This window comes from Sminthopsis crassicaudata, chromosome 6 (assembly GCF_048593235.1).
Source record: "Sminthopsis crassicaudata isolate SCR6 chromosome 6, ASM4859323v1, whole genome shotgun sequence".
In the NCBI taxonomy this organism is placed as follows: Eukaryota; Metazoa; Chordata; class Mammalia; order Dasyuromorphia; family Dasyuridae; genus Sminthopsis; species Sminthopsis crassicaudata.
In genome coordinates this window covers 212,833,084-213,050,299 of record NC_133622.1, presented here as the reverse complement: position 1 = coordinate 213,050,299, position 217,216 = coordinate 212,833,084, and the positions used below count along the sequence as shown (strand labels likewise).

Genomic DNA, 217,216 nt, shown 5'->3' with positions numbered 1-217,216 from the left:
GGATTTTAGAGGTCAACTATTACATACCCTTCATTTTGTTTTATTTTTTTGCTGAGGCAATTGAAGTTAAGTGACTTGCCCAGGGTCACACAGGTAGGAACTATTCAGTGTCTGAGATCACATTTGAACTCAAGTCTTCCTGACTTCAGGGTTGGTGTTCTACCCACTGTACCACCTAGCTGCCCTCCCTTCATTTTAAAGTGAGAAAACTAAGACCTAAAAAGATAGTTACTTGCCCAAAGCTCCTGGGTGTTAAGTGGTTTTCTGATTCCAAATCTACCAAAAATCTAAAATGCTAGAAGTCCTAGTAGCTTGTATTTCATTTATATGAAGAAATATCAAGAATCACCTCACCAATATGGCAACATCCATCTGATAATAAAATAATTATATCTGCCTTTCTAAATAAAATGTTAGCCAGTTCTTTTTTTTACATTCTTCTGGCATAAAGAAATGTAAATAGGTGAATGTCAGTAACAAATACTCTAAATAATAATGTATTCTATTGTTATATGGATTTAGATGGTCATTTTAAAAGTAGTACAATATAACAGTGAATATTACTAAAAATATTTATTCTGGAAAGAGCTCTATGCTTGCTACTGGAAAAATTCAAAAGTTGAAATAAAATAAATTCCCTGCCCTAAGGGAATTATAATTTGGAAATGAGCATGGACATTTTGGACTCTTCCATACCTTCCTCTGTTGAATATCATCTTTCAGTACAATATAAATACAAATACAATATAAATATAAATAAAGGTACAATACTGTACCTTTAATATGATATCATTGATATTCCCCAGTGGTATTTTTACTTTTCGGACCTGAACACATCTTTATTTTCCATTGTCCTTGAGCAAACAAGTGGAAGCTACAGACTTATACAAATGTGGCATAAGTATTCTACTTGGTATGACGCACAAGATGTTAAAAAAATCCTTTCCCCCCAGTTTCTGCCAAATATGTCCTCTACCTATCTTCTATAGTATCTAAAATTTCAATAGTTTGAGTCATATTCTCCAGGGAAAGAATTAATATAAATGGATCAGTGAAGGCATTTGACCTATTTTAAATCCATAGTTAAAATCTGCATGATGTAATCAAAAGAACTCTGGATTGGGAATCGGAAGTCACTTCTAGTCATGCCTCTGCTACTATATGATTGAGTGAATTTCCAAAAACACCTTTACCACTCTGTACCTCATTTTTTTTCATCTGTGAAATTAGACAATTAGAGATGATTTCTAAGATTCCTTCTAGCTCTAATATCCTGTTTCCACCATGCAGCCCTTTATAGATGCTGATATAATCTCAGCCTTAAGACCCCAAGATTTTAATGTTTTAAGCAATGCATTAAATAACATTAATTAAAATAACGCTTAATTGTATGACACAGAAAATGTTTTCCCTTAGCAAGTTCCATCATCTCTTCAGAAGGCACTTTAGAATAGGATTTTGACTTTTAGTGTTGTATATGGTTATTCATTTCATATACAACTGTTTAAGGAATCATTTTAGTTATCAAGATTATGCTTCTAATATTGTGTTTATTAGTGTCATTATTTCACATGAATATCATTTTTTTAGTTATTACATAAATGAGGCAGCGTGCTTGGATTCCATGTCAGATAACCTGGATTCATATCCCAACTTGGTTACTACCTGAATTATATTAATTGTATCATTTAATCTCTCTCAGAATCAGTTTTCTAATATATAAAATGAGAATGTTGGACTAGATGATCACTAAGATCTCTTCTATCTTTAAATCTATTTTCTTATTACAACCTGGTTTGTATGGAAGACATACATACACACATGCATGTATACACACACATATATGCATATATGGATATATGTGTACATATATATTTGAATTTTATTAATTTATTTTAAAAAACATTTCTGTAAGTTGTTGGTGAACAGAGAAAAAGTACTATACCAGAAGCCACTAGACCCAAGTTCTAGTCTCAACTTTGGCATTGTCTATGTGGCCTTGGTCAAATGATAAGCTTTCTAGTCTCAGTTTCCTCATGTATAAAATGAAGCATTAGATGGCATGACTTGCTAAAATAACCTCCAGATGTACATTTTATTGATCATTTGGGAATATTAAAATGTCTTTTAAATGTTGCCCTCTAGTGGATGGACATTAGGATAAACATCATAGCTACTTATTTATTCTAATTCTTAACAATGTTTATATTCTCATTTCAGATGCAAATTCTTTTTGCACAGAAAACCCTGTTCTGCCTAAATCTGTAACTATCATAATCTGTACCACCTAAAATATCTAAATGGATTACACAAGCTTGAAATTTTAGCCTTAATTAAATCTCTCAATAGCGTAACATACTTTAGAAAGAGTCTTGGGTCTATGTAACAGAAGAAAAACAAAGATTGAAAAATATTTACATAGGTGAGATTATGATAAATACCTTAAGTATTTTTAAAAAATATATTATCTATAATAGGATCATAGAGAGGTGGAAGAAACTTCAGACACTGTCTAGTCCAATTGCTTTATTTTATAGTTGAAATTGAAGATCATGGAGAGTGACTTCTCCTGGAAATCATATTTCTGTAAACAATTAATAATTATTGATAATGATATTAATAGCAAATAGAATTTGTTATAGAAAAACACTTAATAACATTTTATTTACCATTCTCATATTCTTGAGAAAGAAAATTTCATTCCATAAATGTATTTGGAGCACAAAATTGTATCCAACACATCATAGTTGTAACTGACTAATTTAGGCTTGGGCTCTTACGGAGAATTCAACATTTTACATGTCTTGATTTTCACATGCCTATTTTGCTTGTTTTTTTTTTTTTTTTTTTTGTTTTTGTTTGTTTGTTTGTTTTTTTGTTCCCATCTGTGATCAATTACTCATAGGCAAATTACAGTCTTAGAAAATTATCCATTACAGTGAGAAATCAAATAAGTTGCTCAGGATCTGGCAGTCACTATGTGTGAGAGAGAGCTTGAACTGAGATTTACAGATTATAAAACTGGCCTTCTATCCATTTTGCCATTATGTCTGTCAAGCCTTTGGATAATAGATATACAGATTACCAAAAAAGATGGGGATAAAGGGAGACATCTGCTCAAGAAGCTAACAAATTATCTTAATTTTACAATCAGCACCAAAAGCTCATAATTAAATAGTTCTTTCCACTTGAATCCATATAAACAATCTTTTGAATTCATCTGTGAGCTAATTGTTAGTCTTTCACAGTTGGTTATAGTTACAATGTTGTAACATGATACCATGTACATTGTTTTCCTAATTCTGTTCACTTCATTTTGCATCAGTTCATATAAGTCTTCCCTTTTTTTTCTTAAATCTTCCCCTTTGCCATTTCTTACATTACAATAGGATTCCATCATATTCATATACTATAATTTATTCAGCCATTTCTTTGTTACAAGAAAAAGAGCTGCTAGTACCATTTTCTTACATTTGGGTCATTTGAATTTTATCCTCTTGGGCATAGTATCTAGTAGAAGTATTCTGGGATACCCAATTTTATATCTCTCTGGGCATCGTTTCCAATTGTTCTCCTGAATGGTTTGACTAGTTTATGACTCAGTTAACAAAGAAATTAGTATGCCATTTTCTCCCATCCCCTCAAGCATTTATCACTTTTCTTTTTTTGACCAGATCATCACTGGTCATCTTAACCAGTTTGGTGGGTGTAAGGTGGAACCCTAGAGCTGTTTTAATTTATACTTCAATAATTATTAGTGATATAGAACATTTTTATATGACTATTGGTCATATTTGATTCTTTCCTCAGAAAATTTCATACATATACATATATATATATATTGTCCTTTGACAATTCATCAACTGGGGAATGGTTTCATCAATAGGGAATTAAGGACTCATTTCAATTGGTATTATGCCCATTTTATAAAGGAAGAAACTGGGTTTCAGAGACTTGGCTAGTCATGTACCTAGATCTTATCATTTGAAGACCAGTGAAATCAGTTGTAATTATGACACCACACTACCATTAATAGCTTAGTTGAAATTAATGGAGACAAAATAGAGCTCTTCCAATAGCAAGAAGTAAGGAAATAAGCATTTTTAGGCACCTACTGTGTTGCAGACATTTTGCTAAACATTTCACAAATACTGTATTATGTTGTTCTCGCAACCACCTTGTGAAGTAGGTGTTATTTTTTCTTCCCATTTTATAGCTGAGAAAACTGAAGTAAACAGAGATTAAATGACTTTGCCAGAGCCACAAATTCAGTAAATATCTGAAGATTAATTTGAACTCAGGTCTTCCTAACTCCAGAGCTAGGGCTTTAACCACTGCAAAGAGAGGAAATCTAGATTGGAGTTGTCCAGGTCATTCCAGAAGAATTAATATCTTCTCTGACTTGGAATATTTTCTAGAAATAAAAAGTGGAAATGGAATAGGTAAAAAAAAATTACAAAAGCTAAAATCAGCAAAGAAATGTATCCCAGAGGAGACATAATATTATAGAATAAAATATCATTCCCCTTATAGGAAGAAAACTGATAAATGCATCACCATGAATAAGCAAAAAATTATTTAAAATTTTCAGTTGTGATTAAGCATTAGTTCAATCTCTGGATGGTCCTGTAGCCTTTATTCTAGAAGACATTTCTTTTTAAATAGAATGGATTACATTGATAATTTATGCAGAACTTTTGGTACATTATCTGATTCAATCTTCTGACAAATCTGTGAAGTAGGTAATATAATGTAATTTCCATTGAACAGATGATGAAACTGAGACTTAGAGAGGTCATGGTGAAGCAATTAGTATACAACAGAGTATGAACTCAAACACAATTTTCTTAATTCCAAACTTTTCCATTATTACAAATTGTAGATAACTACCTATTTTGAACAACTCAGAGATTCACTTGTCTGAAGGCAGAGAGCTCTTGGAGGCAATTTAATAAGTATAGTGAAGCTTGTATGATTGTGGGTAAATGATTATTGCCTTTAAGGTAAAGTATGATGTTTGACTATCCCCAACTTCCCCCAAATTCAGTGTAATCACAAGGTGTTAACAAAATATAATAACTAAACATATATAGGTATATCCTGATTCCTTTATGAGATATGAACACTTTTCTCTGAGTGAATAGAAGGGGTATCCCACTGGCTGATAACATCCAAGTCCATCAGCTGGGAAGAGAGTAAATTTGTTTTTTTGTTGGTTTTTTTTTTAACATAGTCACTTTATTATAAATTTTTGACAGTATATATGCATGAGTAATTTTTTATAACATTATCCCTTGTAATCATTTTTCCAAATTATCCCCTCCCTCCCTTTTACTCCCTCCCCTAGATGACAGGCAATCCCATACATTTTACATGTTTTACAGTATAACCTAGATACAATATATGTGTGTAAATCCAATTTTCTTGTTGCACGTTAAGTATTAGATTCCGAAGGTATAAGTAACCTGGGTAGATAGACAGTAGTGCTAACAATTTACATTCACTTCCCAGTGTTCCTTCTCTGGGTGTAGTTGTTTCTGTCCATCATTGATCAACTGGAAGTGAGTTGGATCTTCTTTATGTTGAAGATTTCCACTTCCATCAGAATACCTCTTCATACAGCATTGAAGTGTACAGCGATCTCCTGGTTCTGCTCGTTTCACTCAGCATCAGTTGATGTAAGTCTCTCCAAGCCTCTCTGTATTCCTCCTGCTGGTCATTTCTTACAGAGCAATAATATTCCATAACCTTCATATACCATAATTTACCCAACCATTCTCCAATTGATGGACATCCATTAAACTTCCAGTTTCTAGCCACTACGAAAAGAGCTGCCACAAACATTTTGGCACATACAGGTCCCTTTCCCCTCTTTAGTATTTCTTTGGGATATAAGCCCAATAGGATATTATAGGATCAAAGAGTATGCACAGTTTGATAACTTTTTGGGCATAGTTCCAAATTGCTCTCCAGAATGGCTGGATTCTTTCACAACTCCACCAACAATGTATTAGTGTCCCAGTTTTCCCACATCCCCTCCAACATTCATCATTATTTGTTCCTGTCATCTTAGCCAATCTGACAGGTATGTAGTGGTAACTCAGAGTTGTCTTAATTTGCATTTCTCTGATCAGTAGTGATTTGGAACAGAGAGTAAATTTGTAAATAGAAGGCAATCAAAGCTCAGAGTAATTATGGGATGAGACTACTTTAGAAGGGGGAAAAGTCTCTCTGTCTCTGTCTCTCTCTCTGTTTCTCTCTGCCTCTCTCTCTATCTGTCTGTTTTTCTGTCTCTGTGTCTCTCTGTCTGTGTTTTTCTCTGTGTGTCTCTCTGTTCATCTCTCTCTCTCTCTTTCTCTCTCTCTCTCTCTCTCTCTCTCTCTCTCTCTCTCTCTCTCTCTCTCTCTCTCTCTCTTCTCTTCCTCCTCCTCCTCCTCCTCCTCCTCCTCCTCCTCATCATCATCATCATACATAGCTTATAAAAGCAGATTTACTTGCTCAGTTGATTATATAGTAGTGAAGAGGTCAAGTTTTGAGATCAACTTGAGGGAGCGTGGACACATTCCAGACAGACATAGAGACAGAAAAAGGTCACATTCGTAAAGGAATAGCTTAAAGGACCATTACAACTAGCAGCAGAGACAAGCTCCAGCTCTGGGCTCAGGAGAGGGTTAACCCTTGCAATCCAGAAAGCAGTCAAAAGAGGAAACTACACAAGCAGAGAAAGGAGTCCCGAGGGATGGTGGGAAAGTGTGAATTGCTTTGGCCCATGCCCATGTACTACTCTCATTACAACCTGAATTTTCCTACACTCACTGTATACAGTGATAATGAAGTATCATCCAGGTTTCTGATGAAGGCTATTTCTTCACTACTTTTCTTTCTCTGCCATATGAATGAATGCTTTTTCTTAGAGATAAATGTGTCTTTATTTTCAATAATTTTAGTAATATCTGACTCTTTGTGACCCCATTTGGGGTTTTCTTGTTAAAGACAAGAGGGTGATTTGTCATTTCCTTTTCCAACTCATTTTACAGATGACAAAACTGAGACAAATAAGGAAAATGACTTGCTCAGAGTCACACAACTAGTAAGTGTCTAGGGTTAATTTTAATTCAGAAGTTTTTGATTCCAGGTCCAGAGGAATGCCATTCACTGCACTACCTAGCTGATCTTATAACAATTATATTTACTGAGTTTCCATTCATGGGAAATACAATGGTGGGAGCTTATGAGTTGTAATGATATGAATGGATAAATACAGGGCTCTACCTTGGAGTTAGAAAGTAGCAACTACCCTCTGGGAACCCAATCAACAAATATAAAAGCAAGTTGGGAAAATAGACCAGCAATACATAGACCACAAAATGTATGGTTCTAAGTATATATATTAGATAACATATGCTTCAGCATCATAGCTAACATTTTTAAGTTTGACAAAGAGTTTTATAAACACACACACACATATATATGTACATATAAATATATAATATGTAACCTATACTTATATTACTTTAGAATTGATTGCATAATATGAGAGACATTGGCACAGGACCTCCCAGCATGGCTGTCCACATCAGAGAAAGTGCTATGCTTTATGAACAAAGTTGAATTAAAGCAGCTCAAAAGAAATGTGATATGTGCAAAGTTAGAGAATCCAGCACAAATATTCATAAGGACATTTGTGTATGACCTGTGGCAGAGCATTCTGGGCTCATATCTGATTGGCCACAATCAAAGACATTTTTACTTGCCTCTAACAATCAACAACCAACTAATATGTTACCTACATTTATAATGTATACATTTATGTAAAACTCTATTGTACGTAACCTCACTTCATATGGAATCTCATAATTATAATATTATAATAGCCACATGAGCTCAATACAACAGGTTTTTATATCCCAATTCTACATATGAATAAATTGAGGCTCAGAAAATTTTAGAATCTTTTTCAAATTCATCCAACAACAAGGTGTCAAAGGAAGGCTAGGGATAGCACATTTCACTGAAAACTAGACACCATATTCAGCCTGGTCTAGATGGAAAGTCATATGGCTGTATGATGCTTAAAAGGGGGAATCCAGCTATCATAGCAAGGTATAAGTTGGTCAAACATATAGATTGACCTGAATTTTTCTGCTAAAGGCAGCAGTTTCCTGTGGTCTATTATTTCAATGGGTGCTAGAATTCATCCTGGGTCCCAATGATGACTGCTACTTTCACGATTGGGCATCTGGAATGGAATCTGGAGGGATTATTTCCTGGAGTCTGCAGAAAGTAGAGGTCAGGACCCTGAGTTTATAGAATACATGATTTTTAATTTGAGGTCAGGAGGAAATATTTTGGGTTTATGAACCAAAATAGTAGTGTAAGGTAAGTAGTAAAAGATATTCATTATTGATTGGGCTTTGTGTGTGACTTTTATTGGACTTTTATTTTATCAGTGTTGGGAATGCCCAATGAGAAGAATTCTTTTCCAATAAAGACTGGTGCCTTCTCTACCATTAGAGTCTTATAGAGTTGTCCTGGGCATTCAGCTATTAAGTAATTTTCCCAGATCACATAACCAGTATATATCAGAGATGAGTTGAATCTTGGTCGTTCAGATTTTGGAGAACAGCTCTTTATCCACTATACCATGCAGTCTGTTGGGCCCTGGAGTTAAAAATGATCCATTCAAATTAATTCATCTTAACTCAACTAAGTTAAGTTCAGCAAACACATAGATCATCTTCTCTGTGTAGAATGATGTGCTTAGCATTACGGAGGCACAGGGTTTAATGAGACAAGATGCACACACTCAAAAAGCTTATAAATGAGATGGGGGAAAGACACATGTTTGCAGAGCAGGAGGAGTAGTAAGAGCAGAGAATCTGGGACCATGGGACCTGAATTCAAATCTGCCTCTTATTTCCTATATTTTTCTCAGGTGCCTTTTGTAAAATGAGGGAGTTTGATGATCTGTGAGTTCTAGTCCAAGAAACACACACACACACATACACACACACACTCCTCCAAGGCCCGTTCAATAATGAAATACCTTATACTATGTATCTTATGCTACCAAATTAGTTCATAAAACCATGGCCAGTTCAGTAGACAGGAGCTAAATAGAAGTCCATACATTTCATTTAGTCTTTACAATAAACAGGACTGATTATCCCAATGGTTCTATAGAAGGTTCTATAGAAAAATAATGAAAAGATAGAGAACTGCCTTTCCTTTCTCTATCTTTTCATTATTTTTTTTAATAGAACCTTCCAAGTCCCCAGTAATCACAAATTTGAAGTCCAAGGTGACTCGTGGTAGATGAGTTACTAAATTAGAGGCTATTATGATTAGACCTATTCCTATGTATTCATCTAATAAACTTTGTTTCACTCCATATCTATGTCTCACATAATCACTATCCTAAGTGGTCTTATAGACAACACCAGGCCTGGAGTTAAGAAAACACTAATACAAATTTGACCTCAGACACTTACTAGTTAAGAGTCCCTGGGTAAGTCAATTATCTGCTTGTTTGCCTCAGTTTACCTCAGTAAAATTGAGATAACAATAGTATCTATTTCCCACAGTTGTCATAAGGATCAAATGAGTTATTAATTGCAAAGTGCTTAGCATAGCGTTTGGTATACTGTAAATGCCATATTAATGTTAGCTATTATTATACAAGCATCTTAATTTGAACTAGATCCCATGGTTTAAAAACACTGGGAGCATATAATCCATCATACTAATAAGCTTGTGATACTAGACAAAAGATTTAAAAAAAAAAAAGAATGGGAATAGGGGCATGGGATGGAATCATCATTCGCAGAACACTGATCACTTAAGTGGACAACAACCCCCCCCAAAAAAAAAGGGTTGCCAAGCAGGCAAGATCTTTTATTCAGATCTTGGGATTCCTTGATTTCTTTGCTTCCTCAGAACTTAAGACTGTAGAAAGTGACTTTTCACCTTAGCAGACAGAGCTGTTCCTGAAACTTCAAGAACCAGGATGGAAAGATCAGCTAAGAAGCTGTTAGTCTGGGAAACATGGAGGGGCAGAGTGGAATAGGTGAAGGTTTGTAACCTCTTGCATTTCAAGAAGGCATATTGTTTTGGTAGTTTATAGTATTAACTGCAAGCTCGAAAGTCAGGAAATGGATGATGGGGACGGAAGTGATTATCTATAATTAATGAAATTTTAGAAATTCCTTAGCATACCTATTGAGACTCACTTGTGTTCTGTGGGGACATCCCTTGAGAATCACTGAATTAGAAACTTAGTCTGGGTTACAGTCTTGTCTCTGAAACATAGAAGTTGTGGGTTTTCCAGCAAGTCGTTTAATATCTATTGCATTTATTTAATGAGATTCAGCCAAATCTCAGATTATAAATTACCAAAGAGTTGCTGATGGAGGAAGTTTACATACTAGGAGTCCTATTCACTGCTGAAATCACCATTCTGAACCACAAAATTTGTGGAAGAGTAGCGTGAGGATAATTTGACTGTAAAATCAGTCACCTCTTTGATTGCCAAGGATGTCTTGGCTGGTATGACTAGAGAAGCAGGTTTCATTTTGCTGTCTAGGGGCTCCATATACCACTATATGCTTAATCTAGGAAGATCACCATCTCTGTTAGAGGAGACTCATATTTTTTGTCAAAAATCTGAGAGTAGTAGCATTTCTTTGCTTGAATAAACTAGAACCCCCACCATCTCCTTTCCAATATGCAAATTCTCTTCTTCTTGGATCAGAATAAATGTGAACAAGGTAAGCAGGATATTCACTGTTAGATATCTTATAGCCATTTGGCCTTAGTATAGATGGGCTTCCCCCACTCCCCTTTAGCACCTAACAAATAGAGGTAAGGGAGCAAGAGTGATGTCCAGACTCTGAGATAGATTGCAAAGAGAAGGGGATGCATAGAAAAACTTGGGCATGTGGTCAAATAGCTCCCGATAAAGATTCTTATTGAAATTAAGGAATTTTATAGTTGAAAAGAACCTTAGAGATAATTTATTTAATTTTTATTTATTAAGAACTAAGCCATACTAATATGGACATATATTTTGCATATGATTTTACATGTATAATTGATATCATATTGTTTGCCTCCTTAGAGATAAGGGAAGATTGGGAGAGAGGAAGAGAATCTGAAACTCAGAATTTAAAAAGAAAATAATGTTTTAAAATGATCATTTTTAAATAAAAGAAGTAAGCCATAAATGAGGGTTCAATCTGTAGATCTGGAAATGTCTAAAAACTTGGAGTTACTTCATCATTCTGAACCTGTTTCTTCACTTATATATGATGAGAAAGTTGGATTAAAAGATTTCTCGTATGTAGATCTAGATCTACCTATCATCTATCTAACTAGATCTTATGTGGAGACCATTTATTTGCCCTGATTGAATTTGCCTTGAAGACAGTGACTTATTCCTATCACCTAGCATAGTTTCTGGTGCATGAGAGGAACTTAATGTTTTTTTTAACTGATTTATTGATAACGTATCACTCTAACATTCTCTGCTCAATGAACTAAAAGACTTCCTAAGGGGAAGCTAGATGGCAAAGTGGATAGAGCACTGGCCTTGGAATCAGGAAGGCCTAAGTTCAAGTGTGAAGTGTGACCTCAGACACTTAACACTCCTAGATGAGTGACTCTGGGTAAGTCACTTAGCCCTAATTGCCTGCCAAAAAAAAAAAAAAAAAAGACTGACTAACTACAACATCCTATGTTTGGAGAGTCTTTCCAGTTCTAATAGTCTATGTTCTAGGTTCCTCCAAGCTCTGACAATTTATGGTATAAGGTTCCTCCCAGTCCTAATATTCTATTATCTAAGGTCCTTTCCATCTCTAACATTCTGTCTCCTGGGGGGAGGTATCATTTCTAATTCTAACATTCTTTGTTCTGAAGTTGCTTCCATCTCTAACAATCTATGTTCTAAGGTCCCTTCTAGTTCTAATATTTTATATATTAAGATTCCTTCCAACTTTAACATTTTGTGTTTTTTATTCTAATATGTGTACTAAACTACGTTTTCATGTCTAACATGTTACATTCTAAGGTTCCTTCTACTTCCAACATTCTTTATTCTCTCATCTCTTCAAAGTCTAAAAATCTGTGCTCTAAGGTCCTTCCAGTTTCTAATATTCTCTGTTGTTAAGTTCCTCCAAGTTCTAGCATCCTATATTCTGGGGTTCTTTCCAACTTTAATATTCTACTTAATGTATTCTAATTCTCTATATACTTAGCTATCTCCCAGATCTAATGTTTTAGTATGACACAAACTGCTTCAGGTTCTGGCAACTTCAGCAGTTTACAACTGTCTTTGCAAATATAATCTATCACAAGAGAATACACATTCATCTGTTCAACTCTGCTTGTGCTCATAGCTAAAAATAGCCATGCTGAGCAGGCACAGTCTTAACAAATGGGAAATAGAGCCATTGCTCCCCAGCCCCTGACAGAGAGTCTTATTTAGAATCCATGAAACGTTCAGGCTGGAAGGGGCCTTGGAGATAATTTATTAAAACCTGAACCATAAATAGTAGTTAAAAGTCTAGGGCTTGAGAATATTCCTGAGAGAGGGTGAGGGCAGAAGCCTCCTGAACCTAATTGCTCTATTCTTTTGTTCTCTCCATAAGCAATGTTAGACTCTAACGGCGATAGCAATTTTATTTATGAAATATACACATTAAAAATTTAGGGTATAAAAAACTAAATATGTGTGCATATGTGTTTATGTTTGTGTGCATATATGTCCTATGTATGATCACATAGGAAGGCCTTGATTGATGAACAAGATGGATTCTAAAAATTCACTTGTAAGTGAATTCTGGATGAATTTTTTCAGAGAAAATATTGGAAAGATGATATGGTGGTTCTGAGCCATGACCAATCAATAAATAATATGGTGCATATATGAGCTTACAGGGTAGTGAGCCTTTATTTGGGACTTTGTCTATCTCTTCCTTGGACAGACTTAGGAGATAGAAGGCTTGGTGTGCTATTGACTACAGGGTCATAAAAAATCAGACACAATCTAATGCCTGAAAAACAATTTTCTTGTGGTTGTTATGGACCTATTTCTTGGAATTTCAAGGAGATAGATCTTAGTAATGGTAGAAGAATTTAATAGTTCAGACTATGGTGGGTTATAGCTATAGTAAAAAGAATATGTCCCCCACCTTGTACTGTAGTTATTTTTAAAAGTCAGTTTTAGAATAAACTATTTTTCATTTCTAGTTTTTCCACCTTTTATGAGCATAGGTCAGAGACCAGGGACATGAAAGTACACTCTGACTCCTGAGTGGTGCGTGAACATTGACTTATCTCTCTAGGGATTTACTGGATTCATCCCCTTTTTCCTTCAGTGATCATATCAGCTGGGCCAGTGGTGAATGAGTAAGTGCTCAGGGATCCTGAGAGACTAGACTGAGCCCCAGAGAGGTGAGAAAAGAGTTTGACTTACTTCACTCATGTGGCAGTCATGGAGGAAATATGTGTTCCCAGCGGTCAACCTTCCTGAATCCCAGTCTCCTAGCAAAAGAGTATCTCACTAGCCATCAGAGCTAGAAGAGAATCACATAGATGCTCTCTGAACCTGGACAAATAGCAGATAAGTCTAAGCCACTATACAGAGAACTTTGTTCTCTGCTGTTTCCATGGATTATTTGTCCAATATAAGTGTGATGAAAAAAAGAGGTTGCTTGTCTAGCAAACCCAAGTGTGTTTCTCTTCCAGACAAAATCCATGCCCCCAAAGTAGTAACATAAGGTTGGAAACCTATAGAATTTGATATAAAACCAGAATGTCAGGGATTGCTCTTCTAACAACTCCAGGTGTATTTGTCTTTCCAAGATAGTCCAATCCCAAAGGATCATACTAGACAGTATAGGACAATCATATTACTGATGTATGCATTAGGATGAGTCCTTTATGAATTTTCTACATTTTATAGGTAAGATTGTCTTTTACTTGAACGTGATTACTACCTTGAGTTCTCAAATGCGACCTGGAAACACTTTTATCTACATATATGGAAATATAGTTACAAACTGCATTCAAATTATATTCTGAGTTTTCTCAGGTACAACTCTGGCTGAGGCTAAGACCAGCCAAATAGCAAATGATTTGGGATTCTAGTACAAAGCTAAAACTGGTTCTGTAAGCCCAAAGTATAAATTTTCTAGGCCAGGAGTTGGATATAGCAATGTGTGTGAGTTATATTATAGAATCTAATCACCATGTGTAAAGATATTCCTTTAAAAATGCATTCACTAGAGATAGAGCCAACTTGATGGATTAGAGGCAGCAACACAGCAGAACATTCCAATATTCCCTTTCTTTTAAAATAATATCTCAAATCAAACTTTGAATGGCAGATCCAGCAAAAGGTCTAAGACGGCTTAGGAGGTCAGCAGAGAGGTCTATGACAACCAGGTGGAAGATATCCACATGATGTCAGCACCAGAAGAGTAGAGGTAGAGTCTAGGCCAGTGGCAGATACAGCTTCAGGAGCTCTCAGCCCAGAAACAGTAAGGGATCAGATAAATGGTTTGAAAGGGATTATAGGAAATCTCCTTCTGGCACTAGTTGCAGTTGGTGCTGAGTAACAATTCTTTTACCTACATACAGTTTTAAGTCACAATTTCAGAGTGGAAAGGAGCATTTGTAGCTGACCACTAAAGGAGCTCAGGACCTGACCATAGTTCCAAAGTTGAGAGAAGCACTAGCACTTGTGGCTGCAGAAGAACAGAGGACCTTAGGCTTAAGAGGAGCACTGGTACTTGTAGTTTAGAGGAGGAGGGGTCCTTGTTGGGCAAAGACCAGAGCACAAATGAAGAGAGCAATAATCACACTTCTCTCTGGAAGCACCCAAACTTGTGGAACTAGCTCTAAAAGAGCCAGAAGATAGCTAGAAAAGAGCTAGAAGATAAAAGAGATAGAACGACCTAGAGCTTGAAACAGTATCTCCCCATCCCCAAATCCCAACTTTAATATAAAATTCAAAATCAAGAAATGGATTGGAAAAATTAGCAAACAATAACAAAAAAAAACCGAACTTGGTCATTCAAAATTATTATGAAAGGAAAGACACAAAAAGGAAGCAAGTGATTTGAAAACAACTACAAGCAAAGCCTTAAAGAAAATATATTAGACACCAGCCTAAAAAAGATTCCTGGATAAATTCATGAAATAGATTAATGGTAGAAGAAAAATTTGGAAAAGAAATGAGAGTGATGCAAGAAAATTATGAAGAGAGAATTAACAGTGTTATTAAAATACACAAAAATAATATCTTAAAAAATTAGAATGAGTATAATGAGGAAAGTAGAAAAAAATTCAATGAAGGAAAAAAACTTAAAAATCAGAATTGGCCAAATGGAAAAAAGAAATACAAAGGCTAACTGAAGAAAATAATTCTTAAAAATTGGAATTGGGCAAGTGAAGCTAATGACTCTTTGAGACATCAAGAAAATAAAAAAGAGTCAAAGGAATTAAAAAATAGAATAAAATATAAAATATCTCATTGGAAAAACAGTTGACCTGGAAAATAAATCCAGGAGAGATAATTTAAATTAAACTACCTAAAAACCATGATGAAAAAAAGATCGTAGATAGCATATTTCAAGAATCCCCCCCCCCTCCCAGGCTGGGGTTAAGTGACTTGGCCAGGGTCACACAGCTAGGAAGTGTTAAGTGTCTGAGACCAGATTTGAACTCAGATCCTCCTGAATTCAAGGATGGTGCTCTATCCACTATGCCACCTAGCTGCCCCTATTTCTAGAATTTATAAAGGAAAACTGCCCTGATATCATAGATCCATCAGGTACAATAGAAACTAAAAAAAATCCATCAATGACCTCCTAAAAAAAGATCTCAAAATGGAAACTCCCAGCAATATTACAGCCAAATTCTAGAGCTCCAGGTCAAGACAATATTGTAAGTGATCAGAAAGAAAAAAAACTATCTTGGAGAACCAGGATCACACAAGATTTAACAACTTCTACAATAAAAAAAAAATGGAAGGTTTGCAATATGATAGAAGGCAAAGGAGCTAACATTACAATCAAGAATATTATCCCCAGAAAAACTGAGTAATCCTTCAGGAGAAAAAAAAGTGCATATTTAATGAAATAGAGGATTTTTCAAGCATTCCTGATGAAAAGACTAGAACTAAATAGAAAACTTGATATTCAAACATAAGACTCAAGAAAAGCATAAAAAGATAAGCACAAAAGAGAAATCATAGATATTAAATAGAATTAAACTGCTTATATTCCCATATAAGAAGATGCTGCATACAGCTCCAATGATCTTTATCATTATTAGGAGAGTTTGAAGTATGAAAGACTGAAAAAAAGGAATGTTCTGGGAGAAGGAAGAAGAAAGAGATAGGATAAAGAATTTTTTCTCATATAAGAAAATAATAAGGTGGTAGAGGGGGAAATGGGGTGTGTGGCAGGCAGTTTGAATGGATCCAAAGAGGAAATACATATACACACATAACATATATAGATATATATTCACAGATATGAAAATATGTATATATATATACATATATACACATACTTAATTGGATGTATAAATCTATCTTGCTCAACAGGAAAATAGGAGGAAAAGAGGATAAGAGAAAAGGGGAATGTATTAAGAGAGGCAGTGGTCAGAAGCAGATTTATGAGGAGGGACAGGATAAAAAGAAAGAAAAAAGAATAAACTTGAAAATGGGATGGAGGAAAATACACAGTTAGCAATCATAACCGTGCATATGAATGGGATGAGCTCATCCACAAATCAGAAACAGATAGCAGAGTGGATTACAAACTAGAATACAATAATATCTTGTTTACAAGAAATATACTTGAAATAGAAAGACACACAGAGAACTAAAATAAGATGTTGGAGCAGAATCTGTTATGCTTCACCTGAAGTAAAAAAGATAGGGATGACAATCAAATCTCAAAGTGTTTTTGCTAATTAAATAAATAAATTAAATTAATAAAGCTAATTAAAAGAGATAATCAGGAAACTACATTTTATTAGAAAGTACCATAGACAATGAGGTATTATCAAAAAAAATAAATTTTTCTGATAAAAATTTAATTTCTTAAATATCTAAGGAACTGAGTCAAATTTATCAAATAAGATCCATTCCTTAATTAATGTATATGAATGGGCAGTTTTCAGTTGAAGAAATCAAAACTATCAATAGTCATACAAAGAACATGTTCTAAATCACTCTTGAGTAGAGAAATACAAATTAAACAACTGTGAGATGCCACCTCATACTTTATCTGAAGTGACAAATGCTAGGAGAGATAAGAGAAACTAAGTTCACTAATGAGTTACTGATGAGTAGTGAACTGGTCCAACCATTCTGGAGAACAATTTGGAACAACACCCAAAGGGCTATAAGATTGTGGATACCTTTTGAACTAGTAGTGTTACTACTAGGTGCATATCCCCAAAGACATAAAAGGAAAAGGAAAAGGATGTATATGTAGAAAATTTATTTTAACAGCTTTTTCTGTTATGTCAAAAAAAAAAAGTAATGTAAATTGAAGGGATGTTCATCAATTGCAGGTTGCCTAAGCAGTTGTGGCACATGGTTGTGATTGGGGTACTATTATGCTATAAAAAATGATAAGGGCAGTGGTTTCAGAAAAACATAGGAAGCCCTAGGTTAACTGGTACAAAGCAAAATTAGCAGAACCAGGAAGTTATTTATATGCTATAACAGCAATGTTATAATGAGGATCAATTGTGAAAGAAATAGCTACTTTGATCAATACAGTGATTGAAGACTATTCCAAAGGGTTTATAATGAAAAAAGTTATCCATCTCTAGAGAGAAAGAATTGATGAATTCAGAGTAGAAATTGAAGTCTAATTTTCTCAACAAAAAGCAAGAAAAAAAATACATTTTGAGACTCTAGGTGGATACATCTTCCTATTATGGAAAAATGATATTCCAGCTTTCACTGTCTCTTCCCGCTGTTGGTCAGCAGGAATAGGGACTGTCCTAGCTTCTAGCTACCAGTAATGGTTTCCATATGATGGAAATCCATAATTTTGAAGACTGAACCAATAGAAACAACTAGCTCAAAGAAAAAGCATTTATTAAGGTGACATGGGAAGAAGAGTACTTACAAAAAACTTTCCGAGTATACCCCACTCTTCTATAAATATACATAGGAACTTTGGGAAGAATTGGCAAGTTTTGAATATAATAAATAATATATGTAGAGAACATATATGGCCTCGACATCATGTCCCTCCAGTATTATGGGAACACAATTTTCTTTCTCTCATTGTGGAATCCTCAGGTAATCCAACCAGAAGCACCATTTCTTCTGGTTGGGTTACTCAACTAGGTTCCCAGAATCTGCTTCTCTCTTTTGGTAGCATATACACCACAAGGATTATTAGTTGATATCAACTAATCAGAAAAACTTCATTAGCTTTTACAAATAATATTTAATTGTATATATGTATACATATATTGGATTTAACATGTATTGTTAACATGTTTAACATGTTTTAATATGTTTAACATATATTGGGTTATTTGCCATCTAGGGGAGGGAATGGGGAGAAGGGGGGGAAATTTGGAACGCAAGGGTTTTTGTTGAAAAACTATCCAGATATATGTTTTGAAAATAAAAATAAATTTAATTTAATTTAAAAAATAAAAAGAAAAAAAGAAGTGAATATTTACTATGGTGATATAGTTGGTACAATATGGCATCCCAAAAATCTAAGACATATCTTCTCACCAGTACGGATTCCAGGAGAAAGTGGCTGTGACAAATGGATAACATAGCTTCTGGTTGCTGAAAGTTCTTTTTATACTGTTGTACAATATTCATATTTTTACTATAGGCCTGATATAGCTTCTCTGCTGGACCCTTGGAGAATCTCAAAGCTATCTTTTCTCAATGTGTCTATTATGTCCTCAGTTTACAAAGCCGATATTGTATCCATTATTTCAGAGGTGCTGATAGAAATAGAACATTCACCGAAAGCGCAAAAGCTTTTGAATGTGAAAAGTTCTCAATATTTTCCTCTAATTATAGTGGCAGGGTAGGGGAGGAAAGACCATGTCTAGGGCTCTTCTCCCTTTCCCATAAGTAATTCTTTCTTAGGATGTTGGCTACAGGTTTCTACCACTAAAATGTTATATGCTCTAATCTTCAATTCCAAACTAGCTTACCAGTTTTAAACAAATCCTAAAGGATGTGACCCACTTGTCAACCAATCCAAACAGACAACACACATAATTGAAATGCCTTTCATTAATTGGATGGTGATAGCCAGCCCTTGATCGCACCTAGCTCACATCTCTTACTGCTGATTCTATTGAGATGTGTTATCCCTGATAAGTAAGGGAGAAGTGACATTTTTTTGTTAATTGCTTTAAGTGATAAGAGGTGAGAACTTGCCTCCAATTTTCCTCATCCTTACATGTAAAACAAAACAGTTGGACTGGAACAGTATATCAAATTCAAATAAGAATGGATCTTAATAGGTTGCATAGACTTAGAAAATCACAAATTAATATTTGCTATTTTCCTTGTTCAGTTGTTTCCAGTTAAGTCTGACTCTTTGTGACCACATTTGGGGTTTTCTTGGCAAAGATACTGGAGTAGTTTGCCATTTCTTTCTCCAGTTTCATTTTACAGATGAGGAAACCGAGGCAAACAGAATTGAGTGACTTGCCCATGATCACACAACTAATAAGTGTCTGAGATAATATTTGAATTCAGGAAGAAGAGTCTTCCTCTCTCCAGGTCTGGCACTCTATCCACTGCAGCACCTAACTGCCAAATTAACATTATGTTGATTATATTTTAATTAATTTTGTTAAAAATTTTTCTTAAATACATTTTACTCTGGTTCAGGTCCCATTTGGGCATTTTATCAGCCTCTCATAGCTCATAGGCTCTGAATTTAACATCTTTAGAATAGATAATTTCTAATCTTCCCTTCCAAGTGTAAATCTTAGGATCTTTAAGGGCAAGAACCAAGTTCCATAGTGCGTGTAGGGGTATATTCACGTGTCTCCCATACAGCCATTAGTCAAGGGCTGGACATGTAGGAGAGATATTAGGTAAATATTAGATACTTGATTGCTATGGAGTAGGTGGATTCATCATGGAATGCTTCCTGGACTCACTGAATCCTAACCCAATTTTTCTGTCTCATGTCCTTTGGATGAAAGCTTCTGAGGTTACAAGTTTGTTCAGATTTGTCAAAAGAAAGGCCTTATTGGGTATAGCTATCCTACTGGGCCCTGACTTGAAAGCAGCAGCCAATATTTTCCCTGTCAGTTGCTGGTCACAAGGATCCCTGCCTAGGTTTTTAGATATAAATTTAGCTCCCCTACAATGAATTAAAAGTTCTGAAGAGTTTTAGAAGCCTCAGTCCCACATGGGTGGCCAAAAAAGTTGGCAGAGCCAATTATATCAGCTCCTTTCAGACCTTCAAGCCTTTCAAAGAAGAGCAGACATGGCAGGGGTCAGTTTTACAGTCCTCTCAGGCTCTTAGCAAGATGTTCCTGGGCTCAATCCATCAGTCCAAAAGTTTAAGGGAGAGGAGGACAGGAGAAAATGTCATTTGGATGCCTTCTACTAAAATAGAAGGTTTGTGCCCCTTTAAAGATGATACACGTCCTCCTTAACTAGTGAAGGAATAAAGGAATGGTACCATTGAGCAACACAATAGAACAGGCACATCTCGGATGTTCAGATGCTTTGCTTTCCACAGCTGTATCTGATGTTCCACCTTTTCTTTATCTGCAAGGCACACATTTGGAGCATTTATGATTCCCTCATCTCTGGTGGAGGAAAAAAAAAGGAGAGAGATAGGTTTGCTTTCACAGCTGAAGAAAATAATCTGCCAGTCTTGTACTGTAAAAAATATTGAGTCTTGAAACATTCTTGTTAAAGAATAAGTGTAGGAGAACTATGAAGTGTAATGTGTGGAGCATGCTGCATACAGATCAGATTTCACTCAATGGGTCTGGAACATTCTTGAAAATGTCCACCATCTGCCGGGCTGGATTCCCAACCTAGGCAAAAAGGGGTTCTTTCTTGGTCCTTGATGGTTCAGCCTTTAGGGAGGATAGATTTCCTTCCTGTTCACCTGATGGAACTGCTGTTACAGTCCCACCAGGGCCTTGGCCTGGATAGGAAGGGGAGGAAGGGCCAGCTTCTGATTAGGGTCCCTGCTAATTAATTTGCTCTGCTGCTTTCTTGTCTGATTGCCAGTTGGCAGGCCATGTGCACAAGCAGGGGGAGTCAAAGAGGAAAGAACACAAAGTCCTTAACCCATGGCTGAGTGAGAATTCACACAGACTTTCTCTTTACAAAAATACTATCAAAGACTCCAGCTATGCTAGAGAGCAACTTTTATGAAGGAGGGAGCTTTGGCTCAGAAAACTGAAGTCGTGGACTCAAGGACACTCACCTTTAGTGGGATTTTAGATTACAACCCAGATTATTTTTTTCACTCTCTGCTCACTACTATACAATACTGCCTCATCCTAAAACAAAATCATTTCTTTTTTTAGACCCAATCTGGGATTTGGGAATAATCATTTAATCTCATGAAAGCTAGTTTTAAAGTCAAGAAAGCCTGGGCTTGCATTTTGCTTCTGAAACAACTTATTATAAAACCACGGGCAAATCATTTAACCTCTGAGCACCCGAGGCAATTCTCTAAAATAAATGAGTTGCAGATCTGCATTAGTGGAGGACATTCCATACTCAAGAGTTCCCTCTCTTGATGCTATCTGGATCCTCAAAGTCACATTTCTATTAAGGCAGAAATTCTTAACCTGGAGTCCATGGAAGCAGTAGATGAAAACATTTCAAGGGTCCATTAAATTGGAGCCAAAAATTCCATCTTTATTTTTATATAAAAGCATCCTTTGTAATCTGCACATTTTGTTTTATGTATTGAAAAGTGTGCATATGTTTAACAGATTGTCAAAAGGGTCTGTGACACACCCCCAAAAAGTTTAAAAGTTCTATTTTAGTGTTTAGTCTATTTAGTTAGTAAAAGGTCCTATTTAGTGTAAACTGCTTTCCTCTATACAATCCATTTGAAAACGAGTGTAAATATCTACTTTATATACTATGGACTATGGAGAAGCTGAGGTTCTGAGAAGTTAAGAGATCTGCAATAAGCTATAAACAATAAGAGTGGCTTTCAACCCAGCTTTCCTAACTCCAAGTACAACCCTCCTTCTATTGTACAATGCCGCCTCTGAATAAAAAGAGCATAGTATATTTCTTTCCATGTTGCTTTAACACCAGCCAAGATTTTTTACTTCAAAGACTTACTACTAATCTGACACCTAAAATGAACAATCTGGTGATATAGTCATGTGGGACTTAGTATAATTGGAAGGACTCCATCATTTTTATATGATCTGAATTCCCTTTGCTACTTAAGGTTTGTGGGATATATTGATCTAGGGGAAATTATTCAGTTCTCTTTCTTGGTCTAACCACAGCTCTGAATGCCACATTTTAGGAAGGACATTGATAAAAGGAAGGATATTAAAAATTACTCCTGGAGGTCTTCAAGAGAAACCTTGATGGCCACCATTTAGTATGAAGCAGAGGGAACTCTTGTTCAGCCATGGGTTGGACTACAGAGTTTTTGAGACCTCTTCCAATTCGATGGGCTTCTCATACTACCTGACTTTAAGCATCAGCTTTAATCCAACCTCCTTGAATTTTATGTGATGGACATGTAACTGAAAAGAATCTCAGAGATTCAAAGCCCTTCATTTTGCAGATGGGAAAACTGAGGCCCACAGAAGTTAAATGGCTTGCTTAATAGCAAGTCAACATGCACATGAGAAAAATAATCTATGGAAGTTTTAATTCTAGAGCACTAGTCAAAAATCTACTAGTCTAATGGCTAATCTTATTTCTAGAAAACCAATAATTTCGGTATCATTGAGTTACATTTTGTGGATAGCAAACTGAGATAAACTAATGATTAGACATAACCTCTACATCAGTATTGAGTTCTATCCTTTCATCTCATCTGTATGTTTTCTGTAATTACCTGTTTTCTTTTTATTACATAAAACAAAATCAACTAATGATTTCTATTTCTATGTTCCTTAGAAGAGTAAAAATTGAGAGACTCAACTTTTCCCTCCCTTCAAGGTTAATCTACAGTCTACTGCACTCTGAATATTTCCATCTGCACACATGTCTTGTATAGACACACAGAGAAAATAAGAAATATATTGTCAGGTTCCTTAAAAGAAAGGATGTTAAAACATGGATAAAACTGATTTGCCCACTTCCCCCATAGACGGGGTCTTGAAGACGAGATAGTTCAACTCTCCTGTTTTATAGAAGAGAAAACTGAGTTGTGGTTTTCTCAAAATCACCCAGAGATTGTTGAACCAGAACTAAAATGGAAATTTTCTGATCCAAGAATAGGAGTCCTTCTACTCCATTGCTTCTGATGCTACAAAACAAACATACAAAAGCCTTAGGTTCATATACATCAAATTCATTATCATGAAGAAAAAATGTCCTGCTACTCCTTTTATTTCATCCTGTCAATCCCACTCCCAAACCACATGTTGACTGATTGCTTCCTCCTGTATCAATCCTCAGTGCAATGCCTTATATCCTGAAGGTACACAGTAAATGCTTATTAAATTAAAGGATGAATTTAAACTTCTATTTGATGACTTTTTATTCTGATTTAACTAGAATAAAAATGTTGGAACAGATGGTGAGGAGGGAGGCAGAATCAGAGTCCTTTATTGCCATTACGCACTAAGTATGCTCTCCCTTAATAATGGCTCCACACACCTGAGATGGGGATACACAGGCTGAACCAATGGTTTCTTTGTTGGTTGTCATGAAGAGTGGATTTGAGGCAGCAAACTAAAGTATCAAGTTTCAGATATTCCTTTATTACTATGAGTATTGGACAGGAGTAGTCCAAATGGGTATAAGTGAAATAAAGAGAACAATTCCACATGGTCTAGAGTTTAGATTCATCCTTGGTTCAAGGGAGTGTGTGTGTGTGTGTGTGTGTGTGTGTGTGTGTGTGTGTGTGTCTGCATGCGCAAAAATGTAGGAACTCTTGTGAAACCATTGATTCTAGAGAAGCTCAATCTAGATTTCACCTACTTTACAACCTTCAGACATGGTCACACTAGATATGGTCTAGGGGGAGAAGACAGCATTCCTGGTTTATTTCTAACCATCCTTCCACACATACTCCCTTTCCATATGGAGAGAGGGGTCACTTTTCTTTCTCTTGAAGACTTATTGGGTCACTGGGAAAAGATATTTTAAGGAAAAATCATCCTTTGAAAGGGGGACATGTGTGCTCCCTGAAAGCTTGTAAAACAAACTCTAATTTGAGTTCCAGGATATAAAGTAAATGGATTTAAAACCCTCTTTTTTCCTGCCAGACCATTAAAAATCATTTCTTTTTTCTTCAAAAAGTCAGTCATTGCATGGTCAGCAAGACTATCCTAATACTCCACAAGAGTTTTCCAAATTACTAAGTTTCTGCCAGGGCATTGCCTCCTAACTTTATGGTCTCTCTTGGTGTTGATATGAGACTAATATATTTCAGGGCTGCTCCCCCACCTTGTTTTTTCAATGCCATCTTGCTCACATATGGACTCTAGTTCTCTAGGGAGACTCTGGGGGACTCCACCGGAACTTTAGTGGAACCTGCTTCTGGTGAACTTGGCCCCAGCTCACCATTCATCTACTTAACCAAGAGTTTCCACTGGCTTCATAAGACTGTGGTCTCCCATGTCACAAGAGCTTTTTGGTTTCATTGCTCTCCCTAAGAGGGCTTGTCATGGCCTGTTGCCTCTTTTCTAGGGCTTATGACAATAAAAATTTATCATTCTCTGCATGGTATATATCGTTGTCAGCCTAAGTTATAAATCATCCTGAATAACCTTCACATATGGTTAACATTACGCTTAAATCCCTGACTCGATACAAGTTGGTCTTGAATCTTTGGCTTACTTTTCTTTCCTTCATGAACTATTCTTTAGATAAAGTTGGATAGTTAGATAAAGTTAGATAAAGTTTTAGTTGTCCCTTCAAGAACAAACCAACTCTTTGATGACAGAAGTGAGTGTCGGCCTGAACCTATGAGTAGGTTTATAAAATGCCATAAGGGACCTTGGCAAGGAACAACCAGGCCAAATCACTCATTTTATGGATGCAGAGACTTGTGTGAGTTAGTGACGACTTATTTCATGATAGTTCTCTCATAGTATTGGGGTAGCCCTGCTGCTCTTAGAGTGACTAACCTGACCAAAGAGGTTAATTCACTTGCCAGTAGAAGTGTGTTAAGGTGCCACATGAATCTTGGTATGAAAAGCTATTAATGTCAAGTATTGAAGAACCATAGATTTAAATCTAGAAAAGACTTGAGAGGTCATCTATCCAATTACTCCATTTTTATAACAGGATATTGAGGTCCATAGAGGGTAAGTGATATGTTCAAGATCATAGAGATAGTAAATGGCAAAGTCAGCATTCAACCCAAGTCCTCTCATTCCCAATCCAACACTAATTCCAACCTATGTTCCCTCTCAAGGAAGTTAACAACAGCTAAATACCTCCTCCCTAAAAATGGTATTGTGGTTATAAAGGATGATGTAAATTTTTCTTAGTCAAAGATCTCTATTAAACTTTCCATTTCTGAAAATCCATTTTCTGCAATACATAATAACAACAATTTTTCAATGAACATAATATTTGGTTTATCATGTTTTTTTAAAATAAATAATGTTATAATCTTTTTGAGACACATACCCAGTAGTAGCACTGCTAGATCAAAGGATACACATGGTTTTATAGCCCTTTGGACATAGTTTCAAATTGCTCTCCAGAATGGTTGGATAATTTCACAACTCCACCAATAATGCATCAGTCAATCTGAGAGATATGAAGTGTTATCTCAGAGTTATCTTAATTTGCATTTCTCTACAGTGAATTTAGGGAAAAAATCAGTAGTTAAATTTTATTTCTGTTTTTTTACAGATGAGGAAACAAGTTCTGAGAGATATGAAGTGTTATCTCAGAGTTATTTTAGAGCCATACAATATAGTGTTTTCACCTTTTTATCAATGTTTGCTTGGTTCTCTCTCTCTCTCTCTCTCTCTCTCTCTCTCTCTCTCTCTCTCTCTTTGATCTGATTTTTCTTGTGCAGTATGATAAATGTGGGAATATGTTTAGAAGAATTGCATATGTTTAGCCTATATTGGATTATTTGCTATCTCAGGGAGGGAGTAAGGGGGGAAAGGAGGAAAAAATATGGAAAACAAGTTTTTTTCAAGGGTGAATGTTGAAAACTATCTTTGCATGTATTTTGAAAAATAAAAAGCTGTTATATTTAGATCCAGGTCACCTTCAATTCTAGTGCCTTTCCCCTTATCCTCTGCCTCCTATTGCAATTCTTCATATCCTTCCTGTTAACAATAACTAGAGGTCCCTTATGGCGTCTCCCTAAAAATAGATGACTACCAAGGTCTCTTCCAACTCTCAAATTCTGGGACTCAGTGAGTTCTTTAGAATATCTTTTTGTCCAGTTCTATTAATCAATCATGGGGACTTCATAAGAATTTATATATTCAGGTTTCTGCTGTTCCTGGAGAAATACATCTGGAATGGCATGAGTAGGAATGAGGGGGTGAATTGTGGCAGAGCAAACATTTAGTAGGAATCATTTTAGCAGATCTAATGGCAAAGATAAGAATAGCAAGACTATTCCTAATCTAAGAAGTATAGAATGACTAGAGTTGTTTAAAAAAAAAACAGTCATAATGTAGAGATAACCATCTTATTTTAACTGAAAATATATTGTGAGCTCCTTAGTTGTCCTATTTTCCAAGCATCATTCTTCTGACTAAGCAGTGTGATAAAATAGGGAAATTATTTGCTTTAGACTCAGAGAACATGGATTCAAATCCAGACTGTTGCTTATTACCTGGGTGAGCTTGAGCAAAGCAATTAACCCCATTGATTTCCAGTTGCTAAACCAGTGGAACATAGTGAGGTGTGGAAATGAGAATGGGGATCAATATTGGATATTATTTAAATACTTTGAACACTTCACTATGGTCCTGATTCCTCCTTCTATGCAAGTAAGCCCTTGCCACATTTTGATTAGTAGTTTACAGGACAGGAACTGGAGGCTGCATAGTCTAGCATGTAGGTAGAAGAGGCTAATTCCTTCATGGTGTCATTTTAGCAATGAAGAGGAAAACCATTTGTTCCCCTAAAGAATCTGCCTTCTATGCACTCACTAGTGCTTGAAATACTACAGTTAAAATGCAAATACTCTAAATAATAATAATGTTTTAACCTATAATCTATTCAGCTCAGCATGAGGAAGTCCATCAGATTCTGCCAAGAGAGCAGGCTTTCATAGCAGGAAGAGGAAGATACCAGGGGTTGTATATGTACCTGAAATGGCTAAACTTGGCCTACTTCCCAATTTTACCTAGGACCAGCTCACTTTAAAATACAACTTTTGTGTCTTGTCTTCACTTTTCCACACCTACAACAGAGTGCTAATAACTAAAGGAGGTCAAATCTGAATGAGGTTTTCAGCAGAGTGGCCAGGCATCTGTGCCTGACCCTATTCTGTTTAATGGTTTTATTGATGACTTGAATAAAAGCGTAAGTGTCATGGCTATTCAATTTTCTGAAGGCAGAAAGTTAGGAGGAGTGAGAAACTGGGTGACAAAATAAGGATTCAAAAAGCTTGTACAAGACTAGAACCTTGGTGTAAGTCCAATTGGAAGCAATGTCATAGGAAGAAATTTAGAGTCTTACATTTGTTTAAGAAATCAACCTCACTTCTCATCCTTCCAGCTCTCCTGCACACTGGTACACAGTTAGTTCTCAATTAAGAAAGGCCTGTAAAATGAATTGTATATGGAAGAATAGGTACAAATGAATAGTTCCTGAGAATGAAGTCATCTAGAATTTACCTTCCCACAAGATAGACAGGAGTTTCCACCTCAATTTTGGAATATTGTCTCTCTACAGAGTATTTGCATTCCCATTTTGGGAATAGCTCCTCTTCTTGCAACTTTTCTCCTCTTCCTTTCTTCCTCATTTGATTCTCAGATACATTTCTATTAATTAAGCTGGAGGCAGAGAAAGGGAAAGACGTATTGTTGACAGATGACAACAGATTCCTGGACTGGGGCTTTGATTCACAGGCAACTCACCACTGGAGAACCCCTCAGCAAAAATAATTACTATTTACATAGTGCTTTAAAATTCACAAGGGGCAGATAGTGAAACAGAGAGGGCCTAACATCAGAAAGCCCTGAGTTCAAATCTGACCTCAGACACTTTCTAGCTGTTTGACCCCAGGCAAGTCACTTAATTCTGTTTTCTCATCTTTAAAATGAATTAGAGAAGGAAATGGCAAACCATATCAGTATCACTGCCAAGAAAGCTTCAAGTAGGGTCATGAAGAGTCTGCCACAACTAGAAAATGATTGAACAACAAAGGACTTTGCTGTCAGCACCCATTACATTTTAATGCCTGAAGCCCAAAGTTCCATTCACCTTTCCCTAGCCACAAATCTGGCAGGAAACTCTAAGGTACATCACATCCTATGCCTGTGCTTCATTAACATGTAGCTGCTTCCCCACCTAGAGACAGTTCCTAATTCCTGGCTGGTCACTTTTAGTCTTAGTTTTCTCAATTAATGAGTCCTAACCAATCTTAGGGATCAAGAATTCTCATGCTACTTAACTCATAAGAGTTATTGAGAAAATTAAGTAAGACAATAATAATAATAAAAGGTTTCATAGATTGTGAACTACTATATACATCCAAAGATTAGGACCATTATTTATGGCACTTTCTATCTCCTTTTTTCTTCATCTAATATCATTTATACGTCTTCTGATAGTAAGTCCTCTTTTACCTTTGTCTCACATAATGGAATGGCCTTCCTCTTTCCCAAGACTAACCTCTCTACCTGCTCAAGTGATCCCATTTCACCCAATCTACTTCAAAATATTTCCATCTTCAAATTTATTTTCAATTCCAAATTATCTCCCTGCTCCCTCTCCCTTTCCAATCACTGTTTAAAAAAATCTCTTTTTTTTTTTCCTGACTTTTTCTCTACTGGCTACAAATATGCCCATATCTCCCCCATCCTCAAAAAACCTTCAAGTGATCTTTCTATACACACACTAGGACTCCATTGTCCCAGATCCCTTATGCCCTTTGTGGCAAAGATTCTTGAAAAGGGGCATCTAAAATAGATGACTCCACTTTTCTCTCTCACTCTTCTTAATCACAATCCATTTCCAACCTCATCAGGTTCACAATCATTCCTCCAAAACTGCTCTCTCTATAGTTTCCAGTGACCTCTTTGTTGATAAATCCAATGGCCTTTTCTTAATCCTCATTCTCTTCTGCACTTCTCTGCAGCCTTTGGCACTTATTGATTAACCCCTTCCCCCCTTATACCCTTTTTCCTTAGCTTTGGGAACATTGCTCTCTTCTGCTTCTCCTATTTGGCTGTTCCTTTCCTGTCTCCTTAGAAATATACATCTAGATCATCAAACAGAATTAATCACAGAATCCCATGGTTGAAAATATGTAGTCTTGGAGCCGTGAAGTATGTACTACACCTGTTCCCTAGATATATTCCCAACAGGTCACTCAGGCTTTGTTCAAACATTTCTTTTTTTTTTTTTTTTTTTTTTTTTTTTAATTTTTTTTTATTATATATATATATATATTTTATAATATTATCCCTTGTATTCATTTTTCCAAATTACCCCCCCTCCCTTATTCCCTCCCCCCGACGACAGGCAATACCATACATTTTACATGTGTTACAATATAGTCTAAGTAAGATACATGTGTGTGAATATCATTTTCTTGTTGCACAATAAACATTAGAATCCGAAGGTATATGCAACCTGGGCAGACAGATATTAGTGCTAACAATTTACATTCCCCTCCCAGTGTTTCTTCTCTGGGTGTATCTACCTCTGTCCATCATTGATCAACTGGAAGTGAGTTGGATCTTCTTTATGTTGAAGATTTCCACTTCCATCAGAATACATCCTCATACAGTATCGTTGTTGAAGTATACAGTGATCTTCTGGTTCTGCTCATTTCACTCAGCATCAGTTGATTTAAGTCTCTCCAACCCTCTCTGTATTCCTCCTGCTGGTCATTTCTTACTGAGCAATAATATTCCATAACTTTCATATACCACAATTTACCCAACCATTCTCCAACTGATGGACATCCATTCATCTTCCAGTTTCTAGCTACAACAAAAAGAGCTGCCACAAACATTTTGGCACATATATGTCTCTTTCCGCTCTTTAGTATTTCTTTGGGATATAATCCCAGTAGTAGCGCTGCTGGGTCAAAGGGTATGCACAGTTTGATAACTTTTTGGGCATAATTCCAGATTGCTCTCCAGAATGGCTGGATTCTTTCACAACTCCACCAGCAATGCATTAGTGTCCCAATTTCCCCACATCCCCTCCAACATTTGTCATTATTTGTTCCTGTCATCTTAGCCAATCTGACAGGTGTGTAGTGGTATCTCAGAGTGGTCTTAATTTGCATTTCTCTGATCAGTAGTGATTTGGAACACTCTTTCATGTGAGTGGATATAGTTTCAATTTCTTCCTCTGAGAATTGTCTGTTCATATCCTTTGACCATTTATCAATTGGAGAATGGTTTGGTTTCTTATAAATTATGGTCAGTTCTCTATATATTTTGGAAATGAGACCTTTGTCAGAACCTTTGTTTTTAAAAATATTTTCCCAATTTGTTACTTCCCTTCTAATCTTGTTTGCATTAGTATTATTTGTACAGAAACTTTTTAGTTTGATGTAATCAAAATCTTCTATTTTGTGATCAATAATGATCTCTAGTTCTCCTCTGGTCATAAATTCCTTCCTCCTCCACAAGTCTGAGAGGTAGATTATCCTCTGTTCCTCTAATCTATTTATTATCTCCCTCTTTATGCCTAAATCATGGACCCATTTTGATCTTATCTTGGTATATGGTGTTAAGTGTGGATCCATATCTAATTTCTGCCATACTAATTTCCAGTTTTCCCAACAGTTTTTTCCGAATAATGAATTTTTATCCCTAATGTTGGAATCTTTGGGTTTGTCAAAGATTAGATTGCTATAGATGTACCCTTTTTTGTCCTTTGTATCTAATCTGTTCCACTGATCTACCGGTCTATTTCGTAGCCAATACCAAATGGTTTTGGTGACTGCTGCTATATAATATAGCTTTAGATCAGGTACACTTAGACCACCTTCCTCTGAGTTTTTTTTCATTAGTTCCCTTGCAATTCTTGACCTTTTATTCTTCCATATGAATTTTGTTGTTATTTTTTCTAGGTCATTAAAATAGTTTCTTGGGAGTCTGATTGGTATAGCACTAAATAAATAGATTAGTTTGGGGAGTATTGTCATCTTTATTATATTCGCTCGGCCTATCCAAGAGCACTGAATGTCTTTCCAATTATTTAAATCTGATTTTATTTTTGTGGCAAGTGTTTTGTAATTTTTCTCATATAATTCCTGACTTTTCTTTGGTAGATGGATTCCCAAATATTTTATACTATCAACATTTGTTTGGAATGGAATTTCTCTTTGTATCTCTTGCTGTTGCATTTTGTTAGTGATATATAAAAATGCCGAGGATTTATGTGGATTTATTTTGTATCCTGCCACTTTGCTGAAATTTTGAATTATTTCTAGTAGCTTTTTAGCAGAGTCTTTGGGGTTCTCTAAGTATACCATCATGTCATCTGCAAAAAGTGATAGTTTAATTTCCTCATTTCCTACTCTAATTCCTTGAATCTCTTTCTCGGCTCTTATTGCCGAGGCTAGCGTTTCTAGTACTATATTGAATAGTAATGGTGATAGTGGGCAACCTTGTTTCACTCCTGATCTTACTGGGAAAGGTTGCAGTTTATTTCTATTGCATATTATGCTTACTGACGGTCTTAAATATATACTCCTGATTATTCTAAGGAATAATCCGTTTATTCCTATACTCTCAAGAGTTTTTAGTAGGAATGGATGTTGGATTTTGTCAAATGCTTTTTCTGCATCTATTGAGATGATCATATGGTTCTTATTAATTTGATTATTAATATGGTCAATTATATTAATAGTTTTCCTAATATTAAACCAGCCCTGCATTCCTGGAATAAATCCTACTTGATCATAGTGTATTATCTTGGAGATGATTTTCTGAAGTCTTTTTGCTAATATCTTATTTAAGATTTTAGCATCAATATTCATTAAGGAGATTGGTCTATAATTTTCTTTCTCAGTTTTCGATCTACCAGGTTTAGGTATCAGTACCATGTCTGTGTCATAAAAGGAATTTGGTAGGACTCCTTCATCCCCTATTTTTTCAAATAATTTATATAACATTGGGGCTAATTGTTCTTTAAATGTTTGGTAGAATTCACATGTGAATCCATCTGGCCCTGGGGATTTTTTCCTGGGGAGTTGATTAATAGCTTGTTCTATTTCTTTTTCTGAAATGGGACTATTTAAGCAATTTATCTCCTCCTCTGTTAATCTAGGGAGCCTATATTTTTGGAGGAAGTCATCCATTTCACTTAAGTTATCAAATTTATTGGCATAAAGTTGGGCAAAGTAACTCCTTATTATTTCTCTAATTTCCTCTTCATTGGTGGAAAGATCCCCCTTTTCATTTGTAAGACTATCAATTTGATTTTCCTCTTTCTTTTTTTTGATCAAATTTACCAAAGGTTTATCTATTTTATTGGCTTTTTCATAAAACCAACTCTTGGTTTTATTTATTAATTCAATAGTTTTTTTACTTTCAATTTTATTGATTTCTCCTTTTAATTTTTGTATTTCGAGTTTAATTTTTGGTTGGGGGTTTATAATTTGGTCTTTTTCTAGCCTTTTAAGTTGTAAGCCCAATTCGTTAATCTTCTCTTTCTCAATTTTCTTCAAATAAGCCTCTAAAGATATAAAATTTCCCCTTATTACCGCTTTAGCTGCATCCCAAAGATTTTGATATGATGTCTCATCATTATCATTATCTTGGGTGAAATTGTTAATTGTTTCTATAATTTGCTCTTTCACCCAGTCATTCTTTAAGATGAGATTATTCAGTTTCCAATTACTTTTTGGTCTATTTACCCCTAACTTTTTACTGAATGTAGCTTTTATTGCATTGTGATCTGAGAAGAAGGCATTTATTATTTCTGCCTTCCTACATTTAATTTTGAGATCTTTATGTCCTAGTATATGGTCAATTTTTGTATAGGATCCATGAACTGCTGAGAAGAAAGTATATTCCTTCCTATTGCCATTCAGTTTTCTCCAAAGGTCTACCATACCTAGTTTTTCTAATGTTCTATTTACTTTTTTAATTTCTTTCTTGTTTGTTTTGTGGTTTGATTTGTCTAAATCTGAGAGTGCAAGGTTGAGATCTCCCACTATTATAGTTTTACTGTCTATTTCTTCTTGCAGTTCTCTTAACTTTTCCTTTAGAAAGTTAGATGCTATACCACTTGGTGCATATATGTTTAGTATTGATATGGCTTCATTATTTATGCTACCTTTCAGCAGGATATAGTTTCCTTCCTTATCTTTTTTAACGAGATCTACTTCTGCTTTTGCTTGATCTGAGATAAGGATAGCTACCCCTGCTTTTTTGGCTTTACCTGAAGCATAATAGGCTCTGTTCCAACCTTTTACCTTTACTCTGTATGTATCTCCCTGCTTTAAGTGTGTTTCCTGTAGGCAACATATTGTAGGGTTCTGCTTTTTGATCCAATCTACTATCCGTCTCCGTTTGATGGGATCGTTCATCCCATTTACATTTACAGTTAAAATTACTAATTCTGTATTTCCTGCCATCGTATTATCCCCAGATTATGCTTTTTTCCCTTGACCCCCCTGATCCCCCTCCCCGATATTTAATTTACAGACCCCCCTTGTGACGCGCAACCCTCCCTCTTTTTTTTTTTTTTAGGATCCCTCCCCCCTCCCTCCAAGTCCCTTCACTTATTCCCCTTTTCCTTTTCCCTTTTCCTCTTCCCCCCTTTTAATGAGGTGAGAGAAAATTCTCTGAAAAACAAATATGTTAATTATTTACTCTTTGAGCCTCTTCTGATGAGAGTAAGATTCACACAATGATTCTCCCCCTCACTAAGTTCCCTCAGATATGGTGTATTTTCTATGTCTCTTCCTGGGATGTAGTTTCCCTCTTTTTATCACTCCTTCCCCTTTTTCTGAACCGACCTCCTTCCCTTTACTACACCCCCCTTTTTTTCTTTTATATCAGTAAAATCAAATTATCCTTGAGTATTTTTTATATACCCACAACAGAGTTACAGTTCTCAAGGGTTCTGTGTACCTTTTTCTGTTTCTCTTCAGTCTTGTGGATGTAGATCAAATTTTTTGTTTAAGTCTGGTTTTTTTCTTAGAAACATATAGAATTCCTCTGTTTCATTGAATGACCATCTTCTTCCGTGGAAAAAGATGCTAAACTTAGCTGGGTAGTTCATTCTTGGTTGCAGTCCTTGATCTTTTGCCTTACGGAATATCAGGTTCCAGGCCCTTCTATCTTTTAATGTGGAGGCAGCCAGATCTTGGGTGACCCTTATTGTGGCACCTTGGTATTTAAATTGTTTTTTTCTAGCTGCTTGCAGGATTTTCTCCTTTGTGTGGTAATTCTGCAGCTTAGCCACAATATTCCGTGGTGTTCTTTTTTTAGGGTCTATTTCAGAAGGAGTTCGATGAATTCTTTCCACATCTACTTTCCCTTCTGTTTCTATTATCTCTGGACAGTTCTCTTTGATAATTTCCTGTAAAATAGAATCTAGGCTCTTTTTTTGGTCATAGTTTTCTGGAAGTCCAATAATCCGCAGATTATCTCTCCTAGATCTATTTTCCAGGTCTATAGATTTTCCCAGTAAGTATTTGACGTTGTTCTCCAGCTTCTCATTTTTTTTGTTTTGTTTGACTGATTCTTGGGTTCTCTGTGAATCATTCATTTCTATTTGTTCCATCCTGACTTTTAAGGAGTTATTTTCTTCTTTCACAGTTTTTAGTTCTTTTTGTAAATGCCCAATTTCGTTTTTAAATGAATTATTTTGCTCTATTGAATTTTTTTCCATTTCCCTAATTTTTTTTTTTTGAGAATTATTTTCTTTTTCCAATTCAGAAATTCTATTTTCTTGAGACTTTTTTATCTTTTCCAATTCAGAAATCCTACTTTCCTGTGTTTTTTTAACCTTTTCTAATTCACTAATTTTGTTTCCCTGCATCTCCTGTGAATTCTTTATTTTTTCCAACTCCAATTTCAGGACGTTGTTATTCTCTATCATAACTTCCCTTTCCTTGCCCCATTTTTCTTCAATCTCCCTCAATTTCTTAAGAGCTTCTTCTAGGAGAGAGTTATGTGATGGGGGGCAGGAATCGTTCCCCTTTAGGTTGTTATCTTCTGAATCTTTGCTGTTAACTTCCTCGGGGTTGGATACCCGCTCTTTCTCTGTATAGAAGGAATCTATAGTTTTTCTAGCTTTTTTGCTCATACTTAAAAAATGTTTTGGGGTCTGTCCCTGGGGTAGGAAATTATTTACTTCTTTACCAGCTTCCTCCCAGACCGGATGGATGCAGCGGCCCCTGCGCCCGCGCTAAGAGAGAGCTCTGGGAGAGAGTTCCCCACCCCCTCCCTGGAAGTGCCTCAGAGGTGATTAGCACTGCTGTGCTTTGAGGGCGTAGAATAGTGAAGACTGCAGGATGCCCAGGCTATGTGTCCGGGTGGGGAGTGGATGTTTGCAGCAGGTGACGTAAGAAGCCCCTGCGCTCAAACTGGAAGTGTCTGCCAGAAACCGCGGTCCCTAGTTCAAAGGTTCCGCTTCTCTGGGACTTCCTGGAGCTGAGTTCCACTCCCTCCAGCTAAGCTAGGCCGTGTGTGTTGCCTTGGGCCGTATCCACCCACTTGTCAGTCTCTTAACTATTCTCAGGAGGTAGCTGAGGCCACACCCCCTGGTGCGGAGTCTGCCCCAGGGTGGGGGGGGGGGGAATCTAATCTGAGTTTTAAAATATTTTGGCTTTCTCTTCTGAACTGCTAAATAATTAGCAGAGAAGAGCTAACAGCCTGTGCCAGATTCCTTTACCTCAGTGGCTTCTCTGATCCCAGAGCCCTTCCCAGCGCAATGGGCGCAGTGTGCCCCTACCCCACCGTCTGTGCTGGTCTTTCTTATTCCTCCCCTGAGAACTGACCTTTCCTGTTGAAACTCCAGATTCTCTTCAGCTGGTAAGTCGTGCTTCCAGTCCTTGTGGTATCTATCAGTCCTGAGCTAATTTTGAGACTTAATTTATCTAATTGGTTGTGAGGGAGTGAGGACGTTCACTGAGTAGTGTGTTTCTTCTCCGCCATCTTGGCTCCGCCCCCTATTTTTCCAAACATTTCTAATGAAGAGAAATCCACTCTCCCTCTTAAGCCAATTCATTCCATTGGAGCTATTCTTGTTGCTAGGAAGCTTTTCCCTTGTAGAATGGAAACCTATGTTTCTGCAATTTCTACGTATCATTTCTCCTTCGTCCTTCCAGGGCAAACGTGGACAAGTTCAATGCTTCTGCATATGACAGTCCTACTTTCAATACTTGAACATATCCCTTTTTCTCCCTGTTCCCCTAAAACTCTGTCCTTTCCAGACAAAACAGGAAGAAGCCTGGTCTAGAACTAAGATCTGATGTATGCAAGGACAAAAAGAAATTTGAACATAGAATGAGGAGGATAGCATTAAAAAGCCGAGGGAAATGGTTAGCAATCATAACTATGAAAAAAAATGAAGTACGTTTCTATGATAAAGGCCTCATCTCTCAAATTTATGGAAAAATGAATCAAATTTGTAAAAGTAAGAGTCATTCCCCAATTGACAAATGATCAAAACATATGAACAGTTTTCAGATGAAGTAGTCAAAGCTACCTATAGCCATAGGAAGAAGTACTTTAAATCACTATTGATTGGAGAAATGCAAATCAGAACAATTCTGAGATACTACCTCATACCTATTGGATTAGCTAATAGATAGAATAGAAAATGACAAATGTTGGAGGAGATGTGGGAAAAGTGAGATACTAATGCACTTTTGGTAGAGTCATGATTTAAGCGTTATGTAGAACAATTTGGGAAAATGCTATAATATGGATTGCAACTCTTTTCTGGTGGCAAAGAATTCTGGGGAATGGTTGAACATTTTGTAATATATGATTGTGATGGAATATTATTGTGCTATGTGAAGTGAGAAGCTAGATGCTCTGCTCTCAGAAAAACTTGGAAAAACACGAACTGATGCAGAGTGAACAGAGTAGAAGCAGAGCACGGTACTTAATAACAGCATTATTCTAAGATGATCTACTGTGAATGATTTTGCTATTCTCAGAAAACTCTACATTTCCAATTGGACTTAATGAGAGAGAGAGGGGGGGAGAGAGGGAGAGAGAGGAGAGAGAGAGAGAGAGGAGAGAGAGAGAGAGAGGAGAGAGAGAGAGAGAGAGAGAGAGAGAGAGAGAGAGAGAGAGAGAGAGAGAGAGAGAGAGAGAGAGAGAGAGAGAGAGAGAGAGAGAGAGAGAGAGAGAGAGAGAGAGAGAGACACACAGGGAGAGAGACAGAGACAGTGACAGAGAAACAGACAGAGACAGAAGGAAGGAGGGAGAATGTTTAAGGACCATGCCTAAGTGTTAAGGGGCAGGTCATTCTCTGAGCTGTGAATCATAACACATTTGAAGGAATTGTAAATTAGCCTTTGCTGACACAGATGTTGCTTGTGAATTGGGAATGAAATAAATTGGAGGCAAGAGGGAAGCAGAGAGAGGTCAGGAGAATACAACTGCCTCTCAGTCTCCTTGTATCATTATCATCCTCTCACATGAAGGGATCTATTCTGCTGGTCAGAACTAGATTCCCCAATAGCCACTAGCAGGTGATTCCCTTAATACCCAGCAGCTACTGTCAGGTTGCTCCTGTAACAGCAGAGCAAGAGGGGTGGGGAAGAAGGGAAGAAGGGGGGGAAAGGAATGAAAAGAGGGGAGAGAACTCCTAAGTGGCAGAGCTAATGGCCATCTGAGTCCATAGAAGTTACCTCCCTGCAAAATCTTTATGCTACTTAAATCACTAGTTTAAACAAAGTTGGCCCAACATATTTTCAATTTGTTCTGTTTATTACATAATACTTCATTAATACAAAAAGCAAAAAAAAACTATCAATTACATGTTATTAAGAATGATCAGGATTTCATAGAGATCTGTTTACTTATAGTAATATTCCTCACCCTGTTCCATTGCTTTTCCAATGGAAAAGGTCCCTCCACTCATCTGCCTTATATTCATGCACATCATGTAGGGCGAATATATGAGTTACTGAATACTGAAAGAATACTGGATTTGGAATTGAAGGACACCGAGTTTGCTCTGTATCCCTCATGTAAACCTAATCAATTCCCTTTCTATGCTTCAAACTGGCTCAGCTGCAAAATGAAGAGGTTGAATTTGATCCTATTTAGGGACTCTTCCCAGTTCTGAAAGCTGGGATTCTGTTAAATAGATTCATTAAGTAAGTAATTTGGGGTAAAAGGAGAATAAGAGAGATTCAGACCCAATTATTGCACCAGACTTATCAAGACAAGCTTTTAATTGCAATAGGAAAAAACTCCTAAAAACATAGATTATATAAAAAAAAATCCATGATTGGGAGTTGAAGGGAAACTAAGGAATGTGAGTTTCTTGAGAGCAGAAACTGTTTCATTTTTTTGGTCTGTGTATTCTACCTAAAAGCCTAGTACAGTACTTAGAACCTAGTGCTTAACAAATGTTTATTGAATTTAGCAGATTTTAAAAGATGATCACATTTATATTGCTTTCCCCTTTTCTACAATCTAGGGACCAGGAAACAAAGCAAATCTTGCGATATATCTCATGAATGAAAATGGTTGCAGGCAATATAGCTAAGCTGATGCAAAGCAATGTAGGAGAGAAATGGGCTTTAGCTAGTTCAAGAAGTAATTTAGCTAGTATTTTAAAAGTGATTTAGAAAAAAAAAATCTAGTGAGATTATAAGGTAATAGATATTGAACTGGAAGGATTTAGGGATTATTTAGTCTTGTCCTAACCATTTTAGAGATGTAGACAAAAGCCCACAAAAGGGAAGGTCACATAAGAAAGTTGCAGGGGCAGGATTCACATTCAAATCCTAGGATCAGGAGCTGTAGGATCTGGAGGGAACTTAGAATCCCTAGTCCTTTCATTATTTATTTATTTACTTGTTTGTTTATTTACTTACCAAGGCAATTGGGGTTAAGTGACTTGTTCAGGGTCACACAGCTAGGAAATGTTAAATGTCTGAGGTCATATTTGAACTCGGGTCCTCTTGACTTCAAGACTGGTGCTCTAATTGCCCCTCCCTAGTCCTTTTAAAGATGAAGAAATTGAGTGTCTGAATTGGGATTTGAACTTGAATCTTCCTTAGTCCAGAGCTCTTTCCACTGCACCCCTTTTTCTGCCCAGTAGAAGGTTTTGGAGCACAGATGGAACTTAAAGTTTAGAGATGCAGAGGACTTTCAAAAGCTTAGAATCCTAAGAGCATAGAATTAAAGACAAAGGACCTACCTTGGAAATCAAGCTCAATCACATCATTTTGCAGATGAAGCCAGTCCAGTTTCTTCTCCTCCTAGAAGAAAACTGAAGCTCATGTATTAGTACATAGCTACTATTCTATGTCAGAGCCAAGGGTAGGAACTACATATCCTGACTCCCTAACCAACCTATTTCCCACAATTCTACACTACTTTTTTTTGGTTTGAGTACTAAAAATGGTATATTTAAGATAATGGCAGAATAGATAAAGAACTGGAAGGGATCTTGGAGATTCTCAAATCTTGGTCTTTTATTTTACATATGAAATCAGGTACAGAGGTTATTTTTCCCCCCCTCAGGTTCATGCAGCTAGTAAATAGCTTTGAAATGTAATTTTTTTTCATTTTTTAAAAAAACTATAGTTTTTATTTACCAGATATATGCATGGGTAATTTTTCAGCAATGACAATTGCCAAACCTTTTGTTCCATTTTTCCCCTCCTTCCTCCCACCCCCCTCTTCTAGATGGCAGATTGACCAATACATGTTAAATATGTTAAAGTATAAATTAAATACAATATATGTATACATGTCCATGCAGTTGTTTTGCTGTACAAAAAGAATCGGGCTTTGAAATATTGTACAATTAACCTGTGAAGGAAATCCAAAATGCAGGCAGACAAAATTGGAGGGATTGGGAATTCTAGGTAGTGGTTCATAGTCATCTTCCAGAGTTCTTTTGCTGGGTGTAGCTGGTTCAGTTCATTACTGCTCTACTGGAACTGATTGGTTCATCTCATTGTTGAAGAGGGCCTCGTTCATCAGAATTGATCATCATATAGTATTGTTGTTGAAGTGTATAATGATCCTCCTGGTCTTGCTCATTTCACTGAGCATCAGTTCATGTAAGTCTCTCCAGGCCTTTCTGAAATCATCCTGCTGATCATTTCTTACAGAACAATAATATTCCATAATATTCATATGCCACAATTTATTCAACCATTCTCCAACTGATGGGCATCCACTCAGTGAAATGTAATTCTTGACTTCAAGTCCAGTACACCTTACAGGCTCCCTTTGAAACAGAGATTGACTGAAGTTCCCTGCATCCCCCCACCCCCTATTTAGTACCATATTGAGCACCAAGAAAATACTGCAAAATTAGAGGTACTGTGGTAAAATCCAAAACAACAGTAGAATTGATATCAGAAAAAAATGGGTCAAAATCTAATCTTTGTGACTAACTAGTTTTATACTCTTGAACTTGAGGCATCATTTAAATCTTTAACCTCTTCTATCCTTATCCCTTTGTGTCACAGTAACAAACCTTTAGAGCCAAGACCTTTAGAGGTCATCTAGTTCAACTTCCTTCTTATATAGAAATAAGGCATATAGCGATTCAGAGACTTGCCTAAGGTCACACAGATCATAAATAGAAGAACCAAGATTTGAATCCTGTAATAGGGATAATGATATTTGTACTACCCTGTTGAAGGATTGTTACAAGGAAAATACCTTATAAACTTTAAAGTGCTAAGCCAGTGTGCATATATTATATGCATATAACTTATAAACCAGAATCTTTATGAAATCTTTTTTCTTATAATAACCTTATGTAAAACTTTATATGTGATGCCATGCACCAAATCAGTAGCAGCGGCAGTACTCAAACCAATTCTTCTGGCTCCAACCCAGAGTCCTTTATGGTAAAGGTCAGTATAGTACCGCATATATTCTCTAATTAATTGAAAAGATTGATCCCTTCCACTTATTCTGAAAAGGTCTATGAGTGAAATAGTGCTTCATCTGTTTACTATCTAGTGCTCTGTACACATGGCTTACATGTACAAATCTAGGCTTTGAAAATTATTTGCCCCAGGACTGCTTGATGAAAAAACCCTAAGAGGAGAGACATTCCTATTAGTTGATAGTTCTGAGTGAAATCCCTAGAATGTGGTCATGTAATCCTCTTGTTCTATCAATGAAGTTGGGCTGCTAAGGTCAGGGAGGCCAGAGAAGGGATAAGAAGGAAAGGGACCGACTCATATTCTCAGTGACCAGGTTTTCTTACAATAGGTTAAATGCATATTTGTTTGGTTATGATCCCAGATGCTTTATCTTTGACCAGTTTCCCATCTCTTTTCTTCTAAGGAATAAAAGCAGTATATTTGGTGATACACCACTCAATGCACATTAAACAACCTGTATTGCTTTTTTAAAACTCCATTTCAAGAGAATTGTTGCTGTTCCTTCTACATTTTTATTTTGAGCACATATCACCAGATCTCATAAATATTTTCTATGCAATTGATACACAAGGGTATCAAGCTGAAAATTTCCACTGAGAAATCAGGCTAGGCTTTTGATATTTGTTTTGTTTTTATACAAATGTAAGTATACCTATATATTCATGTATAGGCATATATGTGTAATAAGTATTATTCAGTCATGTCTGATTCTTCATAACCCCATTTAAGGTTTTCTTTTTTTAATTTTCTTTTTTCTTTTTCTCTAGTTAAACATTAAAAACAGTATAATTGCCAACATTCATTTTTAAAACTGGATTCCAAATTCTCTTCCCCCCCGCCTCTTTAATGGAGAAGGCAATTTGATATGCATCATATATGTAGTAGTGAAAAACATATTTCCACATCAGTCTATAAAAAATTAATATACGGAGTAGCTAGGTGGCACTGTGGATAGAGCACCAGCCCCTGAAGTCAGGAGGATTTGAGTTCAAATCTGGTCTCACACATTTAACACTTCCTAGCTGTATGACCCTGGGCAAGTCACTTAACCCCAATTGCCTCAGCAAAATAATACAGGCCAAAATACAAACACAAGAAAAATAAGGTTTAAAAAGTGTGCTTTGATTTCTATTCAGTCTTCATCAGACCTTTTTTTTTTTTTTTTTTTTGAAGATGGATAGCATTTTTCATCATAAGTTCTTCAGAGATGTCTTGAATTAGTGTTGCTGAGAATAGCTAAGTTGTTTTACACTTTTTCACTTTGTGATAATTGCATTGTTACTTTGTACTCATTTCACTCTGCATCAGTTCATGTGTATCTTTCCAGCTTTTTCTATGAGTATCTAGCTTCTCATTTCTCATAGTACAATAATATTCCATCACAATCATATGCCACGAAATGTTCAACCATTTCTTAATTGATGGACATTTTCTGTTTCCAATTCATTACCACCAGAAAAGAGCTGCTATCCATATTGGTCATTTTTCCAAATTGTTCTGCATAATGGTTGAATCAGTTCTTGACTCCATCAACAATGGATTAGTTTTCTTACATCCCCTCCAACATTTGTCATTTTCCTTTTCTGTCCTATTAGTTAATCCAATAGGTATGAGATAGTACCCCAGAATTGTTTTGGTTTACATTTCTCCAATCAATAGTGATTTAAAGCATTTCTTCCTATGGCTATGGGTAGTTTTGACTACTTCATCTGAAAACTGTTCATATTTTTTGATCATTTGTCAATTGGGGAATTTGATTCTTTTCTCCATAAATTTGAGAGATGAGGCCATAACTTGTTTCAAATTTTTTTTTCAGTTACAACTGTTGACCCTTCATAGAATTTCCCTCCTCTGTTTATGCTATTCTCTATCTCTGTGTTCTTTCTCCCTGTCCCTCTTCAAAAAATGTTTTGTTTCTGGCTACTGCCATCCCAGTCACCTTCCCTTTCCCTCTCCTTTTCTCATCCCCTTCTCATTTGGGTCTTTCTTGACAAAGATCTCGGTTTGTCATTTTTTCTCATTTTATAGATAAGGAACTAAATAAAACAAGGCTAAGTCACTTGCCTAGCCACATAGCTAGTAAGTAAGTGTCTGAGGCCAGATTTGAACTCGGAAAAAGAGGTTTTCTTGATTCCAAACTTAATACTCTTATCTACTGCACTATCCTAGTGGTTATGTGTATATGTATATATGAATGAGTGCATATAAGGTTATATAGACGTGTGTATATATGTATACATAATATTTTGGTGCATGTGTGTGTGTGTGTATATATATATATATATATATATATATACACATATATATAAATATATACACATACACACAAATATATATATATATATATATATATATATATATATATATATATATATATATATATATATATATATACACACACACAACCTTTTCCTCATTTTGTGTTTGAATTTCTTTTTGGCCTTGCAGACAGCAGACCTGAGTTCTAGACCAGGCTGCTCCCTGATTCTTGGTCTGGAAGAGAGAATTTTAGGGGAACAGGGAGAGATCGAGACATATTCAAGTACTGGGGGATAGGGCTGCCATGTGCAGAGGCATTGGACTTGTCCAGGTTTGCCCCAGAAGGAAGAACAAGAAATGATATGTAGAAATTGCAGAAATGTAGCTTTCCCTTCTATGTGGGAAAAGCTTCTTAGTAACAAGAATAGCCCCAAATGGAATGAACTGACTTAGAGGGAGATTGTTCAAACACTTCTAATGAAGAGAAATCCAAAGTCTGAATGACCTGTTGGGAATGTTTCTAGGGAACAGGTGTAGTACATACTTCTTGGCTCCAAGACTACATATCTTTCAACCATGAGATTCTGTGATTGGTTTTGTTTTATTTGTTTAAAATTTTTATGCACACACATATACACGTAGGCTAATTTTTTTCTATCTCCTCAGAAATATTCATCTAGATTTTGTTTGATGTTATAGAGATCATATTGACCTCTTCAGTCTTTTCAACTCTTAGATTACCTATGACAAATTTGTAAGCAAACTAATTTGTATATTAAAGTGTTTAAAGTAATGAAGTGATTTTAGACTTGCAAATTTATATATATATATGTATGTATGTACATATATATATATTCACTTTATTCCATGTGTTTCCTTTCCTCCCCTCCCCCAGTCAAAGGCTAACATGGCTTCATTTCTATAAATTTGAATATATATATAAGATAATTTGTAGGAGGCACAATAGTATTGTAGAAAAAAACATTGACCTCACAAGAGATTTAGACCCTGGATAACCCAAGCTTTGTTGTATCACAAAGCTTTATTATACAATCTTAGAAATATAACTTCCCTTCTCTGGGAAGTTTCATTGTCTAAATGAAGTTGGATGAGATGGTTTCTAATATTCCTTCTGACATTTTCAAGGTAACACAAAAACTTTCCAAGGCACCCAAACCAAGTGAAAAGACCACTGACATTTTATTATCAAACACATACACACAAATTAAAATATTATCAAAAGCACAGTTTAAAAAATTAAATGTTGCTTTATTTACTGACTGAATTCACATCTCCTGAAATTCATATACAGATCGATTAAAAGCAACATTTACATTAAAAAACAAAACAAAACAGGGAGATGGGATGCAATAAGGCGGAGTCATCATCAGGGTACCACAGAATAGCAAATCACTACTAGCTATTCACAATCAATAACAACAATAAAAACATTATGTTCTGGGATCTAGGCAGGGAAGTGAATGACTGCAGTACACAGGTCACTCCCCCCTTTCCCACAATCCTCTCCTTCCCTGCCCAGATTATGTATTTCTTTGATTGGAAAAGCCAACATGAACAATCATGTACAATGGCAAAAGAGCAGTAAACAGACAAGAGAAAATGGCTATAAAAAGGATATAGTGTTACTTGGTAGTATGCTTCCTTCATGATCCTATAGCTACTTCCTGACATTCTATCTCCTTCAATAGTAGACATTTTGTATCTGTTCAATAAAAAATAAAACTTCCCATTACAAAGTTTCTTTTCTCCCCCCCCCCCCCCCCCAACTAAGAGTACAACCATCAATAGTCTTGTTCCATCAACACAATTTTCTCCTGAGGCAAGTTGAGGGAGGCAGAGTGTGGCAGCCATGCTAAGTGCTGTAGTGACGCCCTATGGGATCATTTCTCCTTGAATTAAAGGACACTTTTTGTTATGTATTTATTTAGTCTCAAAAGCCAGGAAAACCATACCACTGCTTAAACCCTAAGGATGTTGCCCTTGGACTTTTGAGTCAACTTAATAAGAAGGAACTCCTCCCAACACACAAATACAGTATATGCTATTTTTGTAACACCTTGATTGAATGTGATAATGTGCGCTAAGCAGGGGGAGTCATGGAAGTGGGAAAAAGAATTTTCACACAATCCAGACTCTCCCTTCGGGGTGATACCGTGATGTTAGTGTTTTGTGGTCTATATTTTTATTGGAGAAAAAGTAATAGTGGGGGACAAGGGTATGAATGCCGTTACATGTCTGTTTCAACTCTTATAAAAATGTCAAGCTGGAGTCAGCATGTAGCTGGTAGTAGTCCTGCACTACTACTAAAAACACATCCATCAGCTTCATTGATAAGTAAGAATCACCCAACCAAATGATGGCGAACTCCCACCTCCCCACTCCCCAGAAGATGTCCATCACTAAATGCTTGTTAAAAAGATTCTCTCCAAAGAAAATTTTAGTCTGGGGTAGAATGGATTGAATGATGGCAAACTTCAGAGTTTTTGGAATAAGGAGATCCCTCTAGAAGGAAGAATTAACCATAAATACAAAGTATAGTGTTGTCCCTTTGAAGGGACAAAAATCTTAGTATATTTTTAAGTTATTGAAGCTTATTAAGACTTCTGGGGCACCTTGTATTCTCCACAATCTCTCTTTCAAAATAAAAAGTCCACCTGACACTAAGTGCTTCACTTTGGAGTATTTTTAAAAAATGTTTTCTTCCATTTGTGGTCATTTCATGCACATTCTAGGAAAACAAGAATCGGTCTTTGCTTTCCAATTCACATTGCAAAATTAGCACTTTGGGGGGATTTTCATGGGATTTATTTTGCTTCATGAAGCTGTCAGAAACCATTTAAGCAGAATAAACTCAAACTTATATACAAGGAGGAGAAAACAACATGGTGAATGAATCATGTGCAATATATTAGCAGCATACAAGTTGGCATAAAGGAAAACCATTGGTGGCTTATTGCACTTAATACCAGGTTGGTTCTCAAGTGGCTCAATAGCCTGCATGTTATATCTATAATGACCAGTAGCACATTTAGATTTATACAAAAAAAAAAAAAAAATTAAGTCATCAGCCCAACTGATGGCACAATCTGAATTGGTGATTGGCAGTGGGGATGATAATGGAAGCATTTTGGAAAGGGTGTGTGGGAAGGGTTGTCTTGGGATTTACCAGACCAAGACTTGTGATATGGAGACTTCAAAACCTCAGGCATTGGAAGATTAACCTATGCTATTTGCCATTTCTTGGATGATAGCAAAAATATGCTGTGTGCTGGAGGAGGTAGGTAATTAACACGGAAAATCCTAAGAGAAATTCTGTCAGAATTTTTCTGATCAAATATTTTCATGATGTCCCAGGATAGAAAAAGGTCATTCATTTGAAACTGAACACAAGCTAAGTAAAGGGCTCAAAAAGTACCAAACAGATCTGTTCCTCTATTTTTAATATATATATATAAATGATTTATGTATACATATATAGTGTTTATGTATAGATATATACATATGTATGTGTGTGATTTAGGTTCAAGGACTTTAGAATTCTACTAATGTATGTAAAGTATACCTTCCACTTAAGTTTGGGAAGATAGACAACAAATATATTACCGATTCATCTAACGAGACTAATAATCACTCTTCCTTCACAGACAGGGCATTCATCATTGGGTTGATTACTTCTCAAAGTCTGTAGGCTTGTGTTTGAAATATAATACAGGGTGTTTACTCAAGGACCAATACTTTCATTTCATATGTATCAAAGACATAGAAAAAAGGCACTGAGCATGGTATAGGCTTTTATAGCCATAGAAAACAGGTGTGAAGTAATTTTCAAAAGGCTTGAAATCGCTTTCACAAGTACACATTTCATAAACAGCTTATGGCCACTTGATACACATGGCTAATGCTACCGTCTGATAATATGCAAAAATGGCTCCATGAGGCAAGAGAAGCGAGGAAGGCAAGGCTTCAATAATAACAATAATAATTCTACCAACTTCATAATTTTAAAGATAGCAGATACATTAATATACATTGTCTTGATTTCTTTAAATATAAGATATTAGCTTCTGTACAAACCCATTTTATCCTTGTGAGGACTCACAGAAATGCAACACAACAAAGCATGCCTGGTTCCCATGTTAGAGACAATAGCATTCAAGAACTGGGATGAATTAATTCTTTGTAATGCTTTAGAAGTCTCTTTGGGGGAAAAAATTATGAAATTTCCTGGAAGGCCAGCCTTCCTAGATTTTAATGGACATTTAATTGATTAAATTTAAGCACTGGGCCCAGAAAATCATGTTTCACCTGATGAAGTTTTATTTTTTGTGGTATTGTTTTGTTGTATATGTATGTGAATGTGTGCGTTTCTTTTAAATCAACTGATTTCAGTTCTTTGGGTAAAATGGCAAAATGTGCACACTTTGGAAGACATAGTCCTTTCTTTTTCATTTTCACTCTTAAAATCACTTGATGGGAAGACTTAAACCAAAGTGTACAAAATGTTCTAGAGGACGGAAGTTTTTGACAACATGCCGACGTACTGGAGGATGAAATATAGCCTTACCATGAAAATTAAGTAGCAATACTTCATGATCTTCTGATAAGTGGATTCTGGACACACACTTTAACAGTTACACACAGAATTCCATAAAACAGCATGTGACAAGAGCTGGCACCGTGAAGTTACAATGGCTTTCCAATGTGGCAAAGCTTGGGACCAGTGGCTTCTATAAGAGTTTAAAAATCTTTGGGTGAACAAATAAAAAGCCAAAATGCACATCTGGTTCCTGGCCCAAAACCAAGTCCCAGAGAATTGAGGCGAGTCAGGACACCAGGTGTCAATGGGGTTCTTGACTATCCCATTATCTGTGCCAGCTCCCTTTTCCCTTCTGTGGCGATAACTTCCTTCTCCACTTGATAATCTGTCCTATTGCACAGATTCTCCTTGAGTTTGTTGAGCTCATACTCATGGAGGATTTGGATGGTGAGAAACTTTTCCCGTTTGATTCTGGCTTTCACCTCAGATGGAACATCAGGGATCATCCAGGCCACAAAGAATTTCACAATAAAAACAATATGCTAGAGAAAGAATTAAAAAAAAAGAGAGAGAGAGAGAGAGAGCGCATTTCAGGATAATCAGAACAACCAAAGAACTTTAAATCTTGTCAAATAGTCTTATTTACTGAGGCCCAAAGAAATCTGACACCTTCTCATGTCAAATAACTGAAATTTGAATCCAAGACTCCAGATTCTTGACCCAATGTTATTTCTATTATACTACCTTCTGTTATTACTGTGATTATTTTGTTATCCACATTAATGTTTAATAAGAACTTTCTACATTCAAAGAAATTAAGCCCCCTCCCCCCCAAGCACTCAGCTACCCACTCAACACCACAGTCCACTAGCAACTAAAGTAAATATTAAAAGAGGTAGTACCAAAACTGAGCCAAGAAGATTGGAGTGGACATCTCAACCCAGAAGCTACTCAGCACTGGTGAGTAATTTACAAAATATTGGAAGAACTAGACAATTATACAGATTGTTTATAAACGTGGGTAGTAAAAATGCCAAAGAATCACAAGAAGCTCAGAATTGAAAGGAACCTCAAAGCCTTTATCTATATAGGGGCCTTCTTTAAGCCATTCCCAATAGGTGTTCACTCTAGACTTGGAGGAGCTCACAATTTAACAGGGAGTTCACGATATAATGAGGGTGCCCATCATTTTGGAATGACTGAACCAATCATTGTGCAAATGTATTAGAATACTAATGTATTACAAGAAATTATCTAAAGAATGGGTTAAGAGAAACTTAGTAAGATATTATGAATTGACAAAGAATAAAGTGAACAGAATGAGAACAAGTTAATAATGCCATTGAAAAAAATAAACAATTTATAAGACTTTTTAAAAACTCTGGTCATAGCAGCACTAACTTGATTCCAGAAGACTGATAATGGAATAATGGGATAATGATCTCTTATGACCTAACTCTTGCTGCTTCTGATACAACAAGGCTTTTGTAGCCTGAGACTGGAGTCACATTCTCAGTTCTCTATTAGGATTCCTATAACCAGCTATTTTCCAGAGATTTGTGCATTTCTTATAGAATCTGTAGAACCAAACTTACCATTCCCCCCCCCCCCCCAGAAAATTACATGATAGTTGTCCTGAAATATTTGAAGCCTTGAAGGATAAGTAGGATTTAAATAGGAGGCATAGAAAGGAAAGATTGAAAATGACATGAGTCCTACAGACCAGATCATATCCCAAGAAGAACAGCCAGGATGGGATGGGGCTTAGAAATTATCTTCTAGTTGGAACAAATAAAGGAATGGGGTAGAGTAGGATGTGAAGCTTGAAGAAAGGCTAAACAAACAGAAAATCATCTTTTAATTTTTTTTCTTTTAATGTTTCTGACCTCATAGCAGGGTTAAAACATCTGTAATGTGCACATAAGTGTGTGTGTGTGTGTGTGTGTGTGTGTGTGTGTGTGTGTGACAGAGAGACAGAGAGAGAGAGAGAGAGAGAGAGAGAAGAGAGACAAAAAGAGGGAGAGGGGGAGGAGAAAGGAGGAAAAAAAAGAGAAATAATAAGTAGAGGGGGGATAGAAAGACAAAAGGCAGCACACAACGATCTGGCTGTTGGAGAGAACAGGGAGAGGGAGCATAGCATGCTATCGGACTGGCTACATTAAATAGTTTAAGACACATTGTTTTCTGGCTGGGTCTAATACATTATCTAGAACACGGTTTGAGAAATTAAAACTAATCCATTTGGAGAGAATGAAGAAACTGGTTGAGTGAGGAATTATGCCTCTTCTCACTTTTGCTTAGGGCAGCCCATGGCTGGAATAGACCAGTGGTATTAAACTCAAATAGAAACAGGGATGAGTAATCCATACATATAAGAATCCCTGCAGGTTTCATATTGACTTAGTTTTAAAATATAATAATATCTACTTTTACTTAATTTCTATTTAATTTGTTAAATATTTCTCAATTATATATTTTTAATTTATTTGTTTTCCACTACACTGTAATTTGATTCAGGAAGCACTCAGGAGTGTCGTGGGCTAAAGGCTGTGCATCAAATACAACTGGGGTAGATGACATAAGGAATAACAAGGGAGCAAAAGCTCAATGTCTGAGACTCTAGGTTTTCCTGGCTCTAAATGAAAATTCCAGCAGTTTCTAATTTTAGATAAAAGAAGAAAACACCCTTCTTTAGTGAAGACTAAAGTCTCCCTTATAGTGCCTCAGTGGGATGTGGGGGTGTCCTTGTCTTATCTTCCTCACACCAGACCAAAGTCAGCTTGACTGTTATTTCTACCATAAAAAACAGTCTCAATTTCAAAATGAGAAAGAATTGACTTACAAGATAATGAGAAATGCTGGATGACTACATTTCAGCAACACGATATAGAGAAGACTCCTAAATTGAATAAAGAGACTGTACTAGATGTCTTCCAATTATGAAAGAACAATCTGTCGGGCCATACCAGTTTGGGTTTTTGCTCAGATATGGTTTAAACTAAATGACTCTGGCCTCTCCTCCAATTCTGAGATGATTCTCTGTCTGTCTAGCCTTTATTCAGGCTTCATACCTTACTCTACCCCACTCCTTTAGTTCTAACTAGAAGACAATTTCTAAGCTCCTTCCCATCCTGGCTGTTCTTCTTGAGATACAATCTGGTTTATAGGACTCATGTCATTTTCAATCTTTCCTTTCTATAACTCCTATTTAAATCCTACTTACCCTTCAAGGCTAGCTGAGACTCACATCTACCCATGAAGCCTTCCTTGTCTACTCACAAAAACCAAAGAATCAGAGTTGGAAGGTACCTTAGAGGCCATCTGGTTCAACCCACACTTGATTAAGAATTCCCTCTCCAACATTCCTAGCTAGCGGTCATTCTGCTTCCCACAGGAAGACTTCTAGTGATGGTGAACTCATTATCTCCCCCAGACAACTAATTCCATATGTGGATAGTTCAGTTATTTAAAAAAATTTACAACTAGATTCAATCTATTCCTCTGTTATTTCTATCCAATACTCCTAATCCTGTCCTTGGGGGATGATTAGAACACGTTTATACCGCTCATCTCCATAATAACACTTCAAATACTTTAGGACAACTATCATGTTTTCCTGAGGCAAGAACTAGATGTTCTATTTTTGTATTTTGCACAATAACAATGAGCACCCTGCAAGGGAGTAATAATTTTTTAGTGCATTAGAGATTTCCTAGATAACTTTTTTTCTTGATACCAATTCCTATTTCAGAAACACAGAAAAAAATGCCCAGTATCTCATAAATGTCAGAAGATTGAAAAGCAATATCTTATTATAAGAGAGAGCAACAAAAGAATGGGTTAGAAAATAAGGAAGGACTTACTTCCATAATGATGATGAAGGCCATCTTGGCAGCAAGAATGTGCCAGAACTGCATGGTGTGCAAGTATTTCTTTTCATGGTCAGGAGGATAGCGATAATCTCTATACCTATATTGGGAAAAGGAACCTAGTCAGGAGCTGCAAGTTTTCCTTTTTGTCAGGAAGTGGCAGATGGTACGCATATGAAGCGTTTGTAGGAACCTGTATTATTGGAAGAGATCTTGGTATCCACCTTGTCCAATTCTCTCATTTTACAAATTAGGAAACTTTAGAAAGTCCAAAGGGATGTAGGGACTTCCTTAGTATCAAGGAAGCAATAAGTAGCAAGGGAAGGTCTTGAAATCTGGTTCCTTGAAATATAGAGATATTGTCACTGTATCACAATGTTTAGCCATGCCGTACAGTACTTAGCACAGTGGCTGGTATGTAGTAGGTGCTTAATAAATTCTCATTTTTCTTATCTTAGAATAGAATAGTTTTTGTTGTTTTTCATCTGTCTGATCTATCATGAGCCCATTTGGGAATATCTTGACAAAGACAATGGAGTGATTTACCCGTTTCCTTCTCCAGATCATTTTGCAGTTGAGGAAACTGAGGCAAAGAGGGTTAAGTGATTTGCCCAGGATCACACAGCTAGCAAATATCTGAGGCCAGATTTGAACTCATGGAGATGAGTCTTCCTGATTCCAATTTCAGAGTTCTATCTACAGAATCTCATAGCTGCCCTCAGATGAGGAGGATAAAACCTCTACTTCCTATCTTATAGGGTTATTGTGTGGCTCAAATAACAACGTATAGAAGATGCTTTGCAAACCTTAAAGCACTACCAATCCCAGTTATTAATTTATTTAGTATAACAGACAGAGTGCTAGCCATGGAGTAAAGAAGTTATATCCTGTCTCTGACAATCTCTTAATTTCTCACTGTCTCAGTCAACTCTCTAAGAATATAAACAAATTTGCTTCTCTGTTGGGAATTCCTTTACTCATCCTGGGATTCCAAATCATGTCAGGATCATGTCAGAAATTCCCAATGCTTGGACAAGGCCACATGAAAAAGTAAAAAGGCACATGGGAACAAACACTTATTCCACATTTCATCATGTCAGGAATTCTCTCATGTAGATTAAGCCCCAGATCCAGATTAAAAATTATTAGCATTAGCATTAGCATTATTAGAATCATAATTATTTTTAGAGATCCTTTTTCTTATTCTCCTTGATACTCACAAGACTTATAGCCAAAGATGAGATTCTGGCACTTATTTTGTTTTACTTTTCTAGTTGATAGAGAAACATTCTAAGCTTCAGAAGTTATAGGATCATTCCAGGTAAACGGCTATTTAATCACAGTCTAGACCCATGATTTTTGGACTCCCAGGCAAGGTCTAGGATATTGATGTTGGGAAAGACTCCTAACAAGTAAGGTGATTAAACAAGATACCTGCAAGTAGTGAATGAGCCCGTGCTCCCCGGAGGTATAGTACTATTTGGAAAGTCCGAGATCTGGAACACAGAAAGGCTGTTGTTGATGTATCCAGACATGGGGGAATTGTGGTCCGTTGAGTAGGCATAATAGTAAACCAGCCGGGGAATCATGTCTGAGGTGAAGGCGACAATGAAGGCCTGAAACCAGTGAAGAAAAACAAGTGAGTAGTGAAAGCACCGTTGATCTCATTAGTCATATAGATACCTTTACAAACAAAGTAAAAATATGCTAGGAGAGTGCATTACCACTGTAGCTATAACATCTCTTGTTTATGTTGTTCTGAGAAGTCCACCTTCCTACTGTCATCATGGAAATCCAAAAATATTGTGTTATCCTTATCCCTTAACATTAGTGTTATGAAAGGGCCTATTAAGATTAGGTATGGTCATTTCTACTGATCACCCTTGTTGGTTAGAGGTGGTGTCTGTGTATGTTTCAAGGGAGAGATTGGAGGTCATGTTGTAGTGGATCTATTCCCAATGATTGGACAAGGCCACATGGAAAGGTAAAAAGGCACATGGGAACCCTCATTCTACATTTCATCATGTTTAGAAAGAAAGCAGATAGAGCAATGGAAAGAGAATCCCAGTTCAAATATAGTTTCATTAATTGCTTGAATGTGGGCAAGTGCATTAACCTTTGCCTTATCTGTAAAATGATGATAAAAATAATATATTGGTTAAACTGAGCTTTGAATTAATCTCCCCTATTTCTACCATCGAATAGCTCTCACTGTTAGTTTTTGCCTTAAGTGGAGCCTAAATCTGCAACTGCAACTTCCATACTTTTCTTTTGCCATTTGACATAGACAAAAATTTAAAATTTGGTGACGAGTTCCATAGACTACAAGTCTTCTCCTAAAGGCTCTAGAAATATTTCTAGAATATTTCTGTCAGCAGGTCCAGAAGGAAGAATCAAATGCACTGAGTTGATTTTCTAAAGTCATATCCTCAGGAAACAAACTTCCCATCCAGAAAATCAATCACTTAGTTTAAAATAGTCAACTTACATTAGTAACAACGGACAAGACAGCCATGCCATTGAGAATTTCTTGCCACACTCCTATGCTGTGGGCCTTGGCAGCCACTGGTCTCCTGTACTGGGTGGTCAGTTTCCAAGAGTCAACTCGGATTTCCAAAATGTTGTTCATAAGGGCAAGAAGAGGAGCCAAAGGAAAGGAGGCCACAAAGAGTGTGATGAAGCCAAACTGGATGACTGTAGAGAAAGCATCAGAAGCACCAACTTCAGTCCACAACCACTTTAAGTGTCTGTTGTATGTAAGCCACTGTACCAAGTTCTAAAGTTGCATAGACCTAAAGAACTTCATTCTCTCCATTACAGGGGTAAAAACTAGCTATGTAACAGGAAGGTGTAGTCTCTAACATCAAAATTAAAGGTTAAGAATGAAACTCCCACAATCCCTCTCTCTGCCAGTATGAATGGCCTGTGAGCCACAAATTTACCAAAGTCCTTTAATAATGTTATGATTTTAGCCTGAACTGCATCAGGAACTCTACAAATTGAATGCCTGGTGTTTAAATTAGCCCTTCCTTTGTAGCTGTCCCAAATTTACCTCGTGGGATCTAGATCTAGAACTGCAAGGAATTCCAGCTGCTTCATGTTATAAATCAGGAAACTGAAGCCCAGGGAGGCTAAATGACTTCCTAAAGTTACCTAAATAATAAACAACTAAGCCAGGATTCAAATCCAGATTTTTCACAATATCATGTGATAAAATGAGAGGACTGAACGAGATCTTCTGTAAGGATACTTCCACAGATTTCTTGATCTTACCATCTATGATCATTTAAAACTTTATAAAGTGTCCCTAGTATCCCCAGGAATCGGTAAAGCAAGCTTTTGTCCAGCCAATCCCTTCTTGTGATGATTTCATAGTTTTGACCACGGTCCTTTCTAATCTTCATCTTCTCATTCTGGGTGTTTTCACTAGCTGTTCCCCCATGCCTGGAACTCTTTCCTTCCTTCTCTCTTCCTTCTAGCTTCCCTGGCTTCCTTTAAGTCTCAGATGAAGTCCTGTCTTCTACAAGAAACCTTTCTCAGTTTTCTTTAATGCTACTTTTCCAGTGTGATTATCCCTAACTGATCCTATATAAATCTTGTTGTTACATAATTGCTTACATGCACTTTTCCCTATTTAGCCACAAGATCTCTGAGAATACGGACTGCCTTTTCTTCTCTTTATATCCTCAGCATTTAGCATAATGGTTGGCACATAGCAGATACTTAGTAAATGCTAGTTAATTAATAAATATGCTAGTTAACTGATTTTATATATATATATATATATGCTAACAAATGAATATTCTGTAATTTACTATTCCCTTTGGCTCCCTCTGCTGGCAGACTCTGAGAGTCAACAAATTCAATACAGATCAATAGGGGTAGGTTTGGTGGCAAAGAACTTCCTGTTTCTCTTCAGTTTAGGGATCAATGGCTTTTATTCATTTATTTATTTATTTTTGTCTCTTTAAACTATTAGACTTCACTTCTTAATATGTGCCATGTTACAAGTCAGTAACAAGTCCAATGCTTAGCAGAGTGCTCAGGATAACAGTGGGTTCTTGATATTTATTGATTGAGTGACCACAAGTGCCATCCATTAGTAAATCCTACCTTCCTCTCTGATCAACAGTTTCTTCAATAAGAAAGCTAAAGAGAACTTACCCATTTCTAAGTACTCATAGAACAGCCCCAGGGGCCCAAAACTCTGAAGAGCATGATCCTGCTCCCATCGGCTGTACAGTTTCTCAGAGTTGGTCCTTGCTCTCCGGCGTCGCCACCAGTTCCAAACCCAACTGTAACAAGAGGGAGAAGGGATGGGTTGGAATAAAACAAGTGGCCAAAGTAATAATTGGAGCTTGAAGAAACCATGTATGTAACCTAGTCCAATAGTCTCTTTGGAAATGGATAGGAAAACTGAAGCCCGGGAAGTACAACTGACTTGTTCCAGCTTCATGTAATAGATAGAATACTCTTTATGGGGTCAAGAATACCTGGGTTCCTGTCCTACCTCCAGCACTTACTAGTCATGTGAGAATGGGCAAATCCCAACCTTTCTGAACACTGGTTTCCTTATTATTTGAATGAGGATAACAACACAGAGTAGTCTACCTCAAAAGGCTATTGTGAGGTTTAAATGAGACCATGTATGCGAAGGATTTTTCAGACTTCACATTTCTATAAAAGAGCCAGTTAATACCAGTAGCAATAGCCAGCAGCAGATTCAGAGTTAGAACTTCATGATGTCACCTTAGCAGCAGATCTCCATGGAGTAACTCAGGGTTCTCTACTTGGTTCTGAGTGGTTTAACATTTTGATTCATAATTTGGATAAAGGAATGGATGCCATACTTATCAAATCTCCAAGGGGCACAAATCTGGAAGAATACCTAATTTAAGCACGGGATGACAGAGTCAGAATCCACAAAAAGAGCTTGACAAGCCACAGCACAAAGCTGAATCTAATAGGTTGAAATTCACTAGTGATAATTGTAAGCTCATACTTGGATGCAAAAAACAATCCATTTTGCAAATACAAAGTGAGAGATGGATGGTTAGACAGTTCTTTGCATGAAAAATCTTTTAGAGTTTTAATGGACCGCAACAAGCTCAATATGAATCAGTAGTCTGAAGTTGCGGCCAGAAATGCTTAATCCAATCTTAGACTATATTAAGAGCATAGCAGCTTGCAGAAATGAGGAGAGAAAGGTTCTGTGGCACCCTGGCCTGCTAGGATGAACTTGGGATATTTTGTTCTGTTCAGGATAGACCCTGAAAAGCATCCAGAGGAAGGCAATCTGAGTGGAGGAAGGCTTTGCGCCCATTTAGTTCTCTCTTTTTGGGAAGGCAATGGGAGTTTAAATGACTTGTCCAAAGTCATACAGCTGAGGACATATTCAAACACATGCAAATATATATATATATATGTACGTACACCCACATACACACACACACACACACACACACACACACATATACATATATATATATATATATATATATAAACATACATGTACTCACATACACATACAGAGTTTTAAATTTTGCCTTCATTATGGCACAACAGCTCTAGGAAGCAGGTATTATACTAATTTTATAGAGAAGAAAATTGAGACTCCAAGAGATAAAGGAACTTTCCCCATAATCACACAACTAATAGATGGCATAGGTAGGATTCAAACTCATGTTCCTACTCCAAGCTATTGATATAAACTACTTTAACAATGTCAATACCAGCTTTTAGTATTATAATTTCCTCTTTTTTATCTAATTCTTATCTGGGAATATTATGCAACATTTTCCCCCCACTGGTTCTTCCTTCTTCATATCACTTCTGCTACACTTCTAGAAAAAAAAAAATCTTTACAAAGACTCTCTAGCCAATGGTTTTACAATCTAAGCTGTGCTAATGTAGCAGAGATCAGCAGTCTTTCTCTCGCTCAGTGGGATCATCTAATAAGAGACAGTCAAATCCTCTTTCCTCCCATATCACTCAGGGTAACAGAGCCACACTTGGCCAAGTCCGTGTTACTTTACTGAATTAGGGACTATTTGGTTTACAGATAAGGTTTTTACTGGTTCAAATCTTTGCTGTGGAAATAAGACTGTCATTATTCTCAAAGGAATCTACATGTTTTGGCCCTCTAAATGAATTAGGGAGCTTTTTTTTATGACCTTCAAGCTCTGTGTAAATGTTATATGGTTATTATTAGGTGGGAAACTCCAAAGCAATACTTACGGCAGAATGGCTTCCTGGATGTTGCCCCAAATCTGCTTTCCAGCCATGATGATCGTGAGCTGTGTTGTCAGTTCTATAAGGCAGCCTGCTGGATCACACTGGACAGAGGCAAAAGAAAGAAGGGGCAAAGAAACAATGAGAAGTACACTTTCTAATCTTTTTCCCCAAGAAAAGAAACAAAAGCCCCAATCAAATTATTTGAACACCAACCAACCATAAACAATATATATAACTTATCGTTTTAAGGACTAGAGAAGGGTGGGGGAAGTCTGTCAGATGTCTTCTAAGACATGACTGGCCAATATAATTTAACAAAAATTTATTGAAGATCTATAAGGCACTGTGCTAGGGACATTTTTTTTTTAATGACATAGTCCCTATCTTCAAAGAATTCATACTGTAGCAAGGAAGGTACACAAGTATTATGTACCAAAAGGCAAAGTGAAAAAAACAAAACAAAACTACACAGTGGGAACTCAAAGTTCCCTTGGAAAACTTGAGTACAGAGGGAGTATGTAAGCTCTCAGAGGCCAAGGAGCTCACCACAGTGCTGCTCACAAATCAGGCACTTAATAAAATGCCAATGCCCAAAGGGATCTTTCTATGAAGAAAAGACCTACCTCTTCATTCCTCCATTTGCTAAACATGTATGTGTAGGCTCCTGGGTAACCCACAAATTTCCCTTTAAAGAATGCCACATAAAAACATGACGAGTAATAGTTGACGAATTGAAACAGGAACATTTTCATGGTAAGCCTGTTCTCATACTCCAGGTGGGTTCGAGGAATTTCTGAAGGGTCAAAAACACAGAATGTTAATGCTGAAGATTGTGTCGCATCTCCCTGAAAACCAATATTCACTTGATAACTGGACACATGACTGTGGCTAACCAGCCTTCAAGGAATAGTGACATAAGAACTGCTTCTGGCATCAAAGGACCCAGATTCAGACTTTGCCTGTGATCCCAAAGTTAAATCTAGCATGAAGGATCCCCCATGGGCAATTTCCATGGATCTGTTTCTTCATCCATAAAATGAAGAAATCAGATTAGACCATCTCTGAGGTCCCTTCCAGCTCCCCATCAATATCTAATATTATGTTTTTGCTGTCCTCTGTAAAGCTGGATTACCTAAACACAAACATAAAGTTTGTGCCTAAATTAGCCGTGATCTGTTACTTTGGTCTATTACTTAAAATGCACATAGTTACTTTAGACTTCAAGAAATAAGCTTTTTGGAGGAGGAAGAGGAAGAGGGAAGAAGAGGAAGAAAAGAAGACATGATTTTCTTCCCACTGAACCCTTTTATTAGGATCTTATAAATACAATATTCATTTACAAATGAGTGATCATATACTTGAAAAAGTTGTACAGCAAGAGTTTTCATCAACTTGTCTACTACAGTCTACCATTGTCAGAGCAGTCTGGAGAAATCCCTAGAATTCTAGGTTTCCTTTAAACAGTTTCCAATAGAAATCTTTCAGTGTAAAGGAGAATGAAAGATCTTTGCTACTCCTGATCTTTCTCCTTTAAGAGCTCCCAAATGTATATTTATTCAGAGAACAATCCAGTCCATGATAGTTCTTTACTCCATATCTTTACAAGATGGCATTAATAAGTTAGAAGAAAAGGAAGCAGAAAATTTTCTAAAAAGACTTGTTTTTCTGCCCATCAATTGGAGAATGGCTGCGTAAATTATGGTATATGAAGGTAATGGAATATTATTGCTCTGTAAGAAATGACCAGCAGGAGGAATACAGAGAGGCTTGGAGAGACTTAAATCTACTGATGCTGCGTGAAATGAGCAGAACCAGGAGATCACTGTACACTTCAACAACAATACTGTATGAGGATGCATTCTGATGGCCGTGGCTCTCTTCAACAATGAGATGAACCAAATCAGTTCTAATTGATCAGTGATGAACAGAACCAGCTACACCCAATGAAAGAACACTGGGAAATGAGTGTGGACCACAACATAGCATTTACACTCTCTGTTATTGTTTGCTTGCATTTTTGTTTTTCTTCCTAAGTTATTTTTTACCTTCTTTCTAAATCTGATTTTTCTTGTTCAGCAAGATAACTATATAAATATTGTATACATATATTGTATTTAACATACACTTTAACATGCTAACATGTATGGGACTACCTGCCATCTGGGGATGAATGGGGAAGGAGGGGAAAAGTTGGAACAGAAGGTTTTGCAAAGGTCAATGTTGAAAAATTACCCATGCATATGTTTTGTGAATAAAAAGCTATAATAATTTTAAAAAGACTTTTATTTCCTATAAAGAGAGTAGAAGTAGATGGTTTCTAAGATATTTCCTAGCTCTCTACCTATGATTCTAATATTTGTAAGGTCCTTTTCTATCATAGAAACAATGTGGCCCTTTAAAGGCCACAAACCTCTTCTCAGCAGAGTTTTTATCATAAAATAACATAAATAGGTTCATAAAATAAATGAATTACATGGATATGTAGTTATCAAGTTTGTTTTTTTTAAAGCACACTTTAACAATTTCTACTTAAAAACTCTGTTCTCTGCACTACTTGGTGTTTCTTTTATCACCTGCTGACTGTTCCCTCCTTTCTAGAGGTTCCTAAATTTTATAAATACATATCATATAATTTTCCCCCTTACTCACTCACTCACTCTCATTATATAGATATGCCTACATGTAGACTTATGTATGTGCATAAAATGGAAATTTATGTTCTCAAAAAAAAAAAAATACAATGAAATTTCCATTTCCAATGAAAATACCTCAAAGCTAAAAAAGTTAGATTCTTTTCTCAACACAAGAGGGAGCCAAAGATCCAGACAAGCAGTGGCCATAGTTGTGTTCTATTAATTTTCTCCAGCAGAAGCTAACTTTATAAGGTTAATGTCTTTTTACAGACTCTGAATTAATGCTTCCCCTTTACATAAAGGCATCTACAATAACGTGCTCTAGTGGTGATCCTCCTGATTTAGTGCAATTTAACTGCATTTCAATTAGAAGATGACAAAATGAATTTATTTAAGTGCATCTCATTTAAACAAGCTCCATGTAGGGCTGATTATTGTTGTTATTTTTTAAGGAGTTAATTTGCTCCGATTGTCCTTTTATTGGATGACAGAGCATCAGAGTTGGAAGAAGAAAATAAAACCCTTTCCTGTTGAGAGAACAATGGAGCAGAAGAGATTTGAACTTTGGGGACTCTTGCTATTTAATTGGGTTGGAGTTGCTCCACCAGCAAGTGTGTAATATAGAACTCATCGTTTACTTACCTTCAGAGAGTCTTGGAGGGGAAGGCTTGAGGGAAGGGGTAATATGGGCAGTCATTGATTTCGAGCTGAAAGGAATTTCAAAGGTCACCCCGTCCAAAGCCCTCGCTTAAGTGATAAGACAACAAGCCCACAGTAAAGTGACAAAACTGAGATTAGAATCCAGCAGTCCAAAGTGGGGTAATCTAGGATTTTTGCTTCTTTTTGACTCATTTGTCAAATAAGGAGGACTGTGGGCTTGGCTTTAAGATAACATTTTAACTACAGGATTGTCATCCTGGACATTTAGTATTGACAAGACCAGAGGTTCTCAAACTATGGCCAATGGGCCAGATGCGGCCCACGGGGCGGAGACAGAGTGTGAGTTTTTGTTTTTACTCTAGTCCGGCCCTCCCACAGTCTGAGGGACAGTGAACTGTCCCCTATTTAAAAAGTTTGAAGACTACTGATCAAGACCCTTGTAAAGGAAAGAGGTAGAATTGCTGTAGATCAGGGCTTCTCAAATTTTTTTGAACTCATGACCCTTTCTTGCTGGAGAAATATTTACATGACCTTGGCAAACGTAGGGATATGGAAATAGATATGCAAATCAAACATTTACTAATAATAAATCCTATTTCATGACCTCCACATTCAATTATAAGACCCAATATGGGGTTGTGAACCAGTTTACGAAAGTAGGGAGAAGTCATGAGAGCTGCTATAGTTAGGTATAGTGTTAGGTCTCAAATTAGTAAACAAGTTCAAATCTAAGAGGCTTATGAGCTGGGTGGCCCTAAGAAATCACTTGTCTTCTGTCTGCCTCATCTGTAAAATGGGGATAACATTAGTACCTACTTTCCAGCATTAGTGGGGATTAAATGAGATGATATTTGTAAAGGACTTAACAGTCCCTGGCCCTTAATAGAAGCTTTTGTTTAGGGGAGTTAAAATTGCCTCTTCTGGTTTCTTCTACCTTTTAGGATAAATGAACTTCTAAGGAACCTCATTAAATGTAGTACCTCGCTCTTCCCTCTTTTCTTCTAAATGAGACAATCAAAATCATAATGCTTTTATAGAGGGAACAATATGATTTACTTAACCCTCGACCAGTTCTTAACCAAGGGCTAAAATGAATTGGGTCAATAATGCACTACGTCCAGAGGAGATTTACTTGTTTCTGTCTCTCCTTTCTATTCTTTGTTCTTCTTTCTGTGAAAATCCTTGTTTATTAGAAAACTACTTCTTTGGATTAACACTGTTTTTGGTATCCAAGCCATGGGATGACTTCAGAGATGAAACAGCCCTACACAGGAAGGGTTTAACCAGTAAACTTGGGAATGAGAACAAGCTGGATCCAAGACATTTAGGTTGACAGATGGAAAGAGCCGTTTAGGGCAACTCTTGCATTTATACAATAGTTAACAGTAGTTGTGATCTGTCCAATGACTCACATATGGTTTGAGTGGCAGAGTGGCAGGACTCTGAGTTCTGGCATTCTGACCAGTGCCCTTTCCCCTTCTCCATTTAGCCTCAGCCTTATGCCAAATGAAAATGTTTCTGTGCTCATATCCTAGGTTGGACAGAAGGGGAGGAGGGCAATTGGAACGGCCGGGAATCTGCTTTGATAAATATGGGTGACATCCATTGAGTATGACAAATGTTTACTGAAAGACACTTTGGAGAACACTGAGAATTAAATTCCATTAAAATTCAAAGAAATCTTGCTAGCATTTTACCTTTAAATAGTTAAAGTTAAAGAAATTTCTTAAAAATAGTAAAGGTTGAAAAGCATGGAAGAGTTGAAATGCGTACAATTAGAGGGAATACTAACACCAAGGAGATTAGGAAATCACTGAAGTACTGAAACAGAATCCTTTCTTTCCTTTCCACTTTTCACTTTTTTTGAAGTTAGGCTATACTAGAAGCCAGTTTCCTTGAATCACTTACTCTACCCTATATCATCACCTTCTTATCATCACCATGCCATCTGCCCAAACTGATGTGGGGCTTTACCTCCAGATACCCATCTTAATTCAGAATGCTTTCACATTTTAAAATTAATATCCAGTCACTCTTCTCTCTGGCCTGCCTCACTTTCCTTTTTTTGTAATGGGATATTCAATGGAGCCGAAAATCTTTTCTGACTCCTAATAGCCAACTCTAAAGAACAATCAGATCATGCACTTAGAGATGAAAAGATCATTAAAGATGAGTGCAGAAGGGCAAAAAGGAGTGTTGCAGGAGTTGGACTAAGGAAAAGGGGGACTCTAATTGCACCTTTAATGCTTATCAGATGTAAGACCCTAAGCAAGTCATCCTTCTTAATTTAACTTCCTTATGCATGTTTCCTTGTCTGTAAAAAGAAAGGGTTGGACTCAGTAACCTCTGAGGTTTCTAGTGAGATTCCTCATAATCTGTGGTCCAATGTTCATGCATTTTTAGGAAGAAAAATCATGTCATTTGATTGTAATGGAAAATCGTGGTGATATACAACATTCTTAGAGATCTCAAGAGAAACAAAGGGGAAGAGAAAAAGCATAAATAAAAGAGCAATCTATAAATGAGTAAATATTGTAATGTAATCATGAAATCATGTAAAAATCATGTAGAAAATAAATTAGAAGGCATCAGAACTCAGATTAAATCCAATGCTCACTTTTAATTCCAAGAAGACTGATGATTCTTCCTGCCTTCCTCATAGGAAGGAGATGGGGGCTGTAAGGCAGAAGATTGAATATCTAGGCAGACAAGACCACATGACCACTCCTTTGGCTTATCTGTTATGCTTTATTAAAAAAAATGGCTTATAGATGGTAAGTTCCTATACTGGGAAGTAGTTGATATGAAATACAAAAATTGTAAATTTTTTTGAAAAGTAATTCAGATCCAAATTTGGTGAACTGAATTTGGATGACACAAACACATTTGCATGCATGCATTTATGCACCCATCCACACTCAGAAACACATATTTTCTTTTATGTGACCTGTGAACTGGTTGCAAAGGCAAGTCGCTCAAAGACCCCCAAATGACATTTTGGCCAATATAACCTCCCAAAATGACAACTTTGAAGTTGTAATTAATAATTACTCATTTAGATGAATGTTTTGATATTATGATTAAAAAAAAAATGTTCCAATGACCCCAAAGGCACACCTTATTTAGTTATCTGCTCAACCACAGATCTAAAAACTCAGAGAACATCTGGTACAACTTCCTCACTTTGCAGATGAGGAAAATGAGGATCAGGAAAGCTAGAAAATTTACCTAGCCCTGCACATCATATTAAGAATCAGTGGCAGGATCTGAATCAAGTCCTTTAATTCCAGAGTCAGATTTTTTTCCCCACTCTACCCAGCAGTAGCATACCAGCAGTTGCGCTTGCTTACCCATATCTGTGATCCACACGGCTATCCTCTCATACAAGAAATTCAGGATCATGATAATGACAAAATTCAAGCAGGATGCAGTGACTGAGGTGGCCAACTGGGGAGTCAGCAGACTGCTGATGGGCTGGAGGGTTTCTGTATTCTCCATGATGCTTGCAAACGCCGCGTAGACCGACAGACGGTACACAATCACTGCTATCATACTGGCTATAATCAGAGAGATCTATGGGGAGGACAAATATTGAGAACTTATAACCACAGACCTTGGAGCTGCATACCCAACCTAGGTGGGGATCTCTCTAGACCTGTGTAACACACTGGTCACTTCCATTTTAATCAGCCAATTTAGCAAGCCTAACATGCAAAGGGCACCAAATCTGTCTCCCCTCCTATTGACAGGACACGAATATAAAGAAAACATCACATATATTTTGCATCTAGCAAAGTTCCAGTGGAAAATGTTTTCCAGTGTTCATAAGGTTTGTTTAAAGACTTTTGGGGACCAGTCCAGTGAATTCATGAGTATAGAAATTTCCCAGTGTGGATGCTTCTTCCTGAGCTAGCTGAAGATTGATAATTCTATTGATAACATTTATGTAACTTAACAAGAGTAGGAGCTAAAGTGACTTGACCCAGAATCACAGAGTCAGCTTGGTGTTATATGCAGATCTTAAACTCAGGACTTCTTGAGTCCAGGCTTTCTACCCATTCTGGAAATAGCAGCTATAAAGTCTCACTTTTCCAACCCTTTCTTCCACTAGCAGACAAACAAACGAGTTATTGCCTGTAATGGTGTGACACAGAAAAGGATTGTTGCTAGGAAAAGTATTATGTATGTCCCAAAAAAACCTGGGAGGAATAAATCTGCTCCTATATCAAAATATGCATGATTTTACCATTTTACCCAAAGCTGCCTAAAATAGAGTATCATAGATCTAATTAGATAAGAACTGGACATGGGAAAATAGAACATTGGTAGAACTCCACCTGTACCCCGCCAAGAGAAAATCTTACTGTCCTAAAATATAGAGCATAGTGTTCTCTCCTTCTTTGGGCTGGTAATACCTTTAGAAGGAAATGGTCCACATTAACATTCTAATGGGGAAGGAAAGATGGAGTGCTAAGGGTCATAGGGAAGGGGTTATCATGACAGGTCAAACAAACCTGTATTAGGTAGTGATTTGTTTGTTGTTATCTTCAAAGCCAGGGATTTCCCCTAGAAGAAAGCTCCCAGCAAGGAAGCTTATTCTACCAAAGTAAATCAGCTTAAGTAAATCTGCAACTTAAAGTCTTAACAAGATCCTTAGTACTGAAAAGATAAGTGATCTATTTCCCAATATCATTCTGGTGGGATGTGTGATAAGACAGGATTAGAATCCATGTCTTTTGGATTCACTCTTCTACCCTGTCTCTCTCTTATAACCCTCAAAATGCTTATTTAAAAGGTTATTCCTCCTCACTTCCTTAAATTAATAACCAGTTGAGAATGGAATGGGGAAATGATGCTCTGATCAGAAGGATTAAATGTTTCAATAGAATACTGAATATCATAGGGTGTGCTAATTCCATCCTTTGACAAGAGGTGATATAGATACAATACAACATAACTGACAGTATACTGTTTATAAAAGCAGAACTGAATTTAAAGATGGTGTCTGACATATACTGTCAGTGACATCCCAGGTAAGTCTGTAAGCCTCTAATTTATCTTCTAAGTCACAGAAGGATTGTGATCTGCAACAGTAGAGTTAGTTCCTCTAGTGAGAGTCTCTATGCTGAAAAAAAATCATGATTCTTTTATGTATGGGAGACAATTTATTTTTCCTTCTGTGGGATAACCTTTTGTGGTTATCCCAGCATGAGCTCAAACTAGGGACAGTTGTTTTTCCCGTGGGGCAGGAGACACAGAAAAGGACTCTATGTCTCCAAAAAAAAGTGACTACAAAATTATGGGTGGAAAATTGAAAAGTCTTTTTGGTTTAAAATGTTTTCTGTTCATTCTGGAGAAGGGAGGGGAGAACAAAATTCACTAGTCACATGGGAGGAATATTAGGTAGTAGGAGTTATGTCTTTTCTCATAGTCCTTTCCCTATAATTCTTAATTCTGGTGCACTTTGCATGAGAGGCTAAAACCAAGAAGCATGCTGTGAAACAATGGGCACCAGACTCCCCAAGGAAACTCACCAGAGAGAGCAAGCCTCAGGACAAACCCCAAACAATTTGTGGTTAAAGGGATGAGGAGACAAAGAGATGCTCACCCAGAACAACACGGTAGCTCCTGAGAAACAGAACCGCAGCGCCTGACTAGTTAGGGGCAAGTAGGGCTCCAGCTCCTGTAACAGGCCAGCAAGCAGAGCAAGATTCAAAATCCACACTCCAAACATGTTTCACAGCAAGCAGCTGTCAGAGCCCCAATAGCTGTGGGAGAGCAGGCACACCTTGGGCGAGCCCATCACCAATCATGGAAAGGCAATGCCAGAGGGAGGGCAGGGGCATCATGGGCTGAGCTCAGCAAGCTGAATCACCCGCTCCTGCACTGCAGGATGACAGGACACATGTGGACACTGAGCTAGAATGAAGCTCAAAAGCTCACAGGGAAACCAGATTGTAAGAGAAGGGAGGGAAGGCATATTAACGGGCATCCCGGCAATTCACTTGTTTTGAAAATGAGGGAAAGGAGTCCTGCCCTTCAGTGCCTTGCCCAAGTCACACAGCAATATGTGACAGGGAGATAGGATGGGAATCTGAGCCCCTTGACGTCAAATCAGTGACCACTGAGACTGGCATTGCTTTGCATGAGGTGCTCCGTGGAACCTTCTTCCACCTGCACCTGTTTGGACACGTCCCATTCTTCCACACCATCTCGAAGCCTGACCATCACCACTTCCAGACCTCTACACGTAAGGGGTTAGTTGGGTTAGTCCGAGGCCCCAGCTGCAAAAGGAAGCAGCCAGGTCTTACCCAAAAGAGGATTGCCATCCAGCAGAGGAGTAGTTTCCCATAGAAATCTAAAGTCCACTTTCTTTCAAGTTCTATTTCCTAGAATATCAGATTAGATGGTTTAAAGAGGGCTGGGGTGACAGCCAAACAGGCAAAGAAAATGGAAAAGAAAACACAGAGCCAGATATCCAAAATGGCAAGCTCTGACAAACCCCAAGCTTCTTGAGACGGCGCTTCGGCCTCTCTAATACGCTGACATCCCACTTGCCGATCGTGGACGCGGTGTTCAAGCCGACTCTTATCATCCTTAGGCTATCTGCTGTCCAGTAGGAGAAGGTGGCCAAACCACAAGATAGCAATTCTTACTCATAGTGTAGTAGAATGGTCATTGTTTGAAAAATGGCTAATTGATATACTACTTTATCTGTTAATAATTGTTAGCAAGGTTAATGGTAACTGGGGTTTTTGTTTGTTTGTTGTTTTTCTAATCATGGAGTTGTAACCAACAGACATTACAATTCAATGTGACATCCATTAAAATCACTCATTCCAAGTTGCTCATAGAATTTTTTAAATAGAATTTCTTTTAAGAATCTTCCACTAAATACTGGCAGAGGACTAGTCATAATTTCAATTTCAGTTAATAATAACTGGGTTTTTGTTTATTTGTTGTTTTTCTAATAATGGAGTTGTTTCCAACAGACATTAGAAATTCAGTGTCAGACCATTAAAATCACTAAATCCAAAGGTACTTGTAGGATTTTTTTTTTTTTAAATAGAATCTCTTTAAGTATCTTCCACTATATACTGGCAGACGATCAGTGTTATAATTTCAACAGAGTTAATGGTAAATGGAGTTTTTCTTTGTTTATTTGTTGTTTTTCTAATCATGGAGTTGTAACCAACAGACATTACAAATTCAATGTGAGATCCATTAAAATCACTCATCCAAAGGTGCTTACAGGGTTTTTTTTTTTTTTTTTAAACAAAATCTCTTTTAGTATCTTCCTGGCATAGGACTAGTGTTATAATTTCAACTTCAACTCAGCACCTTCTCTAAACTGAACATGTAGCTAAAAAGATCTTAATTCCTAGCTAATTGTCTCTAATGATATATTAGGATGATCCTTCTGTACAATAAAAATAGCGTAACAATTATAGTCTCTGGATGGGCAGTCATGGCAACTCTTAGTAGTGCTGAGGATAGAACTCTGGAAGAGCAGGCAAATGGAGATTTCGCACAAAGTTCGCATGAGAGCAATGATGGAAAAGTATTGATTCACTCAACTACGTATGTTGGCTTTTTCCAGTCGTAAGCACTAAGCTCATCAAAACCACTGGCTTTTTACATGTTCAGGGCAACACTGGTGTTCTGAGAAATGAAAATGAAAATGTTCTCTCTCTTTTTTAAGGTCAGGCATCAGGGGGATTGGTCACGGCAAATATTTTCAGAAGGAAAGCTACCACCAAACCACCTATGCATAAAACAAATAGATTCTTTCATAAAGCCCTGAGTAACCCGAAGTGAGATCATCTACTAATGAACTCTGGTTCACTAGGGAAGGTGGGAAATGAGAGAGAACTTGGGATGGAGGACTGAATCTCATCTGATTTCTCATTGGATCTTGCTACAGGCCACTGAGCTTAAAATACAGAGAGTGTCACAAACACGGAATCATTTGAAGACTGATGTTTTTTATAAACCAATCCTGTGTACCCTGGCTTTTGCCATGGGTATGTGATCTCACTTTGAATCTAAATCAAAGCATCTTAAGCTGTGGGTCGTGACCCTGTATAGGGTCACATAACTAAATGTAGGGGTTGAGAAATTATGATTTATTATGTTTGTATATTTATTTTATATACCTATATAGCTGGGGTAGCGTAAAAATTTCTTGGGTGAAAAGAGGTTGTTTAAGAAGTTTAAGAAGCTCTGCTCCAGATAATAACGGGGCTAGGATCTGACATAGGACTTTCTAAAACTCCCTATTAAAAAAAAAAAAAAAAGAACAAAGACACTACACCTATGGCACCAGAAGTGAATCAATGGGAGCTGATCTGGTATGAATCAATAGATTCCTTTGGCTTTTTAGAAAAGATTTGGGAGACGCTATTCTGACTTCATGAATGGCCAGGGCTGGAAAATTTCATTTCCTACTTCCCCCAACAATGGGAGAACAAGAAGTTCTGAAATGGATTTAGTCAGGGATACCAACTTGTTCATAAACCAATTCGGGTGCCAGATTATTGTAAATTTTATCTTCCAGATGATTTTTTAATTGAGACATGACCCACATGCACACATGATGGGGGAAGATATTCTCTTATTGTTGTTTTTCCAGATTTTTTTTTTCATTGTGGTTTCACTGGCCTTAGGATTCCCCCACTATGAAAACTCCTAACTAAAAATGTTATAATACAGTTTAGCAACTCTTTTATAACTTAAAGTCTTAAGGAGTTTCTGAGAGTGGGGTAGTTACATGATGATGATGATTACTTATATGTAAGATACTATGCTAAGCAATTTATAATTATCTTATTTGTGTCTCACAACAATCCTAGGAGGTAAATGCTATCGCTATTGCCATTTTACAGTTAAGGCCAGTATCTATCAGATGCCAATGTGAGTCTGAATTTTTCTAATGTTAAAGCCTGTGCTCTAATCCCTACAGCCTGCTTCCTTACCAATTTTAGTAGACACTTTGAATATTAAATCTCTACTTTTCTTTTCAATGAGGTTCATTTGCCTCTGTCAATCTTTTGAGTTTATAAGTGAGCACTCTAAATAAAGTAATCTTTATTACATGGTGTTGACCTGTTTCAAAAAAACAATCTCCTTTAAAATCATATAAATAATAAATAAAATAATAAATTATTCTTTAAAAACTGTGAAGCAAAACTGGATGACATGGATCTTAGCTGGAATGGATCTCATGATAAAATCCAGCCAAAACCCTTTCCCTTCAGATGAATAAATGTATAATCACTCCCATATTTTAGATATAGTATCCGATGTGCAGAATTTGCTTGGCTTATGTGCAGCTCACACAGCTATTACATGTCAGAGTGTGAACTAAAATCCATGTCTCCATATTTTTAGCATGGTTGGTTACAATCAATCCAAACATTACTCATATCTTTTAAGTCATATAATAATAATTAAATAATAATTAAAATTGCTAGCATTCATAAAGGTCTGTAAGGCTGACAAAGCACTTTGTAAATATTATCTTATTTTATCCTCATAATGACCTTGGGAGGTAGAGGCTATTATTATCCTCATTTTACAAATGAGACTGACCAAGAGTTAAGTGGCTTAGTCAGGCAAGTTAAATGTCTAAAGCCAAATTTGAATTCAGGCCATCCTGACTCCAGGCCCAGCGCTTTATGCACTGTACCACTTAGCTGGCTCAAAGATCGGGACCCCCACTTCTGTACAAGCTGTGCTGCTACCTGAGTCACAGGATTCTTTTTCTTTAAAGTACATTTGGCTTCATATTCAGGTCTCAGTTGGAGCTGCTGCTGTTCTTCCTCGAAGTCCACCAAATCCCACTCATACTCCAGTCGGGCTTGGCGTCGTTTCCAAAACTCCAGGAATAACGTAACTACAAAGCGAGGATGGAGGGGTGAGAAAGAAGAAAGGGAGGAAAGAAGGGAGAAAGGGAGACAGACAGACAGATGAGAGAGACACAGAAACAAAGACAAAAAGAGACAGAAAAAGACAAAGAGAGACAGAGAGAAACAGAGACAAAAAAGAAAGGGATAGAGATAGAGATAGGGAAAAACAAAGAGAAACAGAGACAAAAAGAGACAGAAAGACAAAGAAAGAGAGAGCCAAAAAAAAAAAAAAAAGATAGAGGGAAAAACAAAGAGACAGACCCAAAGGAAGAGAGAGAGAGAGAGAGAGAGAGAGAGAGAGAGAGAGAGAGAGAGAGAGAGAGAGAGAGAGAGAGAAAACAGAGAGCCAAAAAAAAAAAAAAATGGGGGGGGAAGAGAGAGAGAGAGAGAAACAGAAAACAATGTTGTAAAATTACTACACAAATCTTAAAAATTGTTCTCATTCTGTACACCTCATTCTGTATCACAGACAACTTTAGACAACTTTGAAAGACTGCAAGTCCCTGATAATACAATTTCCTGCCTTGATTTCAGAAGATTCTTGAGGAAGCATGCTATCCATCTCCCAACAGAGGAGGGCTTAGATTCAAGGCACAGAATGAGACACATTTTGGGGTATGGCCAATGTGGGAATTTGTCTTCCTTCACTAAGCTTATTTATTACAAAGTCTGTTTAACATTTTAAATTGAGGGAAGGCATGAAGTAAGTAAAATAAATGCTGGTTAGTTGAAAAATCAAATCAAATGAAACCAAAAAGCCAGTTCTTTAGCAGTAACCTAAGAAGAAAAGGTCATTCCTGGCCTGGTTTTTCCTTTCCTAACATGTTTACCATCTGAGCTACAGCAGCTTCTTGAGGCTTCTTGTTCCCAACTGCACCTTCAGCTTTTCACAATTTTGACACAGGTTAGCTCAAAACCCCCAGGCCAGGCTCTTCAGCCACAGTGCTCTGGGTTTCTTTCCAAGACTGTAAGCTACAGTGAAGGTAAAGCTCCCTACAGCAATGGAATCAACATCCAGGCCTAATTTCTGCCTCTAAACTGGAAAAGAGCAAGACAATCCAATGCTTCTGAAAGACATTGGTTTTGACATCTCTCCGTCCTGAGGCTGGAAGGAAGCTGAGCTGATACCCAAAGCTTATGCTTCAAACAGTAATAACTTGGGTTGGGAGCAGGAGAACATCAAATAGAGACTGCAGAGCTGGACTTTGCACTGGTGCAAGTCTCCCCCTGGATGGGTCAAATAACATCTGTGACCTCAAGTATCTGAGGCTTTATCTACTAAGGCAGCCAGGAGTTCTCTCTCAAAAATATTTGACAGAACAATGCAGGATTCACTCCAAGTGGTAATATTAGGTTTTTCCTGTATTTCTAGAAATCTTGCAGACAAAAAAAAAAAAAAAATCACAGAATTCTGCACATATAGTTTTCTAGCTGCAAGACCATGGGCAAGTCACTTAACCTCAATGCTCCATGAGGGGTGGGGCTGGACACCAAGTCACTCCAATTTTCTGGCCTCAATTTTCTCATTTGTATAATAAGACAGGTCAGCTAGCTTTTGAAACAGCTAGAAAACACGGTGGTAAGACTTCTGGGTTCAGAATGGTCAGTAGTAAGTTCATATTTGGCCACAAACACTAGCTTAGGGAACTTGGGCAATTCATATTAAATCTCTATTTGCCTCAGTTTCCTCAATTATAAAGTAGGAACACCAATAACAACTATCTTTCAGAGTTGTTGTGAAGATTAAAAGAGATAATATTTGTAAAGTGCTTTGCACAATGCCAGGCACATAGTACTTGCTAAATAAATGCTTAATTTATTTTTTATTCCTTTCTCCATTCTTTCTTCTCTCCTTTTTCTTTCTTCTTTCTATTCCTTTTCTCCCTTTCTCTTTCTTCCTTCTATCTCTTCCTTTCTTTTCCCAGTTTTTCACTTCTTTCCTTCTTGCTTTCCTCCCTTCCTGCTTCTTTCCCTAACTTTCCTTTCTTCCTTTCCTTTCCTTCTTTCCCTATCTTCCCTTGCTTTTTTCCTTTCACTTTTCTCCAACTTTCCTTTCTTACCTCTTGCTATACTTTTCCTTCTCTTGCCTTCTCTCTCATCCTTTCTTCCTTCCTTTCTTTCTTCTTTGTTCCATTCCTCCCTTCTTTTTCTGAGGTCCCTTTCAGCACTAGATCTGTAACTCAATGATCCTCTATCAATTCACTTCCTTTTCCTAGGGAAATCACTTTTCCTTATTTGTAAAAATAAATACTGGCCTAAATAGCCTCTGAGGTTCCTTTTAACTCTTAATCTATGAAGCTTCTTGCATAAGTAAAATAGAATAAAAACTCCTATTTGCATTTAGGGTTCATCATGTTGCTCTAAGGTAGACAGTGTATCATTATCCCCATTTTATAGGTGAAGAAACTAAGAGTCTGAATTAGAATTTGATGGGATTTGAAGTCTCCTGAATCTAAGTCCAATATGCTCTACGTCATGTAAGTTCTCTAGGAAATTACAATAAAAATGTGATGTGAGTTATTGAATTGTAAATTTTTTTTCAAGCAGAGGATTTCTTTTTACTATCCAAGCCATTGCCCCATCTTACCACTCAATCCCAACTTCTCTGAGACTGGGTCTTCCCATCTCACAAGAAAAGCAAAGTACTTTCTCAAGAAGCACATTTTAGAAACTGCTCTTGAAAGCCATTTAGTACAATCAATATATACTGATAACTTCATCACAAAGGGTTGGTCATCTAAATAATTCAGGAGGAGAGGCTGGGCAGAAGAGTTTTGTTAAGAGCCAAGGATGTGGTTTGGTTCTGAATGATAGAAGTGGAAAGTCCATTCCCATTTGGAATCCATCCAGGTGAGGATGGAGACTTCTCCAGATGCTCAGTGGGATCAAAGAATGGGAGGTCTTAGACTACTTCCAGAATCACTTCTACAGGTGTCATATTATTGAGATCTGGGCTTTTAGACAAGAACAAAAGTTTCTCCCATTTTTGTTGTACTTTTTTGGGGGGTCTAGTTTTCATCATTAGAGAAGATTATTCAAAATACTTTTACATTTCCAATAGGTTCTTGGGCCCTATCATCTAACTAAGGGAGTATGAAAAAATATGGGTCTAAGATTGAGTGATACTAAGCAAGTAAACTAAGTCCTTTGTGTTTTTGTTTACTGAGATACAAAGTGAGACACTGACATTATTGGCCAATGCGTGGAAAACATGAGACATTTTAGGGGCAACTAGGTGGTGCAGTAGATAGAGCACCAGCCCTGAAGTCAGGAGGACTTGAGTTCAAATCTAGTCTCAGACATTTAACACTTCCTAGCTGTGTGACCCTGGGCAAGTCACTTAACCCCAATTGCCTGGGGGGAAGAACCATGAGACATTTTGTGTGAAACGGAGATGAATTTAATTCAAACCCAAACTGGGTTCTGAGTTTCTTGTTAGGAAACAACTCCGTGTGACAAGGTGGAAACTTTGTAACTCAATGGCGGATTCCCTTTATTTATGGAATCGAATTCTTTCTTTTCTCCTACTATATATGGAGCACAATAGAGTCACATTGAGCTTTAAATATAACACCTCGTTTGAATTAGGGGCTACATATATCCCTATTTTATAGATGAAAGTATTGAAAGTTAAGCGAATGGGCCAAGATTATATAAGCCACAAGTGACAAAACTGGGTTTAAATCCAGATCTTCTGACTCCAAAACATACTATAAACTTGCTGAAAGTCCATAGCCAAGGTTGCCCCTCCAGACCTGGTAATTTCAATATATCATGGATTTATAAGTCTAATGCTGAAAGAGTTGCCAGGGACCACCTATTCTAATTCCTTCATTATACACATAAGTAAACTGATGTCTAAGTAAATGAAATAACTTATCTGAGATCACACATTTCCCCTTTTCTTCCATTCCCTTCCCTTCCTTCTTTCCTTTTTTTCTTCCTTCCTATCTCCCTCCCTCCCTTCCTCTGAAAAATTATATTTTATATATGAAGCAAGAAACTTCATAGATTAAGAGTTAGAAGGGACCTCAGAGGCCATTTAGGTCAAGTAGTTTCCCCGATTCCAGAGTCAGAGCTCTTTCTCTACGTGATGCATGTGCATGATTTAGTTTTTAAAGAAATGTCCCGCAGGAGAGGAGCTCAAATCTGTAGCCACTAAAGGTCTACAAATACGCCCAACTCTCATTTTCATGACCCTGGCCACAATATACCTTTTGTAGTAGCTTGTACATAATAAACACTTAAGGATTAAATGTTTGTACAGTAATTGTAAGCTCTTTGGGGGCAGAAACCAGGATTTCTGTATCTCTCCCATTGATGCGAATGATGTACATCATTTCATTGAATTCCCAAGTGGTGAATGAAAGACATACAAAACTTCAAGTGCAAATCAGTTCTCTGCTACACTGGCAATCCCTGAAAGAACCACTTGATGGCAGCATTGTCAAAGTACCTCTCCCAGAGTCTTCATTGGGGATGTCAGCCAGTCTCTTGAATTTTCAGATAGGACACATTTTATAATTGATGGGAGATGTTACAATAATAATCTGCATACTATATTAACTGAGAGGTAAAAGCTTGGTCACCCAGAAAGAAACTGTTTCAACAACAGCAGTCTTTTAAAGTATCTACTAAGATGCCCAGAAGGAGGATAAGAATTTTTCTTTTGCCTCTTTTGGTATCCCCTTCTGTGTCTGGTACGTAGAAGGTGCTTAATAAGTGCTTATTGATGAATTATTGTTTCCCCCATTAGATTGTTAACTGTTTAAGGCCATAGGTTGTCTTCTGACTCTTTTGGTATCTTCTGGCTTAGCACAGTGCTTATTGATAAGATTGTTATTTTTCCTATTAGATTGTTAACTTAAAGCTTAAAGCCATAGATTGTCTTCTAAGTCTTTCTGTATCATAGTGCTAAACACAATACCTGACACACAGTAGGTACTTAATAAATGTTGCTGGATCGAGGTTAAAAACAAAAAGAATTTGTGTCCCTGAAGTTAGAATCCAAACAGATTTTTTAATAGGTCTTTTGAAATATTAAAATAAATTTTCATCTTTGGGCTCTCCAAGTAAGAATCACAGAACATGAAAGAGGTTTTGAGATATCAGGATTATCAATTAGCCATCAATGGTTATTATTCCACCTTCTCATTGTATAGGTGAGAAGACAGAGGTTGAATGAATCAACACTATAAAGTCTGTTCCATCTCTGAACTATGCAAGAGTATGAGATGACCTTATGGTCCCTTCCAACTATAGATTTATGATCTATAATGATACATCCTGAAAAATCCAGAAGTGGGTTTCGATGGCCTATGATGTCAAGATTTACTTTTATTGACCCACCAAATCTGGAACAATCTTTTTCTGGAAGTACTACAGAATCCATTAATTTCAGCTTCCTCTGTATCTTTATCCTTATTTCACACATCCTGTATTCTAGCCTCTATACTCAACAGTGCAGGGTAAGCTAAGCCTCTTAAACTAGTACATAGACATACTTATAGTTCTGTCAGCTCTTCTACTTATCATTACAGTATATGGCCTACAAATGTTTTTCTATGGCTAGGAAAATACATGGTTGGTTAGCGATAAGCCTAAGTTTAGCAAGGCTAGTCCTTAAACAAAAGATGGGTCATTGGCAAGACTGTACTCTATTCATCTTAAGACTGTTGCTCCTATAAAGCTAAAGGGGGATTGTATTAGAGCTGCAATGATGACTAAACCTATGTGGCTTACAGAGGAGTAAGTAGTGAGAGATTTTAGATCTGTTTGTCACAGGCAAATAGAACTTGTCATAATTATTCCCCAAAGTGAAAGGATTATAAATGAGTATAAATGTCTGAGGTAGGATAAACCCAGGGCTTCTGTCTTGAGAACTGGGCCCTTTTCCATTGGACCAAATCTCCTGTGTCACAGATATTTAATAGAAACTTGTTGGATTGAATCGGAGCAGTCATAATTGAAAAGACTTTTCACTTATTGCATAAATATCTATTTTTCCTTCTCCACTTCCCATAAGTTCATAAGTTAAAATGTAGTATATTGGACCTGTAAGAAAAGCTATTTTCCCAGGACCACCTTCAAGATCTTATGGGCACTTCTAAGTCACAATGAAGCATGAGAATAATGTAGTAATGGCATTGGTATGATGATTTGTTTTGTTTTGGACTGGTTAATTGGTGATTTAATCAGGGGAAGGGATTCCAAATGAAGAAATTCCCTCTATCATTAGTATCTGTTCTGCAGCTAAAAGTCTTCACAAGCAACTATGTTTGGAGGTAAGACCTGAACTAAAATCTTCCTGACTGAGGTCACTGTTTACTGTGTTGTGCAGCCTTTCATTTTTATTGCTACATTTTAAAAATCCATTTTGTTTCGCTTAAAGAATCAAATCAGTCAGTAATGTTTAAAAATTTCATTATTTAAGGAGGTCTTTCATTTCAAATCACAGAAATTCGGAAGTAGAAGGGATTTTTGAGGTTATGTAGGACATTTGCCTTAATGCATGAATTCTACTGGTAATTCCTCTGAAATCATCTAGTCTCTACTGATGAAGAGAGCCCATTACATTATGGATCAATGCATCAAATGATGGAAAGGTTGAATTGTTAAAACATCTTTCCTAATGATGAATCCAAAACTTACTCTCTATGGCTTATATTCCCTGGTTTAATTCTGGTCTCCAGAACCCACAGAATAGTACAAATTGTGATGCTTTCAAGGTGGCCTATGAACTTAGGAGATCATTTCCATTGTGAGAAGTCTCTTGGAGGACATGGGGACAGATGTAATGCAGTCTTTGAAAGAAGCGGGTCCCAATGCAGAGAGAGGGATAGGGATTACAACTGTGATCTCATTGGTGAAGTGAGCTCTCAGGGAGGAACACCATCTATCAATGCAGAATGTTACCTTCTCTGAAATTTAGTGTCTTAGAGAATTCCCTGCAACACTGAGAAGTTACAAAACTAACCCAAGATCACAGAACCAATGAGAGAGAGGAGCGTTTTGTACCCAGATCTTCCATTACACCATGATGCCGTTCATTTCTGTGCAGAGATACTCACCCCAAATTCCCATGAATATTGCAAAAAAGAGGGTGGCCACGTTATCAAACAAATGCGAATACTGCAGAGGAAAAGACAAAGAAGATTCATCAATCACCAGCTAGCACTAACATCCCAATGAGCCTCTCAATCTCTCCAGTCCAAAGAAGGATACAGACCCGTGAGGATTCACATGTGGTATTCAATTTCCAATATTCACATTTCACATCACAGAGAGGGCACATGATGATCGCTCCTCCAATGGATTCATTGCAGATTTCTATGCTGCGAGGGAGACAAAGACATGGAATTGAGAGACATGATGGCACATAGCGGGTAAGGAGCCCAGCTTAGTTGGAATGTAAAATAACTGAAAGACAATTATATGTAATAAGCTTAGGAAGGTAGGAAGGAGAGCTTGTGGAAGGACTTCCAATACCAAACAGAATATACACAAATAAAATAAAGCTGCTGGGGTTTATTGAGTACGGGGTAGCATAGCCAGAACTGAGCTTTAGGAAAATCACTTTGGCCACTAGTTGAAGGTGGATTGGAAAGGGGAGAGATGCAAGGCAAGATACTCTCTTTAGAAGACTGGAAAACTACCACAGGAATTTTTTGATGTAAAGATGAAGTTCTGTGCATGAACAAACCTTTTCATGTTTTGGAAGAGGGAAGGGATCCTTACCTGCTCATGTTGCCAGTCATCGTTATCAAACCATAGAAAAAACAGATTGCACCAACGACGGCGGCAAAGAATAACATCTCAGTATAGAATCCCAGCCAGGCAAAATAGATGCCAATTCTCTCTCCATAATATCTCCTGTGGAGAACAGGTAAAAACAGGTTCAGAGACAAAACTGGCTTCCCAGGGCAAACTCTAGACAGTGCAGTGGAAAGAATTCTGAATTTGGAGTCAGGGAAAACAGGTTTGAATTCAAATCCTGATGGTTACCACCAGTGTGATGTTGGGAAAGTCATGTAATTAAAACTACACATAATTTTCCTTCTCTGGAAAATCTCTTTAGTTCCTTCCAGATTGAAATCTCTTGATCCTATGGAGTTTCAACTCTGAATAAGGTTTCAAAAGTGCTTCTAAAGCTAGATGGTGCAGTGGATAGAGAACCAGCCCTTTAATCAGGAGGACCTGAGTTCAAATCTGGCCTCAGACACATAACACTTCCTAGCTGTGTGACCTTGGCAAGTCACTTAATCCCAATTGCCTTAAGAAGGAAAAAGTGCTTCTATGGTTTTTCTTCTCAAATACAAATCAGACAGGTTTCTTCCTTCCTAGAACTAGAAGGGACCATAGTGAGAGTTTAATCCAATTCTCTCATTTAATATAGACAGAATAGATAAATCAAGATATGTTTAGTTTTCATATCCTCATTTGAACAACAGGGCAACTAGGTAAGTGGCAAAGTGGATAGAATACTGAGGCTAGAGTTCGGAAGATTCATCCTCCTAAGTTCACATCCAGCCTCAGACACTTGTTAGTTGTGTGACTCTGGACCTCAATTTCCCCATCTGTCAAAAGAACTGGACAAGAAAATGGCAAAACATTTCAGTATTTTTTCCAAGAAAATTCCTAATGAGGATATGAAGACTTTGGACATGACTGAAAAACAACTAAATATCAACAACATATTCCTCACTCAGACAACTTAAAATAATAATAATTTTAAAAATTTAAAAGAGAGGAGGGAAAGCAGTTTGCTGAAATTAATCAAACATATCATCCAATTCGATAGTATAGATAGTATTTTCCTCACAAAGTACTCTACCACCACAGAGAGGGAAGAATAAGTACCAAACTTTTTTGCTTTTTCCCAATAATCTCAACTTGACTTAGCTAAGATCACAAAACTAGTCTAACAGAATTAGATTTAGAAACTACATTTCTTGACTCCCAGACTATTACTATTTTCTCCCCATACCAAATGCCTCACCATCCCTAGAGACTCATCCAAAGAGATTTCCTTCAGTCATAGAGAAAATTTCATGAATAAGTCTGTTATTAGACATTTCATTCATAGTCTACAGAACTGTTTTCCAATCTAACTCTTAGCTAGTATCGAAGTAAAAAGCTTTCTGAGAAAAGAAGGAAAAGGAGCTTTTGTGTAGATATCTCCACCAGCCAATAAGTCTGCTTATACAAGCTTCTGTTGGGAGCATGGATTGGAGCAAAAAAATGGCTTCCAGTTCTTGTTTAGAATTTTGAGATAGTCATCAGTTTAAGGAAAGGGCTGTGGATTGGGGTTGGAAGGCAAAAGGAGAAGTCTTTTGAAAATAAATGCCTTCCTCTTTGCCTAGGCTGTCTTCTCCTGGGAAGGAAACATTACATTACAGTGATAGAGTCAGTTGATGTATTGCTTAGTTTTACTAATCTACTTTTTAGACTTCTTTTTTTGAAATTTTTTGCCACAGGGGATGGTCTGGAAAGGAATATATTTGGAAATGAAGATGAAATACTAAAATAAAACATTGTTTTAGCTAATATAGCATCATTCGGCCCAAAAATAAAATCCATGATTAATTAACCACTCTATCTTTTTTAGAATATTAGGCATACAGGGCTTGGAGAAAGTTGTTGCCTCCAAAAGAATTTACAGTAAATTGTTGTTGTTATCCTTGTAGCTAGATGGTGTAGTGGTTAGAGTACCAGGTTTGGGGTCAGGAAAATTCATCAAATCTGGACTCAGTCATTTACCAGCTATTTGATTCAGAGCAAGTCACTTCACCTACTTGCTTCAGTTCCTCTTCTGTAAAATGAGCTGGAGAAGAAAATGGAAACTATTCCAGAATCTCTGCCAAGAAAACCCCAAATGTGGTCATGAAAAGTTGGATAAGACTGAAAAATCTGAAGATCAACAAATCGCTTCATAGAAGAGCTGCACTGAAAATGCACTCCTTCCAACAAAATTTCCCTAGAAGTTCTCTTCCCAATGGCATTCCAAAGAAAAATGGATGAGTTTTTAGAAGAAAAAGACAACAGCATTTTTCATTTTGAGGGAAAATCAACCTTAGGGAATTAAGAAGCTTAAGTTTAGGGAAGAAAACCACCAACAGGTTGATAATTATAGGAAATGACATACTCATTCCTCTTGACAGCTGAAATCCACCAGGGCCAATTGGCCAAGGCCTAAATAATAGAAAACATACTTGCTAATGTTGTATCTGGGGACTGAGGCCCTGTGCAGTAGACAGTACCTTTGAAGGAAAGAAGATCACCACTGGGCTTTTCTGGGGAGCTGTTATCATAATTTTGCATCTATTAAGCCTCTTCTCTCTGATTTTTCTTTCCTCAAATACAATAAAATTAATAATCCTTTCACAAACACATGTTAAACTTGCCCATGGAGAGGAAGATCAATGAATTTCAAATATTATCTGGTATTTTACCTTGAATGAACCAGACAAACAAATTCAAAATAGGTGTTTAGGGAAATTCCAATAGAAATACTAATAAATAGTATGATGTGAGACAGTTTTCCTTTCTACCTTCCAATATGGTCACTGAACATTTATAGTCATGTGAGCCAATAAGCATTTTTAAAATACCTATTATATTCAAGGCTCTTTGCCTAGCAGACACTGTACAAAAAAAGCATAAAACAGTCTTAGCTGTCAAAGAAATCATTCTTTTCATTTTTTTTTTTTGTTGTTGTTGTTGTTGTTGAGGCAATTGGGGTTAAGTGACTTGCCCAGGGTCACTAGTCATTGTCACTGATCACAGTCATAGGTCAGCTAGTAAGTATTATGTGTCTGAGGCCAGATTTGAAGTTAGATCTTCCTGACTCTGGAGCCAGTGCTCTATCCACTGTGCCATCCAGATTATATATATATATATATATATATATATATATATATATATATATATATATATATATATATATATATATATGTCATCATAAACATATGTCATTATATAGATATAGATATATACATAATATGTAAATATGGGTGGATAGGCACTATATATAGTGAGAGAGAGAGAGAGAGAGAGAGAGAGAGAGAGAGAGAGAGAGAGAGAGAATATTAAGAAAGTAAGCAAGATCAGGAAATCCTTCTTGTAGAAGGTAAGATTTTAGATGGACCTGAAGGAAGTCCAAATAAGGACTTAATAAATAAGGGAAAATAAGGGAAGGTAGGGAAATAAGGAGATAGAGCTATGGAGCACAGCTCCTTTATAAAGGACAGATTTATAATAATTCAAGATGCGACTTTATTAGGATAAGGAATCTCTACACTCTTAGAAAGTGCAAAACAAACCACACCTTTAACGGATGTTTTTCAAGAGATAGGATGCAAAGGATCTGTGGTCTCTTCAATATAATCCCTGCATCATTGCATTTCAGTATAGGGTAACTGCTTCCAAAAGGAACAATAATTCATCTTAGGAGATAAATCCTCCTGTCGGTCAAGGGAATTGTGTAGAGTCATATAGCTAGTCAGTTTCAGAGCAGGGATTTGAATCCAGATTATCCCAACTATGTCTACTACACAGTATTATTATATATTATATATAATATATATTATCATATTATATTATATAAATATGCCTTATTTTGAATAACTTTGAAGATTATTGGGCCTCTTCACTAAGTAAGTCATCCTGGTGACCAAATTTCTAATGATGATTAATAAAATGATATCCTATGGAAATGCATTTTGCATGTAAAACCCACGTCAAATTGATTGTCTTTTCTATGGAGGGAGAAGAGAATTTGGACCTCCAAGTCTGAAAAAATGTCAAAATTTGTTTTTACGTGGAAGTGGAAAAATAAAACACTGAGTTAAAAAAGAAAAACAAAGAAATACAATGGTATCCTAATCCCACCTGACCTTCTACAATTCAACATCAGTTTTTGCAGATGGGAACATAATACCTTTAGTTGCAGACACTTCATTGCTAACAAGTTAGGGCTTGTTTTGGTTCTCCTACAATTAAAACCTTGGGAGAACTGAACTACCAGCAGATGGCAGCCAAGATGAAACCAGAAGATCATGAGGGAGACCGTTCAAATACAATGTGATATAATCTTAGACCAAGAATTGGAAAGGGACTTGGAAGTCATCGAGTTTAATATTCTATTTTTTTAATGTTATTTATAATATATAATTATATTTATTATATATATATATATACACATATATATACACATATATATATATATAAATATAATAAATACATAATATATTTATTTATATATTTAATATATTACTATACAGTTAAGGAAATTGAGACCTAAGTGGTTAACTGAAATATAACATGCTTCTGGATTGGGACTAATTTTTTTGCCATTTTTTTTGTACATCCAAAACTTAGCAAGTGCCTGAAATATGGTGAGTGCTTAATACACAATAATTGACTTGAGTTGCTTAGTAACATAGAACTAAGGTATACACACACAGGTAGTACTTATCAAGGGCAGAATTTGAAATCAGAACCTCTGTCTCCCGAAGTGATGCTGTTTCTTCTATAACAAAAGAGAGGAGGGGGGGAGAGATAGAGAGAAGGGAGGGAGGGAAGGAGGGAAGAAGGGAAAGGTATAGGAGAGGTGGGAGAGAGGAAGGGAGAGGGAAGGAAAGAGAGATCGGATCCAGTACTATCAAGTGAAAAAGGAAGCCCTAGTGACATTTCATCCACACTGATACTCCTGGAAGTAACTTACCTGATGAGATCTAAAGGCTGCTCCTTATAAAACCGCAAGAAACGAGCCCATTCGGTATAGAGGGTATACCGCTCATTGCCAGAGTTTTGATCCTTTGCTTTTTTCCAATACTGGCACTGTAGAAAGTCATTAATATGAAACAGAGAAGACAAAACAGAAGGTAATATTGAGGTGAGTGTCTCCCAGTCATCACAGCATAATGCCTGGGGTGGAGGTGGGGTTTGGTGTAGGGTATACGTTAGCTTGAACACTTCCTATTTAAGATTCTAATAACTCATTCATTTAAAATGAATTCTCTGCCAAGGAGGAAATCAGAAATGGCACTTGATGAAAGGCAATACTTTCTCCTTTATCATTCTATGAAACAGGGCTTTGGTGTGTATTACATTGTCTCTTGTACCTAGAATACTCTCTCCTATCTAGATGCAGCAGTTGGGTGGTACAGTGGACAAATTACTGAGTCCAGAATCAGTAAAACCAGAGTTCCAACATGACCTCTGCTTAACAGCCCTGTGATACTAAATGAGTCACCCCGCCTTTGTTTGCCTCAATTTCCTCAACTGTAAAATGGGGATAATATTAGAATGCCTGATCAAAATGCATGGCCACACTGATCATGTCTGACAGTAGTCTCCACTCTATGGCTGTTTTCTGCTACTTCTGTACCAAAAGGAAGGAGGTAAATATCTCATGCTACTTAGCAATTATGCCCCACTCTGAAAATTCTCTAAAGTTTTATGTATATGTACATATGTATATGTTCAAAACATACATGTATATGCATGTATGATTTGCTTTTTTCATAACAATCACAGATTTTGGTTTTTATATTCCTTTAAGTTTTACAGAACATTTTTACCACAACCATCATTTGTAAAATAGAGAATATATGTATTAATTCCCCCATTTTCTAGATAAGGAATTACTGAAGCTTAGAAAGATGAGGGGACTTGGCTAGCATTACTCAATTAGCAACAGAGTGGGATCTGAACCCAGATAGCTTGCCTCCAAGTTCACTGATTTTTCTGGGTTTACTTCCCTATATTAGAAGACTTTAAAAGTAGGAAGCAGTCATCCCTCTTCTCTCTTCCCCAGAGTACCAATAATGTAACTGTATTTTCGTAATCTCCACAACTTGGAGTATTTGAATGCAGGAAACTGTCAATAGAGTGGATACATCCATTTCCGGGCACCACATTTGAGAAAAGACATTCACAAAGTAGACTGTCTCCCAACTGGGCAGCAGTGCCATAAGGGAACTGGCTTAAGGACTTAAGACTCTGAGTCTCTAAGAGAAGTCTTGAGAAGAGAAAGACAAGATAAGAGCTGTCTTTAAAGGATAGGAACACTACCATAATGGAAGAGGGAGATTTATAATGCTTGGCCTCCAAAGGCAAAATTCATACCATGTCAGCAGTTGCAAAGAGGGAGATTTCAGCTAATATAAAGAGAAGTTCTTAGGCATTAGAGTTGCTCAGACTCTGAATGGGCTGTTTCAAGATGTAGTGATATGTTCAAAAAGATGCTGGCAAACCATTCTACCAATGAGATTTGGGAGGAGAAATTCCTGTTAGGATATGACTTAGTTGTCACTGAAGACATCCTGTGGTTGCTCAAGGGCTGACTCATTTGCATCAGGCCAGTTCCAAGCATTACTGTCAAAGGGGAATTCCTCTTGGTCCATAGCCAAGGCTGCGAAGCAGCTTTTCTTGCCTTTGTGATACTAAGAAACATTTCGACTCACTTCCGCCATGCCATAAACCACCATTCACATCAGAAAAATCTGCCAGGATTGTGTAGAAGACCCTTGATTTTCCCATGTGTATCATTTTTTCCTACATTTAAATGATCTCAAATTATGATAAGTATCTCAAAGAATATGTACTATAATAAGAATGGCCTGATTGTTTCAATAACTCTTAAAATAGACTTTATTTCTTGTGAACAGATTAGTGACACTGCTTTTGTCCATTTGTAAATATGGGTGGATAGGCAGCCATCCAAATTTCCATGGAATTTTCTGCTTTCTACAGACTATCATGTGATGTCTCTTATAAAGTAAAAGCATCTCTATAGGTCCTTTAAAATTAAAGAAATAGAAACGTATCTGGGTTGGACCATTAAACAAAAATCCCAGAGGAATGACCAAGTCCTAGGGGATGAGTCTCCATACTTTACACTGAAGCCTTTTGTGAATATTGTTTACCACTGACAATAACAGACCATTCATTGAGTCCCATCTTCCAAATGAGATAAGAAGACCAGTTTCACTACTATTTATTGGCAGACTGGCTGAATGCTAGGTGCATCTCCAGGGATGGGCTTTCTGAAGTGGCTTATTGTGTACCATGAAAATGCCTGCTGTGAGGAAGTGGGGGGGAGGTGGCTACTAAACTCAGCCTTTCCATGTGTAAACAGTGATCTACAGTAATTATTAAGAACATTCTATTTAGGGGCAGCTAGGTGGCGCAGTGGCTAGAGCACCAGCCCTGAAGTCAGGAGGACCTGAGTTCAAATATGACCTCAGACATTTAACACTTCCTAGTTGTGTGACCCTGGGCAAGTCACTTAACCCCAACTGCCTCAGCAAAAAATAAGTAAATAAAAATAAAAGTAATAACAGCCAAATAAAATATCTTGGGATTACATAAAAATCACCTTTTTTGTTTGTTTTCTTACTTTTTTTTTTTTAAAGATTAAAATTTACATACTTCTTTTATTTTTAAAAGTTAATCATTTCAAACTTAAATTTTTAATTTATGTTATTTTTATACTTTCCACATTTCTCAAATTTTCCCCCAAGTTTCCTTTTCCCAATGAGTAATTCCTTATGATGAAGAATAAAGGGGAAAAAAAAATTCAACAAAACTAAATATTGTATCAGAAAAGTCTTCATATAACATTGCAGATCTATCCACCCCTACTTCTAAAACAGGTATCCTTAACTTTTTTTTTTTTTAAATTACAGACCCTTTAATCTTGGGAAGGTTATGGACTGCTCTTGGAATATTGTTTTTAAGTGAATAAAATAGAATGTATAAGATTACAAATAAAATTAATTATACTGAAATATAGTGATCAAAGTTATTTTTAAAAACAAATTCGTGGATCCAAGGTTAAGAATTCTAAATACAAAGTGAGATACTTTCAATCCCTTAGTAATGAGTCTTCAAAGTTTTCTAACTAAGATTTAGTTGGAAACACCTATGAGTTATACTCAGCAGTACACTTTTCCCTGTGGGACCATGGTATTTTTTGGCTTTGTCCTTGAAAGAATCTTCAAATATAAATGTGAGAAATCATTTTTAAAACATCAATTTGCCTTTTCTGGGCTTCAGAATGCAACCACTGGGAAAAAAGGAAAAAACAAAATTTCACATTTCCAGAGGGTTTTAAATTTGCAAAGCATTCTTACAATACAATTCCCCTGAGGTTGGTTCTATAAGAATTAACAATCTTATTTTTGTTGCTTGTCCTTTGTTCTGGAAGAGAACCATGACATCAGGGAGAGGATGCCATGACATGCTAGTGAATTGGATTAAAGTGAGGGAGAGTTGGGAAAGCTCACCTGCCTCATTTTCCCTTCCAGAGCCATCTGGGTAATGGCAACTATAGACCAAGACTACTGAAGGAGGCTCTGGATGAAATGGGGGACCTTGTCCTTTTTAAGCTAAGGTCTTTAACAAGTCTCAGATTAACTGAGGCTGCACCCATTTAGTGATTAAAAGCAAGGTAAGAAATGAGGCAAAGAATTTCTTATTTCACTTAGTTTTTAAAAAAATCTAAATAAATGAATGAATGAATCTGAGAGGGGAAGCTCCTCAGAGTTTCCAGCCAAAGCAGAAATGACTGCTATTTACAATCAATCTGAGTCAATCATTTTTATAGATGAGAAAACCGACGTTCAAAGAGAAGCAAATTGGTCAAGGCCACATAAAACCAGGCCTCCTTGAATCCAAGTTTGGAGCTTTTGCCTTTATACCCTCCTTCCTTTCAAGATAATCAAATATCTTAGTACATAGAGGAGAGAGAGGGGAGTATTTAGGGATTTGCTTGGGAGTAGAAATCAAACTCCCTTTCTTTTAAAGGGTAAGCAGTTAACGTTCTCCAGCTCCATTAATGAGTGAAAGAAATGAGCTTAACATGTATTGAGACCAAATCAATACTCACATCATGAAGTGGATAAGCTGCTGTATAGGTACCATTTGTTAGTAGTCTCTTAATGCCAAATTTTTTCTTTCCTTCTTCTGTCCCATAAGGGCACCGTGAGAGAATATAGTAAACCTAGGAGGCAAAAATAAGGGTATCCATTTATTCACTTCAAAATGCATTTTAAATACCTGCTCTGTACAGGGCACAGATAGTACTAGGAATTTAGGGAGACAGAAATGAAAGGAAGTTAAGATAGTCAAGCAAGATATACACAAGATTCCACAATGCAAAATAAAACATCACTAACATTTACATGTGATTTTACAGCTAGAAGCATGTCTTATGAATAAAATGATTGATTGATTGATCAGTGCAACAACCTCATAAGGTTAAGTACAACAGGTATTTTAAAATCCATTTTACCATTAGGAAAACTGAGATTGAGCAAAGTTAAATAATTTCAACATAATAAGTGTTGGAGATAGGATTCAAACACTTCCCTCCCAATTCTAAGTTCAGTGTTCTGACTACTCTACTGCTTCTCAATGATAAAAGTATAAATCACGTGAAGAAAAATAATTTCTGCTCAGGCCAAGAGGTGGCTCAAAGATTCATGCAGGAGTTTAATGTTGGACCTTAAAAGATGCAAACATGGGGGAGATCCTAGAAACAGTCTGATCAAAGACACGAGTGAGTTTGAGTGACAGCATACTAGTCATTTTAACTGTAGAATGAGATCCAAATGGAAAAGAGTGATATTATGTGATACAAAGCTTTGAATGCTGAAGTAAGCAGAATGAATATCTTTTGGTAGACATCATGGAGAGCTTTAAAATGCTCTCAAAGGTATAAGAAGAGACATAGCAAGATCAGATTTGTACATTAGGGAGGATTCCACGGTCACTGATATGAAAGATATAGGGAAGGGAGAAGAGATTAGAGAAAGGAAACCCAGTTAGAAATGAAAAGTAATATATTAATGAAAAAGAGAGTGCATGAATAGAACAATAGGACTTGAAGAAAAGTTGTAGAAGGCAGATGAATACTCGGTATAAGGAAAAATTCCCAACAAACACAGCTATCTAAAAACAGAATCAAGGGAGAAATTTACACAGTATTAAGGAAAAAAAAAACCCTAAGTCCTATTGATAAAATTCATTAAAATTAACAAGTAAAAATATAACAGACCACCCTGAAAGGTAGATTTATAATTTGCCAATAGTCTTCAAGTAAATTCTGGACATCCACTTCTTGAGGAATAATTATCTACATGATAAGGAGGAATTTTTGTTTAAATATGGGCTAGACTCAATGGCCCTTCAGGTCCTTTGCACTCTAATATTCTCTGGGACAGAGGAGAAAAGCATGTGCATTGTGACAGAGAAAGAAGAGCCAAACACTTTGTACTTTGCATATGCTTTTGTGGAAATGAATTTCTTTCAAAAATTATAGAAGGCATAATTACCCATGTTAATGAGCTAGAACTTATGGACTGTCCTTATTTATTATGGGAAATGTCTATGGTTTAACATATTCAGCACAACTTTATCTTCTATGTACATTTGATCCATGTGCTTGTCGACATTATCAGATGTTCCCTGAGCACAGAGCAGCTGGACATTGGGAAGAAGCAGGCCGAAAGCATGTCGGGGTGGGGATGAGGAGGGGGAAGTCAGCAAGCTTTTTTTTTTTTTTTTTTTAATGGTTATTGAATGATTAAATGATTAAATTGAATGATCCAGACATAGAGATAATGTATATGCAGATGACAGATATCTATCAGCTTATCTGTCTAACCATTTACCTGACAAGGAACTGTAATCACACATAAATAAACCTGAGGTTATACAATAAGACACTGTGCTTTCTTGTTTGTGTTCTTACTGCCATTTTGAGAAAAAAAAATCATTTCAATATTTATTATGTAACTAATGCATACAAGTAATTCCATAGGGGAAGTAAGGTAAAGGACGGTTATTTAAAGAAAGAAACAGCTAAAGGGGGGGGGGGGATATGAGCCCCACAAGGGGATTTATGGGATAATTCCTTCTATAATACTATTAGTCAGATAGCCTGTATGTTCCACTGGTATCCCTGTAATCAATCAGAAAGCATTTATCAAGCACCAAGTCTATGATGTTCTATATCCTGGAGACTGATATGAAACTGAACCTGTGATTTCACTGACTCAGGGAAGGAAAGTGCTGAGTGAGGAAGCCTTCTCATCATTGGAGGATGGAAATTCTTCCCCCCCCCCCCCCAGGCTGGGGTTAAGTGACTTGCCCAGGGTCACACAGCTAGGAAGTATTAAATGTCTGAGACTAGATTTGAACTCTGGTCCTCCTGAATTCGAGGCTGGTGCTCTATCTACTGCGCCACCTAGCTGCCCCCACGAGGATGGCAATCCTTAAAATAAAAATAGTTGAAATGACTTGTCCAGCATCACACAACCAATATGCAGCCAAAGGAAGAAATTAATCCAGGTCTTCCTTTGGATTTTATTTGATATATAGTATTACCTCTCAGATGCCAGGAATACAAACAGTCCTTGCTCTCAAAAATCTTACAGTCTATCAAAATTCAGCTAATTTCTAAGGATCCTTCCAGATTCAGTTCTCTTGGATTTTCAATGAGGTACCACTATGGAAACATTTCTGGATCTGATTGGTACATGGGCGAATGGGGGAAGACAGAAGAGAGAAACTACAAGCTCAGAAGAATATTAGGAAGACCTTGTACTACTGTTGGGTGGGCCTCCATGGAAAATTTTAGAAGTATGTGGACAAGAATCGCACAGAACTGAAGGACATGGATGGCTTGCCATCTACATGGCCGAACGAGAATTAGTAATCAAATTACAGCACAAGGCATCAGAAAGAAAAGGAAAAAAAAACACATGAAAAACAAATAATCTGGGGTATTATTTTAACAATCTTAAAATATCTTTGATTTTAAAAATAAATATAAATAAAATATAAAAATATTTTTAAAATATAAAAATTTAAAAATAAAAAGACTTTAAAGACTTAAGAGAGCTTCACTTCTACTAGGGGAAAGAAAACAGCATGTAAACTGAAGAATACCAGACAATTTGAGAGGGGAGAGGACTAAGATGGGAGTGGCAGTGAGAAGGCTTCCTCCCAGAGTATTCCCACTTGCCAGGTCTGGGCTGATGGCAAGTATGGTAAAAACGTGAAAGAGCATGGCTGAAAGTGTTTGACCGAGTTCCTATCTTCCTGGGAACAGCTGAATGATTCAGGTGTGCAACCTGAGAAAGTCCAGGAGCAGGCGCAACCTGAGACTGTGATTTCATTAGATGTCGCTGAATAGACTATGAGAAACAGTGAAGGGAAATCCAGTAAGCATGTGATTCAGCTTCTGGACTTCTTCCCTCTGACTCACGGCCATGGGTGAAATCTTCCAGCCCGGGCTAAGTGGACAGTGTTGACTTTCATATGGGACACGGAGTCAGTAGTTCAAGGGACCTGTGTGTTTAGAGCTACTTCTGGAATGCAAATACAAGTCCTGTTTTGTTTTTCTTTTTCTCATTCTTCTTTTTAAAATAAGCCTGTTGTACACTCTCTGCTGATTAGCTATGTTGATTTTTTTCAGATCAAGGAGGTGAAAGGTGTTGTATACAAGAGTGGTAGTTCTCAGCTGGGAGCCAGGAGTCTCTATTTTAAGTCCCAGCCATCCTATTCATTGTGTGATTTGTTATGACACTAAGGAAAACAGAGAGCTGAGCAAAGCAAAAGTGAATTAGCTCAGAAGAAATGTGAGATGTGCAAAGCAGAGAATCCACCCCAAATGTTCATAGGGACTATCTGTATCCAAACTGTGGCAGAGCATTCTGAGCTCATATTGGTCTGATCAGCCACAGTCAGACACACTGTAACTCAACTCTAACACAGTAATGTGATTTTGGTCCTCTTTGAGAACGAAGGACAACTGATCAACCAAGGAAGACAGAGTAACTGAATCAGGAGAAAGGCAAGATATTGGCTACTGGAGTGATGGTCTAGAGCAGTGGTCCTCAAACTTTTTAAACAGGGGGCCATTCACTGTCCCTCAGACTGTAGAAAGGCCGGACTACAGTAAAAACAAAAGCTCATACTCTGTCTCTGCCCCTCAGCTCATTTGCCATAACCTGGTGGGCCGCATAAACGTCCTCAGCAGTCGCATCTGGCCCAGGGGCTGTAGTTTGAGAACTCCTGGTCTAGAACCTCACTTCTTAAACTGAAGCTCATGACCCAAATGGAGTAAATGTGAGGGTCATGGAATTATAGTTTATTATCAATAAATCATTTATATATTTATTTTATGTATCTATATAACTGTGGTCACATAAAATTTTCTTGGACGAAAAGGGGTTGTAATTGGAAAAAGGTTTAAGAAGCCCATCTCTGGAAGATTATACTAGTCTCTTTCCTACTCTAAAGATTATCTATGAACAGCAGATTACAAATATAGAAAGCAGAAGTTCTGGGCTTGTATTTGTAATGCTAGATATGCTCTACTTATATAAGACAAGGAAGAGACAGAGGAAGGTGAAAGAGACAATAGCACCATAGTGGTATTGTGAAACATTAGGGTGTCTTCTCTGGAGTGTCTACGTTCCTGTTTCCATGTAGTATGCATGCTCTTGAGGAAGTTGTATGTAAGGCAACATTGTAAGTTGCCTGGGTTTTGAGCACATAGAAGATGGAATGGGTTGGCAGTGAGGAATCTGCCAGCAGCAGCTAGATACCTAAAAACATTTTCTAGGTTCTCCCCTTTTCTTAAGGGTATAAATGTTTCAGAGGTTGAAAGATGCTGGTAGGTCTGGGCAAATCATGCATATTATTTCAGCGCTCTAGAATGGGTATGATAATAGTAATAGTTGTTCTATCTCTTCAAAAGATTATAGTAAAATATTAAATAACACAAAATATTAAAATGATTTAAAAAGAGAAAAGCACTATCCACATATATTTATACAGGTTCTAAGTAATAACAATTTACAAAGAAAAAAGTTATGAAGGGAAAGGGCACTACAAATTGGGAGAAAAGGTTTTATTGTTTTACTATAAAAGAGAGAAAACTGTAACCCCCCCCCCAAAATGAATTAAGTTTGGGACCTCTAGTATGAAATAACTAAGGAGTAGCAATATGGTATTAGAGAGCCAACCTTGGCATTAGGAAGATAGATCCAAATCCTGTCTCTGACACAAAAAGATCACTTAATTTTTCAGTGTGTCTCGGCGATGCACAAGGATGATGGTACGTATGGAATGACAACATGCACGAACAGAGGGAACACCCACACCAAGAGTTCCTCAGATTGATAAAATTCAACCCCTCACCTCTCCACACCCCCCTCCCCCCCAAAAAAGTTAGGAAAGACATAAAAGGAAATCAATATCCCCCGAAATTGATCCATCTCATTTCTCATTCTTATCTAGAATCTAGCAAACTACAATATCTTTGGAAGGAAGGACTATATCATTTTTCATCATTGTATCCCCAGTGCCTAGCATGGTGCCAGGTTTTAATAAACATTTACTGAATTATGTTCCAAAAGGATTCTGAGCTCCAAACTGGCAATCAAGACTTTTAAAGCAGCAGCTGGGAGAGAGTGAGAAATTTGGCAGTTTTTATTTTCAGAATCCACATTTTGGTTCCAGGCATTGACTCTGTCTTAATAATCGTGTCAACAACTATCACCTCATCCATTTAGTGATGGAAATGAAGGGCGCTTTTTGGTGAAGACAGAGTGTGCTGACCCATGTGCAAGGAAGTGATGGAGTCCTCGGCTCCTTAGAAACAAAGTTGTGTTATCTTGAAATAGAAATGAGTGTATAGCCTTAATCACTGAATGGTCAAACTGAGAACTCCTAAAGACTTTGAGTGAAGCTGGATTTGAATTAAAGTTCCCCTGATTCGAAAGCTGGTGCTCTATCTAGGACATTTACTGCCCTTGCAAGTATTACAATCCTAGTATACCTCCCTTATCAACTCACTATTCCAGTTTCCACAATGACTCTTGCAAACTTTTTCATGCTTCCTCAAACCTTTCTAGCTTCACTCCCCAATTTGTTGCCAAGATCTGTCCATTTCAGCATTACAACATCCCTTGTAGATAGATGTCCCCTTCTCTCTTCCAATACCTGATCACTGATAGAGGGAAGGAGTGCCATCCCTCTAGTGCTGGCCCCTGTTATTTCATACTGGATTATTTCAAGAATCTCCTGGTGGGCCTGCTTGCCTCAAGCATCTCCCACTCTGGTCCCTCCTCCATCCAGTTATTAAAATCATTTTCCTAAAGCACAGTCTGATCATGTCAATAAACTCCAGTAGCTTACTACTACCTCCAGAAATAAATACAAAATGCTTGTTTGATATCCAAAACCCTTCATAACTTAGCCCCCTTTAGCTTTCCAGTGTTTTTTTACACTTCACTCCTGGATATGTCTTTTGCCTCTTTTGGTAACCCCGGCACTTAGCATAGTGCTTGGTATATAACAGATAAGTACTTAATAAATCCTTACTTATTAACTGATACTAAATTGGGAGAAGGAAAGGATTGACATTATAGACACAAAGAAAGTACATGGAAGTCCGCTGTCTGCTACCTCCAGTGACTTCATGCACATCTATATCCACCCAGCACTGCTTTATGACTCCTCATCACACAAGTTCGTGCTCAGGGACACATTTAAAGAAAGCAGCTTAGAACGTGTCTACCTACAATTCTGTTTCTCACTGACGGCGAGAAAAAGGTGTTCTCATCTTCAATGAAGAAAAGCTCCTGCTTCTGTTTGCTGAAAGGAGCTGTGAAGTAATCCGGCTCAGGGTTCATCACTTTCTTTGGGAGCCGGAAAGGCTCAAACATACACTCAAAGGGATTCTCCATGGTAGGGGGGATATCATTCTCCCGAATGGGCATCTTGATGTTCAGCACCTCTGCGTACGTGGTCAGTACCTCCCAAGGGGCATGGATCTTGACAAAGTAAGTTCGACCATCCTCAGAGTCCTAGAAGGAAGAAGACACATTGATATTAAGCACACTGAGATCTGAGCTGTAGAAAAAAAGCAAAAACACATTTTTTTTCTTTCAACAAGTCTTTAAGAAAAAGGCAAGCCATGTCCTATACTTAAAAATCAACCAAACTAAAAACTATCTAGAATATCATATGAAGTTGAGTAAACCATTTAGCATAATCTCTTGTGTTTTTAGAAAAGAATTATATTGTAATCAAAAGAGACTGGAATCTGAGTCTAGAGACCCGAGTTCAAATCCCACCTTCGACAATACTAGCTTGTGATCCTAATCAAGTTATTTGGCTTCTCCCAGCCTCAGTTTCTTCATCTGTAAAACACTGCCTACCTCCCAAAGTTGGTCTACAGAACCAGTTTTTAGTGTCGTCCTCTTCCTTAAATTTTCCTTCAATACTTTGTCTTGCCTTACTTATTATTAGCATGATGGGTAACTTTATCTGTGCATGTGCTATACCTCCTTAGTAAAATATAAGCTCTTTTCAGGGTAGTTAGCATAGCTTTTTATCTCCATTATCACCAGAGCTTATCAAAGCTGTAGTTGTTTGTCCTTGTTCTCATCATGACATCAGAGTTGGATTTAAGTGAGAAAGGACCCAGAGTTATCTGCTCCAGTGGCCAGATGTAGATCAGAAAGAGATGGCTCTGGATGAAAAAGAGATCTTGATCTTTTAAGCTAAGGTCTTCAATAGATCTCAGTTTCACTGAGGCAACATCCATTCAAGGATTAAGGCTAGGTAGCTATGTGCCTGGGAAGTAAGGGATACCAACTCCTACTCAAAGGAATGCTAGAAAGTTGTGGCTTAACACAGTATAAATAGCATTAAACCTAAGTTCAAATGTAACCTCGGACACTTAATAACTGTATGCTCCAGGCAAAAGTGCTTTGCTTCTGTCCTTCTCCTTTTCTTCAATTATAAGATATGGGTAAAAACCACATCTACTTAACGAGATCGTTATAACAATCAAATAAGATAAAATTTGTACAGTGCTTAGCAAAATGATTGGCACATAGAGGCACTTGATAAATGTTTGTTCTCTTCCTCTTTCCCAGCAGATAAGTAATATATATATTTTTTAATTCCAAGGAATTTAAATTGAATGTCATCCAAAGGACAATGGGAGGGAGGCTACCATGGAGTGTGGGCTACAATGGATGCAGTGAAGTACAGGCTACAATGAAGAATTTTATTTATGCCTTTTTTCAGGCATAAATTATTATTCAAAGAAATATCTGACTGGAAAAAGAAGTAGGCTGGCCACATAGGGAATATGATAGATCCCAGACAAACGGATTATCCGAGAGCTTCAATGGTATTCATATAATAAAGAGGTCCAATCTGGGGTATGGGAACTTTTAAAATATTTTTGAATAATGTATTTTAATATAATTCATTCCCTTTGTAATCCAATGTATTTTATTTTATGAATTTAAAGCATTATTCTGAGAAATAGTCTCTAACCTTCACTAGACTGACCATAAGATCCACAACATCAAAAATTTTTAAAAATTCTTGGTACACAGGAAGTGATCCAGAACATTGGGTAGAATCCTTGCAAAACTTTTACTGGAAGGCATGGTCAAAGATTGTACAGGACATGAAGGCACAGGGGCTAAGATCTGCACTGTTAAAGAGAGTCCCCATAAACACTGGGAAGTGAATGTAAATTGTTAGCACTACTGTCTATCTACCCAGGTTACTTATACCTTCGGAAGCTAATACTTAATGTGCAACAAGAAAATGGTATTTACACACATGTATTGTATCTAGGTTATATCGTAACACATGTAAAATGTATGGGATTGCCTGTCATCAAGAGGAGGGAGTGGAGGGAGGGGGGGGAATAATTTGGAAAAATGAATACAAGGGATAATATTATTAAAAAAAAAAAAAAACAATTACTCATGCATATATACTGTGGGGAAAAAAATTCTAAATTTAAAAAAAAAAAAAAAAAAAAAAAAAGAGTCCCCATAATGGGAAGATTATAGTTCTATTGCATTATCTCCCAGTGCATCTAATAGGTGCCTAATAATTGTTTACAGTGCTATTATATTTTGAACTCTTATTATTAAATGTTTTATGGCTACAATTCTGGGAAACACTTAAAAATGCATTAAGCATCTAGTAAGCCCAGGGCTCTATGCTTGGCATTGAGGATGTAAAGATTTACTGATTACAGTAAATTACAGTTTCAAGTTTCTTTTTCCTCAAAGGTTCCTGGTTCTTGTCTCCTAGGGAGATTATTAAGGAAGATGCAACATGTGCACAGATAATGATGCTACAAAACGGAGTCCAATGGGGGCAAGTGAGACAATGTATTCTAGGAAAATCTGATAGAGAGGCAACATTTCCAGCTTTCAGATGTGAGAGTGAAGGAAGGGTTCATAGAGGAGGTCGAACTTTGGTCTGAGATTCAAAAGAAGATTAATAAGTATTTGTGGAGTGCCTACTATATGTTTAGTGCTATTGGTTTGAGGGTAGATAGAGAAGTCTATCTTCAAGGATATTTCTGCTTAATTGGAAAGAAAGACACACTGGATAACTTGAAGAGATGTAGCTAAGTATAATGAAAGGACCAGTGGAATCTGAATCAGAAGACTTGGGTTCAAATACTGGTTTATTAGCTGAGTGTCAGGGTAATTCCCCTTCCTACGATGAGCCTTTATTTTCTCATCTGTAAAATAGAGGTATAATACATACAACCTTTTTCAAAGGGATCCTATCATGAAAGTGTTCTGTAAACTTTAAAGAGCTATATAAATGTAAGCTGTTATCACTATTATAATTAAATTTAGTATTTATTGTATATATTGTATATACAATATATTTTGTATGTATATACATATATAGTATTCTATGGTCCAATGTAAAAATGAAAAGAATTTGGAGAAAGAAAGGAGAAATCAGAATAGGCTGATAAGAGTCAAGGGAGGTTTCATTAAGAAGTAAGCTTTGAGCTGAGTTTTAAAAGATGAATAGGATATTTAAGATATCAAAATCAAGGAAATTTGAATGAAAGCTCATAAGTGGGAATAAATTTGGCATGCTTGAGGGCAGCTAGAATGGAAAGATGTCCTCGATTGGGCTTTAGAATTGGTAGGAAGAGTAGTGGGAAGTTGAACAGTTGAGTTGAGAGCAAACCGTGCAAAGCAAACCAGAGGCAATTGGATTTGATATTCAGATTAAAACTAAATTTTATATCCTCAATATGACATATAGATGATCCTGCCTTGAAGACCTGGGTCTACTTTAACTGACTTCTCAATGAGTAAGGTAGAAAAAGTGGGGCTCCTATCCCAAGATTCAGCATCCTCATCCTCTGGATTCCAATAGAAGGAGTAATAATCACAGTGGCCCAAACTTACATTTATATATAGCACTTTTACAAAGCACCCTCTTCACAAGAAGGTGAAAGATCCACAATCAATTATTATGTCCAATGTAGTGAGGAAGGAAAAAATAAGTTCGGGGAATTCAAATGCTTTGCCTGTGATCATATAGCTCAGATAAGCAGAGGCTAGGCTGGAAAAGCAGGACCCCGGACTCTGAGCTTGCAGGGAAAAACCCAGATTTTGGCTTCTGTTTCATGACAAGTTAATTAAGGACACTGACAACCATATTTACCTTTTTGTCTTCTGTTTCTAATTCCAGGCCTGACTTTAAGAGGTTATTTTCAAATTCCTTTCTTCTTTCCTACAGAGACAAAGACAGACAACATGGAGATATCATTAGCATCAGGTTGGCTCAACAATATACAAATATAGGATATAAAGGCTGTGAATATTCAAACATCTTGGGCCTAGACATAGTTAGACACAGGTTTGTTTGTTTTTTCTTCTTCTTTTTAACAATGATATTTTATTTTAGTTGATCCTCCCTTAAACGTAATGCAAATAAGTATAATCCAGGTATGTAAATATAAGCAAAAAAACCCATTTTGACTTACGGATTGTAGCATACTCAAGCACTTGGATTTAAATAAATAAAAATATTCTTTAAAAGTTAACCTTTTCAGGGCAGCTAGTTAGTGTAGTGGATTGAGCCTCAATTGCCTCAGGAAAAGAAAATAACCATTCATATTTATTCTGTGTGTGTGTGTGTGTGTGTGTGTGTGTGTGTGTGCGTGTGCGTGTATCCCTCTCTCTTTGTCTCTGTCTCCTTTTTCTATCTCTAAGAGAAGAATAAGATTAATATATTTAAGAACGAGAATAGGATTTCTTCATCTGTAATTCTTTTTTGTGGTTGTTGTTGAGGCAACTGGGGTTAAATGACTTGCCCAAGGTCACACAGAGGAAGTGTTAAGTATCTAAGGCTAGATTTGAACTCAGGTTCTCCTGACTTCAGGGCTGATACTCTTTCCACTACACCAACAGCTGCCCCACATCTCTAATTCTTAAATATGTGCATACATGTACATATGTTTACACACATATATACACACACATGTGTGTATGTCATTAATTAGAAACATCAAATTCTGATACTCTTCATCAAATACTTCAAGGATGAAATATGTGCCACTGGACTCAATTCAATTCAAATAAACACTTATAAAGTATACACAGGAAATGAAATGGGAAAAGTCAAAGGCAACAATACGAATTTCAATCCTCAGACTGGCATAGAGATTATTTGTTCAATTATGTTCACTCCAACATCCTCGCCCCTCCTTCAATTGAAGTCCAAGGGAATTAGCCACAAACATGGGTGTGTTGGAGAAAGCATGACCCATGATTATAATGGAAGATATTACACTGTAATTCATATTGACGTAGGAAGTTTATGACATGAAGTCTTCTTGGCTGATATTTAAAAAACAACAACAGCAACACTTTAAATGCACTGTATTCCAAAGGGGGGAAAAGTTATGAAAAAATTTAAAAAATATTCTTATCACTGCATAAGTACAAATGCTATAATAAAAAAAATTGGCTAGAATTTCTCCCAATGCTTTAAAAAATGAGTTATCTACAGAAAGATAAACTGTTCTCATGAGCATAATGTTCTTATTGATAACCTAACTTGTGTATTAATCAAAATTAATGTTAATGTTTAACTTAGATAGCTATCCTTTATCAACCTTTTCCACCCAAGTTAAAAAAAAAAAAAAAGACAAGTGGAAGATAAAACAAGTGTTTTATATCAGGTTGCAAAATAAAAGAAAGGCAGCATGGCATAATAGTGAGGGTGCTGGATTTGGGAATCAGGACAGTAAATATCTCAATTTAAATCCTGCCTCAAACACATACTAACTGAAATATCCTGAGTTGGGTACTTTACCTCTCTAGCCCTCAGTTTGCCCATCTGTGAAATGAGAGTTTTGAACTCAATTGGCTTTTCCTATTTAAAATCTATAATCCCATGAATAAGACTCTTGATGTATATTTCCATGTGTGGATCAATGGAATAAGTTAGGTACACAAGACAAAATAGTAAATCAGTATAGTAATCTACTGGAATAAGAACTCATTATTTAACAAAAACTGCTAGGTAAACTAGAAAATAATATGGCAGAAATTAGATGTAGACCAACATCTCTCACACTATACCAAAATAAGGTAAAAAATGATTACATGATTTAAACAGAAAGGGTGATACCAAAAGAGATAGAATTTTATAAAATACAAAATGGATATTTTGATTACATTAAAAAAAGGTTTGCATAAACAAAACCAATGCAACCAGGATTAGAAGGAAAGCAGAAAGATGAGAAATCATTTCTACAGCCATTGTTTCTGATTTCTAAAATACACAGAGAACTGACTCATTTTATAAGAATCCAATTGATAAATAGCCAAAGAATATCAACAGATAATGTTCAGATGAAAAAATGCCCTAAGCCACTATTGATTGGAAAAATGCAAATCAAAACAACTCTGAGATAAATGATAAATGTTGAAGAAGATGTGAGGAGATTGACATAGTTATACATTGTTGGTGGAGTAGGTAAACTGATTCAATCATTGTGGAGAACAATTTGGAACTATGTCCAAAAGACATTCAAACTGTACATATCCTTTGATCCAGCAATACCACTAATAGGTCTGTCTACCAAAGTGATCATAAAAAGGGAAAAGGACCTACATGTACAAAAAATATTTATAGCAGCTCTCTTTCTGTGGTGACATGTAATTGAAAATATCAATTGGGGAATGACTAAACAAGTTGTGGCATATGAATATAATGGAATCCTAGTGTGCTACAACAAATGATGAGAAGGAAGATTTCAGAAAAATCTGGAAAGGCTTACATGAACTGATGCTGAGTAAAGTGAGCAGAAGCAGGAGAACATTGTACACAGTAATAGCAACAATGTGCAATGATCAACTGTGATAGCTCTTTTCAGCAATATAATGATCCAAGACAATTCCAAAAAACTTGTGATAGAAAAAGTTATCCACAGCCAAAGAAGAAACTCTGGAGTCTGAATGCTGATCAAGGCATGCTATTTCACTTGTTTTGTGTGGCTTTTCCCTTTTATTCTGTTTTTTGTTTGTTTGTTTGTTTCACAACAAGACTAATGTGAAAATATGTATGCATAACAGTACGTGTATAACATATCAGGTTGCCATCTTGAGAAGGAAAGATGGGAAGGAAAAAAAAAATTGAAACTCAAAATCTTATTTAAAAAAGGAATGTTGAAAACTATCTTTATGAAACTGGGGGAAAATACTATCTATAACTCTTCTCCTTTCCTCTTCCAAAAAAAGTTGTTTGAAGCATTGAGTGGTTTGGAGCCTTGCCCAAGGCAATAAAACCAGTTTGTGTCAGAAAACTTGAATCCAGATCTTTTGGACACTAAAACCAGATCACTATCTACTGTACTATACAGCCTCTAAAAGTCAATCCTTCCAAAGTGATACTATGCAGAAACTGAATAATCAATCAAATCCAAGAATTTTAAAAGCTGGAGATACTTTGTGGAGGAAAGAAAAGGTCAAGAAGACTTAGAATCTCCCTAACAAAGTCAAAGTTTATTATTCTGCAGGCAGTAAGGTTATTTACTACACAGTTTCTGTCACTAGGGTCTTCACTTGAAAAGCCTACTTAAAAAGAAAAAAAAGAAAAAGAAAAAGAAAAACCATAGGGGAATTTTCCCAGAACTGAATTGATGATCATTACAAAATGCAATCAGAAATGTCTCATTGAATCTATTCTTAGATCATATAACTGCCAAGACTGAACTAAAAATTAAAAACAAAAAAACAAAAAGGAATAGGAAATCAGTTAGAATGAGAAGGGAGAGAGTGCGTATGATTGTTTTAGCCCCAAACATTTTTTTTCCCTCTCATTTAAAAAAAAAAATCAAATCAACAAATGCTATTAATTAATTGTGTGACCTTGGCAAAGTCACTTCACCAAATCTAAGCCTAATTTTCTCTTCTGAAAATTGACTTGATATCTAAAATACCCTAATCCATCATCTAGGCTGACCTAGTTGAAAGCTATCAATCCACATCACAATCTAGTCTCCCTTGCAACATATCTCAGCACACCATCAAATTCACACTGATAGAGGGATCATTCTATTTCTTAACACAGCAGGACAATCATCCATCTTTTCTGTATTACTCCCACTTCTCTACAAGTCAAGACTGCTGGGGAAAAACTACTGATTGAAGACTTGGGATAGAAAATGCCATCTGCATCCAGTGGGAGAACTATGGAGACTGAATGCAGATCAAGGCATACTATTATCATCTTTTTTATTTGTTTGTTTGCTTTTTTTTTTTTCTCATGGTTTCTTCCCCTTTTGTTCTGACTTTTCTTTCACAACATGACAAATGTGGAAATATGTTTAAAATAATTGTACATCTACATCAGATTGGTTGTGGTCTTAGGGTGGGGGGATGGAGGGAAAGGAGAAAAAATTTGGAACTCAAATTCTTACAAAAATAAATGTTGAAAACTATCTTTATATGTAATTGGAAAAATAAAATACTATTGAGGAAATGCTGCACTGAATGAAAAGAAAAAAAACAAGATTTTGTTGATATTCTCTTCCAAATTTATACAGCCCTTTCTCTTCTGCCAAATCTTCCTGTGAGTCAGGATGGATGGGCCAAAGTGTGCCAGGATTTATCTAGGTAACTGGTATATACTGAAAGACTAGAAAAATATACATTTATTAGGAATTACAACTGGATTTAATTAAATGACTTCATCAGTAGGGTCAGAATTAAGTTAAATTCATGGTTGAAATCTTTAAGAGTGCAAAGGGACCATAGCGACCCATTAATCCAACAGTTTCATCACACAGAAGTAGAAATTGAAATTAAAATGAGGAAACTGAGGAACACCAATTGCTTGATACAACACTAGCTAACGGCAAAAATTGGATTGGAACTTAGATCTTCTAATTCACATACTGGAGGTTGGTTCTGTTAGAATGCATTTCAAAAACACGAATTTATTCCAATGTGAATCTATTCCAACTCAATTAATGCATTAGGGAACATTCAAGGAATAACTCGAAATTCAAGTTTGTTTTTATATGTTTTGTCCATGAGATAACAGCTAGAGAACTCAGTAAACTGCACCATTTCACAATAGCCCCCAAGCTGCCTCCTAACAAACTGCAGGCTTTTGCCAAGATAAAATATATAGCATTACAGCATCTGGTGCAGTAAGATCTGTGAGCTGAGAAGGGTTGTCCTACCCCATCTCTCCTCTCACCCCATCTCCAGTGCTTGCCCAACACGCTCCTGGCAAACCTGGGGCATACAGGTCAAGCAGCAGTCCAAAGCTGAGGGCAGGCCAATATTTAATATTTATGCATTTCTTAACCATTTAATGTGTATAAAACTGGATGTCATTTTTAGTAGATTCCTATCCTTTTTTTTTTTTCCTTGACAATTTTTTGAGTATTTTACCACAACCTCATTTTCCTTCTATGCTCTATTTTTCTTGTGTTATTTGCATAGCATGATGTCTTTTGGGAATATATGTTACATTATAGCAGAGCTGACTTTATTATTTAGGGGGAAGGGGAAGATTTCCTCCCAGAATACCATATTACTTCTCAGAGTCAAATTTAGATATTTATGCAGAATGAAATACAGAATGACTAATGGATAGACTTATCTTGGAAATCTAAAAGTCCCTAAATGCTACAAAGTATTTTCACCTAGAGAAATGATGGGCTTAATTAATTAAAAAAAAAAAAATGGTCTGACAAATATGACTTGGCCAAAGGTAAATCAGATTTATTTCCTGAAATTTTAAAACTTTTCTTTACCAAGAATTTATTCTTGTTTAAGTTATTATTAGATTATTAATAGACTGTTTTAAGTCTTTCAGCTTTAGTTTTGTAGCACATTTAGTATTAGCACATTGTTTTTCTGAGGAATCTTTAAATTGTTTTTCTTCATTCATTCATTCATTCATTCAAGTAGGTTCAAACAGCAAAACCTACAGATTCTAGTTATAAAAATTGATAAAACATACAATCTATTTATTAAATAGTTTTATGAATGTACAAGCAACTAAGGAAGGAAACATGCATTTATTAAATGCCTACTATGTGCCAAGAACTATGCTAAGTACTTGACAAATATTATCACATCTAAATTTCCCAACAATTCTAGGATTTAGGTACAATTAATCCCCATTTTACAGATGAGGAAACCAAGGCAGACAAAAACTAGGTTCATGCAGTTGATAGGTGCCTGAGGCAGGATTTGAATTCAGGTCTTCTTTAATTCACAGTCCCAACCAGCTGTCCAAGAACATTTTCTCCACACTTCTAGAGTAAATTATCTTATATGGAGAAGGAATCCATAGGAAAAAAAAAAAAAGTCATTCAAATGAGGAAGGCCACATAAGAAAGTAGGAAGTAAAATTAACACTTGGAGTATGCTTTAAATGTCAGGGTTCATTGGTAGCCTGGATCACCTTTGGCACAAGGAGATGGGGAAAAATTGTCTGATTACCCTGATGTTTTTCTTTTTGGCTCACATCCAAATTCTTAAATCAACAAGAAATCATTCATTCTCTCCAGCTCTAATGCCAAGGTGATTCTCATCATGGAAAAATATCAGCTTTTAGTCACCAGAGTAACATTACATTGCAAAAGCAGAGAGAGTTAAGGGAAGATGAAATCCTGACTCACTTTGCTCTCGGCCTTCAGCTTCACTCACTGTTTTTCCTGGGTTAACCACTAATGATAATTTGTATTTCCAGCTGATTAATGTTTACCAGGTTCTCACAAGTGAAGTGACCAAGCTTTTTGCTTAATTTTAAATCTCCTTATTCATGAGTTTTAAAAGCAAGTACATAATGAATATGTACATAAAGAGCAGTAAGTTGCTTCTTCATAGTAAATGAGATAAAGGACAAGTCACATGGAAGTTATAGAAAGAATACTGGACTTGGTTCTGGATTCAAAACCTTGCTTCTGAGCAGAGTTGAAAAAAGTCATTTACTACATCTGGGCTTCAGTTTCCTCATTTGTAAATGGGAATCAAATCTTCAATTCTCCAAGGTCCCTTCTACCTCTAAATCCCAAAATCCTCCCTACCCAAAACAATAAAAAGTCATTTTATTGCAAAGACAGAAAAAGAGCAAGTGATTAGGATACAATATGGTAGAGAAGACAGAATATAAGACTGGAAGTTGAGTAGAATTGAGTTCAAATCCCAGATACTTAATTCTGTGTGCTATTTGGACATGTTAATATTTCTGAATCTCAGTTCCCTTCTCTGTAAAATGAAGTGGGGAGATCCCTTCCATGTCTAAATCTATGGTCCTAGAATTATTTAATACAAGGCCTACACACCTCAAGTATTATTCTTCAGATCACCACATGCTTTGTCTACCACATACATTTCCATAAGTAATGGAGAATACAGAAGGGCATAATGACCCCTGTTTCCATAAGTCCCACTGAGGAAAAGAGATCCAATTAATTTCATATGAGTGTGAGAGTTGGAAGTGATCTTGCAAGGTAATCTACTATAACTCTGTACTTTATAGATTAGGAAATTGAAGTCCAGACCTGTTGAGTGAGCTGGCCAAATTAACATACAATAAAGCAAAACCCAAAAAAATGAAAACACAGGGGAAAATCATAAAATATGTTATTGGAAAAACAAATCACCTGGAAAAAAACCTAGGAGAGAGAATTTTTAAATTATTGGTCATTCGCAGGGCAGGGACTCTGCTGGCTGTGGGCACTTGTTGGAGGGAAGAGTTTTGAAGAGTTTGGGTTTCCTGGGTCAGAGGGGAGAGCTGAAATGAAGCCAGAAACACTTTCATCCCAGGATTTGAAATGCTGACATTAATACATTTTATTTTACAAAATGAATCAGCAAAGAAGAACCCCACTATAAAAACATATTATGAGAATAAGGAAGATCAGAGTTCATCTTCAGAGGAAGACACTGAATTAAAAAAAAAAACAAAAAAACAAAAAAAAAACAACTTTCTACCCCAAAGAGCATTGTGAAATGGCTCTCTGCCCAAAGAGAACTCATAGAACTCAAAAAAGAATTTAATAATCAAATGAGATACATGAGGAAAAACAAAAAATAAAAACAAAAAGAACATCCACGAAAAACAAAAAAAATTATGAAAAAAAATTAACTAGAAAAGGATGTAGAATATCAAAGATGAAAGTACCTCTTTGAAAATTAGAATTTGGCAAAGAGAAGCCAGTGAAGCTGTGAGAGACCAAGAAATAACAAAACAGATTATAAAGAATGAAAAAATAGACCCAAATATGAAACATAAGAAAAACAACAGATCTGAAGAGCAGATCAAGAAGAGAAAATATAATAATTTGACCACCTGAAAGTTGTGGCCTAAATGGGGACCTTGCCACAATAATGCAAGAAAATTATCCTGGAGTGATAGAACATGAGGGGAAAGTAAAAATAGGAAAAAAAGGATGTTGTGGAAAACACACAGGAATATCATTGCCAAATTTTGAAACCCCCAAATTAAAAAAGAAAATTTTGCAAGAAACAAGAAAAAAAAACCAATTCAAATATGTTGGAGTTACAATTGGAATTGTACAGAACTTAGCAGCAGTCACAATAAAATATCACTGATCCTGGAATTGTATCTATTGACAATTAAAAGAATTAGACCTGTAGCCAAAAATGTCACATCTAGAAAATTAACTATAATACCAAAGGAGAAAAAAATGGGCATTCAATGAATTTGCAGATTTTCAGGGCTTTCTATCAACCAAACCAAATCTTAATGGAAAATTTAACAGATAAAGAGCCAATTTCAAAGACAAATTTCAAGGAACTCAACGTGGACAAATTGTTTTATGTTTTGTTTTTTAAATAGAGGAAATTTATAGCATATGTTTAATATTGACATAAACAATATGACAGCTCAAAAGAAAGACTGTGACAGAGTTAAGGTACAAATAGTAATTATGCCATACAAATGAGATACAGAAGAAGAATAGATACAGAAGCATTAGAGGGGGAAGGAGGGCTTGTAGTTTTGAAAACTTACTTACATTGGGAATGGGTTTAATAGACAACACCACATATGTTATGAAGGTTATAGCACCCTCCAAAATTTAAAAAGAAATAAGGGGAGAGAAATGGGCAGACCGAGAAGCAAAGGATAAGGAAGAAGATGAGGGAGGGATCCATGTGTGGTGGAAGGTTAAATAGCAAAGCAAGTTAAGATCATAATTAAAGCAAAGGGTTAACAGAGATAGGAAAGATATATGTGTGTATGTGTGCGAATATATGTGTATATGTATGTGTATGTATATATCTACATATGTATATATAAATATATCCTCTTTTAACTATAGCTTGCTTGGGATTGGTGGGAGGGATGAAAGGGAAGGAAAAAAAGAATAAGCAAAACTGGTATGCTGCAAAGAACAAAAGAACGATTTATAAGGAAGTAAAAAAAATGAATACTCATGAATATAATTTCTTCTGTGTGTGTATATGTGTATATGTATATATATATATATATATATATATATATATATATATATATATATATATATATATATATTTTATATATACATATACACATATACACACACACACTTTCTTGAACTGGTATTTGTTGTTATGTTTTGAATCCTTCCTGATATGCTGAGCAGACAATAATGTACTCTTTTGTTTTGTATTCCTTATCTTTTTTCTTTTTTTTCTTATTCTGTTTCTTTAAATAAAATTAATTTGAAAATGTTAAAAAATAAAATATCTGCAATAAAGAGGCAAGAAAAAGTTTTACAATAGAAAGGAAGAGAGGGAGATAAGGGACAGTGAGTAAACCTTACTCTCATTTGAATTAGCTCAAAGAGAAAATAACTTACACACTCAATATGAATATAGAAATCCATCTTACCCATCTAGGAAAATAGAAAGGGAATGGGATGTAGGAAGGCCAGAGGGTGATAAAAGAGAGGGGGTATATTGGGGCAGAGAGTGGTCAACAGCAAACCAATTTTGAAGATAGGGGGAGAGAGAGAGAGAGAGAGAGAGAGAGAGATAAGTGGGGAGAAATACAGTTAACAATAGTAATTGTAAAAAGAAAAATTTTGAATCAAGTTTCTCTGATAAGGCCTTATTTCTCAAGCATAGAGGGAAATGAGTCAAATTTATTATTTTTTTAAAAGAGCCATGCCCAATTGATAAATGATCAAAATATATATATGATCTATTCCCAAAGGGTTATAAATTCATCCATATTGTTTGACCTAACAATATAATATCACTATTAGGCATGAATACCAAAAGAGATTTTTTAAAAAAGAGAAAAGGACCTACATGTACAAAAATACTTGTAGCAACTCTCTTATAAGAGCAAAAAAATTGGAAATTGAGGGGATGCCTATCAACTGGGGAATGGTTAAATATGTGATTGTCATGGAATATTATTGTTCTATGAGAAATGACGAGCAGGATGCTCTAAGAACAACAACAACAAAAACCCTCCACCAACTCAAGCAAAGTGAAATATACTGTATACAAAGTAATAGCAATGTTCTGGGATGACCTGCTATAAATGACTTGCCATTCTCAGCAGTACAATGAATCATAACTACTCTGAAGGTTTCATGATGACTTTATCTGTATATAGATTGAAGGATTCTCTGTCTACCTGTCTTTGTCCTTGTCTTCCTTGTTGTTTTTTAAAAATTATAATGGGAGATCTGTTTTCTTTCACAACATGACTTTTATGGAAATGCTTCGCATAACTTCAAATATGGTTACTTAATGGGAGATAGAGATAGAGATAAGGGAGAGAATCTGCAACTCAAAAGTTTTTTTTTTTTTTAATGTAAAAAAATTGTTTTAAATGTAACTGGAGACAACATAAAATAAATAAATTTAAATTTAAAAATATTTTGGAGGGAGACAATTGGAGTTAAGTGACTTGCCCCGGGTCACACAGCTAATAATTGTCTGAGATCAATTTGAATTCAAGTCTGATGGTCTATCCACTGTGCCACCTAGCTGCCCTATATTGAGTTTAAAAAAAAAAGCAGAATTTGGTTAACTCAAAAAACATTATTTCATGAGAATGCAATTACTACAGATACGTACTGCTTGAACAAACACAGATCATAATACTTCTATTGTAAAGAGTCATTCTGGCTAAATTTATCACCCTGCTACCTAGTGATTAATAACTCAAAAATGAACTAGGCTACAATCAGAAATAAAGATACAGCCCATCACTGAAATAACTCTAAAGCTGTCTCAACTCAAGTACTGCCAGAGTTTATTCCCTTTTGCCATAAATGTTGACACTTTAAAATCACCTCCAAAATCTTGATGAAGGAATAGGGAAAGTAGCACTTTCACTAATGTCAACATTAAGGAAGCATCAAAAAGATGAATGTTATATTAGGATAGTGCTGACTCACTTTTCTAACCATAAGTAATAAGCTAAAGACTTTTTGCTATGTGCTGTCTCCTACCCTGTGGCAAACTTCCAGGAAAATACAGATGAAAATTATACAGGATGAGCAGGAATGAATGGATTATGATCTGTATTATAGGAAGAACAACTAAATAAATGAGAATGAAGAGTTTGTATAACTATCTCACTTATCTACCAATCAAGATTTAAAATCTTTCTGAACAAGCCAAAAAGAAGTCTTAACCTTAAACATCCATATTCAAGCTGTCCCACAGAACTTCAAACCTAGTGAGTTGTTGGAAAAAATGCTTTTCAATGCTGTATAATATAAAAGGAAAAACTAGCCCTAGAGAATTGATGACAAAATTAATCTCCCACCTTTCTTTGCAGAGGTGAAGTACCAAAGGGGTGGTACACTCTCAGACCTGCCTGATTGTAGTGAATAGTTTCTTTTTGTTTGCTTTTAAAATCTTTGTTACCATTTTATCTGTATATATCTTTTCTTGTATATATTTGTTGAGATGTTATCTCTGCCATTAGATTGCAAGCTCTTTTGAGGCAGGAGAAGAAAGAGGAAAAAAAGGAGGAGAAGGAAGAAAAGAATCCAATAAAGACCACTTGTCTCATACAAAGATGCTTAGAACAAGATATAATTTATTCTGCTTTTATTTTTTTTTTCATAATTCTAGATTCATTATTCTTCTAATTACTTACCACTTTTTTTTCACCTTCCTGCTTTGGATCATCAACATAGGAAAGTACAAAATCAATCCGTCGTATTCCATCGCAGAAGAAAACAGAATCCTTGCTTTGCTGGCGTTTGTCAAACTGTAGAAGATAGAAAGAATCCACCATTAACTCAGGATGTCTCAAACATATGAGAAAGGGAAAGGAAGGCAATGTCTAAGGGTTAGTTGGTGGTTCTTGTCCCACACTTAAAATGTGGCCTGCCCCTCCCTCCCTTCCTCCCTCCATCCCCTCTCTCTCCCTCTCTCCCCCCTCCCTCTCTCTCTCTTCCTCTCTCCATCCCTCCCTCCCTCCCTCTCTCATTCTCTCTCTTTCCCTCTTCCCATTCCTCCCCCCTCCCTCTTTCCCTCTCTCTCCTCTTTCTTCCTTTCTTCTTTGTCTATCTGTCTGTCTGCCCTCCCTCCCTCCTTCCTTGTCTGTCTGTGTCTATCTTTGTCTCTGTCTCTGTCTCCCCTCTTTTTCTACCTCTTCTTTCTCACATCATACATAGGGAATATGAAGGAAGGAACCATGAGTAATATAAGTAACATGCACACACCACCCAAATGCTGCATGTATATGGATAGGTGAACCAAATACATGTATACATGTAGAATGAAATGCAGAAACAGCAAGGAATTGGTTAGCATCACTTTACAATATTCAGTTATAAAAGCATTTATAAAGCACCTATCGTATTCAATGAAGCACTGGGATTACGAAGACATGACACAAGAGTCCCCAACTTCAAAATGCTCATATTTTAGATCCAGAAGACAAAGTGAGTCCATCGTATATCAGATAAAATCAAGCCAGTTCAGTGCTAGCTGGAATTAACTGAAGCCAGATACAAGTTATGTGATAAAAAAAAAAAAGGATTAGGAATAGCATTTGGTTTAAACTCTGCCCCCCCACTTTTTCCCCAAAGGCACAGGAATTTCTTCATCTGAGTATTTTTTTAAAAATCGTTCTCATGGTTTTTAAAGCAGATCGCCAAATGAAGGCACAGTTAATATCTGAAAAGCAGGCAGCCTACCAACAGCACTAACTGCCAGGACGCCTCCATGCACTCCTATTTAAGCAGGGCTCACTTTCCAAACAGATGGCTCAAGTGAGCAAAAACCTATCCCAGGCTGATGCCTAAAGTGCTCAGTTCTCCTGAGTGATAAGAGAACCAACAGGATTAAGTTTCACTTGTGGCAGGAATTCACCACTTCCTTCCTTTTGAAAGCATTAAGAGCCCTGCAAACTAGCAGTGCCAGGCAGTGAGTGGTTGTGAGTTTTCCTCCTCTAGCAAGTGGTTCGCACAGCTGGCAATCAGACTGCTAGGTTTGATCTGAGATACCTTGCTGTGTTATAAAAGGGAAGCACAATGTGGCCAGACCATTTGAACAAATGTATAATCAAGTATCTGGCTGATGAAATGGGTAGAATTGCCATTCTTAGGTCACAGATATAGAATGAAGGGATCCTTACGGGTGACCTTGTCCAACCTTATTATTTTATCGAGACCTAGATAGGTGAAAAAACTTACCCAACATCATATAGGTAATAAGTGACAGGGCTGGGATTATAATCCAGGTCTTCTGACTCCAAAACCAATGATTTTTTTTTTTTTTTTTCACTAAACCAACATGCTCATTTCATAAGCTTCTTAACTAAGCTTTTTATTTCTATAACTTATATAATGTCCAGCCAAGTCAGGACATTTAATTTCTCCAAACTGGAAATATGCTTGCACTGGTGATTAGAGTGGTCCTGATATGACCAAAATGTCAACTTCTGTGTTACAGATGGTCTTTGGATAACCATATTATGTTTTTGTGAATAAGGACATAAGCAACTGAACTTAGTTGCCAAGCAGAAATGGAACTGGCTACACTTAGGAGAAATTATAAATACATGAGAGGAGGGAAAGACTAGGAATTGGTTCCCCCATACATGGCAGAAGGGCCTGGCCTTTTGCCTGTTCATACTGAGGCCATCTACAAACAAAACCTGACAGCAGGGATCTTTCTTCCATGTGATACCTGGCCCACCAGGGCTATATTTCAGAAGGTACTTTTTGGTACTCAGATGTTTTCAGTTGAGCTAAAGGGCAGCAGAGTGACCTGATCACAAAATAATCACAATGTGGCCTCTGACTCTGGATAAGCAGAATGACATCTGCCCTTGTGCAAACATCTGGAATGACTTCTCTAAGACTTTAAAAGGCTACGGCCTGGGAAATGGGTGATGGGAATCACTCAAATGGAACGGGGCTGATCTAGGGAGGAGAAGTGCTGCGCTAACAGAGCTGCCACCCAGGAAAGCAGGCTTTCACTGCAGCCATCCAAACTGCGAGCATGTAAAAATAATACTGGATTACCATAAGGCGCCGCCGCAGGAACAGGTTAAATCTCTTTGCTGTCTGTGGAGCAACCGACAGAGAATTAGCAAATGCTGCCCACCCACCACAAGGGTCGAGATACATGAAGATCACTCACTCCTCGTTTGATCTTTTGGCCTTTCCTCAGTCACCTTGCTGATACTCAAGAGTTACTGTTTTATTCTGAAATTCTTCCACAAATTCATTACTAAGAAGTTAAGGAAAAATGGATTTTAAGTATGGTAACTATTGTTTAAGTATTGGCAACTAACATGAAGAAGACTTGACAAAGCCAAGCCAATCTGCATTAAGTGAGAATATTTTGGGGATCCATTTAGCCTTAAGGATGAGGTCATTCTAGTAAATGCAGAACTTTGGAGTTATCTGGAGGCTCCTACGGACTGGAAGACTTTGTAAGAGGAGAAAATCGCTATTGAGTGCCTGGGAAAGAGGCAAACTATTGAAAAATGGTTTGAAAAACATTAAGTGAAGGCTCTAAGAAAAAGAATATGAAAAGAACTCAAATATTTTCCATTTCTCAATAAACATTTATCAATCAGCAATGCCTAGGGAATTACAAGGGAAAGTGAGACAAGAGTAAAGTTATAATTTTGGTATATTATTCTAGAGATGAAGGTAAACAACCTATATTTGTCATAGTAAGTAGCAGTACTTGTTCAATGACAATTATCAGGCAACTCTACTCTTCTTCACTACTAGTCCCTTAACTGTTACCATAGCTTTGAGATTTTAAAATTCTTTTTTATTTTAATTCAATTTCAGCCACTCAATGGGACAAGTATACATTAGGCTTCACAATCAATTAGAACTGTTAATAGTTCAAGATGGATTTCTAACATTCCCTCTGACAATTCCTGTTTCCCACACCCCTATTACTTAATTCACTCCTTGCTTTCATCAAAGAGATCTTTCTTCATCACTACCTCTTCTACCCTGTTCATCTACTTCTCTACCTAGCCTTTGACCCAGTTATCGGTCACTTTAAGCATATGCTTGCCTCTCTCCTTGAATCCTTCACAACTTTGACCTCCTGTCCATCTTGCCCTGTCCATCCTCCTCAATGTCCACCAATTGAGATTCTTTTTTTTTTTGATTCCCCCTTCTTCCCTCCAGTTCCACAATGAGATAGTTATCCCTTTCCCCTACCCTTCCTCCTATACCTCTGACTCCACCTTCTCAAAAACTCTTATACTCCAGATTACCCTTGTCTCTATCTTTCATTTTCCTGTGCCAATGTTGGTTGAATTTGTACATAATATCCCAGATGTTATATACTGAGAAGGCAAAATAGTATCTTAAAGGGATATTACAAACACTATATTCTAGGAAAGGACTTTCATAGAATCTCTTTGCCAAAAATGGCCTTTAATTATCTTTGTATTTCCATAACAGCAAAATCTCAGTGCAACTCTAAGTTCATCAGAAAGGAACCAAAGTTCATCAGTTTTGCTTTGCCCACTACTGGTGCCTTCCTTCTGAGATTACCTTCCATTCTACTCTGAAAATATCTTGTACACACCTAATTATTTATGCATCGTTTCTCCCATTAGGATGTAAACTACATAAAAAAGGAAGATTTTGCCTTCCTTTGTGTCTACAGCAATTAATTAATTCGGTGTCTGGTATTTTCAATAAATGTTGCTAGGTTCACTGAAAATGGAAAGAGAATAGGCAGATCTTACTTGTAGGCAACAATATCAAACAGATCAGCCAGAGGGGCTGGAACTGAAAATGTTAATCCACAAGTACTTCCTGTGGAGTTTTGTTTGCTGAAATTCTATTGGTCTCTCCTTTGCCAAGAGAACAGGAAGAATGTGAGCTACAGAATGTATAAATTCTACATATCTAAAATAGGAAGACTTTTGCAGCGCAAATTCTTCTGAATATACTGGTTGAGATGTAGCTCACTTACCAAAAACCAAATGACAGCAAAGCAATAACCAATACTCAGAGAGCAATCAAACAAGTTTTGATAGATACATTCAAGTAGACTTCCAACCAACCTTTCCAACAAAGTTGGGGATAACTATAAAGAGAATTTAGACTATTTGCTGAGGTAGCTGGGAGATTTAATCGTAAGTCTGTTCTTTTTCTTCCCAAGATAGGTTAAAGGAAAGCAATCTGTGACTACAGGAGGTGCTAAAATATTTTCATCTCAAACTGTTCTGGGCTTCTGGTACTTTGTCCACAGACAGTGAGGTTAAGTAAAACCAAAATCTAAGCAACAGGAACCTTGACCATATCTCTTTCTTTTCAATTTCCATCATTTCTATGTGTTCCACTTATTTAGAGAAAATATAATCTTATACAATTATATATATGTATAATTATATATATATATATAAATTATATATATATATAAAATCATGTAATTTTATATATATATACATATATATATAAAATCATGTAATTTATTCAAATAAGTAAGTGATCAGATGGCTCCATCCATTCTATTTTCCACTTCCATTTGAGTATTCATATATGCTATGGATTATCTTCCTTTCTTTTTCTGCAAGTGATATGTAATATATTCAACATGAAAGCCTGTCATAGTCCAAAATGCTCTCCCTTGCCCATCAGGTAGGGGGTGGATGAATAAGTTATGGTATATGAATGTAATGGAATATTATTTTTCTGTAAGAAATGATGAGGGGGGCAGCTAGGTGGCTCAGTAGATAGAGCACCAGTCCTGAATCCAGGAGGACCTAAGTTCAAATCTGGTCTCAGACACTTAGACTTCCTAGCTGTGTGACCCTGGGCAAGTCACTTACCCCAATTGCCAGAAAGAAGGAAAAAAAGGAAACAAAGCTAAGAGAAATGATGAGGAAGGCAATTTCAGAAAAGCCTGGAAAGATTTATGTGAACTGATGCTAAGTGAAGTGGGCAGAACCAAGAGAACACAGTGATCAATTATGGTAGACTTGACTCTTCAACAGTGAGGAGATAGATTCAAGGCAATTCCAATAGATTTGGGATAGAGAGAGTCATCCGCATCCAGAGAAACAACTATGGAAACTGAATGTGGATCAAAGAATAGTATTTTCACCTTTGTTGTTGCTGTTTGTTTGCTTGTTTGTTTTCTTTCTAGTGTTTTTTTTAATCTTTTGATGATTTTTCTTGCACAGAATAGTGAATACGGAAATAGGTTAGAATTGTACATGTTTAACTTTTAGTGGATACATTGCTATCTAGGGGAGGAAAGAGAGAGAGAAATTTGGAACACAAGATTTTGTAAAAGTGAATGTTGAAAATTATCTTTCCGTGTGTGTATACACACACACACACACACACACACACACACACAGACACACACAATACTTTTAATTTAAAATTAAAAAAAAAAAATCAAAATCAAAATGTTCTCCTTACTTCCAAAAATGAGGCAAGAGTGATTACATCAGGACCTGGGCAGGACTAATGTTTGTTCTAATGTCTGGGACAAAGAATATTTTTAGGTAACAAAACACGGCAGTTCCGTAGCCCAAACATGCCTTTCTTGACTGATTATGATCAGATCCCCGGATGTGAAAAACAGCACCAGCATCCTCTGATACAGCAAGATGTCAATAGCAATTTCTAGTGAAGGCTAGCTCATATCAGAAAATTTTGTAATCTTTCGGTCTTGTCTAACTTTTATGATACCATTAAGAGTTTTTTGTTTCTTTGTTTTTTGGCAAAGACACTGGAGTAGTTTGCCATTTCCTTCTTCTGGTCATTTTACTGATGAGGCAAAAAGCATTAAACAATTTGCCCAGGGTCACCCCAGCTGGTAAATGTTTGAGGCCAGATTTCAACACAGAAAGATGAGTCTTGCTAACTGCGGGCCCAGTATTCTATCTGTGGCTAGAAATCTAAGAAACATGCAGACAAAAGTTACAGGGGCTATAAGATCCATAATGGCTCATCCCTCTATTTCATTAGATTTCAGTGCATGTTATGATTCAGTCAAAATCTTTTGTCAAGAATTGATTTTCATGCTCTCATGACTATATAAATTGCCTTTTCCTAATAATCTAGGTGATTGAGAGTTAAATTTTCTATTAAAAAATAGAGAGGGATTTGACTTGGGAATTCTTTGCTAAAGGAAAATTCTGAATAAGGAAAGTCCTTCTTTCAAGGCAGATAGTCTTTGCACTGAATTGCCTCATCCAGCCAGTTCTGTTAAGGATTTTCTTTGTTCCAAACATTGGAGTGAACATTAGTATTACCTGGATCCTGATAGAATCTATCCAGAATTCAAAAATGCAATATTTTTGCCTTGTTTTTGGAAGTAAAGAGAACATTTTGGGTCATGACACCCTTTTATGCTGAATACAATCTTAAGAGAATTGCCTAGACTAGAGGACTAAAGGTTAATGACTTGCTATGAGCTGTAATTAATTTTTTTGTACTTTCAATATATACAATAGAGCAAAGAGCAAAATCTTTTAAAATGCATATAACCTTATTAGTTTTTTAATTAAGTTAGATAAAGCATATTTAATGAAAGTCCAAAACCATTGAAAAAAATCCTGTTGAAGAGGGGAGAAGAGAAAGTAATGTTTTTGCTTTCATAGGATATTAGATTTAGAATTGATAGGGACTTTAGAGATCATCTGGTCCAATTCTTTCATTTTACAAAAGGACAAACTAAGGTAAGAAAGTTGGATACTTTTCCCAAGATGTCACACACAGCTAGTAAGTGACTGAGGTGGGGCTGAACCCAATTCTTCCTAGTGGCAAGTCTAGCAGTCTAAACATATACCACACAGAATCTCTTTAAGAAGTAGTTTTATGGGGTGGCAATAAAATCTGCCTATCTCTGTTGGAAATGAAAATGTTATTTTATTTTATCCACATAATCATAAATCACCGAATCCAAGGCAAGAGTTTGCGTTATCTATGTGTATCCATCCCTCAGCATGAAAACCATACCAGAGAGAAAGCTGTTTTCCTGTTCTTATAAATTTCCCCTAAACTAGTAAATCTCACAATTTCCCTGCATACCATGCTCTATTACCTTATGCTACCTACACAGAAAAGATCCGAGATACCTGGTCACTTGAATCTCTCAGGCCATTTCTCACCCCAGTCTCAAAGAAAATAAAGGAACTTTGCTGATGAGACTGTCTATATTACCCTTTTACCCGCTCTTCCCCACCCATTTCCTTTTTCCTGTGTAGATGACAGTCAATACTTTGCTGGTGGCTCTGTGTATTACTCTCAAAGCCAATAAAAAGAAAACTATTCTAGTTGCATCTGTTCAGTGTTAATAATTCAGTGCTATATGGTTTCAATTGTTAATGTGGCTCTCAAAAACAGGATAAAAAGGTACTCCTCAGGCTTAAACCTTAGCTGTATTAAACCAATATATTGGAGAATCCGAGTCTAAAAATGACACTAGAAAAACTTCCATCAGTATCTCAAAAAGGAGATTCATCCAATTAGTGACCATTGTGTGAAAAATGAAACCCCCCTCTTTCCCCATTCCCTCACCTGACTGCCTCAGGATAGTTGTCTGAGACTTTGTAGAGAGGGAGTGTGGTATAATGGAGAGCCAGCCTTAGAATCAAGAAAACCTAGCTTCGCATCCTGCTTCTGCCATGTCTAAGCCTCTGTGCTCAGGTAGCTCTCGGACAGAAGATACTGATCTGAATTGGTAGAAGTTTTTTTCACATGGGATTTCTTGATATTAACTCAATCACAAGACCATACTTTAAACTGATGTCAGTAGAACTCTTACTCAGTTCTGTCCGATTCTCTCTAACTCCATGAATCCTAATATGCCAATATTGCCCATGGGATTTTCTTGGCAAAGATACTGGGATGGTTCACCATCTCTTTTTCCCCCCAGTGGACTAAGGCAAATAAGGTGAAAGGACTTGTCAAGAGTCTCACAGCTAGTAAATGTGTGAAGCCAAATTTGAACTCAGATGTTCTTGAGTCCAGATTCAGTGCTCTGTATATTACGGCACATAGGTATTACCTAGCTGTTTCTTTTAATTAACACATTTGATTGTTTTAATCAGGAAGACCCAGGTTTAAATCCCTCAATTGCTATAACTGATCAAGTCTGAGTGTTAGTTTTCTCATCAGTAAAATGGGAACAATAGTACCTGGTGTGCTTTATCTCACAGGGTAATTGTAAGAATCAAATGAAATATTGTATGTAAACTATTTTGCAAGCCTAAAATGTTAGCTGTATGTGATTTTTAGAACTATGACTATTGAGACTGATAGCAGAAATCATTTGCAAAAACTCTTCGTATATCTGAAAGCCTTAAGAACAAAGTTCTCTTGTAAATCACTTCCCATCAACTTTTACAATACAAACTTATTATCAACTGAGATTTAATAAGTCCTAGAAAGTTATATCTTCCGGTATATTGATAATATTTGTTCTCTTGTCAAATAATAGAATGTAGACTTTGAGGTAATAACACTCAAAACATGGTACAAAAATAAAGAAAAACCTACATTCAAAACCAAATAATCTTGAGGCATAATATTGGTAGAACAGAGGCAGCCCTGGCTTTCTAAAGAAATTTTGAAATCTTTAACAATCCTATGCAAATATTAGTTTGTGAAGGGAGATTGATGAGACTCCCTTACAGAGTCCCCTTCATTAGGCTCTCCTTTCACACAAAAACTGGATATAACTATCTGGCTACCTATAATCCAGCTTTTCCAAGCATTTGGAGATGCACCACCGAGCTGATTTGACGTCACATTCAATGGAAGCTACACTAAAGTTAAGCATCCATCATAAAACTCTGGGCATCTTTGAGTCACACCCCTATGAGTGACCCTGAGAGGTTTGCATATTAAAATATCTTGGGAATTAGCAGAGGAAGGAGCTGGGGAAGAAAAGGAAAAGGAAAACAATGAAAAGGAGAAAAAAAAAGAAAAACCATTGACTAGGTCAATAGTGAGTCATCCCTTTTTGATTGTGACTGATGACTCAGTTTGACAATTAGATTTCCTTTTAATAGCAACTAGGAAGTGGTATGGAGTGAGAGGAGAGTAAATTTAAAAAACCTCCCACCAGAATGCTACCTCGGATTCGATCAGTGTTTGTTTCTTCTCTCTAAGACCTTTCTACAACACCTCTAACCATATGATATTCAATTCTTGGCTCTTATAAATTTATATTTACATATATTGTATTTACATCTTATAAATTGTATTTACATATATTATATTTACATCTTATAAATTGTATTTACATATATTATATTTACAGCTTACAAAAATTATATTTACATATATTGTATTTACAGCTTATAAATTGTATTTACATGCAGAGAAGCTTTAGGATTTAATGTTATCTATGAAAAGAATTTTTTTTTGTTTTGTTCTAGACTTATGATTTCATTGAATGCAGATAGAATATGCAGCAATTTCCTATCTGCTTGTCTTATGCAGAGCCACAGCTCATCAGTGATTTGCCTTAGAAAATTACCTGAAACATTGAAGGGGTAAATGACTTGCCCGTGATCAAACAACTCTTGTGTCATACAGCTTAAACTCACATCTAGATCCAGTTTTTGAATTCCTATACCTTGCTGCCTTGCATACAAAGCATGTCAGTGAAAAATGATATGTGATTTACCCACATACATACAGACAATTATACATACACACACAGAGGCAAAAATCAATGCATCCCATTTTTCAATTGTATCCTGATTTGTTTCATCCCAGTTTGCACTGTGTATGTGCATGCATATGAGATACAAATCCACACATTAGAATTTTTACCAATTAACAAATAAACTGGATTATATTTTCTTATAAAATAGCACAAGATTTCAAACAAGATTTAAATAGAGTGGAACCATATATTCATCATACATAATAAATTTTTAAAATAGTCTAAAATACATTTCAAAAACATTTTAAAATATCTTAAAGCTTATTCCTCATTGTTAGAATGCCACTAATAATGAGATTAAATAAATTAAATAGTGGAACCACTAATTTTTTTGCATATAGGTCATATTCAGTTATAGTGAAGTACCAAATTTCATTAAAAAATACATACATTGTAACACAACAAAGATGGCCATTGATGTACAATCAAAAACATTGTTTTCCTCGTAGGCTATGGTAATAGAAAATATTCCATGCATGAAATATGAAAAGTACTCCAATACATTCTTCAACACAGCATTCAAAATATCAACAAGGTTCAACTCAACTAAAGGGTTGTGACAGATCACTTCAGTGAAAAGTGTACCTCTACTGACTGAATTGCAAATATTTAAAATACAATTAAATCAACACTTTTTATCATGTGAAAGTCAAAAAATCAGCATGTTAGTAAGAATTAAAATCATCTATGTTAATATAGTTAAAATTCAAAGCACACCAACATCCCCTCTTCCCTTTCCCCTTCCAGAGTCTGTCACCAGCTGACGTGTAAAACCAAAAACTTTCCAGTTCTCTCCACTGATATTCCAAATGGATTTCTAAATCAGTTAGGCTTTTATCCTCCCATACCCTCAAAGCCATCACGCATTTGCTGGGCCATCAAATGGACCACAGCTGAGTCAGGCAAAGATTCAAATTTAAATTCACTGAATCCTATGAGATTCATTCCCTTAAACAAAGGAACTCTTTCTGATGATTTAATACACACCCGAATATCACAAAGGAGGAACTGGAAAATATTTGTGAAGTGGACAAGAGATTGTCACCAGCCACTAGAGAAGACACCACATTCATATCCATGCATGGAGGTATGACTGCTGGTAGTTGCTTACCCCTTGATGATCAGAGATGAGCAAGGTAGTCTCAGTGCTGCTTAGACCCTGCCAGTAGCATCATGGGAGAGATATATGCTGTTAGTGATGATGCAAAGGCAGTGGGAAGCTTTATTTTAACAACAAAAATATCATAAGATACATAGAAAGAAACAAAGAAGCTCATGGGTGGGGACAGAGCTTTTTGTTTTTTTCTACAACACTTTAAGCTAGTACCTTTAGGGAAAAAAAAGAATTAACTGCTTCATCATCTGTGTTTCCAACAAGCCTACATGAAATGATTAAGTTGAATACCCTGAAAGAGACTTTAATTGATTTCTCAAAATCTATTTTTTTAACATTACAAAGAATAAGTGTGTATCTTTAGAACTGTGTATTTATGTGTGCGTATGTCTACACATACACACACACTCACTCAATGCCAATTTAGAGAGTGAAAAATACTTGAAGCCTCTTCCAGTGTATGGGAAAGACAGGAGTTGTGGTCTAAATATGTATAGGTGCTTCCAGCATGCACATCATATGGAGCACTCAAAGCTCATGCAAGTAGCTTTGGGTGGTTTCTATTAGGAGGTGTACATAACATGGTGCTAAAATAAAAACAAGTAGTCAAGGTGGGAAAAGGTGAGCTCTAGCCAAACGTGCAAACTTGCTTTTTACCTCTGAAAAGTTTCTTTATATGATTAAGCTGATCCCAGGGCAGAGCCGGTTTTGAAACTGACACATGAATGGTGCTATGGGCAGACCAATTACTATGCAAAGTTGTCAAAACACCCCTCAGGAAGATAATAAATGCAGTGAGGTGTAAGCTAAGCTGAGTTTCCAGCAGGAATTCAGTAAATTATGGTACAAGGAGAAATTACCAATACTGAAAAGGGAGAGGGGAGGTGATCTGCAAAATAATTATTAAGAAAATATAGCAATATTCATTCTTCATACCTTCATCCCTTTCCCCAAGATAATCATGTCAAAACTAGCAAAGTTATTTAGGGTCTCCTAGGGAATATATAAGCAGGGATGAGAGACAAGGGTTGTAGATGCATCAGTGGTCTGGCACAGAATATAATCGAGCTGTGAGGAGGCTTACTTTTCACCGAATATGCTTTTTAAAATCTTTTACAATTTCTACACCCTCCACTGACATTCCATAATATATCTGCATTAATGAATCCAAATGTATTGGACATCAAACAAGGTTATGGCATGTCTAAGTCACGCCATCCTACACCACCGAGAGTCCTGATCATGCAAATACACAAGGCAATTTAGCACATCTGTGTTTAAAGGTCAGGAGCAAATCTGTCTAGCTGCATTTCTCTATGAACCTGATGAATAAATGCAAAAGCTATTTGAGAGGTCATCCTCAGAAAATTTGGTTAAAATTATTTCAAAGGGAGGATATTATGCTCACAGCCACTTTAAAATTTCTCACTTTGGAAAAGAAAACTGTTTTCTAAGCTACAAACAAGTTTGTGAAAAATTAGGTCATCTCATTTTTTTTTTTTCATGGATGGCAGTAGCAGAGCACTTTATCATCATCTCTCTGAGAGCTGCTTCTTATAATCTTCGATGAAAGGTGCATTTCTAAGAGCTGCTTCTTATAATCTCTGATAAAAGTGTATTTCTGCAGTACTTTTTCATTCTATGATCTTTCCTCTGCATTTTTACAACTCATGCATTCCTACTGGTAAGAACTTCCAAGACTTATGCTTGTCCTTCATTAGTCAGAGGAAGATAGCGTTATTCCAAGCAACTCTATAATTCCACCTTTCCCACAATCCTTTGCATAAAACAGCATGATGTTTTCCAAGAAAATATAAAGCAGGAAGGGGCAGGTAATTGATCTGAGTAGTCAGAAACTGAAAAGTAATTTTACTTGTGAAACTCATTTAAGGCTACTCTAATTAAGGAAAACACTAACACAATTTTCTTCACTAAACTTCCAAAAATTATTTGGAAAATTTCTGAGAATTCCATAAAGTTGTACTTACAGTGTCTGAGGTGAGGGAGGGAGGAGGAAACAACATCTTCAACTATAATTGCCATTTAAGCAAGTGGCAAATGGATGTTATTCCAAGGGATGGCATTCTTTGAAGTGGGACTTTCTATGTCCTATCCATATTACAAAGATTCCAAAATTGATTATAAACCTATACTACTTTCCAGTGAGCTTCTTTAATACATTCCTGGGATCTTTGGGGCTCTAAGGTAGATCTCAGGCTGGCATTCCATTTTATAAAACCATCATTAGTAAGAAATGGCTGCCAAGCACAGAATGGTCTCGTATATCATAGAGAACACTGGAAATGCATCCTCATGAGTGTCTCAAAGTTTTGAAGCATGAGAAATAAGCCCCTTTTGTAATAGGGAGACTAAAAGTCTTCATTCATATTCTATGATATCATGTACAATTTAATTAATTGCAAACATACTTCAGGCTGTGGATCTAAACAGAAATGCATGCTAATGTTAGAATTTCTATCTATGAGGTTATTCTTTAATAGGCCTTGGATTTACTTCTACCAATGAAACAGATATTAGACTTAATCTGAATGAAAACTAATGTACTTTATCCAGTGAAGTGGTATGGAAGCAAGTGATCTAGAGAATTCTTTCTTATTTCTTTAAGAAAAAAAACAAAAGGATCTTGCCACATCACATTCAGCTTTCCTGGCATTGCTACTTGGCAGGGCATAGTCCTGGATCTCCTGTTTTAAATAAGGACTTTATGGCTGACCAGAGGATAGTAAACAGCATTCCAAAGAAGAAATGAATTTTTTTTGACAATCCCAAGAATCAGACTTATCCTAGTAGACTGCATCTTCTGCTACAGAGACAATACAAGGGAACATGGGACTATACCTCACATGTACAACTGTATACCCACCCTTGGGGCTTATAGAACATTAGAGAGGCTGAAAAGCCATACAGAAGAAGCTTCAATTTCCACTTGATTCATTTAAAAAGAAACTGTCTCATATTGAAGATACTATTCTATTTCTACTCTTTAAGAGAGAGAATGTCAATGCACAGAAGAAATTTATCCATTAAGAGTTTCTTTATGAGAAAATATGTACACATTTCCTTTTGCTTATAGCCAAAAGTTTTAATTTTAAATAGTTAAATACATTAAAATATATATGTACAAAGTGAAAAATTAATTATCATTAAAGTGTATATTTTGAATTGTGGTTCTATCAGTATCTATTCAAGAAAGCTACAGAAGAGAGACAAGAAATTATCAACTTAGCTTGCTATGTAGACCTGACTGAATCAAGCCCTCTTTCAAGACTCAATACCATCTTGATTCTGTCTATCCCTCAAATCTCAATATTTTTTGAAAGTCATAACTTCATTGTTTCGATTGAGACAATTTTTTGAACCTTCTACCTCATTTTGCCTACATTTAGTCTTAACATTTAATAATTTGTCCATTAAACATTCAGAAATCCCATTGCTAACAGAGAACTCAAGAGAGTCTCTGACCAGTGGTGTATATCTTAAAACATGAACATTCAGAACCAAATGAAGAGTTCCTGGAACCAAAGACCACACGTCACCTCCTATTGTAATTGTTGGCCAAATGACATTTTGACAACAACGTTCTTCGGGTATAAATATACTGACAATGCATCTTCACTCATGACTTCTTCACTGGACATTTGTGTTCTAAAGCGGAGAGTCTTACCCTGGGGCTCATGAACTTTTTAAAGGAAGTTTGATAATTATATTTGAGTCCTATGTATTTTATTCCATTTATTTTATCCAGTTAAAAACATCATTCTAAGAATGGACTCATAGGTTTCACCTGTCTGCCAAAATAGTCCATTACATAAAATTATTAAGAACCCAATATACTGATTTTCTTGTGCAGCATGATAAGTATGAGAATATGTTTAGAAGAATTGAACATATTTAACCTATATTGGATTACTTGCTGTTTAGGGGAGGAGACAGGAGGAAGAGAGAAAAAAAATTGCAACACAAGGTTTTACGAGGGTGAATGTTTAAAACTATCTTTGCATGTATTTGAAAATAAAAAGCTATTATTAAAAAATTATATCTGTCTATCAATTTATCTTATTTCTATTTTTTGGACTGCACTGCTCAGGACAGGCCAAGAAGCAAAGACTCAAAAGAGTCTGTACCTCTCCCTCCAGTCATTATATTAATGCTGTGTATGTCCTGAATAAATAAAGAAGGAAGTGTTCAATATACTTTGTTAAACAAATCATTGATCTTCTTTGTCCTCTTGAGCAGCTACATTTGTAGCAGATAGTAAAGAGAATATGTATATTCAAATTGTTTTGTTTTCATAAACCACATTCGTGTGTTGTCCAATTTAAAATTTCTATGACAAAAATAAATAAACAAATTAAAACCGGGTCTTTTCTTATCAAGGCCGATAATATGAATGCAAAGCAGCCAGGAAAGTTTCATTCTGGGACTGGCCTCTTCTATGTCAAGTCAGTGTGGCTAGGTTTGCTTCATGAGAAGCCTTGAAACAAATTCAAAAAATACATAATACATTTCCTAATTTGTTTGCATTGCCACAGCCCCTGGAAAGATGAAATATTAGAAACTGCACAAAACACACTCTTTTATTTATTACACAAGATGAATGTGCTTGGGAGAAAACAAGAATAATTTAAACTGAACATATGGCTGGGATCAAAAGTCCTCTCCACCTCCAAAAAGTAAATTTCCTTTATCTCAAAAAAAAAAAAAAAAAAAACTTTCCCTTTATCCATCTTCTGTCCTGAAGTTTAGGAGGAGAAACGACTGATTCAAAGCATACCTCTGAGCTTCCTGGGAGTTCAGATGCTGTACTGGAGTTCATTTCATACAGAGGTCCATTGGATTCTTCTCCTAGAGGAAAGAGGAGCAAAATTCCATGAGAAATTGTCCCATTACTCTGAAGGAGCTTAATGCATAGTCACAACATGAGGAACAGGCAAGAATTTTGATGGTCAAGCTTGGAGCATGGAAGGAAGGAAGAAACAATAGCAGAATTAAATGCCCACACTCAACATAGAGCTGGGTGGGTAAAAAGAATTTTCAAAACCAACAACAACAAAGAACATTTACAAAATGGTTTTTTTGTAATCACAATACAAGACTGCAAATCGTTCACCTCCTCTTATTCTTTAAGCTGGCAGTAACCTCATTCTTGGAGGAACACTGATCTCTACACCCATCAGAAATCACATTTCTAGAGAATTCACAGCTGTAAAACATCAATTGGGATTGCCACTCAAAGGATGCCCATGGACAGCTCATATTGTCATTCACTAGCCCCTTGACTTGTTGGCTGGAAATTACATTTGGCTGATTACAGTCAGAACATTCATGGAATTTAGTCCTATACAATTTCGAGTTGTATTACTGTAATATTGACATCTCTGGGATAGATATGAGAAAAATACCTGGGGCTAAAGTGGGCAATTTATGGGACTCACCAATATTAGGAAAAAAATTTTATTAGAGAATTGACGCTCTATTCTATCCTGATTGCTACTTGGAAAAATATGGAGATGAATCTTCACATCAAAAGGGCATATGAAATCTCATTAAGAATCATAATAAGTGAATAAAAATACATAAGGAAAATATCCTTAGGGAGCAGTAGGGGAGAGCGGGACATAGATGTAAGAGGCAACATGATACTGGAAAAACACAGATGATTACTTGGACTCAAAAAGCATGGGTTTAAATTCTAATTCATTGATTAACCGAGTTACAATTGGCAAGTCACTCCACTTGTCTCAGCATCTTTGCCTGAAAATGGAACATGTGAAAAAGCTGATACCACATACCCAATCACTGTATACTTTCACAGACCAGCTTCTTAATTGGCATTTCTGCCATCTTCTAAGTGACAATTTTATTTCTATATATACTTTGCTGATTCAGAAACTTTGGGGTGTCTTTAGAGAGAGAGGGTCCTAAGAGCTGTTAGTCCTAATTATTTTCCCTCATTTCACACAGCATGAGGAGTTGCAGTGACTTGCCTCAGGACATACAGGTAATTTTATTTTCCCTCATTTCACACACTGGGTAATTTCAGCATGGAGGAGTTATAGTAACTTCTTTGAGGACATACAGTAGGCAATAAGTGGGCAGAGATGAAATTAGAACCCAGGTCCTCAGGCTACAAATTCAGTGTTCTTTCCAATCAGCCACATTATCCCTCACCACCAATGATGCTGCCCATCCATTAGATCTTCTGTCTTCATCTATAGTAGCAACATTTGAAAAGTAGGAAACACGAAAGCTACTGTGTGTACAGCACATCCCTAACACAAAGAACATGCCACCAGACAACAAAGGAGCGTGCAGGGTGCGGCACAAGACTCATTTTTCTCTTGCTTTGTCAGCCTTCTTCCTTTCCCAACCCCAACCACAAGGCTGGGCTTCTACTGGCCTTGGTGCCTTGTACCAATCGCTAAGCCTAGGATGTGTGGGTGGGAATCTACACTGGATTGAAAAGGGCAACAGCATGCCCTCCTCTGCCCGACAAATAACAGTGGAGATCATTTAGACCAATCTCTTTAAATTTACAGATGAAGAAATTGAGGCCCTGAGGGATTAAGCAACTCCTCAAAGGTGACATAAATAGTGTGAGAGCCAAGATTCCAATAGAATCTCTGCCTCTAAGTCAGGTCTCTTCCTATTATATTATATCAAATCTGCATCTTTTAATGATGGGGCCAATAGTTGTCCCCAATCTGTTCTCTATACATAAGAGAATTCCCCCCTTCTATGCAGGAAATTCATCTTCCATGAAAATAATTTCCTTTTTCTACACAGAGAAGAATATATCAGATGTCTCCTTTTATGAAAACTTGAAGAATAAGAGAAGGGAATAAACATTTATATAGCACCTACTATGTGCCAAGCACCATGTTAAGAGCTTTTTATAAATATTATCTCATTTGATCCTCAGAGTAATGCTATGAGAAAGGTGCTGTTATTATCCCCATTTTACAGATGGCAAAACTAAGGGCAATTCAAGTGACTTATGTAGAATCACACAACTAGTAAATCTCTAAAGGTAGATTTGACCAAAGCTCTTCTTGCCTACAACTCAATATTATAAACCAACTGCTGAATAAATCAAATCAATTATGTTCATTTAAAATAATTAAACTAAAAGAAAACTGATTCATTTAAAATTATTAGTCATCAGCATTCAAAGTGATTGTTTTCTCTTCCTCCAACATTTCAAAACTTTTAAATGCAAGATAGCTTTCCTGCCTCTCTTCTCCAGATCCCCCAGTGTCTGATGTATTGTTACGCATATCATAAGCCCAAAATAAAAGCTTGGTGAATGAATGTATGCATGGATTTTCTCCCATCTGGGTTCCAAAGGAATGACTGAAGTTGGTTTACCATGTCTAGGAAAAGGAAGAAGGCTGTAGTGATAACACAAAGCAAGGCACAATACAAACAGTTAACGGTGTAGTGAACAAGAAATGTTTCTTTTTTTTTTTCTGCTCAATACAATACCTTCTGGATTTGTGAACTTGAACTTGGTGAGAACAGCAATATCATCTTCAAGGGAAAAAAACATGGCATTAACTAACAGCCCAACAGACTGATGACCTTTCCATAACATTTAATGTACGTTCTGAAGACCCTGATTCTATTGTCTTACAGAACAACAGAAACCAGAATAAGCCAACAGCTTGGAAATGTTATTTTCAGGACTCAATATAAATTGAATTTAATGCGCATGTTCTCCTTCTCCCCTGGTGTCACTGTATTCACCTGGCATTTGTCCAAAGGAGGAAACACAATTGCCCTCTGCATTCAGAATGACTCAGCTTTCTCTTCACAGCCCCCAAATTCCAACCCCACAGATCAACCAATAACATGTGAATGACCACGGTTGGCTGCTTTCTGGACATCTCCACTGGCCAACAAAAAAATAGAATGTTGTTGTAATTTTTTTTTTTTTAATTCTAAGTACCTATCTGGGAAGCCCCAGGTACTGTCCAAGGTACAGAATAATAATAACAATAACAGCTAACATTTATAAACTGCCTGCTCTGTGCCAGGTACTATGCCAGACATTTTATAATTATTATTGCATTTGATCCTCACAACAACCCTGGGAGGTGGGTGCTTTATAATTGAAGAAAGTGTAGTGTAGTAAATAGGAAAAACAACTTTCTGAGGGTCACACAGTTACATATTTGAAGCTACATTTGAATTCAAGACTTGAATTCAAGTCTTCCTGGTTCCAGGCCTGGAGTTCTAACCATTGTATCCTCTTCTGACAATACAAAAGCTAATGACACAATGTAATGATACAAAAGATAAAGAAGTCATCTGTATGGGAACAGCTAAATGGTGCAGTGGACAGACCACAGGTCCTGGAATCAGGAGGACATGAGTTCAAATATGATCTCAGAAACTTAACACATACTAGCTGTGTCACTGGGCAAGTCACTTAACCCAAATTACCTCACAGGAAAAAAAAAAATTCTGCAGAAGGTCTCTCACTGAAGTTCAACAAAGTTCAACAAACTTATATACCTAGCACTGTAAACGTAGAGCATTGAAGTGGACATATGGAACTGGCTTTAGAGTTAAAAAGCCAGATTTCAACACTTAGTCCAGACACATATGGATTTTGTGACCATAGAACAAGTCACTTAATTCCTTACTGTACAAGGCAATTCTTTAAGACATTAAATTATAGTTTCCACACTAGTTCTCCACGCACACACATCCTCCAGATCCCTTGCTCTCTTTCCCCCACTGACTACTGTGGAGTCCCTGAGAAAGTTGCCACTATTTATACCCTCAGGAGGTCTACAATCTTCTGAGTAGATAAACAAAGGAGCATAAAATATGTGATATTATATAAATGCATGATTGTTGAGTTGTATCAGTTATATACAACTTTTCATGACCCCAATTAGGATTTTCTTCACAAAGATATAGAAATGGTTTGCCTTTTACTTGTCTAACTCATTTTACAGATATAGAAACTAAGGGAAACAGGACTAAATGACTTGCCCAGGGTCACAAAACTAGTAAGTATCTGAGATCAGATTTGAACTCAGGAAAATTTGTCTTCCTGACTCCATTGCACCACATAGCAGCCCCATAGATGAATTAGAGAAATTTTTAAAAATTGCTATATAAATCTGGAGGAAAAATATTACTAATGGTAATGGTTGAAATCTGAGAAGACCTTACTTAATAGACTGGGTAGGAATTAAATATATAAAGAAAAAAAAGGAAAAGATTTCTGGGACAAGAAAATGCATAGATGGACACAGACATGGAAGGGTGCAGATCACATCTCAAGCTTGGCTCTGAGACAGAACTCCTGAAGGGAAGTGATGAGAAAATATTGGAAAGAGGGTGAAACTGGATGGTAAAGGACCTTGAATGCCAGGGAAAGGACTTGCCAAAATGGAATTCCTGATGCTTTTAAAATAGTGACATTAACAACTCTTTCTTTAAAGAAAATTATTCTGTTCTGACAACAGTATGAAGAATGGATGGGAAATGAATGGAGGTAGAAAAGACCTGCAGGAGGTTGCAGTAATATTTAGATATGTGGTAACGAAGGCTCACACTATAGCGTTGGCCGTGGCATTCTGATTAAGCACACTGATATGAGATGTTGCTACAATAGATCACCTGACTAGAAGCAAGTGAGGGAGACAGGTCTGAGCTAATGACGCTATTACTGAAAGAAATGGCAAAATCAGAAGGACTAGATCTAGAGTTACTAGTTTTACACATATTTACAGCCATGTTTCTTCAACACCTCAAGGTGAACAATTCTTGTAGACAACTGGAGAAGAAGGGCTAAAACTTGAGAGGTTAATGGTTGAAGTATATATTGAGAATTATCAGTACGTGTGTGTGAGAGTGAGTGTGTGTTTGTGTGTGTATTTGTGGAGAGAGAGGGAGAGAGAGAGAGAGAGAGAGAGAGAGAGAGAGAGAGAGAGATAAAGAGAGTGTGATAATGCTTGAGGTATATATTGGGAATTATCAGTACATATATACATAAATATATATAATAGGAAGATAGGCCCAAACCTCGATGATTCCTTGGGAAAAGGAGATGGGACCAGAACAATAGAAAGAGGAAGAGTTTTCATGCAATTGGGGAACTTTGGGTTATCTATTTATTTTTTTTTGACAACTGATAAATTGTAGCTTGAGGAAAGGGTAGGTGATTTCTTCAAGGAATTATATGATAGGAAAAATAGATAGGCTGATCATTTGGTGAGAATGAAATATGACAGGTAGACAACCAGGCAGCTCTTCTATAAGACGCTAAGAATAATGAGGAAAGGCTTTTAGTGGCAAACTTATGGGAGAATATGTTTGAGTAAAGGAAGTTCAGGGAAGTAACTACATGGAAGGAATAGACATGGAATGACTGCAATTAAGGCCACTGAAAGGAATTTCTAAGCTAATGAAAATTAAAGATCTCTTTAAAACTAAGACCACTAAAGCTAAACCTGGACAAGACCTTAAATCTTAGCTTGTCTGATTCCCTCATTTTATAGAATAGGGAAATTAAGGCTCTCTTTCCTCCTATTCCTCTGATTATCCAAGTCAGAGACCCTTACCAACTTACCAACTTTTTTCATCTATGAGATGAGATTCTAATATTTTATCTGAGTTACCCAGAACAGACCACAAAAACAGCAGCTTCCTTTGATTGGTTGCTATTTCTGGAGAGGGTTAGCAGTTTTTCTGCAGTAGCAATGTGGCTACTGTTATGTCCAATAGAGACTAGTTCTGGAAGCAGCCTTTTTCCTCCATCAAAAAAGCTAAGCTAGTATGTTTGACAAGAATATCTAAAACAGCTAGATTCGGGGCAACTAAGTGGCACAGTGGATAGAATATTTAATTTGGAGTCAGAAAAATCTGAATTTGGGGGCAGCTAGGTGGCACAGTAGATAGAACACCAGCCTTGAATTCAGGAGGACCCGAGTTCAAATCTGGTCTCAGACACTTAACACTTCCGAGCTGTGTGACCCTGGGCAAGTCATTGAACCCCAGCCTCAGAAAAAAAGAAAAAAAAAAAAAAGAGAGAGAGAGAGAAAAAAAAAATCTGAATTCAGATCTTGGCTTCAGACAAGCCTGGAAGTAACTGAATAAGGCACTGAACCTGTTTGCCTTCATTTCCTCATATGTAAATGAAGATAATAATAGCACCTACCTTCCGAGAGTTATGAAAATCAGATGAGATAATAGGCTTAGCACAGTGTCTGGGATTCAGTAAGTATAAAAAGGATAGCTATTATTACTAGAATATATCTTTTACAGCATTTTTGCAACTTTTCTAAAACTCTTTTAACAATTCTAATTTGAGGCACTGTGGTGCTAGGAAGGTGGGTACAAGTGCTGACTCTTGACACATGCTGGCTGGATGACCTAATGGGTATCTATCTAAGATTCTAAGTTTTTTTGAAGGTGCCAGCCTACAATGTCAGAGATTTTATCAACTGAGAGTATGTCATATCAATGAAATCTTAGAGGCCCCATCCCTAATTTGGGGTATGTCAATGGCTGGAGAGATCTAGAATCAGGAAAATTCATTTTGCTGAGTTCAAATCTGGCCTCAGATACTTTAGTATCTACATGACCCTGGGAAAGCAACTTTATCCTGTTTACCTCAGTTTTCTCATCTACAAAATGATCTGGAGAAGGAAATGGCAAATCAGTTCAGTATCTCTGCCAAGAGAATCTCAAACAGGGTTACAAAGAATTGGATATGACCAAAACAACTAAACAACAACAATAATAAAGACTTCTTCACCTTATTACATTACCTGTTTGGTTAGTCTTCATGACCTGAATACTTCTATTGCCCACTCCCATACCAGTTATCTCTAATACATTCTCACCCTAGCACCTCTTATTCTTGGCTCAGCCCCCACCTGGACCAGGCTTCTATTTCTGCTCCCTGATATATCACTATGCCACAAACAACCTGGATAAGTCAAAAATACAAATTATGAAGACCTATAAGTAAGATGAACATATATTGCGAATATGGATTTTGAGGGTTTCCTGAGAATTTCAATATTTTAAACTCTATAACAATTTACATTTACAAAATACTGCCTCCAAAAAAACTATCAACTGGGTCACTGTGTTAGTAACAAGGAAGAATATTATATTTGAGGAGAGAAGAATTGGGAGAGAATATTGGATTTATTGAACAAAAATTAGAGAGTCTATTGGAGTTGGGATTTTATGGTAGAAAAAACACAAGGCAACAACAAAACATTTTTAATTAAAATTCTTTCTTGTTTTTGCTGAGCACAGCCAAACTATGGATTCAGAATGCTACATATATTTTTAGATGTCACTGAGTTAGTTGTCCTTGTTTGTGTTCCTTTGTCATAATGGAGAGTGCATGGTGGGGATGATATATAGTGTAACCAGAAACGACTGCTATCAAAACAGAAGAAATCAATAAAAACAAATGGTGTTCAAGTATTATTATTGTTGCTTTTGTTAAAAATAGCAACAAGAATACCCAAGCCTGTGATTTTAATTAGTGTAGGGAGGTCCACTTAAAGAATCCCTTCTACCAATGTGGATTAGTACGTTCTTTGCACTGTGGCTCTGGTAAATTACCCAGGGCACCAATGTGACACATAAAATGATGTACATAAGGACACAATTCCATCTAAATATCAAAAGCAGGACTTGATATCAGGCTTTCAATACCAGGCTTTCCTACACCCCAGTCCTGCTCTGTCCATATCCATTCCCCTAGCTCCCTCATTTCACAAGAAGGAAACTTAGAGAAGCTATTAGCTCTATCAGGTACTTAGTAAGTATCTGCCAAATTCAGTGTGTGTATTATAGACTTATCCTCAGCCACACAGCTAGCTGGTAAAAAGTGGAGCTGGGATTCAAATCCAGGAACCTCAAATCTCAGCCCATTTCTCCATGTACATTATCTTTACTTCAACATGTGCTTTCAAAGAGCTGGCCATTCCTATCACTGGGTTTAAAACACACACACACACACACACACACACACACACACACACACACACTATATTAAGCCAAATAATATACTTATTTTTAAGTGGCTACACCATTAGCAGCCGAGCATGAATGAGAATAACCCAGCTCTTATCAGCACAAAGCATGAATCGCCTGGTTAACAAAATACCAAATGAAAGACTATCAGTTGGAAAAAACCTTCATGTCTTCCTAGCTTAAAGAACTGCTTTTTGTTTTGTTTTGTTTTGTTTTGTTTTTAATCAGAATAATATAGAGAAAACAGTTTACTGCTCTGCTTAAGTGAACCAGTTACGCCAATACCTCTCATGAATGCCCAAGTTATCATAATTAGTCACTGGGATGTCACAATGTATGTGTTCGTTAATCATTTATTCTAAAACTGCCAAACACATAGATGGGTGGGGCTAGTCTCCACTAACAGAATTCTTCAAAGTCATTCTTCAAAGTCTTATCATAGCATGGAAGACATAGATCTTTAAGGGAGCAAAGATGGAATCTTAGCTGCTACCCCAACTCCAATAATTCTGTCACTTTCTCTTTTTCATAGATCTCATTAGGACAAAAGGGCCTTTTATTTTTTCCCATGCATCCCTTAATCTAATCATAGGGATTTTTCCCAGCAAACCTTCTGAGATTGTCCAAATCTCGGGTCATCCCAATAGTTCTTCCAATGAAGAAGAAGTTTCATAAAGATATTTAAAAAAAAAAAAAAATCTTTTCCCTATATTAGGAGCTACAAATCCCTGCCATACAAATCAATTCAAAAATTACTGAAAAGCTCTTTGAAACACCTGTGCATAAATACATTACACAGAAAAGAAATATAGTCACAATGTTGATATAGAAGGCCTTTCTCCCCCTACCCAACCACCCCAGGAGAGCAGAACTGAGTAAAGAAACCAGGGAAAACTAAAGCTTTAAAAGACTGAATAAAGACTAAATGACTGTATGGCAATTGAAGAAAAGTATGAACCAAGCTACATTTAGAAAGGCCTTTCCCCACTGGCTATAGAGGAATGAAATTTTTTGTCACAATTCATAAAGGATATTCCTGAGAGGCTAAGTAGAAGTAACAGTTTATAAGGGAACACCCACAAGGATGAAAGATCCTAAAAGTAAATATTTTGATAATTGGAAGGAAGTTGTCCTTGCACAGGAAGGGGAGAAGAAAGCAGAGGATTCAAGTGGAAAAGGCTCCTGGGAGCTTTAGTGAAATGCAGGCTCTAACAGTCAACAGAGTAAAGTGGTGGCCAAAACAGGAAACTCCAGTAGTTAGGTAGAACAATAAAAATTGTTCTAGGCTAAGGTTGTTGGGGTACCCCAAAATTAGGGATACCAAGGAGTAGGTTATGTTGTCTAAAAGATTTCAGGTTTAAACTAAATACAAGTCAAGCAAGCACATTTATTTGGGCATTTACTTGGGGTAAGGGATGACACACCCTGTGGGCAATTGTCTAGAGAAGAGAAAGTAAGAAGGAAAAAAACAAAACAAAACAAAACAAACAAACAAACAAAAAAAAAACAGGAATTGGGCAGAGCAGGAAAATCAAATGACCTCAAAGATTTTGAATAAGTTTAGACAATGTCAGATAAGGTATACCTGGAAAAAGTCCCTATGATTAGATTAAGATATGCATGAAAAAACATAAAAGGCTTTTTTTGTTCAAAAGAGACCTAGGAGAAAGTTGAAAAGCTTATTGGGATTCGGGCAATAGCTAAAATTCCATCACTGCCCACTCAAAGAACTGGACCCTAATTGTTTTGGGGCTAGGCTATGTAGAGTTCATCTCCCATTACTGTTCAGGATAAGGGACATGGATTTGGACCTGCCTAAAAATCCTGTCATGAAGAGGGGGGACTGGTCTCAAATATCAAAAGCAGAATAACATTAAGGAGAGGTGCCAGTAGAGGAATAGAAGGAAAAAAAAAAAAAAAAAAAGAACTTGTCCCTGGGCTCTTTGAAAGTAGCTGCTGCTGAAGGTCGTTCATCCAACTGGTCTTCCATTGTTCTACTTGACTAGAGGTATTGATATAAACACAACAGGAAGTTTTGGTCACAGCATCCTTTAGAGACAAGGAGCTAGTCCAAAACACACAGTTATCTAGGAGGACCACATTAGCCAAGGAGTCAAGGGGCATTTGAAGGTGTTTAAGGGGACTGGGAGCTGTCTCAGGTAAGCTCCTTCAAGGCTTTGGGAAGATTAGCAATGACAAGGTTAGCAATAACCAAGGTATGGGCCACTCTTCCCCAAAAACTGTCAGAAAAATTGTATTTCTCACAGTGGCACACTTATGGGACACATTATAGACAGACAAAGATGGACATAAGCAGTCCAGAATAGAAGTCTTGTGATATTTATAGGGGGTAGCCATTGGAAGGAGGGCAAAAGAATTATTCACTATAGGAGAGGAGGATGAGCTATTAAGGGTGTTATGAGCACCACAAAGAAAGATTTCTCAGGGGCACAGATAGAATTGGGGTCTTTAAGAGTTGCCATAACCTTGAGACTCCAGAGATGAGAGAAGTCACAAGTAAATGAAAGGCCATGCCAGATGACCTCTGTCAGTAGATTATGAAGAAGACAATTATATTGATTAGTAAGAAATGGCAGATATGATCCACCAAAAAACCAGGTCCCTGGTAGTAACCCAGTATCTGAATGGGCACCAATGAGGAAAAAGCCAACTCTGTAGAGACTCCCACTATTATCTATACAATCTGGAGGTTAAGCTATAAATGTCATTTATAGCTTAATGTCACCTGCCAAGGTTACTGTATATAAACAGAACAATCATGACTGTCAGTTGATTTTCTGATACAATTAGATTAGTGCACCTTGCTCTGAGTCTTTCTCATAAAAAATTCCTTTTCTTCCCTTATTAAATGCAAGTTCATTAGGAACTTTGCCCATCTGCTGAGCATTATAAAACTTTTGACTCTTGACCTGGAGATGGTTTGAGTCTGTGAATTCATTCTCAATGACTCCTCACTTTCATGACTTGTGGGTCAAGAGACTTTACCCCATATTGGGCGCCAAAATATTAATACGAGGGTGTGGGTTGAGGGGTCATCTCTCATGGAATTCAGACTCAAATGTATCCAAATTAAGCATCAACATTTATTAGGGCATTTACTTGGGGTGAGGGGTGATGCATACTGTGGTTCTCTTCCTTAAGAAAGAGACAAGTAATTCAGCAGAATGAGGCAAGGAATTATGTAGAGAAGGAAAAAGAGGAGAATTAGGAAGAGAAGGGAAATTGGATGATCTCAGAGAATATTTTACATATATTTGGACAATCTCAATGATTGGATTAAAATATACATGGAAAAAGGCAAAAGTCCTTTTTCCTATAATGAGAAGAGAAAGACAAAGAAAGATCCAGAGGGAGACAGAGATAGAGAGAAATAGAGAGATAGAAAAAGGGAGAGACAAAGATAGAAACAGAAATAGAAAAAAAGAGTGCATTGTTGGGGCTGGGGTAACAGCTAAGACTCCTTCAAGATGAACTCCTACCTTAGACACTTATTACTTGCATGACCCTTGAAAAGTCAATCTCTCTCAGACCCAGTTTCCTCAAAATGGTATGAAAATTACATCAATCTCAGAGAGTTGTGATGAGGATCAAATATATTGAAGCTTTGCAAACTTAAAGCACTTTATAAGTGTCCCAAATGAGAAAAGAACTAAGATGTGTCAATCAGTTAAAAATCTAAAAGAGGGCATCCTAGTGTATTGTTGGGAAAATCTTAGAGGACACTTTTTAGATGACATGGATAAAAATTGCATAGGTGACTTCATAATCTCACCAACTATCCATCCTGCCAGAGATTACCAGACTTCCCTTTGAAACTGGTTGCATCAACGTGTCAACTTTGGCATATTCTCTGAGCTCAAGTGATCCTGATTGGTGAAAGGTCCAGTACAACTACAATAGCCTGCCTGCATGCATCCCAAGACCATCTTTGGTATATTATGTGATCACCCATCTGGGGGACAACTTCTTATTATCTTCCTTTTTTCCAGAACTTAGTATAGTGCATGGTATCAATAAGTGTTTGTTAAAGGTCTTTCAATCATTCATCCTTTCTTAAGAAAGAAAGGGTGAGAAGGTCCCAGGGATGATTGATATTCAGGGAAGGAGGTCTCAGGCCATGAGGAAAGCAGCTAAATCATGTGGTTCAAGTCTGGAACGATAGACTTCTGGGCAGCAAAGAATTTTCCCTTGTTATTAAGTGAATTAAGGACCTGTTTCTCAAATAAAACACTTAGTCTCTAGACTCTGGGCATGTTCTCTGGCTTTATCCTAAATCTACAACATTCTCCCTCCTTATCTCTGCCTTCTGGCTTTTCTAGCTACCTTCAAATCTCATCTGCTCCAGGAATCCTCTCCCAACTCCTTTTAATCCTTGAGCCTTTTCTCTTTGAAATATTTCGGATTTATTCTTCACACAGCTTATTTGTATAAATCAGCTTGCTTATTCTCTCCCCATCAGATTGTGAGATCATGGAAAGTAAAGACTTTTACCTCTTTTTGTGTCCCTAGTGCTAACATTCAACATTTTGACCAATGCCTGAGAAAAATAGGATATTTAGTAAATTTGCTAAATGAATAATCTGTATGGGAGCATCTTGTTCCTTAGTCAAAGAGACAAATTCAAAATGATCTTGGCCAGTGAGGGAAAAGGAAAGACATAAAATGAAATAAATGCAGCCTTGATTATGTTAAGGAAGGAAAAACCCCTACACAAATAAAAAATGAAAACTGATTATCTCCTTTTTACTAATCAATTCTAAAATTCTGCTACTTTTTCTCTAATTAACAGACAGGCATTGCAGCAAAACAGAAGGAGCAATGAATTTGGAAGGTCTAGATTTTAACCCCATTTTCACCACAAACCATTTGTGTAATTTGGGACAAGTTCTTTAAACCTCTCTGAATCTTGGCTGTCTTGTTTGCAAAATGAAGAAAGGATGTTTTCAAAAATAAGATGCCTCTGGCAGGATAAGCTTATCAGCAGTCCATGCTCAAGCCCAGATTGACATCATTTCCCTTAGCCTCCTATCCAATGGATTGGAGATTAGAATACCAGACTCCTCCCAATGCCTTCCTTTATAGATAGGAGAAATGGAACTCTCAGTTCCCTTCAATTTGCACCTGTTGTGTTGCCTATTCTACTGAACAATTTAATATACTAGTAATCACCAGGTATCCCTCCCCACTCTCCTACCTCCTTTAGTGTATTCTCTCCCCCATTAGCTTGTAAGCTCCTTGAAAGCAAGGGCTATCTTTCTTTTTATTAATCATATACCCAGGGCTTAACACAGACCCTCATACATTGTAGGTGTTAATGCTTATTGGTCTGGACTGGAGTATAGATGATTGCTAAAGACCTTTCCAATGCTTTAAACATTATTAGTGTAAGTTTAACAAACAGTATTTACAATTCTGCTACAATTCCTTTTCGAGAGGTGGGAGGGTGGGAGAGACAGATATGGAACATTGCACCAGTATCAGATTTTTTTCAAATTTTTTGCTGATTTTTTTTCTATTCCTCTTTTTACTAAAAAAAAAAAAAATCTTTGTTCTATAGAATGGCTCTCTACAAAGAAGAGGAAAAATACAAGAGGAAATTTGGGAGATATAAAAAATAAGTATTGATTAAAATTAGTGTTTAAAATAGGTCAGAGACTAAGTGATGAATAAAAATTTTAATAAAATTTTTAAAGTCACCCACTGTCTAACCTTCAGGTTTGGAAATGAGAAATGCAGATTTAAAAAAAAAACACTGAAATAACTTGCCAATGTCACATAGCTTATACGTGGCAGAAGGAGGGCAAGACCCCTATTCTATTGCCTCTAGCCCGTCTGCCATAATTTCATGATACCAATCTCAAAATTCATGAGGGCTGGAGATATCAATACCAAATCTTTTGGCTTTTTACCACATCATCCCTACCATTCTTGTTAACCCTAATGACTTCCCACTGCACTGAATCTAGCTAAGGAGACAATTTGCCAATTGAATCAGAACATATCCTTGGTGCCAAGGAGATATTCCCAAGTGGCCTACAAACATGGGTTGTCCTTTTCCTACACACCCAACTCTTCAATAAACAGGCAGTTATTTATCTCTTCCTTTTATCTGTAACTCAATAAAGACACTCTATTAGAGCTCATCTACTTATCTCCAAAAACCAATCCTGCATCATTACCCTTCATCGGGCATATGCTGGGTACCTGGGGTCATTAGTAGACAGCACTAGGTCCAGATCAAAGATTAAAGTTCCATATCTATTCTGAGGCCATATCTTCCCTACAGTCATCTGTATTATCACTAAGTCAAACTGCAATAATAATTACAGATAAAAAAAAGGTCCTTTTGCCTTTATCACCTCTTCCCCTAGTGCTGATGGCAGCTTGAATTTAATTCCAATGGCATCTGAACAGCATATGGGAAGGTGAAAGGCCTAGGCTGACTCTCTTTAATCATTTGCCCAAGGCAAAATAACTGTTTAGAGTATTAAAAGCAGAAGGCAACCATTAAAAGGGGGAGGGTAAAATAAAAGTAGAGAGATAAAGTAGGCTGTAATATCTCAATTGACAAGACCTACAAAGGGTCTGGGCAGCTTAAATACAGTTGAATGCTGGAGATATATCAAACCATATTAAGAAGATTAAAACCAAAGATGCTTTGATGATGGTTCTTGCTGGCCCCACAGGGCCCTGGCTCAGCATCATCATTTCTGAATGATGCATACTAGATGGATCTATGACTAAGGAGAAATTGCTGAGTCTCTACTTGATATTGAACAGGTGACGTTCAACAAGTTAAAATCTTTAATTATAAGCCAGGCATAGAAGACACAAAGACAAAAATTAAACAAATTTTAAAAAGTGATTTTTTTAATTCAAAAATTAAACAGAGTTTAAGTTCAAATGGACTTGGTTTATATTTTCAGCGGTGACAGTAACCAAGAATGTTTGTTCCCAGATACAAACCAATGAAAAACTACCTTAAGGACTCAAGGGGAAGAAAGAGTGATAAAAAGGCTGAAATCCTGAAAAGAGAATGTTTTTGAAAGAAGCCTACGTCAGCATCCTACATCCATTCCATACTTATTTTTGTTTCCCAGATACTAAATTGCATGGCTTCTATGCTTTTAAAGGACTGCCAAGAATTGTCAGCAAGCTCTATATTCAATACTCTTGGAAAAAATTTCATTGCCCATTCCAAGTTACAGGGTACGTCAACATATTATAAGTGTTGAGATCTCTATGTCCTTCCATTCTGCTCTTTTCAGTAAAAAGAAATTCAGAATAGTCTTCATCTTTAGAATGTGCAATGCAGACCATAGAAAAACATCTGCCTTTGTTGGAATAAGCCAGATTTTTTTAAGGCTGGCATCAACTTCCCTATATAACATGACTTTTGATTTCATTTTGATCATGGAGACAACATGAAACCAATATAACTTATTGGATTAAAAAAAAAACAGAGCTAAATTCTTTAACTCAACAGAACTCTATTGTTTCCCATGTCTCAATAATTGAGGACCAAACTCAATATGGTAAGGAAAAAACACAAATGATCATGGAACCCGGCACACATCTATAACTGTGAGTCAGTAGAAAACACAAATAAAGAATGTTATTTTCAAGTCATGAGGCATTTAATAAATATGGTAACCTTGCCTAGTTTTTCTGATTCTTCATGGCTTCATTCAAGAAACTGCATTATATGTATTTACAAATTTTTACTTCAGTGCCATAACTTTGCAAATAAATTTTAATGCTCCAGAAGTGCAAGCATATTTATTTGAACGCTGCTTTTTGATTCCTACATACAACACACTCTTGTTCACAATAGTTTGCCTCATTTGTTTCCCATAATGAAAGATCTTCCCTTTTACATTCTGCTCATTAATTCCTTTTAATCTTTTTTTTTCCTAGTTAGCATATTCATTCTTTGTTTCTTATATTTGGGGGGGGGTTAAGGGGAGAAAAACAAAAGCCTTGGGACAAATAAGGAGAGCCAAGGTATAAATTGACTAGATATAAAAATGTACATTTCATTCTTTACCTCATGTCAGGGATTAAGCAAAGTTAATAAAAATCAGAGTCAGCAAACATTTAAGTGCCTACTATGTGACAGGCACTGTGCTAAGAACAAGAGATTAGAAGAAAAGCATAAGACATAACAATCCCTGCCCTCAAGAAATTCATGATCTAATGGGAAGATGACACATAAAATGCTGTGATCTATTCATATACATATTCATATACATGCATGTATGTGTGTGTGTGTGTGTGTGTGTGTGTGTGTATATATATGTATATGTCTTTATATAGTTTTCCCTTCAACGTTGTGGGAGTTTGGGACACAGCACTCTTGAGATCTGAAAAAGCCATATAAAAATTTTTGGTCCTGCCTTTGGACCAGGAATCTGAATTATTATGGGATATTAAAAGATAAACACTTGCTTTATATAATACTAATTTTTTAAAAAATTTTATTGCACTTGAGTTTTTAAACTTTCTGTGTTATTTATTAGTTTTTGCTTCTACAAAACTCCCCCAAAATTCTCATTTAATTTCTTATGCTGACCCATGATATATCAAAACTGCAATGGGGAAAATTATGATGTATAAGGCAGAACTGTGTGTAGGTATGTGTGAAAAAGAGAGAAAAAGCACACACGCTCTCAAATACATATTTCTATACATATGCAAATGTGTGCATTCACATATACACATGTCTACATATATATACATGTATATATGCTTAGAGAATCATACAAATTTATATAAACTTGTAACATGCAAATTCAACTTTATGTAAAGAATTCTGAAAAATCCAATTCCAACAAAACACCTTTGTTAACTTTACTATATATAATAAGGCTTCATAAAGTTTTTCTATTTATGATTCCCTTTCATCCAATAAATTTTTACATGATCGAGGATATATAGGAATATAAAATAAGTATACAAATCAAACATTTATTGATAATAACTCTCATATCTCTTCTATTCAGTTATGAGATCTCACAATGGGTTGCAAACCATAGTTTAAGAAGCTGGGTTCTATAGCACTTTGCTCTTTCCCTCCTGCCCCTCACTCAGGTTCTATGGCTTGACACATGCCTCCCCCAAAAAACCTTAAAAAGACCTCCAGGTGAAAGCAAAAAAAATAAAGTCTAACAGAGACTGCTGCTGCTGGATGGAGGCTTGGCTTAAGAGACTTTTGTCCTGCTCAGTCCATCTGCCTGCATGTCCATTCTGCATTTCTATTGCACAAGTGACACAAGTTACCCATTCTCTCCTGTCTGTGTCTGCATCCATGAAAGCCTCACAATGTTTGTTCCCCCCCCCCTTTCACCTACATCTTTTTCCTCTCAGTAAATTAAGGCACCATGTGGCTAGCTCTGGCCTTTATGTGCTTTTCCTCCTGCCCTTGCTCACTTTTCTGTCCCTGGTTCCTGGTCCTCAGGATGCTAGAATTGTATGCTAGCCCTCGCCCTCCACTGATTTTGGTCCTTTTTACTGCCTTCCTACTTCCCTCCCCATTTCCCTCTCTTCCCCATATCATTGGATAAATCCAAATTGCATAAAAAGTGGTGGTCTATAGATGATCCACTTACTTACTGTGTTGGTTAGCAGTGTATTTATATACAGTGAGAACTATCTGTATATCTGTGTATATACACAGATTAAAAATAGGATAGTGAGGGAGTGGAGTCATGATGAAGTCATAGCCTCAGGAGGAAGGAGTTTCTGAGTTTCATCTTGCAGAATGGTAAGCTTCTGAAAATGATGAAATCCAGGAAAGTAGCTGGTGAGAAATAAAGAAAATCCCTTGGGTGCATTCTTAAATATTGGGGGATCTGGGAGGAGCTCTTCAAAGTTCATGACTGATCAATGCACAGATCAAAGTTCCTTTATTTTTTTTTAAGTTCTTTGTCTTCACAACATTGTTACTGTAAACATTCTCCTGTTTCTGCTCCATTTCACTCTTTTCCAGTTTCTATAAATCTTCCCAGGATTCTCTAAATTAACTTTCATCATTTCTCATGGCCTAATAATATTCCATTCTAATTAGTACCTTTCTGCTTCTGCGGTCTCTCACAAAGTTATCCCTAATTGAGTTTATAACACTAACTAGAAATCTGGGAGCTTGGGTCAGCAGCATGAAAGGAAGATAAAGTTAAAATACTGAAACAAGGGGGACAGATAAAAACTTTGAGTCAGGATGCTGATTCTGGGGAAATAGGACAAGGCAGGAGAAGAATCACCTTGCCACTCCTCCCACAGGTTTGTATTTCAACTAATTACCTATACAAGTCATCTTGTCCAGGCAACTTCTCTGGATCCAGGCAACTAAAATTATGACTTACAAGACAAGCACCAATCTGCATAGGAAGAACCAGAAATACTATACCTTCATGAAATCAGTTTCATTTAGAAATGAATGAAAGACAGGGAGAAAGGAAGGAGGGAAGGAGAGAGGGAAAGAGAAAGGGAGGGAGGAAGGAAGGGAAAAAGGAAAGAAAGGAGGAAGGGAAGGAGAAAAGAAAGGAAAGAGAAAAAGGAAGAGAGGAATGGAAAGGAAGGAAAGAAAAGGATGGGGGAAAGGAGGGAAGAAGGAAGGAAAGAAAAAAGGGAGGAAGGAAGAAAAGAAAGAAGAGAGGAAGGGAAAGAGGGAGGAAGATGGAAGGGAAATAGGGAAGGAGGAAGAAATCTTGCTTTTAAAGGTATTAAGCTTGGTTATTTCTATATCAACCAATCAAGTATTTACTGAATACTATGTGCCAAACACTATGCTAAGCACTAAAAATACCAAAAAATTAATAGTCTCTGTCCTCAAGCTTACATTAGCAAAGACCAAATTTACACCAAAGACAAAAACTACTGCTAATTGAAATGCTTTTGATCTAAGTCCCAAATCCCCTCTTCTCATTTTAACTCTATATGCATTTTATTTCCTCTTGCAGAATGATGTTTCTGAAAGTGATGAAATCCAGGAAAATAGCTGGTGAAAAATGAATATATCTTAGTAGGAACTGATCTTGGACACGTACCATGTATACAGCAATTCACAACTTAGAAAGTAGTTTAAATATATCTTCTATAATAAATATGGTACTGTCTACATGGTTTCAATCTTAAACCTTCATTAAAAAAAAAAAAAAAAATGAGCTGAAGAAGGAAACAACAAACTGCTCCAGGGTCTTTGCCTTGAAAACCTTAAATAGGATCATGAAAGCATCAGACATGACTGAAAATGAGAGAACTGAAGCTTTCACATAAAAACTTGTTCTCTGTTACCAACTTTCCACTCTCCAAGGACATAACTTTGTCTTCACAATAGTCCAATTAATATTTTACAGATAAAAAGATATGTATGATCTCTTCAAAATCAGATAATACCAGGTTGGTTTTAAACTTCTAAATGGAAAGACAGAAATGGCAAAGGCCATACAGTTTCATAATCCAGATAGTCCTTGCTTCCTCACCATTTTTGTAGCCACTTCCCTATGCTCATTTCTCTCATCCATACAGAGAATATCCAGTCAGATCCCTACCTGAATAGGAATCCACCCTTTTACAACACACTTGACAAATGATTCCATTCAGTCTTTAGTATAATATATCCAACGAGGGGAATTCTAATGTGAGGCCTTGTGCAAAGGATGAAATATGGAATCCTCTTGATAGATAACCATATGAAGCCTTATAGTGAGTGGAAAAGGAAATAAAAATCTAGCTGAGAGCAAAAAGATTTGGCCCATTATAATTCTTGCTTTCCTAACCCACTTGTGTGATTCTGAACAACTCTCCCCTTCCCACTTTGCCTCCCCCCCCTCCATCCCAGGATTCAATTTGTTCACCTACAAAATTAGGAAGTGAAATAAGATAATCCCCCAAAGCCCTAGGTGTCCTTTTTGACCTAGCTACCTACCTTAGTAAGTCTAAGCCATAAAAATGTCCAAAAAAAAAAAAAAGAAAGGAAAAAAAAAGGAAAAGAAAGAAAAGGATTTATTTATATATACAAAAAATAGCAGCTTTTTTCATGGTAGACAAAATTTGGAAACTAGGGAACTATTCTACCAGAGACAAATTGCAACATTTAAATGTGGTAGGATATTATTGTATCATAAGAAATGATGAAGGGTAATTGCTGAGGGAACTGGAAAGATCTTTATGAAATGAAGTAAAGAGAAATGAGTTTAGTCTAGAGAACAATTTATACAGTGATAACATTAAGGAGAAAAACAATGCTGAAAGACTTCAGAATTCCCATCAACATAATGTTAAACAATGAGTCCAAAAGAATGAGGATGAAACATACCACTCCCTGACAGAGAGCAAATGAATAGAAATGGGAAAAGAGAAAAGCATTTTCAGATGTGGATCATGTGGGGATTTGTTTTGTTGGGCTATACAGATAGTGAAAGTTTGGCTGTGGGTTTTTTTTTTGGGGGGGGGGCATACGAGGAGTTCCAGTTTGCTCAGTGTGGGTAGGTTTAGTGGGAGGGACAAATTAATTTTAAAAATTGAAAAAATAATAAACTACTAAAAAATAAAAGTCCTTTGACGCTCTCAAATTCTATTACTTTTTTAAAAAATCATATTTGAGTTTTCAATTATATTACCTTCTCTCTTAATGGTTATCTTCATATTAAAAAGTTTTTTTTGTTTTGTTTTGTTTTTTGTCTTTTCTTCTGTTTCTTTCTAAAGACTGGGCCTCCCTATTTCCCCTAGACTGGAAGAGCAAGAGTCTTATATATCTTCCTTTTACTGGGAATCATTCTCTTTATGAATATACTGATTCAGATTAACTAGGCAGGGCTGTCAATGGCTTGCCAAATTTTACCGGATAATCTGTTGAAATCATAGTTGACGGGTGATCACAGGCTCCTCCTCTGCTTCTTCCCTATTTGGTAAGGGGGTTCTGTCTAGACTATTACCAGTCAGCTCAGCTTCTGACTTGTTCTACCTGCATACTTAGCTTTCCCACTCTTTTGTCCTCATGCTCAGGACTCAGAGAGGCCTGGGGCTGGAAGAAAAATATATAAAGATTGTTAGGATTGGATTATTAGAACTGGGAATGATTTTAGAAATAAATATTGAGAAAATCTGAAGGGGTGGGGGGTAATAAGAGAGCAAATACCAATGTCACACAAGAATCTGTGATTAGAATTGTGATTAGGACCTGAGTCATGACCTAAGTTCCAGTTCAATGCTTTTACCATACTAGAGGAGGATCATTTAGGTTTAAAAAAAAATTGACTGAAATAACAAAAGTCCTTTGTAGAAAGGTTCTAATGTTCACAAAATCCAGAAACTGAGTTGACTGAAGTGCACTGTCATAGAATGTAGTTATTAAGAGGTCTTTGGAATATAGTCAGATAGGATCAGGCATGGATTATGTCCAATCCTCTGATGCAGTGTCATGTTCTGTCCAGATGCCAATAAAAACTGAGTCTTTAATAAATATTTATGTAACTATCTGCCTTGTGGGCTTACCCCCCCAAAAAAAAATCCCAAAAGACTATTCCCTGATCTCCTTTGTAGTGTGCTTACTATACTACAACCTCCTACTCCCCAGCTGATGGTAATTTTAATGCTAATTTTAATGGAAATAAATGTATATGCACATATATAAAACAATCAAAAAGATGTATTGTCCCAATGCTAAGCATAAATGATGGAATTCCGGGTCTAACCTTGTTGCTAACTCATCAATCCTATTTGCTTTTGCTGGGCTCCAAATGTGATACCTGAACAATGAGGGGATTAAAAAGAATGACCTCTACCATTCAAATGTTTGAGATATTCCTCAGGCCACTGTTCCTCTAGTAATAAAAATATAAATGACGAAAATTTTTAAATAGTTTGAGAAAGGAGGTCTTAGGCAGAAAATGAGATCCCCCCATTCAAACAAATTTAAGTGAAAATGATAAAGGCTATTATTTCAGATGCTGAACCTGTTACATATCTTTTAAATGAATGGGATCGAATGCAAATTGAAATGGACCATACCTAAGGATTCCTATGGACTACATATCAACTTCTAGTTGTTGTATTTTAGTCATTTCAGTCATATCTGACTCTTTATGACACCATATTGGGGGTTTCTTGGTAAAGATGCTGTTGTGGTTGAATGTTTCCTTTTGTAACTTATTTTTCTGATGAGTTAAATTATATTACTTGTCCAGGGTCACACAACAAATAAATGTCTGAAGCCAAATTTGAAAACAAGTTTCCCACTTCAGCTCCAGCATTCTTATCTACTTCACCACCTTAAAAAAAAAAAACCCACAAAATAGTATTATCTATGTTCTATTGTGATTTTTGTTAATTATTTCCAATAACACTTTAATCTGTTTCACCAGAATGATATCTTAATTCTAGATTTTGTATATTCTACAGGATACTCTCAATTAACCAGAGATTGTAAAGGAGCAAAGAATATGGGGTGGGGGAGAGAGGAAGAAGGATGTTTCCTAATTAAAGATTATTTAGAAGTTTTTTATCATTTCAAGTCTTATTCATTTGTTGTTCATTATTTTTAAAATGTGAGATTTCATTTTTGTTGGTTTTAGTAATCAGAATATAATTTAGGAGCGAAAATGTTTAAGTGTCCATCTATCTTTAAATTCCAATCACTTGTAATTATAATCTATCTTTGAAGACTGAGGATCTAGTATTTAAAAATCACCAAACCTGCACAGCACTAAGCCCTAAACAAAGCTGTGAAATAGGTCATCTTACTTGACCCTAGCATGGAATTTCCCCCTACCCCACACCCCATGGGTGTGATATAATGGATAGCTGGAGCTAGAATCAAAAATATCTTAGTTTCAACTTTCCTTCTGCTTTTTTACTAGTCACTTAATCTCTTTAAAACACAATTTCCTCATCTATAAAACAGGGATAATGATTATGTCCTATAGCCTTTCAAAGACTGTCCAGACTCAAAGAGATAATGCATGTAAATCACTTTACAAATATTAAAGATCTATGTAAATATCAGTAATGATTATTATTGCTCCCCATTTAGATACTGAATCAAGACAAATTTGCTTTCAAAAAAGCAAATTATGAATCTCGCCTTACAATTATTTTGTTGGGGTTTGTTATTGTTAATAATAGTTTGTTTTCCCTCAATTGAATGTAACCTTTTTTTTTTTTTTTTAAATTTTGAGTTCCAAATTCTATCCCTCCTTCCCTTCCTAGTCCCCTCCCTCTGACAGTAAGCAACCTAATATAGTATATAGGTTATAAATGTGCAACATATTTTTATTTTATGCAGGAAGGAAAGATAAGAAACAGGATAGAAGAAAGAAGAAATGGAAAATGGAAGGAAGGAAGAGAGAGAGGGAGGAAGGGAAGGAGAGAGACAGAGAGAAGTATGCTTCAGTCTATATTCAGACATCAGTTTGTTTTTTGTTGTTGTTGGTTTTTTGGGGTTTTTTACTCTGGAGGCAGATAGTATTTTCCATCGTGTATTCTTTGGAATTGTTTTGGATCACTGTATTGGCTGAGAATAGCTAAGCCATTCAAAACTCTTCGTCGTACAACACTGCTTGTTTTGGTTACATGTTTTCCTGGTTCTGCTCACTTCATTTTGTATCAGTTCAGTATATGTAGTTTAGGTAGAATTTTCAATTGTCTTAAAGTTGGAAGAGACTAGAACACATTGAGAGGAGGAGGATAGAGATGATGTCTATATCCCATGAGGACTGCTTGATGAGTATTGGGAATGATTAACCCACAAAATAGAAAATTCAGCTCAGGAATGGTGAGGAAGGAAGAAAAGGGGTGGGAAGCATGACAGTTGTGCTCAAGTACCTGAAGGTTTGTGAGGTACAAGAAGGATCCCATTTGTTCTGTTTGGCCACTGAAGGAAAAACTAGGCACAACAAAGGAAAGTTTCAAAAAGGCAAATTTAAGCTAATGTCAGGAATAACTATGTAGTAATTAGAGTTATTCAGAAGTAGAATGGGCTCTCTCAAGAGGAAGTGAATTTGCTCTCACTTTTATCTTCCAGAAGTCAAATGATTATTGATGAGGTATGATACAGTGGAGAGTCTTCTGAGTGTGAGATTAAATGGCCATGGAAATTGTCTCATATTAATCAAAGACTGATTATTCGGACTGCAAACTGGAAACCTATTACCGTTGTAATCCTGGTCAAGTACACATTACCACTTTGGGCCCTCGAATGCCTTAACTGTAATATGCACAATTTAGACTAAATAACTTCTAAGGTCTCTTCCAGCTCTAACTCTAGGACACTAATCACCTATAATTGAGTTCTTCTCAACTCTAAGATTCTACGATTCTAAGTTCCTTATTTGGCTAAATTCTCCACATGACCTCACATAGCCCCTTTGTCAGCACATCTTAGGCATTTATGATATATTTTGTATCATCATTATCTCGAGGTGTCTTCTGTGGACTGTGACCTCCCATAAAACAGGGTCCATGGATTGTATATCATCCTGTTTTGTTTCTCTAGTGCCTTTCCCTGGGTCCTTCATCCCCAGACTTATATGGTTTATGGTTTATTAAAAAGAGGATATATGGTTTATTAAAAAGAGGAGCTTTTCATAATTTGAGACTTTTATTCACAAAAGTAGAACACAAAGGGGAAAGTATTGAGTGAACAAGGACTTCGGTTGGCAGACTGCCAGGTGGTCTAAATTTCACTTTATCTTTTCATTGATCAATTTTCCAGTGGAGTAAGTCATGAATTTGGGCTTTCTCTGTTCCTCTATTTAGTCTCTTCCTTAAGATTTAAACAAGGATTAAGGCCTTTACTCTAAAAGGGGATAAGAGGGAACCCAGTCTGAGGCACCCAACTTGATGACCTCTTTAATGTGGTAGCAGATTCCCATTTATGTGGCTAGGGGGGGTTTTAAACAAGCGCTTGTGCTGGGATTTGCCTGTTAAACGTGGACCGAAATAAAGTACCCCTCTCTCCATGGGTTTACCAACCCAGTGGAGAGACTGTTGACATAATGTTATGCTTGACAGTTTCAGCTGATCATTTTGTTAAATAACAGACATGCTAGTCAGTGATAAGTAGCAATTATATTGCTAGAAGGGGAACACTCAAATGTGGTAGGATTGGGGAGTGGGAGAAGTTTTATATTATTTGTAAAGTATTTTAAGCCTCAGTCAGCAGGCATTTGACTAGATGGGAGAAAGATGCACTCCTGAAAGTTCCACAGAAAGATGCTGGCTACAGAATAGATCCCAGAGTTTGCAGGTAATCATTAGCCTGGTGCCTTAGTTGCCTTGCAATCAAAGGATTGCTAGCAGTGATTAATAGACCTTTACTCCCTTCTAATTTTTACAGCACTGAAATTTGGCATTCTATATATTTATTTAGATATTCAGTCACTTTACAACATACACTCCTAGGTTTCAGGTTCAACCTTTATAAGATTCCTATTGTTGTTGTTTATCCTCTATTAAATTTTAATTGACTTTACAAGCAGTATCTTGTACTGGGGAGGGGGGGGTGGTCTGTTTTTCTCCATTTATTGCTTGGGGAAGGAGTTTAATCACTTCAATACAAACACAGGTTCATAAAGAAGATACATACAAATAAGTTAATTTTATACAATAAAATGGTGGCAAAAGAGAGAGTAAGACAATGTACAAATAGAATAAATAATGTGAGGCAAATCAGGTCGTTTTTCATTGGCAAGATGGGGATAGGAGGAAGGAAGAAGGAAATCAGGAATATCTTAATAGAAAATATAACACTTAAGCAGGGCTATGTAGCAAAAAAGGGACTTGAAAAGGGGAAAATAAAGGCTGCCCAGTGTATATCATAAGATTATCACTTTTATTGAAATTTCACAGTAGAGGAAAATGAAAACTTGGAGAAAGGAGTGGTTTACATAAGGTTGTGGGAGAATACACAGAGGTAGGATTTGAATCAGTTCCCCAAACTAGAAAGCCAGCTTCCTTTTCACTGCACCAATTTGGAAAGTGATATGCACAAGGACTATAATAATATGAGTTTAAGAAACAATGACATGAATAAGAAAGCTAAGAAACTGAACCTCCCGATTCTTTCCTGAGAAAACAGTACTCATCTCCCTGGATTTAAACCATAAGCAAGATGGGGTAGACGGGGCAGCTAGATGGCGCAGTGGATAGAGCACCAGCCAGGAGGACCTGAGTTCAAATGTGACCTCAGACACCTAACCAATCCTAGCTGTGTGACCCTGGGCAAATCCCTTAACCCCAACTGCCTCAGCAAAAGGAGAAAAAAAAAAAAAAAAAAAAAAAAAGATGAGGTGGACAAATGTGCCTAATAGTATATTTTTATACTTTTAAAAATTCTAAATCTAAACACAAAATGAAGTGGGAATTCTATATATAAAGTAGAACAGGAAAAAAAAAAAGAAAGAAAATTATATATGAAACTACTGTAGATTTCCATTAGGCACAGCTCTTGTTTATTTTTCAAGTGTATAATACATTTAACCTGTAACTTTCAAAGCTGTCTTGCTTATCTGTGCTTCTTTCTTTTTTTCTGCATTAAATATATATATATATATATATATATATATATATATATATATATATATATATATATATATATATATATATATATATATATATATATATATATATATATATATATATGACTGATCCTCTTTTCTTTTCTTTTTTTCTTTTTTTCCTCAGTACAGTTTGCCTGGATTGTAGATTGCACAAGAAGGAAAAGTGAGAAATAAGGCTGGAGAGGAATTTCAGTCAGAATATAGAAAATCTTAAATGCCAGGCTAAGGAGTTTGCATTTTATCCTATAGGCAACAGGGAACAGTGGCTATGAATCCTTATGAATGTCTTGGGGCAAGGAATAACATGGTTGGTTCCCAAATGTTAGGAAGATTACTTTGACAACTAAACTATGAAAGGGCATTTATTAAGCAACTGCTAAGAGTCAGAGTATATTAAATGCATTGGATCTGGTTTTTGTGGACCACAAAATTCCAATCCACAATAAAAGCAACTGAGATAGAGCTCTGAGCATGCTTAATTTATTAGGCAGTCAAGTGGTTCTTGAGCAACTACATCCAAGAATTTCCTCATGGTCAATGTTCCCTCTATTCATAGACTAAAAGATTTTATAACTCCTGAGAAGTTTTGAGGAGATCCCAAGTCCTAGGGAAATCTCTTCAAAAGTAAAGAAACTACTATGATTGGTTAATCTTCAGAAACAAGGTCACTGCTATGATTGGTTAATAGCAGTGTCTGTCTGTCTGTCTGTCTGTCTGTCTGTCAAGCACAAACAACCACAACCACAACTAACTACTTTCATAGGCCATGAACTAGATGCTATCTACCGTGGGTCATCACAGATGATCATCAAAAATTAGGATCACCCAATATAAGTAAACTACTTTTTGGCCAGGGGCTTTCTAGATGTCATAAGACCTTGTCACTAAGCCCTGGAACCTCCCACTTGTCAGCAGTGTCCTAGAAGGTGAACTTTCATACACTAAGGCAAGAAAGTTGTTTTTCAAGTACAGCCTATTCATTCATAGGAGTGGTGGGTAGGGATGCAGGTGGGGAAGTGTTCTGTAAATTTCTAACACAAGTTCATAGAAGTTCCTAAAACAGATCTAACTTATACAACCTAAAACTATCTACTAAATTAATCACAAGTAATATAACCATCAATACATGATAGATTAATTAATTGCAGTCTACGTAACGCTTATTTCTACAACATGAAGTATATCAAACAATTGACACATTAAATCACAATGAAGTGAGTAGACAGTGACTAAATTAAGTAGGAGTATCAAAAATGTCTTCAGAATTCAAATGACACTAGTGACATAATATCTGTGTAAGCCTGGGCAAGTCATTTAGCAACTCCTTTCCTGAAGCAATTTCCTAAGATTTGTCCACAGAAGGTAATGGATCTTTGTGTGGTTTATCTAAGGGAGCTGTTCTCATGCTTTCTAAATTACAGATCTTTGCAACATTTGCCTAAGGTAGGGACGCCTTATTTGAGGGCATGGAGAGAAAGGGGTGGTCTTGGCTTCTAATACCAAGTCAGTCTTCCCTCCTAGGAATCCATGAAACTGATTACTAAGAACTGCCTTTGGTCAGCTATAATAAACTGAGATCCCATCCCAAATGTGGCAGAGGCACATGTATTTCTGTTCTAGACTCGCCCTACATTTGTCGGCCTTGGGATTCAGCAGTCTCCTCCAAGCAAGAAGCCACAATGAGCTGGTAATTTGTGGGTATGAGTTACAGAAAAATTAGAGGCCTGGCTAAGCTAAGTTTGGGTTAATGTGCCATTGTCTAAACACACTGCCCCTCTACCTCTCTAGCTCATATTAAGGATGCTAAATTATAAGAATGTGTAGCATTTACTCTTTAAATCTATTCCACACCCAGGGATATCTTTGCCTTTAGGGACATCATTATGCTTTATAAAACTCAATAGGAAAAGAAAATAAAATCTTAAAGCTCAATAGAGATTTACAAGAAGGTTCTGTGGAAGTTCCTAAAACAGACCTAACATATAACATAAAAAATATCTTATAAATTAATCACAAGTAATATAACCATCCATAATTGGCAAATTAATTAATTGTAGTCTACATTACTCTTATTTCTACAGCATAAAGTATTTTAAACAACTGACACATTAAATCACACTAAAGTGAACATTTTTTAATAAAAAAATTTAATAAATCTTAAAGCTCAAAGAAATTTGCAAGAAGATCTTATGGAATTAAATGCCACATGAAAAAAATCAATAGTGACAAATCATTCTAGCTTTATAATCTTAAAGGATGAGATGCATGAACTATATATGGTGCACCTGCCTCCTGTGAACATTAATTTATTAGACAGCTTGGTACCTCTGTGATTTGGTGACTTTGCATAGCCTTGACAATAGAGAAATTGTTGCCAGTTGATTCACCGCCATTTACTTATGAGTTACATGACCTGTGAGGGCTATCTCCAGTCATGCTGATCTATATCTTGCCACTGGATCCAGCTGGCTCCAGTGGATAAAGTGAGGCCGGTGACCTTGCACAGCCATTCCTCACTGAAATCCAATTAACTTGCTTGCATGGCATGATATTACCTTCCTCATGTCTAGTCATCTTTGAGAAAGAAAGGACAAACAACCATAACATGACCTGCACTAGCCAGGCTGGTTTCAGAGGTTTGAATTTAACCTTCTTTGGGCCTTAGTTTTACCAGCTATAAAGTAGAAAGGTTGGATTTAATTGACCTCTCAATCTATGAGCCTATTTTTTTTTAAGATCAGAAAATAAGAACCTAGATGACACTTTTAAGTTTTACAAAGCAATATTACAAATCAAATCTAACTGGAAAATAGAAGAAAGGCTGAGTAATATTGGCACAAAACTAAATAACAAGAAATGATGAGAGTGCCAAAACATAAGTGGTCAAAGGGTAGGAATGATAAGTTTTCAGAAATGCATACTACCAGCAAGTAAATGGGAAAATGCTCTGCATCCATAATAAGAGAAATAAGCACTAAAACAGATCCATGTACCTGAGATAATTTAAGGTAGGAATTCTCTTCAAAGGACTAGGAAAAGGAACACAATTATATTGTTAGTAGTGTTGTGAATTGGTCTGATCAAATTTTTTTTTTTTTTAACATTTTATAATTATTTAAAGGGTGAGGAAGGTTGAAGTTGTGATAGGCACTGCCCCAGCAATCCCAATCTCAGTCCTGAACATATATTTCAAAGACACAGAGGGGCAGAGTTTCACATACGTCAAAATGTTTATAGCAACATCTTCTCAGTAAGAAAGAAGTAGAGAAAAGGTGGATACCCATGAAATGGCATATGACCATCCCATGAGAAACAACAAGTATGAGGAATTCAGAGAAAGTGGAAGATTTGTATGAAGTGAAGGAAGTACAATAAGCACAATGATGATGATAATAAAAATGAAAAACTAAACTGGGAGATAGTCTACTTCTGGGTAACTGTAATGGCCAAGCTCTGGTCTTGAGAATCAATGAGAAAAACACACCTTCCTGTCATAAGAGAGAGGAGGGATTGTGGGTTTGGAATGTGGTATGTGCGGTCAGATGCAAATTAATCTTTACACCCATTGGTTCTGCCCAAACTTTTTTCTTTGATAAAATGGAAACTTCAAAGGTGGAGAGGTAAAGTTCCAAATAGCAATGACAATATCAAAAGAAAAGGCAAAGCATGCTTTTTGTTATTTCTTTATTTTTCTTGTTTTTAGTTTTTGATCTGTGTTATCCTTTGCAACAAGGCTAATATGGGACTGTGGTTTCCCTGACTATTTATGTATAATTAATATTAAATTGCTTATTTTCTCAAGGAAGGGGTGGGTGAGAGAGACTCTGGAATTCAACTTTAAAAAAAAAAATTAAAATTATTTTATATGTAATTGGAAATATGTATACATAAAGTGTGTGTATAAACATTTTCACTTGGAAAAATTTTAAAGTAAAAGGAAATATTTTTAAGTGGCTAGTAATAGAAAATAGCAGCTTTGCCCTTTCCAAAGCACTTTCATATGCTTTCTTTCAATTAATATAGCAGATATCTATCAAAAAGCTTTATAGTACATTATAAGAGGCACTTGGAAAGATATGACCTAGGTATCAAGAGCCTGCAATTTTGTACAGTATATTCCATATATAAAGTATATTTATGTGTAACAAAGTAATACATATATAAAAGCAGTAAAGAATAACAAATCAAGGTCCTAGGAAGAAGGGAGAAAATTTTGTATAGACCTGGGGTGGAGTCAGTGATTCAAGATGAAGTGGTATCTATTGGGACCAACAGGTGAAAAGGGAAAGGGAGAAAATAGGTCATAAGGAATAGGTTTTTTTATTTCATCCACCTAGATTAAAGACTATAAGACTCATATCTGTTTCAGTGACCTCAGTTCCGGATTTAAGGTATCAGATTTAATATATAAATGAGCCAAAAAGAAGTTAAGCAACTGCAAATGTAAGGAATATAGGAGGTGGAATTTATAAGCCTTTTCTTTAAAAGGCTGAATGGAAAGAAAAAGAATGAGGAAGGGAACAGGGAAAAGAGAGGGAGGAAAGAAGGAAGGAAAGAATAGGAAATGAATTTTTTTAGAAGGAAATACTTGGCTAAAGTTACTTGGCTAGAAAATGGCTGATCTGTGACCAAAAACTCAGGTCTCTTGAATCTCAGAACATTACTTTTTATACTATGCTATTCTGTTTTTTCCTGTTTTCCAGATCTCACCTATTTATACAATTGTTTTTGCAATTGTCAGGATAGATCTGCACACAGATATATTCAAGTATTTTACCTGATACCCTTGGTGACCATGCCATACATACGTGAGTCAACTGAGTAGATGAGGCCTGTGGCTAAACTAGATGCCTCCAAATCAAACTAATAACCATGATCCTAAGAATCAAAAACTAAACATGTAGTACATAAGAAGGGGAAATGCCACTAGATCTGCTTAGTTCATCACTTTAAATTTAACTGAAGATCCTATCATGGATCTGGAATCAATACTGAGAAAAGAAAGAGTGACAAAAAATAACAAAATACCCCAAACCTTATTCCCCAATCAGGGCACAGCATTTGGCCATGCTTATCTTAAAGGGACTATCTCTCAATCTTGTCTTGTTTTTGAGGAAAATACTTTCTAGGGGGACAATTGCTAATTTTACATATTCAGGGATAGGGCAAAGTTTGGATTTTTGTTTAAAAATCTCTACTTCTCGGTAGAAGGTAAGGATTCCCACTTATACATAAAAATACTATCTCTAGACAATAGTCTACAGAGAAACTGGCCTACTTTCAATTCCTTCAATTTGACATTCTCTCCTGCCTTCTTACTTCTGCCTAAGCCATCCCACATACTTAAGAAAGAATGTACTTCTTATCTCCTCCTCCTCCTCTCCCAGTCCCAGAATACCTTAGCTTCCTTCAAGAGTTAGCTTCCACCCCAGCTCTATGCACCTTTGACCCAGTCCTTGCAATATTAATTTACTGTATGTACCTTCTCAAATTATTTTATATTTATCTGGTTGTTCATAAATATATACCTAATAGAATTAAAAAGCCTTGTTTTTTTTTTTTGTTTTGTTTTTTTCTGTACAAATTCACAGCAAATTTCTCCTTAGCAAAGGAGAAATTCTGAGCCAGATCCTTTGATATCAATTTGAGCTATCTTTTTCTGCTTTACTGCTATATGTTTTGGTGATTTTAGTCTGTGTTCTCCTTTACAACATAGTTAATATGGAGGGCAGTAATCGGGGCTAAATGATTTATCCAAAGTCACACAGCAAATAATGAACTGAGCTGGATTTGATGCTCTATCGACTGTCACCTGGCTACTCCATTATTATTTATTGAATTGTTGAGTCTCAGGTAAGCAGACTGCTGTGTTTTCTCCCAAAAGGCCCAATCTAAATGGTATTCCACTTTATAGGTAATAAGAAGGGGCATCTCCATCCATGACAAACTGTTATACAGATTTTTTTTTTACTTTTGTCTTGGAGACAAAAAAATCTTATTCATGCTTGCTATATGTGAAGCTGTCTTAAAAAGCAGTGTAACTCAAAACACTTAAAGGTTAAAAATCTCATGACTATGTGACCTCTGAATCTCAGACTTCTCATCTGTCAAATGGGATTAACTCTTGCACTGTGGTTCACAGGGATGTTGAAAGAATTAAAAAAAAAAAAAAAAAGGAATAACAACTCATATTTAATATAGTACTTTACTGCTAAGGTTTGCTAGTCATTTTTCTATAAAACAACCCAGTTAAAGCTTAGTTCCCTTTCATTTCTATGGAAGTAGTATTAACTGAACCTTAATCTGTTATATTCAGGGTACTTTCATTTTCAAAGAGGAAGCACAGATCAGTTAACTCAAACAAATCACTGATTGGTGGAGTTTTTGGCAAGGAGAGCAACCGCCTGAGGAACTTTCCAAAACATGCACAAGATTCCCAGGGATCTTGAATACCATTCACCTACACAAAAAGCCAACTTTGGGCCCTGCCCCTATCTCACCCACAGATATACCCAACAAGCACTGCTTCTCTGGTTTCTACCATAAGCACCTATTGGTTTCCAGATCATTCCCCTCTCCTTTTTCAGGGACAGAGCCTATCCCCTTGCTGTGTCTCAGCTTTCTTATCTCTTAGACACATTAGAAGAGCTGGACTTAGAACTTTGGCCCACCACTTCTGAAAGGTCCCAAACTTCCTCACTGTTCCCATTTCCCCCTCCTCATCTTACTGTTTAGTAGTCTAAACAATAAACACTTAGTGCATGCCTTCTGGAAGCCTTAAAATCTAGTTGGGAAAGAAAAGTGAATATTAGAAACAATTGCTTTGAGCTTAATCAATCGCTGAGCATTTGTTAAATGCTTACTATGAACCAGTCACTGAGCTAAATCCCTGGAGTTATAAAATAAGAAAAAGTCTCTGCTCCAAAGGAGCTTCCTGTCTAATAAAGGGATCATATTAACAACTGCTTACAATTGAGATGATCTCAGAAGGAAGGCATGAAGACGAAAGAAGACTGGTAAAAACTTCTTACAGAGAAGGCAGGACCTTACCTGAGGCTTGAGGAAGCCAGAGAAATCCAGAAACAGAGAGGAGAGAGAGTGGAGGCTTACAAGTATAGGAAACAGCCAGTCGAAATGTCATGAGGAGGGAGGAAAAAAAGCAATGGGGTCATTTTTTGCTGGATTGCAGAGAATGTTCAAGGAAATTATAATAAAACTTGGAAAAGGTAGTCAGGTCATAAAAATCAAACAGAAAATTTTATTTTTCAATCCTAGAAGTGAGAGGGAGACAATGAAATGTATTGAATGGGGGTGGGGAGCACAAGGAGACTAATATGTACTTAAAGGAGATTATTTTGAAAACTGATAAATCATGGAGACAGAGGTAGGAGGACCAACCAGCAGGTAGTCCAAGTGTGAGGAGATGGGGGCTTACACTAGGATTGGGCAAAGTCAGGAGAGAAGGAGGTAATTACAAAAGATGTTACAAAGATAAAATCAAAAGGACTTGGCAACAGATTGGATGTGTGGGGGGAGGGAGAGCTGGAGATGATACCTGGGTTTTGTTCCCCAGTGAAAAATGACACCCTCTTTAGATTTAGAGGAAAGTAAGGAAGAAGGGAAAGTTTTAGATGTATATCCGGTTGGAGATGTCCAATGGGCAGTTGGAGATTCAAGAGTGGGTGTCAGATGAGAAGTTTGAGCTGGACAGCTTGACCTGAGAAATCATTTCTGCATTGAAATGATCATTGAACCAATGAGATCAATAAGCAAAAGAATATGCAGAGAGAAGGCAAGTGCACCCAGAACAGAACCTCGATGGATAGCATGATTATTAGTGTGATGTGGATGAAGAGTGGCTGAAATCATCTAGAAATAAGCTTCCAAGTTTCCAGGTAATAACACTGTCATCACCCTTTATTTGGCTGGTACAGACCAACCTCAGTGATGACACAAATGATGATTCTGCCTGGTCTCCTCCAGTTAGCAAACAGAAATAGTTACTTAGATAAACAGTAAAACTAAACAAAATGACTAAGATATAACTAACACTATTTTATGATTCTTTGACAAATATGAATCACAAATGCAAACCCTTTCCTTAGTTTTAATCTATTGGAATAGCCTTCATTAATAAAAGAACTTATCAGTTCTTGGAAACTACCTTAGTCTTTAAAACTATTGTCCAGAATCTTACTATTGTGACAGGGTAGTACAATTGTAGCCAGTATTGTTCAGTCTTATCTAATTCTTCAAGACTCAGCAGATCATAGCTGTGCATTGGATTTTCTTTGCAAAGATACTAGAAGGGTTTGTCATTTCCTTCTCTAGTGGAATAAGGCAAACAACTATTGAGTGACTTCTTTAGGATCACATAGATAAGTGTCTGATGCTGGATTTGAACTCAAGACTTCCTGACTACAGGCCCAGTGCTCTTATCTACAGAGTCACCAACTACTCCCAAATGCTCCTCTAGTTTACTCTAATCTAATTCCTTGCAAATGAGGCAATAACATTTGCAAGGGGGCAGTTAGGGATCAGCAAAGAACAGAGGACTGGGCTTGGAATAAGGAAGACTCATTTTACTAAATTCAAATCCAGCCCCAAATACTTCCTAGCTGTATGACCCCGGACAAGTCACTTCACCCTGCCTATCTCAGTTCCTCATTTATAAAATGAGCTGGAGAAGCAAATACTGGAGAACCAGTATTCTCCACCAAGAAATGGGGTCACAAAGAGTTGGAAATCACTGAACAAGAATTAGTCATAATATAGGTAGAGTACCAATTCTGAAGTCAGAAGGATTTGAGTTCAAATCTAGCTGTATAAACCTGAACAAGTCACTTAACTGACCAAACAAAAACAAACAAATAAAACAAATAAAACCAACAAATACAAGAATTCGTCAGTATTTCAATCTCTGCATAAAGCCTGCTGACCTTCTTCCCCTTTTCCCATCTTCAAGCCCATAGACCATGTAACTACAAGAGATCATCTATTCCACTGAATAAATTCCAGTTCTTCCCCCTTATATTGCACCAATCTACTCCTCTGTAAGGTCATCTCTCTTTCTCCCTTCTAGGCTAAATAGGATAGATCTGATACTCTCTCCCTCAATATAGTCCTTCAAAACTTAATTACAAAAATCACATCCTTTAAAATATCACTTACGTTAACTGGTAAGTCATTCCTGCTTCCTTCAAATTGTCCTCAGATGCCAAGGTCGGACTCCTCCCACCGTCCTGGTCTCCCTATTTTGATTAAATTCCACTTTCTCAAGGATTCCTCCTAAAAAGTAGTGCTTGGCCTCCTCCCCACTTGGAAGAGTTTATGGGACTAGAGTAGGCAATATTGCAGATGGGCTTTTAAGATAAGTTAATTATTTTTTTTTGTTGTTAATGTTAATGTCCTGTCATCTCTCAGTTGTAATCCTTCTCTGGGAGGAGGTGTCTTTTCTCTGTGAATCCTTTTCTCTGCAAGCAAGTTTCTTGGGAGGCTTCTGGAGCCTCCAGTCAGAGAGAAGATAGAATCTCCAATCCTCTTCTTCCTGAATCCTGGCTCTGAATCTCTTCAAGCTTCCCTGAAGTTCTCCCAGGAAGTCTTGCTCTTATCCCAATCTAGACTGTTTTCCTCCCATAGAATGGGCTTGTGGGTATTGCAGAGGCTTGTGGGAACTACTTACAACCAATGAGCTTGCTTGTTTGAACTAAAGGCGTGAACTCTGAGCTAGACAATTGTTAAGTACCAATTTAGCACTTAGTAAGAACCTAACTTTTTTTTTTTTTTTTTTTTTTTAAATCCTTATTCCTTCTAATTTATTATAAGGGCTGGCTCTCTGGGAGGGGAAATGCAAGGGATCCACTGGGAAATGTAGGGTATATTATGACAAAAGATCTCAATCAAATTTTATTTAAAAACAAAAACCTGGTGACTAAAACTAAGAGAAGAATAAAAGGAGAAATGTAAACAGTGATAAGGTAGTGGAACGTGTTTCTTACCCTGTTTGTTTGTAGACTCTGCTAAAGGAATTACAACCCGATTTTAAATTGGCCAACAACAGATTTGTCAACTCTGACTATTGGAGGAGGGAAAGGAATGCAATTTAGGTCACCACTTAGCCAGCACCCTCGGGTCCTTAGAGATTTGCTCCACCTAATCTAGAATATTTTAGCTAAATCCCAGCTGCACTCACCTACTGACCTTTGCCAGAGTTAACCTACATACCTGAAGGCCCTGGTTCCTTACTTCCTTGTCTTTCGATCCCTAGTTTTCTTCAATCAAATCAAATTTTATTCAGATCAAATGCCAAATTGGCATTTAACCCACTTGGAATCTCTAGATTTCAGATAACCAGGGTCCTCTCCAGATTCCTTAAGAATCTATGGACCCAGGTTAAGAAGCCCTTGGAATTTTAGGGGATGAATCAGGTTGTCTTCAGCCTCTAAATTCCAATATCCTACTGTATATGATCAATAAACACAGAGGGGTCTGGTCCATACCCAGGAAGTGCTGCCTGCTCACTCTTAGCACATTTTAAAACATCAGCCTGTACTCCCTGTACTTTATATTTCCACCACCTCCTTCCACCCAGCAAGTCACAGGAATGCACACAGTCATTGTTTTATCAAGGCAAGGAATTATTCAGTTAAAACACACACACACATTCAATCTCTGTGGTTGGTTTTAAAGTGATAAAGTAAAAAAAATCCTAATCTAGATCAGACAAATATAGCAGGTCAGAAAATCAGAGGAAACCTTTTTATGCCAACACCCAGAAGAATGTAAACAGCAAAGACTCACTCAATCACTCAAGGAACAGTAGTTTTAACTATATTTGGTATGAGCTCTTTCTATCCTAGGATTCTAGCCAGCATCATTGTAAAGAAGTCTAATAAGAAATGGTAATACAGTCCTTCTAAAGAAAGCATTTTACTGTTTGTGGCAGCCCTTTTTGTAGTGGCTGGAAACTGGAAACTGAATGGATGCCCATCAATTGGAGAATGGCTAAATTATGATATATGAATATTATGAAATATTATTGTTCTGTAAGAAATGACCAACAGGATGATTCAGAAAGGCCTGGAGAGACTTACATGGACTGATGCTTAGTGAAATAAGCAGGGCCAGGAGATCATTATATACTTCAACAACAATAATATATGCTGATCAATTCTGACGGCCATGGCTCTCTTCAACACTGAGATGATTCAAACCAGTTCCAACTGTTCAGTAATGAAGAGAATCAGCTACACCCAGAGAGAGAACTATGGGAAATGAGTGTGGAGCACAACATAACATTTCCACTCTTTCTGTTGATATCTGCTTGCATTTTGTTTTCCCTCTCAGGTTTTTTTTTTTTTTAACTTCCTTTCTAGATTCAATTTTTCTTGTGCAGCAAGATAACTGTATAAATATGTATACACATATTGTATTTAACGTATACTTTAACATATCTAACACATATGGGACTACCTGCCATCTAGGGGAGGGGGTGAGAGGAAGGAGGGGTAAAGTTGGAACAGCAGGTTTTGCAAGGGTCAATGTTGAAAAATTACCCATGCATATGTTTTGTAAATAAAAAACTATAATTAAAAAAAAAAAAAAAGAAAGAAAGAAAGAAAGCATTTTACAAAGTGCCTAATTGACATCCTAGCATGACAATACTCTTCTGGATGTCCCCTTCATCTCTAGCTGACCCTTCCCCAGCCACTTTCCTGACTCTTTGTCCCGTTCCTCATGTTATATGGTTGATTGTTGACCTTTGTTCCTGAAGAGGACCAAAATGATATCATTATGCTGGAGCTAAGGTACAATGTGTCTGATTGTGGCTGATCACACCAATGCAAGCTTGAATGTCCACTGGTCAGGGACAAATATTCCTTGTAAACATTTGGGATGGATCCTTCAAATGTGTGCATCTCTTTTTTTTTTTTTTAAGCTACTTCAATTCTGCTGTGTTCCACAGCTTCTTTGATGTGGGCATACCTTTGCCAGTGTTTCCCAAGTCACACAATCAGTTCCAATCTATTCCATCTATTATCTTATAGATAACAAATGTTCCCCAAGGTTCTCTCCACGATCTTATCACTAGATGATAGAAATCCAAATGGAAAGGACTTTCCTCATAGGTCATTTGGGTCAAGCTCCTCCTTTGATCGATAAGGAAACTGAGCAGAGAAAGGAAATGTCAAATTCACCCCAAATTCCAGATTCCAAACTCTTTCTATTATAGGATCTTGTCTCCTTTAAGAAATATTTGCTGAATTAAACTTCTGAATCTAGAGCCATTATCTCATATTTTTCTTTCACTTCTTAACATCCACTTTAATAGAATCTCTCACAAACACTATAGATCCAGTAGGCCTCTTAAAATTACCAATCTATCTGAGGAATCTGAGGAGATAAACATTTAATTGTGCTTCTAGAGAGAACTGTTAACTGGGATTGCTTGAAAGGACAAAGAAAAGGATTAAGAGAACTTATTTTCTGAGAGAAATGAGTTTAATCTTTGCCTTTTAAAGAAATGTGAAGAAATTCTTAAGAAGAGACTTTAACTTGCATCATGAGAGAATGAAATGACTGTCTCTGTTTCCACAGTTAAATAAGTAGTTATAGTGATGGTTAAAAGAGACTATTATCTTTCTCAGAACTGATACTCTATAAATTTAGGACTTTGTTTTATTAGTGATGACATTTAATAAAATTGTCTACTCAGGAACCTTAATTTATTTAAATTTAGGAGGTTAAGCTATTTGACAGGAGTAGAAACTTTATGGAGGTAGGAGGAAGTTTCTCCAAGTCATTAAATAAATAATATAAAAATACACTTTTAAAAATAGGGTTATGAACTAGAACTATGATTTCATTGGTACAGGAAACTTCCAGATGATGAACTTCCTATTACAGATGTAGATTACTTCTCTCTCTCTCTCTGCAACTAAAGCTTAATCTTGAGTAGTTAGTTATCCCTTCTACATTTCAGCTTTCCCCATAGTGGTTCTGATACATTATGAGTGCACATAAGGAATTAAATGGGAATTCTGGAGGCCTTTGGTGGAAGCCACAGATAACAATCAAAGTCCAATAGATAACACAGAGTTTAGAAATTCAGAAAACAATAAAAATTATGTATAGTACTGAAAAATATCAATACAAATTTTACAATAAGGTACCACAGATAGAACATTTCAAAAAAAGAAAAAAGAAAAAATTCAGACTTCTCTAGTATTTTATGAAGATTTTTCAGAATGCAGGGGTATGATACCTTATATCAAGCATCACCCAGTTATTTATATCAGAGAAATTTTTTTAAAAGCAAAATAAGATAAAATAAATTGAGTAATTGATCAGAGATATGGCAATTCTAATTAAAAAGAAAACAGAGTATATTCCTTGAATGACTTAGAACCTGTGGTAATAAAGAAGGAAAATGGGACAGTACCAGGTAAAGAGAAGAGTGATCACTCCAGGTAAACTATATGATGAAAAGTTAACCCTAACCTTTTCTTCATCTCCATTTCTTATCTTTTATTTATCTATAATCTCTCTCTCTCTTGACAGTATTATTTACTCTTACTTAAATAACCTCTTCTTAGTAGATGACTTTCTCCAGCATTAGCGTATCTTCTAAACTCCAGATCCACATCTTCTATTGCCCACAGGAAGTTCCATGGCTACCTCCAGCAGGTCCAAAATTGAACTCATTAACTCACCCCTTTCCAAAAATAACTGCTTCTCCTGAATTCATTATTTCTAGCTGTAGCACCACTTAGTGAGTCTTGTGTTTACAATAATAAGATTATATTTCAATGAAAAGTGGGAGAAATACCACCCTGAGGAGTTGAGTAGCCCCTCTTCACCACATACAGGGAAGGGAAGGGGAGAATCAGAAAATAATTATTTATATAGTGTGCTAATGTGCTTTAAATACTGTACAAGGGTCTCATGTGATCCTTAGATTTTACAACTGAGAAACTTAAAAAAAAAAAAAATAGAGGTTCAAGTGAACTGGCCAAAGTCAAATAGCTAGAAAATGTCTGAGACTAGATGTCTTCTTAACTATTACCTACCTGCCTCAATAAATATAATTCGTTTCATGCTTTGAGACTTGCAAAGTCCTTGATGATTATTATATTACTTGATCCTCACTATAATCCTGGAAGGCAGATGCTATTATTATCCCCATTTTGTAGCAAAGGAAACTGAGACAGACAGAGGTTAAGGGTCATATAGTTAGGAAGTATCTGAGGCTGAATTTGAACTCAGGCTTTTCTGACTCCATGCCCAGTACTTTTATCCACTGTGCTTCTTAACTCAGACTTGTTATCTATAAAATCAGTAATCCTTATCTTACTTACGCCACAAGGCTATCTTGGGGACTGGGTGAGATAATGGATACAAAGTACTCTGTAACATAAACAATGTAAATAGGAATAACAGAAGTTGTTATTTAGTGTCAGTTTGACTTGCTACTATATTCCTCAGAAGGTGTTGTTACTAATTCCCTAGGGAGTAAAACGTGAACTTTTAGTTCTTTTTACCAAGAGGAGTGAGGAAGAAGTAAGCCTGATCCATCCCTATTTCTTGTCCAATTTTCCTGTATACATGTAGAGGACAGCTAGAGCTACAGGTAGTAATAATAATAGGTTTGGATATAGCACCTTAAAGTTGGAGATGTGCTTTGTGAACATTGTTTCATATAAGCCTCACAACATTTCTCAGAAGTGGAAAAGTATTACTGTCATCCTTGTTTAATAAACTAGGAAACTTAAACTTAAAAAGTGTGACTTGTCTGTGGTCAGCTGGCTAAGAAGTGCAGAACCCAGTTCTTCCCACTACAGATACTGTCTGTTTCATGTGGGATTGGAGTATCGTCTCTGGTCATGGCACACAATAAATGAATTAATGAATAAACAAATAAATGAATAAAAATAAATGGATGAATGGATAGAGAAATAAATTATATAATGAAGCCTTTGATTAAATAGAACTTAAAAAATTCTACTCATATAAAGTCATCTGTTACCTTAAAAGACAAGCAAGGAGGGAATCAGCATCCTAATCTCTCCCAGGAGCAAACAAGAACAGAGAGCTTAGGTGACTTAAAATATGTAGATAATATCATATGATATACATAATATAATATATTATAAAATAATTTATTTATAATGTATATAATAGGTAATAAGTGATAGCTTCTTGTACCTCTCTCTTCCATACATATACACACACACACACACACACATGAGATACCTATCAGAACTTCATTCTGATAGTTGCATGAACTCAATGGTATTATCAGACTCTCTACAAGTGTACATCATAATTTATCCATCAATACGTTTTCATTCTGGGTAATTTTTGTCTATGTTTTCTCATGTTTCCTTCTTCAAAGGAGTAACCCCCAAAGTCTTCCCCTAGTTTTTTCAGAATATATTCAGTTCTAAATCTCCAAGAAATATACTGTAATAATGGCATGCTCCTTGACTTTTAATTTTAAAAACAAGCTTTAAAATTATGTCAATTGTTTAAAAAAAAATAACAAAGAAGCCCTTTTCAAAGATCTAAATAATATAATTAATTTAATATTTATACATATGTTACATGTAATTTAATGTAACATAATAATTTAACTTAAAGTAATCATGGAAAGTAGAAAATCATGGAGGGCACAACAGAAATGAAGGTTTCAGAATCAGGCATTCAAATCTTAAAATACAAATCATCTAATGGTGTTTTGCTAAAAATACGTCCACCCAACTTTCCTGGCCATGAAGTATCTGTGCAATGTCAAGAGATTTAGAGCAAAGTCCATAAATGTTGAGTGGCTCCTCTATAGAAGATTCATAGAACACAGACAAGAGTTCACAAGAAAGAAAAGAATCATATGAACAGAAATTTATTTTTGAAGGTAATATCCACATTGATGAGATCACATCATTGAAGGGGTGTTCTGACTCCTTCCTGGGTGAGATAATGGATACAAATCACTTTAGCATAAACAACTATTCTGTCTGTGTGTGTGTGTGTGTGTGTGAAATGTCATTTAGTGTCTTTGGATATTTTTGATACATGTTAATAACCTCCATCTTGTAAAGTGCTGTTACCAACTCCCTTGGTAGTTGAATGTGGCCCTTTAATTTCTGCCCAGAGTAAGGAAGAAATAGATTTCAGAAAAGTACAAAATAGTAATGCTATAAAGGCCTTTGGAAATTAACCCAAATATTTAAGCTAACCCTAACATTTAAACTACCAAAGCACTAAAATTTTGAAACACCTTATATTTGTTTTAAATTCTTGCATGTTGGGAAGTTTAGGGGATTGGGAAATAGAAGATAGAGGTTTTAAGAAGATAGGGTGACTAAAATCCTAACTGTTGGCCATCTTCATTGCCAGAGTTACATGGGGGGAGGGGAAGTGTTAAGTGTCTGAGGCCAGATTTGAACTCAGGTTCTCCTGACTTCAAGGCTGATGCTCTATCCATTGTGCCAACTAGATGCCCCCCATCTTCATTTTTCAAAAAAGGAACCTTTTGTTCATTGTAACCAATGGGGGAAGTTATGGTTTTCATATATAACTTCCATGAGGAGTCAAAATTCTTCTAGTGCTTTGTCTACTACCTTATTAGTATAACTATAGAAAAAACTTTAGAAATGGATCATCCCACATTTAGAATAACTATAAGATGTCTATACCTGGGGAAAGGAGGCTATTATCTGGATAAATAATAAAGGGGTGAGGGGAATAAAACAGGGCTAACATTAACCAGATCACAAAATCAAAAGCTTAGATTCTGGATAGATCTTGGAGATCACCAACCTATTGTAACTACTTTTTTTTTTTTAAACAATTGAGGCAAATGCAATCGGGTGACTTAGCCAGAATCACAGAGTTAATAAATGAGTAAGTAAATAAATGTGCTGGCATTTGAACTCAAGTTTCCTAACTCCAAATCCAGCTCAAGAAGCCAGAAAATTTTGTTTTGGCTTGTTTCAAGAAGGGGGACTAAAATCCTTTATCACAAGAAGAATGATTTCTAAGTACTTTTATGTCAGTGTGAAAAGTGGCAGCTGACATAAGGGATCTGTGGGATCTGACCTATTAATAGAACTAAATTCAGTAAGCCCAGCAAATCACACTGAAATGAATATGGGTTTGGGGGTGTAGCTTGCCACATAGTACTATCTAAAAATAAAAAGGGAAAGGAGTGTCTCTGGGTGGTCAATTCTTAAAGGCTCAGTTTTAATTTATTAGTTCAATATTTCAAAAGTCAACCCAAACCTTTTTTTTTTTTTAATGAAATTCCAGAAACAAAATACAACCAACCCCAAAGCCAGAACTCAACATTCATAGATCTTCACAAGGTCTAGAAATAGTTCCTCCATTTATAATTGTCCACTAGGGTTGTGAATTTACACATGTGTGTTCAATGCCACAAAACTATGTCCATGACACATGATTAAGTTTCTGGCATTAAACATCTGTGCATGTATTTTTTTTGTTTTGTTTTTTGGGGGGAGGGAGGTTGAGGCAATCAGGGTTAAGTGACCAGCTCAGGATCACACAGCTAAGAGGTTTCTGAAACTCAGATTTATAGTGGCTAGAAATTGGAAACTGAGTGGATGCCCATCAATTGGAGAATGGCTGAATAAATTATGGTGCATGAATGATATGGAATATTATTGTTCTATAAGAAATGATACAGAGAGGCCTAGAGAAACTTACATGAACTGATGCTGAGTGAAATGAGCAGGATCAGGAGATCATTATACATAGCAACAAGAAGACTATACAATGATCAATTTTGATGGACATGATTCTCATCAACAATGAAGTGATTCAAATCAGTTCTAATTGTTTAGTAATGAAGAGAGTCAGCTACGCCCAGAGAGAGAACTATGGGAAATGAGTCTGGACCACAACATAGCATTTCCACTCTTTCTGCTATTGTTTGCTTGTATTTTTTTTTCTTTCTTGGGTTTTTTACTTCCTTTCTAGATTCAATTTTTCTTGTGCAGCAAGATAACTGTAAAAAATATGTATACATATACATATATAAAGAGAACATTGATTCACCATGGATTAAGAAAGACTTCCAAAAGGAAAAAAGTGGCACTTGAAGGAAGTTAGGGACTAAGACGTAGAAGTGAGGTGAAACAAAAGCCAGTCTTTGGCACATGGGGTTGGGAAGCATCTGGGGAAAAAACAATGATTGAATGTCATGTAAAAAGGAAAGAAATAATGAATTTGGAATCAAATAAAGTGGGCTCAAATTTTGTTCCTGCCATTTACCCCTGAGCTCTTGACTGAATCAATTCAGCTGGCATTTTTTAATGTAGAAAATGAGAGGACTAAACTCACTGACCTTTATTTTCCTTCAGCTCCAAATGTATGGTTCTGGGATAATTTCTGAAACGCAGCAGAGTATATGGTATAGAAAGCTCCACTTGAGCTTTGGAAGATCTAAAATTTTAAAGATTTCTATCGATTAACATCAAGAAATTCATTAATAAGGCTCTTTTAAAAAGTAAATTAAGAGCAAATCCAAAGTTTCCTATTATCGCACAATCTGTACACTTTTACATCTATCAGAAAAAAATATTAGTCTTTTACAGTTACAAAGATATTTTTTGCTTTAATTTTTTCATCTAGCAAATAAGGGGAGAAAGAGCCAATTGCTAAGCTCCCTTCTAGTTCAGATAACATCACCGGTCGCTCTCCTTGGTTTGGTTTCTTTCATCACACAGGCAGACACTGAGATGAGCATCTTTCATTCAGGAAGTAAGCAAACTGTAGGGGCCGTTCAGTGGTGCAGTGGATAGAATGCCAAGTCTGGAGTCTTTAGGAAGACTCATCTTCCTGAATTCAAATTTGACCTCAGACCACTTAGTAGTCATGTGACCCTTAACACTTAACCCTATTTGCCTCAGTTTCCTCATCTGTAAAATGAGCTAGAGAAGGAAATGGGAAACTCCTCCAGTGATTTTGTCAAGAAAACTCCACATAGAGTTATGAAGAGTCAGACATGACTAAAACAACTCAACAACAAGAAATAAGTAGTAGTTTATAAAGTACTTTTAATGCAGAATTACACAAATTCCTTTACTCTTTGGGGAAAGGAATAACCACAGAAGTGAAATTCCAAGTTAAACACTTTCATGAAAGTTTCATTAAGTTGTTATAAGAAATTAGGGCCTTTCGGAGAGTTGAATTAGGTGAACCACATATCCTGTGAATATGTTTAATAAACTCTTATGGACAGATAAAAATAAAGCTTATTCCAGGCTAAACATATTTTTTAAAAAGGCCCAAATTCCACATGACTGGAGCCTGGGGGTTTTAGTGGACTCTAAACTGAATGTGAGTCAGACAGTTGTGAGTTAGCAGTCAAAAATGCTAACTGGAACTGCATTGATTTGAGAGAGGCAAGACTCCCAGGAATAAGGAGGTGATATTCCCATGGTATCACACTTCCAGTCACGTCCCATCTGCAGTACTGTGTTTATGTCTTATTCCCATATTTTAGAAATAGCATCGATATGCTGGAGATTCCCAGATGAAAGCAACCAGGAAAATGAAGAATACCATATTAGGATCATAGAGGAAACGGTTAAAAGAGAAACCATTTAGATTAGTGATAGAAAAATTGGGAGAAGAATGAGGAAGTACTACCATATGGAATAGGGATCAGATTTGTTCTTCTTGGTGAGAGGGAAGGGCATAAAACTGTAAATACAGGAAAGCAATTTGGATTTAAAGTCAGAACACTCCAATTTGAATCATGCCTTTGCTACTTAAGAGCAGCTAGGTGGCACAGTGTATAGAACACTGGGCCTGGAGTCAGGAAAACTAATCTTCTTCACTTCAAATAAGTCCTCAGACACTTACTAGCTGTGTGACCCTGGGAAAGTCACTTAACTCTGTGTGTCTCAGTTTCCTCATCTATAAAATGAGTCACAGAAGGAAATGGCAAACTACTCCTGTATTTCTGCCAAAAAAACCCCAAATGGAGTCATGAAGAGTCAGACATGATTGAAAGTGACTCAATAGCAACATTTGCTTCTTACTCCCTAAGTGACTTTATGGGAGTGATTATAACTTCTTTGCCACTTTTCCTCATTCACAAAATGAGGGGATTGAACTAGACGATTAGTGAGATATCTTTCCACCTCTAAATCTCTGATCTATGACAAGCAGAGTTGGCAAATTCAAATAGAACCAAGTCCTTACAGACCACATTGATGTTAAAAAACACAGATTAATGTTGCTTATGTTAGATTATATTGTTATTTATTTTGTTAAACATTTCCCACTTACCTTTTTATCTGATTCCTGAGCACCTGAAAGTCTTACTGAAGAGTTTTGACACTTACTTCTGCTATAAATGCAACATTGATCTAAAGAAAAAATTTCTCAACAATTAGAACTGTTTTCAAAATGGCTAGGGCCTATATTCCCTCACTACAGATTTTTCTATAGAAAACCGATGACTTGACTGAGAGATGCATCACAGACTACATATAAATAATTTATAGTAAATTACTTACTGTCTTGGGGTGGGGAGTGAGGAAGAAAACTTGGAACTCAATTTTTTAAATGAATGTTAAAATTTGAAATTGTATCCTAAAGGGGATTCTTGTGTTCAGGTCTCTTCCTTTTATGATTCTGTAAATGAACTTGGGTGTATTCCTCCCACAGAAATCCTTGCAAGCAACATTTTTGGTCACATCTTCTTAGTCATATGTCCCTAACAACTGAGGAGCTATATTTCATTATTATCCACAATTAATGTGAACTGTTGGTAAATACTTGGAAGCAAATTGTGTCAGTGTGTCAAAGATGGAGTTTCTAAACAATTTTGAGAGGAACCTGTGTGGTTTCAAATTGTTTTAATACAGGATGAGGTATCTTGTAATTTTTGAAATGTTGCTGTAATACACATTGCAAGAGAAGGAAGCAAATTGATCTTTTTTCTTTTTTTATTCATTGGATTGAATACAAAGAAGCAGTGTGGTCTGAAAATTAGAGGTCCAAACTTAGAATCAAAAAGATCTGGATTCAAGACCCGCCTTTGAAAACACATTTATAGGTAACCATAAGTAAATTACTTAACATTAAGAGGATATGTTTTAGCCAACTGGAGCGCTATATGAGTGAGGAGAATTTCCACATCAAGAAATTTCCCACAGTGATGAAATCACAGGTCTGCACTAGGGAGGGGGAAGGAGAGAAATGGAGTTCAGGAAGGATAGGTTCTAATCCTAAATCTGTCACTAACTAGCTGTCACACTTCAGGCAGGTCTCTGTGAGTCTCAGTTTCCTCATTTATAAATATTTTTTTAACTTATGAAATAACTTATGAAATAAAACAAGCATTTCCATAACATAGAATAGTAATAATTTTTAAAAGATGTTTGCACAAGAAACTGCAAATTTATTAGGTACATCTTACTATTCCTTTAAAATATATAATAAAGTTATCATGTAAATTTCTTTTTTCTTCTCTCCCTCCTCCACCTTAGAGATAGATGGCTTCTATTAGCTACAAATAAGTATATTTATAATATATGTGTAAAATTATTCTTTATATACTTCTATTTATCAGTTCTTTCTCTGTATGTAGATAACATTTTTTTTTCATACAACCTTTACAGTTAATTTGGATATTTATAATACTCAAAATGATTCATTCACTCAAAGTAATTCTTAAAACAATATTGCTGTTACTGTATACAATGTTTTTTTTTCTTTTTTTGTTTTTTTGGTGCTACTCATTTTACTCTTCCTTATTTCATGCAAGTCTGTGTTTTTCTAAGATCATTGAGCTCATCTTTTCTTACAGCATGGTGGTATTACATCATAATTATATACCATCACTTGGTCAGTTATTCCAAGATTACTTTTCTAATTTTTAACAAGGGGGTTAAATCAATTGTGTACATACACAGCTTGGTCTGGTGCTGGACAGCTTCAAAAGACCTGCATTCAAACTTAGTTCTGATACTTACTAGTTGTATTATCCCGAACAAATCACATAATCTCATGAACCCCACTGTAAAAACAGGATTACTGTGAGAAAAGACCTTTAAAGTTTCACCCATCCATAAGTTCTAAGGTCCTTTTCAACTCAGGCATTCTATGATTCAATTGGTAACGTAAGTTCCCTAATTTATCAGTCCCAACTTTCTTATCAGTAGAACAAGCCCTAGCATACCTAAATAAGAAAATTCCAATGAAAACACAGGTAAAAACATTCCAAAGGCAATATGGTGAATGCAACTTAGTTATAATTCTAAAATTCCAGCTTTACAGTTAGAAGGGAATATTTTATATCATCTAGTCCAGAAGTTTTCAAACTTTCTGGTCTCAGGACCTCATTATACTCTTTAAAAATACTGAAAACTACAAAGAGAATTTGCTTATGTGAACTCCATTTATCAAAATTTGTTATATTAAAAATTAAAATGGATCACTTCAAAAATTATTAATCTTTTAAAACTAATAAATCCATTACATGTTTAAAATAATATTTTTATGAAAACTATTTTCCAGAACAACAAAAAATGAGAAGGGATGCATTGTGTTACATATTTTTGCAAACTTTTTTTAATGTCTTAGCTTAATAAAAGACAGCTAAATTTTATAACTTCTTTTGCATTTGATCTGTTTTGATATTGTTTTGGTTGAAGTATATGAAGAAAATCTAGCCTTATACAGATATGTAGCAGGAAAAAAGGGGAATTTTAATAAGCAAATAATAGTTTATTATGAAAATAGTTTTGACCTATGGATCCCTTAGGATCCACACTTTGGGGGTCACTGATCTTGTCCACAGAAAATATGGATCAAAGCCACAATCTGAACTCAAATCCTCTGACTTCAAATTCAGATCTGTTTTACAAGATCAAATCCTGACTCAGTCACTAAGACTCCCTGTGTGCCTTAGAGAAGTCACATCTCTGGCCTCAGTTTGCCTATCTATAAATAAGAAGGATGGACCAGAAAGTCTTTTCTATTTCATTATTCTATGATACATTACTTTTCTTTAAAGTAATGGTAGGCAAGTAGAAAATACACCTCAACAAGATGATCATCTGCAGGTACCCTGAAGTATACCATCTTCCCATTTTAAGTAGAAGTCTGAAATTGACAACAAATTTAGATTTTTAACATGTGGTGATGTATTTTATAGAAAGGCTTTGTTTTGTGTTTTTTGGGTTTTTTTGGCATGGGAAGGGGGGAAGAGAAGTAATTCCTACATATACAAACTTGCCAGAGAAATGTAACTTCAAGTACCTAAATATATTAACACTCTACAGGGAAAGTGAGGCTCACAGATGAGAAGCTAGTATGTTCAAAGTCAAATAGAGTCTAGTGGCAGACCCAGGACTAGCATAAAAAGGTCGAAAGTGTATAAATTAAATGTCAGAGAACCTGGATTGGAATTCACCTGTGTGACCTTGGACAAACTGAATGGAAAGCACCCTAGTTTTAAAGGTAGGGATTTGTGTTCAAATCTTAGCCCTGAAACCTACTATTAGTGCTATCTTTAAACAATCACTTTATTTCTTTGTGTCTCAGTTCCCCTTTTTGTAAATTGAGATGGCATTTGACTAGATGACCTCATGAGACTCTCCTACTTCTTCCCCATATTTGATCTGTTCTTCAATCTCAGTCTCCATTGCTATTTCATCATTCCAGAACTTTTTAACCACTAACTATTCATGTTCTCTTAATTTGTCAATCATGGATATGTACCAAGTCTCTGTCTAATCTCTCTTCTTTTCTCTATCACTTGATGATTCCACCAGCCACAACAGTTTAATTATCATCTCGATGCACCCAGAACTATATCAAGCCCTGGTTTCTTTCCTGATCTCTAGGCACACATCAATGGTCTACTGTTCATGTCAAATTGGATAAACCATACTCATCTCAACTTAACTTCAACTCAATGTGTCCAAAACAGAACTTATATTTTAATCCAAAAAAACCTAACCATCATCTAAGGTTCCCTATTTCTGTTGAGCAGACACAATCATCCTGCTGTCTCAGATTTGACTTCTTACTTCCTTATTCTTCTTCACCCAATGTTTCCAAACAACTGTCAAATCTTGCCATTCCTTCCTTCACAACCCCTCTTACATCTTTCCCCTTCTTGTTACCCACATTAGGCCTCATCATTTCTTTCCGGTACTATTACAAATCCTCCAACTTGGTCTCTCTGCCTCAAGTCTTTCCCTACTCTCCTCTATCTCTCCTCCAAGAAAATGCAGTGATTTTCCTGAAGGACCATTCTGACTACATAACTCCCTTCCACAATAAATTCCAATGGTTCCCTACTACTTTAAAAATAAAATTCTCTCTCTCTCTGGTTTGTTTAAACCACTCACAAGCTAACTCCAATCAATTTTTCCAACCTCATTGTACATTACTGCCTTTTCTATACTCAATGATGCAAATATGTTGTTCCTCTCAGTTTCTCATCCAAAGCAGGCTATTTCCCATCTCTGTACCTTTGTATAGGCCATACTACATGCAGAGAATACACTCCTCTTTCTTAGCTCTTCCCCAGAATACCTCACTTCCTTCAGGTCTCAATTTAACCACAACTTTTCCCTCTTCTTCCCTAAGTACTTCAATTTCCATTATATTTGTTTTGTATTTACTTTGTACCTAATCCCTTGAGAGCAGGAAATCATTTTTTCCCTCCTTATATTCCCCCTTCTTCTCCTCCCCCCCTCCCAGTGCTAAACATGGTAATAGATAGAGAGATGCTTGTTGTCTGATTGAACTAGATGACTCTACAAGTTCCTTCTGGTTCTAGATCTTTGTCCCTAAAATACAAGTTGTTCTTGATGCTTTCCATTCAGAGACTCTTTTTTTTTTTTTTAAATGAAGATAGAAGATAAATAGCACCCAATTTCTACACGTCATCATCACAAAATGGAGTGATGCACCAGAATTCAGTCATTCTAACTGTAATCCCAGCACACCCTATCAGTGGTGACTAGATTTCTAGATTTGAAGACAACAGCTCTGGGTCAGTTTCTTGATATGGCTGGCTTCTCTTAGAACTTCTTCCAGAACAATCAGGAGACTTATGCCTGAGTTTAACTTTTTTTTTTTTTTTTTAATATCATCACTTTATAGATCAGGGAAGTAAGAGACTAATCATTTAATCATTTCCTCCAGCACAGGGAAATAAAAGATTTATCCCAAGGCAGTAAGGGGCCAACCATTTCTCAGGAGTAATGAAACATGACCTAATTGATTAACAATTAACAAAATTTTTCTATTTTCCCCTCAACACACACAGTGCAGAACTACTGGCAGAAAATGTTAAGGTACCGAAGAGCAAAAATCCCAATGCAACAATAGTGACTTGTCCCAACAATCACATAACTGGTGATAGTAGATCTAGAATTAGAACTAGATCCTCTGATTCCCAATGTAGCTCTTTTAATTGCACTATGTTGCCTCTTTTATGATCTTTGTTAGCAGCTACATGAATGTTCTGCTTGTGTTTATAAGACATAAGTAGAGGCAAAAAGGAGAATTTAGATTTGATGTTAAGGAGAAAATAAAACAAATCAAAACATCTGACTGATTAGTGTCATTCCAGAGTGATTTGACCCTCATAGGAGATAGCAAGTTCATCTCACTGACAATCTAAGCAAAGAATGGGTAGTCTCTTGTGAGAAATGTAGAAGTGATTCTTGTATAACTAACCATTAAATGAGATGGGTCTCTGAGGTTACTTCTCTAAGATTCTGTGCCTCTGTGACATGCTCTGAAGACTTTCAACTCTGTTATATAATACAAAGCCTAGTGTGATTATAGTTTGCCTGTTCATTAACCACAGCTGTTGTTTTTACTCCTTTTCTTTTTTCTTCTCCCCCCCCCCTCCCCGTCAAATCCCTCACACCTTCTTATGGTTTGTGGTCCTGAACAAGTAGGGAGAAGAATAGGGACAGAGGTCATTGTTCTTCTTTTCTCCTCCCCTAAAACACATTGGATTAATAACCCTCTAAGTTTCACTGTGCAATTCATCTGCTCTATTCTCTCCTACTCCAAGTAACAAAAGTGGAGATTTAGGCAAAAAAGGGAATGTTGGTGGCAATGTCAACACTGTACAGCTGAACATGGGCAAGAAACAGGTGTGCTAAGACCATCCCAGGAGAGTTTTTAGAAAGCATACTGAGAAGGAGCAAGTTGACTTCAATCCACAAAGGTGAAAATTAAAGATGAAGTTTAGAATATAATCTCACCAGTCCTAATAAGTAAAAGCAGATCTAGGTCAAAATGACACTTTAGATGGACAAAAATCCCATAATTGAGTGGTAAAGACAGACCTATCTATGTGATGCCATGGAAAGGGCACTAGTCCTGGAATCAGGAAGACCTGAGTTGAAATCCGCACAAATTCCTTAAACTCTATATGGATCTCAATTTCCCCAAATATAAAATGGGGGGAATAACAGTAGTTACATTACCAGGTTGTTCTAAGGATCAAAAATAAGTTAATATTTCAAAAGAGCTTAACACAGTGCCTGGCACATGGTTTCATAAAAAGCTTGTTTTTTTTCCCCCTCCTTCCACCTCAAAGAATTAACTGTTCATTATGCATAGAAGTCCAGGAGCTAGACAACAGGAGCAACAGAACTTTTAGCTCCTGGTATCTCTTCGGGTAAGTTGATTATACTGAATCACAGAAAATTTTAAAGAAGAAAAAAGAAAAAAAAAAATCAATCTAATCCAGTTAGCCAGAACTTTGGGACCACTGCAGCCAAAGAAGAGAAATGTAATAATCAATAGGAGAGAAAGCCAGTTTCTTTATCAAGAAGAATGTTGTAAGAACTGATTCCTAACTTGGCTTCTTCATTCCTAAAAAGCACTGGACCCATACTCTACTGCATAAGGATAGCCACTCACTTTATTTAAGCAGTTCAAATTTATAGAAAAGTCAAAAGCTCAGATTACAATGCTATCACTTAAATTTATCTTTATCTGGTGTTCTTCCCCCCCCCCTTTAAGTTAACATACCATCATAATTATTATTGTTATGGAAACTTTTGACAGTACTGTATTTCTTAATTCATCAGGTTTTTACTAAGCGGAAGAAATACTATATACTATCATGTTAGAGGGACAACTTTGTCCCTGTGCTTTGAAAAGAAACAAAACCAGACTCTGCACTCCACCCTTTTGGGATCCTATCTGGAATATTGTGTTCAGTTCTGACCATCCTATTTTCAGAAGTCAACAGACTGGAGCTTATACAGGAGAGGAGCCAGGATTACAAGAGAACTAGAAATTATATCTGTGAGTGCATGTATGTATATCTACTTATACATGCATACATGCATATATATATATATATATATATATTTATATATACACACACACATAGCTTACCATGGTACGTACATATAAACACACATGCATGTATATACATGTATGTTTGTATACATGTATTAGTATCCATTGAAAGAAATGACACATTTATCCTAGAGAAGTCTCCATGATAGGGAAGATGGCAGATGAAGTATTTAAAGGGCTATTGTGTAATGAGGAAGAGGGAATTGGGCATGTTGCTTAGTCCCAAAGAGCAGAAATGGGAAGAACTTGTGGGGAAGTAGATTTATGAATTAGACAGCCAATAAGCATTTATTAAGCACCCACTATATGACTAGAGCTAGGGATACAAATACAAAGAAAGACAGCCCCTGCCCTCAAGGAGTTTAGAATCTAAGATAGGGGAAAGAGGAAGAGGACAGATAGAGGGTACAGTGGATAGAGCTCAGATCCCAGTCAGGAGGACCTGAGTTCAAATCTTCCCTCAGTTCTTGGGCATGATGGAAAAATCCCAATAAGTCCATAAGCAACATAATTAGTAGGAAATGGAGAGAGGACAGTGCTGAGCCCTGTCCTTATATAGAGATTTTGAAGTTCATAGTTCTGACTTCCAGTCCAAAGATCCAATCTTGATGTGAGGAAAATCTCCTTTATATTAGAAAAAGCTACCTTGACAGTTTGGGGTTTTCCCTCAATAAAAGGTCTTCAAGTGAAGGCTGGATGATTTTATTTTGTAAATTACAAAATAAAAAAGATCTTCTGAAAAAAAAAAAAATCTGAGCTCTGTGGCACAGCTATTATTAAAGGGGATTCCCCTGCAGGTAAAGAGAAAGGACTTTAGAGGCCACTGTAGTTCAACTCTCTTACTGTCCAGATATGGAAACTGAGGTCCCATGGGGATGAAATGATTTGCCCAAGCTCACAAAAGGAGGAAGTTGCAGACTGGAATTTGAACTTATATATTTTCAGACACGAAATTAGATGCGACTTAACTAGATGGCTTCCCAATTCCCTTTCAGTTCTGAGAGATCCGAGGCCTTCTTTTAAAACTTCTGAAAATATTTCAGGACTACACAAAGCATTCAATGAGCTTCTTTAAGGAGGACACTGTGGTCCTGAAGATTTCATCCCAAAGCTGTATGCAATAATTAATCACCTACTAAATCACCAGCTATATCTTTTTTTGGAAACCATGTACAGTAGGGCAAAAGAAAACTGGATTAGGAAAAGGCCTTAAAAGGATCGAATATGTCCATGAAGAATTAAAGGGCAAAATCAAAACGTGCCAAAGAGTAGAAGTTAGAAAATACACAGCGATCCTGACAAGGAAAGATAATCAGGGAAGGGTACAACTTTTGTTTATGGTACTGGAGACAGACAGTCCACATGTCCCACACCAGTGTGACAGCCAGGATTCCCTCACTCCCATTCTTAAGTGACAGGGGAAGGAAGCAATAGAACTGAGGTGATCCACCCCTAGTAAACTGGCTTCCACGCCCACCTCCTCCTGACCCCAGGACTCCTTAGGGCATCTTCCTGGAGTCAACATCAGGGTCTAATCCTTTCCTGAAGCAGCAGGTTTGACAACAGCCACCGCCCGGAAAATGTGTGGTGCCCCGTATTCAGTTCTGCCCCCCACAGCGTTGACTCTCCCAGCCTGGCACAGGTACACAGAGCCGGGTCTCCCACTCCTCCGGGCGGTGCTCGGCTCCCCGTTCACCCCCGCCCATCCGGCCGCCCGCAGTCTCCATTACTCAGCGCCGCTCGAAGGGGGAGGCCTCCTGGCCCCACCCCGCCCGCCACCCCCATCAATGAGGCAGCCCCAAAACCGCAGGGACAAGGATGGCCGCGAGGCTGCCCCAGTTTCAGGACAGGGTTGGGCTCACGGGGAAGTGGGGGGCACGAGCGCCTCTCCCTGAGCATTCCAGGGGGGCGCAGGCCGGAGCACAGAAAGGGGGCCGCTGCTCGCCCCCGGGGCAGAAAGGAGCTCGGGAGGACGCGTTCTTGGACTCGAATAGACTCGGTTCAGCCCGGGTCCTCCCTGCGCTGCGCGACCCCGGCCCAAGACGTGCGCTCAGCCCCAAACCCCGGCTGTGTTACCCTCTCCAGGCCCAGAGCGGCCCCACGTGGGGGCCCGGGCAGCAGCTGCGGACGCCGCAGCCAAGAGAGAGAAACCAGGGTTCAGCTGAACTGGCAGCGCTAAGGAACACTGACAGGCAGGCCCCGGGCCGCCGCGTCCCCGCCCGGGATCGCCCGATGCTAGCCTGCGCACAGTGGTCCCCGCGCCTCCAGGGATCTGAGCTCAGGGCAGGGGGAACAGCCAGATTAGAGCAACCAGCTCCCCAGATCGGATGGGCTGGGCCGGGACCGCACCCTCGTGCCCATCCCGCTAGCAGTCCCCTTACCCCCAGGGAGGAGGAACCTACCATCTGTGGCCACCATCTCGATAAGCGTCTCGCTCCCGCGCTTGGCCAGCCTGTTCATGGCTCCGCCGCCGCCGCCTCGGGGCCCGCCCGGCGGCTGGAGCGGCAGCCCCGGGAGACGCACGGGAAAGTTTCAGAGAAGAGCAGAGACTGGGCTGGGGATGAGAGCAGGAGGAGGGCACCGCCTCCTCCCTCAGGCTGGTCTCCTCCTCCTCCCTTCCTCTCCTCCCTCCTCCGCCTTTATTCGGCTTCGGGGATCCCCTCCCTCCTCCCCTCTTCCTCTCCTCCCCTCCTCCCTTCCCACTCAGGCTCCACCGAGGCCTCTGCAAGTCCGAGGTAGGCTCACTCCAATCAAGTTACTTTGTGTTGGAGAAGAAAAGCCCGCCCCTTAAAGGGCAGCATAACCATATACTACCCTTGGGAGGGAGGGGCGCGGGCGTGGGCGTGCAGGGAGCCTTTGGCTGCCGAGTGGCGGGTCGCACTTAGCTACTGGCGGGTTATAAAGACCCGGAGGAGAGAGCCACGGCTGCAATCTTTCGCTCTCTGGGGAGTAAACTGTGTGTGGCATTCGTCCTGAAGAGATTTTTTTTTTATTAGCTTTTATTTAGCGCCTACTATATGCCAAACACTAGATTAAGCTCTTTAAAAAATATTATCTTTTTTGAAGCTTCCAACAGCTCTGCGAAGTAGGTGAAGAAACTGAGGCAGACCATTTCAATGACTTGCCCACAGTGGAAAAATGGATATCTGAGGGGGAATTTGGCTCGAGTCTTCTTCCCTTTTCAAGGCACAGCTCGGTCAGCCTTTCTCTTGCACTTACAGTAGAAACAAACCTATCTAGCCTCTTGCTGTCCTTTCCTGTGCCTCAGTTTCCCTATTTACAAAATTTATAAAATCCCTCTCAACTCAAGATCTGTAATCCTATGATTTATTAAAAAGCCATCGGTGAGCAACGAAAGAATGTAAAAATAATAAAAATAACTCAAAGATCATTACAAATATTATCTCATTTTGTCCTGGCAGCAACTTTGGGAGTTAGATGCTCTCAATCTCCATTTTACAGGTGATGTCACTGAGGCAGAGTTTAAGGGATTTGCTCAAAGTTTATGAACTTGTGAAGGTTAGTGAGAATCCGATGATAGTGGGAGTCTGCAAACATACATTTGTCTCTCCCTCTATCTCCTACTTTATTGAACTACTTCTTACCTTCATCCCTTCGTTTTTTTCTTTTTTTTTTTTTATTATAGACTAAAAGTAGTAAAGAACCTATGGGATTATGTAGTAGTCATAGTAAAAATAAAATTAGAATCCAGATCCTCTGATTGTGAATCCACATAGTCCTTTCTTTAGGATCAATCAAATTTGACTTTCCTTCTTTTATCCTCTAGGCCTCCAAGCCTAAAACCCTTAACAAAGGTGTTTGTTTGGGACCTTGTAAAATCTAGAAGTTAATAGTCGATAGTGGTAATTCTCATTCTGGCTTGGTTGCTTTTGACCAAGATTTTTACTTTAAAATGTATCTTCAAATGGTTATATTGAATTGTAAGGCTACTTTTTTGCCTAGTACTTCACTTCTTTATCCAATAGATACATTTCATAATCTATTTAGAATTAAGTTGTTCCAGAAGTTCCGGGCTAGTTCTGACGACTGAAGAGGAACTTGGGATAGGATATACTTTTTGTTTTTTTAATAACATGGACTTCTTCTACAGTCTGATGAAGCTAATGTATACTTCCTCAGAATCACATATTTACGTAAAATAAAATATACAATTATCCCTTCTGCATCAAGATTTTCCCTATCAATTTCGAAATATTGTGGATCTATATGAGAAGTTAAATGGGAATTTGGAAAAGCATCTACTTTTTTTTTTAATAACATGGACTTCTTAGTCTAATAAAGCTAATAAATACCTCCTCAGAATAATGTGTTTTCATAAAATGAAATATACTGTTATCCCTTCTACACTGAGATTTTCCCCATCAATTTTGAAATATTGTAGATCTATATAAAAAAATTAAATGGGAATTTTGGAGAGGGGAGTTTTGTAAAAGGTACAGACAATATGAAAAGGCCAGCAGATACAGAGAAATTTTTATTTAACATTGACCTCCATATATCCTATGAACAAATACTTAACCTAAATTTTACAACATATTATAAATATCCCTTTAAAAGAAAAAAGGGAAAAAATCAGACTTCTCTAGTAAGATAGGAGAACCAAAAAAAAAAAAAAGTGGATTTTCCCAGGTTATAAGGATGCTATCCCCCTAAAATGAATAAGGGATAATTACATAAGTAGAAAAAACAAATTTTAATGGAATACAATTATCAGATTTTTTTTTTAAAGAGCCAAGTCCAGGCTGAGGATCCCTGACTTCTAGTCAGTCTGCCTCCTGGCTCCATGGTCAGGACTTAAATCAGATTTGGAATGGAGCTGGATATAGTTTGATTTCTTCAGGCCAAGATTCATGCTACTCTAGCCATCCAGACAATAACACAGTAAATGATTTATTTCCTTCTTAGGTGGTTGCTGCTGCTTTGCCTTTGTAATTGGCAGTAGTGCCAACATTCCATCTTCCCATGTTTGAAAATCAGTCATCTTTGGGTCTTTCTAGCCCTTTGGGCAGCCTATAACAAAAACTCACTATCCCTGCTTGGAATGGCAAATTTATTGAAAAGAGCTCTAGGTTTGGTTGACATCAGTGGACGTGGACACATGAATTTCCTATTCCTGACAACTACAAAAAATGTGAGCATATCCAAGTGATAACTGCCTCAGTTTCCTTGTCTTCAAATGCATTCAATCATCAAATAAGACAATGTATGTAGTGCAATTTGTAAGCCTGAAAGGCAAAATATTATTAGATCTTTAAATTCTCTTTCATGTACCAGTTATTGATGTCTTTATCCAAATGGCAGCAGCAAAGGCCACAATGAACAGTTACTAACCAAACTTCTGAGTCTGAACTCAACACAGTCTTTATTTAAATAAAACTTATTTTTAGCAACAAAGGATTTGGAAAAATTGCAATCATTCCTCACCCCTATTTTTTTAGAATCACTACTTTCCTTCAAAGATCAATTCAGTTGTTCCTGGTACATGAAATCTTTACTGCTCACAGCAACTTCTGTAACCTACTTCTTAGAAGTACTTTATATTTATTTCATAAACTAATGCATATATTTATATGGATTTATGCACTAGCCCTTTCCTAAAGCTAGACAGACTTTGTATGCCTTCTTAGAGTTTCTCCTGATCTTGAAGTCAAGAAGATTCATCTTCCTGAGTTCAAATCTGGCCTCTGACACTTACTAGCTATGTGACTCTAGAAAAGTTACTTCACCCTGAGCTGAAGAAGGAAATGGCCACCCACTCCACTATATTGGCCAAAAAAAAACCCCCAAAAAACCCAAATGGGATCATGAAGGGATGTGATGTTTTGAAGGTAGGAATGATACAACTTGGAATAATTTGGACTTGCCTGCCAGTGAAAAGTCAAGAATGGCAGCAAGTTTGTGAGTCCTGATGCCTCTGAATGATAGTTTCCTTTATAAACTAGGAAGAAGTGGGCAAATGGGATACTTTTGGAGGAAAGATAAAATGAATTCCATTTTGCTTAGATTCAGTTTGAGATATCTATGTGAAATATAGTTACAGGTGTCCAATGAGTAATTTGTGACGTGAGATTAGAAGTTAAAGTTAATAAATAGATCTAAACATCAACTACATAAAGATCATTGAATCCATGGAAGCTGATGAGATCAGCAAACAAAATCATATAAAGGAAAAAGAGGTCTAGAACAGACTTTTGATTGATATCCACAGTGAGTGAAGCTGAGCTGAAAAAAATATTCAGCAAAGGAGACTGGGAATGAAAGGTCAGACAGGTGACAAAAGAACCAGGAGAGAGTATATCAGGACAACCTTGAACAGAGAAAATATCCAGAAAAGAGTGATCAAAATTATCAAAGGTTTCAAAGAGAAACATGAAGATTGAGAAAAGGCCATTAGATTTGGCAAGTAAGAGGTCACTGGTACCTTTGGAAAGAGCATTCAGCAGAATAACAGATAATGTTAGAAGCCAAAATTCAGACGGTTTAGAAGAAAGTGAGAAGAAAAAGAGAGACACCAATTTTAAATGGCTTCCTCAAAGAGTTTAGCCATGAAAGGCAAGATGTGTGTGTATGTAAGTAGGTGTAGATAGGTAGATATTTATATACATAAATACTTAGCACATATTGTGCATTTTTATGTGTGTATCATACACGGTAATTATGTTTTATATATATCTTGTGCAATATATACACATAAGTACAATTGTGTATATGTTAATATATATACACAATAAAAATTATATGTATATACATATATGTATATGAGGATATGTTGTATGTACTTATACCTATCAGGGATGGCTAATTCAAACAAGGTTTTTTAAAAGATGGTGAAGAAAGTTTTGTAAGCAGAGGAAAGGAATCAGTGGATGGGTAGAGATTGAAGATTAGTGAAAGAGAGGGGATAATTGAGGGAGCAATCTATTGAAGGAAATGGGATGGAATGACATCAAAGATGCATACTCTTAATTTTCCCTTGGGCACTGGGAGTTCCTATTGAAGTTCAGGATAGAAGTTATGCACCAGTAATTAAATAATAATATATGAAGTTTAAAAAAAAAAGGAAAGAGATAATATTCTTTCATGTGGTTGCTTTATGAGTGTATTAAATGAGTGGAGAAACAAATGCTACCTAATTTTTCTCTCACTATCGTCCTGTTTCCAGCTCTGCACTTCTTTCTCTCCTTCTATGTGATCACTCCTTTTGTTGCTCTCCAAATCGGATTATCTCTTCATCTCTCCCTTTTTTGGACAAGTTATATTTTTCTTTCTAGCTCTTAACAGTTAATAAAATGAAATAAATGCCAGTTTAATCCCACAGGTTTTTGTAGCTATGAAATAACTTTTGATAATTTTATTTTTAAATACATTAGAATAAAGATTTCTACTTCTTTCTTTTTCTCCCTTGAGGCAATTGGGGTTAAGTGACTTGCCCAGGGTCACATTTGAACTCAGGTCTTTCTGACTGTAGGACTGGTACTCTATCCAGTGTACCACCTTGCTGCACCCAGATTTCTATTTCTCAAAGAAAACATACAAAACTCTCCCTCCCCCTTTTCTCTATTGTCTTAAAAAAACAAAAACAAATGTTTTATAGAACAAAAGGTATTAATAAAAAATTTTTTAAATGTTTAAATTAAAAAATCAAGAATTTGAATTTTGGACCCAAGTGTAAATTTTTTCCATAGTAAGAAAAAAAGAAAAACAGAAAAAGAATACCAAACAAAATAAAGCAAAACAAAAGAGAACATTGAAACAAAATAAAGCAAAACAAAAGAGAACATTGTCATGTATCCAGCAGAACATAAGGGAAGATTCAAAATATATATTGCAACACATTACCAGATTGACAGATCAAGAAAGCATTTTATATATATATATATATATATATATATATATATATATATATATATATATACACACACACACACATATATATATGTATATGTATAGGTATATATATATATATATACATATATATATATACACACACGCACATATATATATGTATATGTATGTATATGTATAGGTATATATATATAAACACACATATATATATTAGTAGAAGAAATTATATTCATAAATGTCCATTTTTTCTTTACTTCCTTGTAAATTGTTCTTTAGTTCTCTGCTGCACATCTTATTTATTTTATTCCTTTTTTCCCCTTTCAATTCCTTCCACCATCTCCAAGCAAGCCACAATTAAGAAAAGACATATTTATGTATACATGTAGATATATACATACATATACACATTCATACACACATACCCCACCTATACAAATGTCTTTCCTATCCCTTCTGATTCTTTAGTTAAATTCTGCTCCACAACTTGCCTTGCCTTAATGGTTCCCCACCCAAAGATCCCTCTCTTTTTTTCTTTCCTCACATCTTGCTTCCCTGTATGCCCATCCCTCCCCCATTATTTCTGTTTGTTTGGAGGGGGGGCTTTGAGGCAATTGGAGTTAAGTGACTTGTTCGGGGTCACACAGCTAGGAAGTGTTAAGTGTCTGAGGCCACATTAGAACTCAGGGCTGCTGCCTTATCCACTGTGCCAACTAGCTGGCCCCTCCATTATTTCTTTATAGATTTTGGAGGGTCTTACCCTACAATGGTATATATGTAGTTGTTGCCTATTGAATCCATTCATGATGTGACTAGGTTCTGTTATCATCCTTTCTTTATTTGGGTGCCTGGCTGTTAATTCAATTAAGCAAACATTTATAAAGGACTTATATATAAGTCATTGTGTCAGGCACTGGGGAAAGGCAACGATAAATCACACAGTGTCACTGCCCTTAAAGAGAGGCAACGTGGCACAGTAGAAAAATTATGGGACTGAGTTTGCTCCAGTAGACTGAAGGGCACACTAGCAAAGCATGTGATTTAATGTCTTGAAAAATCAATTTCCCCATCTTTAAAGAAGTGATAACATTTTAAAAGAACAACATAAGATTGAGCTCCTATTATTTGGGAATTTACAATCTAATAAGGAGTATAAAGCTAAAGGCAGCTAGGTGATTAATGGATAGAGCACCCCTGTAATGACAGGACAACTTGAGTACACATTTGCCCGCAGATACTTGCTACTTGTCTGAGAAAGTCACTTAATCTTTGTTTGCCTCAGTTTCCTTTTCTATAAAATGAAGATAAAAATAGCAACTTCCTCCTATAGTTGTAGTAAGGATCAAATAAAATAATAGTTGAAAGCACTTAGCACAGTATCTCACATATAGTAAGGTAAATAAATAACATTAGTTTTCTTTCTTTTTTCTTCAAATATAATAACAATCAAATATAATAATGTCACCATACAGGGTGTTTCAAAAAACTTAATGTTGTTTTAAACTTTAATTGTTTAAATTATTTAAATGACACTAAGACTATTAGGACACTCTGTCTATACACATAAGGAAGTACTAGATAAGAACCTTATAGGACTTAGGAAAACATGAGGTCACTTTCAGTTGGGAGGATTAAGTTGACATCTGATCTGAATCTTGAGTTTAAAAAATTAGCTTTCCAAGAATATAATTCGATGGACATAGCTAGATCATCTGAAAATAAAAAACTCCAGGACCTCCATTTGAGCCAGCAATGCACAGTTACAATCAAGAGGGCTATAATCTGAGGTTGCACTGACAGTTATATAAAGTGATCAAAATCAGAAAAGTCACAGTCCCTTCCTCCTACCATACTCTGAACTGATCAGACCATATCTACAATATTCTAGATACCATATTTTAGATGGACATTGTTGTCAGTACTCAAGATCTGCTACAGGAATATGTCTAGAAGGGCATGATTAGTGGGAGAGCCTGAGGCCTTTTTGCTATCAACAATTAAAGGGCTCTGGATGAAGGGCACTACATGGTCTACATGATTGCAGAGATCAAATCTAGAAGTAATGGGGGAGGGGGATTAGAGAAAGATTTTTTTTTTTTTAAATCACAAAGGAAAATTTTTTCTAAAAATTAAGATTTCAGGGCAGTGGATAGAGCACCATCCCTGAATTCAGAAGGACCTGAGTTCAAATTTGACCTCAGATACTTAACACTTCCTATCTGTGTGACCCTGGGTAAGTCACTTAACCCCAATTGCCTCAGCCAAAAAAAAAAAAAAAAATTATGATCTCTCCAAAAAGGAAATTAGCTTCCCTGGAAAACAGTGGCCTACCCTCTCACCAGAAGTCTTCTAGCAAACGTTGAATGAAGGGAACAGTAGATAATGTCCAGTACTTGTAGTGAGGAAGAGCTGAACTTAAATCTAGCCCCAGACATTTATTAGCTCTATGGCTTGCCACATAAACTTTTTCAGCCTTAACTTCTTTATCTTGTATAATATGAGAGAAATAGTACCCATGTCCTAGGGTTTAGGGAGGCTAAAATGAAATGATATTTGTAAGACACATAGATATTGGTGTATTTATTTATAGTTATTCATCTTAAGTCATAAAGTACCATATAATAGCCTGTAATGCTGATGATGATAATAATTATGATGATTCATATTTGGTTACAGTTTGAAGTAAGATGGCATCTGTTTCCCTTCCTATCTCAGTTTCTATGATTTAAATGATAAGTAGAATTTTAACAGAAAGAGATATGAATGTGTGTGTTACTGTATATGCATTGCAATCAAGAAATTATTGCAATAATCTAGGCAAGAAGTAATGAGGAGCTAATTTAGGATGGTGGTGATAAGATTGGAGAGGAGTACATGAATGGAAGCAATGTTATGGAAGCAGAGCCACCATAATCTGTATCTTTCTTAAAATATGATTCTCAGAATTGAACATAATACTACAATACACAGAACACAATTATCACATATTTGACCTAGGTGGAAATTAGTGGGACAGGCACTTCTTTTTTTTTTTTTTTTTAATAATAGCTTTTTATTTTCAAAATACATGTAAAGATAGTTTTCAATATTCACTCACTCCTGCAGAACCTTGTCTTCCAGTTTTTTTCTCCCTCTTTTCCCCCAACCCACCTCACCTAGACAGCAAGTAATCCACTATGGATTAAACATGATAAGCACTTCTTAAATTGTAGAAAGTGTAGAGAAAAATACATTTGTTATTCCAATGGTATAAGAAGTTCCAAATGAATGTAAGCAAGTAAGTAAACCTTAGAAAATTGTTTAGCACATTAGGAACTCAAGTAATTAGTAATTTGCAATTTGCCTAAGGTCATATAGCTAGTATAAATCAAAGGCCAGACCTGAGCCGAGGTCTCCTTGGCTTTGGCCAGGCCTTTACTCCATACCATGTTGCATCACAGTTGAAATTATGTTGGCCTTGAAAGTGGTTTGGAATTGTCTTAGCTTTTTAAGCTTCCATATTATATTATTTATTCCTTAGAGATTACAGAGATATAAAAATCATCTCAGATTAATTGCTCTCTAGCCATGGTTCCCCATACTTATGGATGGATAGACAAATAGTCATATATAGATAGGTAGATAGATATAGATACACAGCAACACACACATAAATATACATATTTATACACATGAATACATACATATATGTAGATAAAGATACATATATTAATATATTATATTAACCCAAATGTAAGACCTTTTAATGATCCATTTTTAAATCTGCATTCTCATTTTTTCCCAAAAGTTCCAGTTTGCCTGGTCAGGTCTTTTTGACTCTATATCTGACTCTCTATCACCCAGAATATTAGCTATTCATCCCTACTCTACATCCCTTACACATTTGATAAGCATGCCATCTATGCTTTTATCCAAATCATTGACAAAATAATAAGCAGATACAAGCATTTTTAAACCTGTTAAACAGATAGTACCATGCAGAGCTTCCTGGGGCTGTCTCTGAGGACCTCTTTTATATTAATCTAGAACCATTTATCACTTCTGTTTGAGTCCAGTTTTCATCCACCGAATTGTCCTTTCATAAAACCTATATCCTTCAGCTTTTCCAGAAAAATTGCTCTACATTTCACCAAATGTTAACATTTATACTGTGCATTTTGTTTGCAAGGCATCTTGTCCACGATAGTCTTAGACGGTATGAAATTTCTTTACAATTTGAAAAACAGTTTCTTCTGAAAATGTTTGGCAAGAGTTGCCTCTTATTATTTTTTGCAAGAAAGAGGCAAGAAAAAATATAGCAGTTGTTTTCTACATATATATGTGTATATATATACATATATAAATATATATACATGTGTATATATATACATATATAAATATATAAATATATAAATATATATATATGTATATATATATATATATATGTATATATATATATATATATATATATATATATATATATATATATAGTTGGCATTCCCTTAATAACATTTGTTTTTTTTTCTGGTGGATTATCACAGCCATAGCATCACTTCCTAGTTTCATCCCTTTGGCCCCAGGATATTTATTTGTCAATAAATGACATTACTTCAGGAAAAAAATAAAAGGCCCTTTCTCCTTTAAAGTTGGCAATAGAAATCTCCAGTCTATTCATTGATGTGTTCAGTTACTGTGTTGAGTAAGAAAACATATTTTCAAACGTGCTGATTTTTTTTTCCAGCACAAAGAATGAAAGAAGCCTTTAATAATGATTCTGTCCTGAAGCCACTATCTGCAAATGGTTTAAATAAATTTAAAATTATCTAAACAGGACAGAGCAAAGCTTGCTCAAAATGGGTCTGCATTTAGTTCATCAATTAGTGTAAACATCTTACACTATCTTTGTAAAAACTGGCTTTATCAGATTTAATCTTTCCATGTTTCTTTGAGTTAACTGACCCCTTTTTTGTGACTTTTTTCATAGTAAATTATACCCTTTTGCAGCTGACTTGTTTTTTGTTTTGTTTTGTTTTGTTTTTGTTGGGAATTTTTTTAAAGGAAATACTTTTTAAAAATTCACAATACTGAAAAAATATACTCTTCCCCCATTTTTTAAAAAACACATGACCTGAGGCAGCTAGGTGGCACCAGCCCTGAAGTCAAAAGGACCTGAGTTCAAATGTGATTCTCCAACACTTAACACTTCCTAGCTCTGTGAGACCCTAGACAAATCAATTAACCCCAATTGTCTCAGAAAAAAAGTGACCTATTGTGTTTTATATTTTGTCCTTAATATGATAAAAGATGCATATTTGTTTTATTGGATTATTTTCAATTAAAAAATGAACTAATTTTTTTAATAGTCACAGTAGGAGCTGAGTGGTATAATCAGACTTATATAACACTGCTAAAACAATTGTTATCAACAGACTTTGAACTAGGTTCCTGATAACCTTTATAAATGTATAAACTTTATGTAAAATACTTCTATGATATGAAATACTCATGTAAACTTTGTGGAGATTGTCTCACTTCTCTTAGTTTCTATCCAAGAAACTTGGGAAAATAAATGCTATGCTAAGAATTGCTCATTTCCAAGTATTTAGTTCAAAATAATAGATATTTGGTTAAAAGAAAGGGATTGAATATTATTGTGCCATAAGAAAGGATGAAACATTTTCAGAAAAAAGTGGGAAAACCTATGTGATCTAACAAAGGAGAAAGTAAGTAAATTAAGAAAATAATTTATAAAATGATAATATTATAAAGTAAAGCAACTTAGAAAGACTTTAGAATTCTAATCAACATATAATAAACAAGAAGTCCAAAAGAACAATGAGTAAGCATACCACTCACCTCCTAACAGAGAGATGGTGAACTTTAAAATGGAGAAAGAGACATATATTTTTACATGTAGTAGATATGGGAGTTTGTTTCCATGGATTATATATTAAGAGATTGGGGGGACTTTTTTCTGATTTGCTCCATGGGGGGTACAGTTAGTATAAATTAATTTTTTAAAAGCATGGGAGGAAATTGTTGGTAGAACTTTATTATATTGTATTTGTATTTTTATATTTTGTTTATAGAACTTAAATATATTATTCATTTATTTTTTATTCATTCCATCAGAGTAAGGATAGCATTAAGTTAATAAAATGCATGATTATTCAAAAAATAAAACAATAAACTTTTCATTAAAGAGAAAGGGAAACAAAGAATTACTAAAGAGCGGAAAGGGGCCTGTATGTGCCAAAATGTTTGTGGCAGCTCTTTTTGTTGTAGCTAGAAAATGGAAGTTGAATGGATGCCCATCAGTTGGAGAATGGTTGGGTAAATTGTGGTATATGAAGGTTATGGAATATTATTGCTCTATAAGAAATGACCAGCAGGAGGAATACAGAGAGGCTTGGAGAGACTTAAATCAACTGTTGCTGAGTGAAATGAGCAGAACCAGAAGATCACTATACACTTCAACAACAATACTGTATGAGGATGTATTCTGATGGAAGTGGAAATCTTCAACATAAAGAAGATCCAGCTCACTTCCAGTTGATCAATGATGGACAGAAATAACTACACCCAGAGAAGGAACACTGGGAAGTGAATGTAAATTGTTGGCACTACTGTCTTTCTACCCAGGTTACTTATACCTTCGGAAGCTAATAATTAATGTGCAACAAGAAAATTGGATTTACACACATATATTGTATCTAGGTTATATTGTAACACATGTAAAATGTATGGGATTACCTGTCATCGGGGGGAGGGAGTGGAGGAAGGGAGGGGATAATTTGGAAAAATGAATAAAAAAAATAATAATAAAAAAAAGAGAAAGGGAAAAACAAGCAACTAAGTGCTCATAGAAGCTTTCTTTGTCATAGCAAAAACAAAACTTGGAAACTGAATGGGTGCCTTTCAACTGAGGATGTCTAAAAAATTTGTGGTATAGGAATATAAAAGGCTATTATTGTAGTGTAAAATTTGACAAATATAAGGAATTCAGAGAAATTTGAATGAAGGAATACAGATTGAAGAAAGTAAAACGGAGAATAAAAAAGTACATGGTGATTACAATAATACAAATGATTACCACACTTAAAACCTATTGAATTCTAATGATCTTACATTGGCAATTTTCATCCTAAAGAAATAATGATCAGATATAACACCCTTCACATCGTAAGTACAGGAAATGGAAGAGAGGACTATGGACAGAAGTAGGATATAAGCTGTCAAGCATGGTCACATTGTTCAGAGGATCATAGATTTCAAGATGAAAAAGGCCCATAAATTATCCATTTAAACTCCCATTTTACAGGTGAGAAAAAGTTTCTGTGATTTACCTAGAATAACATACATAAATATATGTCAGGGAAGATTTGAATCCATTCTCCTGACTCCATATTTCAGATCCTTTCCACTATACAATTTTTGTTTGGCTTTGCTTGTATATTTTCTGTATTACAAGTATAATTCAATGTAATATTGGAGCTGGGGGCTGAGCATGACTAGGGGTGAATGACTTGTATAAGCAAAAACTTTTAAAGAATAAAAATAATGATAATAAAAGGAGAAAAACAAACTCTTGAATGAACAAACATTAGTCTCAAAGGTTTATGTACATCTCCAGAGTCATTTATAGTCATAGATTTGAAGTCTCTTTATAATGAGGCTCTATAAATGTGGCCTTCTTCCCCTGATACCTTTCACAAGTCTCAGGGGATGGTGATGGAGTGAGTTCCCTCTCTCCAAGTTACTACAGCATTTCTCACCTCTTCTGTAACATACTATTCATATTATAAATAGCAAAACCCAATGGAGCCAGGAGGAGTAGGTAGATAGGACTATGAGCATTTGGGACACCTTTTCATCATCGGGAAAACAGAAGTGTTTAATTGAGGCATTTTTGAAGCAGAAAAAGTTCTCTTTGCCGGTGGATTGAAAGATTATCCACAGGTCCATTTCTTCTGGTCAAGTTTGGATTATCTGTGCAGAAAGGGTCATCCACTAATAAGCTGTCTGAGGTGAGAGAAGAATATAGCTATAATGTGCTAGTTCCTGGACAACCTCCCCTTTCCCATAGGACTTTTCAGTGCCGTTGACCTACAGGAAACATGCTAGAAAAACAATGGTGGTAAATCTGTTTCTCCCCTTCTGTGTTTTGTAAGCCATAGTTCTACTTGGTATCTTCCACCCAAGGAGGGGCCAATTCACCAGTAGGATGAGTCAGCGATGACTACACAATTCAGTTATCACTCAGGGTGCTTATCTGACAAGGAACTTGCCCTGGAAATTCTGCTCCATCATTCTAGGGGCATGCTTAAGAACTTCAAATATAAATACTCAGTGGGTATCATGGAAACCACTTCTTTCCCTGTGACTTTGGAGGAGACAGGATCACATGGGAGCATTAGCAATACTAAAAAAAAAAAACAAAAAAACAAAACAACCCTGATGCTTCCAAGAACAGAAGCTTGAGGTGGGATAAAACATCAACTTTGTGGGGTACCCTGCATTTTGATTACTTAAACTTGAGCAGAGTTCCTCTTTGGACTCAATGAATGAGACCACTTCCCTTTCTTTGCTTTTCAAGTCATAGTTGGAGAATAGCAGTCTTATCAGCTATTCTCCAGTATCAAAACTCTTTTCTTCTTTCATTGGAAAGAATGACCCTTCTCCATCACCCCGATCTTTTCATAATTGTGCTCATAGAACACAGCATCAAACATTAACACAAAGAGAAACTGTGTCAAGCAGCTAAAGTTCTTCATTTTTCAGATGGGGAAACTGAGGCTCAGAGAGGTTGTGTATGGTACTAATATGTGAAATTGGGATTTGAATCTGTTTCTCGGATTCCAAACCCAGTGGTCTTTCCCAATGAACCATATGGGACATGTTAGTTGTGCTTCCAGGGACGACTGAGAGTTAAAAATGATGTTGTGTATGATGGTACTATGGACCTTAGGCTCTTTGAGGTCAGGGATTGCTTCATTTATGTCTTTCCATCCTCAGTACCTATATTAAGAACTTGGCCGTGACAGACTTAATAAAGATCTGTTGAAGACTGATCCATCCAGAGTACCATGGTCAGTCTTCCGGTATTGGGATCTCTAGTAGCAACTTCATGCAATATGTTATTGGGAGCTGACAAAAGTAGGATGTGCTTAATTAATCTTTTTGGTTAATGGCTTCTTGTCCCTTGTGAATTAGTACTGAAAATTCAACCTCCTTATTTTGTGACAAGTGAGGTAAAAGGAACTTTTGTAATAGAAAAACTGGGGCTGGGTAGTAGGACTGCCCTGGAATGGAAGATTTCTTGACTTGATTTTATTCATGTCCTATTTTTTATTATGATTCTGTTTGGGATTTTCTTGGTAAAGATAGTGGAGTGGTTTACCATTACCTTTTTCCAGCTTATTTTACCAGTGAAAAAACTGAGACAAATAGTGTTATGACTCACTTAGGTCACATAGTTAGTGAGTGTTTGAGGCCAGATTTGAATTTATTAAGATCCTGACTCTGGACTGGGTACTCTATCCACCACACCACTGAGCTTCCCTTCTCTTTTGCAAACAAGTCAAGTTGAAATTCAGTTAAGTCAGTTAGTTAATCAGCATTTATTAAACATGTACCATGTGCCAGAATTTGTGAGAATTGCACAGCAGACTTAAAATTAGTGATGAGTACATATGGATTAGGCAGCTTAAAAGCATGATGTGAACTTAAATAAAAAAAATTGGGGGAGATTTGGAGATGGGGAGCAGGGAAGTTCTTATAATGGCTTCCTCCTCTGTATTTCTTTGCCACATCCACAATAGGAGAGATACCATATGTTTGCATAGGGATTTTTTCTGCCTACAGTGAAAAAAATCAAGTTTGTCATCAAGGGTGTGGTAAGGATGGGCATGGCCTTGTACTGATTGTTGATACTACCTTAAATAATTCTTAGCATCTTCAGGCTTGGCTACAGGGGTTCCAGATCTTAGCCTTCTCCTACCTGGGCTTGGACACATATACCACCAGCACAAAGGAGCACAGGTGCTGGAGGTTGTATAGCCAAATGAACATTAGAGATAGTGGGAAGAATGGTCTGCTTAGGTATCAGACCTCCTTTAAGTAAGCCATTACTTTTGTTGTCATTATTGTTTTTGTCATTGTTTGATTCTTCATGACAATCTTTGGGGTTTTCTTGGGAAAAACACCAGAGTAGTTTGCTGTTGTGTCCTGCTTTCTACAGCCCCCAAGTTGGGGTAACAAAACATATCTTGATTTCTAGAGCCCCCATGCCAGAGTGATTAAAATATTGATTCCTGCTTTCTAGGGCCTCCAAATTGTGGTGACAAAACATACCGTGCTTTCTAGAACCCCCTCACTGGAGTGATTAAAATCTACCATCTTAGTGGAGAAGTGATGAGGCAGGACTCCTGAGGATGGTGGAAAAATGGAGGAGTCCTATTTCAAGGGCTTTCCCCTTTTTATAATATAACAAAAACACATGTGGGACCACATAAACAACTTGCTATTGTATGTAGTTTGCCACCTGGTATCACTCTTCCACTTGTTATCACTCTGCTTCAATCTCAACACAAGTTGTCACTGCCCCCTGACTTCTCAGGAAGGCAGAGAGCCCTTAGGGGAGATGTGGAGCCAAACCAGACATTGTTAGCAGGTTCCCTCTGGGCTGAAGGGTCTTATACCTTACCCAGAGTTTCCCCACTGACTGAGACCCTCTACAATTTGCCATTTCTTTTTCCAGCTCATTTGACTGATAAGGAAACTGGGGCAAACATGGTTAAATGACTTTCCAACCTACTAAGTATCTAAAGCTGGATTTGAACTCAGGCCTTTCTGACTCCAGACCCACTGTTATATCTACTTTGACATCTAACTACCCCTTCATTAACCTCCCTTCCAGTAAATTGTGTATTCTCTGTTTCTCTTTTCTCTCTTTCTCTCTCTCATTCCGAACTACTGAAAGTACTTTTAGGCTCCTCCTAAATTTTGATATCTGGAACAAAAACCCCAAAGGCCCTTCCTCTTCTGAGAGTGGAAGTTTCTGAGCCCTACCAGTCTTTGCTTCTCCTTGTTCTTTTCCCCTTCTTCTCTTTGGGAAAGAAGAAACCTATCTTAATACTCCTCTGAGCTTTGGAACTTTCTAAAAGCAGAGACCAAGGCTGTTTGCCATGTCTCTTTATTAGCCTAAAGGCTAGGGTTGCTGGTTTCTCTCAGCTTGGATCTTTTATTAATTAGGTAAGAAGGCCTATGGTAGGAGTGTAGAGGTATGAGGGGAATAAGAAAGGAGGTATTATGAGGAAGATATTTATGGGGTTATGAAAATATCTCTTATTTTTCAAATTAAGGAGATCTGAATTTGATACCAGCTCTGGCACTGATGAATTTTATTGTTATTCAGTTGTATCTGATTCTTCATGACACCCTTTGCAATTATCTTGGCAAAGATACTGGAGTGGCTTGCTATTTTCCTTTCCCCGCTCATTTATCTTGGCAGAGATACTAGAGTGACTTGCCATTTTCATTTCCCCGATCATTTGACAAATGAGGAAACTAAGGCAAAACATGATTAAGTGAGTCACTCAGTAGGTATCTGAGAACAGATTTGAACTCAGGAAGGTAGTCTTCCTGATTCCAGCTGTATCCTTCTATCCATAGCACTACTTAGCTGCCTTAATTTTATAACTTTAGACAGATTTCTCTCCTTCAATTTTCTCTTCCATAAGGGAGAGGGAGACAATAACTGCACTACTTACTTCCCATTGATTTGTTATTCTTATTAGTGGTGGTGAAGAAATCCCCATAGGCCCACCCAGCTATTCAGTTCATGCTGATAAAATAATTACACATTAATTACCACAAAATATTGATGCAGGGACATCCCCTGTCCCAGTCTAACATTAAGAACTAAAAATTATCCAGGTTATCATGAACTCACAACACAATGTGCTGACCTTTACTCACTTATTCAAGGTTCCATATCACGGGAATAGTCTAACCTACCAATATTTCTTTGAAACCACTGCTATGGAGGATTGAGAAGAATGATAAGACTCATTAACAATATCATTAAAGAACAATTCTTTCAGATGCTTCCTTGGGTCCCTAACCTCAGGGGGAGGCAATTCAGGGAATGGGTTAATTTCATTTCAACAATATATATTAAGCATGTACACACACATACATATATATAAATATATATTAAGGAACACACACATACATATATGTTAAGAAACATGCCTAAGTGAAAGGGCAGGTCAGTTCTCTGAGAGCCTCCACAGCTGTGAATCATAACATTTGAAGGCATTGCAAGGCAGCCTTTACTAACGCAGATGTTCCTTGTGAATTGGATAAAAGATACTGTTCTGGGTTGTCAGAGTGCAAAGGCCAAAGTAAAATAAAGCAATTAAAACAACCAGAAAGTCCCTGATTTCAAAGTGTATAGGGTGAATACAATATGTAAGGATAATAATATAAAATGATTTGTGGATTGAAATCTAGAGTGGCAATCATATGATAAGCAGAAAGGAACAGATGGAAGGAAAGGTGGTAGAAGATGACATCATTGAGTAATTTAATATGGGGGGATTGATGAGAGAAATGGAAATAGTCAAGGATAACTTTAAGTTTGTAAATTTGGGTGACTGGGAAGATGGTGATGATCCTTACAAGAATTAGGGATATTTGAAACAGAATCAAATTTGGGAAAGAGAATGGAGAGTGAGGGGAGGTGATGAGTTCCATTTTTTACATATTTTCCCTTGATATAACATGCTATGTTATGTCTAAAGGGCTGTTGATATTACAAGACTGAAGGTCAAGACAGATTAGATAGATAAGAGAGTCTTCTTTGTAAAACTGATACTTTTACTCATGGAAGCAAAGGACATTTCCAAGGGATTGAGATGAGAGAGAGAGAGAGAGAGAGAGAGAGAGAGAGAGAGAGAGAGAGAGAGAGAGAGAGAGAGAGAGAGAGAGAGAGAGAGAAGTCTTGGAACAGTCAATGAGAGTACTATAGCTTTAAGAAAGGGACAATAAAAGCATTTTCATGCATCAATGGCACCCAGTTTTAATCGTGGAAACAAAGGACATTTCCTTTAGATTTTTGTCCAATATGGATTTATCTTGAACCTATTCAGCCCTATCAAGTAACTTCTCCCCAGAATGCTTACTAGTGAAAGAGCAAAAACAGGGTAGATGTGGGGTTTAGATGTGGTAAATGGGATTTAGGAGAAAAACCAAAATGCCACAGAATCAAAGATGGAGGATGAAATTAGATAATGGATGGCTAACTAGAGAGTAAAACTGTGAAGGGAGGTAAGTAAGGCTAGATCAGAATAGTAGGTAGAAGAACAGAGACAGAAGTGGAGTAACCAGGGATTTTGGGGAGGAGCAAGTTTGGGAGGAGTGAGAGGGGAGTATAATAATTCAGGATTGTGGAGGTAGCACAGTTATGGATGACAGTGAGATAAAGAATAATTATCTTTGTGGGTTATTGAGGTCATAGAAGTAAAAGAGTTTGATGCACAAGGAGGTCGAGATATTTGAGGCAATATATTGAAGCCCTTAAGTGTTATGGCAAGAATAGGTAGAGGACCAATTGTGAACTAGATACTAAAAAAGAAAGATCACAACAACTAGGCTCTGGGTAGGATTACACAGATGAAGAGAATAAATCTTAAAGAAGGAGAAATTGCAGTTGTGGTGAATGAGGCAAGTTCTGAAAATGGAGAACAAGGCAGCATGATAACTCCTGCTTCTAATCCAGTCTACTGGTGGACAGAAGAGGGAGGAATAAAAGCAACTGCTACTAGTATTGGAATAGTTCAGTGCAGGAATGCCGTGGCAGGAGCTTCAGAGCGCTCTAGGTTCCTCTGAAGATGTTAACTAAATATAAAAAGAAAACAGAGAAAGCAGAGGCACAGAGAATGTAAAAATCTTTGTTGGAACCAGAGCAGGCCTTCAAAAAATTAATAAAGGATGAAGACAGAAGGGAAAAGGAATCACAAAGCTTTACAGATAAAAGGGATAGGGAGGAGAGCGTGGAGAAAGGTTAGTTAGGCGATAACCATTTTTTAAGCCTCTACTATATACCAAACACAATGTTAAATGCTAAGGCAAAAGCCTTATCTTTGAGGAACTCAAAATCCAATGAAGAAATAGTGGAAGAATTTTTTTTTAAATTTAACTCAGAAGTTGGGGTTCTGAATTAGAGACATTAAGGGAACAGTAGCTGTAAATTTTTAAAATATGTTGTATTTTTGCTTCTTCCCTTCCTTTAAAAAACATTATATTCATCTCTATATATCCTTCCTTACCACACTCTGCAAATTGAATCTTCCTTGGGATTAAAACTGAAAGGGGAAAAAAAGGACTTTTACATGAATCTATCTTATAGTGTGTACAATATTTGATTCATAGTGTTCCCTTCTTTCCTGGTTGCAGAGATTTTAGGATCCAAGGCTACCTCTATTCCAAAATGAATGAAGAGCAAAGTGGAGCTTATTTGGTAAGTCAACATTAAATAACATATCAAGGATCTATGACTTCCTAACTGTTTGCAATTTACAGGATTAAAGAATTGCCAAATAAGTTAAGGGACTGATCTATGGCCACCTAGTTAGTCAATACCAGAAGTCCTACTTGAATACAGCTTTTCCCAATTTCAGGTCCAATTCTCTATCCCTAAGTTAAATTGTCCTTAATCATAACTCCAAAAATCTGCAATTCATGGTAATTCTAAGGGAGTTTTTTTTAACTCCTTGGAAAGATTTAACACAATTAATATGTAGGAGTTTTATGTTTACAAAAGCATATAATCTGTGGGCAACTTAGTTGGCCAGGCTATCTTTTGGGACTTGTATTGACCAAGCTGCAATTTCATAAGCCTCTAATTTGGCTACAATTTCAGCTATGAAAAAAATGTCTTTGGTCTAAAAAGATCTGAGTGCCAATATATCAGTGGTTATATCTAGCTTTTCTGTCCTACTAATTAAATGTGTTCTTTCTTCAACTCCACCCAACATGTATAGTAAAGCAACCAAATGTTTGGCCATAATAGTATAAGGAGTATTAAAAAAAATTCCGGCTTCTAAGAACCATAAAAACCCCTGTAACTGAACTTGTTTGTGGTTTGCAATTTCATGTTTAAAGAAGGGCCTTAATCATCCTCTTTATTTAGTCTCCCACAGCTAGATATGTATTTATAGTTCCAGGCAGTCACACAGAGAAAATCACCAGAAATGTCAAGTACTCTGTGCCTTCTCTGGATATATCAGTTTATTAATGGAAGGACTCTTGCCTCCATCTTATTACTGCAGTAGGGACCAGACATTCAGGAGTGATTTACATCTTATTCTGTTGTTCATAAACTCCAGATTAGGGAAAAATAACAGCAAATATATCTCCAAAGTAAGGCAGAAGAACGTGAAGGAAGGGAAGTAATTTACTGCAACAAGATCATAGGCTACATTTGAAGTGCAAATACTAAATTAAGGATTTTTATCTCTAGACTATTTTTTTTTCCTATCTGTCTCTCTATTTTTCTCTTTGTCTCTGGTTCTCTTTTTTCTCTAGGCCTCAGTTTGTGTCTCTCTCCTTCTGTTTTCTCCTATAATTCCCACAATGTGTTGAAAAAGAGCAGGAAGGTATTTCATAAGCTATTTATACAAACCTATAAGTAAATAATCCTTCCTGTAGCATCTTGGAGGCAGCTTTGTGGAGCAATGGATAGTGCACTAGGCAGAAAGACTCATTTTTCTGAGTTCAAATCTGGCTTCAGACACTAGCTAGATGTGTGATTCTGGGCCAGTCACTTGACCCTCTTTACTTTAATTCTTCATTTGCAAAATGAGCTGGAGAAGGAAATGGCAAACTACTCCACTATCTTTGCCAAGTAAATCCCAAATGGGGTCATGAAGAATTGGACATGATTGAAATGACTGAACAAAAACAAAAATATCTTGGATGACCCTTAGCTAGCTCTGCAATGAGGGGAATGCACTATGGCAACAAGACATTTCTTACATATTTGGAAGAACCATAATTAAGCTTTTCTTCATATGAAATTAAAATTAGAAATTTCCATCCATTCCTGAGAACTCAAATCTTTCTGCCTCAGATACTCAGATACTTACTGTCTTTATGCACTCTGGCAAATCATTTTATTCAATTTAACTCAGTTTCCTCAAATGTAAAATGACCTGAAGAAGGAAATGGCAGCCTAATCATATGTATTATGGTTAAATATATTTTTCCTGGCTACAAGGGAGCCCCCTAAGATTTTTTAAAGTTCTTACATTGGTACCTGTAATATCAATATACTAATTTCAAAAAAGTTAAACACTCATTATGGAATAGTCACTATATTGAGCACAATGTACATAAGAGCAGAGTTCCTATCTTAAAAGAGCTTATATTCTATCAGGGTATATAACAGGTACACAAATAGAGAGCTATTAAAATATATAAAATGAATATAATTATACAGATGAGAAGATATGATCTATGTGACTTTTAGATCCTAGAAGACAAAAACTTAGAGAGCAAGGAATTGGGACCTAGTCCAGTTCTGTCACCTCTGCCAGGAATAGCATAAAAGTGCCCTATGTTTACAGGTTGTGATGATGATGTTTTGACACTGTAGAAAAGAGAATCCATTTTTCCTTATTCTTTTTTCCAACGGTCAGAAACTTTTTTAGAAATGACCCCAAAACCCTCTGTTACAATTTTAGGAATTATTACCCATGATGCCTCTTCCTGTTAATGGTACTAACATATTCTCAAAGTCTCTTGGATTAGAAATCTTGATGTCAACTTTGTCTCCCTGTACAATGGGGAAAAACTAACAAACATTATACCACGGGATCAGTGTATCTCTTTTAAGAATAGCAGGAACTTTAAAGATTCTGCTCATTTTGTACTTAGGAACCCTAAGTCATTTTGCTAATCTGTTTGACATAATGTTTAAAAGGGGCTGAGAGGTCATCTAGACTACTCTTCCTTTTTCTTCATAAAGAAAGTAAGATCCAGGGAAGTTAGGGAATTTGTGACATACACAATATTTTATTCAGTATCTGAACATAAGTTGTCTGAGACCAGAAAATATGAAATGGCTTTCAAATCCCACAAAATTCATAGGATCATAAATATAAGAATTAAATGCATTTTAGAGTTTATACTCTGACCCTTTCATTTTACAGATGATGAAACTTAGGTTCAGGGATTTACCCAAGATCAAATAAATAATCAGTATGTACTTATTAAACGCCTACTGTGTTCCAGGAATTGTGCTAAGAACTGGGGATAAAAAGAGCAGAAGATGGTCCCTATCTTCTAGGAGTTTATAGGAGGGACAACATGCAGGTATGACTGTATACAAAACAAAGGAAATAAGTATCAGAGATAGAATTTGAATTCAAATCCTCCAACTCTAAATTAATTTTTTTGTTTTAATGTATTTACTTATACATACACATCTCCTACTAGACTTGAAGCTCTTTGAGAGAAGGTGCTATTTTTCTTTTATCTTTATATTCCTATGGCCTAGGTCAGCCTCAGCCACACAGCAATAAATGAATTAAAACTTTTTCATTGATTGATGTTATGTAATGTAGTATTAGAAGAAGAGAACATTAAGTACCTCTATTTGCATTGCCCCTTTTTCAGAAGCATAGACTTTTAAAATGGAACCTGTCATGAGACAATTTTTATTTATACAGCATCTCATCTTTTGGAGTGAAGTGTGCTGGTTGTCTACTTGTAGTATGAAAATATATTATTATGTTTTTTTTCTTTTTGTTGCTTTTTTTTGGGGGGAGGGGTTGGAGGCAATTGGAGCTATGACTTGCCCAGGGTCACACACCTAGTAAGTATTAAGTGTCTGAGACCACATTTGAACTTAGGTCCTCCTGACTTGAGGTTCAGTGCTCTATTCAATGTGTCATCTAGCTGCCCTGCAATATAAAGTATAAAAAAGCATGGCATAATGGAAAAAGCATTGGGTTTGGTACTGGAGGACTTGTGTTCAAATCCCTGCTTTGCTGCAGGCTATTACATTGAGCAAGTCACTGCTTCTCTGGATGACTCTATTACTTACTTCCTGTGAGACTTTGATAGACATGTAACCTCTCTGAGCCTCAGTTTTCCCTTCTGTAAAAGGAAGGATCTCTCAGGTTCTTTTATTCTCTAAATACATGATTTTAAGATTTTAGGTTTCTAATTGTTAACTTGGAATCTCTGAACTTATTTAAAAATATTTTGTAACTATTTTGTTTTCTAATTATTTTCCTTTGTAACACTATGCATTTTTCTTTATAATATCAGAGTCCAATGCACATCAAAAGTTGAAAACTTTAATACTAGAAAAAAAAGTTCCAGCAACTCTCCTAGTTCTAAACCCTGAAACTTATCCACAATCACATGGTTAGAAAGCCAGCACACCAATTCAATTTAGCTCAATTTAATTGGCATTAATATGCCTTGTGCACCTTCATTTGCTTGATGATAGAATGACAAAATGCCATAGGCACATCTCTCAAATAGTTTGCATTCTCTTGCTGGGGCAGCATAGATGTACCCAATTAAATACAAAGTTGTCTGACCCCCAAGTCCACTGTTCTTTTGCCACACTAAGCTTAACCAAAGAAATATAAGTTTCAAAGCAGACAGATGATCTTAGAAAGGAAGGGAAAGAAGCCTGAAAAACAGAGACAGAGTAAGGGTAAGAAGGTCTGCTCTAGGCATCCGGGTCTTTCTCTCCTGTTAACTCTGTTTTCCTCAACCTTTTTCACCTTCTGTATAGTCAGGGTCTTCAGTTAAGAGGTTCAAGCTTGCCAATATTACACGGTTGATTATGTGAATCAAAAGGAAATCTAGTGAAAGGAAGCCACATGATTTTCTTTTTTTTAATTAAAGCTTTTTATTTTCAAAACACGCATAGAAAAACATATGCTTGGATAATTTTTCAACATTAACCCTCGGGAGACCTTGTGTTCTAATTTCCCACCTCTTCCCCCACCCCCTCCCCTAGATTGCAATCATGATTTTCCCTTGCAGCTCTTGAGACCTAATGATACTCCTTTTATTAACTCTTTGATTTCAACTTTCAAATTCTTGGATTTTCTAACAATGCAATTTTAAGGTGTGAGGAATAGTCTTGCTCTTTAAGTTTCCCTGGGAATCTTATTTGTTTATGAGTCTATATGATGTTAAATACTTATTTTGGTGAGGGGGAATTATAGCTTGGCAAGGATGATTTATGCAGAGGCACTCACCTGTTGATATGATTTAAGAGACTCTGGAAGACAGAGATTCTTCTCCCTTTTAAAAAATTCTTCCACCCTTTTCACATCTTCTAATAAAAATTGTGTGTGTGTGTGTGTGTGTGTGTGTGTGTGTGTAGAGGAGGAGGAGAAAGAGGAAGGAATTAGCAAGTTTTTTATTTTAAAATACAAACCCACATGGAAGGGTTAACACTTTAGAGTACTATATTTAATCCCATAGAAATTATTTATATCTTAGTGTCAATTATTTCCAACCACTCAACTACCAGCTGAGTCCTTTAAACTAATGGAATAGAAAATTTTATTCGGTATAAGTAGGGGGTAAAAAGAGCATTTTAGAGCTTGGGGGTCCTTTTGGAAGATCAGGCTGTGGTGGAATGAGATATGGGGGTGCTACCTGAATGGTCTGAAGATTATGAGGATGATTTTTTTTTCTGTTTCACATTTATTACTTTATTGATGTCTGTTTAACAAATTTTAATTTAATGAATGATTACTTTATGTGAGACATTTTGGGGAGGAGAACAGGAAGGAGGACGAAGAAGAGAGGGAGGATGAAAGGGAGGAGGAAAAAGAAGAAGAGGAAAAGGAGGAGAAGGAGCAGCAGCTTTGGACAAGTAATGCCCTACGACATCTTAGACAAGATACACAATCATGAAATACAAGGCAGTAAATACTGAAAAACAAATAAATACCATAGAGATTAATTTGAAATAATAATTCAGAAAACTCATTTAGTCAAGCATTTAAAAAAGTTTTTATCATGTGCCAGGGACCATGCTAACAGGTGGAAAGATGCCCAATGTCCTCAATGTGAACATAGAAGTTTAGGCTTTTCAACTAGATGGGAACATAAAGATCAACTACTGGCTATGCAATTAGCAGTTAGTTAAGCTCCTACTATATTCTAGGCACTAGGAGAACAAAGACAAAAATGAAACCCAGTTTCCTCAATTTACATCAGAGGCAAATGAAGATCAGGGAAATAAGGTGGTTTTTTCATGGACAAGGAAGTTACAGAACTGGAATGTGAATGTGATCTGCATGAAAAAGCCATTGGGAAGAACCCATCTACTTTTGTTTGCACTTACATAGGTATTTTTTCCAATTTAATCAATTTAAAAAGCATCATTTATTTTCCAAGCACCTTAATTCTTTATGTTCTCTAAGCAAAAGATTATCAGATTCTTCAGCTACTTCTGGGATGGCACTCTGGGAATCTTTATCCTGTCTCCTATTATTATTATTATTTGTTGTTATTCTTTCAGCTAAACTTTCCCAGATCTTTTGACTCCTTTTGGGATGGCTCGCTAGCTTACCCTTTGGACACGTTCCAGTGTCTCAGATTCCACTGATTTCAAATCCACTGTTCTTCCCATTGCACCATTACCATTATTATCCTTAGCGGCAGCTCTGACTAAAAATCTCTGGCAGGTGAGATTAGCTCTCAGTGTTAAAATGAAAAAGGGTGGAGATTCAGTCTTCCGGTCAAATGAGTCAGCTCAGAGAATATGCTGCCAGTGTGAAGTCAAATTCCTTTGGCTGCTCAGCTTTCTGAGGTATTGACTGATTACAGACCATGCTTACCTGCTTTGTCCTTTACATTCTGATGCCCTTAAATAACCAATCTGCATTTCTGTACATGGAACTACCTCTGGCCTCTGGTTCTTGGTCTGCTTACTTCCTAGTAAGGACCGACCCTTTGATTTTGTTTAAATCCCTTACTTATATAAATATTGGTATCATCCATTTAATAAGACAGTTACCCATAATGCTAGCTTCTTACAAGTCCTATCTCAAATTCTTTGATCTGACTTTTCCCAAATTCCTTGATTTTAGTGTTTTTTACCTTCTATTATTATCCTATCTATAACTTGTTTGTACATAGTTGTCAATGTGTTATTTTTCTTTCTTTTTTTTATTAAAGCTTTTTATTTACAAAGCATTTTCATGGGTAATTTTTCCAATATTGATCCTTGCATAACCTTTTGTTGCAAATTTTCCCCTTTTTCCCTCCACCCCCTCCCCTATCTGCCAGGTAGTTCACTACATGTTAAATATGTTGAAATATATGTCAGATCCAATATGTGTAGACATATTTATACAGTTATCTTGTTGCGCAAGAAAAATCAGATCAAGAAGAAAGAAAGAGAAAATTTGAGGAAAAAAAATGCAAGCAAATGACAACAGAAAGAGTGAGAAATGCTATATTGTTTTCCACCCTCTGTTCTCATGGTTCTCTCTCTGGGTGTAGATGGTTCTCTTCATCCAATGTGTTATTTTTCATATTAAACTACAAGCTCCTTGAAAATTGATACTTTCACCTTTCTTTATATCCTCACAATGCCTGCAACTTAGACATTTAATAAATGTTTGTTGGCTTACCATAACATGCTGTCTAGAAAGCTTTGCAGTCCATTTTTATAGGATTTTCAGCAATAGCCCTTAGTTAGTCATATTGGATCAGTCCAATGGGACCAACAGAAACAACTCAGGAAAGATGACTAGATTAGAGGGCTATGGGAATATGTTATGAAAATTGTGATGATAAAACTATAATCAGTTTTCAAAGTTCTTTAATGAGAAACATCATACCATTACTTTCTAGAATTGGAGTTTGTCAATTCTTAAGGTTATGTTAAGATTTTATCATTTTTGCTTTACCACTAAAATCTGGTGGGAAACAATATAGAATATTTAAGCCAGAGTGGTGATTAATGATCATTGGTTCAATACCTCTTGCTCCACTCCTTTGGTTAAGCTTTTTTTTTTTTTTCCTTCAATTGTATTTTATTTTTCCAATTATATGTAAAGATAATTTTCAACTTCATTTTTGTAAGATTTTGACTTCCAAATGTTTTCTCCTTCCCTCCTTTCTTTACCTCCCCCCTTCCTAAAATAGCAAGGAATCTGATATAGATGATACATGTACAATCATTTTTAAAATATTTCCATATTAGTCATATTGTGAATCTGGTTAAGTTTTAATTCCATCTTCTCCACCCAAACCCTTTTTATTTTTCCATTATCCTTCCCCTTATATTTACAACACCCCTTATCCATACTTTTGTTATATCTGCTTCTCTAAATCAAAGAGTCTGCAAAGATTTACATAGCTGATTGCCAGCTATGCACAAGGCCCTCTGATTGGCAAAGCAAAGCAAAGATTAATAGCTGATAACTCCCATTTCTACAAAGATTAAACTTTTACAAAGTATTTTCTTCATAAAACACTCTCTGAAGCACAAATATCATCTCTATATTGTAGGAGAGGAAACCCAAACTCAAAGATATTACATCACTGATTCACTGTCTCAAAACTAGTAAGTGGTAGAATCAGAATCTGAAATCCAGGCCTTCTAACTTCAAGTTCATTCTCTTTTTTTTTTATACCACAATGCCTTATGAATAAAAGATAACTGATTCATGTATATGTAACTTCCTAAGATTTGACCTCCCTGAGATTTGATCTAGTGTTAATCTCAAAAAAAGGTACAATGCATATGAGTTCCAGAATAGTTTTTATTTCATTCATAGAAAAAAAGAAATAATCAGTTAAGAACCTATATATAAATCTTTCTTTTATATTTAATTTTTTTTCTTATTTAGGATTTTATTTCCCCCTATTTACATGTGAAAACAATTTTTAACATTTGTTTTTTAAAACATTTGAGTTCCAAATTTTCTGTTCTTCCCTTCCCACCCTTTATTCCCCATTGAGAAGGCTAGTCCATTATAATCATGTTCTTAAAAAAAAAAAAAAAAAAAAAGGCAAAACTTCAAGAAAAATAAGGAGTGTTAAAAAAAAGTGTGCTTCAAATTGTTGATCTTACTTCCTACACAGTCTTCAAGTATTCCCAAATCATAAAGATCACCTGTGGTTTTGAAGTGGAAATACAGTGAGGAGGGAAATTTATACTCTCAGGGTAATACCACAAAGCTGAATGCTTGCAGGGGCATTGGGGCTGAAGATAGATTGGAAATACTAGAATGTCTGGTTTTTTCTCTTTAGCAGTCCTGACTGCCAAAACCCCACACGATATCTATAGCATCTCTTTTTGTGATGGCAAAGAATTGCAAATTGAAGGGGTGCTCATTAATTAAGAAATGGATGAACAAGTTATGGTATATGATTGTAATGGAATACTATTATGCTATAGGAAATGATGAACTAGATGCTTTTAGAAAAACCTGAAAACCTTCTTTTTGTATCCCTACTCATTAGCACAATGCATGGCACATAATAGGTACTTAATAAAGGTTTATTGATTGATTTATAATGCACACTATATATGTGTATATATCTAAATATAAAATAACATATACAAAGCTTTTTTTTTTTTTTCCCTGAGGCAACTGGGGTTAAGTGACTTGTCCAAGTTTAAGTGTCTGAGGTCAGATTTGAACTCAAGTACTCCTGATTTCAGGGGTGGTGCTCTATCCACTATGCCATCTAGCTGCTCCCACAAAGCTTCTCTATGTATGCATGAGTGTATATCTATATGTATGTATGAGTGTATATTTATACATCTCTATCTCTACCTTGAGTTTACAGAAACCAGGTTAAGTGCTCTAAGCAGGGATTGAAATTCTTTTTCTTTTGTTCTCCATATCGTGACTTTAGTCTCTCACTACTGATCTACCTAGTATCAAGAGACAGTTTAATCAAGAGACAGTTTATCAAGAGACAGCCTCTTCTTTCTACTGGAAATGTGCTATATAGACAATTTTCTTTCCCTTAGTAGAATTCAGGAATCCTCATCATTTCACTTGTGTGATTCCCCTCTATGAGATTATTAATTATCTTGCTATCTCTTTAAGCCTAGCCAGAATCTTGGCATTTGATTTTCTGAAGCAATTGTGTTGAGTGACTTGCCCAGGATCACTTGCTCAGCTAGTCCATCAAGCAGCTGTGGCTGAATTTAAATTCAGGTCCCCCTGACTCCAGGGCATTTTCCAAAAGCTCTTTTCTTAGGTCAAATGGGACACTGCATGTACTTCAGTGCACAAACTCCATGGACTTTTAGTTGGGGGAACTGTTCTATCCTACCTCTGTTCTTTAATTTGATTTCATCTCAGGATATCCAAAGGAAAAAATGGAGGGAAAGGATAAATGCAATTGTCAGTTGTCTTTTAAAGGACAAAGAGGTTGGTTCCTTCTACATGAGATCATCCCAACGGAGTCCAGGTAAATCCACTCAACTTTTATAGAACTTGTTCTACAAGGGGCACATAGTAGTATGTCTTATACCTTTCACAAGGAGATTCTCTCAAAAATCCCAAAGGCTCATTTCTCTCCTCAACTTTGCTCAAACTCATCAACTTAATCATAGAATTCCCTTCATTTCCATGCTTATGTTTGCTGTTGAAAAATTTACAGTCATGTAGAGGAAATACAGGACTATTAATAGCACAAAGAAATAGTGAGGGAAAGTATTTTGTTTTGCTAGGCAATTGGAGTTAAGTGACTTGTTTGGGGTCACTCAGCTAGGAAGTGATAAATGTCTGAGGCTGGATTTGAACTCGGGTCCTCCTGACTCCAGGACAATTCCTCTATTCACTGTGCCATGGAGTAGTCTGAAAGTAACAAAAGGGTATCTTAGTTTAGATGAGAGAGACAGATCACTTTTAGTTATTAGAAGTCAAAGAAAGTTTCATGGTTGAGCTGAGTTGGAAGACATAGTAGGAAAATAATAGGTAGAATTGTTTCGGATGGTAAGAAAGCCTATAGAGAAGGCACAGTCTAGGCAAAAGCTCAAAGGTCAGAACCAGAAGTTAAATGGTTAAGTGATAATATAGTTTCAGAGATCTGAGAGATCTTTGTGTATTTGAATGTCTAGGGAAAACTTCAGAGAGGAAGTGATATTTAAGAATGGCCCTAGCTTTAGATAAAGATTATAAAGACTATAGAAAGAAAGGAGGAGGGAGGACATTTCAGGTGTGGGGAACATCAGCAGCAACAACAAAAAGTGATAATGGGGAAATCAAATTTGGAGCAGAGTTTTCATTCTAAGAGAGTAAGATCAGAGAAGTAGACCAGAATTAAACTGAGGAGAATACTGAATTTCAGATTTTGTTTTGTAAGTAGAGAGGGAATCACCAAAGATTGTTAAGGAAAGAACATGATGAAAGCAGTATTTTGGACGATACATCTGCTTCTGACACATGTTGGATGTGTAATCCTGGGTTGGTTACTTACTTGATCAGTTTGCCAGGAAACTCCATTATTACACATTTCATATAAGGTGCCAATCTGTTTTGTTGAAGAGAGTATCTTATTGAGAGTTCCTTGCGTTATTAAAATCATTGGTTCAGTTTAAAAAAAAAAAAAAAAGATCTGGCAATGCGTTAAATAAATTAGAAAAGAGAAACAGGAGGCAGAGAGACCAGGCAAAGGCCCTTATAAATATGAGGTCAAAAAGTCCTTTTAAACATTCTCACAAAACCAATTTTTATTGAGTTCCAAGTTGGAACCAGTTTTCATTATTTCCTGGCATACAGTAAAACATTTAAGTGCTTGGTGAATGAAGATATAGAAATCTGCATCGCAGGTTTCTTAATTTAAAGAAAATGATATTTCTTTTCTACAAAAAATGATAAATTTAGACTTGGGAAAGATGCCTTGAGGATATTTATTCAACATAGATATTCTTTAGACATAGTTTTGAATTTTCCCTCCTTTTCTTCTTAAGGCTGGCCCTTTTTTCTAGCTACTAATTCTCACGATCACTTAACAATCAGTAAAATTCAAGAGCCTGAGATGATCCCTGAAGAAAATATAACTTCTGAATTTGTGTAGCAATTATTTATTATTTTTGTAAAATAAAAAAGCTTTCACATGGCATAAGGAACATATAAAATGAAGAAGAAACAAACATATACAGACCCAAAAAATCTTTGCTGCCTATATTTCAGATAAAATATCTGATGTTTAAATCTATCTAATATATATATATATATATATATATATATATATATATATATATATATATATGTATATATATATATATATATATATATATACATATATATTTAAAATCTATCAGGAATTAGTAAAAAAAATTTGTAAGAGTAGGATCTGCAATTCTGATGGACATGGCCCTCTCTAACAATGAGATGAACCAAATCAGTTCCAATAAAGCAGTAATGAACTGAACCAGCTACACTCAGCGAAAGAACTCTGGGAAATGACTATGAACCATTACATAGAATTTCCAATCCCTCTAATTTTGTCTGCCTGCATTTTGTATTTCCTTCACAGGCTAAATGTACACTATTTCAAAGTCCGATTCTTTTTGTTAAGCAAAACAACTGTTTGGTCATGTATACATATATTGTATTTAATTTATACTCTAACATATTTAACATGTATTGGTCAATCTGCCATGGTGGGGGGGGGGGGGGAAGAAGGGGAAAAATTAGAACAAAAGGTTTGGCAATTGTCAATGTTGTAAAATTACCCATGCAAATATCTGGTAAATAAAAACTATTATAAAAAAAAAAGTAGGATCCGTTCTTGGGATTTTGGCTGGACATGTTAGTTATCTTCAACTATTTGGAGAGCTGCTATCCAGAAGAAGGTTTAGTATTCTTCTTCCTGGCCCCAGTTGGCTATAGTGAATAGAAGTTGACAATAGGCATAATTTCATTGGATAGAAGGACAAACTTCCTAATAGGTCAAGCTTCCCAAATATGTAGCTGCATTTTGAGGTGATGGGCACCCCATAGTTTGTTGTAAATCAAGCAAATCTGTGACTATCAGTTGGGCATGTTTTAGAAGGGATTCTGGTTGATGCAGTTTAGACAAGGTGGCTTCTAAGGTTTTCCCAACTTTTAAAATACTGTGATTCTTTATTAGATAAATTATAAAAAAGATATGCATAGAAACATCTGTAAGTAAAAGAAAAGGTCAATTACCCTTCAGATATTGTTCAAACAAAAAAATCAGGGAAATGAAAGTTTGAATAATTATGAGTTTCCATCAAATGTCCATTAAATTGGTGGATATTTCAAAATGATGAAATTTGATGCTGTTGAAAAATAAGATATCCTATTTATTATATTTCTAGTTGAACTATGAATTATTTTGATTTTTTTCAATAAGTATTATCCACAAGATCTATCCGTACAAAATTACTGATGGTAGCAATATTTATAAGAATAAAATCCAAAAGTAAGCACAGAAAAAACCCAAATTAGGAAAAAATGGAAATAGCTTATTGATTTAATGATTAGCAAATAGCCACACAAATCATGGTCCAGAAATGTATCAGAGAATTACTGCATTATAAGAAATGACAAATAAAAATTCTCCCCAAAAGGCAGGTTCAGAAAACGATATGGCCTGACTACATAATAATGAAGTAATAAAATTCAAGGGAAAAAAGACACAGAGGAAAAGAATTTACCAGGAGACATTACAGTAACATGATGTTTTGTTACTACCTTTAAAAAAAAAAAAAGAAAGAAACCCTGAATAAAGGGATTAATGTTTGAATGCATCATCATTTTAGTTAATTTGTATTTACTTGGTTCATTTTTTCATATTGGTAACCACTAAGCTTGGTACAAATTTTAAAAGAAATATCCTCATTTAGTTTACTATAAGCATTTTTTATATCACCTACTATCCTGTTATATGTACTTTGTATCTATATACAACTATATGTATCTATATGCAACTTGTAGCTATATGCAACTTGATGAGGGAAACATTAACCTTTTCCTTATTCCCTCTAGTGGAAAGATTTAAAAGTGCAGGAAATAATCAGCAAAGCAAAGCATTTCTTCAGTTTTTAGTGCCCTCTGGTGTTTGAAAAGATCACCTGTAAGTTTGAATGTATATATATATATATATATATATATATATATATATATATATATATATATATATACACACAC

General features: G+C 36.5%; 1 protein-coding gene across 10 annotated transcripts; it reads right to left on the bottom strand.

The window, feature by feature from the left end:
* Positions 1-44,861: 44,861 nt before the first annotated feature.
* Positions 44,862-183,907, bottom strand: ANO5 (anoctamin 5). 10 transcript variants are annotated; one of them, XM_074274870.1, is made up of 22 exons: positions 183,578-183,803; positions 129,685-129,729; positions 126,974-127,044; positions 122,176-122,223; positions 111,031-111,144; positions 99,088-99,156; positions 95,151-95,435; positions 88,442-88,555; positions 84,272-84,387; positions 79,285-79,419; positions 78,776-78,881; positions 78,618-78,678; positions 71,383-71,534; positions 67,951-68,028; positions 64,990-65,212; positions 58,970-59,139; positions 58,350-58,447; positions 56,277-56,407; positions 54,601-54,806; positions 53,547-53,728; positions 52,107-52,212; positions 44,862-48,785 (listed from the first exon to the last, which is right to left on the bottom strand). In XM_074274870.1, exons 1-22 carry the CDS (start codon positions 183,633-183,635, stop codon positions 48,561-48,563), a joined length of 2,793 nt encoding a protein of 930 aa, XP_074130971.1. In that variant the 5' UTR covers positions 183,636-183,803; the 3' UTR covers positions 44,862-48,560. The 10 variants fall into 10 exon arrangements, with proteins under 10 accessions (XP_074130971.1, XP_074130972.1, XP_074130973.1 ...); XM_074274871.1 differs by lacking the exon at positions 67,951-68,028 and adding an exon at positions 67,248-67,322 and having other exon boundaries at positions 183,578-183,801; XM_074274872.1 differs by lacking the exon at positions 129,685-129,729 and having other exon boundaries at positions 183,578-183,907.
* Positions 183,908-217,216: the final 33,309 nt, after the last annotated feature.

Coding starts and splice junctions, on each gene's coding strand:
- ANO5 (XM_074274870.1), bottom strand. CDS start 183,635: ATGAACAGGCTGGCCAAGCGCGGGAGCGAGACGCTTATCGAGATGGTG. Junction 71,535..78,617: donor AATATTCATGGGAATTTGGG/GTGAGTATCTCT, acceptor CTCGCTTTGTAG/TTACGTTATTCCTGGAGTTT. Junction 58,448..58,969: donor GCAAATGGAGGAATGAAGAG/GTAGGTCTTTTC, acceptor GCCTCTGTCCAG/TGTGATCCAGCAGGCTGCCT.